At 35.3% G+C, this 288,358-nt stretch overlaps 8 protein-coding genes across 10 annotated transcripts; 5 read left to right on the top strand and 3 right to left on the bottom strand.

Annotated features, from left to right (window-relative positions):
* The first annotated feature begins 11,096 nt into the window (after nucleotides 1-11,096).
* On the top strand, nucleotides 11,097-21,878 carry LOC128989732 (uncharacterized). The gene is made up of 10 exons (XM_054411752.1): nucleotides 11,097-11,316; nucleotides 12,255-12,347; nucleotides 14,417-14,545; nucleotides 15,891-16,068; nucleotides 16,525-16,700; nucleotides 17,492-17,817; nucleotides 18,348-18,604; nucleotides 20,737-20,888; nucleotides 21,390-21,601; nucleotides 21,818-21,878. Exons 1-10 carry the CDS (start codon nucleotides 11,249-11,251, stop codon nucleotides 21,862-21,864), a joined length of 1,638 nt encoding a protein of 545 aa, XP_054267727.1. The 5' UTR covers nucleotides 11,097-11,248; the 3' UTR covers nucleotides 21,865-21,878.
* A 1,533-nt stretch (nucleotides 21,879-23,411) lies between these two features.
* Nucleotides 23,412-30,927, bottom strand: LOC128989576 (polycomb protein eed-B-like). The gene is made up of 8 exons (XM_054411487.1): nucleotides 30,665-30,927; nucleotides 29,032-29,174; nucleotides 27,904-28,075; nucleotides 26,814-26,949; nucleotides 25,803-25,966; nucleotides 24,571-24,810; nucleotides 24,254-24,406; nucleotides 23,412-23,695 (listed from the first exon to the last, which is right to left on the bottom strand). The coding sequence occupies exons 1-8, from the start codon at nucleotides 30,725-30,727 to the stop codon at nucleotides 23,492-23,494; spliced, it is 1,275 nt and encodes a 424-aa protein (XP_054267462.1). The 5' UTR covers nucleotides 30,728-30,927; the 3' UTR covers nucleotides 23,412-23,491.
* Nucleotides 30,928-36,424: 5,497 nt separating this feature from the next.
* On the top strand, nucleotides 36,425-67,902 carry LOC128990943 (uncharacterized). Its single transcript, XM_054413614.1, has 13 exons — nucleotides 36,425-36,481; nucleotides 40,004-40,273; nucleotides 44,986-45,161; nucleotides 49,914-51,278; nucleotides 52,039-52,530; nucleotides 53,336-53,431; nucleotides 53,907-54,018; nucleotides 54,334-54,510; nucleotides 56,862-56,995; nucleotides 58,462-58,595; nucleotides 64,403-64,555; nucleotides 66,560-66,741; nucleotides 67,489-67,902. The coding sequence occupies exons 2-13, from the start codon at nucleotides 40,038-40,040 to the stop codon at nucleotides 67,685-67,687; spliced, it is 3,456 nt and encodes a 1,151-aa protein (XP_054269589.1). The 5' UTR covers nucleotides 36,425-36,481; nucleotides 40,004-40,037; the 3' UTR covers nucleotides 67,688-67,902.
* Nucleotides 67,903-69,709: 1,807 nt separating this feature from the next.
* On the top strand, nucleotides 69,710-76,428 carry LOC128989383 (zinc finger MYM-type protein 1-like). Its single transcript, XM_054411272.1, has 2 exons — nucleotides 69,710-69,794; nucleotides 74,588-76,428. The coding sequence occupies exons 1-2, from the start codon at nucleotides 69,710-69,712 to the stop codon at nucleotides 76,426-76,428; spliced, it is 1,926 nt and encodes a 641-aa protein (XP_054267247.1).
* A 24,885-nt stretch (nucleotides 76,429-101,313) lies between these two features.
* On the top strand, nucleotides 101,314-122,657 carry LOC128989382 (uncharacterized). Its single transcript, XM_054411271.1, has 5 exons — nucleotides 101,314-101,461; nucleotides 120,075-120,152; nucleotides 120,625-120,955; nucleotides 121,263-121,439; nucleotides 122,576-122,657. Exons 2-5 carry the CDS (start codon nucleotides 120,140-120,142, stop codon nucleotides 122,655-122,657), a joined length of 603 nt encoding a protein of 200 aa, XP_054267246.1. The 5' UTR covers nucleotides 101,314-101,461; nucleotides 120,075-120,139.
* Nucleotides 122,658-136,167: 13,510 nt separating this feature from the next.
* LOC128990583 (AP-1 complex subunit sigma-2-like) lies at nucleotides 136,168-152,032 on the bottom strand. Of its 3 annotated transcripts, none has more exons than XM_054413023.1 (5): nucleotides 151,692-151,947; nucleotides 149,493-149,671; nucleotides 148,991-149,099; nucleotides 148,106-148,243; nucleotides 136,168-137,912 (listed from the first exon to the last, which is right to left on the bottom strand). In XM_054413023.1, the coding sequence occupies exons 1-5, from the start codon at nucleotides 151,692-151,694 to the stop codon at nucleotides 137,868-137,870; spliced, it is 474 nt and encodes a 157-aa protein (XP_054268998.1). In that variant the 5' UTR covers nucleotides 151,695-151,947; the 3' UTR covers nucleotides 136,168-137,867. The 3 variants fall into 3 exon arrangements, with proteins under 3 accessions (XP_054268998.1, XP_054268999.1, XP_054268996.1); XM_054413024.1 differs by lacking the exons at nucleotides 136,168-137,912; nucleotides 151,692-151,947 and adding exons at nucleotides 140,392-143,576; nucleotides 151,964-152,032; XM_054413021.1 differs by lacking the exon at nucleotides 136,168-137,912 and adding an exon at nucleotides 140,392-143,576 and having other exon boundaries at nucleotides 151,692-151,946.
* Nucleotides 152,033-153,770: 1,738 nt separating this feature from the next.
* Nucleotides 153,771-180,770, top strand: LOC128990582 (protein kintoun-like). The gene is made up of 5 exons (XM_054413020.1): nucleotides 153,771-155,771; nucleotides 161,135-161,227; nucleotides 162,358-162,546; nucleotides 175,957-176,102; nucleotides 178,967-180,770. Exons 1-5 carry the CDS (start codon nucleotides 154,140-154,142, stop codon nucleotides 179,298-179,300), a joined length of 2,394 nt encoding a protein of 797 aa, XP_054268995.1. The 5' UTR covers nucleotides 153,771-154,139; the 3' UTR covers nucleotides 179,301-180,770.
* A 15,432-nt stretch (nucleotides 180,771-196,202) lies between these two features.
* On the bottom strand, nucleotides 196,203-265,296 carry LOC128988430 (serine/threonine-protein kinase mTOR-like). The gene is made up of 42 exons (XM_054409701.1): nucleotides 265,165-265,296; nucleotides 261,474-261,594; nucleotides 260,301-260,430; nucleotides 258,871-259,106; nucleotides 258,493-258,689; nucleotides 257,729-257,927; nucleotides 256,977-257,269; nucleotides 256,055-256,223; nucleotides 253,610-253,820; nucleotides 248,238-248,387; nucleotides 247,279-247,485; nucleotides 246,138-246,343; nucleotides 245,036-245,242; nucleotides 243,524-243,744; nucleotides 242,587-242,732; nucleotides 242,050-242,186; nucleotides 241,465-241,662; nucleotides 240,235-240,402; nucleotides 239,332-239,523; nucleotides 237,875-238,051; nucleotides 236,638-236,748; nucleotides 236,027-236,157; nucleotides 234,963-235,167; nucleotides 234,631-234,802; nucleotides 233,686-233,866; nucleotides 232,572-232,788; nucleotides 231,269-231,454; nucleotides 230,320-230,445; nucleotides 229,506-229,651; nucleotides 226,433-226,540; nucleotides 225,846-226,062; nucleotides 225,074-225,271; nucleotides 224,016-224,237; nucleotides 221,134-221,316; nucleotides 219,796-220,105; nucleotides 218,429-218,571; nucleotides 218,029-218,169; nucleotides 207,874-208,079; nucleotides 205,707-205,854; nucleotides 205,077-205,380; nucleotides 204,031-204,211; nucleotides 196,203-197,827 (listed from the first exon to the last, which is right to left on the bottom strand). The coding sequence occupies exons 2-42, from the start codon at nucleotides 261,564-261,566 to the stop codon at nucleotides 197,812-197,814; spliced, it is 7,389 nt and encodes a 2,462-aa protein (XP_054265676.1). The 5' UTR covers nucleotides 261,567-261,594; nucleotides 265,165-265,296; the 3' UTR covers nucleotides 196,203-197,811.
* Between the last annotated feature and the right edge of the window lie 23,062 nt (nucleotides 265,297-288,358).

Raw genomic sequence — 288,358 nt, 5'->3', positions numbered from 1 at the left:
AGTAATAAACTGTCTCAAATGAAAGAAATTATAGTTAATTTTTCTACGTTTTTTACATAGTTGATTAACATGTGTATGCCATTTTAAATCTGAATCTATATGAAGGCCAAGATACTTGACCGAATCAACAAAATTAATTTTTGTACAGCAACAATCACGAAAACAAGTAACTAAATGACAACGTTGATCGATCTCTTCTTTCAACGACTCTGTCAAATGAGGTTTGTAAGTAAATATCATTTCATTAGATTTAGAAGTATTGACGATTAATTTGTTTCTTATCGCCCAATTTGATATTACGTCCAAATCATTATTCATTTTGATCCTCAGTAAATCATAATTGTTAGCACTGCATACTAAAGATGTATCATCAGCAAAAGCATATATCATCGATTTTAAATCCATTGATAACATGTCATTAATATAAATTGTGAATAAAATTGGACCAAGCACTCCCCCTTGAGGGACGCCAAGCCTTTGAGAACATACATCTGAGTAAACGTTTTTTATTTTAACCATCTGTTTTCTTTCATTTAAAAAAGTCTCAAACCACTTAAAACTATTGCCCTGAATTCCATATAACTTTAGTTTATGTAATAATATGTCTTGATTAACTAAGTTAAATGCCTTAGTAAAGTCAAGATAAACTCCTATTGTTGGTTTACGCTCATCAATATGATTAACTATCTCGCTTATATGTCTTTCAACTGCTAGGTCAGTATTTTTACCTTTCATGAACCCAAATTGATTATTTGAAAATAAATTGTTATCTGAAAAATATTTAACTAATTGGCTTTTCACACAAGTTTCTAACAGCTTAGCAAAGGTATTTAAAAGTGAAATCGGTCGGTAATTATTCATTTGCAATGGATCAGCTGCCTTATATACTGGAACAATGAGTGCTGTTTTTAGACTAGAAGGAAAGTAACCCAGCTTTATAGATAAATTAAAAATGTGACGTAATATTGGGACAAAAATCTTAACATTTTCTTTTATAGTATTTATGGAAGTACCATCAAAGCCAACAGACTGTTTATTTGGTTTGCTTAAGATTAAACTTTCTAATTCTACCTCAGTAATTTCAGATAAACGTAACCTTGAGCTGCACGCTAGACCGATATCCGGCATGGCGGGGAATCCCGGCCCATACAATTCTCTAATCAGCTTATCCGGTATACCAGTAAAATAGTTATTGAATGAGTCAGCAACTATTTTTTTCATTAACCTCAACCTGTACAATTTTATCATCTATATTAATCGATGTTAGTTCATTTTTTGACTTTCTCATAATCGATTTGCATATATTCCAATAAGACTTTGAGTCACCCTTTACTGCTTCAATTTTAGATGAGTAATAATTAATTTTTTCCCGTCTTTTCAAATTAGAACATTCTCTAGAGAGTTCTTTATATCTATTAAACAAATGTATGTCATAGTGCTTTTTCAATCGAGAGTGAAGTCTGTTTTAGCGAATTTCCCATATAGGGAATAAGCTATTACCGTAGTACTCATGGTAAGACCTGGACCCAGGACCGATTTTTTTTTCGTTTTGAGGTCCCTAGAGGCCAAAAACACCATCCGTTCAATTTCATATATATATATATATATATATATATATATATATATATATATATATTTATATATATATATATATATGTGTCCGTTAGCGTGATAACTCGAGCAAAAATGATCAGATTTTGATGAAATTTGGTACAAACGTGTAAACCTACGTTTATTCGAACGAGTTCGCGAACCAGCATGATCGGGCCATGGGAACGGGGGTTTATGGGGGCTTTTATGGGGAAAAAATGGGTTTTTCCAATTTTTGACCCGAAAAACATAAAATTTTGCAATTTCTTTCCAAACTATTTTGTAGAGCTTAAAAAAACAAATAATTTAGTATATTGAAGCGTTATAATGCGCCTAATGGTTACGGAGAAAATTCCAAAAAATTGTTAATTTAAAATTGCCATGTTATTCTTATGGAGAATAAGTAAACTGTTGTAGTTTGCTTGTTTATTAACATATTTTGCCCAAATTTGGAAAATGTTTTTATTTCTTACTAACTATTAACATTTTACATAAAAAACACTTTTACCCTCCCTGTTGCAGCAAACCTAAGTATGTGTTAAACTGATTCTTTTTAAATAGGCAATAAATGTGATATATGTTTAAGGAGACGTTTTAGTGTAAATCCAATCAGGCAATAATGGAAATTCGCTTAGTCTGCAGGTTTGCTGCGGCGGGGGTATTTTTCATTTATCTTTTTCATTAGTGTGTCCGATATCCATGGAGTTCGATGCCTATTTTTGCTGTTAATAGGCCTTAAAAAACTTGATTGCTCAATACATTTATTATAAATATCGTAAAAAACTGTTAGAGATTTATCAACATCCTCACAATCAAACACTGGCATCCAGCTCACTTCAGCCAACCTTCTTTTTAAAATTGAATGATCTACAGCCTTGACAAACTCCTCTTTCAAAGCACTATCACAACTTGTTACGCAATTTACATTAACTCCAGCATGATCAGTAAAGTCATAGTTTTCTAAATTACTATGAAAAATTAAATTAGTCTTACTTCTGATGAATACATGGTCTAAACACTTTACCCAATTTTCTCTCCCCCAAGTTGGCTCATTTATAAACGACTCAAAACCAAATAAGTTCATTATACTTAAATAATCAATGACACTGTTATTTTGTTCTAAAATGCATAAATTTATATCTCCTAACATAATAGGGTTGAGTAGTATTTGCGCCGAGTAGTATTTGCGCCGCGTAGCACCAGCGCCGCGCCAGCTAATTAAATGAGGGTTAGCAGTTTTGACAGGTTAACAAAGGCGGAACCAATCAACTGCACTAATATGATTATTGATGACGTAGTTCCTACCACATTTTACTTTCAGCGTAAAGTGGTTGCATGCAGTCACCTCGTGACCCGTGCTAATGGTTACACATACATAATTTTAAATCTAATAACTGCAAAATTTATGCCACCACAAATATCTGCAAATATTGTTCACTGGTTGACAACAATACACAGTATACTCCGCCGTTTCAGTATAAAGGCTACCTAAAACCAATTAATTACCAATAACTCAAAAGAGAGGAAATTACGAAAAAAATTAGTTTGTTTCTGTACCAGGTTTGGCAGTTCTGTATACATCGCGGTTCGTGAAGCCTGAGAGTTGAGACAGGCCTTATATCAATTTAAGTTTATCTTAAGTCTAGAAATACTGTACAAAATAACTCTCTAAAACGTGTAGTGGCAATTACCACAAATATACCTCACTTTAGGCGTATTTCCCCATAAGAATAAAATGGAGATAATTTTTTTGCCACTAATTCCAAAAATCCTGATATTTTCCTACATATCCCTACATATAATCCTCATATACTATATTCGGAATCAAGCTAAAAAGCTAATTCTTTCATTTACTGACCCATTAAATATAAAGTACAGTAGGTATAATATGACCTCACTTTAGGCACTTTTTCTCCATAAGAATAACATGGGTGAGTTTTTTTAGCCATTTTCTAATGACCCTGCTTTCGGCCTATACAAGCCCATGCAAATGTTCAATACTATTATACAACTCAATAAACATTACAAATCCCCATCCATTTCCCACGAATATTTTAAAAATCGTCAACTTGACGGTGGGAGGTTTGCACGTGAACTCGGGCGTGCTCCCGGCCTATGCTTATCGCTTCTCGTACGATTTTGATTAAATTTGGCATGAATGTGTAAGGTTGAATCACCTAGATTAAGTTTACGAACCACCGATATTGGAATGAAACCTGTTGCTATTTGCCTACACATATAGGTATAATATAAATAAATTAACGATACTAACGTCTTCTGTACCATAATGTTAAATTCGCAAAAAAATGATGTTATTACCGTAGGTGGCACCGTAAGACCTAGGCCCGTGACCAATTTACTTTTTCATTTTGTATAGATTTATATACGTCCGTGAACGCGATAACTTGAGTAATTTTAGTTTGCTTGTTTATGGATATATTTTGATCAAACTTTGGAAATTTATTTATTTTATACTAAGCTATTCATATTTTACTAAAACTCCACTTTAATAGTTTCCTTGTAGCAGCTAACCTAGGTACTCGTTAAACCTAATTTTATTTACATACATTCAATTGAAAATCAATTCAGACAAATGGAAATTCACTTAGTCGGCAGGTTTGCTGTGGCTGGGGTATTGTCTGTTTAGTTAAGTGTTATCACACAATGAAACTGTGAACCTGATACCATAAGGTTTTTTTTGTGAAATAACTTTTAACCCGTTTTGATTAACCAATGTTTTCGATGTAGGTGTCCTTGTACATCTTATGATATAGCAGAGGGACGAATGGTAGCTAAAAGTGTCAATTTGGGCTTGCCCCCCCCTCAAAGTTATTGATTTATTTACATGGTTAACTTTTTTAGAATCTGTAATTATGACAAACCTTTTTATAATGGGGTTTTATGTATGAACCCGTGATCCTTCACTTCGATGTATAACCTTTAGATAGCTAACAAAAGACGAAACCATATGGGTCTAAACTATATAACGTTTTTAATCACCAGTTGTAAAAAGCCTTTTTAGTCCCTAGGGAGTACAAGTCAACTGTTGTGAACAGTTGTAAATGTCGATTGTAAGTAATTGCATGGTTCGACATTATTTATCGATTCATTTATTCGGTTAGAGGTTTCAGAAAGGTTTTATTTTAGCTTATTGTTGCATTCTTATCAATTGTGCGACATATCGATGATATAATGTAGGCTACAGAATTGTAGTAGATGAAATGATTGAAAACTGAGCCCTTCTTTGTGGATTCTACGATGTTCTTTTTGCTAAATTCTACTCAAAACTGACAATGACAACACCATTGAGTGACCAAAGGTAACATTAGGGAGTGGGTTACTACGAAAGGTATGGGGATATATACCCCTAGCAAATCCCCCTAATACCAATATGACGAGCTGTTTGCATTCCACATAGCACCGCAGACTATCCTGGTGCAACTATTTTCTAAAAATTTCATAGGAAAACAAAAGTCCCCCTTTCTCCTAAATTAGTAATGTGATAAGTAGAAAATATCTACTGGTCATAATAATTATAGCTCAGGAAAAATATCTATACTAACTCAATACTGCATGTGGTGGTGTACAAGTGTTTCATCATTTTTTTTGTGCAACAGTGCACTACTAGTACAAGTTAATTAGGAGTATGGAAAACGACACTATTTACAAGCAACTCAGTCAAGTAATGTGTAAGTAATTATGACCCTCGTCACTTCTGCATCATTGAACTAATCAAACTCCGCGGCGCTGGAAGCACGGTTTAATCCGCGGCGCAAATGCTACTCGGCGCAACTGCTACTACACGACATAATAGCTGTGTTTTTACAATTACTCAAAATACGTTGCAAATCATTGCGGAAAAAATAAAAATCATATTTATAGTTTCTATACAAAGCTATTAAGTCAATTTCAAAAGGTTTATCATTTATGGTAAAAACTAATGTCAGTTTAATTATATTCAACTTCACATGACTGAAAGCGTTCATAATTAAAAGTTAAATGATTAGAAATATAAATTACCACTCCACCAGTCTATGTGTATAAGTTGAGACACGTTTGTAGAAAACACTAAAAAGGCAATCTTCTAAACAATTTTAAAATATTTACAACTTTAATTATATAGAAATGTTCATAACACAGTAAGTAATTCCATTAGTTGCATAATCTTTTACGTGAGTCTTTTTAATTAGTTGAAAATTAAGTCTGTAATAACTCTTAAAATAGCTCCTGTAATACCGGTACTTGATAATTGCTTGATTTCTAGCAACGAGTACACAAGTTAAAAATTCAACATTGCATTAACATAACAAGCTCTCTTTCACGCTGCAAGACTAGTAAACGGCAGAAGTAAGGCAGAACGGCAGAACTGCGGTATTGGTTTACCATACACGCCTGCAACGATGCGCTGCAAACCACGCGACGAGTAGCTAAATGAACCGTAGAGTAAGTGAGCCTTCTAATATTTGTAGAGGGTTCACTTACTCTACAGATCATTGTGCCAATGAACTGTAGAGTAAGTGAGCCGTCTTCTATTTGTGTAATAGTTATCATGAAATAGGCTCGTATAGTATACGAGCCTACTCCTGTAATTTATTTAAATTCAGTATTTTGGCTCGTATACTATACGAGCTTATTCCTGAATTATTCAAGAATTCATACGCTTGGCTCATAGGCACTATGATCTGTAGAGTAAGTGAACCCTCTTCATTTATTTGATATTTTTGATCGGCTCGTATAGTATACGAGCCTGTAGTGCAAGTGAACCTTCAATATTATTTACGAAGCTCGTATAGACTATGATTTGTAGAGTAAGTGAGCCATGTGTTTTAAGAATTACATATTTGGAGGCTCATTGTGTCAATGATTCGTAGAGTAAGTGAACCCTAACCGTTTTATCTATGGCATTATTTATATTCAACTGAAGAAACTACGTTATGGCCCTAGTATTACGGTATTACGCGTATTACGTTATTACCATGACGTATTGGATTTAGAAAACATACTGTAATTCAGAAGTCAATTAATATAAGCATTAAGCTTTTATTGCGAAACCCATAAAATTATGTTTAATAATAAATAAATAAAAAGGTCTTTATTTATGACAAACTGCTAATCAATTTGTATAATTATTGTAAAATAATAAATAGCTATTTAAAAAAAATAGATAATAGTGGGGTTTTACTCCTTTAAAAGCAAACAATGAATAAGGAAATACATCCCGCATTTTTGAAACGAGAAGAGGAATAAAAGTTCCATGTTCCATGACATTTAGGCTCTTATTAGACGAGGCAGCCATGCCGGGCAGCCAGTCGCCCGTCTGGCTGCCTAGCGTAGCAATCAGTAGAGCAGCCACAGGGCAGCCACAAAATTACCAACTAGGCCAGTCTCTTGTTGACAGTGGAACAGTGTTGGTGGAACAGTTCTGTTGGGGAGAGACGCTGTCAGAATGCGAGATGAATATTTGCTTCTTCTGCTACTCATGAAAAAGAGAAGATGAAGGAAGAGAAGAATGCATATACATCCTATTCTTTCATCAAGAACAGAAAAAGGATTATATTACACCAATTACACAATTATATTACAAGAATACTGAGGAAAACAACACACACTGATGTGACCGGCAGAGATGAACGCACTTCCACGAGTGATTATCTACTACTGATGTGTGTGGCAGAGGGCGACTGGCTGCCCAGTGTAATAAGATCCGTAAGCTACAAAGGAGCGCGACCAGACCGAGCAGCCAGTGGTTGCCTGTGCGGTCGCCGGGCTCGGCAACCAGCCGGCAGCCAAACAGTGGCTGCGCAACTGGCCGCCCTCGTGTAATAAGCTCCATAAGAACCAATGCCCAGTGACTAGCTGGCCGACTGGCTGCGCAACTTGGCTGCCTTTACCTTTACCTTTACCTAGGTCCTCTTCACCGTAGTCGTTGAGACCAGGGAATCGTCATTCTTCTTTTGTTATGTGTATATATGTGTATTTGTGTAGGTTGTGAGCAGTTTAATGGTTTATTCTATTGTAGATGCTGTGATCTACGTAAAATTCATTTAGGTTGTAATATGGTTTGTTTAGCAAATATTGTTTTAGTTTTTTCAAGAAAGTTTTGTCATTGTGGATCAGTTTTAAATTCTCTGGCAACATATTAAATAGCTTTGACCCTATTATTTGAGGATTTTTACTAGTTTTGGTAAGTCTGTGTTGTTGAACATTATAGTAAAGTTTCGAGTTTCTTAAATTAAGTTTGTGGCAATCATTTCTGACTTTTGGGGGGTTGAGTTTCAAAAATTTGATGGTTTCCAGAATGATGGATGGTATGGTAAGGATTTCATTGGATATGAAGAATGGTTTGCAATGTTCGTCATATTGAAGCTGTTCTATTGTTCTTATGGCCCTCTTTTGTATTGTAAGCAGTTTTTGTATGAGATGGTCTGCAGCAGAACCCCAAGCTATGATGCCGAATCTTAAATGGCTTTCAAATAATGCAAAATATGCGATTTTTGCAGTTTTTTTGTCTGTTATAGAGCATATTCTTCTTATTGCGAATGTTGCTGACAACAGCTTATTTTCTAGATGTTCAATATGCTTTTGCCAGGATAAGTTTTCATCCAAAAAGACTCCTAAGAATTTTGTTTCTGATACAGTTGTGATTGATGTTGAGCTTGTAGTCTGAGGGTTAGTCTGTTTTTTTGTTGAGAAGTTTATATTGACTGTTTAAGTTTTATTTATCTTGAGGTTCAGTGAGGAACATACTTCTGAAGCTAGTTGTAAGGTTTCTTCTGTTTCACTATTAGGTATTGTAGATACTGGGTAGAGAATGGTCGTATCATCCGCAAACATTATGCAAGTTTTATCTGTTGACATATAGTCTGGGAAGTTGTTGATGTAGATGATGAAATACAAAGGTCCCAGGACAGAGCCCTGTGGGATTCCTCGTTCGGTGAGTTTTGTAGATGATTTAATTTTTGTTTCGATGTTGTTTTTATAGTGAGTTACTTCAACTTGTTGTTTTCGGTCCGCAAAATAGTTTTTGATCCAATTTAGGGCTTTTCCTGTAATGTTTAATTGCTCCAACTTATTTATTAGAATATTGTGGTCCAAACTGTCAAAAGCTTTTTGCAAATCTAAAAAGATTGCAGAGGCATGTTGTTTGTTTTCCCAGAAGGAGGTGATTGTTTCGCAAAGTTTGTTGAGGGCGGTGTTGATAGACTTATTCTTCCTGAAGCCGTGTTGTTGTTGTGAGAGTATTTCTAGTTTATTTAAATGTTCCATAATTCGAAAGTAGATAATCTTCTCAAGGTATTTGGATAATGTTGGTAATACTGATATGGGTCTGTAGTTTTCCATGCAAGTGTTGTCGCCTTTCTTGTGCTTAGGGTAGACTGTAGCCAATTTCATTCTGTTCGGTACTATAGCTTGGTCTATTGAAGAGTTGATGATGTGGAGTAGAGGAGAAGCAATTTCTTGTTGACAATGTTTGATGATTTTGTTTGATATTTCATCAAATCCAGAGGATGTTTTTGGTGGTAGTTGAGAAAATATTTGTTTTAGTTCATCCATTGTTACTGGTTTGAAGGTTGATAAGTCATAGTTTCCTGTGTTTTTGCTTGTTGCCGGTTGATTGATAGTAGGTTCGTTTTGGTTTTCTGAAGTATTTTTTCCCTGAGAGATAAAGTAGTTATTGAGGGTGTTGCTAATCAAAACTGGATCGTCTGAGAGAGTATTGTCTATTTGTAGAGAGAGTGTTCTATGATTTTCATCAGGTTTGCTTGTCGTTTCTCTATTTATTACATTCCATATTTCCTTCATTTGGTTGCCAGAGTTTTTTATTCGATTTGTAGTGTGATTTGATTTTTTCTTTTTTATTTCACTATCGTAAATTTTCTTTAAGTTGGTGTATGTGTTTTTATCTTCGTCTAGTCCGGTTAAGTTATATTTTTTTTGAGCTATGTTTAGGCTATCTTTAAGTTTTTTTAGGTTTTCATCCCAGAATTGGTTTGCGCATTTTGTTTTAATACTCCTCAAAGTTTTTGGCATTATTTCATCCATGTTCATTCTGATCGTCTGGATAAAAGCGTTATATTTGTTTTCAACAGAGTGGGTGTTAAATACGTCTTCCCAGGTTTCCTCTCCTAGCTTTTGTTTGAGTAAGTCAAGATTTTGTGTAGTTATAGGCCTGAACATTCTTTTCAGAGCCCCAGTTTTGAGGGGTGAGAAGTTTTTGATTAAGCATGATATTATTTCATGATCAGAGATTGTGTTTTGATGAGTTTTAGCTAGTATAAAGTTTGACTCTATGTTGGTTGCACAGATATCTATGCGGTTTTGTGAAGTTGGGGTTATTCTTGTATAGGCGGTTTTTATCAGATTTATTTTGTGTGATTTTAGAAGATTCTTAAGTTGTACTACTTCACTGTCATTTTCGTTTTGGAGTTTGAAATTTACATCTCCTAGGATGATTATGTTTTTCCTTTTACTTGAAAAACTTTGTAAAAAGCTGTCTGTAATTTCAAAGAATTCATACGGGTTGTGGTTTGGTGATCTATAGAGACCTATTATTACAAGGCTTTGTTTTTTCTTTTTAAGTTCTATGGCTGCTATTTCTGCTGTTAATTCTTGACTAAGTTCAGATGCATGGTGGAAGGAAAAAACATAGGTGTGCTATTCCCACATATTCTGACGTCACTCGGATTGCAAACAAAAGATCATCTGATTGTAACTGTCAAATTAGTATGTATTTGTTTTTATTTGGTTGTTATTGTTTTTATAATAATAAAAACAATAACAACCAAATCAAAACAAATACATAATATACTAATTTGACAGTTACAATCAGGTGATCTTTTGTTTGCAATCCGAGTGACGTCAGAATATGTGGGAATAGCACACCTATGTTTTTTCCTTCCACCATGGTTCAGATGTGGGTATGGGAGTAATTGCTTTTGAGGCTATGTTGTTTTTTACATATATGGCTATACCACCCCATAAATGTATTTTTCGGGAGAATTCTGCAAAAAGCTTGTATCCCTCTAGGTGTACTTTTTCTAGTTGTTCCTGCCTATGTCCATGTTCTGTGACTATGACAATGTCGGGGTTAATTTTATTCATTTCAAAAATTAGCTTATCTATCTTCTTTTGTAGGCCTCTTCCGATGTTTATGTAGAAAATTTCCAGTCCGCTTTTTATAGATGTTTTGAGGGTATTAAACTGCTCCGGGATATGTTTGTCTTGTTTAGTAGGCTCGTCTTCAGCTATATGTCTTCGGGACTTACGGGTCCCGACAACAAACAAAACTGCCTCGTCTAATAAGGGCCTTAGTCAAACCATTGACTAACCAACACATTTTACCTATGAGTTGGTTGAGCCTACTGTAAAGAAAAAAATAACCATCACAAAAATAAATTCGTGGTTCAACAAACTGCGTAGCTGCATAGCCTGGGCAGAGGTGGCCTAACCTAATTAGGAGAATATTGAAAAAAAGGGGTTTTCAAGATTGAGGTTATGTTGATTTGTTGTTGACGGACCGACCCGAAGGACCGGAGCAAGACAAAAGACAAGATAGCCTAAGTTTAGAGAGGTTATGTGTTGTGTAGATAGTGTTACTCCTCCCATTTTTTTAAATAAGTAAAGTGGTTAAGGTATTCTGCTAAAGAAAGCTAGAGAGATGATACGTCCAAATTCACCCAGTAGTATGAGCCTTACAAAGTTACAAATTGTGCCTTGGTTCAGCAAGTATGTCTTTTTCAAATTTTAGCCTCTTTCTCCAAAATTAAGTTTAACTTATGTTGATGTAGGTAATAGGCACAAGAGCTAATGTCATTCTCAGTTACAAACATTTTGGTTTGGTATAGGGGTTTTTATTACAACTTCCTTCAAATTTAGGCCTAGGCCTACCCAGGATCTAGACTCATCAGTTTCTGTATCCCAAATAGGTCCAACCAAAGATGGACCTAACTTAGCAAATCATTATTCAACCTGCGGGCTTCCTTTTGTTAAACTAAAATCCCAATTTTAAACCTCATCTACCTACGTGATTAAATGGGTTAAGTTAGTGTAGGTATTTTTTAGCCTACTCCAAACATTTGCCTATAAGTACCGGTAGGTGACCTAAATAAAGTTTTCTATGTTTAAGCCCTTAGAGCTTGCGCCTATCGCTATAACTTAACAGGAGAGCTCAAGCAGGCTAATTATTTTCCCAACAAGCAATTCAGCTGGAACACTTTAAATACAATCATTTACTAGGTAGATAATAATCTACTTACATAGGCCATATTAAAGGTGTCAAGGCTGATTAATTTGTAAACATACAGGAAGTACTAGAGACGTAAGTTATCGTTGGTTCACAGCAACGCAACGGCAAAGTTTTTCGCCCGCCAATAACAGGTTGCCGCATCTTGTTATTTCAGCAACCTTGCCGAGAATTTGTTTCTCAGAGTCCATTGTTGACGGCCGTTGCGTCCCAGCAATAGTTTTTTTTTTTTTTTTTTTTTTTTTTTTTTTTTTTTTTTTTTTTTTTTTTTGACGTTGTTAAGCATTGTCTTGTTTGTTATTTCAAATTGTTAAGATTGCATGGAATCGATCAAATTAATTTTTAAATGTGTAGTTAACAAGTATTTTACGAAGTAATTGTATAGTGTTTTATATTTTTACTTACGGTATTTAATTTCCAGGGAAGAGTGGCTGGATACGTATAGTAATGCTTATTCTTCCAGTTTTCACTTACGAGAGAAAGCATACACTCAGATGTGCATTTGGAAAGCTAGGTAAGCATTAAATTATTTCTGGAATTACGACCCCTGGCTTTCTTGTATGTTCTGTGATCTGTTAGAACACAAGACATGCAATGTAGGCATGAACATAACTTATATGATTAGGTTCGGCTTAGTTCATCATGAACCATGATGAGTCTAATGGGATTCACTCTTGTCACTTCCATCCCAGGTAGATAGAGGCGTAACGTAATACATTATCATGACAGTGACCAATATATCTTAAATGAACACCACACTATCTTTTAACATTCAGTTGATATACAATGCTTTGTTACCATTGATTATCTCTTAGGAATCTCTTTTGATTTAAGTGATCAATTATTTGAGATGGGGACGCCACGACGTCACCTAGGTGTGTATTTTAATCCAGATATGAGTGAAGGATGAGTATAGAATTTTGTGAGATGGTTAGCTTTGTTACTGAACTAAGATCAGCTGGTTCATTAGGATCATTTATTTAAAGCCCAATGATCAGGAACAGCTGGGTCCGGTTTCAAATGATCAAAAAGCTACCGGTACTGTCTTTTCTCAGGATCGAACAGGCGACCTTACTTTGATTGACCATCAGGTCTGCTATCAATCGTTATTATCAAAAATTTAGATTTTCCCTGGAATAAAATATTAAAATATTCATCTACACACTACTAAACTTTGTTCTCAGAGGTAAAAAAACAAGAATGTTTTTAGTATTGATGACTTTTTGTATTAAATGGTTCTTTTGTTAAAAGTTTTTTAACCTATTACAGTCTAACCTTGATATAACGAACCTCAATATAACGAATTCCTTGATATAACGAATTTTTTTTAATCCCCTAGAACTCTCCATAAGACACAATGTATATTTTACCTCTACATAACGAACAAACCATAACAACGACCTCGATTTAACGAATTTTTCGTGATTTCGGCTAAAATAAGACACCTCAATATAACGAATTTATCATTGTCAGAACCTCTACATTGCGAATTTAACCTCTGCATAACGAATTGTCTACGTCTTTCCCTTGATATAACAAATCCCCCACCCCAGTATTGTTTTTGGAAAATCTGTTTCTTTATCAAATGAAATGGAAATGTGACGTCATCGCTTGCGCTAACATTCGTCTGCTCCGTTTTACACATATCTCTGTCTGCTGTCGCTGCGCACGCTATGTTGCAACTGAGAACTGATTTCATTCACTGAGGACTGATGACGACGTAATCTGTAGTAAGCTGTGATTGGGTGATAAGTAAATATGGTGAATTGTACAAATTTTGGATAAAGAGAAATCTAAGAAAGAATATAAAAACAAAAGCAAAGAGAAAGAATAGCAACATCGTTATTTTACCATTCCTTATTTATTGTTTTCAATACGATTTGTTTCAAACTAGCAACACCAATGCTATAATTAATGATTATTATTGACATTCCTCTGTTGTCTCTGTTGTGATAAATCAGTACTGTACTGTAAGTAGCCTACCGGCCTATCACGGAGCAGTCAGTAGCTTACAAAACTTTCTACTGTTTTGTTTTGTTTTTTACATGGTTTATGACTACGCAATGTAGTGTTTGGCTAGGTTTTAGGAGGGTTAGAACAAGCTGTGATTTTAAACTTACAGTTTTTAACCTGTACCAAGGTTAATGCCATTGTCATGATTGTGCAATATTCAAAATCCCTCACCTTTATTATGCCGGATAATTTAGTTTCTACCATTGACTATTGGATACAGAAGGTTCTCCTGTACAATGAACACTGTACTGTAAAGTATTGTAGCCTATGCTACTTTAATTGTGTTATAATGAGGTGAAATCCCGGCCTATATTGACCGACGCTGGTTCTGAACCTCGACTTAGCGAAATTCCTGCAAACCTAACCTCTATATAACAAACCTCATTTTAACGAAATCCTTGATATAACGAATATTCAGTTCGGTCCCTTCAGATTCGTTATACTGAGGTTGGCCTGTATTAAATGTTTTTTAATGCTGCAGGTAACATGTTAAACGTTCTTTTTAGCTTCATTTCTGATGTTACAATAAAAAATTGTAAATTTATTTCAATCCTCAACAAACGTTTACAGGTTTCCCAACTTGCCAATGGGAGTGGAATGTACCATGAGCACTTTGCATGTTAAGCTGTGTGACAAACCTGAAGACAACACTTACCAAGACAGGGACCTCCAACTACTATACTCAACAGCAGTAATGAGGTAATTTGAAATTATAACAATCTATTAGCTTTAACTGTGATTCGTAATGGGGTGTGAACCATAAAGGTTTTATGAAGTCGTTTAAGTCTGCTTCAGATGAATTGACGCTAGTATGGATTACCATTCAATTCAATTCAATTCAAACTTCTTTATTCATTATTTTGTACAATATATACATTGAATAGTGTCAGGTTGTACAACAACTCAAACTAGCCTAAGTGACAATCTCATCCACTCTATGCAGGAGACTGTAAAGTTACACAGAGTCTACAGTTAAACTTGAAAACATCAAGGGACCAGTTTATAAATTTGAACCATCCAAATATTTGAATTACTATAGATAAGTTTACTACAGTAGACTCCCTCTTATCCGGACACCTTTTAAACGGACTACACTCGGCAGAAATTACATCTCTTTAACCAGAAGATTTTTATCATCGCATCGGTTTAACTGGACTAGATTGGCAGGAAGTGGGCGGTATTGAAACAACTGTTCTAAATCACATGTCTAAATACAATGCTCTCCTAAATTTAAAACAAATACTTTATATTGTGTGCATTTAAACGGTCCGTTTCAACGAGTTTTTGGGGACGTCGGTTTAACCGGAAAACCCGTTAACCGGACTGGCCTCGGTCCCGAAGAGTCCGGATAAGAGGGACGCTACTGTACCTAATAAAGGGTTTGAAAATTGCAAATATATTCTTTCATTTGCACAACTATTGTGCTGGGAATACTGTGATTCACCAAACTTAAGGGTTTATTATATGCATTAGTATAATCTATACTTTTTTACTACAGCGCAGATGAATGTTTACAGATTTTGCGTAAACATCAGCTGATAGACAGCGTTGTACAAAATCGGGGTTGGCAGGTAGAGAGGAGTTCTATAACAAAACTGTGAAAGTTACCAATGTTAAGGGTGGTAGGGTAGAAAACAATACCTGGGCTAAGTTTTGTAGTGTGCATTATTTAGCAGTATTGCAAGACCATACAAAATGGTTCAATTCCCGTTTTTTTGGACATTGATTATTCAATGGTCAACAATTGAATAGTTTAACGTTATATTCAAATTACCCATTATATTTTTACATCATAGTACCCTTAGGTCAAGGAAATTAGAGAATCCATTTAATTTTATAAGTTTTTGAACTAGGGAAATTTTTTATGAACTAGGCCCACATCCCTCTTTATTTTAATCGATAATGATATTTCATTTATGCTGATCACTTGTACCTTGGATTTATTCAAATGTATACTTAGTTTTACATAACCTATATTATTTGTTTCAATGAGAGTTGTAGTAGTAAAATAACGTAAGGTTTTATTGTGCTGTGGTATGTTTAGGTTCCTTAATCAGCTGACAGTGTTGTCTGATCGCAAAGACTCTATGTACAAGATGGCAGAGCTGTATCAGCTGCCTGATTGGATCATCAACTTAAGACACGAGGCTGCACACGGCAACTCAGTGCCTGCCTTGTACTTACTGCGACAAGCTGCAGATATCATTCTGCAGTGGCTGGAAGTCAGTAAAACAATCACTAAGTCTGCTAGAATCAATAATAAGAAACACAAGGTTCATAGTTCCCAAACCCATGAGATGTTTTGTCATTTTTTATTAATTTACTATATAATACGATGTATCAAAAGTTAAAGCATTGGAAAACCCCCAGAAGAGGGACTCTCATTAAAAGTCTTAGTACTGGACTTATGGGGATTTAGATCGGAAAATTACAGGAGCAGAAATAGATTTGATCATATCATTATAACAACATTCAAAAAAATTAATTACATCTGGGGGTTTTAATTGGCTAATTATAAAATGTGTCTGTTTATGATATTGTTTTAATGATTAAACCCAATCAACCTCAACTGAGCAAGGCTCGGTCCCCCGGTACTTATTCTTAAAGGCATTACCTCTTTGGTATATTTAATCCGTTTATGAAGAGCAAATGTATTGTAAGTTGCAATACATTTTCAGGAAAATTATTGGAAAGTGGAAGAAGAAGTCATGAAAGATGTTATCAAGAACCCAGAACAGGATAAAATAAGGATTTGTTCAAATATAAAAAATGTATTAGACTTATGGGTGACTTTGAAAACACAATACTGGTCAGAATTGAGAACTATTGATCAAATTGGGGATGCAAATATAAGGTAAGTTAAATGTGTTTTATATTTTTTTTATGGAATCCATAATCATTAGACGTATTGGGTTTACATTAGTGTCTAACATTGATCGATTAATTGATTGGCTATGTCTAATTTTAAACTAAGACTGGCAGGAATGATTGGTTGCAAATCGACCAATTCAAGTCATTTTTGTGTACAAACTTTGAGTAGCATATTTTAGTGTCAAATCATACATATGGTGTTGATTTCCTTCTTGTTTGTTTAACCGATAAACATTTGTATTAAATTATTGAAGACCTTGAGTAAAAAGGTTGTGACAGAGATGATTTACAATCAAATAAAATAACTAACAAATAACAATTAAGATTTTGGATGGATAGGATTCCACTTTAAGTTCAAGGCGGGATATTTTATTTGCTTTTTATTTTTGGGAAGGGAGTTTTCTTCCCATGCAACAATAGTTTAAAAAATCTTACTACCTATAAATTTCTCAAATGGCAGTAATTTCAAAAAAAGTCTCTCGTGATACAGGGACATCATTATCGAACTGCCTTGACTTCAATGTAACCCTGCTTGATGTTTGAGAATATTTACTTCAAAAAATTTCCCAACATTTTGAGACCCATTTATCCTTAAAAAAACAAAACATATAAACAACATTTAGCGATTTACAAAGTAGCAAATTCTAGTTTCAAAACCTCAGAATTCCTGATAATTAAGTTTACCAACTGTAGTAAACACTACACTACACTAGCTTTTGATAAAAATGTTGTGATTTTACATATTTATTTTCATTTTCTGACTTTTTACCTTAGGAAGCAGGCCATGGATCTAGTAATGCAAGGGAGGACTGGAATAAAACTATCTAAAGAAACAAAAAACCAAGAAGGAACTTATAGTTTTAAAACAAGAGAAAATTGCCAAGATATTTCAATGGAGGACAACAATGTAATCGAAAATATTCCTGAAACAAGTGAAGAATACACTCACAAAATAAAAACAACTTTTGATCCTTTACTGAAGAAGATTTTAGAACCATTAAAAGCCAAATCCTTCCGAAAAATACTGTATCAAAATTGTCTCATTGATTCTCTTATCCGTCACAAAAGCTTCTGCCCGCCAATAGATGTTGAACAATTGTGTAAGTACATCATTATGAACGTTTGTCATCTTTAGTGATGTGTCAACACCAAATCTCAAAACCATCAAAACTTTAGAAAAGTTTTGGTTTCGAGATTCGATCACCGAGTTTCGAGAGTCAAAAGTTTTGAAATTGAAGATTTTGGCAGTTTTATTTTTGAAACTGCTGACATGTTTTGTGTCATTATTGTTAATAACTAACACTGTTTCCACACAAGTTTGTAGTAATAGAGCAAACATATCAACCTCTAATGTTTGTAAACTACAGTAGGAATTATTAAAACATGACAGAAATTTGTTATTTATCTACCAACCACCTTAACTAAGGAACCTTTAGATTTGTATTTTAATGGCTAAACTTTAGAAACATTCAAGATATAACTACAAACCTTCAACCATGTTTATTTTGTAAAATATGTTTGCCTGGAAGCAAGGATCAAATCCACCAGAGAAATGTGAGTTTCTGAACACCCTGATGTGAATATTTGTAAAAAAAAGAGTTTTGGTTTAATTTTTTTTATTGCATTCTAGCTGAGTCACAAGCACTGGAGTTGATGTCTCTACTGGAAGATTTGTGGAAAGAGATCATTGAAGGTTTGCAAGCCAATGACATTCTGCACTGTCTGTTGAAACAGCTGATATTACATGAGGACCAGCTGATGTCCAGTCAGCTGTGGTTGAGGCTTGTCAGTCAGCTGATCGCTGGTCACCCCCCACCCCACCCTCCTGGAACCCTTGAAGTATCTCAAATGGTCATTGAGGCCCTACCTACTGCAGTAAAACCTGAGGTATGATATAATTTTATACCCCTTCCCTTAAGTACAGTCCCAATAATTTGTTTTCCACCAACCCTTGTGTTTATGGGGATCTTATGCCCAGTTTATGGAGATTCAATCTTCTATACATTGTGCATTGGGCAGAGTATGGTCATGTAATGCCATATTGACTTATGAGGTGAATATTACAGTGTTGGGAAGTAGCGCGCTACAAGTAGCGACGCTACAGTAGCGCGCTACTTTTTTTGTAGCGTTAGCTGTAGCTACGCTACTTTTAAGATTTTGTAGCTTTAGCTGTAGCTAGCTACATTTTTAAAGTAGTTGTAGCGGAATTTTAGCTACTTTTCTCGCTACATTAACATTTGTTTGAGATAGTGATTTAATCATAACAACCTTACGTGAAACAACCTCTTTCAAACTGAGATTTTCAAAAAAATTAGGCCTACTTTCTTGGCTTCAAACAGCTGGTTGCAGCCGTTTCATTCCCTATTACAACGTTGTGTGGACATAGAGGCCATTAAATGAGTGTTATCCACATTGTTGGCTCTCATTTCCTTAATTTACTACTCTATGATTACTGTCAGATAAAATAAAATCGCTAGATGCAGACGACGTTTAAACAGTACCGGTGACAAGAGAAGCTATTGAATTGAATGCTTGCAAGTGATTGACAGGACAGGGGAATTAGTAATCAATTTAGTTTCTTTATTATATCGATAATGCTTCAACTTGGGGTTTAATGGAAACCAACACACCTTGAAGTAATGAGAAAGCTGGTCTATCGACCTTTGCTTCAGCTGTTGATTGTGGTTTATCATCACAAGCCCTTCCTTGGTTAGATTACGAAGATTTTTCAAAGGTTTACTAAATTAGCAAAGAGGAAATTACCTGATGAGATTTAAGATATGCCTAGACTACATGATAATTGTAATGAAAAAATCTCCATATAACATGAAACTTACATTGAAAAAATAGCATAGTTTGCTCCTGCTAACAGCTCTTGTATAGGACTGAGGCTATGGTTTAAGACGAATACCAAGTTCAATTATTATGAATATATCTGTTTAGTCCTTGCAAGAACAAGCCTACTATAGCCAACTTGTTACATAGCCAAGTAGGCCTACATGTTATTTTTACTTTACAAATTTCATCATGTTTAAATTAAAAGCCGATTTCAGGATAAGTTGCTGAATACTGTTTTCTCTACCAACTAGGTTGAAGCACAATTTGCCCTATGCATAATGACAATAAAGGACGATTTCTTGACATTGAAAAGTGTTATTCGTAGAATAAGTAATTTATCACTTTAAAAGTTATAGCAATGTTGTTTTTAACATTAAAAGTAAAGAAAGGCAATAAACTCCAATTTCAGTAGGCTAGGCTCTGTAACACAAAAAGTATTTTTAAATAATCTTTTTGCAGTTTTATTGGTCTTAATTGTTGATATAAAACATCTATAAATGAATCTATATTAAATTAATAAAATTAGCTTTTAAAATATAGTTTGGTTGTATGTCCTTTGAACTTAATGAAAATTACATTTTAAGATGCTTAAAAATAATGCAATATTTAAAAATAATTACTAAATATGATGGGACACCCATCTATTTGGTTCTGTTGTTGTAATGTTAGGTTTATAATGCCAACAAATTAAATACAATCTAGGAATAATTTGTTTTCCAAGTAATGTTAGATACAATACTGACATTTTTTTAAATGTTTGTTCAATAAAAATGTAGTTGCAATTAATTTTACATTTACCTAATGTGCGTGGAATAAAAATTAACGTCTTTGGAAAAGTAGATAAAATTGTAGCTGTAGCTACATTTCATTGTAGTTGTAGTTGTAGCTAGCTACTTTTTCGGAACTGTAGCTGTAGCTGTAGCTAAGCTACTTTTTTGGAAATGTAGCAGTAGTTGTAGCTAGCTACATTTTAAAAGTAGCTTCCCCAACACTGATTTCAATACATTTTGACAGTATTAGGAGGCATGGGTAAAAGATGAATACCAAATTAAATCATATTGGTCCTTCATTTTATTCAGGTATTGATTACGGACATTTTCTTTGAATGAAACACAACAGTGTAATTATTGTGGTTATTGGGTTTTTTGTCAAATTAGGTTTAATTTTTTCATGCATTTTAGGTGTTAAAAATAAGGGTAAATCTGCTACATATGCGGTATAATAAACCTATGGAACTGAAGTCAGCATCAGCAGATGAACTACATGTGCTGCAAGAGTTGGGTAGGAGAGTTTTAGATCACCCCACAAGATTCACCACCCAGTATTTGCACAGGTAACTGAAGACTAGATGTGTAATTGCCTCTCCAAATTGTCTTTCACAGCTTTTGTTCAAATTCTAGGCTAGGATTTTGAATTGTAGTATAAAAGTATAAAAGCTTGTAGTAAACAGCTAGCTTATCTTAGGAGGCAGGCAGAATAGTTTTATTTTAAATTCTTTTATATGATAATTAGTTTGATGTTTTAAGATTTTAATGTTTTTTCACTTTTCACTCTCTACAAGCAATTCACAGATTTTAATTTTTTTCTCTTATTTAATATAATATTGGCTACATCTGGGACCATGCTATTGGTATATATACGGTATGTTTACTTGAGTATTCAAAAGTCAGCGATACTGTTTAATCAAAATAATTCCTATAAACAATCTCTCAATAATTTTATCAGGTTTTGAGCATGATTTCTTTTCAAAAAACTCATCACCAGAACATTCTCAAGAGGTAAACAGTTCATTCTGTTATAGTAGTGGTCCTCATTATAATTATTGTATCTCTAGTTTGCTGAGCCTGTGGGAACCCCGGATGAGTTGGGAGACGAGAGAGAAACTGTGTGCTCTGGCGAGGATATACAACGGACAACAGCCTCTGAGGAACCCTCCGACTCAGGTGTACACCTCCGCGTCTTTCCTGGGGGAGCAGGAAGAGAAGGAGGAGGTGATGTCCACTGAGAGTGCGGACAGTCAGTCATCTCCCTGGACACTGTATACTGGTAAGTCCTAACGGAAAGTCTAAGATATGGTCTTGATTGTGCTGAAACTTAAGCTGACCACATATAGGTGAACAGAAAGGTTGGTTAACTTAAAACCAAGTTTAGTATATTGTAAAAATGCAGGAATGTAATCGCTCTAAAAAAAAATAAAGATTTTAAAAGTTCATTAAAAATAATTTTAGAGATGTGTGATTAAGATGTGTATTTTTTTGGCAGGAGATGCAGATTGGAGTCAAAGTGCCTTAGGAGCTTTACCACAGTGAAAACTACAATAAAGGAGTTTTTTAAAAAAAGGTTATATTCTTTATACCCCAAATCACTATCCTTATACAGGGTGTCCCGGAACTCTCTACCAATATTTTAGGGCATTGATCCTGGGTAAGAAACGTACCTAAATATCATATTTAAATTGTCCGGAAGTCCTTAGTTACTCACACAGCCGCCATTTTGTTTTTTTCAGTTATTAATTTTTTCCTAAAGAATGGTTAAACATACGGAATGGAAACTTTGCACAAACATTTATGACAACTAGACAAAGCTACAAAAAAAGTTATGAAGATTTTTAAAATTCATAAAACAAAATGGCGGCCATTTAAATTTTATTTCTTAAATAACTCAAAAACCATTGATTTTACAAAAATGTTAAATGGCCGCCATTTTGCTTTATGAATTTTAAAAATCTTCATAATTTTTTTGTAGCTTTGTCTCGTTGTCATAAATGTTTGTGCAAAGTTTCCATTTCGTATGTTTAACCATTCTTTAGAAAAAAAATAATAACTGAAAAAACAAAATGACGGCTGTGTGAGTAACTAAGGACTTCCGGACAGTTTAAATATGATATTTAGTTATGTTTCTTACCCAGGAGCAATGCCCTAAAATATTGGTAGAGAGTTCCGGGACACCCTGTATATAACACGTGAAGACAATTTCTACAAAACACTACTCTTCCTTTGATAATGGACGGATTTTTATAAACGATGTGTCAAAATTAAGTATTTTTTGTGTAGACCAATTCACCAATTCCTCTAATAAAAGTCCTCGGGCTTTGCCCCAGACCATCAAAATCCTAATGTATTTCTTATGAAGAAAAGATTTTGTTTACTTAACACGGCGCATAATTTGTAATATTTACAAATGTTCATAGTAAACACATGATACACACGAGAGCGTTCATTTTCAGTTTCAATAACTGGAGTGGAGGGATTCTGTTAATCGGAGTAACTTTATTTAAAAGTTTGAGATTTTGATCTCGGCGTGACTTGGTCTATTTTCTATCAAAGACTCAGAATTTCGGTAAAAATCCAATTTTCCGAATTGTTGATTATCCGAATGGGGTCCGGTCTGGTCCCAATTGATTCGGTTAGTTGGAGTTACTCTATTCAAAAGTTTGAGATGTTGATTGGTTATCTAAGACAACTTTCTGCAACCTATGTAATTTCTGAAAAAATCAATTCACCCTCAAGGAAATTATTAAGCTGGTTTCAAATCAACATTATTGACTCAAATTACTTAACAATTTTATCTGATTTTTAGGGGAGCACAATACACAAATAGTTATTGGAATTCTGTTAATTTTAAAATTAAGTTGTGAAAACTCAGTGTTGTCTGCTGGTATTGCAATGACATCACAGGTTTACAGTATGATTATGGATCAAAAATGGTTTCCCTTGCAATTTCGTACTGCTTTATTTGTACTGTCTCAAAAATAGACTGGTACATCCAAAGTTCAAAACCAGGCAGTCATCCCAGATGCATTTTACATAACAAATTCATTTAATGAATCGAGGCACAGGGAAAAAATCCACACCCATTTAAAAATGTAAAAATTTAATGTTAAATCTTGACATGCTAACAGAAAAAAGTTATGACTTGTACAAAAACGTGAGCACCTCAAGAGGTGAGTTTATCCCACCGCCAGATGGTTCCATCATCACACACTGCGAGCAGCACCGAGCCGTCGCGGGAGAGGCTGGTCTGTCGCACGGCTGAGTTACATCGTGGGTGAGCTAACGTAGCAATCCTCGCTTGACCAGGGTCGCCAACACTCAGGTCCCACACAAACAAACGTCCGTTCTGGTTACCCAGGGCCAGGTACTGCAAGCATAACAGTTGTCAATGCACAACGTTGTGGGGATTGTCCCTAACAGCTACAGTATACACTTTGTACTGTATAATAATATACAATAAAGCCTAGTATTATTGTGTTCTAATTATAGTTTTGGTTATTCGATGGTCATACAGCCCATAAAATTTATTCTGCCCCATTGTTCATAAAATGAAACTAAAACAATAGTGCTTGCAACACAATTTGATATTTCATCCTAATATAAAGCTTCTGATAGTATACCGGTATTGGTGTATCCATCATGTATTCATTCTTTCAAACTTGATCTCTAAGCCAAGTAATCTCTCCAAAATAAGAACGGAAACATAAAAAATTACATTTTGATTCTGCAATAGTTTCAATATTAAATGCATTTGTATATGAATAATGTCTTACAAACCAATACACGTCAAATAAATTACTTGTATTTCAAATTTGCTTATATCTTCTAAAACCTGGTGAAAAGATGTGTCAACTGCTTAAATCACATCAACTTTTGTTTGCAAAACTGGGCTGTATTGAGAAATTTCTTAGATAAAACCACTTACTTTCTGCCAGAAATCCATTCCAAAGCGTATGAACCAAATTTCACACTCTTTGAATTCAAACTTGTGTACGATCTGAATGTTTGTTTCATTAAAGCGAAGTTGGTCGTCTTCTAGTCGACCTGGTTTCCAACACACGATGCAGTTTTCACATGACTGAAATACAACGAATACAGCCATCAAATAAGAATACTAGGTAGCCTTTTATAAAAGTACGACAAAGAAGGGTAAATGTTATTTCTGAAAAAAGGGACTACTACTTTAAATTTCTTACCAATAGGCTATGAATGTTTTTCTTGTTTGCTCAAGCAACAACTCACCTTAGACAAAATGAAGTTGCCAAACCATCTGACACAATCCACATAGTTTCTGTGAATATCTCTTGTGGAGAAGTCGGGGAAGTGTTCTTTGAGGGAGTCAAATGGACGAGTGCTGCGACTGGCATTGAAGTCATACGAGGCTACCACAGCCTCCTCTATGTGATCTTTGTCCAGCCTCCACAGCTTGAGTGAGTGATCCATGCCACAAGACATGATGCGCTTGCCGAGCAGGTCAAAGTCCTGAGACAACAGATTTCAAAATATACATTTTGTTTTGTCTTACTGAAGGGATTGAAAATACTGGTTAACTTCTTTGTGAGCAGAAGAAAAAATGTTACCAACCATGAAACTAAGATAGGTCTATACTCTCATTCGTGTTGTATAGAGGTAATTCTAATCACTAGAGTGCTGTAAAGAGTACCAGACAGCAAAACACATTTAAATATTACTTTAGGAATTGTTTTAACAAAGGGTAGAGTTTAGCTTACCAGAAAAAAACTATACACCTAGAGGCTTATAAATACACAAATAAAAGATCACAAAATCAATTGGCTTTTCTTAATATTATATCATTGAGTATACACGTACTAAAGTAGTCACTCAATGGAGGTTATCGTTACCGGAACAGCGCTATTGCAGAGTAGCGTGCAAACTACTCCACCTCAGGCTTGTCGGTAAAGCAGTTTGGTTGTTTTTTTTTAATATTGCTTTCATTGTAGGTTGTAAAATTTGTTTATTTGTTCATAGTTTCGTTGTTTTATAATAAATTTTTGATACTAAATTATTAAAAGGGCCTCAGAGGCGCACCGCACTACCGACAGACTACCCTGACCCAAGCGTCAGCGGCCCGAACTACGTTGCCAAAATCGCCTTCAGATTAAGCGAATTTCCATTTACCTGGCTTAATTTCTACAAAGATATTCCCTGTAAATATTGTAATTTTTTCCCTATTTAAATAACATTAAGTTAATTTTAATATGAGTACCTAGGTTTGCTGCTACAGGGAAGGCAGGTGTGTTTTTGTTGAAATGTTGATAGCTTAGTATGATTGTTATTGGTTTGCAAATCCTGGAATACTTTACAATTGCTCGAATTCGAGCAAAATGAACACTAGTTATATTTAAATTGAGACAGAAAATTTACTCAAAAAACAACAGTTTATGCTTCTCCTTACAGTAGCACATTTTTAATTTTTTAATCCCATGGAGCAAATTCCAACCTGTTTTTCTTACCGCACTCAAAACTTCGTCCCTGTGTCCCTCAACGCCTCCGAAAATTGCAATACAAACGTCAGTCTTGATGTTCCACAGTCGCAGAGTGTGATCCTTGGACACAGACAATAACAAGTTGGGGTCCCGAGGGTGAAACTTTAACTCGTTTATTGCATGACCGTGACCTGGGAACAGGCACTCAGATAAAGAAAGGTATTGTACACAAATTCTATTCTAACACATATGGATTTCAATTAAAGTACTGTAATGTAGCTTTTGTATCGATTCGAAAAATCATACTTACACTATGTAGGTGATTTTTAAGAAACAACCCGTCCTGCATACCCGCGTTCAAAGTTAAGTACCATTCCCCTCTCCGACAGTCGTACCACAGTATAATCGGGGTCGGATCGGAAGGGTGTATGACAAGTCCCCGCCTTAACGGATATACCTCCCTTTGAAGTTAGAATGTGTCTTCCCAAATAATATTTTCTTTTGAAATAAAATCATATTACACTGATGAAATCACGGAAGTGTTAAACTTCAAAAGATCCATTAATACGATTTTAATACTATTTAAAGGTTCTTCCAAAGGAAGGGATACCATATCTAACATACTAATAATAACTCCGATGACATAAAGTATGGGGGAATATTTTATTCATTGAATGATCAACCAAATTTTGCAACTAACGCAATTAATATCATTATTGTTTTTACACTTATTACTCTTTAAAGAATGCTAAATGCTCAAAATATGTATATTTCACCTAATTTATCGCAGTTAGATGAATTAACGTAAGCCTTGAAAGTAACCGTCGATTTCGACGGGTTTCACCTAGTTATCTTTAATAGTTTATAGTTTGTTAAGCCCCATGTAAAACTTGCTAAAAATCTGATTTGAAATCAAGAATTATCAAGTAGAGACTTTTTACCATAATGAAAAAAAAGACAATTTGTTTGGTCCAGAGGAAAATTTTTCCCCAGAGATTCGCTGTTTGAATTGCACATTTAAAACTTGTATGGACTTACCAATGTAATGGCGGATGCAAGACATGGATGCAGGGCTGAGTATCCTGATGATACCATGGGATCCGGCAACTGCTAGGAGAGGTTTACCACTCTCCTCCTCATATGACCAGGCACAGGTGTAGAAGTTTTCATCTGCCTTTATTGTTATTAAAGAATAATAATTTATTCATGTCTACAACTTGGAAACAAAATTACAAGCATTCTATTCTTAAAATGCATTTTAACGTTAAGCCTACATTTATATTATAAAAGGTATAATGTTACCTGGATCTGCCAGAGTAATCCAAATGCTGTCTAACGACTACGCGTTTCGAAGCAGTTAAGCTTCATCTTCAGGTCCTCAAGAACATGTTTCACTCATCAGAGGTCGTCAAATAAATATAATTTTTACACATACATGGACGGAGAATAGTTACTGTAGGCCTACGAACCGCATATGTCAACGTTAGGGTACTGGTCAGTGCAACCCCTTAGCGAACTGAGTTAATGTGCCACCATCGCTCGACCATCATTATCGAACGAGTATCATTATTGAATTGAATTATAAGCACACATCACTACTAGCGCCAGTGGGTTAGCAGTACGGCTTCCTAGCCGTATAATGCTGTGACGTACTACACACTTGACTTATCTTAAATGCGTCAATGGCAAGTATATGTGTCATTTATCCTAATGATGGTATGAAGAGTAAAAAAATAGTTTTTCTAGTTTAACAAAGTTTTTTAAACATAATATTGAACTGGCATTAAACAACTATCAGAAAAGGTTGATAGGTTGTAATAGGTGGATAGCAAGAATTACCATTATTGTTAGTTAAGCGTATCTATGAAAGGTTTCTCAAAATATATTCTGTATAATTTAGGATATAGAAAACAAACAAAAAACTTGTTGTAGGCCTAACTCATTAAATGCAATTAAACCTTAAAAGGCCCTGGTTATTAGCTTTCAAGGCAAGTGTTTGTACATGTAAGTTAATGAGGTTTTGTTTTACATTATTTTTTAAAGATTTTCAAATGAAACAATGAAATCCAGATTGTATTTGTTGTAAGGGAAGTCTATACCGTCTAGGTTGCTTGTTTCTAAAGGATACATCAGGATCAGCGTAACATTGCAGCAAAGTCATCCCGCTGTCCTGGGGACATTCGTAGATGGACACTCGGTTGCTGCCGACACAGGCGAATATCAACGGCTGTCCCTCCTTGAGCAGGTGATTGAACTGGACCCCAAAAAGGGGCATGCCGTGGTCTTCTTTGATAAAACATCTGCAATAAAAATACGAGATTAGGCTTTCATTTATTTTCAGACACAGATTTTCAGGAAATTTTTTAGTAGGTAGTTTAAAATTTTTAAGATATTTTGAAAAAAAAAATAGAAGGGTTGAATTTAAACACATTATCATAATAAATGTATAATACGGATAGTTAGTAAGGGGACAGATACTGCCGTTAGTAAAGAGCAAAAGGATAGATTTATTTAAACACATTCTCCAATAACTACAGAATAGATTTCAATAACCCACTAACCTAAATACACGTGATCATAAATGCTTGGATCTAAAGTACAAAAAATACCAATGAAAATGTCAGTCATAAATCTGCCACAACTGGCATTTTAAGTTTAAGTTACATGTACATTTTTAAGAACAAAATAGTTAGTTTATGATATAAAATATGAACAAATGGTTTTGAGTACAATATTGAAGTTTAATTTTGGCCTACTAACATGATTCGAAAAGATGTTTCTTATATTTGTAATATTCTAGGTGAAATATATAAACCCCCGGCGATTAATTTTATTTGGGTTTACAGTACAGGTAACATTGATAGGACTGTGCACAACAGATAACTTTCTCCAGACTAACTTACATTTTTAGAGTTTCTATAACAAGTCATTAAAAGTAAAAGAAGTATCACATACCGTACCTACAAACTCCTCAAATTTGTGAGATTTCTCAACACTTCCAACCCTTAGATGGATATGGAGGTAGTGTTGAAGATAGTCAAGTAACTGTTAAGAGCTTAAGATAAATGGAGTAGCCTAATAGTATTAACATTACCTATACAAAAATTAAACATTAAGAACAAGCCTATGTGATGTTCTATTTTTTTGGTTTAAACATGAGATAAGTTACTTATGTTAAAATAATCGTTAACTTAAACAATAGCTTTGTAAACAAACAAAAAATTCACACTTTCAATATGATAAGCAACAAACATACGTAAATTTATATCCGAATTTAGAAGATTTATTGTTCACAACTTTCTGTCTCCCTCTTCGGCCCTTCCTCCCTCTGTTGGTTGGGGTCTCACTTCGGGAAGAAGTATTATCTGTCGTCCCACTTCCAACACTGGATGTTTCATCCTTTAAAGTCAAAACATTAAAAAGATTAATCAATTTGTTTAAAGATCAGTACAAAGTGTATTGAAAACTAACTTACAGACTTTAAATTTAAGTTTTTATCAAGACTACAACCAGACATAATGTACTGGTGTCAAAAACAGCACTGAATTCTGTTAAATACAAAAGCTCTTTAACAAGCTTAACCGGATGAATAAATTATTCTTTTATGTCACATCAAATATTACAGCCACCAAATTTAAATGGAAAAATATTGAATTTTAAAGGCAGCACACTTTTAGGATAGCACATCTAACTTAGGGTAGGTAACAATTTTTTAATCAAGATTGGATAACTTACAGCTGGTCCATAGGCCTACAGCTGGGATAACGCTCGCTCCTTTCACACTATAAGGTTTTCGCCATTCAATTGAAAACAGTACAATTTCACGCTATTTTTAGGCGATGTTTCTTCCCTATTAGCCTGATGGTTTCAAACTGTATGACAAGATAAATGTGTTTACCATATTACAATAAACGTTAAGTTTAACAGTGTCTAATTGACAGGTCCGATTGAAAACGATAAACATTGCAACAGTCAATCTATTTTTGCACTGGCTGGTGGGCTTCCGTTTAATTAAAAACCGTGCAGTGTAAAAGCTTGCATTCCTACATGCACCACTGACACACAGCCATGCTGCAACAACTCAGGTTCAGTGGCAGTAGACGGCTGTAAGACAACACAGGTTTCTGTCCTCGCCATCACCATGTAGTGTGAAAGCTCTCATTTTCCTCTTTATACTAGTACCAACTAAAAACAATTACCCGTAAATTTTTTTATCTTACCGCAAAAAGTGTACAGTGTGAAAGAAGTGTAAGTTAAGGTATCCAAACCGAAGTGAATATTAGAAACATTTTATCATTGCTGACTGATAGAGAAGACTCTCTCATTTAACTTGTGTAATTTTTACAACATGAATATAAACATATATTGTAATTATAAAATCTAACTTGGACATTTGTTAAAATTGAGGATGCACTTTACTTTAGGTCCTACACTCATTCAAATGAAAATATCGATATATCGATCGATATTTTAATTTGAATGAGTGTAGGACCTAAAGTAAAGTGCAGCCAAAATTGATTGCTAAGAAAGTAGAATTACTAGAGGAGACATAACTAAAAAAAATTAAATGTCCACAAAAACTTAATGGGGTTAGGATGTGGTGGGGTTCCCTGTACTTCATGCGTGTACTTCATTCCTTGACTTAAATGGCGTAAGTTACCTGAACAATAAAAATAACTTAATGCAATTGAAGGAAGGTTTATGCAGTAAATAAATGGTTAGAAAAGTGTAGATTAGACATTCAGTCTATAGGCACTATAAGTTAGCATTTTCTGTGAATTGGGCTCAAATAACCTAGGCTTATTTTGATTCTTGTGCTCAATGACAATCATCTACCCAAACTTTGAACATAATTTATTGATGTTAAATAATAAGTTAGGCCTACTTACCACATCATCGCCTGAATCTTCAGTATTGGTCGACCCTTCAGAATTAGCTTGGTTAGGTTTCATCAGGTACCGGTGAAAATGTTATCTTTATCACTATGAAATTTAGTTATGAGGTAAATTTAGAATGACGCCAACATAACGTCAATTTCAAATTTTAAAAATTGATAGGCCTAAGTGACTAAGTTATATTTTGTTTAGCCTTGTACAGTAGTTAGTAACAGTATTCTAAACTCTTTCCCAATCAATCAAATCAAATCAACTGTTTCAGTTTCAGAGGCAAAGAGGCGTCGGATTAGAGAGTCTAAACCTTCGCTAAATCATCACGATGTTGTCCCCTGGCACTGCGGAGTGGGGGAAGCAAAGCATTCTATTGGCTGAGGGAACACCATTACCGCAACGATACGGTTTCTAGCCACCGGCCTCGGTGGTCTAATGGATAACGTGCCGGTCTGAGGATCTGAAGGTACCAGGTTCGAATCTTCTCGGTAGCACTAACTTTTTGTCTAAGATTTTTGCATTATCAGCAAGTTTGGTTAGGTTATGACAGTTTAATTTGTTAATTAAAACAATAAAAAATTCAATTTGAGCTATTATAATTTCAGAACTATTTTTTTCTATTAGTAAACCTTGTTCGATTTTTCATTATCAGCAAGTTTGGTTGGTTTGGTTAGGTTATGACAGTTTAATTTTATAATTAATAAATTCTAAAATTGAATTCAAGGCATTTATAATTTTATTTTATGAACAGAACTATTTTTTCGATTAGTAAACCTTCATTCGATTATTATTTTATATATTTTTTTATATAATCAGCATGTTTGGTTGGTTAGGTTAGTTTATGACAGTTTAATTTTATAAATATTCATTTTTTAACTTATTGAAAAACTGCAGCATAGGTTTATGCATGTAAAACAACGCGGGCTTGTTTGGACGCCGTCTAGTGGGGAGGTGGAGGGAGAATCATTTCCCCCACTCCGCAGCGCCAGGGGACAACATCGTGATGATTTAGCGAAGGTTTAGACTCCATTGGCAACGGATTGGGCGGAAAGAAAACAATAACAAAACACTACGAAATAGACAGTTGTAGACAGTATACGAAATATGAATACACTCAACTGTGGTTTGGGGTTTGGTTTGGTTACTTGGTTTTGGCATAGACTAAAGGAGAATAAAAGGCATTTTTATTCTCCTTAGTCTATGGTTTTGGTTAGGTTAGTGGGATGGGAAGGGGAGTTGGTTGGTGTTGGTAGCCTGCATGGTTTTTCGAGAGGTAGTGAGTTGGAGTGGAGTGTATTATCGTTGAATATATTCATTCAATGGTGGTATGGAGCGAGCTTTGTAGTTCACAATGGTTTTAAGTTTTAAACGGTATGATTATTGTCCCCACCTTATTAATACTTATGAAGAGGTTGGCAGATTTTCTCTGCCTGAGAAGAATACAAGTGAAATCGCTGCCTTAAGCCTTGTTTTCCTAGACGCGGAAGGGGAGCGCGGAGAGCGGAAAAGTGATTAACATGGCGTTCCGCTCCGCTTCTAGGAAAACAGTAACATTAAAATTACCTAAGACCAGAGGAGTCCGCTCTCCGCGTTCCTCCCTCCGCGCTCCGCTTCCGTCCGCGCCTAGGAAAACCCAGCTTTTAGTTTGTGTAAATCGCATTGGTAGGCTCTGTTCCAGAAATGTATTTAAATCGGAATCTTACCCCCTGTTTAGATATAGAATTTGGCGAGGGTAATTAATTTCGTACATCGTAGATCTGTTTATAGTATAATCAGTTAACTATTATTTAAATTTGGCTTGATGTGTAGGGCTGGATAAACTTGAATGAGTTCACGAACCAGCATGATCGAGATCGAAAACTATGGAAATACAGGTTGGTATGGTGGTTTTGTGGAGTAAAAATTGGGTTTTCTCATTTTAGACGCTCAAAACATAAAAGTTCCCAATTTCTTTTTAGACCCTTTTAAAGAGCCTTACAAAATAATTTAGTATATTGAAGTGTTTTTTTCGGTAATTGTTTGTAGAGAAAATTCAATAAACTGTACATTTAAATTTACAATGTTAAATATTCTTATGGAGGAATAAGTAAGCTGTTGTAGTTTGCTTGTTTATTTACCGGATTGGATTTTCAATTAAATTTATTTAAATAACATTAGATTTAAAAAGTACCTAGATTTCCTGCTACAGGGAGATGATGAAGATGAAAAGCCTATGTCCTTCGTGAAATGTTAATAGCTTAGCATAAAATACACCTGCTGCAGCAAACCTGCCATCTAGGCGAATTTCCATTTGCCTGAAATTATTTTCAATTAATCTATTTAACATTAGGTTTATGAGCATCTAGGTTTGCTGCTACAAGGAAAGTAATCAAGTTTGTTATTAAGTAAAATAATTATAGCTTGGTATAAAATCAATAAATTTGCCAAGTAGTTTGATCAAAATATATCCATAAACAAGCTCTACAACATTTTACAATACTCTCCATAAGTAACATAAGTATTTTATAATTTCAACAAATTTCATCAAAATTGGACAAAAAATTACTCAAGTTATCGTAAAGGTGGCCGTGACATATACAAATTTGAACGAATGGTGTTTTTGGCCTCTGGGGACATGAAAATGAAAAAAGTGAATCGGTATCGGGCCTAGGTCTTACCGTGCCACCTACGGTAATAGCTACTTCCCTTGGGAAATTCGATAATAAATTAATTGGCCAAGTTTGATCAAAATACATCCATAGAAATTCGCTTAGTTGCGGGGGTATTTTTTTTTTTTTTTTTTTTATAGTTGCTTTGAGTCATCTTATTATTATTGAGCGGAGCGAAGCGAAGCTCTTTGGGATCAACTTCAATGCAATCTTTATAACACTTAATCTCAATAACGGCTGAACATATTTTAGCCAAACTTACCAAGGTTGTTTTGTTAAATGTTTGGATGGTTTAGACGTAACCAATTTCAATTTTTGATAGTGCATAATATAATTTTAAAGTAACTCAATGTTTTTAAATTTTAATATTACTGTAGTCTTATGGGTTGCCATTATTGTTACAAAATAACCACGTAAATGTAAACAAAACAAAGAAACATAGCATATGTTAAAATCAAGCCACGACCTAAACACGGTACAAAGGAAAAAAATTCGAATGATTACAAACTGATCAAATTCCACAGTGAAAGTCTTAAGTTTACATCTACTCTGAAAGCAGCTTCTACCAGTTCTAATCTACAAATCAATAATTTGGCCTTTAATTACGTATGCATCTCCTATCCGGGGATAATCTATATCAAAAAACAAACTCTTCAAAATTCAAGTTATCCAAAACAAAATTCCAAACATAGCGGTGAATGCTCCCAGGTTTGTAAGTTACCACAAGAGCTAGGAGTGGAGTCTATCTTGGCCTTTATCGAAAAAACCACCTCCTGATGTCTTTCTTTAGACAATGTTCCTGGTGCACTAGCCCGGGTTCGAATCCCGCTGGTGGCACTAACTTTTCGACTAAGATTTTTTCATTATCAGCAAGTTTGGTTCGGTTATGACAGTTTAATTTTATTATCAAGTCATTATACAATTTTAATCGAGCAATTTTAGCGAATTTCCCATATAGGGAATAAGCTATTACCGTAGGTCTCATGGTAAGACCTAGACCCGGGACCGATTTACTTTTTCGTTTTGAGGTCCTCAGAGACCAAAAACATCATCCGTTCAAATTCATATATATATATATATATTTATATATATATATATATATATTTATATATGTGTCCGTTAGCGCGATAACTTGAGCAAAAATGATCCGATTTTGATGAAATTTGGTACAAACGTGTAAACCTACGTTTATTCGAACGGTTCGCGAACCAGTATAATCGGACCATGGGAACAGGGGTTTATGGGGTAAAAATGGGGTTTTCCCATTTTTTACCCTAAAAACAAAACATTTTACAATTTCTTTCTCAACCATTTTGTAGAGCTTAAAAAAAGAAATAATTTAGTATATTGAAGTGCTGTTGTATGTCTAACGGTTACGGAGAAAATAAAAAAAGTGTAATTTAAAATTCCCATGTTATTCTTATGGAGAAAATGAAAACTGTTGTAGTTTACTTGTTTATGGATATATGTTGATAAAATTTGGCAAATTTATTTATTTCATACTATACTATTGACATATGGTCAAAAACACTTTTTACCTTCCACGTAGCAGCAAACCTAAGCACTTGTTAAATCTAATGTTATTTAAATTGGGAATAAATATGTCTTATGTATGGAAATATTTTAGTAAAAATGTAATCAGACAAGTTGAAATTCGCTTAGTCTGCAGGTTTGCTGCGGCGGGGGTATTTAGTTTTAATTAATGAACAGAATTATGTTTTCTATTAATAAACTTTTTTTATATTATTTCATTACTAGCAAGTTTGGTTAGTTCGGTTAGGTTATGATAGTAATTTTATAATAAAAAAATTCTAAAATTGAATTTGAGGCATTTATAATTTTATTTTATGAACAGAACTATTTTTGCGATTAGTAAACCTTCATTGCCAAAATGCTCTCTACTACAGCACTGTTCACGGAGGAATTTTGAACTAATGCCTCAATCGTACCTCCCCTAAGTCAGACCCTTAGATGATTTTACACTGTACCACAGAAAACGTACTACTATGTACCTGCAATCGCAATCCTAAAATGCGATGGGAAGGGATGAAGGGAAGGGACTCGAGGGAAACAGGTCCAAAAAACGTAGGAAGTGGTGAAGGAAGTGAAGTGTATTTATATTAGGCGAAAGGTACGGTACTGAGATAATAATTCACTTTACTGACAATACTGATACTTTAATAGTCATATAATAAAAGAAACATCGACATCATTGTACATGAGACGAGACTGACGACAAATCACAATATCACATTGTGCTGAGGCGACTCTCACCACATATTCTAGGTTTAGGTTAGACCGGAAGAGCATAATAAGAACACACTTAAACTAATATCGTTAACACAATATAGCAGATAGAAAAACATATTATATATATCAGGAAGTAGTAAAGGTGAACAGTCTGGAGTATGGAAACCGTCTGTGGCAGTTATATTAATGTATCTGCAATCCTAAAATGCGATGAGAAGGGAGGGAAACAAGTCCACATTGTTGGAAGTGGTGAATGAAGTAGTAAAGGCTGGCAGTGCGGAGTGTGTGAACCGTTTGTGGCAGTTACATTGATGTATCTGCAACACTAAAATGGTCCAGGAAGGGAGGGGAACAGGTCCACTGTCCACTTGGTGAAGGGTGTAGTAAAGGCTAGCAGTGCAGGAGTGTGGCAACATTTTTGTATTTTGTACTGTATCTATAAACATTCTTTTTTCATTTATTGCTTTATTAAAACCCATGAAACATGATTGCTCTGCTCAACTGGCTTTCATTGCTATGAAAGCTATCCTAGTGCTATATGGTGTTATATGATAAATGCGTTTTAAAACAAAAGGATGGGGCTGTATAGCTACATACCACACGAGTCTATGCTAAGAAAAGTGTCTTTCATGAACATGGACCTAAAAAAAGTAACAAAAACAGTTTGATGTCTTTGCTTTGTGGGAGTGGGAGGGAAATGGAAATGAGAAACTTCAATTCAATTGAAATGAAATCAAATGAATTGGATTACAACAAACGAACAAACAACTAACTTTAACTTATAAGTTACAAGCTCAAGTTCAAGTTACTTTTTACAACAAGCATAAACAAAAGTCTACTGATAGTGCTAGAACTAGAAGTGCTTCTGATTTAAAAAAAACTTGTCCATAAGGCTTAAGTTATTTTGTAATACTTTCATTCAGTAAGTTAATCGGTTCGTTTTAAGTGTACGTTAAGTTGGGATGTTATAGACATAGGCCTACTAAGTTAATGTTATAGGACCATTTTAGTGTAAGTTTAGTTTAGAACGGTACCTATAAGTTGATAAGTGAAAAAGTAAAATCCTTATTAGCGACTTGACCTAGGCCTACCTATGCCTAGGCAAAAATAACTAGACTGTTACTCTAGGTTGTTTAAAAACTGGGCAATTACCTCGACAGTTATAAATATTAGGTCTAACAACGGACCTAGGCAATGTTAGGCCTATGTTGGGCATGTTTAGTTAGCAATAATAGTTCATGTTTATAGGCCTAAGTAAGGCCTAGTCAATACGAATAAGAGAAAATTTTCATCAAAAGATAGAGAATTGGCAAGCTTAAAAAGTTAATTGGTTCCTTCCTATTTTTTATAAGCCATAATAAATGGTCTGTTCTGACAGTGTTTTAGTTGTCTACGTAGCCCACACGCTGAATCCAAGAGTGCAATTAGTCTTTGTGTGATCGATGTGAAACTGGCAATAGATCAGCAATTACTCCGGCCCCTTCTCGTACAGCCCTCTGACGATCACACGTCACAGTAAAAATCGTCATGCCTTAGTCTGAATACGTCATAACAAGGGTGACATAACCTCCACATCGATCCTTGTGTGTGGGTTATGAATGAGCCTATGCTATAACAGTGCGGACTAGGGCCTACATAAGTTAACTTGAAGGGAAGGAAGTTAGCTTTAAAGAGAACAAACACCTGATTACTGTAATAACAAAATTTACCTTTCTAGTACGACCCAACTTTATTTAACTTAACTTAACTCAAATTAAATTTATTTAAAATATTTAATTACAACTCACTCTAATAATGAATTAGTATAGATAAGATTTTATTTATTTAAGCTGTTCAGTATAATCAGTATAGCCTAGATTAAGTTCTATCTAAGTTAAGTTACAATAAGATAACATGTCATGAACACACAATAATGGCAACGATAACAAGGCAGCTAATTAAATACTTAATGCGTCGATAAGTTACCAGCAACAGGACAGTTGAGATGCAGGTTTTCAATTGCTAACAATATGGTAAAAGATAACACAGACGGTAACCACACGTGGATTAGGCGTCGGGCAGTGACGCCACTGGATTGTGGGGGCCCAGAACGCCATTACCACAACGATACAATGTATAGCCATCGGTGTTAGTGGTGCAGTGGATAGAGTGCTCGGCTGATACGCAAGAGGTCCCTGGTTCGAAGCCTGTCGGTAATTTTAACTTTTTGTCAAAGATTTTGCTTTGAATGCCATTTCTTCGTAACTTGAATTTTTGGCATATAATTTTATTTTATGAACGAATTTAACCTTAATTCGATTTTTTCATTACCAGCAAGTTTGATTAGTTAGGTTAGGTTATGACAACAGTAACTGCTGGACGCCTAATCCACAAAGTATTGTAGGACAGTTGCTTTGTAACTTAACTTAAAACACAACGATCACATAAATATATAAGCCTTTAAACAAGTAGAACATTTTTTAAGGCCAGTGCCTTAAAAACTTCTACGAATTGTCCTTATGGCTAACCACGCAAGTTGCTTACACTAACCTTTACTTTCCCTACCTGTGATCGTTTTTTAATTTTGTTTGTAAAACATCATACACTTCTACTCTTTCTGTTATTCTTTCAGGGGATAACTTAGACAATGCTAGCAGCATTCTTACTCTAAGTAGCCACTGTTTCAGTTACAAGTAGACAAATATTAAGTCACATAAGTTAATTATTATTTAATGATATCTTACTGAATGTATTAGACGGTTTGCCTAAAACATTGAAATCAAAATAATAAAATTAAAGTACCTCTTAAATTATAGTTACAGTATTATAAGTGAGGAATAATCAATAAAAAGTGAGACACACATAGTATTTTCTCGTAACTTTTTTTGATTACGTGATAAAATATTGGCAGAGGATACGCGTCCGGTAACCATACGTGGATTAGGCATCCAGCAGTTACTGTCATAACCTAACCTAACTAACCAAACTTGCTGGTAATGAAAAAATCGAATTAAGGTTAAATTCGTTTACAAAATAAAATTATAAATGCATCAAATTCTAACAAAAAGAAGAAATGGCATTTTAAGCAAAATCTTTGACAAAATGTTAACTTAAGTTAGTGTCACCAATGGGATTTGATCTAGATACCTCTTGTACATCAGCCGAATACTCTATCCACTACACCAAGACACCGATGGCTGTGTACAACGTATCCTATTGTTGTGGTAATGGTGTTCCGGGCCCCCATAACCTGGTGACGTCACTGCCGGACGCCTAATCCATATTCGGTTACTGGACGCATCCTCTTCGTAAAATATTATTACAAAGGGCCTACAAACTGTTTGTAAGTAGCCCTTAGGTTAACTTCTATTTCGTCTATTTTACTAGAACTATGTGACCTTTTTAAAAAAAAACCTTCCTGCAACTGTTAGCTTTTAAATCGTTTAGTTCAATTTTTAGGTTATAGAAACAATGTGTGTTTCCAATTATTTTAGAATCGATAGCTAATTCATTATTAATCGAATTTCACAGCTAAAAGATCACAAAACAAAACAAACATACATGTACTGTATAAATTAATATCACAGAAGCAGTCTTTTTAAGTTTATGAGTAGGTAGGTTTCTACAGTTTAAAGATATCAAGGTGTGGTGACATCAAGTTGCCCAGGTAGTGTAGACGTAGGTCTAGTGATAGACTGAGGCATAGCCAGTGGACCAAAAACGCCAGAAGAACGGGTTCCTCCTGGTACTTTGATGTCAATGTTGTTCACAACAGTCCAGTCACCGAGAAGAATCCTTTGGTGTAGTGGACATGGTGTTGTGTTGTTGGCTTTGTTTAATTCGTGCTTTGAGTCCAAGATACTCCAGTTTCCTTTAGCTTGCCTAAAAACTCAACGCTGTCTCTGGACCTTCTGTTGATCATCCATCAAAGATCCTAGTTTTTGTGAATCCTACGTAGGCTTATATCAAAACAAAAGCTATTTGCGCTCCTCATATTTGTTCACTCGAACATATCTCTCAGACTTGTCCAAACCGCCATCTAAACAATTAACAAAATATTGGATCTTGAAACTTTTTAGATATTTCTGTGATAAATGCCTTTGCTGTGACTGCAAGGAGCACAGCTTTTCCCCTAAATATCTGTAGATGTTTTTTAAATGTAAACTAAATATAAAATTATAATAGCCTACTGGCTAATCTAGCAATACAGTAATAGTTTTTTTTTTAGTAAAGCTTTTCAATTGTTCCCCCAAGATAACTGATGTCGTTTTTTGAGGATTTAAAGGTTAAACATCATGTGAAGGTTGGCTATGGTATACTCCTTCTTTCTTGTAGTTTGTATCCAACAGTTTTTACTGTGAGTCACTTGTGTGGCTTTAAGTGCCTATTTAATTTTAAGACTGTTTTAGATGGTTTTCTTGATTGTTATGAAACTGACATTACAAATATTTTTTTTGTATTTCAGGACATTGATTTGACTAGAAAAAAATTTAATTGAAATGAGAGTGACGAACACTTACTCTAGAAAGAACTCTAGAAAGAAGCGCAGAAATCGAGGGGGAAATTCTCCAAATAATGTCAACATAAATTTGATTTTCCTGTCAGTCAACATTACAAACAACTCTTCCCAAGAAAACAATGCCAAACCAGAAACAAGTCAATCACAATCAGGAGACTTGTTCGACAAGTTGGTTAAAGGCCCCATCTATAATGTGAACAACAAGTCTAACAGTCGGTAAGAAAATGACTATACTTACTTTTGTAAATTGGTGTAGTAAGTTTTGAATATTTGTTTATACTTCTCTGTTGCAATCTGCAATAATAACTTGCCTTCTGATTAAGGCCCGGTTTTCACAAGCGACTTCTAGATGACTAGGTAAGCCCGACTGGGTTGCGGACCACAGGATACACCGGTTCACACAAGCGACATGTCCACAGACTAGGTCGCAGGTGTGACGTAAATGAATGTGCATCAATAAACCATGTTTTCTATATATCTATGTTTTTGAAACACCAATGTTTTCGATACATAGATTTTTTGATACGTTGGCGTAATTCTGGAAATATTTGATGTTTTTGCGTCAATGGTAAGTGAATCTTTTTGTACATTGATGTTTTGGGCAGTAATGATGTTTTAAACAATTATCAAAGTTTTTCAAAACTAAATTTGCATTACAATACGGTAATGAATTTCACCTAACAAACTAATTCACCTAATTTAAACTATTATAAAGTTTGGTTGAACAAACATAATTGTTTAGAGTATTTTAGGGCTTTAGAGTTTTTAGGGCTAATCATATATATTAAAACGTGACAAGGGTTTTTTTATTTCACGATTCTGAATCAACCACTTGACGGATTTTCATGATTTTTGTGTTGAAAGAAAGATAATTTTGAGAACTAGGGAATGTCAAAGCCATAATTTTAGTTTAAGGTTTCAGTTTTTTAGAAATTAAGTTTTAATTTTTTTAAAAGTCTAGCAGCCGACGCTAGCAATTTAAAGTATTTTCAATGCTAATTTAACTAACAGCTGGTTTATAACTGTCATTGAAATGTTTATGTTACAAGTTGTTTGTTTACAAAAATGTTGTTCGTTGGTGTTTGCATAAATACTATTTCACTTTAAAATGTAGGTAGTTTTCCCCTACCGTAAGGATCTGCGTTATCAGGAAATGTGTTATTTTGAACTAAACATCTCAAACACTTGCGTTTAATCAAGTTTTGTGGTAAATGCAATCTCTGTAAGTATTTAGTTTATGCATTGCAAATTTCAACTCATATTTGGGAAATATTTTTTCAGCAGTTTATCGCTTAATTGTTTAAGATACAAGTGGTTTACGTGTTGATACTTCTTTTTCGGTATGTTTGAATGTGAGTATGTCAGCATACTAAAATTTTGGTTAGTAATGAAAGCGTAAATCGGTGTAGTACGTCTCTATAAAACTGTCTTATAAACTGCAGGGTGCAGCAGAAACCAAAGTTGACTCATACCATACCAACTATCCCCGTAGTACTGATGATTCAGAAACTTGGGCACTGGCCAAAGAACCGAAAAACCTTAAAGCTGGGTTAGATAATGTGCAGAGAAAATATACAGACCAGTTCAAGACCGGAGGTCGAAATAAAAACAAAGAGCTAAGAGAAATGTGTTAACACCCAAACATAGTGATGCTTTCCAGAAGTAGGTAAAGCTTGGATGGACAGGCTGTGCATAAACTTTTAAAAAGTATATTCCAAGGAGTACTACACGATAGATGGGAAATACCAAGTTATGAAATGCATCCTCAGACTAGGATCTAAATTTTGAAGAGGCAGGGGATAGAAGAGAATGGGAGGCAAGAATCTCATAAGGTTTCAGTGGTCACGAAGGTAAGATAAGGTACGGTAAGTACATAAGTAGTATATGCAATTGGAGGTGGCATGTAGCTACTCTACTCAAAACCAGTGTGAATCGGTCACCAAGATTTCACTTCAAGATTTTTCAAATCGACACAAATGCTGTTTTATGGTAAAATTATCGGATTTAAAATGCATATCGCTATATTATAGGTCTATAGTCGGATGGAAGAAATAGGTGGTCACGTGACATTTGTTTATAAGGTGATCACTGATCTTCCCCATTAAAACTGCCAGAATTTGTGTCTATGCGTGTAAACTAGATGTTCTGAATTATTCCGTTTTAGTTGACAACTCGATTCCCGTACGGGCCACCAGCTCGTATATATTAAAACGTGACAAGGTTTTTTTATTTCACGATTCTGAATCAACCACTTGACAGATTTTCATGATTTTTGTATTGAAAGAAAGATAATTTTGAGTACTAGGGAATGCCGAAGCCGTAATTTTAGTTTAGGGTTTCAGTTTTTTAGAAATTAAGTTTAAAATTTTAAAAAGTCTAGCAGCCAACGCTAACAATCTACTCTAGCTTTTGGTATAAAACCATTTGCTTGATTTAACAGCTGTTAACATTCAGCATTTGGATGAAAATTAAATGACATACGTAGAGTTTACTTATTTATACTATGTGTAATGCTTTAATCATTGATACATTCATTTATTCGGTAAGAGGATGAGAGTTTATTTAAATATACATAGTAAAATACTAGATGTTCTAATTTTTTTTTTTGAGCAGTCTTTAAAATACCTATTTAGTTTGTTTTAGTGCAATATAATTCGTTATAACTAAGAGCTGGATGAATAAAAAATATTCTATAGAACTATGAGGTTAGTCATTGATTATAGGAAATAAGTAAGATTCTATAACCATTAATTGCTGTATACGAATCGAAGCTCACGAATCTTCAAAAGAAAGCTTGTGAAAATTATTTTACTATTTGACTTTTTGAGGAAAGTTTGGGAAAATAACAATGATCACATGTTTTAATTCATCTTGGCAGCTTTTTCTTTACCGTAAATTTTGAACTGCTTAAACTATGCTTGAATTAGTAATAAACACAACATATACAGTTTTAATGGACTAATCATTATTTATACGATCTGTTGGGAAGATAGGACGGGATAACAGCTTGAATAAAATTATTTTATAAACCTCTTAGTCGGTTACAAATTTAAATTTTGTTTATTCGTATTTTTGGACTTGTAATACAATTACCAAAAAGTTGTTTGTCATTTAGAACATTGCTAATTTGAGATCAAGGACGCACAATTAGAAAAAAAGGGAAGAATGCTATCTGCAGCGCCATGACCGAACGCTCCCATAAGGCTACGTGTACTGCTATGCCGCTAGAGCGGGTGACTGGGAAGTGGGGCCCGACTATGGTTTGGGACACCAAGCTCGAACGCGGCTCGCTAGTCGTCGCCATACGCTCGTGTGAACGGCTCCATTTGATCCTGTGGTCCGCTGCTACCCAGTCGGGCTTACCCAGTCACAGCCTGGTCACCTAGATAAGTCGCTCGTGTGAACCGGGCCTACAAAAGTGTAATTTCAGTTTTTGTGTATAAACTAAATCTATCAAAGTGCTTTTATACAGGGTAATTAACTAATGGAATCCCCCATTGGAACGTTAAAAGAAAAATTTGAAGTTTAGAGAAAAACTAGGCAGACGATTGCTCAGATTTTCTAACACAGTCTGTCTACTGTGAAATTTGTATAAACATGATGACACTTAAAAGTAAACCAATTTTTATGAGAATTAATTTTTTTTTAACCAACCATTTAAAGATATACAGTAGGACCTCTATATCTCAAATCTGAATGGGGTATGATACAAATTCTAGTTATCAAGTTTTTCGAGTAAGCGAGGTTCGAGCTATGAATGTCATGTTCTGAAAATTCAAGATACCAAAGGTGTTGGATTCTGACAATAATGTTACGTCAAGACCTGTAACTCAAAATTTTACTCGCTAAACCTTTGTAAATTGAGCTCTAGCTATTTATACGTAGGTACTGAAGGGCAACTGTAGAAGCAAAATTAAACAATTTATTATGCATACAAAGTACTGTATTTTTTAGTCGCCAATGGTAATTTAGTGTAACGATAACTCGAAAGCAAAAATCATCTGATTTGAGGTGTAAACCTAACATTTATTTAAACGAGTTTGCGAACCAGCATGATTGGACCATGGGAATGGGGTTTTGCGTTGTGGCGGTTTATTGGGTAAAAAGAGGTTTTTCTCATTTTTGACCCTCAAAACATAGAATTGCCCAATTTTTTAAAAAACATTTTGTAGAGCTTAAAAAAACAAATAGGCTAATTTAGTATCTTGAACTGAGGTTGTACGGTTATTGGCTATAGAGAAAATTAAAAAAATTGTAAATTTAAAATTCCCATGTTATTCTTAATACTGTAAGTAAATTATATTTTAAGTTTACTTGTTTATGGGATATATTTTGATCAAACCTGGCAGATTATTTTTTTTTATACTATGCTTTTTATTATTTACTAAAACACTCTTTATTACTCTCCCTGTAGTAGCAAACCTAGGTTCTTTTTAAATTAAATGTTATTTAAATAGATTTGTGAAAGTCAAATCAGGCAAATTCGCTTAGTCTGCAGGTTTGCTGCGGCGGGTATATTTTTAATTTGCAAAATCTTTAATAAGAACTCAGTTCTTATTCTTAATTTATCTAATTGGTTTAAACGGTAGCCACCCGGGTTAAAACTCAATAATTCTAAAACACAGGCATTATTTCAAAAACAAACAATCCATAATAGGCAAAATTCCAACGTTGAATTACCTCATGATAATATTTCATCCTTTTCTGAAAATGCAAAACTTTTAGGCTAAGATATTGATAATTTATTTCCCTGAGTTTTGAGTCTCACTTTATTCTGCCTCAGAATCAAAATAATGGATTTTTCCCAGTTTCTAGTAATATTTTTTAAAACTACCTCTTAAATTCCAAACACTATTAAGCAAAAACAGTTTGGGTTGTTGAGGTTACTGTTTAGTGGATCTGTTTAGTTTAGTAAATATTTTATTCAGTTTCAGTGTGTCGGATTACAACAAACCGTTCTTTAACCGTCGGCAAGAAACAATAACCCATTACAAGAGTGACGATGCCTTATCCATATCTACAGATGTCTCAAATCATCTATTCAAGGACTCCAAAGACTCTCAAAACATCTCACCAATGTGGATGACAAGCCCACCTCCATATTGTAAGTTTTAGATTTTTTTAATTCAATTTTGAAATTGAATGTACTTGCTTAATAACTAATAAAAGAATGCGGGATTTTAAACGGTCATTGCTCGGGGACTATTCAATATAATTAAACTATTTAAACGTCAAATTGAAGAGAAAAGAACAAAGCTTTTTCTCATGCTTTGATTCAATTCGGAATAATCCAATAAAATTCAGATTTTCCTCAATGTTATGAGCTTAAAACTGGCAAAGTCTATACACTTAGGGTGATCGACAGGTTTATCTGGTGCCTTATCTGAATCTTTTTAGGCACAAACACTCAATTGTGAGTCAGTGGCTCAGTCGGTAGCGTCGCGGACTTCGGGCCCAAGGCAGTAGTGTCGTGGGTTCGGATCCTGGTCACTGCCACTAACTTTTATCAGTACAGTTCACCTTTGTACTGTATCGGCTCACCCCTTGTTTGCTGGATACGTTCCACGCACAGATCTGTAGTCTATGTGGACGGGCAAATGCAAGGTTAAAAGAGGCTGCCAACCTCTTTAAAAAAAAAAAAAAAATCTTTTAAAGATAACGTCATAAGTGTCGATTTATACTCTGATTATCAAAAGAATGTGCCTTGCGGAGCGGCCGTGCGGTGAGCGAGTTTGAGTATAAACATTATATTTCACAAACTTGTGGAAACGTTAGACAGAAGGTTAGAAACTTCTAATAAACGGTGTTTAAATAATCAGTTAAGCACGTTTTTAACGCATGTTTCAAATATTTGTTATCTTATTCTGATGAATTAATATTTGTAGTTATATTTGTAAAAACGCGAATTGGAATTAAAATTTAGCAAATTCGTCTTTTTACAAATATAGGCTAACTACAAATATTAATTCATCGGAATAATATACAAAATATTTAAAACATGGGCTGAAAACTTGCTTAACTGAATATTTAAACACCGTTTTCTAACCTTATGTGTTATGTTTAAACAAGTTTGTGAAATAGAATGTTTGTAGCTAAACTCGGTTACCACACGGCCACTCCGCAAGGCACATTCTTTCGATAATCAGAGTATAGGTATGTTCAACTGAAGACTTCGTCGGTAAATCAATTCTTTCGGGCTTCTGAAGCAGTATTGTCGGATTTCCTCAACTATGTCATCGCTTGTTTAGTCAGCCAGGTGAATGTCTTTTTCAAAACACTACGGTGCCACAAAACTCATTAAACCAGCATCAAATTTCTTTATCATCAAGTAGATTTAAATTTAGTTCAATTTAGCAATCAATATAAACTCTGTGAGCCACAGATTACACTCTGTGCCTTCTGTTGCGCCGTAAACAAACTGGCGACTGGCGTCAGGCACCAGGCGTGTGAGTCGCAATAGCGGCCCCCACACCTGTTTTGTGCATGCCAAGATCAATGTTTCCTCCTTTGCTATACGGGAAAAAAACTATTTTGGCTTCAATTTGACGTATAAAACTTTTAGTTACCTTGAATATTACCCAAGTCATTACCATTTAAAATCCCAACATTCTTTTATAAACACCCTGTATTTGTTATTTCAATTTATTTTTCGCCGGTTTAAGAATACAGTTTTAGCTAACAAGAGTTTGAGAGTTCAGTTGGCTGTAAACATTGTTGACATTACAACACTTTGTTGGAAGTGGTTTAAGATTATAACACCAGTTATAATTTACCAATTTATCCAATAATTTATCAATAATTAATTTATAATAATAATACCAATAATTTATCAATTTAGGTAAGGTTTAGGATATTTAGGAGGTTGGGGGATAAGTTGAGGAAACCTTAACACAGGGTGTCTAGTAGTCGGGAAAATCGGGAAAGTCGGGAATTAGTATTGAATTTCAAAATGGTCTTGAAAAGTCGGGATTTAGTCTTAAATTTGATTTCAAAGTCGGGAATTTTCATGATTTTGCCGCGATCGTCGTCTTGCGTTTACGTAACCGCGAAATCCAATGATGACGATGTCTACACGGCCTCGGGAAATGTACACGATTTTGCCGCGATAGTGGACGACGACGATGACGTTTCCGAAACCGCGGGAGACGACGATGACGTTTCCGTGACCGCGGGAGATGACGATGATGTTTACGTGACCGCGGGAGACGACAATGATGTCTACACGGCCGCGGGAAATGTTCATGATTTTGCCGTGATCGCTGACGGCGATGATAACGTTTCCGTGACCGCGGGAGATGACGGTGATGTCTAAACAGCCGCGGGAAATGTTCATGATTTTGCCGCGATCGCGGACGACGACGATGACGTTTCCGTGACCGCGGGAGACGACGACGACGTTTCCGTGACCGCGGGAGACGACGATGATATTTGCTCGGCCGCGGGAAATGTTCATGATTTTGTAGCGATCGCGGACGACGACGATGACGTTTCCGTGACCGCGGGAGATGACGATGACGTTTCCGTGACCGCGGGAGACGATGATGACGTTTCCGCGAACGTGGACGACGACGATGGCGTTTCCGTGACCGCGGGAGACGACGATGACGTTTCCGTGACCGCGGGAGACGACGATGATATCTGCTCGGCCGCGGGAAAAGTTCATGATTTTGTAGCGATCGCGGACGACGACGATGACGTTTCCGTGACCGCGGGAGATGACGATGACGTTTCCGCGAACGCGGACGACGACGATGACGTTTCCGTGACCGCGGGAGACGACGATGATATCTGCTCGGCCGCGGGAAATGTTCATGATTTTGTCGCGATCACGGACAACGACGATGACGTTTCCGTGACTGCAGGTGACGACGATGATGTCTACAAGGCCGCGGGAAATGTTCATGATTTTTCCGCGATCGCGGACGACGACGATGACGTTTCCGTGACCGCGGGAGACGACGACGACGTTTCCGTGACCGCGGGAGACGACGATGATATTTGCTCGACCGCGGGAAATGTTCATGATTTTGTAGCGATCGCGGACGACGACGACGTTTCCGTGACCGCGGGAGATGACGATGACGTTTCCGTGACCGCGGGAGATGACGATGACGTTTCCGCGAACGCGGATGATGACGATGACGTTTCCGTGACCGCGGGAGATGACGATGACGTTTCCGCGAACGCGGATGATGACGATGACGTTTCCGTGACCGCGGGAGATGACGATGACGTTTCCGTGACCGCGGGAGACGATGATGACGTTTCCGCGAACGTGGACGACGACGATGGCGTTTCCGTGACCGCGGGAGACGACGATGACATTTCCGTGACCGCGGGAGACGACGATGATATCTGCTCGGCCGCGGGAAAAGTTCATGATTTTGTAGCGATCGCGGACGACGACGATGACGTTTCCGTGACCGCGGGAGATGACGATGACGTTTCCGCGAACGCGGACGATGACGATGACGTTTCCGTGACCGCGGGAGACGACGATGATATCTGCTCGGCCGCGGGAAATGTTCATGATTTTGTCGCGATCACGGACAACGACGATGACGTTTCCGTGACTGCAGGTGACGACGATGATGTCTACAAGGCCGCGGGAAATGTTCATGATTTTGCCGTGATCGCGGACGACGACGATCACGTTTCTGTAACCGCTGCAGTCAATGATGATGTCTAAACGTACGGTACGCGGAAGATTTCATGATAAAAATACCCCCGCCGCAGCAAAACTGCAGACTAAGCGAATTTCCATTTGACTGATTGGATTTACACTGAAATGTCTACTTAAAAATATAACATTTATTCCCGATTTAAATAGAATTAGTTTAACAAGTACTTAGGTTTGCTGCATCAGGGAGGGTAAAACTGTTTTGTTTTTTGTAAAATGTTAATAGTTAGTAAGAAATAAAAACATTTTCCAAATTTGATCAAAATATGTTCATAAACAAGCAAACTACAACAGTTTACTCATTCTCCATAAGAATAACATGGGAATTTTAAATTTACAATTTTTTTGAATTTTCTCCGTAACCATTAGGCGCATAATAACGCTTCAATATACTAAATTATTTGTTTTTTGAAGCTCTACAAAATGGTTTGGAAATATATTGCTAAATTTTATGTTTTTGGGTCAAAAATGGGAAAAACCTATTTTTACCCCATAAAACCCCCCGTAAACACCCGTTCCCATGGTCCGATCATGCTGGATCGCGAACTCGTTCGAATAAACGTAGGTTTACACGTTTGTACCAAATTTCATCAAAATCGGATCATTTTTGCTCGAGTTATCGTGCTGACGGACACATATATATATGAACGGATGGTGTTTTTGGCCTCTAGGGACCTCAAAACGAAAAAAAAATCGGTCCCGCGTCCAGGTCTTACCATGAGTACTACGGTAATAGCTTATTCCCTATATGGGAAATTCGCTAAAAACCAAATTGGCTAGTTAGAATTTTGTATTGCTGCATTATTTCTTTACTTGAAAACACCACATTATCATAATACTACTTTATGACAAAGACAGGGGTTGGTGTAGTATTATTTAGAACATTTGGTTAAGCTATCAAGAATGGAGAATCGATACATTTTGGTATCAACACCCACTAATTGTTGAAAAAACTAGTCTTGAAAAATCTGGAATTAGTCTTGAAAAGTCTGGAATTAGTCTTGAATTGTATAATAAAAATAAACTAGACACCCTGTTAACAATTAGCCACCAAAATACAGTTTCAAGCATGTGACTAAGAATCTAAATTGAGTTATTTCCAAAAATAAATAAACAACTTTTTGGGGTTTACCATTTTTGTAGATTTTTTGCCTAACTTTTATGTTTGTGTTTTAGGTAAGATAAAGAATAAACTAGTAAAAATAGAGAAGGATCACAAATTGACTGTGAATAAGAAAAGTTACAATCGTGTCATGAAAAAACGTCCTCTATTGAGAAAAAATAAACCTTTTACCAAATTGAATTCAGATGACTCAATAAAGTCAAGTTGTACTTCTAGCACCCCGACGAGGACAGATGTGGCGTTTGACAGAGATATTTGGGTAGCCTCACATGTTTCTCCCATTTTACCTACTCAAGGACTGCAACCTAGTATCTTCACAAGTAGAGCTATATGTTACAAAAACATGGTATCGATTGAAGAGATAAAAAAAGAAGAAAAGCCAAATCCTATGCTTGGTTTCTCTGCATTGTTAGAGGGGTTTGGAAACTTGGGAATCCAAAGTCCTCATCACAAAAAACTTGCAGTTTTACAAGCTGATAAAAAGTCCAACCAAGAACTGTTTGATTATGAAAGCCCATTACGTCTTCCTGCAAATCGCCAAAGTAGAGAAACAAATCCAGAAAGTATAACATCAAATGTAGAATTGTTACCAGTAGATGTTGGGAGGAACTCAAATGTTTGTAAATCATTGCAGTCAAGTGAAGATAATTCAAATGATTCAAGTATTTCCACAACTTGCCAGAAGAAGTGTAATGAGGAAAATTCAAAAGAGTTTGCATCTGATCTGTCATCGAGTCCATTTTTAGGTTTCGACAACAACAGTAATGAGTCTCAAACCTCGGCTGTTTCATCTCCTCAAAGTGAAGCTGTAACAAACCCAGACCATTCATCATCTAATGAACAAAGGTTATCTTCAAACAAAATATTGCCTTCAATCTTCATAGAGGAATTAAAAAGTGATCATGAGGAACAGACAGACTCAAAAAATACAATTTCAAGCAGCAGTAAGGTATCTTCCGCCAGTCGTAGTGAAGAGTCTAATTCTATTAGTTTGGCAGAAAGCTTGGAAAAATCTGGTTATAGTGATGTAGTAAACAGTTCATCGTCAATTCCTGAACATATATCTGAACAGCAACAATATCTAGAGAGCAAAGATGATCTTACCGAGATTGAAGAGAACGAAGTTGAAAATGAAAGTGTTTCGAATGAATCCTTTGAAGAAAAACAGGCTTTTGAATCAATACCTCTAAGTGATATCACAAATTCTTTATCTCTCAAAGCTGACTGTGCAAACGGAAGAGAAACTTTGAAAAAAAAATCGGTTCCATTTAGCACAGAAAGCAAGAGAACGTCACATTATAGTTTAAGAGGCAGACTGAGCAGTTATCCTCCCAACACTGAATTGAATGAAACTTTTGCTAAATTAAGTTTAGAAGCTGGAAAAAGATGGCGGAGATCTTTACTTCGTCAGAGACAAGGTAAGGAAACTTGGTGAAACAAATTTATAGTAAGCTCCTGTACATTCTTGACTATCTGAGCCCCGGTTATCTTCACACACCCCCCCCCCCCCCCCCCACTTCACTAGTCCTTGGGTTTTTCAAGGTTGTTTCCCAGGCCTAAATATATAAGGCTATTTTTATTTTTTGTCAGAAAATAATAATTTTGTTAGCAAGAATGTTTCCCTTGAAAGTAAAGTAAAAATAGTAAGTAGTTTGTGATTAGTTAAAATTAATGCTTTATATAATCATTACAAGTATTTTTTTTATCATACAAATTATCAATAACCTAGAAAATCAAACCGTAGTTGGTTGGCCACCAACCATTGGCAAGCTGGACAGTGGACAAGTCGTCTGCAAAACCTTTGGTCAAATCATACTTAATCGAGAGTGTATTGTAGTCACATTTCCAATAGAAATTGTTATGAAAAAATTCTATAGTCTTTATTTTTTCAGTGTTTTTTTAACAATCCAGCTTTTAAACTGTGTCACTATTTCTATTTTTTTATTTTTCTGATTATGTTACTTTTAGAACTGAAACTTTGAGTTAAAAGCAATCAATTCAATTTATTTATTCAATGTTCTAAACTAATCAATCATACTTACATTTTTTCTGTATTGTGCCTTTTTTCTATTTCGCCAAAATTAGCCGGCTTTGCTTAGAATAAACAAGGCAGCGGGGTGTATCAATATGTATGGTACATTAATTTATTAAATAAAATCTGTATGACTATATTTTCAGAGCCAAGGTTAAATAAAAGAGAGTCTCTCACATCAGACACCATATTCAGGCTTATCAGGGAATCTAGTTTTGCAAGTGGTTTGAACAAAACAAAGATGTCATACAACAACACCACCAGAATCCTCGATAGTTTTCTGGAGGAACAAGAAACAAAAGACTGTGGACCAGTCTCAAAAGGAAGCCCTGGATTGAACCTTACGCACAGTAGACTTAGTAATGTGTATATGAACAGAAGAAGAAATTATATCTTTGATATGAATGATATACCAGAAGAAATTGCTGAACATTCCAACGATAGTGTTGAACATCTTCAGAATTTAAATGTAACACAAAACCACCAAGACACTGTGGCAGAAGAGGATGAAAATTGTGAAACAAGCGTAAACCAAACTAATGTATTTGAAACTCCTCCAATCCTTCGGTTGAATCCTGAGGCTCTTTCTGCAATAACGAATAGAAAACGAAGTCGAAGAAATCTACAAAAATCATTAGGTAAGTTGAAATTATTGAAATCTCAATAGGAGGAATATCAATTACTTGGACAATTTCCTTTGTCTGAGAATTTTCACGTTTTAGTTTTCAAAAGTTGGGCTCATAGTTTGTAGTTTTTTTTTAGTCTTTGGCAAGTGGAAGGATTTCAGGTGGCTTCAGCGAAGCTAAGAAATTATTCTTGAATTTATCACAGTAACTGAGAGAAGAAATTCATGATATAGGATAGGAATATACTTCACGCTTGAGGAAAAAATTCCTATGCTTTTGCTTTAATCTATCGAGATCCCAGTTTCGACCTAATGTGATCTAACTGTCATATAAGCAGTCAAAATAAGCAAGGTCTGAGGGTGGAAAGAGACAATGAGGGTCCAAGGTTTAAGATGTTCAAACTGAATCTCCAAAGAACTTGCTTGTCCTGTGAAATATTGTTTACTCCATTACAACCTATCTAGGCCTACTAATTTAAGTGTGTAGGCTACAATTAATGGAAAATCTCTAACCACTAAAATTTGAGGTATTTTGTCTACGTATATGTTATGGATTTAAATTTATAACGGATTGCTATAATATTCACAGTTCACAGGATCACAGTTCAGTTTTATATAAAAAAAGTTCAAAATATATCAATTTTGTCGATAATTATTTGCATGAATAGTAATGACAAGTTATTTAGTGCTTTTAGCAAGGTCGCTAGTCAAATTTCACAAGAAGTTTTATTACCAATAAAAATCAGATATTGTTTTTAGAGTATTTTTTTAACTTTGTTGAAACTCCCGTTCTTACGCTGTCTTATCTTCATTTTCAGAAAGGAGTATTCTTTGGGATGAAGAGGAAGAAAAAGAGCCGGTAGATGAGGAAGATAACTTTTACATGTCTTGCTTAAGCGTATTGGATTTAGAAGGTAAAATGCTGCTAGTTTTGTAGAAATATTGTGAAATGTTAGCATTAAATAACCAACCAACAAATACAGAACATAAAAATTATGTTATCAAAACAATTAATTTTTAGTGTTTAAACTAAAAAAATGAAAATTTGAGGAAAACATTATATTAATATTCAGATTTATTCTAATATTTTAAGTTAACTCTGATTTTGCATTTAGAATTCAGGTATTTATTATTGCACAAAATATTTCAAATATTATCAAATTTACTTGTGATTCCATTTGTTAAATTTCTTTCACGCCCCATTAACAGATCTGACTCCTATAATGTCCTGTACTAGTATCAAAATATGGAAACAAATAATGTCAATAAAAGCTGCAATCTCGCATGTTAAGATCTAGTTAACATTTAGGTTCTAGGAAGACAGTTTATTTTAATCTATATTTTAAAGATAGGATATTAATCTGTTATATATTTTTTCTCACGCTCAAGATGAAATTGAAAACTTGAAGAACCAAGATGCAGCAGCTATAGGGAAAGTCGGGTTTCTGCTCCAGTGTGGACAGCAAGCTCCGATTACGTTTTCTGAAGCTTTCCCGGATGAGTAAGTTTTGATATATTGGTTAAAAACTTTGAATGGGACCAGTAGAGTTAGTTATACACTAGTCACTAACCTGAGCAACTAACCACCTACAATAGACCTGAGCAACTAAGCATAGTAATGTGGATTTGTTAAGTTTTAGAATCCACACAAAATTCTGAAAATTCTTCACAAAAAAATGAAAGAGTAATCTAACCAATTTTGGTATGTACAGTATCTGAAAACGTCCCAGTAAAATAACAGTTAATTTGTTGTGCCAATGAGTAACCAATGGACAGTCTCCAATAATTGTATGAATCAGTATTATGTCGTCTACAGGGTCTTAAGTTCTGGACGGAAGATTGGAGAAGGAGTGTTTGGAGAGGTTTTCATGCTGGAAAGACCAGGTGAAGGGAGATCTGTTATCAAAATAATACCAATTGAAGGTGCCCAAATGGTCAACGGCTCGGTGCAGAAACGCTATGATGAGGTTCTCTCTGAACTTATTATAACTGAGTGAGTAACATCTTAATAAATGCTTTTCAGTTTTCAGTTAGGAAAAGAATTGTTTTTATCTTTGACTAAGGATAGGACTAGGCATTCTATTCCCAGGTTAAAATTTTTTTTAGTTAGTTGAATTTAGCCAGTAACAGAATGTGCTGGTGTAAATTATTGGGTTAAGTTGAATACACCATCTTTTTAACCAAGTCAAACTGAAGGAAATTGTCTTTAATTAATTATAGCATCTTTTTTTGTCACACCAACTATCACAGTAAAAAAACAATTTTAGACAGTACCAACATTGACTATTGGATACTGAAGTTGTATTTAGTAGTCAAAGGTAGCACACTCTGTCATAGTCCATAAAAATTGGATGTCAATTTTAATACCGAGGACCGTTTCCATTAATTCACATCAACTATATAATTTATATTTTAAAATACACAATAGAAGTTTAACAATATCTTGGTTCTACCCTAACCTAACTCAGTATATGTCTACGTGTATATGAATATATGTGTACAATATGTATGGTACATTAATTTATTAAATAAAATCTGTATGACTATATTTTCAGAGCCAAACTAACATAACCTAACCCTAAACAGAATTTGTAGGCCTATATCATTATAATATTTTAATCTGAAAAAAAAAACAATTGTGATTTAACAGGAAAGGTTCAATATCCATAATCCAATGGTTTTACTTCTACTGTCAGTTTAAGAACATGTTTTGATTTGTCCGTTTTTGTTCATCATTCAGTAATGATATAATTAGGTATACAAAGTAATATAAAGCCACTTGTGTTGAAAAATAAAGTTTTATAGGTTTTTTTACAATATTGATTGGTTTTTAAATAGCATATAGAATTAAAAAAACTTATAAACCTTGCTAGAACAAGGGAGTGTAGCAGATGCCACGTATGTTATGTAGTCACTAGCACAGAAAACGTACTACTATAACCCAGAATGCCAACCGCATGGTAAAAAGCATTAAGCGGTTTGAGAGAGCTTTGCCTGTCAATCCGTAGGCAGCGCCACCAGCGTTGCTATGCTATTGCATGGCAACGCTGGTGGCGCTGCCTACGGATTGACAGGCAAAGCTCTCTCAAACCGCTTAATGCTTTTTACCATGCGGTTGGCATTCTGGGTTATAGTAGTAAGTTTTCTGTGTCACTAGTCAGTAAATGGGAGAGTTTCGGAACCCTTTAGAATAAATGTGGGTGTAAGACAGGGTGATGGACTCTCCCCAATCAGCTTCAACTTTAGCGATAGAAGAAGCTCTCTGTGTGATAATTAATAAGTGGACTGTTTTTTAGATGAGTATAAAAGAAATAATAGATTGGAAAATAGCTGAACTGTTTTTGAAAGAAACATTTTAACACTGAGATATAAACAGTATCAATTAATAATCAAACACCAGCTGGTAAAATGGATGTGAACATAGTAAATCAAAAGAGTTTTAAAATAAATAATATAAAATTTCAATTGACTCCAGAATCAACGTTCTGGCGTTTGCAGACGATGTAGTAATTTTTACTGAAAATATAGAAGACGCCAGCTAGCAAAATTGTTTGTGGATGAAACCGGACAATTATTAAGACTTATAATAATTTTTTATGAAATGAAAAGAAAAGAAAATTATTAACTTATGGAAATGACATTCTAAGAAAGGTTTTAGGCCCAATTTTTGAAGAAGGAGAGTAAAGGAAAAGACACAATAGGGAATTTAGAAAAACTCTACAAGGATCTAGATGTGGTTTTTTTTATGTAGAAGAATTAGATGGGCTGGGAACATTTTGAAAAGAGAGGAGGATAGTAATCTAAAACAAGTTTTGATGAGAAATCCTGAAGGAAGAAGACCGAGAGGAAGGACAAAGCAATAGCGTTGGAGCCAAGTGAAGGAGAGACCTGGAGCAATTAGGAGCAACCGAGGAAGATGTAGAAAATAGGAAAAGATAGAGTTTTTCTAATTCGAACTCTCCCTCATTCTAAACCAGTTAATGGAAGTCAGAAAAAATGAATAACAAAATAAATCCGAAAACACAATATCAGTGGTCTTAGTCCACCGATATATAGGTAATATGGTTGATAGTCATAAGTCAACTATTGTTGTGGATCCATTGTGTTTTCTGGTGTCAACTGTGAACATCAGACATTTCACACTTAAACATAATGTATTCTCATGAGACCGGCCGCAAAAGTCTACGTAAGAACACAGTTACGATTTTTGTTTTGTCCTGGGTTCTACGATGAAGCAGGGGTGAACAAAGTTCATGGTACTTTCAACCATTCCACTTATTCAAAAGTGGTTTTTTCTGTTGATATTTGTTAATGCAGCAAAATCTAAATATTTTTTTATTCCAGAGAACTGAGCATGCTACGCAATAACAGTGATAATTGCACGGGAGGATTTTGTGAGTTGAAAGGCAAATTTTACCTCCAAGGACAGTATTCCCCCTTACTACTGAAGCTGTGGCATGAATTTGATAAGGAGAAGCGTGAGTTCAAATATTTCTGAAGTTATAATCGTTATATAGGAGTGGTTGCACTTAGTATGAATATTTAACTATACACCAACTGAGTTCTGTTTGAATTTTATCCTTGTATTTTTGAAATACCATAGTTGACTGTGGTTTAATTGGAAATCTGTAAATGACTTAGTTGAAACAATTAGTTTGTTTTGTGCTGGTGTTCCTGTACAGCAGTTCTCATAAAACTGTTTAATGTAAAATATAAGAGACCAGATTAAGTTGGATGTGACATCTTCAGTATAAGCTTGTGATGTGTTGGTACTTAAAGGCAATTCTCAGTACCACCGGTAGTTGGTATTGTACCGATAGGGAAAACCAACATTAAAATGACGGTACCAGTACTAGTGGTTGATCTGACCCTGAGTGCCAAGATACGTTTAATAAATTACATTAATAATATGTATGTGTACAACATCATCACCCCCATGGTCGTGCTTTTTTTACTTGATCCAACGACGTCATAAAACAAAACGCAGTTTGAATGGTTTGTTTGACTGAATGGCTATTGGCAGTAATGATCTAAACACGCTAATTTCCCCAGTCCTATTATTATCCTGCTCAATGAAATTCATGTAAAGTTCTCGGCTTAATACCCTCGATATGTTATATTTATAGATATGTAGATATGTTAAATTCTCGTATAATTACTAACTACAATTCAGTAGAACCTCTCATAACCGACTTCGGCATAACCGACTCCTGTGATACCCGATCGTCTATTTGATCACGGATGTTGCAGATATTGTGGCAGACATTGTCGCTATTGTCCCCAAGACCGTAAGATGTGCTCACGGGTATAGCCGCAGTTGCGAGAGATGATTACTGGAGTCGCTTAGACAGCAAGACATGTTCACAGGTGTTGCCAAGGTCGTGGGAGGCGATTACTGATGTTACAGGGACCGGAAGTTATGTTCCTTCCGATATCTGGCCATGGCTTGGTCCCATCATGGTCGGATGTGAGGGGTTCTACTAAGTTTTAACACAGATTTCTTCATTTGAATTGGTTTAGATTTTTTGTAAAACTGTGAATAGTGAATACCAACATTTTCTGACTGTTAGAATAGTTCCAACAAAGAAAATTTTTTTTAATACCTTGTCCCAATTCTGTAATTAAAATTGCAAATATGCCCTTAAATCGCAAAATTAATTATGTAACTAAAGTACTTTACAACATGCATCTGTATTCTGTAGTCAACATAAACAATTTCAATGTTTGGAGCTTACTTTTTAAACGAAGAGTACTATTTTGTTAGGTTCTTATATGTCCGGTACCGAGAATTTCTATAGGGCAGGAACTGACAAATTGGCACCGAGACATCACTACTAAAGGTTTCAGAATTCAAATATAAACTTCATTAAACCAAAAATATCAATTTAACTAGTCAAGATAGTTATTAAATTTTAAACCCTCATCACTGTCTGTGTCTGTGCAGGATCGGAGAATGAATGTCCCGATATGTTTGGGCCAGAACAGCTGTACCTGGCACTAGAGTTGGCTCATGCTGGGGAGCCTGTCGAGTCTTTCAGCTTTAAGAACCTTCAGCAAGCTTTGATAGTGTTCCTTCAGGTATATAATCACTTATTGATAACAATTCAATTATCTCTTCACATCAATTTGCTTGAGGCGGTTATTATCTATGATTATTTATGTTTAGTATACTATACACATCTTCCAGATATTCAACGAGTATTATGCTCTCTTTTCACAATTTTTTTTAGGGACTTTAGGTGTTAAACAATCTGCCTTTTTTTTAAGAGTACATTTTTCTACTTGGCTTGATATGGATAGCGCTGGGTTCACAACCATATGGTAGGCATACGGTTAAGTATCGATCGTCGTAGTATGAAAAGAACTACTTACTATCGAATATCGTAAATCAATTGGCTTCCATAGCGCCAACCAACCAAAATGAAAACAAACAAGTTTAGCTGCTAACTCATGTTTTTTTCAATTTTTATTTCATTTATATAAACGTCATCATATTTACTTATTGTTTAATGTAAAACAGATTGTAAATAAAACTTTGTTAAAAAAAAAAACCAACCAACACCGACAGACAGAAGAGAAGACAGAGACAACAAAAACTACTAGCACTAGCCTAAAAGAAGAGGAAAATATTCTTATGCCACACTACACTATTTTGACGAACTTCCCACGCAAGGATTTAGTCCAGAAAACAGCTGTTTGCCGCCAGCTTAATCAAATGGGGTTTCATTGCGTACTACTGTACTGTAATGAGTTTTACTGGACACCAATCATCAGATTATACTGTACTTGGGTGGCAATATGCAATGAATACCGGTAGTTATAAACAAAGACATAACCTCTCTTAGAGGTTATGACTAGTGATTTTTAGTCCTTTACTTGGTGGTAATATATAAGGATTTGTACAGATTTAGTAGTATGGCGTAAACTATCGTACGTCACTCGTCCAAAATGTTTTACCGGACTCGTATGGTAATCCCGTACTTGACTTCGTCTCGCACAGGAACGACCACACTCGTCCGGCAAACACTTATTTTCAGGACTAGTAACGTAATATACTATTACCTACGACCGTTTATTAAAGTAGCCGTTTCAGTACAGTTATTAGAATTGAAAAGTATCTCATAACAGCATTGTTTACTTTCATAACAGCATAGTTTTACTCATAACAACATGGGTAATGGACCAATGAGGTTCAAGGATTGAGAGAGGAGAAGTAAAATTGTAATGATTCGAAATTCAAGTAATCAGCTGTTCAGGCCAATTTAATTGTTGATTGGTGCAATTGATCAGCTGATCAGTTGACAATTTTATTGTTGATCCGACTTGTTCCTGTTGATACTCGCGTATTCTTAACCTAAGTTGGTGGAAGTTAAAGGAAGATAGATTAAACTGATTAAGTTGACGAGATGGAAATGAGAGCACAAACTGCTTGTGCAAATCATTTGCCACCAAAATCGAAACAAAGGTATGAAATTACATACCAGCAATTCATTAAATGGACGAAACAAAATAAGGTTAAATTGATAAATGAAAATGTGCTTCTGGTTTATTTTGAAAACCTCTTAACCACTTTTTCACCCAACTCGTTGTGGACCACATATTCGATGCTGAAATCTAACTGTAAATTGACTGTTTCACTATATTATTTAGTTGCACTAATAAGGTTTATATTACCTGGCTACTGTCTCCGATCCTCTGTATAGTTTTAAGAAACTACAGCTGTTTCATGCCTTACATTTGCACATCATCAGGTTTGGTGAACGCTTACCAATATCCCTTCTTTTCTATAAAATATCCCTCGGAGATGAGATCGTTATGGTTTTACGAAAAACATGTAGACATTTACACTCACGAAAACACGCACGAAACATTTAAACACTAATAATTGAGAAACTACTGCGAAACGTGATGCGGCGCCGGTGATGGATAAGTCGCGACTGTCACGTGTCGGCAGCGTTGACCCCTACCCCTGTTCTATCCTTATCTTTTCTTTCTTTGGTTTGACAATCAGATATCAGAATGGCCGTGTTGTAAATTATGTTAGACTCAAAGGACTACTTTTCGTTCAAAATATGATGTGGTTGTTCTTATGATGCCTTATATATTTCGTATTCTTCTATTGTGTCCATATGGCGTCCTTTATTGCAAAAATGTAAAATATCTAGATTATTATGAATGTCTGTATAGTTATAGTTCGTGGCTGTTAGGTGGTTGGAAAAAGCTGATTTAGAGTTCTTTTTTGGTAGGTGTTCTTTAAATCGTGTTGTGAAGGATCTGGCAGTTTGTCCTATGTAAAAGCTGGGACAGTTGTCACATTTTAATCTATGGATTCCGGTTTTGTTGTTGTTATCTGTGTGAAACTTGCTCTTGGCTCTGACCAATGACGACAGCTTGTTTGTAGTCTTGAACGATATTGCTGTATCATTTTTTTCCAGTTCTTTTCGTAAAGCATCATTTAGAACTATACCGAATTCAGCGCTAACGTATTTTTTATTATTTTAATTGGAGGTTACTTCAGTTCGGTTACGGTGTTTTCTGATCAATTTGTCTATGAGGTTGCTACTGTATCCGTTTGACACTGCAATATGCTTTAGTATCTTAACTTCGTTATTGTAGTTGGTTGGGCTGAGTGGTATGGTAAGTAGACGATGGACAAAACTATTATAGGCGGATAATTTGTGGCTATAGGGGTGGTGTGATGATGAATGGATAGTTTGGTCAGTTGTAGTCGGCTTCCTGTAGATATTGAATTCTAAGCTACTGTCTTTTCTTGTTATAGTGAGATCCAGGAAATTAATAGATTTAGATACTTCCGTTTCAAGAGTAAATTTCATGTTTTTATGTACACTGTTGAGATATGTTTTGAGTACGTTGATTTGTCTATTGTTACCGTTGAACAATACAAGCGTGTCGTCCACGTATCGTCTGTAAAAAACTATTTTGCTGCGTTGGCGGTTCGAGTCAGACCAAAAGTGTTGATTTTCTAATTTGTTCAGAAATAATTCTGAGAGAATACTTGATAACGGCGACCCCATTGTTAACCCTTCATTTTGTTTATAATATTCGTCCTCAAATGTGAAGTAGCTCTGTTTTAGGACACAGCGCACTAAATTTATCAGTTCATTCTTTGCTTCTGTAGATAAGGTAGAGTGCTTGTCTAAGTTTTTTCTGAGTAAAGTTATTGTTTCATTTATAGGAACGTTCGTGAACAAACTAACAATATCAAAAGATGCAAGTATATATGAGTCTTTTATTTCTATGTTAGGTATCTGGTTTACTAAGTGTACTGTGTTTTTTATGCTATGGCTATTTTCTAAAATAATCTCTCTTCTGATAATACTGTCTAACTTTTTGGCGATTTTATAGGTAGGTGAGGGGGTGAAATTTACCAATGGTCTTATAGGTATGTTGTCCTTGTGTATTTTGGGTAAACCTCTAAGGACTGGGGCACTAGGGTTAGTGACTTTCAGGTGCCTGATTTCTTCAACAGTTAAAAGGTACTTACATGATGATATTAATTTATTTATCTCTTTCGAGAAAACAGGTGTGGGGTCCTTGGTTAAAGTAACAATAGAGTTAGTTTCAATAAAGTCTCTTACTTTGTTTACATATTCTGACTTGTTGAGGATGACGGTACAGTTCCCCTTATCTGCTTTCGTGATAACGGCTTCGTTTTGTTGTAACTTGCATCGGATGCTAGTGGCTATTGACTTCAACGACTTATATTTCGAAATGTATTTAATTCTAGGGGTGGGATTTCTTAATGTTTTCTGTATTTTGTTCGATACCATTGCTCTGGTGGTATCTCTTGCAAGGCTGGGTTTCAGGCATTTAACGGCTGTCTCAGCATTCAGTAATTCGGACACAAGACTATTTTTTCTATCATTAGGGAAATTGAAATTTAGTCCTTTATTTAGTAACAAAATCTCCTGCTCTGTAAATTCTATGTTAGTTGTATTTATCAGCCGGGGATGAAATTTGTGGTTGTGAACTATTTCTTCTATTTTATTTTGGGATTTCAGTAAGGCATCAAACTTTTTGGTTTGGGTTTGTTTTTTATTTTGAACTTTCTTTTGAACCATTGTGTTTAATTGAGAAAAAACATTGTTCTGTTGTGAAGGGTGAAGGCAACTCATAAGTTCGAGATGTTTTCTTAACAGTAGCTTATTTAACATGTTCTTTTTTGCATATAATGTTTTTATTTCATTTTTAATCCAAGATTTCTCAGCAGTTTGTTTGGCCTTTCTGGCTGCTATTGGACGGTTAGAAATTTTTATGGATACATATTTAGGTACAATACCGAATTCTAGACATTTTTATTGAAATTTATGTTCTCTATGGTGTTGAACAGTTTAAGCTTGGCGTTCTTGTATGCGTAGGCCAGTTTAACTTGACAAGTTTCCAATTTCATGATGGTTGGCCACTGGATCGTTAAAATTAGCACTAATAAGGTTTATATTACCTGGCTACATGTTTTTCGTAAAACCATAACGTTCTCATCTCCGAGGGATATTTTATAGAAAAGCTGGCGTTCACCAAACCTGATGATGTGCCAATGTAAGGCATGAAACAGCTGTAGTTTCTTAAAACTATACCGAGGATCGGAGACAGTAGCCAGGTAATATAAACCTTATTAGTGCTAATTTTAACGATCCAGTGGCCAACCATCATGAAATTGGAAACTTATTTAGTTGCCCAAATAAATATGCAATATTTCCCTAATTGTACCTGATATTTATGGTAAGAATGTTGCTAGCAGAACCTATTCCCTGAAAAAAGTAACATATTACTTAACGAAGTTTTACAAACACATAATTACATGAAATCAGCTGATTATACAATAAGTCGTTGCCTCACTTTCAGTGGCAATGACAATAAACGAAAACATAACCTCTCTAAACAGTTATGAGAAGTGATTGTTAGTAATAAAAAACCAGATTGTTAGTAATTAAAAAACGGTCGTAGGTAAAGTAGTGTACTCAACTCGCGTTAATAGTCTTTACGACACTCGTAGAAGTTTTTAAGGCACGAGCCTTCGTAAAGACTAACTTAACACAATCGTTGCGTAAACTAATATATTTAATTAGGTTATTTAATTTATTCCAACTTTGTTCCTTTTGATCAGTTTCATGGTGCATGGTGCATTATTATGGAGGAAATATGCAAAGGACATCTAAACTCTTTTAAAAGCAAGGGGGGCGGTAATTTATCTGGCGTTAATTGCGTAAGTTACTGGAATATGAATTTTAAAATTCCTCCGTAATTTAAGTTTTTATATGCATCATGCTGGTTATCAGCCTTACTGTAATTGGTATAATAATCATTTTCATTGGAAAATTTTATGCCAGGTTCAGATATTATATTGTACTTATTTATTTGCATTCACTCTCACTGTAATATTGTGAATTAAATTATGGCCTTCCGTCGACAAGGCCACATTATGACGACAGACATAGGAGTTAGGAGCAGCTGCAGCAGAAGGCACCAAGGCAATAGTTTACTTCTACCATGAGACAGCTGGTGAGCCAGAGCCGATACTAAAAAGTCGATGTCTGTCATCCGGTAGAAGACAAGCTCGATATTTAACCGAATGCCTACCATATCGTTGTGAATCCAGCGCTATCCGCTTGATATGAGCCCCATACAGTTCATGGAAATCCATAATTGATTAAAAGTAGGCAAAATATGTACTGTCATTCACATTTCAGATCATGGTAGAAATGTTGTGGGTTGAGATCCCAGTGCTATCACACTATCAATGCTCTTAATAAATCTACCTCTTTCTTAGCTTGATACATGTTAAACTTGGAAGTTTGAAGCCAATGTGGAGCAAATGTGAGGGTTGTAAAGTGAAAAAAATTAGCCTTTGTTTTTTTTCTTTCCAGACTACCTTCTCACTAGCTGTTGCCGAGACTGCAGCTGATTTTGAGCATCGGGACTTGCACATTGGCAATGTGTTGGTGCAGCCAACATCGGAAAAATATGTCTCTTATGTGCTGAATGGGCAAAGATTCGAGTGTCCCACTTTTGAAACTATGGTACATTACTGAAGAGTCTGTTTAGATGATACTAGCTGTGTGCCCGTTTTACGCACGGGGATCTTATAGTAGTCAGTTGAATCTGACAAAAGTCACACAATGATAGTTTTTGGGCATTTTTAATTTTATTTCTTAAGTAGGCCATGTATTCTATGGAAAAGTACCGGTATCAAGGATCGTCGTCGAAAAGGTTGTTATGAATAAATAGGTAGGCGTACGTACCCAAGAGATGGGCTATGGGCCTATTGGCTGTATGGTCCAGCGATTGCATCACACGGTGAGTAGAAACAGAAAGTGACACATTGGAAAAGCGAGTTTAGCATCATCCGTAGACCTCTGTTACAATCACCCACTGCAGTTGTGATTTTTTTTACTTAACACTACACAATCGCTATTGAAGTGCAGTCAATGAGTGGAAACCTTGTTTGTAAGCTATTGGCGACGATCACTATACAACACTGATTCAAGGTCTTTTTTCTGATTATAAAAACTCAAGAACAATTTTATACACAAAGAATTTCTGTTTCCTGACCTGGATGATGCCTAGTTATTTAATTTCATTTACGGTTACACTACAATATTGCACTTGCGATTAATTAAATCCGTTATGTAAGAAAAACTTTTTAATTTCACTTGGTTAAGATTTGCTTTCCAACGTGATCGGAAATGGTTACGGTATTTGTAAACAAAATTTGTAAACATATCAGGGACAGCTAGAAAAAAATATTCTTGATCCGAACAGCTGTTTGTTATTTCATAGATGATTATGTGATAAAAATTTAACGAAAATTTATTTAGAAAAAATCACACAAAACTGCATTTTTGAACGTCCGTAATTTTGTTTACAAAGTAGTGAGGCCATATTTTAATGGCTAAAGACACTTTCGCCAATCCAGTGTATACATTAAAATGACTTGGATCTTGATAGATACTCTCGTTTTCATGGAGAAGATTGCGTAAAATGCCATCTTGAGTGTTACAGACAGACAGACAGACAGAAATAGAGATAAGACTTGTTTCTGCTTCTTTAATGTATAAAACGTAAAAATAGCCTAAAAATATATAATTCTGAGCAATGTACAGACAAAACTCTAATTTTATTTATATAGATTAAACTAACACATACACTAAGTACTGACTTAAGTCTGACAGAGTAAAAAATTTAGAAAACTGTTTGATGTTAAAGTCTTTGCAAAAATAGCCCTGATCTTCTCATGATTTATTTCATTACATTTTACAGGAATCCCAAGTACGGTATCAAAATTATTTATACAGTAGATAATTTTACACGACTAGCTATACACTGAATACTTGGTAAACACTTGAATAGCAATCATAAGGTGACGCTAATGGCTCAGTTACACCATAGACAAATAGAATGAATATAGACTGTCAAAGAAAGGTTCCGACGCCCACCGCTAGGAGTTCTGTGTAGTTACGGCGCACACCGTGCAGGCGAGGAGCCGTATGCGACCAGCAGACGCTGCAGCAGTGTGCGCCGTAACTGCACGGCAAACCTAGCAGTGGACGCCAGAACTTATGCTAACCGCAGCACAGCTGACGGTCTATATTTGTCTATTGGTCTACGGTTACACAGAACAATTCATAAGCTAACAGCTTTGTTGTACACAGATCCCAAAAAGTCCAGTGTACTCGCAGCTCTTGGATAGTTGCTATTAAAGCTCTGGATAAAGTTGACTCTGCCGGAAACTTAACACATCACTCACTAGCTTTTGAGCGCTCTAGATTTTAACCATCCCAAGTGTACCCAGAGTTATTTCTGACAAGCAACAAGTAGGATTTGATTAGTCTTGATGATGACTAATCCCCACCCGCTGAATATGAGGAATTGGTTATAAGTCGGAGCTGCGTGTCTAATACAGCAACAATCCTGTTTTTTATGTTTTTTTCACTCTGGCTAATAGCTTGTAGTATTTTATTTCACTCACCACCTTTGTTTGAAAATCAGTTCTACCAACTCCAATCATAGTATGACTGTTACAGGTGACAATCATCGACTACACACTATCCAGGATCTCATTTAGAGAAGACGTTCTGTACTTGGACCTGGAGCAAGACCCGGAACTGTTCACTGCTACAGGCGATTATCAGTTTGAAATCTACCGAGAGATGAGGGCTGATCTCAAACAGAACTGGAGGTCTCATAAGCCGAAAACAAACATCAGGTAAAAGCTTGACTTTAGGTACATACCATCTATATGGATCAGCTGATGCCAGTTTTGTATTCAGCCTATTTTAAGCTGTTCATTCAGCTTGGCTTGGTTAAAAAGTTGGTGCTTCTTAAAGAAATTGATAATTTACAAACTACATCAGTGTATTCTATTAATTCAAATATGTTCATTTTATTCTAAATCTGGCTACAACTTAATCATTGGACTAGAAAACCTAGTTTCCTTCTAGAAGTTGTCATTAGCCATAGAATGAATCTCGGCTGCTGTTCAAAAATTGACACCACCAGAACATGGGTCATCTACCCTGACAAATTGGTGAGTCGGTAAAGCCACGGACTTCAAGCCCAAGGCAGCGATGTTGTGGGTTCGGATCCTGGTCACTGCCACAACTTTTATCAATACAGTTCATCCTTGTACAATACCGGTCCACTCCTTGCTTTGCTGGATACATTCCACGCACAGGCTTCTGTGGATATGCAATAAAAGGACGCCACAAACCTCTTTTGAAAAAACCCGTACTTTTAAAGGGACCAGTGACACATTCGATTACACTGAGGCCAAGCTTTTCTAGATAAGATAATCAAATGAAGGTAGGAACATTTACTTAACCTTATGTACCCCTCGTTGGCGATTCTATTTCTAGACAATGATATTAAATTTGTCTTCAAACTGTGTTTGCTGAAGTTCTGATTCCTACAATAAAAGCAAAAGCTAATTCAATGAATGTTTGACATGTTTTAGGTGGTTACATTATCTCATAGACAAATTTACAAGCAGAATCAAATACAAACAGAAGAAAAACACTAAAGTCTTCAGAGATTGTATGGACAAGATGTTGAGACTGAGAGAAATGGTACTCGACTTTGAGAGCGCAACTGACTTGGCCTTTCATCTAATCTACTTCCATTGCCAAACATCGTCGCTGATCAGGACTGAATAGTCTGCCAACTGTTCGGTAACTGGCATTTTCACTCGATCTCGTTTATTTGCGTTTTAGCAACTAAAAAAAATCATTTTCACAAAAGACTTTAAAAAAATCCTTAAATAATGATTACTGTTACAAATTCTGTTTCAAATCAAGATGTCTTTATTGTTGTAATTTTTTAATCCTTTTTATATTTCATGAATCTTTATTTTTGTATTAATATTGTTGAAACTTCTATTAGAGTATAATTATTTGTACATACTTATTTATTCAGTTTGTTATTTGTATTAAACTATGCTTGTTTTATAATTGATTTTTGAGTTTTTCATTGTTCACTACATAAACTGAACCCTGAAATACTAGTCATGTGTAAAGTTTTTTGTATTATATTCTTCAATAAAATACCAATTGCTTGCTGTCAAATTCAGTAAAGATTGCTGCTATGAAACTCAGAACGGTGTGAGGTACCAAATTTTAAGGGGGGTAAAAAACGTATTGGTAGTCAACAAACACCATAACTTACCCGATTTTTACCCACAACATCCTACTCCTAGGCCTATGTGTTGGCCATAGCTTGGGCTATGGGCCACAGAACGTAGGCCTACTTTTAATAACAGTGAAGTACACAAACACACCCACAACGATATATTTATTCATAATAGCACTTCGTTTCACATAATAAAGTTAAAACGACCGATTTTACGAATATTTAACACGCCGATGACAACATCACTTAACCTCGAAATGGTGTTTGTTGACCACCGACAGACGACAACTAGACCGGCTCAACAGGCGAATCCCCGATCAGCTGTTGGCTAGTTTCCGAAATCGCCACCGCAGCGCTTGAGCCGCGGCCGAGGAAATCGGGATTTGAGCCGGACAAGAATTAATCGCTGTTTGACCGCCGACCAGCTCGCACAAATTACGAATACGACCCTACGATCCTATTACGAAGGTTAGCTAACACACTAGTTAGGCCCTTTTTTTACGTTTTACGTTATTTCTGTTTTATCTTACGCTTACTTAACTTATTATACCTTTTTCGTTTTCTTAATATTCCGTTTCGAATTATCTAAATTTAATATCTTAACTTGAGTCTTGACCCGCCAGTTCCTGCCTGCCAGTGACTAGCGGTGGCGATCGTTTATTTTATTTTAATTAATTAGTTTCGAAATTACAATTTATCCGTTCGCTTAACAAATAATTATCACGTCCAAATTATATCTCGTTTTCACCGTTTTAATACCCCGAGACTTGTCGTCTAAGTTCTAAACCCCGTCTTTGGCGGGTGAAAGAATCAAGTCTTGGGAGCAGGCTGATTTGAACAATCAGCTACGTAGATTAATATTAAATCTATTTTAAACAACATCACGATAAATTCTCCGTCCAATTATATTAATCAGGCCCCAACGACTCTGTAGGAATTATTTTTACCTTTTATTCGACATTAGATCGATTACCAACGTCTTTGACTAATTAGTTGCATTTTAATACTAGTATTTACATCAAATTGGCTTATGATTGGATACTCGTCGGTCCTACAGAGCCAGTATAAAAGTTAGGCAAAATTATCCAAAACACCTTAACGAAGGCTGGGATGATATAGCTCCAACTGGGCGTCTGCAGGATTTCCTGAGCGCTTCTAGAGCTCTGAGCCTTCGATTAAATTTAAATAAATTGATCAGTCAAAGCCGTGACAACTTCGTATCGACCCCTGGATTTTTCTCGGCTCCTTCTGAGCACTCCGGGGAAGAAATTTGAGTGTGGCCGGTTTTAGGGTAGGCCTAGCCTGACTTTGGTGAATACTAGTTTATTCCCCCCCTAGAATTTTGCGTCACAACTGGAGATTTTGTTTTCTAAAATACAAAGCCATTTAGTTTAAACACCGAGAAGTAAAGTACAGAAGAAAACACTTGGACGACTGAGCGCTTTCAGCTCTAGTATGTTGTGTCGGAAATGTACTTGTGACGAGCAAGGAAGAGCCGGAATGGCGAGCACTTTGTGGAAATTCCTATCGCACAAGGGTCTTCCTACACTATGAGCGTTGCAGTACTTGAGGGGGTCGATGTTGAACTTTCCTTAGCCATCAGTACTGATGCTAATGGCAAGGCCATGACTCAGTGTTTGTCTCTTGATGCAAATAACTTATACGGCAAGGCCATGACTCAGGTTTTGTCTTTTGATGCAAATAACTTATATGGCAAGGCCATGACTCAGTGTTTGTCTCATGATGCAAATAACTTATATGGCAAGGCCATGACTCAGTGTTTGTCTCTTGATGCAAATAACTTATATGGCAAGGCCATGACTCAGGTTTTGTCTTTTGATGCAAATAACTTATATGGCAAGGCCATGACTCAGTGTTTGTCTCATGATGCAAATAACTTTTATGGCAAGGCCATGTCTCAGTGATTGTTTTAGGATGCAAATAACTTATATGGCAAGGCCATGTCTCAGGGTTCGTCTCTTGATGCAAATAACTTATGTGGCAAGGCCATGAGTCAGTGTTTGTCTCTTGGTGCAAATAACTTATATGGTAAGGCCATGACTAAGGTTTTGTCTTTTGATGCAAATAACTTATATGGCAAGGCCATGACTCAGTGTTTGTCTCTTGATGCAAATAACTTATATGGCAAGGCCATGTCTCAGGGTTCGTCTCTTGATGCAAATAACTTATGTGGCAAGGCCATGACTCAGTGTTTGTCTCTTGATGCAAATAACTTATATGGCAAGGCCATGACTAAGGTTTTGTCTTTTGATGCAAATAACTTATATGGCAAGGCCATGACTCAGTGTTTGTCTCTTGATGCAAATAACATATATGGCAAGGTGATGTCTCAGTGTTTGTCTCTTGATGTAAATAACATATATGGCAATGTCATGTATCTTTCCGAACCGAATCCGACCCGATTTTCCTGATATCTGCACACCTCTAGTTTTTAGTTTTGTACCTGGATGGTAAGCTAACGGCCTATAATCTAGTCTCGAAAATATCCCGTTAGTATTTAAATCCCGTCCGATGCTTCGTGATAAAAAAATCTCAAAGTTTTGGGTCTTGTCCATCACTATAAAATACCCTGTGTCTGTGTACAAGAAGATTATCTCTGTATATACAGGGCGAATAAAAGTAAAGACTCCCCCATCTAATATTTTTCTAAGTTAGAACACAGTTTAGACTTCTTGTACACAGTCACAGGGTATTTTACTTGTAGAACTTCACATTCCCGGCTATCAGTACTGTGGACCTGGAACGAATTTAAGGAAGAGATTAACAAGAGGTGATCCAGGCATACATAAATTGGATGCTGCATGCAAAAACCACGATATACAGTAGCATACTCAAGATTGAACTATATAGTAAAATATACACAGGTACCCTTTTGGTGGTGGTGCAAACTTAGTGCATTTTATGATTTTGAAAATTGTTAGTGTCCCCAAAAAATGAGGGATTATGGGCTCAACTGGAGATTACTCAAGATATATTAACCTTTAAACATTACCAATTTAATTTTAAACATTATGATTTAAATTGGCGTTCTGTTAATTAGGTTTTTTTACCCGCCCTTATGACAGTGTGTATCTGGATCCGGATCCGGTATCGACATTTTCTTGGATCCGCCCATCACTAGTTTAAATGAATCCTTTTGGATGCTCTTATCATAGTGAGTTTGTCCTGGTATTTATGGTAAGAATGTTGCTAGCAGAACCTATTCCCTGAAAAAAGTAACATATTACTTAACGAAGTTTTACAAACACATAATTACATGAAATCAGCTGATTATACAATAAGTCATTGCCTCACTTTCAGTGGCAATGACAATAAACGAAAACATAACCTCTCTAAAAAGTTATGAGAAGTGATTGTTAGTAATAAAAAACCAGATTGTTAGTAATTAAAAAAACGGTCGTAGGTAAAGTAGTGTACGCAACTCGCGTTAATAGTCTTTACGACACTCCTAGAAGTTTTTAAGGCACGAGCCTTCGTAAAGACTAACTTAACACAATCGTTGCGTAAACTAATATATTTAATTAGGTTATTTAATTTATTCCAACTTTGTTCCTTTTGATCAGTTTCATGGTGCATGGTGCATTATTATGGAGGAAATATGCAAAGGACATCTAAACTCTTTTAAAAGCAAGGGGGGCGGTAATTTATCTGGCGTTAATTGCGTAAGTTACTGGAATATGAATTTTAAAATTCCTCCGTAATTTAAGTTTTTATATATGCTGCAGCAGAAGGCACCAAGGCAATATAGTTTACTTCCACCATGAGACAGCTAGTGAGCCAGTGCCGATACTAAAAAGTCAATGTCTGTCATCCGGTAGAAGACAAGCTCGATATTTAACCGAATGCCTACCATATTGTTGTGAATCCAGCGCTATCCGCGTGATATGAGCCCCATACAGTTCATGGAAATCCATAATTGATTAAAAGTAGGCAAAATATGTACTGTCATTCACATTTCAGATCATGGCAGAAATGTTGTGGGTTGAGATCCCAGTGCTATCACACTATCAATGCTCTTAATAAATCTACCTTTTTCTTAGCTTGATACATGTTAAACTTGGAAGTTTGAAGCCAATGTGGAGCAAATGTGAGGGTTGTAAAGTGAAAAAAATTAGCCTTTGTTTTTTTTTCTTTCCAGACTACCTTCTCACTAGCTGTTGCCGAGACTGCAGCTGATTTTGAGCATCGGGACTTGCACATTGGCAATGTGTTGGTGCAGCCAACATCGGAAAAATATGTCTCTTATGTGCTGAATGGGCAAAGATTCGAGTGTGAATCCTTTTGGATGCTCTTATCATAGTGAGTTTGTCCTGGTCAAAGAAACAACAAAATTCACAAATAAGCAGCTTTATTTTGGGTGGTTGCAATAACATTTGTATGTATACAAACATGTGGATCGACTTCCAAGGATTAACATTGATTCTGGTTACGTACAATGCACCCAAAGGCAATGGTACCGGATACTATAAATGTGCACAACAAAAGTGAGGTCACAATAGCTAAAAACCTAATTGGTAACAACGTTGTTTCCAACCATGCATTCATTACCGTAACTTAGTTACACTAAATTATTGCAATTAATTAGGCTACAAATGTTTCAAACACTTTTACAGCCTAATTATTCAAGCATAGGTGGCAGTATTTTTTTCTACTTGCTTCTGTATTGATTGAGGATTGGAATTTGTGTTATATACATTATTAAATGTAAAACAACTATTTTGCTTAAAGTTAAAACTATGATCACTTATTTATTTGTATATTTTTTATAAAATTAAAGAAATCTATTTTCAGTTTTAAAATTTGTTTGGTTAAGTTTTTTTTCATGGAAACTAAATAAAAAAAAATTGTATAATATATATGTATTAGTTTAAAAATATCTACTCCTATTTTTATTTTCATGCATAACAAAATTTTTTGTTATTTTTTGTTTTTATAACAAATGGATTTACATAAACATTGTTTAAATAGTAAATGTAGCTTTATTAAATCTGGTCGGATTCAAAATGTCTAAATTCAGTTTGAATACCATACAAACAAATAAAAAAAGTTAAAAAGTAGTAATTTCAATCATAAAAACACCAATAAAATTAAAACTTTATCAATTTTGAAATTCACTTTTGATGTCTAAGATTAATAAAATAAAATAAAAGGAAATATTATAATGGAAATGAAGTCCTTTAAGTAGTCACTACACTACATAACATATTAATAAAAGCAACTATTATTACCGCATTTATAATTTAATTTTAAAAGTGTATATAGATGGATATGTAATAAAAAATGAGTTTATTTAGACTGATTTATGGCCTATTCATCCATACTACTTACAGTAATTAAATGTAAATTAAAATTAGTAGTAGCAAAATTATTTCACGGGAACCAGCACACCACAGGGTTAGGAACATTGGTTAACCAATCAGTTATAAGCTAAATCTGCGCAAACAATTATGATAAAGAACAATCTCACTTAAAACTATTGCACTTTGTGTTGACAAAAACAACATCTATAAGAGTAGTGGTTGTCGTATTTAGTTTATTTTACAAGTAAAACCAATTTGAAAATATTTTCACTGGAGTTGAATATTTTTCTTTCTATAATACGGTACTGTATTAACAAAACAATAGACATCAACTAGTAAGGCATACGGGTCACACAGCCAAATTGTAGAAAGCATTGCACTTCAACAAGTTAGTAACACGGGCGTCGCCGCCATAGGGGACATGGGGGACGCGTCCCCCCCAATATTTGAAAAGTCAGTTTTGTCCCCCCTGTCGCAAATTTTAAAACGAATTATAAAAATCATACAGAATGCGTGTTCACCTGATCGATCCCTGCCAGCAAGCAAGGTGCTCGCTCCGCTGTATGAATCGGAAGCGTACGACGTTGTGCGGCGGTGGGGGGCTGTACCGATCCACGATCCTCGAGTTGCACTGGATCCCTAGACGCTTGTCTAGACGTTGCTTCTTCTTCTCGCGTTTCAGTCGGCAGTTGTTGATACTACAGTATTTATATGTACGTTAAGTTAACCTTTTTCTCCTCGTGTGTTTTATGTGTAGTATCGGTTATATAGTTCTTTTAATTTAAACTTTTTGGAAGTAGGTACGTTGAACTGGTTCTTGACAAATGAAAAATGAAACGAGCAGAAGGACAACGAAATTTGTTATCATTTTTTAAAAAACAAAAAAAGGACAATGGTAAGTAAATACAGTATTATATATTTTTGTAAAAAATAACAAGAATTTTTCTGTAGATAGTTATTGATTTCATGTTACGGAATTAAAAAAAATTATAGGCCTACCGAAAGTAGGCCTAAATCAGAAGACAATATTTTAAAAGTGATCTTGGTGTCATTGGTTATTCTAACAGGTAGTTCGGAAGTCTTATTAAAAATGTAACTTTGTTATAGATCAAGAAACTGACGAAGATCATATTACACCTGAACAGAAGAAAATATTGTCGCCAACAAATTGTCGAAACAACCAAGACGTAGTGGCATCAGTTGACTGCTCTATTCGTCACACTTCTCCTCATCAGCCTCAAATTCTACCAGGGGATTTTCCGGTGCAAAAACTTTCAGGTAGAGTGCTGAAATTCCAGACCAGTTGGTATGAGAGATTTCCTTGGCTACATGTGGCTGGAGCTGAAGGGGTAAGCTGTTTTTACTGTACAAGATATGCTCAGTTGTGCCCAGCAAAAGCGCTGGCTACTAAAGCAGATAAGGCTTTTAGTGAAAAAGGGTTCAGTAACTGGAAAAAAGCTATTGAAAAGTTTGGAAACCACCAAACGAGTGATGCTCATTGCCAAGCTGTTTTAAGCTACTCTCAGTTACAAGCACCTATTGAGTCACAACTCTCACATGTTAAACTCGAACAACAAAAACTTGCTTTAGAATCTCTTATGACTATAATAAGTAGTGTAAAGTATCTCGTTAGACAGGGTATGGCAGTAAGAGGACACAAAAATGATGAAGGTAATCTAATGGAACTATTGAAGGTTCGCTGTGAGGACAAGCCGTCTTTGAAACAGTGGCTAGAAAAAGATATTACCTATACTCACCCTACTATACAAAACGAAATCATACAGATATTGGGAAATGAAATCATATATAGTATAGTTCAGAGCATTAAATTAAGCAACCCTTTGATGTACTCTGTCATTTGTGATGGGACGCGAGATATTGCTGGCAATGAACAGGTCAGTGTTTGTGTCAGGTGGGCTGATGCTGATCTCGAACCTCATGAAAGTTTTTTAGGCTTTTATGAATCGGCAAATACCTGTGGAAAAGATATAGCAGCTCTTATTTTTGACGTGTTGCTTAGATTGGAGCTCCCTTTGTCCAATCTTCGTGGGCAAACTTACGATGGAGCTGGTAACATGAGTGGTATCCATAAAGGAACTCAGTCGGTAGTAATAGAGAAACAACCACTTGCTGACTACATTCACTGTGGTGCTCACTGTGTCAATCTAGAAATGAAAGCAAGCTGTGAGACTTCAAGAACCGTCAAAAACGCAATGGATTGGGCTCATCAGTTAGGAGTATTGTTTTCGAACACAAAAGCTAAAGATGAATACAAACATATAGTTGAAGATGCAGCTCAAGGTCTAGTCAGTAATATTGCAAAAATAAAACCTCTGTGTCCCACAAGATGGATATACCGGAAAGGGCAAATCAATGAAATTTTGCAAAAGTATCCATTAATTTTGAAAACTTTGAATGAACTCACAGAACGTAAGTACGAAGGAGCCAGTGGTTTGTTGAGTGTGTTTGAAGATGGGACCACGTACTTAGGCCTGATTATGGGTAGAAAAGTTGTTGAACTTTTGGAACTACTGAACAAAAGTTTTCAAGGCGAGAAGAAAACAGTAGTTGGATTATATGAATCTGTTAAACTAATTGTTGATGGTCTGCAAAACCTCAGAACCAACCAGCAGTTTTCTTCTGTCTACGAAGAGTGTGCCAAGTCCATAGCTGAGCTAGGCCTAGAAGAATTAAGGCTCCCAAGACGAAAGAAAGTGCCTAAAAAGATATCTGAGGGAAATGCTAATGACTACGGCTACGAGTTTACTTCAACAGAAGAACATTTCAGACGGGAGTACTTTGAAGTCATTGAAACGGCTGTACATGGTCTCAAAACTCGCATACTTGAACAGGCTGGTATGAAAAAACAGATTCAGCTCGAGAAAGTCCTGCTAAGAAGAGACGGTTATGATGTCAGTGTGCTAGCGCCATATCCGTGTGACGGGTAGTCACCAAAAATTATTTTCAAAATTTTGGGATTATATTTCAAAAGTAAAAGACCTGGTAAATGGATTTCACAATGCATATACCAGTGTCAGAACATTGGCGTTTAGTAGACAGAATTCTTGATGACACGTAGCTTGCTCAATCGACCGACCCACAAAAACCGTAGACTTAGCAATTGTACTTTGGAGAGACTGAGGTCGGAGTTGACCGAAAGGAAGACACTTTGGCCCCTGACTGTCAAAGGGGACACTTCGCCGGTCTCCGGGTTTTTGGTAAGGCGATTACTTTATTAATATTTCAACTTTATAATTTTTGTGATTGTCCAGGCTAACTTACCTTTTTAAAGTCAGTGATTGATTGATGTTAATCGTAATCATTTTTATAATAATTGATTTCATTTATAATTTGTGTGAATAAATATAGTGACTATTAAATTCCTGTTTGAATATAATAACGTGTCAAAAAGAATTATAATTATTAGAGTTTTATATAAATTTCATTTGCTTAGGCCTACTTAAATAAAAGGAGCCTGTAATTATTTTATCATCCATTTTTATTATTGTCTTTATTGAATGAACGAAGTGAATTCTCATTATTATCTTTATCATATTGTCCACCCATTTTATTTGAATAGTGATTAAACATTCTTTTACCTCTCACTAAAGTATTCTTATTATTTTAAATCGATCCCGGTTACGCCCCCGGTCACAATTTCAATCGTGGCAAATGGTGGAGACAGCCGTGTCTTAAGTTTTTACTTAAGAATAGTTCTTTTGTGTTTACATCAATAATTTCTTTTGTTTGAGTTACATCTCATTTGTCTATAATTGTTAGGCCTTTGTTATTATTACCTGGACAATCGTTGTATGTTTTTGTGCATGCTAGAAAATAAGTAATATATATTTAGTGTTGTGTGTTATAAAAGTATTATCTATGTTTGATTTTGGGCGCGTGATAAGCGATTTAAGCCGTTTGATATACCCTCGTTGAGAATAAATAGCTTGACGACAGTGAGCTGCAGCTCATGCTTAATTCTCGTTGTTAGGCCTCTGTATTAATCTAGTTTTAAAGTTTTTAGCCACTCTTTCGTTTTATACGTCTTTTACCAGGTATTAGGGCTCGGTTATAATTAGCTTATTTACACAAATATTTTTGTTTTGTATTATTGAAGATTGCTTATGCGTATTATTTAAATGACGATTGATAACATTAACGCTGTTTAAAGTTAAATTTTATATCTGTTTATGTCTTTTATTTTGTACCTATTGATAGGATGCGATATGCTTCTATAGCGAGTTAAAAATTAGTAATGTGTTTCTTTAACGTAGGAATGTGTGGATTGATTTTGTTACATTAGCTCTGTGAATTATTTTATTTAGATAATTTTTTCATGTCATATAACAAAACTATGTGTAATGGCGAGTAATGGACGCACTAAGTTTGTCATACATTAAAAGCTGTAATAGAAAGGAGGTATTAAACTGGTATAAAAATTTAGGGCTAACTTATCCGGTAGACGCTGATCTAGACTATTTAAGAGGAAATCTTAGATTGTTAAAACTGAAGCACGATCAAGATTCCAAACTTACTTTGTATAGTTCACCAAGTGAGTTTCAAACTTATGATTCAGTTAATGAGTATCATAATGAGATAACTTTAGATAATAGACAACTTCCATCTACCGCCAACCCCGCCCCCGTATATCAAAATACCGACATCCAGACCTTAGGTGCAGGCTCGGGATCGCATACCGTCGACCAGACCAACAGTTCATTTCATACGCTTGAACCTTCAGAATCCGTCACTATGAATAGGGAAAAATCTCCTTTTTATCAACCTGGAAATTTCACGGGAAAAGCTGGTCAGGATATTCACATATTTTTTAACAAATTTGAGCGTGCATCCAAGATAAACGCATGGGATGATAATAAAAAGGTCTTATATCTTCCCATGTATCTGGAAAACGCTGCACTAAGTTTTTTTGAAAATCTTGAAGTTAAAAACCCTCAGGCTACCTATGAAGCTTACAAAACTGCTTTCTTATCGAATTTTGCACCGGTTGAAAGCAAAGAACTGCTTATGCTAGAGCTAAACTCACGAGTCCAACAACCTAATGAAACGGTAGCAGAATATACTGCTGACGTTGAAAAACTCTGCCGGCTGGTCGACTCGACAATGGACGAGTCCAAAATCTGCGGTCATATTCTAAAGGGGTTAAATCCTGCAATGTTGCAGCAAATTTCAATTTTGGATAATGCCACTCTAGGATTGTTAAAGGCGAACATTGCTAAATTTGAGCATGGTAATTACTTGTTAAGGCGTAGATTTGAGGTATTGGAGCCTAAGCAGTCCAGTCATGCTGATATTGAAGCCAAATTAAATTCTCTTACTGAAAAGGTGCACGAGATACATGTTTCTGCTAAAACCGACAGAGTTGAACGCTATGGTAAAGATAGAGTCGACGACAGATCCTTAGACGACAGCAGGCGATCTCGTAGGGATATCTCGCCCTATACTCCACATAGCTCTCGTAGTTTACCACGTCATGAAGAAAATAGGTCGTCTAGTTCCCAAAAGTATCACCGATCACCTGCCAGATCACCATACCGCGAGGAGAATAGGAGACCAAGTTATCGCCATTCCCCCGCCCGTACCAGCTATAATAATCGAGATGAAAGGGGACGTAGTCCTTACCGATCTGAAAGCCCTTACCACAAATCAAGGTCTTATACTCAGCTTAATTCGTACAGTGATCGTGACCGATACCCCCGCAGGGAAAATGTACATTATGGGGGCCGACCTGGTAAACAGGTGCATTTCTCTAACTTCCCCAGTCAGCCTTGTAGGAATTGTCATAACATGGGACATTTCACTGTTGACTGTCGTGCCCCTCGTTATCAAAAAAACTAATTAGGCCGGGGGATGATGAACCTCCCCCCGCTGGCCAAATACCTCGGAAGTTTAACGACAGTGTACATAGCATAGATAATGATGAGTGTAACATTTACAATCCATGCGTGCAAAAGCAATATCAGCAAAAGCATGTAAGGTTCCTTTCTGACTTTACAAAACAAATGAAAGCGGAAAGTGTTTGCAGCTCAGTTGTTACTCGGGGAATCAAGAAAAGATATCCTTTGCACGTGAACGGACTAATGGAGGGCAGTGAAGTAGCTATACTCTTAGATTCTGGAGCTAATATTTCATGTGTAAATAGCAAGGAGCTCAGGGAATCAAAATATATTATCAAGCCAACTAACGCACTCCTCACTACAGCGGGTAAAACCCATTTAAATGTGTTAGGTGAAGCAGAAGTGGAATTTCGCATAGACTCTAAGTGTTTTGTACATAATGTATTTGTAGTAGAGGAACTTAATTGTTCTTTACTGCTAGGAAATTATTTCTTGTCTCAGTATTGTACAGTACTCGATTATGATAAGCGAACAGTTACGTTCTCGTGCCAGGGTCAACGTACAGAGTTGCCGATGCTAGGTACCTGGACACGCACTTCAGCGCGCAATGATGAGTCAGCCGCTACACGTAGTGCCCCAGTACAAATAGTCTCAGTCGATTTATTAGATGCTTCCCAAAACTTTACACTAGATGCATCCAACGTGACTCATAATTTGGAAACACTTTTCCACGAGCCCGAGCCCCAAAACGTGACTTTAAGCCCAATTTCTAATGGTGTCTCTGATGTTGTAGAATCTGATATTCTAACGATAGTACCTAAATCGGACCCTCTACCTCCTAACTTCTCAGGAAGTATAACTGATAGTGGCGGGAACAAAATAGATATAAACCCACAGTTAACGCCTTCTCAATTCAAATTAGCACAGGAGCTAATAAATTCTTACAGGGACGTGTTTGCTAAGGATGATACAGACTTAGAGGAAGCAAATATTCCCCCGTACGAGATAAGAGTTAAGTCAGAGGAACCCGTAGCCCTACCTCCCTATCGGTTAGGCCCCAAAGAAAGGGAGGAATTAGATAGACAGGTGGACGGTTTATTAGAAGCTGGTGTTATTGAACACTGTCAGAGCCAGTATGCGGCACCTACTTTCATGGTGAAGAAACCTGGGGGGAAGTTTCGTTTAGTACATAATTATAAGAAAATTAACGAACTAATAGTGGATGACAAATATCCTCTCCCCCGGATAGATACTATCCTTGAGACCTTGGAAGGTGCGTCATTCTATTCTCAAATGGACGTAAATCAGGCATTTTTTCAACAGCCAATAGCCCCCGAGCATAGGGATTATACAACTTTCATAACCCACAAGGGGTTGTATCGCTATACCCGTCTCCCTCAGGGAATGAAAACTAGTCCAAATGCTTTCCAGCGATCAATGAACAGGGTTTTTGCGGGATTGCTGTATCACGGAATAGTTTTATACATTGACGACTTGGTCGTGTATGGTAACACTTTTGACTCGCAGCTTAAGAGTTTAGAAGAGACATTCAAAAGACTTAGGACCGCTCGTTTGAAGCTTAAGACATCTAAATGTCATTTTTTCTACACTAAAATTGAAATATTGGGGCATGAAGTACAGCCAAATGGTATAAGGCCCCTCCAGGAAAATATTCGGGCCATACAGGATTTCCCCCGTCCCCGTAAAGTCAAAGACGTGCGGAGTTTTCTGGGTACTGCGTCATACTATAGGAAATTCATCCCCAAGTACAGTGAAATCGCTCATCCGTTAACGCAGTTAACCAAGAAGGAGCACTGCGATTCGCGTAGCTTACCATGGTCAGAAGAGCATGAAACGGCCTTTAAGGCGTTAAAAGATGCGTTGACTACTCCACCCTTACTAGCTCATTTTAGTGACAACCTTGACACAGTGGTTATGTGTGACGCAAGTCGAGTAGGAGTCGGTGGAGTGCTGTGTCAGTACCAAGTGGACGGAACATTGCGACCCGTTGCTTACGTCAGCAGAACGTTGAAGAATACGGAGAATCGTTGGACTGTGTCTGAATTAGAACTTTTAAGTGTAGTGTTTGTAGTAAATTATTTCCGTTCGTTGTTACTAGGTAGACATTTTACTATTTACAATGACCACGCTAGTCTTCAGTATTACAAGAACATTAAGAATTTGAGTTCTAGGCTAAATCGGTTGGCTATGAAACTGATTGACTTTGATTTCACGATAACACATAGGCCTGGTGCGGTAATGAGGGTCCCGGATGGACTGAGCAGGAACCCGATCAACGTGGAAATAGACAATGAAGCAGTTGCTGAGGAGATGCTGATAAACCTGGTCACTCAAGTTAACATTCACAAACTCCAGTTAGAAGACGAGTATCTCTTAAGCATTCGTAATGCACTTCACGATCCTGTAGGAGCACGTGGGAAGATTAGGAGAGCCTCTAGAATGTATGTCTTAAAAGACGATATTATTTACTACAAATCCAACTTTAGAAATGGGAACAAACTTTTGCTAGCCGTCCCAACTGCTCTAGTAAAAGATATACTAAATGCATTCCATGATAGCTTATCTTCTGGTGCACATTCGGGAATAACAAAGACAGCGTACAAAATAGGAATGCGATACCATTGGCCGACAATGAATAAAGACATCGCTACCTACGTCCGATCCTGTTTAGATTGTCAACTTAGGAAAGCCGACAAGCGAAAGCCTGCAGGTTTAATGCAGCCTATAAACCCTCCTTCTACGATCCCGTTTATGAAGATACAGATAGATTATCTCGGTCCCCTTCCTAGATCCAACAAGAAACAATATATAGTTGTGGCAACGGATGTTACCGCAAGATACGCAGTCACCAAAGCCGTGGAGAAAGCAGACGCAAAAACTACAGTAAGATTCATATTGGAAACAATACTACCAAGATTCGGGTGTGTTCAAGAGGTCCAGACTGATCGAGGGACACACTTCACTGCGGACATCTTGAAACAGCTTCTCGACGCCCTAGGAATCCAGCATAAGAAGAGTTCGGCATATCGACCACAGTCACAGGGTCTCACGGAGCGCTTCAACGGGACGCTGTTGGACATGCTTCATTTCTACTCCAACACCCAGCATACCAACTGGAGCAAGTTTGTGGACAATGTGACTTTCGCCTACAACACGTCAATACAGGAATCCACCGGACACTCACCATTCTATCTGCTGCACGCTTATGAGCCTCTTCATCCTATCGATTTGGCCATCCTCCCAACAATCCCGGACAACGACATCTTAGAAGCAGTCAAAAGAATCCACGATGTGCGAGAGAAAATCCCAGACATCCTCCACAAAGCCCAGCAGCGCCAGAAGACCCGTCATGATGCAGGACACACACCACGCCATTACGATCCGGGTGACAAGATACTTCTAGCAACTCCCCATTCTGGCGAAGGATCGAAGAAGTTGGCCCCCTCCTATCGTGGCCCATTTGAAGTGAGGAAGAAGCTCTCGGACCTGAACTACGAGATTCATCTTCAAAAGGCGGGAAAATGGACGACAGACGTAGTTCATGTAAATAGGATGAAACCATTCTATGATAGAAGAGAGTAGTTGTAGAGTAGCATATTTTTAAGTAGGGACTATTATTTGACGTAAATAAATTGTACTTGGATTTTTTACTTAGGTAGTGTAGTAAATGTAATACGTAGAATGAAAGTTTTTATGTTATACTATTGCAAATCAACAATTGGTTAAAGCAAATCACCTAAAAAAAAAAATAAATAAAAAAAAATAAAATAATTTACTAGGTAGTTGTAAAAAGGATTATTTTTAATAGTAGGTAGATTTAGGTGTAATACATTGTAATAATATAGGTCAACAATCCACACATATATTCATTAATTAGAACATTAATTTAGTGTTTGCCCTACTATCACACAATCACTGATCTTCATGAATAGGAAAATTATAACAGCAACAGTATAATTGGCATATTTTTTATCTCTTTTTACTTTCGAAACTGTTGCTAATAATTAATTATTTTTTTGTTCGCCTTGCCATAAACCCATAAAAAAATAAAACTTTCTTTATATTACATAACATATATACAACCACTAACACATGTTGTTTCTTTCTGTTTACATATATCCATGGGAGCTGGGATGCCAAAGACAGTCAACAACACATCGCTGAGTTGCACATAGTCCGCAAGGTCGCCGCCACACCCGCCACTAGTCTACCATCTTCGCTGACGCCACCATTCTTGGCCACAACCTAATCCACAGCCGCTCTACATCTCTACCGTCTTCTCATCAACACCAATTAAGAATCTAAATTTGACATTGTTAATTTTCAATTGCACAGGTTCCTTTTAATAGACATGGGGACCATGTCTAACTGGGCGGGGGTAATGTGACGGGTAGTCACCAAAAATTATTTTCAAAATTTTGGGATTATATTTCAAAAGTAAAAGACCTGGTAAATGGATTTCACAATGCATATACCAGTGTCAGAACATTGGCGTTTAGTAGACAGAATTCTTGATGACACGTAGCTTGCTCAATCGACCGACCCACAAAAACCGTAGACTTAGCAATTGTACTTTGGAGAGACTGAGGTCGGAGTTGACCGAAAGGAAGACACTTTGGCCCCTGACTGTCAAAGGGGACACTTCGCCGGTCTCCGGGTTTTTGGTAAGGCGATTACTTTATTAATATTTCGACTTTATAATTTTTGTGATTGTCCAGGCTAACTTACCTTTTTAAAGTCAGTGATTGATTGATGTTAATCGTAATCATTTTTATAATAATTGATTTCATTTATAATTTGTGTGAATAAATATAGTGACTATTAAATTCCTGTTTGAATATAATAACGTGTCAAAAAGAATTATAATTATTAGAGTTTTATATAAATTTCATTTGCTTAGGCCTACTTAAATAAAAGGAGCCTGTAATTATTTTATCATCCATTTTTATTATTGTCTTTATTATTATCTTTATCATATTGTCCACCCATTTTATTTGAATAGTGATTAAACATTCTTTTACCTCTCACTAAAGTATTCTTATTATTTTAAATCGATCCCGGTTACGCCCCCGGTCACAATTCTAATCGTGGCATCCGGAAATCAACGTTCAAACGTTGAAGTCAGAACTTGAGCTTTTCCACCTAAGAAACAAGGTGCTGAATTTAAAAGACGCCAAGGACGTTCTGACCTCTATGACGAAAGAGGTGAGGGAGCTATTCTCCAATGTTGAAGTTCTGGTGAGGTTAATGCTTGTGTGTCCAGCTTCAAGTTGTGAAGCAGAGCGAAGCTTTAGTGCTCTGCGGAAACTGAAGACGTACCTCAGATCCACCATGACTCAAAAACAAGATAAATCACGATAAGATTGAATCACGTTGCTCTTGGTTACGTCCACAAAGACGTATTAGACAAGGTGGACGAAAAACGGGTTGCAAAACTGTTCATTTCAAAATGCGATACTAGGAGAAACGTTTTTGGTTCCATCAAGGATAGTAAATAAAGAAATAAAGAAAAGTTAATGTTTATAATGTAATATGAGTGTGTGTGTGTTAAATAAAGCATATTAAACCTGATAATACGTTTTTACCTAATACCTGTGTAAACATTTTATTTAGTATCAGTTTTAATTATATGTTTAAATATGTTTTGAGGCCAAAAACAATTGTTTTCAATAAAAATCCTGCTTATAAAAATGAAAGATTGTGGGTTTAAATATTTGTGTTCAAACATCATTTTAAGATCACAATTTTTCAAAAGATTTCCTTTACTTAATGTACGTCAAACTGACAAAGATTTCACATATCATTAAGGTCCTCTTAATCCGTTATAACTATTAGAATAAATAAGTGTGCCTACGGTATTATAATCATAAAAATAACAATCCAACGTTATATAGTAATTGAATGGCATAAAGGCGAGCAATTTCGTCCTCTTTGTGTTTCCTCTATGTTTTCTTCCTCTCTGGTCTCTGCACTCGTTTGCAGCTGTGCTGTATGTTGCTTTGTTTCGATTTGACCAAAGTTTTACAAGGTTTTACCTAACCTCTCTCAGTGTTTTGTTTTTGTCACGTAACAACTTTACACATGTTTTTATATGACAAAATAGTTACAAATATTAATTATATAGACATTTTTTGAGAGGAAATACCATGTATTTTCTTTAAATCCATGCTTAAAACAGTGTTTTCAGAGGCAGTATTTTCAAAAATTGCCCTGCCCGGACCCCCCGTTTGCTTGGGGGGTATTCCATACCCCCCAAACCCCCCGGAAGGACACGCACTTCTCCCCCTCAAAGTACTGATGCTGGCGACGCCAATGGTTAGTAACATATAATATAAATTCTAAAATATTTTAAGATTCAGTACTTAATTTCACAACAGGTTTTTTTTAACTAACTAGCACATGGTATTTTTGGGAATGCACTATCTTGGAATAAAATTACAGTAGAACTCAATGATCCAAATCAATTGGGACCGTGCATTGAGATAGTAATAGTTAGGATGGTTGGATTTTTACAGATATTGGGAGGTAGTTTTCCATGTCTGAGGAGATTTCATGATCGGGGAGGACATTTTTTTTTTCTGCAAGAAACGTTGATGATGATGTCTACTAGATCGCAGGAGATATTAAAGATTTGGGGAGACCATGATCACGGGAGACGATGATTATGTCCACAAATTCGCCAAAGATGTTCAGGATTTTGCGGCCACCATGGCTTCTGCCTTCTTTATTAACGATACTTATTACGGCAGTCACAGGTTTTTAACATTCTTTCTGTAAGGGATTGTTGTTCGGATTGCTGGAGTTCTACTGTATGAACACATTGATGCTGAGTGGCTGAGCATTTGGACAATTTCACACAGAATATTCCTAGATACAAATCCACTCAGTGTCTAAGCTCACATAAACATTTACAGAGATAATAGATATATTTTTATTTATCTACTAAAACTTTACTGCCATTGTGGAACGCTCACACAATAACGTTTACCACACAACGCGTGCTAAAAACACGCAATACAAACTATAAAATACAACCTTTATTATTAGTGTATACTAGTACAATAATAATCAGATGAAGACAGAATCATATTTTTGTTTAGTTGTTAGAATAATTTAAATCAATCATATATTTGAGCACAATTTTGTAAAAGAATAAAATATGTGATTTTCACTTATAAAATGCCAATTAACTTGTAATAACATATTTCCTAAAACCATATATTTATAAAAAAATTAAGATAGTTTTATAATTTTTTAAAAGTTAGCATCTTACAAAACAAATCAAACCTTAATAATTACAACCCTTGCAACTGAGAATATTTTAATTTGAACATGTGTATTATAGCTCCACTACATGTTCAATACCTTTATACCTTTCAATATTCTTCATTTTTACATAGTAGAACTTCAAATTTAATTTTCTGTAGCCATTCGTGTATAACAATCACCAAATTAATCCATTCACTTATTATGATAGAGTAAAAAATATCTTTTTAAGCAATTTAACGCCTTAAATTTAAAATTTGGTTTTTATTTATTATGAATCAATAACTACAGAATTCGACCTGTTAGAAAGTCTACTGCTGAGAAAAAGATTGAAACAAAATACTAAAAAACTGGCTAAGCATTAATACAAGTAAACTTAAGCAATGAAAAGAATATAAAATATTATCTACCTAATGTAAACATTGTCATTGTACAAATTTTCTGATCTATTTAATTAAGTACTTGCCAAGTAATATTAGGAGATCATGTAATACTAGAACGATATAAGCATCAAATTTCAACCATTAGCAGCATTCTTGGTACAGTCCAGGAATATGTTGACGCATCAATCCATCACATTAGCCAAGACCGTGATCATCAAAGAATCCTTGAGGCGTTTCCTCCTGCAACAAAATACTATTGTTTATTTGTTGACACTAACAATTTTTCCAGACTACCTAACATGCTGTATGTGAATCAAATTTTATCAAACTTAAAATCATGAACATGTAAGTACAGTAAACAAACCTAAAATAATTTACGAGTTTTAAAACAATTACATGAATGTAATTGGAATATTTTTCACAGATAAATTTGATTTAGCTTCATGGTATTTCTTTTTTAAGGCAATAACTGTATCTATCAACTACTTTACTACCATTTGCGTTTGACAAGAAATATCATTAAAAACATTGCAATTAACAAGAAATATTTTAGCTACAAATCTATAAACTTCTGATCCCGATTTTTTTTCCTAAGCTAAAAAAACATTAAATATCCTGACTATCTACACATTTCCCTTAAAATGTAAAAGAAAGATTTCTACGTTTTAATTTGGTTTATCATTTATTTTTGCAAGGCTTAATTTGTAAGTATTATTTTTGAGTCAACACCCTCTTATTATTTCAAATATTGCTTCCCACCCATATGTGTAAAAGTAAGTAAATTTGTAAACCATAAGCTAATACACGCTGTCTTCTGAATACAGTAGAACTGTGTTTAGCTGTGTTTCAATGTTGACGTTTTTGAAAAGATTCTGTTCTCTTTCTTCTATAACCAAATAGAATAGTAAAGGCACTACACAAACTACTCTTGAGGAAGCGCTAATAATGGAGAACTACGATTCTAAAACATCGACATTCAAAAACAGCTCAATGACAAGAACCAACCTAGAAGACAACGAATATATCAAACATGACTGTGAAAGTCTACTATTTCCACTATCAAATTAGCTCGAACTCATCAACATTACTACCAATTGGGGGAATGGTTTTGCTAAGCTAAGGAACCGCAACACATTGGGACCATGGGAGGGAGCCAATATGCTGCGGCCTATGTCAAGGTACCTACCTGAGGCCGATGTATTGACTCCCTCCCAGCAGCTCGGCACTTGTCCGTAACTACGAGCAATGCAACTCAGTAAACATAGCTTAGTAGTCAAACTTATCGTACAGTACATCAAACAGCATGGTTACTCCCCTGAGGTATGGGTAATGTAAGATATTACTCACTAAACAGTCAATCAGCCCTGAATGATTAGAGAAGTTCATACATTGTCAGCGTTGTCAATTCAGAGTTCACTAGAGGGCTTTGTAATAATCACACTAAACACGTTACACACGTACAAATAAATGATCATACAAAGCATGTAACATTAGACATATTCTAAACAAATGAAAAATTGTATAGCTCTGCTGATCAACGTTGCTGACAATTTTACAAATTGACAATTTTGTGAAATTTAGATTTTTGAGGATAAATTATGTAAATCACATCCTCTACTGAGTGGATATTTAGTTTTTAAAAATACATAGGTTGGCAGCACTTACAAGCGATTGAATGCACAGCACAAGAATGTTTTCTGCACAATTGTCACTTGCAACATTATTTGGCCGAACTATTCAATTATTTCTTTGCTTGTTTGTAAGGTTATGTGTTTTGTGTCGTTTTTTATGAAGCCCTCAACTGTACTTTAAATTGTGTCAAAACTAAACATGTCTTAACCTTCACATGATAATCAGAGCTGATCGAAAATATGGTGAGTAATATATCTCACATGAAACATTGTAGTTTCAACCCATTTAAGGAAACTTTTATTTTCTTCCGCTAAACAAAGTCATTGTAGTTGGTTATAAGTTTGATTAAAATACTTGTTCCCCATGAACTTAAAAACTGTTCTTTCAGCAAATATGGACGTGTACAGAGCTAGATATTACATCAGTATTTTGATGTTATGAAGTTTTGTGTGTATGTATACTTCACAATATCTCCAGGTTATTTCATTTAGTTAAAATATCTTGGCCAAAATGTTAAGCTCTAGCAGTATAACCATAGACTAACCAACACAAGTAGACTTCTCATCCCATTGTAAATTTTGAAGCACGTTTTTCGTGTCTAGTTCATGTGTACCGTTTTACTTAAAATGTCTTTTAAACCAGTACAAATTTTGTTGTGTTCTTGGATTGTTGTATTCACACAGAAATTTAACTATGCAGGTTTTGGTTCTTGTAAATAATCAATAGTCTTTTAGATTTAATTCCCATTTATTGTATTTTTCCTCACTGGTAGTTGAACCCTAAAAACAAAAGATATTTTTAATTGCCTGAAGGGCCAAAGTAAATTCTTTCATGAAGCTGAAAATTATTAAATAAAAAGACCACTGCCTGCCTGCACCCTCCGTACTCACAACAATGAATAAAATAATATTGTAAAAATTAAAGCTAAAACTTACCCACAAAGGGGAATATGTGCACTAAGCAATTTCACATGATACAACATTACTACACTGACCAAATGAGACCGGGCCACGTGGTCCGACCCCTTTTATAAGCTCGGTTGTGACGTAGGCACTCTGACTATCTTTTCATAGGATTGAACCATGAACAGCCAATCAGAGAGCACACGGTGGTTGCAGGCTTACATCACGTTTTGACAAAACTAATAAGTTTACTGCTTTACTAAATGACAAAATTTTAAAATACAAATTTCATAAAATTGTTACAAATTTCCCCCCAAAAAACAAAATTTTGGCATTTCTTTACAAGTTTAACATTTCAAATTCAAACTCACATACCAAGAAATTAAATTACATATCAAAATAAATCAAAAACTTTTTCATCACAAATAATAAAATGTTAACAATAACAATGTGAACAATTGCTCATTCTTCGCCAGACTTGGTTTAGGACACGGGATCATCCTTCAGTGTGCAGTCTTTACTCTTGGCGATAACAGAGATAAGCGGAGATTAGGGAGAACTGGAACGGTCCTTGCAAACCCTGACCCAGGTCAACTTATTGGAAGTACATGCAACAAAATTCCAAACATTTTTTAATAACGAGGTCTAGTAATATAAATATAGATAACAGCTGCAAGACAAATCAGGATACCCAAATTTCTTGTTTTTTGTCAAAAGTTTGTAGTAAAAGTCGTGCGCGCATGGAGTTACGTTCTAGTGAAAAAGTCTCGTAAAAAGTGAAGTAATTGCAAGTGAAGTGTGAAGTGTTAGTGAAGTGCAAAGTGTCAAAGTGCAGTGTAAAGTGTTGTGTAGTATTTGGATATCCATAACAAGGTATTACTCAATTTAAGCAGGTGATTGTTATCTTAAACCATTCATTGACCAAATAAAATCTCATTATCTCTCTTCAACGATCTTACTTTTTCTTGTTTTATTGCAAACAAACATTCTCACATCGTTATTTAAAAAATGTTACAGTAATATATTAAAACTTTGCACTGTAACGTAAAATAAAACACATTATTCAAAGCTCTAAATATAAATAATGAATTGCAGCTTTCTTGACAGCAAAATTACCCCATTAAACAAAATACAAACCATTTTTTTTACTTTAACGAAACAAAATAACCATTTCAAAAGATATAATCAGACACAAAGTCAATCATCAATTTCTATTAAAATTGATTACCATAATCTTTTTTTTATTACCACCATACTTACGACTTACACCTCTTGTCGTTTAGTATTCATATTAAAAATCATTATTCCCATCGGACATCATACATAAATCCTTTTAACTTCAGGTTTATTACGGTTAAGCAATTATTTAACAACCTGTACCTAGAAAGGATTAGTTGCAACATTCTGAAAATACACATAAATGCTAGCATATAAAATCATGAGTTTCATTTCTTAAATCTAACAAGTTTTAATAAAAATCTTATACTAACATATTTACATATTTACAAACTCAGCTATACCATAACAGACATAGCTTTTGATCATTGATTTACTCATCCCTGCAAACTTCATTTCTTTAACTTCAACTGTGAAATATGACACCTCTTAACAATACTTAAATCATTGAGCTTTTGAACCAAACAAGTAACTTCGGTTATGAAGTATATTATTCTATACGGTCCATCAAACCTTAAAGCCATTTTCTGCATGAAGTTTTTACTTTTGTCACTTAAATTATAGGTTTTGACAAATACAATACTGCCCTTTTTAAAAGGATGTTGTGAACTCTTATACATTTCACGAGCAAGATTTTTATTTACAGACTTTTTAAGATTATCTACTACTTTTGTAAGCTTGGTAGCAATGTCATTAGATTTGATTTGTTTGTCATCAATCAAATCGTTTAACTTCCACATGTTAGTTAGTGTTAAATTAGGAGGCCTGTTGAACATAATCTCAAAAGGTGTACAGTTTGTAGACTCATTAACAGCTGAATTAACTGCTAATTGTATTTCAGAAAGATTTCTATCCCAACTACTCTGTCTGTCATGAAAATATATTTGAAAAATTGATTTTAAATTTCTCAAATACCTTTCTGATTTGTTGCTCCTAGGTACATAAGGCGTAATTTTTTTTTTTTGCAATATACCCTTATTAAATAAATAGTTTTTGATTTGATTACTAGTAAAATACTTTGCATTGTCCGTCACTATTTCCTTGCACAAAGAAACGTTTTTGAAAACAACATTTTCTAATGCGTTTATAATAGTTGAGGATGTTGCATCTCTAATGGGTACAATCCACACATACTTACTGAAGTCATCAACAATTATGAGCACATTTTTATTCATTGCCTTACCTCTAACAAGTGGTCCGAATACATCAATGTACAACCTGTCCATTACACTTTTAGAGAAACTCGAGATCAATGGTCCATTGTAAACCTTCTGAGCTGGTTACCTTGGTAACACATGTCACAATCTGCAACTCGTTGTCGTATTTCTTTAACCAAATTCGGTCTGTAAAAATACTGAGTAACTCGTTGAATAGTTTTTAAGCTACCCATGTGACTTCCTGCTAAAGAGTTATGGAAATATTTAAACACCATGTCTATTAGAGTTTTAGGCAAATAAACTTTTGGTGAACTACAGTCCCTCTTTTTATACATTAAAACTCCTTTGTTTAAATAAAAACACAGTTTGTTTTCACCCTTTTCAATGCTCTCAATTATTTGTTTAAGTTCACAGTCTGCTTCTTGGTGCACTTTAAAGTCGGTATACGCTACTGGGAAGTCACTAATAGCATTTATTGACTTTATGATGCCTAAGTCTCGGATTGAACTCTCATTACTCTCATTACGCTTATTTACAGGTTTCTTTAGCCTAGAATCATTATTTACAACACTACTAAACTCAACTTTCTCAGACTCATTGACAGTACCGGGTACTAAAGATTCTCGATAAATAATCTGCTATGGCGTTATCTTTACCCTTGATATGTTCTATAGTAAAAGGAAGACTAAGCATTACTTCACACCAACGCCCGATTTTTCCTAGTTTCCTAAAGTTTGACAATACCCATGCTAAAGCGCTATTATCTGTTTTGAGAGTAAAAGGCTGAATTTCTAGATAAGATCTAAACTTATTTATCGCACACACAACCGATAAAGCTTCTTTCTCGTATACAGATAAACATCTCTCTGCATCATTAAACTTTTTTGAATAGTAAGCTATAGGTTTCATTTTATCACCAAAGTTTTGAAGCAAACAGGCTCCACAGGCTTTATCGCTTGCGTCACAATGTAGCGTGAAAGGCTTACTATAATCAGGTATACCTAATACAGGTGGATTTGCAACACTATCTTTAAGCTTATGAAAACTAGCATCACACTCGTCAGACCATATAAACTGTTTGTTTTTCTTTCTTAATTCAATAAGTGGACTTGCAATCTCAGAAAAGTTAGGTATAAAAGATGAAAAGTAAGATACCATTCCAATAAACCTAGAAACTTCTTTAGCATCTTTAGGAGCAGGACAATCTCTAATTGCTTGCGTTCTATCTGGATCAATCGACATAGTATCCTTAGAGATTAAAAATCCTAAATACTTAATCTCCTTAAATACAAACTTTACTTTCTGTGGGTTGACAGTTAGATTGTGTTTACTAAGCCTAGACAAAACTTCGTCTAAGTGTTTGATATGTTCCTCATATGTTTTAGAAAACACAATGACATCATCTACAAAATTAATTACATAAGAGTACTGAATTCCATCAAAAACTTTGTTCAAATATGAACTCAATAAACCAGACCCTAAATGTAATCCATAAGGGATTCTGTTCCATTCATAACTTGAGAAAGGTGTTGTGAATGCAGTTATATGCTTACTCTCTTCACACAACTTGATCTGATGAAAGCTATTACATAAATCAAGTACTGTAAAATACGTACAACCCTGTAAATACTGACATATCTGATTACAATCTCCAATAGGATAGTTGACTCTTTCTATTTTGTTATTTAACTGACTGTAGTTAATTACAAGTCTAAATTTCTCAGAATTAGGCTTTTTTACTAAGAAGGTAGGACTTGCATAGGGAGATAGTGAAGGTCTTATTATGTTTTGGGAAAGTAGGTCATCTAGGATTTCTTTCATGGCAATCATACGAGGAGGGGATAATGGATAAGTTTTCAGGGATACTGGTATATCATCTTTAAGTTTAAGCTTGAATTCAAAGTCTAAACCTTCTCCAATCTTATTTGTAAATACATTAGGATATTTAGCAATTAGCTTAGCTACATCCTCCTTAGCTTTATACAACCCTACTTGTACATTTTCATTGATATTACACACAACCTTGTTTGAATTACAAACAAACTCGACTTTACACTCTTTGTCAAACTTAAAATGACAGCAATCATTGTTTAGATCTATAATCATACCAGACTTCTTGATAAACTCACTCCCTAGTATTACATTCCAAGTTAGATTTTGACCTACAAAGAATTTTACACTCCAAGAATATCTGTGTATTCTTATCTTTACTTCACAATAACCCAGAATATTTACATTTGTGTTATTAGCTGACCTACACTCGACTTCAGAATTGTAAACTCTTTTAACTAACCCTTTTGATTGTAAGTTACTAAGCATTCTGTCACTTATTAAGTTAATACTACTACCCGTATCAATCAATGCATTTTATATACAGTTATAAGAAAATTCAGCCTTTAGTGTAGGTAACCCATTACTACAGTTAGTGTCAATCTTTAAGTTTAACCAATCATTATTGTTTAGCTCAAATTGATTTGCTTTAAATTTAGATTGTTTCTTAAACTTGCGTCTTTCAAGTAAGTTCAAACTTCTACCAATCTTTTTATTACTGTTCCCGGTGTGAATGTTTCCATGGGATGGAGCCCTGATAGGAGCCTTAACGGGTCCATCCCTCATCACGCGTTTTTTGGCGGACCATTTTTAGAATATTGAATTTGACTTGAATGAGTGTTTTGACCTTGAATGCGTGATGGGTTATTAATGCGTTTCCTACACTCCCTCGCCATGTGACCATAAATACCACAATAGTAACACTTTCTAGTAGCATTAGTATTATGTGTCCAAATCGGTTTACCATGATTACCTGGACTAGACCTTAAACTGCCTCTTCGCGTATCCTCATAGGCAACATTCTGCTCATGTACACACAATAACTCTAGTTCCTTAAAACTAGTGGGAGTTTCTGTTATTGCAAGACGGCTTCTAGTTGATTGATTCAAACCAATTATAATTAGTTTGACAATGTCAAGTTCAGAATACAAACAATTCAACAGTTTAGAATTTTCTCTGATTTCTAAAATGTAACAACTTAGAGGCTCGTTATGTTTTTGCGGTCTATTTACTAGTTCTCGTTTCAGGTTTTCTCTTAACCCTAGAGGTACAAAATAGCTTAACAATAGATTATGTACTTCTTCAATTGAGTGGCCTAACTGCTTAAGTTCTACAATTTTACTGTACAGCGGTCCTGTTGTGTAGCCTAGTATTACATCTAATATTTGGAAGTCTGAGAGCTCGGATTCTTTTTTAAGTTTCAGCATGACTTTAACAAAGTTTAGAAGTTCCCTAGCTTCGAGACCATCACAAGATTTTACATTTTTCAAATGTCTCTCAACAGGACATTTTACTTAAAATGTCTTTTAAACCAGTACAAATTTTGTTGTGTTCTTGGATTGTTGTATTCACACAGAAATTTAACTATGCAGGTTTTGGTTCTTGTAAATAATCAATAGTCTTTTAGATTTAATTCCCATTTATTGTATTTTTCCTCACTGGTAGTTGAACCCTAAAAACAAAAGATATTTTTAATTGCCTGAAGGGCCAAAGTAAATTCTTTCATGAAGCTGAAAATTATTAAATAAAAAGACCACTGCCTGCCTGCACCCTCCGTACTCACAACAATGAATAAAATAATATTGTAAAAATTAAAGCTAAAACTTACCCACAAAGGGGAATATGTGCACTAAGCAATTTCACATGATACAACATTACTACACTGACCAAATGAGACCGGGCCACGTGGTCCGACCCCTTTTATAAGCTCGGTTGTGACGTAGGCACTCTGACTATCTTTTCATAGGATTGAACCATGAACAGCCAATCAGAGAGCACACGGTGGTTGCAGGCTTACATCACGTTTTGACAAAACTAATAAGTTTACTGCTTTACTAAATGACAAAATTTTAAAATACAAATTTCATAAAATTGTTACACATGTACGTGACACATGGGCGCTAGTGTAAACGAAACTTTGTTTCTATTATTTTAGGGTTAATTTCTTGATTTGTGCTTTACTGTTTGGTTATATAACTAGGGGACAGGTTATTGTTTATGATTAGATTGTATTATTTGGTTAAACGAGGTTTTAAATGGCTGTAATTGTACCAATTTTTAAATTGTAATGAAGCTATAATCAAGAATTTTAGGAAGAAATTAAATTAAAACCTAAGTTTCGTTACATAATAACGGCAGGCCCGTTTTTGACAATGTCAGCGCCCTAGGCACAACTAATAGTAGCGCCCCTTTGAAATATACAGAGTGTCCCGTAAGTAAACAGTCAAACTCCAGGAAATGGTTCTATGGGTTAAAAAAAACAAAAATCAAGAATAACATTTTTCCCCCAAAATGGCTTTGTGAACCAGATATTCGCCATTTTTTTTTTCACATGAAATTTTTATCTTTAAAGTTTTTCAAGCGATCATTATGAAACTTGGTATGTTAGAAAAAATCATTTTGATTCATCATAAATCTTCAAAATGGAGGCCATTTTAATTTTTTTAAGCTTAAATTACAAAAAAATGGCAGATTTTATGAAAAAACGACAAGAACATTTTTATTTGGAATTTTAAATTCCCTATCAAACGATACCAAGCTCAAAAAGATTGAATAAGAGATAGCTGAAGTATCACGATTTTTAGTTGTAAAATGGGACAAACCTGACTAGCTTAGCCTTTTTCTACCCAATTTTACAACTAAAAATCGTAATATTTCAGCTATTTCTGATTCGATCTTTTTGAACTTGGTATCGTTTGATAGGTAATTAAAAATGCCAAATAAAAGTGTTTTAGTCATTTTTTCATAAAATCTGCCATTTTTTAGGAATTCGATTTAAAAAAAACTAAAATAAATGGCCACCATTTTGAAATTGTATGATAAGTCAAGGTTAATTTTTTTTACATGGGTCTCTCTCTATATCATCTATGCCAAGTTTCATAAAGATCGGTTGAAAAACTTTAAAGATAAAAATGGTAATGTGAAAAAAATGAAATGGCGAATATCTGGTTAATGAAGCGATTTTAGAAAAAATAATGCTATTCTCGATTTTATTTTTATATTGACCTATAGAACCATTTTGGAAGACCCATAGAGTTTGGCTGTTTACTTACGGGACACCCATATAAAAGGGTGACCACCACCGGGTAATCCGGGAATTATGCATGATTGTTGTATTTCTACCTGGAATTGTCAATTTACCACGATCGCGCATGACAACAGTGACCTTTACATGATCGCGGGAGACGATAATATGTCAACACACGGCCAAGAGGGATGATCAGAATATTACCGCGATCGCAGAAGACGATGATAATTTTTAATTTCTAGTTGACCGCGGGAAACAGTCAGAATTTTACCGCGATCGCGCAAGACAATAATAATGTCCACACGACCGAGGGAAAAGATAAGAATTTTGCCTCATTAGCGGTAGACGACGATAATCTCTTCACGACCGCGTTATATGTTCATATATTGCCGCGATCATGGAAGACAATAATTATGTCTACACGACCGTGGGAAATATTTAGAATTTGCCGCGATCGCGAAAGACGATAATGATGTCAACACGGCCACGTTGGATTATCAGAGGTTTACCGCAATCGCATGTAAATACAATTACAAAATATTTTTTTTATTTTCCAATTTTTGGCGCCCCTCAAAAAAACCAATTGCCTAGCGCCCTAGGCACGTGCCTACCGTGCCTATTCGGTAAATCGGCCCTGAATAACGGGAAACAAATTGTAAACAAAACACGACCTCTACATAAACCGTACAGAACTAACAATAAAATTGTCTTCAGCTGTTTCATAAGGATGAGAAATCTACTAAGGGAGTATGTTTTATCTATGGTATAACTAAACTTAGACGCAATGTAACATTAACTCGGTTGTACAATAATATAAATGAATTGTCTGATAGTTATCTTAGCTAGAAGTTGTTCAGTTGTTTGGATTTTCCCTGAATTTTACTTTAATAATCTCTCATGAAGCTCATTGTTCAATTAAGTCTTTTTTTCATTGTTTAGTAATCAGTTATTGACATTTTTTAGACGATTTTAAAAGGCATAAACATTAGTTGCATTGGGACTAAAGACCTAAAACCTCATACACGTTGGGTTGATATAAATCATGGTATATTTTTATAAAACAAAATGAACAATGGATTTAAGTGAATTCACTAGTGACTCTTTAAACCTGTTTGTTCTTACCCTAACAGTCTACTCTGTAGCTTTTACCTGACAAATTACTGTGAAAAAAATATTCTACCGGTCTAAAACGTTATCGAGAAAATAGCATAATTATTTTAATAATGTATTTTTAAGCTGGGTCAATGAACCTGAGATATTGAGGGATTGGAAAAATGATTTAAATAAAGATCTTCCCCAAAAATTGTTCTTTTATTGTATGCAAATACAATATCACACAAATAACAATAATAAAAATTTAAGTATAAAACAAATAAAATAATTAAAACAATCTACTTCTAAGGAATGATGAGTATATTCTATATTGTAGATTTACATTAGTAAATACCTAGTTTATATTAATCTTAAACAAACCAAAAATATAAGTACTGTATGTAACAGATATTGTTTTACCTTGTTTAAAATTACAAGATGACATTGAAAGGAAGTATACCATCTTTAAATGTTGGCAGTTTAAATTTCCTTAGCAAACCACAACAATTAAATTATTGTCGGACCTCCCAACTGATGATTTATAAAGATTTTTTCAATTTGCCAATTCAGTTTGAACATATTTTTAAACTTGAAAAAATATGTTTAGCTATGTAAAGCATCAAAGCATATTTGTGTTTAGAAAGCATCAAAATCCAAATTGGGAACTACTTCTACAAAGAAAATTTACCCTAACTCACAAACTAATTAATTTTTTGTCATACTGCAGCAAAAACAGCCGTTTTTAATGCATGTGTTGCGGGTCTAAAGTAGCACTTTTAGTCTCTAGGGAGTAGGGAGCTGTTGAAAACAGTTGTAAATTTCGATTTTGGTAATCGTATCGATTGAAATTATTTATCCATTAATTTATTACGTAAGGAGGTTAGCCTATTGTTGTCGATTGTTCGACATATTATGGTATAATGTACTGTAACACAATCGTAATAGACGAAATGATTGTATCACTTACTAAACAGCTTCTTATTTGCATTAGCAGAATTGAAAACAAGCTGGAAGTCGTTTTGAGAGGTTATCTTTACATAAAATTATTTTGTTTTCTAGCTTTGTTTGTTAATTAATGATGCAATATGACAAAAATATAGTTCACCACACGGGCAAAAAGTGACTTTTTAACCCTTGCTCATTTTCCGACCTCCGATCCTAAAACTTGACCTCGGATCAACAAGAGTCACTTTAAGCCCTAGTTATGAAATATACTATTCTATGATGAAAATCACTTTAAATTCTCTTCAGTAAATAAAATTAGATTTAAAAACTGGCAAACCAAATAAATTAACTAAGAGTAAAATATAAGCACCATAACAAATTTAATCAAACCATCCAATCACACTAATTCATTATATTTCAAAATGTTATCAAAATACTAATTCAACATAAGTATGTTTAAACACAGCAACTTTTTTTAAATACAGTTTTAAAACATTGACGTTAAGTTCTTCTGACTTTTTAATAATAATTGACAGCTTGGTATCTTTCATAGATACTGTTTACAGTTGTTTACTTTACACAATGTTCAATATATTTTTGTAATTACAGCTAATAGGCAAAAGAAATGCTACAACAGTTACGTTATGGAAATGAAAATATGAATTACAGAGCACACAATCCAAGAAATGTTTTAAAATTAATAACAATTTTTGCATATTTAAATTTAATGCACATTGTGAAATACATATTTGTTTTACATTTTATGTACTGTACCTAGTATGCTTCTGGCAAACTAAGCAATTCAAAATACACTGAGAAATTTTCATGGTGAAATTTAACAAGTAGAATGTTTTTATGAAAAGGATAATAGATATGCTAAAGGTTCAAAATCTGCTATGGAGACACCAACTATTTATAAAATGGAAAACATCTAGGAAAAGGAAGATCCCTAAGTCACAAGATATATGCGTTAAATTTCCAAAAATTGTAATTAAGTTTACTGTAATGATCTGTGACCAGCACTTCTAATCCCAACATAACAATTTTGATATTCCTTAACCCATATTGTTACAAAAACTTTAAATTGTATTGATTTATTTTTCCGATTCAACACCGCATTAATTTACTACAATACAAGTATGTGTTAGAAAATACAATTGGTACATTTCACAATATACCATGAAAAGTTTGGTAATTGGGAACTTTTTTGTAAAAAAAAATTTACCATACAAATTCAGACTAGCTACGACATTGACTATAAGTATTTGAATGTGTAAACAGATTGTTCGTTAGGCTCTGTTGTTCGTCTTGAATCAAGAGTACGAAAATGGATTTAAATGTCTTTGTCTCACTCCAGATTTGCAACGTGAAGGCACGAAATAGTGAGCGCGTAACATGCAGGCAACGTCGTATGCGCTCGAAATACGTTGGCAGCACCGGCTGTAAATCAGCTGGTCAACTGTTGTACTGTTGTATTTGTCACTTCACGTTAAATGTTATATTAAAAGTTCACTTCTGTGTAAAAATAGGTTATGTTTCTTCATCAATTTATTTGTTTTATGGTAACTGTAGGAAAAGTATAATGTGCAACTCGAGTTCAAAGTACAATTGCCTCACTCGAGAAACCAACCACGGCTCGTGAGTAAGGATTTCTCTTGAGTGAGTCAATTGCTCACTTTTCTCACTAGTTCCACAAATAACTATTTTCAGTGTTTTTTTAACAATCCAGCTTTTAAACTGTGTCACTATTTCCATTTTTTTATTTTTCTAATGTTATTTTTAGAACTGAAACTTTGAGTTAAAAGCAATCAATTCAATTTATTTATTCAATGTTCTAAACTAATCGATCATACTTACATTTTTTCTGTATAGTGCCTTTTTTCTATTTTGCCAAAATTAGCCGGCTTTGCTTAGAATAAACAAGGCAGCGGAGTGTATCATATGTATGGTACATTAATTTATTAAATAAAATCTGTATGACTATATTTTCAGAGCCAAGGTTAAATAAAAGAGAGTCTCTCACATCAGACACCATATTCAGGCTTATCAGGGAATCTAGTTTTGCAAGTGGTTTGAACAAAACAAAGATGTCATACAACAACACCACCAGAATCCTCGATAGTTTTCTGGAGGAACAAGAAACAAAAGACTGTGGACCAGTCTCAAAAGGAAGCCCTGGATTGAACCTTACGCACAGTAGACTTAGTAATGTGTATATGAACAGAAGAAGAAATTATGTCTTTGATATACCAGAAGAAATTGCTGAACATTCTAACGATAGTGTTGAACATCTTCAGCATTTAAATGTAACACAAAACCACCAAGACACTGTGGCAGAAGAGGATGAAAATTGTGAAACAAGCGTAAACCAAACTAATGTATTTGAAACTCCTCCAATCCTTCGGTTGAATCCTGAGGCTCTTTCTGCAATAACGAATAGAAAACAAAGTCGAAAAAATCTACAAAAATCATAAGGTAAGTTGAAATTATTGAAATATCAATAGGAGGAATATCAATCACTTGGACAATTTCCTTTGTCTGAGAATTTTCACGTTATAGTTTTCAAAAGTTGGGCTCATAGTTTGTATTTTTTTTTTGTCTTTGGCAAGGGGAAGGATTTCAGGTGGCTTCAGCGAAGCTAAGAAATTATTCTTGAATTTATCACGGTAACTGAGAGAAGAAATTCATGATATAGGATAGGAATATACAGTGTACCTCACGCTTGAGGGAAAAATTCCTATGCTTTTGCTTTAATCTATCGAGATCCCAGTTTCGACCTAATGTGATCTAACTGCCGTATAAGCAGTCAAAATAAGCAATGTCTGAGGGTGGAAAGAGACAATGAGGGTCCAAGGTTTAAGATGTTCAAACTGAATCTCCAAAGAACTTGCTTGTCCTGTGAAATATTTTTTACTCCATTACAACCTATCTAGGCCTACTAATTTAAGTGTGTACAATTAATGGAAAATCTCTAACCACTAAAATTTGAGGTATTCAAGTCAAGTCAAGTCAAATAAATCTTTATTCAGACATACAACAATGTGTACATGAATGCGTCTTAATCTTAAACTATAACTAATACTAAAACCATTTCTCGATCCATTTTATTTTATTTTATTTTATTTTTTTTACATATTTACATGTTTATTTACATATTTGAACATAGTGCAGTAAATTCTTCAAAATTATAAAACTCTCCATTAATTAGAAAATTCTTAAGCTTTTTTTTGAACTTATTTCTGTTTTTCTCATTTCTGATGCTACAAGGGAGAGAATGAAAAAATTAACCCCAATATAATCAGGACTTTCTTTAAATTTTTCTTTTTTATGCTTTTTAATTATAAAATTTTGTTTGTGCCTAGTATTGTAAGTATGTACATCCTGCTGTCTTTGCAGTTGTGACTCCCGGCTTTTAATATATAATATAGTCTTATATATGTAGAGGCTGTAAACTGTAAAGAATTCTAATTCTTTGAAACGATTTTTACATGATTCATTTTCATTTAAATTAAGGATGCACCTTATGGCCTCTTTTTGTAAATGTAAAATTTCATTTAAGTTAGATTTATTTGTTCCACCATAAATTTCAATGCCGTAAGCAATATGGGAGTGTATATTTGAATAATAAACCACACGCAAAATTTCTTTACTGCAAAGGGGAAATAATCGTCTTAAAGTAAAAATACCGGAGCTAATTTTATTACATATTTTATCGACATGTGAGGTCCACTTTAGTGTACTGTCCAAGGTTAGACCTAAAAATTTGGTTTCACATGCAAAATTTTCAAATATCTTTTCGCCAGACTTTTTACACTCAAATTTGATGAAGGTTGTTTTGTTTTTATTAAGTAAAAGGTTTTTTTCATTTAAATAATCTCCAATTATTTTGAGCGAATCTTTCATTTTTATTTCAAGAAGTTCAATATTCTTATCATGCATAGACATACTTATGTCATCTGCATACAAGCAGAGGGCATTGTTTTCTACCCGTTCAGATAAATGTTCTGGCATTCCTCCCAAGTAGCACAGGAACAGGAACGGACCCAACACAGATCCCTGAGGAACAGAATACTTAACCTCCCTAACATTAGATCTAACATTGTACATCTTATTTCCATCTAAATACCCAATGTTAACAAACTGTTGGCGGCCCTCTAAATAAGATTTTATCCAGTCCAGTTCTTTACCACTAATTCCATATGCTCTGAGTTTTTGCAGTAACTTTAAATGATTCACGCTATCAAAAGCCTTAGACATATCTAAAAAGGCGCCAACAACATAATTGTCCTCATCCAACTTATGTAATACATTTTCAATATAAGAAATTAGAGCTGTAGTAGTAGATTTATTTTTTCTATATCCATGCTGTTCTTGATATAATAAGTGGTTGTTTTCAAAATAATCTACGAGTTGAAAAAGTAAACTTTTTTCAAATAGCTTTGATAGAGCAGGTTGAATTGCCAATGGTCTATAGTTTTGCGGATCTTTTTTATCACATTTTTTATATACTGGAATTATTTTTGATATTTTTAGTTGAGCGGGGAAAACACCTGTTATTAGTGATGTATTAATCACATGTAAAAGTGGCTTTAACAAAACAGATTTTGATTCTTTAATAATTTTGATTGGAATTTCATCATAGGATTGGATGACCATTTAGGTTTTATTGAATCAATTATGGATGTCAAAATTGATTCATCGATGGTTTGACACCTAAATTTTATGTTTAAAATACTTTTATCAGAATTTTGTTGGGTTTTCTTTAATTTTGGTAAAACATTTTTGTCAACCATCTCAGCAAAATAATCATTTAAGATGTTTGCAACAGCATATGGTTCTTCTATTTTTTTGTTGTTATGTTTGAGTGAAATATTACTATGACATCTTTCTTTTTTACTTTTTGTTTTAGAGTTCACAATTTTCCAAACAGTTTTGTTAACATTGGTAGAATTTCTAATTTTATTGTCAAAATGGTTTTTTTTCTTAAGTTCTATCATTTTTTTGTATCTCTTCTTGTGTTCCTTAATATGATTCTTCAATGCTATGTTACTTCTATCATCTCTATACAAGTCATGTTCTGCAATTATTTCATGATGCTCATTGATAATTTCATCATCAATCCATCCATTATTTACATTACTGGAAACTATTTTTATTTTAGGGAAATGTAAATCGAAGTAATATTTTAAAATGTTATAGAAATAAGTAAATTTGTCTTCCACATTACAGTTGTAAAGTTTTGTCCAATCCTCTTTGGAAAGGTCATAAATGAAAAGGTTAATGCTCTCTTGTTTATACCTCCTTTCATACTTATGTATTTTAAGATTTAAATTGTTTTTTGTACTTTTTGAACTGAGGATTTTAAAAAGTTGTCCATCATGATCTGACAATGCTGTAATTAAACATTCTACTTCAAACAATTTGTTATCTAAATTAGTAATACAATTATCAATGGCAGATACACTCTTTTCAGCAACTCTAGTAGGAATTTTAATTGTATATTTAAAACCATGCATCTGCAAAACATTAACAAACTTCTTTTTCTTATTGTCTTCCCTCAAAACATCAATATTAAAATCACCCCCCAATAAAATTTTTTTGTCAGTTTTACTTAAAATTTTCAAAAGTTCACTTAGTTTTTCCAAATATATATCAACGTCTTGTGATGGTGTTCTATATACCCCAGCCACTAAAAATTTTTCTTTGCCTGCTTTAATTTCTGTTACACAAGATTCAAAGATTTTATCTTGATTAAGCGCCTGTAATGAACTTAGCATTATATTTTTGAATTAAATTTTTTCTGACACCAAAATTAATACTCCCCCTCCCCCGAAATCCGTTCTAGTGTACCAGGTCGAAACTTGATACCCTGGTATTTTGAGTTTTGTTATTTCATGTTGGTTTAATTTATGTTCAGTCAAAATTATAATATGTCGCTTTAATTCTTCAATTGTGATAATTAATGAGTCAATTCTAGTTGCTAGACATTGTATGTTTTGATGGAAGACAGATATACTACATGATTTCTTATCATTATTGATTGTAGAAGTTAATTCTAAAGATTTAGGTAGTACACTCACTTTGCTACCAGACATGGCCATGCCTGGGAGTTTAAAAAGTGACTTGTGGAGGTCTGATTACCAATATCTTTCAGTTGCATGGTTTCACATTCCAAGTTGATTTTTTTGTTTACATTTTCTGAGCTTAAATCTGTTAAAGAGTCATCTTCAGGTATAGGATTTAAAGAAACATTCACTAATTCACCAATCACATGATTGCCCATATCACTTTGAACACCACTTTTTTCTTCTCGAGATGATAGAATGGACTCAGATTCAGGATTGCTGTTGCTCGTCTCAGATTCAGGATTGCTGTTGCTCGTCTCAGATTCAGGATTGCTGTTGCTCGTCTCAGTCAGGGAAGGTGAAGGTACATCAGTCGGCTCGGTAGTAGGGTGGTTGGTGCTAACTGACAGTGTCAGCAATGCAGGTTGTATACTTGATCTTAGATGTTCTTGATCTCCTCTGTCAGCAATACAAATAGTTGTTTCAGTATTTACTCTCTCAGTAGTCTCAGTATTTTTACCACTGGAGTTGTCAACAAAGGCCTTTTGTCCAGCACAGCTCTTGAAGTATTCATCAACTATTATTTGCTTCAGGTACTTTACAAAAGTTGATTGCTTTAATCTATTTTTTAGATATTTGTGTGGGTCTTTTTTGCCTGTTATAATAAAAATAGTAGCTCCCGTTACATTTTGAAATTTCAATAAATTGGTCACAAAATGCTTGGGTGGGACTCGATCACGATTACAACCCATAGTTGAACATATCAGAATTTTCAGATTTTTAGCCTTGAAATCTTCCGCTAGTTGAGAAAAGGCTAGATTGTAGTTATTTTTATATTCAGTCAAGTTGTTGAAATTTTGAAAATATTTAGGTTTTGTAATAAGACTGTAAACAGCTGCTCCCATTTTAGTTTTTTGATATGTCAAATGAGTGAAACAATGGTCCTCCTTAGTTGGTCTTCCAAATTTGTCTCTGAACACAGTCGCAACCCCTTGACTCATATTTTTCTCTGTATTGTCGAGATCTGCTGAAATACAGTGTGCATATGAAACTTCTGATCTACTGCAATATTTGTCAATATAAGTGTCCATAGAATCCTCAACTACTTTTAAAAATATTTTCGATTCTATTTCTTTCAATCTTTTTGTAAGGGTCAGGTTTGAGGCAATGTCAGCAATTCTTCTGCTCAGCAACTGTTTTCCGTGTTTGTTCAAGTGTTGCCCATGAATGGTGAAAAATCTACGTTTAAAATCACAAATTAAGATGTCTCATTTTTTCAATTCACTGTTGACTGCATATGTTTCTTTATTAATAGGGTGGTCCCAAGATAAGTCAAAACGGTAGGGCAGCGTAACGTAAATGATGTTTGTTTGGCTGTTAGTTGTGGCAAATTTGTTTAAGACCGCTGGAATGTTATCTTCACTATTCTTCATTTTTACTTTCTCCCCCTATACCATAGTATATGGAGAAAGTATTGTTTTCGTCAACATTTTCGAGTTTGAGTTTTGAGTGGATATATTCGTTTTGGGTCCCCCTGGACCCAAAAAAGTGGTTTTCGAAGTGATGTCTGTGTGTGTGTGTGTGTCTGTGTGTCTGGATGTGTACAGAGCTAGAGACCACACCTGTGGTCCGATTTTGATGAAATTTGGTATGTAGGTTCTAATCCATGGTATCTCCAGGCGTTTTTTTCATGTTTTTGAAATTTTTATTTTTAATGGGGATTTTCCCATAAAAACCCTTAAAAAACCGGAAAAATCGGAATTTCTCGAAAATGGCCCGAACGATTTTGATACAAATTTAGTATGTTGTAGCCCTTTAAATTCGAAATAAAATGGTACAAATCCCATATCTGTAAAAATTACGGTTCAAAAGTTATGGTCAAATATGTTATTTTCCCATAAAAACCCCATAAAATAACAAAAAATAGGATTTTAGAAAAAATCCGGTTTTGATTTAACATTGTATGTCATAGTCCTTACAGTTTTTATAGTTTTTTATTTTTTTGAAATTTTTATTTTTAATTGGAATTTTCCCATAAAAAACCATAAAATAACGGAAAAATATAATTTTCCCAAAAATGGCCCGACCGATTTTGATAAACATTTAGTATGTTATAGTCCTTTATATTCTGAACAAAATGGTACAAATCCCATTTCTGTAAAAATTACGGTTGTTGTAAATTATGTCATTTTCCCATAAAACCCCCATAAAATAACAGAAAAATCGGATTTTCCCAAAAATGGCCAGAACGATTTTGAAAAAAATTTAGCATGTTATAGTCCTTTAAATTCTTAACAAAATTGTACAAAACCCATTTGCGTATATTTACTCTCACCACTTACATATGATAAAGGTTTTTGACAAACTTGTGGGAGAAAGTATGTGTCAGAATGCTGATACCGTTTATTATAGTTGTGTCTCCGATGCCATTAGCACCTGCAATTACTACTGCTACATCATCCTCCTTAAAATCTTTAATCTTGTTAGTAGTTTTTTCTAATATGTTGTAATAAAATATTTCCAGCTGGAAAAAAAAAACTTTTATTCCAAAGAAGACTGATCACCTTCTTTAATAAAATCTAGTTGTTCAGCATGCAAACAACGTTGGATAATTTAAAATCCTAGCTGGTGACAATTACATCCTCCCTACCCTGTAGATAAGAGTCATAGAGACAAAGTCCCATAGGGTCAGCAGTTGGTGACCAGCTGATATCTAACCAGGTTCAATCCTGAGCATAGACAATCCTGTAGTTGACCAGTTCTACATGTTCCTTGGACCAGCAAAGAACCTTGAGAAGACCTTCTACACTACAGTGGAACTTCAAAAATTCTAAGAAGATTTTTAGAGGTGAGCAGGTGTCCAACAAATATTATTTTGCTTTGGCTGACAAAACGTTCATTTACATCCAATTAGGCCTCAATTTACAGTTTTCTGATAAATTAAAAGTTAAACTGTCGATTTGCTCTGCTATACAAAAAAAAATAAGTTTGCCCTAATAATTAATTTAAGTTCTCAAAAAGGTCTATTAGTCTCTAAAATATATGTTCATCTTTTTATGTTACTTTAAATTTAACTGTACAAAAATACTGTATTTGTGAAATAATTCTTTAAAAGTTGAGGTTGTTCCCATGTGATTAGTTTTCATGTTTAAACCTTCAATATCATGCAATGTTGAAATCCTAAAGTAAAGTTTTTATAAAATCATAGAATATTTAATTGTTGTAATAACCATCCTTGTTGAGAAATATTAAATTTGTTCACAACAATTTTTGTCTAAAAAAAAATGACTTTCTGTAAATTAATATTTTTATTGAGCTGTTGTACATTAAATTGAATTTTGATTTAATGATAGGTGTTAGTTGTTTTGAATGTCCAATAAATAAAAAAAATGTAAATTGTTAAATATGAAATATTACTTTGAAAATGTCTATTTGTCATCTAGCTATTTCTTGTGAATACAATTTAATGAAAATGTTAGTCCCTCTCTAGCCTATCACAAAGTAGATTATGGTTACAATTTATCAAATAATATGTTATATGTTTAAAGTGTTTATTTTGTCAGTCAATGTAATATTGTGTATTTAAAGAATATTTTCTCTGTGGTAGATAAACAAGTGCATTTATTAATTAATGAAGTGGCAGTTAAACCAAACTAGTATATCAATGAGTTGATTAGCAAACAAAATCTTAATACTAGTATTTTTGAGTCAAAAAGAAAGTTTATTTTGTTTCTAGTGATTCACAGTAATTATGTTTAAATCTTGAATTAAATGCTTGAAATTTCACACTAGTAAAAGTAAAAGTAGTTTATGTTTTATGTTCAAATGTTCTATTTTTAAATGGTCTATGTTAAAATGGTTTTATAATTCAACTGGTATGTCAAACTTTGTTACAATTTAGTCATGTTAGAGTGAGAAGTATGTTGTGGTAATATATGTTATACATTTTCATACAAAAAAAACTTCATTACTATGGCAGAGTTGTATTAAAGTACAGTACATTTTATTAGGTATCTGTACACAAAAAAATTAACAGATTTAATTTCATAAAGTGAAATAATTTTACCAATGTTCTGATATGAGTTAGATAACGCCTTGAACCTGTTTTTATCTTTGAAAAGAATTTATCTTTGTGTCATAAGGAAATGTTCTTGCTGTATAATAACTGAAACTGATTTTGTGACTTTAATATATTTTTTTTATTCTTATATTTTTGGAATTAAGTGTAACAATAGGGCCCAAACTATAAAAGTGGTATCATGCGCAGGGTCTTTTGTTCCGGATCTTGAGTTCTGGCTGATGTGCTGTGGACTACACCATTGTTGGACCTGGAGGCTACTATTGAGTCACCCACTTACGCCTCACTACTGTCTGCACCTGACCTACCTTTTTGTACCTCTACTGGACTCTTGGTTTTTGGGTGGAGTCAAGCGCAACCGTTTGTCTGTGCGGCTACCGTAAAATTTGGTTTGTTTCTGAGCTCAGAGATATTTCTACAAATCGGTGAGTGACTTTTCAACTATTATTTCTACGTGTGACTTTTGATCCAGGACCTGTGCGTATCGTCATATTCTAGGTGTGAACTTTTGATCCAGGACCTGTTTATTGTATCGTCTCAGCGGATGGACTGTTGTATTAATGTAAAATAAGTATTTATTGATATTAGGCCTATGTTTTGCTAATTGTTACAGGTATTTCTCTATAGATATTGATATATATATTCCTGATGCTTTCTTAGGAAAAATAAATAAATAAATAGCTGCATACTTTAACAGTATAGTTTGTTTTCCTGGCAGATCGACACTTTAACATTTACGTTAAGAATTTTGGTTACCTGCTTACTAATCTAACTGACCCACCACCCTGAACTATCTGAGCTAGCCAAAGTTAGGTTGTGACAGCCCAGGAGAAATTGTTACAAATGGCGCCCTGAACGTGGGACCCTTACAAACCCTGCATCTGTGCCCTTAAAAAAAAAAAAAAAAAAAATTCTGTTGATATTTAGGATATAGTATTCTTGGTTGACCATTGAGGATTGAGACACATAAACTTATCTTCTACTGGCAAGTTAACCTGAACTCAGCTATTGAACTATTTATTAGATATTGATAAATATTTTGGAGAATTGAACTTGTATATATTTTGTGTTGTATGGTCTTGTATATATTATGTACTGCCTTAAGGGAAATTCTATGTTGAACTGTTGATGAGTTTGTCTGTTCAAATATTTAATTTGATATATTCCATAAAGATGAGTGCTTACCACTTGCGCAAAACTGAGGTTGAATATGAACTTAAAATTAGGGGACTTTCTTCAGAAGGTACAGCAGCTGACTTAAGGAAACGATTGTCTCAGGCATTGTCAAGTAATACTCTTTTTGACGATGATGCTGTTAAAAGTTTGGATGCTGAGCTAGAATTAGAGGAATGTGAAGCCAAGTTTCTTGATTTATCATCATTATTGGCAGATTATGAAGGTAATTTCAGGGATAATGAATTCCAGCGGCTTACTGCAAGACTGTGGCATCTTTACTACCGTATCGAAAGAATTCAACCTGCTACTTCTACTGATGTGGACCTTGAACAACGGAAGCTGGAACTTTTGAGAAAAACTAAAGAACAGTTGGATTCATTCACTGCAACAAGTTCTAAAGACACACCTCCTGTTCTGCCTAGCCAACCTTGTACTGGAGAGTCATCACCATCCCAGCAGAACACCCTAGTTCCCCCTAAAACTATGGATGAAACTGAGAGAGCTGCAAATGATTTTGATCTGATGTCATTCACTGATAACAAGCAAGAGTTAGACCAACCTACCAAGCCTTCTACAATCACTAAGCCTACAGAGAGTCTGCAATCTAATCTACCATCAGGATTAGCGCCTACCAGGGTTGTTTCTCAAGAATGTTCAACTTTGAAGGGAATATCTCGTTCAAAGTCAGTCCCAGTCTACAAGTGGGGAGTAAAGTTTGACAATACTCGAGGACAAAGTGTTGGAGCATTTTTAGAAAGAGTTGAAGAACTAAGACGAGCTAGAGGGGTCACTGAAGGAGAGTTGTTTGACTCAGCAGTAGATTTATTTTCAGGTTCTGCTTTGATTTGGTACCGATCCACCCTTTCGAGGATTTCATCATGGAATGAGTTGTGCAAAGAGATGCGTATTGTATTTCAAGCTCCAGATTACGACTTTCGTTTGCAGCAGGAGATTTTTACCAGAGTACAGGGTGACAATGAGCCAATTGACCTTTTCATTGCAGCTTTGGAAGGACTCTATTCTAGGCTTGATTCTAGCGTATCAGAACCAACTAGGCTCAAACAAATCATGCATAATCTTCATCCTCAACTTCAAGATAGATTGGCTTTATTTGAAATTCAGAGTATAGAGCAGCTAAGACAGTTAGGAAGAAAGGCGGAAGCAGGACGTTTGCGGTCCCTTACAAGGCCATCCTCATTCGAGATTCAGACTTTAGAACCTGACTTAGCCTATTCTGATACTCAGAGGAAGAAACCTCAAACTGTAGGAAAGGTTGCCAGTGCTGACCGAGTCAATCATTCTGATTCAAGGTCTACTGTGAAATGTTGGAACTGTGGTGAATCTGGTCATCGGTTTTCTTATTGTCGCAAAGAGCAAAAGCGCTTTTGTTTTGGCTGTGGCACTCCTGGTATTATTAAGACTAAGTGTTCTAAATGCGGGCCAAAAAACTTGCAGACTCAGGAGCCAGCCGCCAAACAGTAGATGGCTCCTGTGAGATTAATTCAAGTTACTCTGATGATGTTGAGAAACCAAAATATTCATGTGTCCCAGTGTCTTATGTATTAGATAGATGTGATAATGATCCAAGGCCATATCTTACGGTCCGAGTCTTTGGAAAAGAAGTTAAGGCTCTTTTAGATTCTGGAGCATCTCAGACAATATTAGGAAAAGAGGGTTTATGGATTTTACACAATTTCCCTGCTCGGATGCGTGACAGCGTTGGAACTTATGTGGAGACTGCAGATGCTAAGCGGCATAAGGTTGATGGGGTTCTCAACCTCCCTATTACACTAAAAGGAAGAACAGAACATCTCAATGTGCTAGTTGTCTCTTCACTTCAACAAGCTTTAATCCTTGGGATAGATTTTTGGGATTGTATGCACATAGTGGCAGATGTGCATCACCGTCAATGGGATTTTGCCTCAAAACCATCTCAAGTATGTTGCTCTTCCATCGAAGGGATAAAATCAGAACAGCATTTGAAGCCAGAAGAGAAACAGCTACTTCAAGATCTGATTGAACAACATTTCAAAAGTGAACCTGAGACTCTAGGCCGCACTGATAGAGTAACACATGTAATAGACACCGGAGATGCTCGTGCAATAAAACAACGGTATTATCCAATTTCACCTGCCCGACAAAAATTAGTAGATGAAGAGTTAGACAAGATGCTGAAACTTGGGGTAATTGAGCCTTCTCACAGTGAATGGTCTTCGCCTATTATCTTGCTGGATAAGCCCGATGGGTCAAAGCGCTTTTGTGTTGACTTTCGAAAAGTAAATCTGGTTACAAAAAAGGATGCTTACCCACTGCCGCATGTTACTAGCATATTAGATCGGCTTCGAGATGCCCGATATCTGTCCAGCCTAGATATCAAAAGTGCATATTGGCAAATTCCATTAGAACATTCTAGCAAAGAGAAAACCGCCTTTACCATTCCTGGTAGGGGTCTCTTTCAATTTGTAACCATGCCTTTTGGGTTAAGTAACGCCCCAGCTACATGGCAGAGGTTTGTTGACAATGTCTTAGGGCCAGAGTTAGAGCCACATGTTTTTGTCTACTTAGACGATGTGATTGTTGTTACATCCGACTTCAACAAACATTTGGAAGTTCTTACAGAAATTTTCCAGAGAATCAGAGCAGCCAAATTGACTCTTAACCAAGAAAAGTGTAAATTTTGTATTCCTGAGTTGAGATATTTGGGGTACATGGTCAGTGAGAAAGGCTTACGTGTTGACCCAGATAAGGTCAAGGCTATTGTTGACATTCCTGTCCCACGTAATCAAAAGGACGTAAGGCGCTTTTGTGGAACTGCATCGTGGTACAGACGTTTCATCCAGGATTTTGCAACCAGACTGTACCCTTTGACTTCTCTAATCAAGAAAAGAAAGACTTTTCAATGGACTAAAGAAGCCCAAGAGGCTTTTCAAGACATAAAATCTTGTCTCGTTACAGCGCCAATCTTGTCTTGTCCAGATTTCACCAAGCCATTCACCATTTCTTGTGATGCCTCTGGTGTTGGTTTGGGAGCAGTTTTAAGCCAGGCTGATGAAAGGGGTGAAGTTGTTATTGCCTACGGTAGTCGTACTCTCACTAAACAAGAGCAGAAGTACTCAGCAACCGAACGGGAGTGTTTGGCAGTCATTTGGGCCGTAGAGCGGTTCCGACCCTACATTGAGGGTACAAAATTTACCGTTGTCACTGACCATCATAGTCTCTTGTGGCTAAACAATCTGAAGGATCCACAAGGACGGTTAGCTAGGTGGGCATTGCGGTTACAGCCTTATGACTTCCAATTGGTACATCGAAAAGGCCAAGAAAATGTTGTACCCGACCTATTGTCCCGTTCCACAGTACCTGATGTTGAAGAAAAGGCACAATGTGCACTTACCCTCTCATCAGACATCAAGGACAACTGGTACCTGAAAATGGTTCAGAGGGTTAAGGATGACAGTGAAGCGTACTCCCGATGGCGTTTTGAAGATAACCAACTCTGGAAGAAGATAGAAGATAAAACAACATCTTTAACTGAACAACTATCCTGGAAGATTGTGTTGCCTAAGGATCTTCGAGCTCAGGCCATGGCAGAATGTCATGATGCACCTACTGCGGGACACCAAGGAGTTGCTAAGACATATAAGAGAATGCAACAAAAATATTACTGGCCTAAAATGAGAAAGGATGTGGCTACCTATGTGTCAAAATGTAAGATATGTCAGAGTACAAAATATGACAACAAGAAACCTGCTGGAATGATGGGCGAATATCGAGGTGTGGCTGAACCATGGAAAATGATCTCAGCTGATTTAATGGGCCCATTCCCCCGCTCACTGAAAGGAAATAAATATCTTCTAGTCGTTACTGATTCATTCTCAAAATTTACCTTGCTAAAACCGTTAAGATCCGCCACTGCCAACTCTGTAGCCCGATATTTAGAAGAAGATGTGTTTATGGTATTTGGAGTACCACGATATCTCATATGTGATAATGGCTCTGAATTCATAGGAAGCCCTGTCAAAAATCTTGCTGAACAGTACCAAGTCAAAATATTGCTCAATGCTAGTCGCCACCCTCAGGCCAACCCAACAGAGAGGACAAACAGAACAGTAATCACCATGCTTCGTGCTTATGTTGGTGACCACCACCGCAGATGGGACCAAAATATACCAAAATTAGGATTTGCCATCAGATCATCTGTTCATGAGAGTACCGGATACACCCCTAATCTCTTGAACTTTGGTCATGAACTTGAAGTGACTGGAACAGGATTTGAAACACTTCAATCTGCAGACCAAATACCATCAAATGAAGACCCTCATCATTACCGAGAAAGGATCAAGGAACTTGAGGATATCTACCAAGAAGTTGCTGAAAAATTGAAAGAAGCTCACCACCAAAATGCTCGCCACTACAACCTAAGAAGACGACCACAACAATTCAGAGTCAACAGCCTAGTGTGGAAAAAGAATTTTGTCCAGTCGGACGCTGCAAACTTTGTCTCCGCCAAGCTGACACCTAGATTTATCGGCCCCTTTGTTGTTAAGCAGCAAATTTCACCACTGATATACCAACTGCAGAACCTAGAAGGAAAGGTTATTGGTAACTGGCATGTCGAAGACCTGAAGCCGTACACCTGCTGATTGATAGAAAATTTGGGAAATTTTCTTTAAGCAGGGGGGTGTTTGTAATAAAATATTTCCAGCTGGAAAAAAAAAACTTTTATTCCAAAGAAGACTGATCACCTTCTTTAATAAAATCTAGTTGTTCAGCATGCAAACAACGTTGGATAATTTAAAATCCTAGCTGGTGACAATTACATCCTCCCTACCCTGTAGATAAGAGTCATAGAGACAAAGTCCCATAGGGTCAGCAGTTGGTGACCAGCTGATATCTAACCAGGTTCAATCCTGAGCATAGACAATCCTGTAGTTGACCAGTTCTACATGTTCCTTGGACCAGCAAAGAACCTTGAGAAGACCTTCTACACTACAGTGGAACTTCAAAAATTCTAAGAAGATTTTTAGAGGTGAGCAGGTGTCCAACAAATATTATTTTGCTTTGGCTGACAAAACGTTCATTTACATCCAATTAGGCCTCAATTTACAGTTTTCTGATAAATTAAAAGTTAAACTGTCAATTTGCTCTGCTATACAAAAAAAAATAAGTTTGCCCTAATAATTAATTTAAGTTCTCAAAAAGGTCTATTAGTCTCTAAAATATATGTTCATCTTTTTATGTTACTTTAAATTTAACTGTACAAAAATACTGTATTTGTGAAATAATTCTTTAAAAGTTGAGGTTGTTCCCATGTGATTAGTTTTCATGTTTAAACCTTCAATATCATGCAATGTTGAAATCCTAAAGTAAAGTTTTTATAAAATCATAGAATATTTAATTGTTGTAATAACCATCCTTGTTGAGAAATATTAAATTTGTTCACAACAATTTTTGTCTAAAAAAAAATGACTTTCTGTAAATTAATATTTTTATTGAGCTGTTGTACATTAAATTGAATTTTGATTTAATGATAGGTGTTAGTTGTTTTGAATGTCCAATAAATAAAAAAAATGTAAATTGTTAAATATGAAATATTACTTTGAAAATGTCTATTTGTCATCTAGCTATTTCTTGTGAATACAATTTAATGAAAATGTTAGTCCCTCTCTAGCCTATCACAAAGTAGATTATGGTTACAATTTATCAAATAATATGTTATATGTTTAAAGTGTTTATTTTGTCAGTCAATGTAATATTGTGTATTTAAAGAATATTTTCTCTGTGGTAGATAAACAAGTGCATTTATTAATTAATGAAGTGGCAGTTAAACCAAACTAGTATATCAATGAGTTGATTAGCAAACAAAATCTTAATACTAGTATTTTTGAGTCAAAAAGAAAGTTTATTTTGTTTCTAGTGATTCACAGTAATTATGTTTAAATCTTGAATTAAATGCTTGAAATTTCACACTAGTAAAAGTAAAAGTAGTTTATGTTTTATGTTCAAATGTTCTATTTTTAAATGGTCTATGTTAAAATGGTTTTATAATTCAACTGGTATGTCAAACTTTGTTACAATTTAGTCATGTTAGAGTGAGAAGTATGTTGTGGTAATATATGTTATACATTTTCATACAAAAAAAACTTCATTACTATGGCAGAGTTGTATTAAAGTACAGTACATTTTATTAGGTATCTGTACACAAAAAAATTAACAGATTTAATTTCATAAAGTGAAATAATTTTACCAATGTTCTGATATGAGTTAGATAACGCCTTGAACCTGTTTTTATCTTTGAAAAGAATTTATCTTTGTGTCATAAGGAAATGTTCTTGCTGTATAATAACTGAAACTGATTTTGTGACTTTAATATATTTTTTTTATTCTTATATTTTTGGAATTAAGTGTAACAATAGGGCCCAAACTATAAAAGTGGTATCATGCGCAGGGTCTTTTGTTCCGGATCTTGAGTTCTGGCTGATGTGCTGTGGACTACACCATTGTTGGACCTGGAGGCTACTATTGAGTCACCCACTTACGCCTCACTACTGTCTGCACCTGACCTACCTTTTTGTACCTCTACTGGACTCTTGGTTTTTGGGTGGAGTCAAGCGCAACCGTTTGTCTGTGCGGCTACCGTAAAATTTGGTTTGTTTCTGAGCTCAGAGATATTTCTACAAATCGGTGAGTGACTTTTCAACTATTATTTCTACGTGTGACTTTTGATCCAGGACCTGTGCGTATCGTCATATTCTAGGTGTGAACTTTTGATCCAGGACCTGTTTATTGTATCGTCTCAGCGGATGGACTGTTGTATTAATGTAAAATAAGTATTTATTGATATTAGGCCTATGTTTTGCTAATTGTTACAGGTATTTCTCTATAGATATTGATATATATATTCCTGATGCTTTCTTAGGAAAAATAAATAAATAAATAGCTGCATACTTTAACAGTATAGTTTGTTTTCCTGGCAGATCGACACTTTAACATTTACGTTAAGAATTTTGGTTACCTGCTTACTAATCTAACTGACCCACCACCCTGAACTATCTGAGCTAGCCAAAGTTAGGTTGTGACAGCCCAGGAGAAATTGTTACAATGTAATCCAGTTTACCTCCTGAGCTTGCTAAAACAAAGGTATCAGTGGATCGAGGCATCAATGATTTGATTAAGTTTCCCAAATCTTTGCCGTGGCTATCTGCAAACACATGTAATTTGGAACACCAAGATTGACTCCCATTTCTGTTTGATAAATTCACCATATTTGTATCTGATGATCGTTGTTTGTTGTCTCGATGTAGTTTTGCTGCATATTTGGTTTTCTTAGAAGTGCTGTCCCTGCAAATAACTCTGTCCTTATATGAAGGCATTGCATGAATTGGTAACCTTTCTTCTTCTGGTTGATGATTATCCAGTGAAGAAAACCTATTCTATATTGTTGGATAATAAGTTACAGCATGTTTAGGTCTATATGCATTCTTCTGATGCCTAAAGCCACCATTGTTACATTCTTGCACTATATTATTTCTCTCAACCATTTGATGAACATTAGATTGAGTAGACCTACTAATGTTGAGCTGTGTAGCTGATCTTTCACATCCTCTGTCTATAATTGCTGCAGGAGTCACTCTAAAGTTGTTCTTCGGTTTCACCATTAAAGTGCTTATTACATCTGCTGTCAATTTAAGCTGAGTGCCATTGCATAATATAGCTAGCTGTCCCCTCTTTGTCAGTAGGTCCGATTCAGTGATGTCTGGGAGCAGTGATTTCCAAGCATCGAATGGCCTTTCCTGTAGAATTAGTTGTACGATAATGTCTACATACATAAGTACATATACCCCACAGTCATATGCATTAAGTTGTTTGGAGACAGAAACAGTTGATAGATCCAAAGGCCCTTTATTTCGTAGGTAATTATGCAGTGACTTGGCAATTTGTAGAGCATGTTCATAGTTAGCGGCTCCAGCCGAATCAAAATGTAGAAACTTGCTTTGGGCTGACACAAATACCAGCAAACTCCAGTGAGAGCCTGAGCCCCCCGGTTTGTCGACTGCTGGTGAATCATTAACCGGTATGAGAATGTGTTTACTCTCCAACATATTTAGATTTTCCAGGATAAAATCAATGTCTTTTAAACATTTAATTGCCTGAGCAATTACCGGATTTATAAATAAAATTTGGTTATTTTTTACTATATTCAATGTCAATAATTCAAAATATTTCATGAAAACTTCATCAGTCAGCCACTCATTATTTATCAGAGACAGGCAAAGATCATTTTGTTTGTTGATGGTATTTATACCAGTGGATACAACCTCAGTATTTAAGGGTAAATTGTTTGTCAGATCAATCAAGGGGACTTCACACCCTTTAACTTCACAAGTATTGACAGGTTTGCTTACATTATTTTCATCAACATTGCTACTTATTGTCATGTCAGTATTGTTAGGAAAAGACCTAGGTGGATGCAAAGGGCTACTAAATGCAGAGGGCTCATCAACTATGATGGTAGATTCATTTTGATTTGTACTATTTGCACTCCTATTTTGAGACTTATTCAATTTTTGAATATCTCTAAATGAGATCTCTATTTCCTTAATAGCCTTTAGAAAATTTTTACTTTTCAGTTTCCCATACCGTGCTTTATTTTCTAAATAAGGACAAATATTTATTTCCTTAATAATAGCTGATTCTGATGTTCCATAAAAGATGACTTTATACTTCAAGTTTGCTTCATGAGAATCAATAAAAGCAGGCCAGTGAGAATGACCCCTTATTTTAGCAAACACTTTTTCACCTAGTTTATATTTGTGTTTGCTATTATCAACAGCAGACATCCTGCTATTTTGCTCAAAAGTGACCATCAAAGATAACAGGTGATACACAGGGCAATGATAAGAAATATTGGACTCTCTTATCAGCAGTTCTTGACAAACATTGGAATGTAACCTCTTATAGTAGTGATGCACTAAACCGATGCATTGGTAACTCTGACAATCAGCTGTCCTAGCATGTCAGCTGTGACGTAGCTCTGTCAAACATGTCAAATCATAATCAACTTCAGGGATAGTGTTCTGCCGGTGGTTGTGTGTAGGATGAAAGTAGTTCCTTATCTCTTAGTTAATAATAATAAAAGTGAGTATTGTAAAGTTTTTAAATACAGTGATTCACTATCCTAACATCTATAACTATATATGGTATTCAGTTTGGCAGGACCAATTCATATTTATGTGAACCAGGAAAACATGTGTTTAAACCAGTAGTCTGTGAGTCTGATTTAATTTACTCTTTAACTGTTTACAAATAATTCACTGACATACTTTTATGCATACATACTGTTCAAGACATACTTCCCGGCACACTACACACAAAAAAACATAGTTTTAGTTTAAAATACACTATTTATTCTTCTTTAAACTGAGACTAAAATTTAGCTTTATAACTTTATGTAGGTGTAGGAATACATCTAAAACATAAATATTTTGTCTACGTATGTGTTATGGATTTAAATTTAAAACGGATTGCTATAATATTCACAGTTCACAGGATCACAGTTCAGTTTTATATAAAAAAAAGTTCAAAATATATCAATTTTGTCGATAATTATTTGCATGAATAGTAATGACAAGTTATTTAGTGCTTTTAGCAAGGTCGCTAGTCAAATTTCACAAGGAGTTTTATTACCAATAAAAATCAGATATTGTGTTTAGAGTATTTTTTTAACTTTGTTGAAACTCCCGTTCTTACGCTGTCTTATCTTCATTTTCAGAAAGGAGTATTCTTTGGGATGAAGAGGAAGAAAAAGAGCCGGTAGATGAGGAATATAACTTTTACATGTCTTGCTTAGGTAAAATGCTGCTAGTTTTGTAGAAATATTGTGAAATGTTAGCATTAAATAACCAACCAACAAATACAGAACATAAAAATTATGTTATCATAACAATTAATTTTTAGTGTTTAAACTAAAAAAATGAAAATTTGAGGAAAACATTATATTAATATTCAGATTTATTCTAATATTTTAAATTAACTCTGATTTTGCATTTAGAATTCAGGTATTTATTATTGCACAAAATATTTAAAATATTATCAAATTTACTTGTGATTCCATTTGTTAAATTTCTTTCACGTCCCATAAACAGATCTGACTCCTATAATGTCCTGTACTAGTATCAAAATATGGAAACAAAAAAGTCAATAAAAGCTGCAATCTCGCATGTTAAGATCTAGTTAAGATTTAGGTTCTAGGAAGACAGTTTATTTTAATCTATATTTTAAAGATAGGATATTAATCTGTTATATTTTTTCTCACGCTAAAGATGAAATTGAAAACTTGAAGAACCAAGATGCAGCAGTTAAAGATGAAATTGAAAACTTGAAGAACCAAGATGCAGCAGTTAAAGATGAAATTGAAAACTTGAAGAACCAAGTTGCAGCAGCTAAAGATGAAATTGAAAACTTGAAGAACCAAGATGCAGCAGTTAAAGATGAAATTGAAAACTTGAAGAACCAAGATGCAGCAGTTAAAGATGAAATTGAAAACTTGAAGAACCAAGTTGCAGCAGTTGCAGCAGCTATAGGGAAATTCGGGTTTCTGCTCCAGTGTGGACAGCAAGCTCCGATTACGTTTTCTGAAGCTTTCCCGAATGAGTAAGTTTGGATATATTGTTTAAAAACTTTGAATGGGACCAGTAGAGTTAGTTATACACTAGTACCTAACCTGAGCATCTAACCACCTGCAATAGACCTGAGCAACTAAGCATAGTAATGGGGATTTGTAAAGGTTTAGAATCCACACAAAATTCTAAAAGGAAAAAATGAAAGAGTAATCTAACTAATTTTGGTATGTACAGTATCTGAAAACGTCCCAGTTAAATAACAGTTAATTTGTTGTGCCAATGAGTAACCAATGGACAGTCTCCAATAATTGTATGAATCAGTATTATGTCGTCTACAGGGTCTTAAGTTCTGGACGGAAGATTGGAGAAGGAGTGTTTGGAGAGGTTTTCATGCTGGAAAGACCAGGTGAAGGGAGATCTGTTATCAAAATAATACCAATTGAAGGTGCCCAAATGGTCAACGGCTCGGTGCAGAAACGCTATGATGAGGTTCTCTCTGAACTTATTATAACTGAGTGAGTAACATCTTAATAAATGTTTTTCAGTTTTCAGTTAGGAAAAGAATTGTTTATATCTTTGACTAAGGATAGGACTAGGCATTCTATTCCCAGGTTAATTTTTTTTTAGTTAGTTGAATTTAGCCAGTAACAGAATGTGCTGGTGTAAATTATTGGGTTAAGTTGAATACACCATCTTTTTAACCAAGTCAAACTGAAGGAAATTGTCTTTAATTAATTATAGCATCTTTTTTTGTCACACCAACTATCACAGTAAAAAAACAATTTTAGACAGTAACAACATTGACTATTGGATACTGAAGTTGTATTTAGTAGTCAAAGGAAGCACACTCTGTCATAGTCCATAAAAATTGGATGTCAATTTTAATACCGAGGACCGTTTCCATTAATTCACATCAACTATATAATTTATATTTTAAAATACACAATAGAAGTTTAACAATATCTTGGTTCTACCCTAACCTAACTCAATCCAAACTAACATAACCTAACCCTAAACAGAATTTGTAGGCCTATATCATTATAATATTTTAATCTGAAAAAAAAAAACAATTGTGATTTAACAGGAAAGGTTCAATATCCATAATCCAATGGTTTTACTTCTACTGTCAGTTTAAGAACATGTTTTGATTTGTCCGTTTTTGTTCATCATTCAGTAATGATATAATTAGGTATACAAAGTAATATAAAGCCACTTGTGTTGAAAAATAAAGTTTTATAGGTTTTTTTACAATATTGATTGGTTTTTAAATAGCATATAGAATTAAAAAAACATATAAACCTTGCTAGAACAAGGGAGTGTAGCAGATGCCACATGTTCTGTAGTCAGTAAATGGGAGAGTTTCGGAACCCTTTAGAATAAATGTGGGTGTAAGACTGGCTGATGGACTCTCCCCAATCAGCTTCAACTTTAGCGATAGAAGAAGCTCTCTGTGTGATAATTAATAAATGGATACAGATTTCAATTAAACCACAGTCAACTATGGTATTTCAAAAATACAAGGATAAAATTCAAACAGAACTCAGTTGGTGTATAGTTTAATATTCATACTAAGTGCAACCACTCCTATATAACGATTATAACTTCAGAAATATTTGAACTCACGCTTCTCCTTATCAAATTCATGCCACAGCTTCAGTAGTAAGGGAGAATACTGTCCTTGGAGGTTCGTCATCACGGGAGATCTTCACAATGATGTCACAATTGAGGATTAAAGTCATGCAAAAATAATGACATTGTGATAGGCACATGTTAAAATATTTAGGATTGGGCCTGCCTGATTAAACTCTACTGCTGTTTTACAAGTAACCATATATCAGGCCTTAAGACTTTACTCAAGTTTTTTTATGTAGTTGTATTCGTGTCGTATTCACGTTAAATGTCTATATAAGGTTAGCATTTGGTGTTTTATAATTATATTTATGTTTCATAGTTAATTGAACCAAAAATTAAATTTGTTTAGTCAACAACAGATCTTGTTACTGTACTTGTTTAATTTTAATACAGAATTGTTTTTAGTACGATGCTTGTTTTCAATATTATTGCTATCTGCAATAATATTTAACCTAGTTGTTTTACCCCAAACAATCGGGAAGGAAATAAAAATCACGTCCCGAAATAAAATTAAAAAAAAAAACTTAATACTGAAATGAAATGTAAACAGTTAGTTGTGGATACAATTAAGCATTTTAAAGAACATACGACGGAACAGCTGTTTCAAGATAGCTGACTATTGATTACTGATTTGGAGAATTGGTAGATCGACTTGAAAAAAATAAATAAGTACCAGGGTACTAAGCTTTGCTCGGGGAAATCATTACTATACCCTCAGAAAAGGCTTTGGTTTATGCAATTTATCCTTATCATAAATTAAAGAATATTTTATTTTCAGCGGTAAACACAGCTGGAGAACGCAACAGACTACAACAATGCTATGCTGACGGCGAAGCTACCTCCCCCCTCCTCAGTGCCTATAAATACGACATGGATATACAGTAGTCTGGATCGCGTTCTGGCACTAGAAATTCGAGAATAACGCGCTGAAAACAACTAAATGCGGAGCGGAAGTCAGAACAATAGCGGAACTCACATTGACTGTGTGGAACCATGTTGGTGTGCATCGAAGAGTGTAAACGCGATCGTAGCGCGACGTGGTGTCGATTTTATGAAGCTATACACTCGCACACTTTGGTAAAAAGCAGTAAAATGAGCTCCGACCTAGTTCGAGCTATTTCGGGTATTTCCGTGATGCCGAAGTCACTAGGACATCGAATCAGAGGCTTTCTCAATCCGAGCTCCGGGGGGTCGGAGCTCACATTGAAAACGGAGCTCACGTTGTTGGTGTGTAACCATACGTCGGATCTCACAATGTATCATTCCCCAACACACACACACACACACACACACACACACACACACACACACACAGACATCACTTCGAAAACCACTTTTTTGGGTCCAGGGGGACCCAAAACGAATATATCCACTCAAAACTCAAACTCAAAAATTTTGACGAAAACAATACTTTCTCCATATACTATGGTATAGGGGGAGAAAGTAAAAGGTCACTGAGCTTTTGGTATATTTGGTCTTTCTAGAAAAAAATAAAAAAACTCAAAAAATTGAAAAAAAACCAATAAAATCATTTTAAGTTTGTATAACTCCGAAAAAACTTACCTGAGACCCGAAAAATCGTTATGTTTGTATAGAGGTGTGCTTCTTTTGTGTATAAAACATTGAAATATGATGATATTTTAATTTTTGAAATTTTTATGATAGAAATCATAAACGTGATGGTCAGGGACAAGCGGTACGGTCGTGAATTGTCTGGAATAATCTAAATCTTTCTAAACAATCCTTCAATTATCCTGTTAGTTATAATAAAAATATGTGTTTCAATTTAACTAAACTGTTCAATTTACAATTATATTAAAGTTATTGTCACGACCAAACACACTATAATCCATAAGGCTGGATTGGTCGTGAAAAAACCCGCGATGGTCGTGAAACTTTGGTCGTGAAATTACGTGTTATTTGGCTCTGTTCTGGCAGTAGCCCTGCACCTCATGTTCGAGGATACAAAGTTGACTTCTAGGTTAATCTAGCAATTGAAATATCTTATAAACAAAAATTAACACCATGTCTACTTCATCGAATGACTACGTACGGTCATGGACACACCAAAATTACAAAAAACACAATCTTTCCTTTATTAATCTTGTATTTCCTCCTTTCAACTCGAAACGACCGGCACTACAATCCTGACGTACACCCCGAACTAGTCTCTAAAACCAACTGACTCCATCGACGCCAGGCTTGCCACTGTCGTGCTCCAAAGTTGAAAATTTTTCCCAAATGGTCGTGACGCCAAATCGAGGGACAGACTTATTTTGTCATGGTAGTCAGTTTGTAATGACAATAAAATTATAATATGCTCCTTTTTTGTAAGTTTAATAACCATTGATGACATAAAAATATGTCTTTATATATTTCGGCATGAATAATTAGTCTAAAAACAGCGTGAAAGTTGGAAAATGTACCCTAGGGACACGTCATGGTCGTGAATTTCGAGACTTTAAAAATATGAAAAAAATACCTAGAACCTATTTAAAACCAAATAAATGTGTGTAACATGTTGCCCCTGTCCCAAAAAATATTAAAACACATAATAATAAACTACAAATCCAGTATCTACGAAGTAAAAGGCCAGGGACATGAAAACGTACGTTTTTAAATTTTCACTCGAGGACAGTTAATGCAACCCGCATGACTGATGACAATTCTTTTACTTAGGTTGGTAGATAACTTATATCGATCGGTCAAGTAATAGTGTTAGTTTAGCTGTTGTAAACTACTTGAACTAGAGGTTTGAACAAATTTTCATCATAAAAAATGTAATTAATTCTCATATAAAAATTGTTATGATAGGGGACCCGTGTGGCTGAGCCTGTCACACTATAGCGGGCCTGTGTGCCGGTAACAATTACCGAAAATCCCGGTCAAGGCTCACGGGCCCCCCTAGCTCGCGGGCCCGCTATCGCCGCCACTGATTTTTTTACCAACAAAACAAGTCTGTATCACTGTACAACCCCGATTTTTTTACTAACACAAAGCTGTCTGTATCCATGTACAAGACCGTTTTTCCTCCGAGTGTTTGTCTCTTGATGCAAATTACTTATATGGCAAGGCCATGTCTCGGTGTTTATATCTAGATGCAAATAACTTATATGTCAAGGCCATGTCTCAGTATTTGTCTCTTGATGCAAATACCATATATGGCAAGGTCATGTCTCAGGCTGGGGCCACACTTGGCGACTTTGTCGCGGCGTCAATGAATGGAAGTGCGTAGCATTAAATTAAATGGAGGCGGCCACACTAAGCGACTCGCGACCAGTGACCACTGGCGACAGAAAAATAAACGCGACCAGAAGCGTTTTTCGGTCGCGGCGACAAATACGCTCCCCATGTTATCTTATGGCACCGGCCATACTAGGCGACAAGTCGCTCGCTCACACCCCCTTTGCTGCTCTATTTTCATATCTATATTGTTTAGTTTTGGACTGGCAATTGTTAGATATGGAAAATATACTTTTAAAATACAAATATTTGTATCGACAAAATAAGTGTTGACATGTTAACATGTGTCCTGTAGCATATATGATATTTAACTTTTCTTGTATAACAGGAAACCAAAACCTCGTGTATTTTTCAAATGTCGTGCATAGTTTTCAATGTCATCAGCTCGCCAAAGCTATGCTCATAAAAAAATACTACATAAAAGTTACAATATTAAAATACGGCATCTATAAACAATGTTGTTTCAGTTAATTCAGTCCATATTCTCTTTATTTTAGCCAATTTTTAATATAAGGGAATTAGCTATTACCTTAGGTTAAATGGTAGGACCAAAACCCGAGACCGACTTAATTTTTCGGTTTGAGGTCCCCAGATGCAAAACCACCCTCCGTTCAAATTCATATATAAAGGTACATATGTATCTATATACATATGCAGTGTATATATTTTATACTAGCTGTATCCCGCGGGCTTTGCCCCGTTTAACTTCTTAATGTTCAAGATTATCTCGTTCGCATGGCTCAATCACGTCCTGGTTGAAGTTTGTTCGCTACACTCACTCACCTTTAGGTTGGAGCTCGTTCGCTACGCTCACTCACCTTTAGGTTGGAGATCGTTCGCTGCGCTCACTTGCCTTCAGGTTAGCTCGTTCGCTACGCTAACTCGCCCCAGGTTGAAAGTTCGTTCGCTACGCTCACTCACCTTTTGGTTGCAAATTAGCTGTTGTCATAAATGTAAAAGAAATAATAGTGCTGCACCCTGTTGGTAATCCTTGTAACTTTAATGCTATTGAACATCATAGAACAGAACCACCTTGTTTAGTTGAAACAGCTGTTAAGATTCAATAATTCCATTTCTCATAAGGTTAACATGGGAAACTCCAGAGCCACTGGGGCGGAGCCCGAAAGGATTTTTGAAATAAGAATATGCCTATATGTTAATCGGGAATGTGAGCTATCATCATGCCAAATTTCAGCCCAATCCGACCAGTATTTTTCGCGTTCACTTGTCACTAACATACATCCATACATCCATCCATACATCCATACATCCAAACTTTCTCATTTATAATATTAGTAGGATTTAAATAGGTATGTGCCCATTAGCGTGATAACTTGAGAACAAATTATGAGATTTTAATGACATTTGGTACAAATGTTTAAACCAACGTTAATTTAAACGAGCTCGCAAATCAGAATGATCAGCCTATGGGAAAGGGGGTTTAAGGGGCTTTAATGGGGTATAAAATTGGGTTTTTTCTTATTTTTGACCCTAAAACATAAATTTCACAATTCCCTCCCACACTGTTTTGTTAAAGCTGGGTTTTCCTAGGCGTGGGAGCAGAGAGCGGAGAGAGGAATGCGGAAAGCGGAAAAGAGATTAACATGGTGTTCCGCTCCGCTTCTAGGAAAACAGTAACATTAAATTACCTAAGACAAGTGGAGCCCGCTCTCCGCGTTCCTCTCTCCCCTCTCCACTTCAGCGCCTAGGAAAACCCGGTTTTAGCTATAAAATCAACAATTCTGTACATTTAAGCGTTGTTGTAAGACTAACGGTTAGGGAGATTATTTAAACTATTGAAAATTTATGGAGAATAAACTGTTGTAGTTTGCTTGTTTATGGATATATTTTAATAAAATTTGGCAATATGTATGAATATAGTTAATTTCATACTAAGCTATCAAAATTTAAATTAACAAGCACACCTCATTAGGTTACCTTATCTGTACCAGCAAACCTAAGCATTCATTTAAATTCATCTTATTTAAATTGGAAATAAATCCGACAAGTTTAAGTGAATATTTTAGTGGTAATCTAGCCAAACAAACGTAAATTCGCTTAGTCTTCAGGTTTTTTGCGGCGGGGGTATTTAGATATACAATAAATAGCAACAGCAAGCATTAAACTTTGATTTGACGATTTAGACGTTCACATTGGTTTTAGGAACATAATTTAACACTTTTATTTAGTAAAAGTTTTATTTCTGTTGTTGCAGGTAAATGGTTAGAAAACTATTCCGTGACCTAGTACAAAATATAAAGAGGCACTGGTGCACATATGAAAATACTGTAACTATATTTAAGATTCACTTAAATTGTCTGATACTGCAAATAATAGTAAAAAACGTCGATGTATTCTAAGATCGTCCAAAAACATACAAAAACTGTCATAGATCCTTATTTATTTCCATAATCAATGACACGACTTTGAAAATACAATAATAACATCTTGAAACCCTATTTACTGGTATGGTAAAAAAGTAAACTGAAAGGTTGAAATTGTCGCCTATTGTGGCCACCCCCAGCGACTTTGTCGTCGCGACAAAGTCCGCAAAAAAAAAGTCGCCAAGTGTGGCCCTAGCCTCAGTGTTTGTCTTGTGATGCAAATAACTTATATGGCAAGGCCGCATGTCTCAGTGGTTGTCTTAGGATGCAAATAACTTATATGGCAAGGCCATGACTCAGTGTTTGTCTTTTGATGCAAATAACTTATATGGCAAGGCCATGTCTCAAGGTTTGTCTCTTGATGCAAATAACTTATATGGCAAGGTCATGACTCACTGTTTGTCTTTTGATGCAAATAACTTATATGGCAAGGCTATGACTCAGTGTTTATCTTTTGATGCAAATAACTTATATGGCAAGGCCATGTCTCAATGTTTGCCTCTTAATGCAAACTAGTGTCCCTGTTGCTCGAATTCGAGCAATTGCTAAGTATTACAGGCGTTATTTTAAAACGAATAACATCCATAATTTCTGATGACTTTAAAAGATTCGACTCAAAGATTATGGAAATACTCAAGATGTTCATAACAGATCGATATAATCAACATTTCTTGTAAATATCTTATCACTTTTCCAAAGCTGATCTTGTTTTTTAGTGTTTTCTACAAATAGCCCATTCATAGCCACATTAGTTTGTCCATAATATAACGATTATAAATTCTAAAAAAAATTTCTATTTATTTTCCTTGGTGGTGTTCTATGACTTTTCTATGTTTCCATAATTTGCAAATCGGCTCTTTCAATGATTACTACGAAATGCAGCACAGTGTTAATTCAGTTTTCTTTTTAGTATATCAATTTATCCAGGCTCTCTCGCTGTTTTCCATTGTAATATTTACGCCAACCCAAATGAAAAAGTAAACTATTCCATTTAAACCAAGTCAGGAGATGTTTGTAGCAAACTGTTAAATTAGCAATCTTGTTGACTGTTTACAATTAACATATGTTCTTCTTCTCACTTTTAATTTCTGACAACAGCTGGAGTTTCATAACCATTTTTGTTTCCCATGTTAATCTTATGGAGAAATACAAAAATTAAAAGGGCCCTAGGGCCTCACTCTCTAATTATTTGCCAAAAAAGAAAGTTTCCTGCACAACTTCACGCTACGCTCTTCCCAATGACACCAAAAACATGTCAATCGGTTTAGTAGTTTCGGAGGAGTAATTGTCACAAAAATCCTGCTTGCGTATTAAATAAGTAAATATAGATAACTTATGTGGCAAGGCCATGTCTCATTTATCCCAGTCACTTTAGGTAAGAACCTAGACATGAAAGATGTAAAGCTGATTTTTTGCATGATGATAGTATATAATAGGAAGGATGTTTTCTGAAAGTTCCCCGAATTTCCCCCCCTTGCTTCCCCTTAAAACCCCCCCTCCCCCAAAACACCAGGTTGAAAGTGTAGTGTTTTACTAAATCACCTATATCTTTTGATGTAAACGAGCTATCAGCATAATTGTTTTTTCTTTGAACTCCCCGTTAAATTTACTTTATTAATAAAATAACCTTACATGTAGCATTATCTCTATTGGGTGGGTTTATATCTGTGATATAACTAAAAATATTATTTTTTTAACATAAAATTGTAGATTAGGTCAAACCCTGGTTTTTGCAGTAGGTCGTACGTCAATGTGTTTGAAACAAAACTTTTTACCTATTTTATGAGCTTTCCAAAAATGTATAACATAACAATATATATTTTAATTTAAGTTGTTACCGAGTGAAGCTATTTAAATCCATGCTTCACTTAGCGCATCATTCCAAAATGTTCAGTAAATATTACTAAATGATTAATTTTTATTTATTTATTGCTTACACACCCTGTGTGAACGTTTAACAAGCAAAATAAGAACACTGAATTACAAAAATATTAAGAAAATAAGTACTCACAAGGATTAAAAATGAAGTAATCGGTAGTTATAAGAAAAGGCAAATATATGCTCAACAGGTTTAATTAATTAGCCTACTTTAAAAAAAACACTTAAGTAAGGCATAAACAATACAGTACATATCAACTTTCTTTTCCCTCCTCATCGTCAGTTCCTTCGTCAATAAAGGGTTAGAGTGAATTTATACAATCAATGCTTTATACAATCATTTATACAATCAATTTACTTGTACAAAGTTAAAAAAAAAAAAACAATTTAGTATTTTCTCACCACTTAAAATTTGTAGATCACTTAGCTGATTACCAATAACTTTTAAATGGAGGGAAAATCTACCTGAGTGAATGTGATATTCTGAAAGAGAATACAATCTACTACAAATAACTACTATGCATTATTTTTTTTTGAAAATACTTAATAAAGGCAGCCAAAAGCTGGCTACTAATAGAAACTTGAAAACAGAAACTTGAAAAAAGAAACTTTCACCACAAATATTTGATAAAATCACACTTTCATAATTATTTGCAAATCTACATGAATTAGGCTTTCCAATGACCCATTAATTAACAAAATCGGTCTAGTAGAAGTCCACATTTAGTTGTACAAAAATTAACGAAAATATCCCTTTCTCAGTATTTTATCATTACTATAAATTCAGAGGTTGCTTAGCCTTTTAGCAAATAACTTTTAAATGGTGAGGAAATCCACCAGAGTGGAAGGTGATATTCTGAAAGAGAATAAAATTTCCTACAAATTGGTACCATGCACTTTTTGGAAATACTCAAAATAAGTAGCCAAAAGTCGCACACAAATAAAACGTGTTAAAACACAGTTTTCAATGTATTTCTTATGGAAAACATTTTTTTATATTTTTCACCATAAATCATAACAAAAACAAACTTTCATAATTATTTGCAAATTTACATGAATTAAGCTTTCCAACGACACAATAATTAATAAAATCGGTCCAGTAGAACTCTAGATTTAGTTGTATAAATATTTTTAAAACTGAATTATACAGGGTTAGTAAAAAGTGTGGAGACCCCCTGTTATTTTTTTAACGGCCCATACTAAAAACACTAACCTGGGCACACCTTTATGGCATGTTATGAAGTACTTTTTGGGCATAACCACCACTTGATGTACATTCCCAAAATGGGGGATTTTGGGGGAAACTCAAACAACCCTTTAAAAACAACATTTTAAATGCTAAGCCCCATTGAGTAACCCCTCATTATGAAGTTCCTGATCAAAGAACACTAACAACGCAAACTAGAGGTTTCTATCTCAATCCAGTAAAAAATGGAAGCTGATTGAAATCTTTAGAAATCAGAAATAAGTTGCAATTTAATATTAAATTGGCTGCCATATTTTACTGTGTTAAGATAGAGACCTCTAGTTTGCGTTGTTAGTTTTTTTTATTATGATCTTCAAAATGAGGGGTCACTCGATGGGGCTTATCATTTAAAGTTTTTGAGTTTCCTCCAAAATCCCCTATTTTGGGTTTGGTAACCAAGTGGCTATTAGGCTTAAAAGGTACTTCATAACATGCCAAAAAGGTGTGTAGAGTTTAGTTTTCCTAGTGTGAGCCGTTACAAAATTTACAGGGGGTCTCCAGACTTGAAAAGCTCTAAGTTAAATTTAACTTCTGAGAATTTCATATGGCTGCCATTTTTTACTGTATAGAGGTAGATACCTCTAATTTGCATTGTTGGCTTTCTTTTACCAGGACCTTCGAAATGAGGGGTCACTCAATGGGGCTTGAAATTTGAAATTTTGGATTTTCCCCTAAAATCCTCCATTTTGGGGATGATCACCAAGTGGCGGTTATTCCCAAAAAGTACTTCATAACATGCCATAAAGGTGTGCCGAGTTTAGTTTTTTTTAGTATGGACCGTAAAAAAAATTAACAGGGGGTCTTCACACTTTTTTCTAACCCTGTATATAGAATAGATATTTACTGGACACGTTGGAATGGTGCGCTAAGTGCGCTTTGTGGCTGTTTGAAGCATGGATTTAAATGGCTTCATTCGGTAACAATTTAAATTAAAATATATATTGTTATACATTTTTGGAAAGCTCATCAAATAGGTAAAACGTGTTGTTACATTGACGTACTACCTACTCCAAAACCGACGTTTGGCCTAATCTACAACTTCACGTTTTAAATAAAATAACATTTATTTTGTATCACATATAGAGATACCCAATAGAGATAATGCTACGTATTTTATTAAAGTAAATTTAACGGGGAGTTCAAAGAAAAAACAATTATGCTGATAGCTCGTTTACATCAAAAGATATAGGTGATTTAGTTTTAACACTACACTTTCAACCTGGTGTTTTGGGGGAGGGGGGGTTTTAAGGGGAAGCAAGGGGGGGAAATTCGGGGAACTTTCAGAAAACACCCTTCCGATCATACACTATCACCATGCAAAAAATCAGCTTTACATCTTTCATGTCTTTGTTAACCTTGATTTTTAACTTAAGTTACTGGGCTAATTGTTTGCCTCTTGATGCAAATAACTTATATTGCAAGGCCATGTCTCAGGGTTCGTCTCTTGATGCAAATAACATATATGGCAAGGTCATGTCTCAGTGTTTGTCTCATGATGCAAATAACTTTTATGGCAAGGCCATGTCTCAGTGATTGTCTTAGGATGCAAATAACTTATATGGCAAGGCCATGTCTCAGGGTTCGTCTCTTGATGCAAATAACTTATGTGGCAAGGCCATGACTCAGTGTTTGTCTCATGATGCAAATAACTTATATTGCAAGGCCATGTCTCAGGGTTCGTCTCTTGATGCAAATAACATATATGGCAAGGTAATGTCTCAGTGTTTGTCTCATGATGCAAATAACTTATATGGCAAGGCCATGTCTCAATGTTTGTCTCTTGATGCAAATAACTTATATTGCAAGGCCATGTCTCAGGGTTCGTCTCTTGATGCAAATAACATATATGGCAAGGTCATTTCTCAGTGTTTGTCTCATGATGCAAATAACTTTTATGTCTCAGTGATTGTCTTAGGATGCAAATAACTTATATGGCAAGGCCACGACTCAGGTTTTGTCTTTTGATGCAAATAACTTATATAGCAAGGCCATGACTCAGTGTTTGTCTCATGATGCAAATAACTTTTGTGGCAAGGCCATGTCTCAGTGATTGTCTTAGGATGCAAATAACTTATATGATAAGGCCATGACTCAGTGTTTGTCTTTTGATGCAAATAATTTGTATGGCAAGGCCATGACTCAGTGTTTGTCTTTTGATGCAAATAACTTATATGGCAAGGCCATGTCTCAGGGTTCGTCTCTTGATGCAAATAACTTATGTGGCAAGGCCATGACTCAGTGTTTGTCTCTTGATGCAAATAACTTATATGGCAAGGCCATGACTAAGGTTTTGTCTTTTGATGCAAATAACTTATATGGCAAGGCCATGACACAGTGTTTGTCTCTTGATGTAAATAACATATGGCAATGGCATGTATCTTTCCGAACCGAATCCGACCCGATTTTTCTGATATCTGCACACCTCTAGTTTTTAGTTTTGTACCTGGATGATAAGCTAACGACCTATAATCTAGTCTCGAAAATATCCCGTTAGTATTTAAATCCCGCCCGATGCTTCGTGATAAAAAAATCTCAAAGTTTTGGGTCTTGTCCATCACTATAAAATACCCTGTGTCTGTGTACAAGAAGATTATCTCTGTATATACAGAGTGAATAAAAAGTCAAGACTCCCCCATCTAATATTTTTCTAAGTTAGAACACAGTTTATACTTCTTGTACACAGTCACAGGGTATTTTACTTGTAGAACTTCACATACCCGGCTATCAGTACTGTGGACCTGGAACGAATTTAAGGAAGAGATTAACAAGAGGTGATCCAGGCATAAATAAATTGGATGCTGCATGCAAAAACCACGATATACAGTAGCATACTCAACATTGAACTATATAGTAAAATATACACAGATACCCTTTTGGCGGTGGTGCAAACTTAGTGCATTTTATGATTTTGAAAATTGTTAGTGTCGCCAAAAAATGAGGGATTATGGGCTCAACTGGAGATTACTCAAGATATATTAACCTTTAAACATTACCAATTTAATTTTAAACAGTATGATTTAAATTGGCGTTCTGTTAATTAGGTTTTTTACCCGCCCTTATGACAGTGTGTATCTGGATCCGGATCCGGTATCGACATTTTCTTGGATCCGCCCAGCACTAGTTTAACTGAATCCTTTTGGATGCTCTTATCATAGTGAGTTTGTCCTGGTCAAAGAAACAACAAAATTCACAAATAAGCAGCTTTATTTTGGGTGGTTGCAATAACATTTGTATGTATACAAACATGTGGATCGACTTCCAAGGATTAACATTGATTCTGGTTACGTACAATGCACCCAAAGGCAATGGTACCGGATACTATAAATGTGCACAACAAAAGTGAGGTCACAATAGCTAAAAACCTAATTGGTAACAACGTTGTTTCCAACCATGCATTCATTACCGTAACTTGGTTACACTAAATTATTGCAATTTATTACAAATGTTTCAAACACTTTTACAGCCTAATTATTCAAGCATAGGCGGCAGTAATTTTTTCTACTTGCTTCTGTATTGATTGAGGATTGAAATTTGTGTTATATGAATTATGAAATGTAAATAGTTATTTGTGCAACTAGTGAGAAAAGTGAGCAATTGACTCACTCAAGAGAAATCCTTACTCACGAGCGGTAGGCGAGTGAGGCAATTGTACTTTGAACTCGAGTTGCACATTAAACTTTTCCTACAGTTACCATAAAACAAATAAATTGGTGAAGAAACATAACCTATTTTTACACAGAAGTGAACTTTTATTAAAATTGGTGAAGAAACAACCTATTTTTACACAGAAGTGAACTTTTAATATAACATTTAATGTGAAGTGACAAATACAACAGTACAACAGCTGACCAGCTGATTTACAGCCAGTGCTGCCAACGTATTTCGCGCGCATACGACGTTGCCTGCATGTTACGCGCTCACTATTTCGTGCCTTCACGTTGCAAATCTGGAGTGAGACAAAGTAATTAGAGTGAGACAATGTTAACATTGTCTCACTGATGAGCGAATTGGCCACTTTGCTTTCTCAAATCAGTGAGAGAACATGTACATTGTTAGGTAACTGTAGGAAAACAACTATTTTGCTTAAAGTTAAAACTATGATCACTTATTTATTATTTGTATATTTTTTATAAATTAAAGAAATCTATTTTCAGTTTTAAAATTTGTTTGGTTAATTTTTTTTGCATGGAAACTAAAAAAAAAATTGTATAATATATATATGTATTAGTTTAAAAATATCTACTCCTATTTTTATTTTCATGCATGTATAACAAATGGATTTACTTAAACATTGTTTAAATAGTAAATGTAGCTTTATTAAATCTGGTCGGATTCAAAATGTCTAAATTCAGTTTGAATACGATACAAACAAATAAAAAAAAGTTAAAAGTAGTTATTTCAATCATAAAAACACCAATAAAATTAAAACTTAATCAATTTTGAAATTCACTTTTGATGTCTAAGATTAATGAAATAAAATAAAAGGAAATATTATAATGGAAATGAAGTCCTTTAAGCAGTCACTACACTACATAACATATTAACAAAAGCAACTATTATTACCGCATTTATAATTTAATTTTAAAATTGTATATAGCTGGATATGTAATAAAAAATGAGTTTATTTAGACTGATTTATGGCCTATTCATCCATACTACTTACAGTAATTAAATGTAAATTAAAATTAGTAGTAGCAAAATTATAATTCTTATTTCATGGGAACCAGCACACCACAGGGTTAGGAACATTGGTTAACCAATCAGTTATAAGCTAAATCTGCGCAAACAATTATGATAAAGAACAATCTCACTTAAAACTATTGCACTTTGTGTTGACAAAAACAACATCTATAAGAGTAGTGGTTGTCGTATTTAGTTTATTTTACAAGTAAAACCAATTTGAAAATATTTTCACTGGAGTTGAATATTTTTCTTTCTATAATACGGTACTGTATTAACAAAACAATAGACATCAACTAGTAAGGCATACGGGTCACACAGCCAAATTGTAGAATGCATTGCACTTCAACAAGTTAGTAACATATAATATAAATTCTAAAATATTTTAAGATTCAGTACTTAATTTCACAACAGGTTTTTTTTAACTAACTAGCACATGGTATTTTTGGGAATGCACTATCTTGGAATAAAATTACAGTAGAACTCAATGATCCAAATCAATTGGGACCGTGCATTGAGATAGTAATAGTTAGGATGGTTGGATTTTTACAGATATTGGGAGGTAGTTTTCCATGTCTGATGAGATTTCATGATCGGGGAGGACATTTTTTTTCTGCAAGAAACGTTGATGATGATGTCTACTAGATCGCAGGAGATATTAAAGATTTGGGGAGACCATGATCACGGGAGACGATGATTATGTCCACAAATTCGCCAAAGATGTTCAGGATTTTGCGGCCACCATGGCTTCTGCCTTCTTTATTAACGATACTTATTACGGCAGTCACAGGTTTTTAACATTCTTTCTGTAAGGGATTGTTGTTCGGATTGCTGGAGTTCTACTGTATGAACACATTGATGCTGAGTGGCTGAGCATTTGGACAATTTCACACAGAATATTCCTAGATACAAATCCACTCAGTGTCTAAGCTCACATAAACATTTACAGAGATAATAGATATATTTTTATTTATCTACTAAAACTTTATTGCCATTGTGGAACGCTCACACAATAACGTTTACCACACAAAGCGTGCTAAAAACACGCAATACAAACTATAAAATACAACCTTTAATATTAGTGTATACTAGTACAATAATAATCAGATGAAGACAGAATCATATTTTTGTTTAGTTGTTAGAATCATTTAAATCAATCATATATTTAAGCACAATTTTGTAAAAGAATAAAATATGTGATTTTCACTTATAAAATGCCAATTAACTTGTAATAACATATTTCCTAAAACCATATATTTATAAAAAAATTGAGATAGTTTTATAATTTTTCTAAAAGTTAGCATCTTACAAAACAAATCAAACCTTAATAATTACAACCCTTGCAACTGAGAATATTTTAATTTGAACATGTGTATTATAGCTCCACTATAAGTTCAATACCTTTATACCTTTCAATATTCTTCATTTTTACATAGTAGAACTTCAAATTTAATTTTCTGTAGCCATTCGTGTATAACAATCACCAAATTAATCCATTCACTTATTATGATAGAGTAAAAAATATCTTTTTAAGCAATTTAACGCCTTAAATTTAAAATTTGGTTTTTATTTATTATGAATCAATAACTACAGAATTCGACCTGTTAGAAAGTCTACTGCTGAGAAAAAGATTGAAACAAAATACTAAAAAACTGGCTAAGCATTAATACAAGTAAACTTAAGCAATGAAAAGAATATAAAATATTATCTACCTAATGTAAACATTGTCATTGTACAAATTTTCTGATCTATTTAATTAAGTACTTGCCAAATAATATTAGGAGATCATGTAATACTAGAACGATATAAGCATCAAATTTCAACCATTAGCAGCATTCTTGGTACAGTCCAGGAATATGTTGACGCATCAATCCATCACATTAGCCAAGACCGTGATCATCAAAGAATCCTTGAGGTGTTTCCTCCTGCAACAAAATACTATTGTTTATTTGTTGACACGTAACAATTTTTCCAGACTACCTAACATGCTGTATGTGAATCAAATTTCAGCAAACTTATAAATCATGAACATGTAAGTACAGTAAACAAACCTAGAATTATTTACAAGTTTTAAACAATTACATGAATGTAATTGGAATATTTTTCACAGATAAATTTGATTTAGCTTCATGGTATTTCTTATTTAAGGCAATAACTGTATCTATCAAATACTTTACTACCTTTTGCGTTTGATAAGAAATATCATTAAAAACATTGCAATTAACAAGAAATATTTTAGCTACAAATCTATAAACTTCTGATCCCAATTTTTTTTTCCTAAGCTAAAAAAACATTTAATACCCTGACTATCTACACATTTCCCTTAAAATGTAAAAGAAAGATTTCTACGTTTTAATTTGGTTTATCATTTATTTTTGCAAGGCTTAATTTGTAAGTATTATTTTTGAGTCAACACCCTCTTATTAATTCAAATATTACTTCCCACCCATATGTGTAAAATTAAGTAAATTTGTAAACCATAAGCTAATACACGCTGTCTTCTGAGTACAGTAGAACTGTGTTTAGCTGTGTTTCAATGTTGACGTTTTTGAAAAGATTCTGTTCTCTTTCATCTATAACCAAATTGAATAGTAAAGGCACTACACAAACTACTCTTGAGGAAGCGCTAATAATGGAGAACTACGATTCTAAAACATCGACATTCAAAAACAGCTCAATGACAAGAACCAACCTAGAAGACAACGAATATATCAAACATGACTGTGAAAGTCTACTATTTCCACTATCAAATTAGCTCGAACTCATCAACATTACTACCAATTGGGGGAATGGTTTTGCTAAGCTAAGGAACCGCAACACATTGGGACCATGGGAGGGAGCCAATATGCTGCGGCCTATGTCAAGGTACCTACCTGAGGCCGATGTATTGACTCCCTCCCAGCAGCTCGGCACTTGTCCGTAACTACGAGCAATGCAACTCACTAAACATAGCTTAGTAGTCAAACTTATCGTACAGTACATCAAACAGCATGGATACTCCCCTAAGGTATTGGTAATGTAAAATGTTACTAACTAAACAGTCAATCAGCTCTGAATGATTAGAGAAGTTCATACATTGTCAGCGTTGTCAATTCAGAGTTCACTAGAGGGCTTTGTAATAATCACACTAAACACGTTACACACGTACAAATAAATTATCATACAAAGCATGTAACATTAGACATTTTCTATACAAATAAAAAAATTGAATATCTCTGCTGATCAACGTTGCAATTGACAATTTTGTGAAATTTAGATTTTTGAGGATAAATTATGTAAATGAGATCCTCTACTGAGTGGATATTTAGTTTTTTAAAAATACATAGGTTGGCAGCACTTACAAGCGATTGAATGCACAGGAAACTGGCAACATGTTGGCATTGGCAACACCAGAATGTTTTCTGCACAATTGTCACTTGCAACATTATTTGGCCGAACTATTCAATTATTTCTTTGCTTGTTTGTAAGGTTATGTGTTTTGTGTCGTTTTTTATGAAGCCCTCAACTGTACTTTAAATTGTGTCAAAACTAAACATGTCCTAAACCTTCACATAATAATCATATAGAGCTGATCGACAATATGGTGAGTAATATGAAACATTGTAGTTTCAACCCATTGAGGGAAACTTTTATTTTCTTCCGCAAAACAAAGTTATTATTAGTTGGTTATAAGTTTGATTGAAATACTTGTTCCCCATGAACTTAAAAACGGTTCTTTCAGCAAATATGGACATGTACAGAGCTAGATATTACATCAATATTTTGATGTTATGAAGTTTTATGTGTATGTAGGCCTACTTCACAATATCTCCAGGTTATTTCATTTAGTTCAAATACCTTGACCAAAATATTAAGCTCTAGCAGTATAACTAAACTTTAGAGGCAATGTAACATTAACACGGTGGTCCAATAATATAAATGAGTTGTTTGATAGCTATCTTAGCTAGAAGTTGTTCAGTTGTTTGGATTTTTCCTGAATTTTATTTTAATAATCTCTCATGAAGCTCATTGTTCAATCTAGTCTTTTGTTCATTGTTTATTAATCAGTTATTGACATTTTTTAGGCTATTTTAAAAGGCATAAACATTAGTTGCATTGGGACTACAGACCTAAAACCTCATACAGTACATGTTGGGTTGATATAAATCATGGTATATTTTTATAAAACAAAATGAACAATGGATTTAAGTGAATTCACTAGTGACTCTTTAAACCGGTTTGTTCTTACCCTAACAGTCTACTCTGTAGCTTTTACCTGACAAATTACTGTGAAAAAAATATCCTACCGGTCTAAAACCTTATCCAGAAAATAGCATAATTATTTTAATAACATATTTTTAAGCTGGGTCAATGAACCTGAGATATTGAGGGATTGGAAAAATGATTTAAATAAAGATCTTCCCCAAAAATTGTTCTTTTATTGTATACAAATACAATATCACAAAAATAACAATAATAAAAATTTAAGTATAAAACAAATAAAATAAAACAATCTACTTCTAAGGAATGATGAGTATATTCTATATTGTAGATTTACATTAGTAAATACCTAGTTTATATTAATCTTAAACAAACCAAAAATATAAGTACTGTATGTAACAGATATTGTTTTACCTTGTTTAAAATTACAAGATGACATTGAAAGGAAGTATACCATCTTTAAATGTTGGCAGTTTAAATTTCCTTAGCAAACCACAACATTTAAATTATTGTCGGACCTCCCAACTGATGATTTATAAAGATTTTTTCAATTAGCCAATTCAGTTTGAACATATTTTTTAACTTGAAAAAATATGTTTAGCTATGTTAAGCATCAAAATCCAAATTGGGAACTACTTCTACACAGAAAATTTACCCTAACTCACAAACTAATTAATTTTTTGTCATACTGCAGCAAAAACAGCCGTTTTTAATGCATGTGTTGCGGGTCTAAAGTAGCACTTTTACTCACTAGGGAGTAGGGAGCTGTTGAAAACCGTTGTAAATTTCGATTTTGGTAATCGTATCGATTGAAATTATTTATCGATTAATTTATTACGTAAGGAGGTTAGCCTATTGTTGTCGATTGCTCGACATATTATGGTATAATGTACTGTAACACAATCGTAATAGACGAAATGATTGTATCACTTATTAAACAGCTTCTTATTTGCATTAGCAGAATTGAAAACAAGCTGGAAGTCGTTTTGAGAGGTTATCTTTACATAAAAATTATTTTGTTTTCTAGCTTTGTTTGTTAATTAATGATGCAATATGACAAAAAATATAGTTCACCACACGGGCAAAAAGTGACTTTTTAACCCTTGCTCATTTTCCGACCTCGGCTTCGCCTAGATCGTAAAACTCAACCTCGGGTCAAAAAGAGTCACTTTAAGCCCTAGTTATGAAATATACTATTCTATGATGAAAATCACTTTAAATTCTCTTCAGTAAATAAAATTAGATTTAAAAACTGGCAAACCAAATAAATTAACTAAGAGTAAAATATAAGCACCATAACAAATTTTAATTAAACCATCCAATCACACTAATTCATTATATTTCAAAATGTTATCAAAATACTAATTCAACATAAGTATGTTTAAACACAGCAACTTTTTTTAAAATACAGTTTTAAAACATTGACGTTAAGTTCTTCTGACTTTTTAATAATAATTGACAGCTTGGTATCTTTCACAGATACTGTTTACAGTTGTTTACTTTACACAATGTTCAATATATTTTTGTAATTACAGCTAATAGTCAAAAGAAATGCTACAACAGTTACGTTATGGAAATGAAAATATAAATTACAGAGCACACAATCCAAGAAATGTTTTTAAATTATAACAATTTTTGCATATTTAAATTTAATGCACATTGTGAAATACATATTTGTTTTACATTTTATGTACTGCACCTAGTATGCTTCTGGCAAACTAAGCAATTCAAAATACACTGAGAAATTTTCATGGTGAAATTTAACAAGTAGAATGTTTTTATGAAAAGGATAATAGATATGCTAAAGGTTCAAAATCTGCTATGGAGACACCAACTATTTATAAAATGGAAAACATCTAAAGGAAGATCCCTAAGTCACAAGATATATGCGTTAAATTTCCAAAAATTGTAATTAAGTTTACTGTAAAGATCTGTGACCAGCACTTCTAATCCCAACATAACAATTTTGATATTCCTTAACCCATATTGTTACAAAAACTTTAAATTGTATTGATTTATTTTTCCGATTCAACACCGCATTAATTTACTACAATACAAGTATGTGTTAGAAAATACAATTGGTACATTTCACAACATACCATGAAAAGTTGAATTGGGAATTTTTTTGTTAAAAAAAATTTACCATACAAATTCAGACTAGCTACGACATTGACTATAAGTATTTGAATGTGTAAACAGATTGTTCGTTAGGCTCTGTTGTTCGTCTTGAATCAAGAGTACGAAAATGGATTTAAATGCAAGGTACACTGTCACAACATTAAAATGTTTTTATTTCCTTGTAACTCGTATTAAACTTTGCAGCTAATTTTTCATCTTACACATTTCATTTTAAGAGTTTTTAAAAGTAAAAGGTGATACAAACATAAAGTAGGTAGTTTTAAAAAGTGAGTCCCTGTCAGCAACTTACACTTATCTGAACTAATAGCCTATCCTTCTCGATTGTTTGACAATAAAATTTTAATCATACCCTGGAAGATTAAGTCTTTTTGCTCAAAATAAAAGTGAAATTGGAAAAGTTACACGATTTTAATAACCTATATGAAACAACTAAAGTTGACATCAGCACCTTCTTAGCAATCAGCGATGGGAAATGTAAAGAATCAATTGTGAACGACCCATTCAGATGATGATTTTTAGGTTATATAACACTATTATTACTAAAGTGCAATTTCAAACACAGGATTGTGAATTCAACGGTTACAAGAAATCATGTTAGAGATTAAGTCCCCTCTTAGAATCTCTAATATATCGACAATTTAGCTCCCAATTAACATAACCACCTCAACAAACAAGACCAAATTGTGTCAAGGTTGAAAAACCTTTGAATTTAAATACTGACGTAGATATTAAATTTATATGGACTAGCAATAGCCAACATTTTACTCAAAAAGAACAAAGTTTATGCAAAAAAAAAAATGGTTATTCTCGACAAATCGCAAGTTAGCTCAGCCCCTCATAGTGTCATAGCACTGCTGTTAAAATTTCTCTTTTAAGTTTTTGTACTATATTTGATGTGACATAGAGGATGCCATAGTTTATAATAAGTTATTGTTTCAACTCCGCTAGGTAAAAAAGTTTGCGTACTTGACGGAGATCAGTACTGTGTCAGCGGCTCAATAAAACTACTTTTACATTCTAAAGCTGGATTCAGCTACACAAGAATGGGATGAATAAAACAATAGTCGTAGAACTCAACTACTAGAAAGTATACAAAAGTCAATGCCGCAGCCCTAGCTCATACTACATGGTTAGTTCTACAAGTACAATACACAGGTTGTGCGGTTGTGGATGTGTCGGGTGAGAAGCACTAGTCTACGTGTCGTCTACAGCAACCCGATCTCTCTCAGCGCTCCTTCCACAGCTTCGTCCTGCAAACAGTGATACACTCACACCCCCATGCACCAAGCTTGCTACCTGCTATGGTGGCTCATCGCAAAGCAGGATAAACACGATATTGTGCTTTGAAAAACTTCAACGCAAAGCTCGGTTTACGCTACAACTGTGCGATTTTGTTAAAACAACTTTTAGAAGTTGTGTGACAGGACATTTAGTAAATGAAAAAGTCTGATTAGGCCACGAAGATATTACAACCTTGTTTCTGATACTAAGTTGAAGGAATTTGTAATAAAGATACACTACTTTTCAGTAGGCCTATTTAAAATGTTTTGAGAATTTGCAATCCAGTAGCATCTTTTTAGTGGCAGATAGAAAAAGGGTGACTGGTGAGATGTCAGCTGGCGGGTAACGATGATAATATCTCCGCAATTGGGGGGAGGTGTCCACGATTTCACTGCTATTGTAATGAGATTTAGAAGTCTAGAGACGTAGGGAGACAATGCAAATGAAAATCCCGTCTTGTTCATGTCCCAAAAAACAGGAGGGGAATAAAAATTCCACCCCATCCTGAAGTCAAAGTACAATGCTGTCCATATCTACCTAGGCTATTCTACTTGACCAGATTATTTGCTTTGACTGGACTGAAATATTTGTTGTTTTGAAATTTGAATTTCAGAACCAACTGTGGAGTAAAATTTGTTAAAATCAGATAGGTAATATAACACAGATTAAACAAAGTTGTAACATAAAGTAGGGACTTCTTGTATTCCAAAAACAAAATTCAACTAAAATACACAGTCATGGTGTTTTATTACAGAAACAAACGTTTTTAGTGCCTTTTGTTTCACAGAAAACCTCTACATGCAGTTTGCAACACAAAACCTTTTATCAGTATCAGGCCTCTACAGTAAACGTAGCATTAAAAAGAGTGAGTACTACATCACAGAGCGAGACTAACTTGAAGATTGTGTTTAATCAATAAAATAACTTTACACACATCATTTAATCAATTAAATAAGTGATCAAATATGCTTGTATTATTTTAACTGAATCAATAGATTAACTATAGGTAGGCCTAAACAACAAAACAAACAAAACGGAATTCCTTGAACAATATCCGGCCGCTCCAGAAAGATATCTTGATTTGAGTCCATTAACAAGTTTAAGAAGATTTAGGCCTACTGTGGCTACCGATATCTATTTCAAAGATATTTTATTTTAGTACATAAGTTAATTTGTTATAGAAATAAAATTAATTACTTTTGTGTCAACCTGTAAAATAAAATTAACTGTAACGTGACAACTTCAGTGGTTAGTGTCACTTTACAACAAGAGTTATATTTCACAGTAAATTTGTAATTCTATCTGACGACGTGGTTGACGTTGATAAAATCTATGGATTCTGACAGCGTTTGAATGTATTCAACACAGAGTTAACATCAGAAACTTATGGACCACTAATTGATTTTAACATATTATTTACCCAAAAACTGCTAATATATTTTTTTTATACAGACTTGAGTGATGGTACGTGCAGTTGAATATGCACAGATCTGCCGTACTAGAGGAATGATTTTTATCTAAAAAGCATGCTAGAACATATCTATACCTACATCACTATTGAAGTTAGTTAATTCCTTCCATATAAAAAGAACAGTTTAAGTTCAATGCCTTATGTTATTATAAAATAAGATTTCTTAGCCAAGACCACGAATAAAACCTCTAATGATCAAGGAGAGATTAAAAATACTGAGATTTTCTAGGTAAGTATTATAAAAACAAAACAGTCATCGACCCAAAAAGGTATTACAGAAAAAAACATTTATAGTTTTTAACATTTATGGTATGGAAACAAAAAAATCAGGTAATGTGATTCAAACTACGTTATTGAAACATTATTTAGTTTTCATTGCATTTTGTACTAAACAGTAAAAATACATTTCGTAGGGTAATCAATATAGTTACTGTATGTTTAACTGTATGAATTTCTACCACAAGATGCAGTCTGATATTTTACCATCAAAACATGTAGCATGCATCATTCCAGTCATGCATTGCAACAATATTGTTTCAAAGAATATTTTATTTTTATATTTAAAGGAGATGTAAACAACTGTAATTAGTTTCAGGCCTATTTTATGTTTTCAACAAAATAAAAACAAAGCAAAATCTTGTCAAGTTTCCTTGCTTCAAAGAGTTTCTAGGTAATAATAAAATTAATCAAAACTTCCTTGCATCCGTCATATTGGAGTTTTTTTTAATAAAAGGTTCTATCCAGTTCACAATTTAGTTCTACTACGGAATCTCATCTTGTCTTGTTTCTGAGCCATTTCCGTGTTCTCAAAATTGCAAATTCTTTAATTTTCTTAAGACCAATACTAACAAAGTATTGTAGTAGGCTTATTCAAAAAATTATTTATAAACTATTTAATGTACACCTTAGGTTTTGTACATCATTTTAAATGAATTATGACTTTAAGGATGCTGACAGAACCCCCTAATGTCTTATTTTATTTTACTATACCTTAGCATTTTTAAAAGAATCACCTTCCTACCATATTAAAAACATAACTAAAGTGTAACTTTAGTGTGCAGTTACTAACCACTACCAAAAACTACGAATTTAAACTGAAGGTAATAAATAAATATACTCTGAAATTTTGTAACTCTTTAATAATAAATATCCTTCACAATACTTGAATTACATTATAATACTACAGTATACGGAATGGCAATACTAGTGTTTGTTAAAATACAATACCAATAATGACGAGTCCTACAACCCCTGGATACTAATTGAATGATTACAATATCCTTCAATTCATGTTTCATACTCCATTTAACAAGTCTTGAGAAGTAAGCAAACTATAAGGATAAATATTTTCCTGACTGATGATGGATTGAGTTTTACTTTTTACAGAGAAATCCTTCAACAATTTGGTACAAACTTCTACCCGTCCCCCAACCCTACCAATGTTTAAATTGTTATCACAATCTTCAAAAACAAAATAATCTTAAAACAAAAATTGTATTTACAAACATGATTAACTTGTTTATTTATTTCACATTCAAAAAGTATTCCCTTAAAATAGATAGGCAAGACATTTGTATCACTTTATGTTATTGTTAGATCAAGGAACATGTTTGCTTCGGTTATATTTTTATAACTAAGTCAGTTTGCTTTAAAAAGCCTTGATGTAACACTGAATACATTTTTGGGCAAAGATATAATATAATGTTAAGTTCAAACTAACATTCTCATCATTAATGTAAGTAGGCCTATATCGAGAAGAATTTAGGTGGATTCTAAAGGAGAAAATTAAAGATTCTGTGCTTTGCAATTTAAGCTTGTTTTTTGTAGTTTGCATCCTTATGAAACTCTTGAGATATTTTAGGCCTACACTTTATTGTTCTTAGAATAATATAGATAAAAACATTGGACTGTTGTAATATTTCAACTTAATCTTCAATTCTCGTTTTAAGTTCCTGACATTAACAAATAAAGCAATAGTCAGCGGAAGGAACTGAAACCCTAATGTAAAAGTGAAGTTTGAGAACAGTTTAATTACTGTAGTTATAAAAATCGGAAAATAGTGGTGAAAAACAGTATATTATCATAAGTTTTATATGAGATCTGCTATGATGTTGACTATTTAATTCTTCTCAACAATCATTTAAGACTAGAAAAGTAAATGCATGAAAATACCGAATCATTAAATAGGGATTTATTATAGTAGCTTTTTACATGGTAATGCTACTGTACTTTTTGTGAAATGCTTAACTGATAAAATATAACATGTTTTACAATTTGGATAAAGAAACTTATGTTACACATTAACCAAGGACAATTTTGTCACGAGACAAAAGTGAACTACTATTTTTTATAGCAGGCCTAATATAAACGTTAGTAATAGTAAATAGTAATAGTATTAGTATTCAGCTATACTTTCCACATTAAACTGCAAATTGCTTTTAAAACTATGTTGTTAGTTTTGACCAAACGATTTACATTAATTTAAAATCACAACCATAACTTTATAACTAAAACCTTTGGTAAAATTATCAATGTAATACTAGTAAACAAAATTGTTTGATAAGGTAACTCAAGACCAAATGTATTTATGGTTGTAAATGATAAAAGTACAGTGATGCTTTGAAAATTCATAATAAAATGTGTTAAAAAAACCACCAAACGATGTACAGAATCAGTTAGGACATAACATTTCTCTTATATGGATGACACTAAAATAAACTTGATCTTTTATTTTACAATCCAATATGACGTTTGCAAGTAAACCAAGTAACTGACAGTGATGTATACAACTACAACCTGTAATCGACTCTTTAATAGTCCAATCCTAAACTGTATACACTAACAAAATACCTCCTAATGGCAAATCAAAACAAACCTACTCTATCACAACGCAATAGGAATAAAGAATAGATGTAGGCCTAGGCCTAAACTAAGACAAAGTAAAATATTCGGACTAGCAAGGCACAACAGTCTACGTCAAATAGCAACGTTTGTCTACAGTTCGTACGGACTATCGCCATCATTTACCTCTTGTTGAAGGTCCTGTGCTGCGATGGCTTTCAGCACATTCTTCTTTGATGTCTCCTGTATTTCCCCTCCCAGCAACAGTTCATCAAGGATGAAGTAAGCTTTCTCAAAGTTGAAGATGATGTCCAGTTCGCATACCTATGACAAAAGTTCATAAAACGGTTGTATAGACTTACTTTTTAGCAAGAGTTAGTCATTTGATTTGTTTGTAAAAGTAGGCAGAAGCCTACATAAAAGATAACTCTACTGATTCAGAATGCCTTCTTTCCTAAACCTCTTTGCTAACTATAGAGTCGGCAGCATAAAACTTATTTTTTCAGATGGGCAGAGTTCATTGACCTGCTATTCTGTAGCCATTAGATCAACAAACTAAATGTTATCCATCAAACTAATCCAATTCTTAACTTATATTTACTGATTACCTAGAAACTTTAAACTTAACTACTAAACTTTACTCAACTAAATTTATACACACGCTTCCACACTAAAACTTCTTACTACACAAGAAATCTCAATCCTCAATCCAAATTTTGCGTCAGGGATTGCCTATTAAAATATAGGATTTTTAGAAAAGCAGAGGTGGATCGCCATTCCTACATCGGCACACTACACCACTACAAGGTACTAAGATTTTCAAAGTTTGGGTTAGAAAGCCTAATAGGGGACAAGTTAAAAAAAAAATTAGACTCATTTCAAGCGGACGGTAAATGTTTTATGAGAGAAAAATGTGCTTGAATTGATTATTGGGAGTAGGCTATTTTATGTTAACATTATTTGAAGACCCACTTTTAATAGTAGCCTACAACTTTTTTATAATCGGCAAAGGCTGAAACCATAAAAATATACTTTAGAGTTTAAAATTAAAGGCTACTATAATTAACTTACACTTCCAAAGTATTTGTCCAGAAGTTCCACGTAACGGTGAATGATTTCCAACGTTAAGAGTTCATTGTCGTTTTGCTCGATGGCACAGCAGAAATACAAACTAGCATATCTGAAAAGAACAAGAACTAATTTTAGAGTAGGTATCTAATACACATCTGCTAAGATCAAAATAAAGTATTGTTATCTAGGCTGTTCTGTATAAGTTTTCTTTATCTTCAATTACAATGGGAACTTTCTAAACCATCTCAGTGATTCTTGTAAAATTTATTTATTTCTTTTCTAATAAAAAACTTCATTTTATCATCTATTTGGTGTAAAACTAGTATTTCTTTTTGTCCTAGGATCGTTTTATCACATTACTTCAGGCTGGACCTAGGGGTTGCGGCATTATTACTTGGATAAAATCCATTAGTGATTTGGCGGGATTTGAAGCTCAGTAAGCCCTATAACATTCAGCTCCCTAGCAACCCTTCTATGAGGTTCCCAGGATCCTCTTACATACCTCTTATAAACTACTTTCACGTCCTTCCATTCTAGAAAGCTGCACATTTTAGGCTTTCGAGCAAGAATTGTAGTTATGAGTTCTCTTGTTATTTTCTTTTTCAGTTTGTCTGGATGAGCGACATACCATTTCTGCAGACGGAGCTTTCCTTGTCTACTGAAGAGAAGCATAAACTGCATCTGCAATGGCAATAAAGTTTCTTAAAGATAAAGGGCAGTTGTTTTATAACACTAGGCTACAATAATAGGCTAACTACTTTCAATTTAAATACTCTCATATTTTGGTTCAATAACCAGATGTTTTAGCCTACTAATGGTTGGTTTAAGAACTACGGCACCAAGAAAAATAACTTGAGTGTAAGAAATCTGTTGCTGAGGCTGTGAGGAAGTTTTGAATTACAAGTTTTGAATCAACACTTTATCATCAGCAACGAGGGTAGCTTACAGATGAAAAATTGACTTAACTCTAGCAGTGGCCAATGTTAGAAGTGTGGAATCACCAAACCTTTGGCGATTTTGCAGACCTTTTATTGAAAATTTGTAAAAATTATATATAGGGAATATAGGGAATAGGCCTACCGGTACACGCTATTAGCATAGGTCGTATGGTAAGACCTGAACCCGAGACCGATCTACTTTTTTCAATTTGATGTCCCCAGATGCCAAAAACACCGTCCCGTCCGTAGATTTAAATATCATATATAAATATCATATATGTCCGTAAACGCAATAGCTTGAGTAATTTTTGTCCAATTTTGATGAAATTTGGCTTAAAGGTGAAGGGCGGGATAAACTTGAATGAGTTCGCGAACCACCATCATGAACGGACCTTGGGAACAAGGTTTTATGGGGTAAAAAAGGGGTTTTGTCATATTTCTTTCTAGACCATTTTAATTAGCTTAAAAACAAATAATTAAGTAGGCCTATAAGGTATTAAAGTGGTTTTTATTAACTTAGTTACGGAGAAAATTCAAAGAAGTGTAAATTAAAATTCCCATATTATTCTTATAGAAAATATTGTTAACTTAGGCTAACTTAACTGTTGGAATTTGCTTGTGTATGGATATATTTTGATCAAACTTGGCCAATTTGTTTTATACTAAGCTATTAATATTTTAGGCTACTAAAAACACACTTTATTAGCCTCCTTAAAGTAACAAATCTGGGTACTCGTTAAATCTAATGTTATTTAACTTAAATAGATATAAGTTAAACAAAAAGTGGCAAAACATTGAAATAAAATGGCAGTCCAAGAGGCTAACTTAGCATCCCAACACAAATCACGTCATTTTCGGCTCGAAGTGGGACGCTAGCCTCTTGGACGCCAGCGTCCTAGTATAATCCCAGCCTTGGACACGAGATCACTGGTCTCAAATCTTTCCCACGAGAACAGTCGTTTCAATACCACCCACTTCCTGCCGACCTAGTTCGGTTAAACCGATGTGATGATAAAAATTGTCCGGTTAAAGAGATGTCATTTCCGGCGAGTGTAGTCCAGTTAAAAGGTGCCCGGATAAGAGGGAGCCTACTGTACTGGATAATAATTATTGTACTAGGCCTAGGGTCTTCTTATCAAGGTTCTACTGTAGCCTATAATGTTTAGGCCTAATAGTAAATGTAGGACATAAACTTAAGTGCAACCTTTTTCTTGATTTTCAGGGTAAAATAGGCAAAAGTGCCAAAGGTAAAAAGTGCTTAAAATAGCCTAGTCTAGTTTTGGTAGATAAGGTAAACAAATTCAATATAACATAAGTAGGCCTAGTATAATTCATGAATTCATTAAGAGGTTCATTGACCATAATGAGAAATCATCTAACTTATACGGCAAACATCAAAATTAATCAGTCTTATCTAGCTGTATAATCCTTCAATATTTTAAGTGTACATTTTTTTCTGTGTCATTGGCAACCTTATTTTTAAAGGCAGATGTATTTATTTTTATAAATAAATTCTTTTCTCTCAACCCCGTTAAAACAGGTACTTGTTTATTTATTTATTTATACCAACGGTCAAACCAATACATAAATATGACAAAACTTATATAAGACTAAAAAAAAAAATAGACATTTTTGATGAAATTTTGAAACTTGAATACTTGTTGTCTTAATCTTTGACCGAAGTATATCGGATAGATTGCGTCGTTATACTAATATTTACAAAATTAGGTAGGCCTATTATAGTTCTTTTTAACTTAACTTACCATTTTGATGAGGTGGTCTAATAAATATGAGCTAAATTAGGCCTAGAGTGATTAAGCTGGCCAACAACAATAACAACAAACTAACTGGTGGACTTAGGCTACACGAAATATTTGTAAGACTATAATTTAGTGTCATCAACTAAACTAAATTCCATAATCTGAGACTTGGTTCAACAAAGTCTATGAAAACTGTTTGTCTTTTTACTAGATTAGATACTTTGGAACAGCCATTTTTATCTAGAGTTTTTTATTTTGACAGGACACTAACTTACTTTGAAGAATGAAGATTGTGATTGTGTGTGGTGTGGAGTGGAGTGGAGTGGAAAGTGGAGAGTGGCGTGGCAGTGCCGCACTGGCAGTACGAGTACAGTGGCAGTGGAGTGGATTGGCGATGAGAAAAAAATTTTAAAAACAAAGAACTTGATGTTCTTTTAAGCCCAAAAGTTTCAAACCATGCAGCCTTAAAGCTCAGTAAGTACAGAGTGCCTAGTTTCAATCAGTCGCTGAAGAGCGTGCGCGCGAGTTAGCGGAGTGGGAGAGGTTTCATTCGGTGGGGCACACGGAAGATTTCTCAGGTGCTGTTTGACGTCACTAACTGCTGCGTCTGAAGAAACATACAATTTTATAATTTTTCTATTATTAGGGTAAATTAAACTGTCATAACCTAACCAAACTAACCAAACGTGCTGATAATGAAAAAATCGAATGAAGGTTTACTAATCTAAAAAATAGTTTTGTTGATAAAATAAAATTATAAATGCCTAAATTTAGTTTTACAATTTTTTAATTATAAAATTAAACTGTCATAACCTAACCAAACCAACCAAACTTGCTGATATGAAAAAAAAAATTGATAAAAAGTTAGTGCTACCAGCGGGATTCGAACCCGGTACAATCGGATTATCAGCCCGACACGCTATCCACTACACCACCGAGGCCGATGGCTCAAATCCGTATCGTTGCGGTAATTGTGTTCCCTCAAAGTGAAGTCAGCAGTTAGTGACGTCAAACGGCACCTGAGAAATCTTCCGTGTGCCGTTTTGGGTTTCATGTGGTGGGGGGAAAGACGCTATTGTTAGTACTTAGTAGTCACCATGCCGTAAACTGGCGAGCATCGTGGTTTTGTAGTCGAAACGTTCTTTAAAAATAAGGATAGTGTGGTGGCGACCCAGCCTGAATTTCGTAGACGGTTTGATTTGAATTGTCATGATAGTGTTCCCGATGCTAAAACCTTAAGGAAATGGATTACATTACAAGTGTACGGGCGACCGAATCTGCAACTGAGGTTTACAAAGTTCGACCAAGGACCTTGGAAGCCCTTAAGGAAGCAATAAATACTCTCGCCGCAGCAAACATGCAGACTAAGCATATTTCCATTTACCTGGCTGGATTTCTACCAAAATATTCCCTGACAATTTTTAAATTTATTTATAACGGTATTAAACTACACAATAACCTATCCCGGTCCCTGAAGTTGGAATTAAACCATTCAAAGTTTAGAAAACGTTTGAAAGATTATCTCATTAGATTCTCATGTTACAGCGTCATGGAGTTTTTTTTCAACCTGTAATAGAGGATGATATAAGCTCCATTAAATGGAGCAAATTTTGCTTTTGTAAAATAAATAAAATAGATAAAATAAATAAAATAGATAAATAAAATATATAAATAGATAAATAGATAGATAAATGTAATAAATAAAATAGATGGTAAGCTTATTTGTAAATATTATTTTTTAAGTGTAGCCTATGATGAGTTGTGATTTTTTTCTGACTTAGCTAATGCAATTGTTTTGTTAATTTTTAGCTGAATAAACGAATTTGAAACTTAAACGAATTTGAATTAGTATAGACTATGATCTGTAGAGTAAGTGAGCTGTCCGTGGCTGTCCCCGGTAAATTCATATCAACGTATATTTATGTAGTGGTACATCCTCTTTGGCACACATTTTTTCTCAAAGGTAAAATCAACCAATGGGATGTTGCCACTCGGTAAACAAAATAGACGTCAAAAAAGTCATATGTTTATGTTTTTGTTTTGATGTTTTCCGTTTTCGTGCTGATCTTGCTGCGACAGCTGCGAACGCGAGCGACAGCGAAGTGAGCTGGCCTAGTTTTTTGTGCTGTGGGTGGTAATCGGTGCGGTATCGGCAAAACTTTCTAGTTTCTACCTCTTTTTCGGTCTCACATTTGTTATTTATAATTTAAACGAACTATTCTAGAAAAGTGCGTCTATATCTAGTAACACAGTTACTCTGTTAAACAGAAATAAAATATTTGTAAAATTGTTAACATCCGTACAGTCGGCTCGACGACCACGGACATTTCTAGAATCTGATAGAGGTTATTCTCGGAAGGGTTGTTAAAACGCAGTTCTTGTTTTCGGTGTTGAATGTTTTAGTAGCCTAATTCACTTATTGAAATATATAATTGCACGGTAAATATCTTTATGGAAGATTTACACAAGAAAAAATGGGAAGATCTGAATTTGTCACGGGATGAATTAAAAAACATTGGTGAGGCTCTTCAGAAAGAAGAATTCAGGAACCTTTTGATTGAATACGCAAAAGAGATAAATGATCCAGACAATAGAAAACAATATGAACAAGAAATCACTCAACTTGAGAATGAACGAGGTGTTGATGTCAAGTTCATCCATCCCTCATCTGGGTACGTGGTAAAAACTAGTGTAAATGGAGAAACTAAAGCCTTTATTAACATTTGCTCAAATGACAATGTGGGAGAGCCTTCTTCGACCCCAGGGTTTGATGAAGGACATCGAGGGCTTAAGTGGTCCATTCCTTACTGCATGGCTCCACCTAGAGAAGATTTGGATAAGAAAAACAATTCTTGCTTGGTCTATGATGTAGTTTTTCATTCTAATACATTGCATCTTGCTAAGAACAATGAGGCATTTAAGAATCTAGTCAATAATACTGCTCTTGATGCAGTGGAAGATAGTTTTCATGTTTCTCTTGACAAGGTCAATTTGAAATTTCCAAAGATGGCTTTTAAAGGAACTAAGCATGCTACTGTAATTCGAAAGAAAATTGCAAACTTTCAACCGAGTGATTGTTCAGAAATACTAAACTATCCATACCCCCCTCCTAAAGAAGGTGAATTCTCAAAAATGATGCCTTCAAAAAACACAAAGATTGAAGAAAAGAAAACTAAAGATGTTAGCAGAACTATCCTGCCCGATTATACAATTCCGAAATATAGTATCAAACACCGCAACAGAATAGATATGCAACATTACACAAATGATCCACTTACAAAAATGTCTATGACCATTCCAGACGAGCTCATTGTAGAAATAGATTTACCACTTTTAAAGAACTGTAGTGATTCCTCAATTGATGTTACTGAGAAAACTCTGATTCTTCAGAGTGAAAGTCCTGCTAAATATAAACTTCAGTTGAATCTACCCTATGAAGTTGACAGCAATAAAGGTAATGCCAAATTTGACACCGTTAAAAGAGTGTTGATTGTGACTTTGCCTGTGATAAAAACTAAAGCTAAACTCAACTCTTTGTTGGAACGTGAAGACAGTGGTGTTGAAAGTGACATCAACAATGGAAGGAATAGCGGTGTATCCAGCAGTGATGATGATGCTTTGGACAATGATCATTCTACTATTAGTGGCAAACAACTGACTGAATCTCCAAATGAAACCATAACTCATGAGAATAACAAATCCCCACAAAGATTTCTCAAACCAAATATTCACTATATCATTCCAAACTTTGAATGTCACCTTGTAAAAGACACTCTTTCATTCAACATTCAGATACCAAATGTAAACCCTGAATCTATTGCATATTGTTTCTTAAGTAAATACCCTGGATTTCATTTAACATTCATATCGATTGGCAATAGTTTTTTCCCTGTTAACTATGCAATGTATGTTCGATTGCCTACCCCAATAGAAAGTGAATCGTTTCACGTTGAAGTTTGGGATAACAATGTAATTGCTCAAGTCAAAATCACTGCCTCTTTTGATGTACAAACTTTTAAATATTATGTAGGCACTGATGAAAAGGATGCCAAGACACACTCATTGCACGATGATCTAAAGCAGGTAAGACCTTTTTTAGCGAATTTCCCACATAGGGAATATTAGCGAATTTCCCATATAGGGAATAAGCTATTACCGTAGGTCTCATGGTAAGACCTGGACCTGGGACCGATTTACTTTTTCCTTTTGAGGTCTCTAGAGGCCAAAAACACCATCCGTTCAAATTCATATATATATATATATATATATATAGGCCTATATATATATATATCTATATATATATATATGTGTCCGTTAGCACGATAACTCGAACAAAAATGAACAAAAATGATCCGATTTTGATGAAATTTGGTATAAACGTGTAAACCTACATTTATTTGAACGAGTTTGCGAACCAGCATGATCGGACCATGGGAACGGGGGTTTATGAGGGGTTTTACGGGATAAAAATGGGGTTTTCCCATTTTGACCCTAAAAACTTAAAATTTTGGAATATCTTTCCCAACCATTTTGTAGAGCTTAAAAAAAGAAATAATTTAGTATATTGAACCATTGTTGTATGCCTAACGGTCAAAGAGAAAATTCTAAAAAGTGTAATTTAAAATCTCCATGTTATTTATATGGAGAAAATGAAAACTGTTGTAGCGGCGGGGGTATTAATTTTATTGACATGTAATTCACTTAAGTTACTTGTGTAGGCTAGGCCCTAGCTTAAATTTTTTTAATGCCAAGTCAGTAAAAATTTTTATTGTGACGAGCCAAAGTTAAAGAGGGTTACATCCAGACCTCTTATCAGTCAATTTGTAAAACATGTTGGGTACAGTTTCTTAACTGGGCTACGCTAATATTAATTGAAACTATCGATTCAATTAGTAAACCTTCATGTGATTTTTTCACCATCAGCAAGTTTGGTTGGTTAGGTTAGGTTATGATAGTTAAATTGTATAATATCGATTATTACTCAATATTTTCAATTCGATAGTTTCAATAAATATTAGTGTAGCCCAGTTAAGAAACTGTACCCAAAATGGGGGCCGTATTATCCTAGTACTGTCAACCATGGGCCAAGTTTTTTTGTCTATATTTTTGCCATTCCCGTGTTTGTGAGTTACTGTACATGTGTTTGTGTGTATTCATGAAGTCTTCTTTAATAAAGTAGGTAGGTAGTAGGTCAGCAGTCAAACTAGTACAGCACACTGAAATCTCAAATTGATTTGTTTGGGCATTGAAAAGCTATACACTAGCCTATAACCCTAACCTTATCTACTCTAACCTTATCACATGGCCGTGATTGATATTATTTGTGGCATTTAACAAGTAAATCACATTATGGAAAGTCTTTGTATATTTCTTGTCCATTTGGTAATTTTGTCTCAACAATAATGTTAATTACTGTAGGCCCCTGCTGTTGAGGTAATAGATAGAAATAGGTACTTAAGCTTGTACATTAGAAGTAAGAGGTTGTATAGAGTAAAGGTGGACGAGGCAAAGAAACTTGCAAACATGACTGAGATTGAAGCTGCAAAAAATCCGTGCAAGGCGGCATGGAATTTGGTAAATCGTGTTTCTAAGCCAACCCCAACTCTTAAATGCCCCGCAAATCCTGATGAATTCAATGAACATATTCTGGGGGAAATTGACAAAATTGTTGACTCAGTAAACCCTGAAGCCCCGTTTCCATCAAACATTTTGTACCAACAATGTTGGGAGCTAAGTTCAAGTTGATTTGAGCACAGCTCCCAACAATGTTGGTGCGCTGTTTCCATTCCAGCAGTACGCGCCAACATTTCGCACCAACATTTCCCGCCAACCCCTCCTTCTACTGTGAGCACATTTCACTACCATCCACGGGTCGCCGGAATTTTATCCCCCTGGAATTTTACCCCCTGGGCAAACCTGACGTCACTATGACGTTGTAACCTGAGTGGCCAAAAGTTTGTTCGCGGCCGGAATTTTACCCCCGCGGATTTGGAAGTCTAATGAAAATAGTCAGAGCGTGATTAATTAGATTAGCGATGAAAACCGGAATTGTACTGTCCATATAACTAGCGTTTAGACAACTGAAGATGTACGGGCCGGATTTTTACCACCGGAATTTTAACCCCGGAATTTTACCCCCGGAGTTTTACCCCCTGGAATTTTACCCCCTGGCCGATTTTAGAAATTGAACGACTGATTTTCTTATTTCTGTTTTTAATTAACTGTAAACATTTCATTATTTAGTAGGGTATCTTTATTTATTTATTTTGTAATCTCAACTAAGTGTAAATTCACCTTAAAATATTCATTTTAAGGCTAGGCCTATTCTAATGTTTAAAGTTAATGAGTTAACAAAGATATGGATTACAAAATGTGTTTTATTTAAACAAATGAACAATTAACATGCAATGAGAAAAGGCTTGACGTTACAATGAAAGGATTGACAATGGTGTATGGGGTTGAAATTAAATTGAAATAAAAATAAATTTGAATAATAAAATAAAGGTTCAAATAATTTAGATGTGACATCTCTCAGGGTAGGGTGTCGTGCTGGCTTGAATGCTGATAATTAATAAATTTAATGGCGTCCAAATAGGCCTAATTAAAATGTTAAATTTACACAATCTCAACAATGGAAAATCTAATTTTGGTGTTGTCCAAAAGGTAAGTCCAATTAGTACAAAATTTAAAAGAGTTTAAAGAAAAGGTTATATTTAATTTTGAAGATAATGATTGAGTTGAGTCCTCTTGAGGTTTAGGCTAAAAAAAACTGTGATATAACTTGAAACTGGTCTTCTTGATGAATGAATTTGATTTAGGTAAAATTTTGAGTCCTTCTTCTAACAATTTCAACTTCTCAATGGCTTCCTTCTCTCTCAATTTCAATCTTCACATCACTCATTGTTGAACACATGGGATCACTTTCACTGCTTCTTAAATTTTGATTCCTTAAGGACTAATTTTGAAATGATATTATAAGAAATTTTGATGTATTGCAATTCTCTTACATATTTAATAAATAATTAGGTTGTGGGTGTTGTAAAAAAAATATATAGGCTATGAATGAATATTATTAATGATTAATTGAACATATTAATGAAATTATATAAATTAGGAAAATGAATATTAGGGCAGCCTTTCTGAGGAGTGATTATTAGGTGTATGAATAAAAGTTAACATTAAAAAAAAAAACTTAATACTAAATAATGAATGAAATGAAATATTACATAAGTAAACAGAATTCGTTGTTTTATTTTGATCATATTAACAACAGTTGGCTTCAAAGATCGAATCCTGATACATGAATCTCAAAATTAAAATTAAAAACCTGTTCGATTAGTTAATGTTACAAATACAAAGATATCAACTTTAACACTTCGTCTTTTCCCCAATATTGACTTGACCGCCATGGCCTCACTATACCGTCCAAAAGCCCAACACAACAAGTTACACCGACACTACACAAGAATGTTTACACCACAAACAAAAACACGTGGTGTTGTTGGTGTTTAACCCGTCTGCTAGGCGCTAGGCTAGAGGTGCGATGGTGCTGCGGTGGATGTGCGGCGCGGCGTCTGCTGGAACTACTCACAGAGCAAGTGCGCATGCGCGAGTTCTGCTCACAGCAATGTTGGCAGCTGGACATCGTTTCCATTACCTTTTGAGCACAGCTCACAACAATGTTGCCAGCTGCAACGGCTGCCAACACTTTTTGTTGGCCAACACTGCTCAAAACATTATGCTAGTGTTTCCATTCAACATTTTACTCCAACTTTGTTGTGAGTTTAGCTGACAACAATGTTTTGAGCAGAAAATGTTTGATGGAAACGGGGCTTGACAGTGATGTAAATACTGCAACTAAAATACCGGACAAGCCTATTATAAACTCTCTAGATAACTGGGCTTATGTAACGCCTCAAAATGTCATTAAAATAATCAAACAATTCAAGAACACAACTAGTCAGGATATTTATGGCTTAAACATCATTGTACTGAAACATGTTGCGGACATTATTGCTGATCCCCTAGCAAAAGTACTTAATCTTTGTATGTCCCATGGGGTTTTCCCTGATGTCTTAAAAGTTTCGAGGTAGTCGATGCTTTCGAAGAGGGGAATTCAGTTGCACTCACCCTAGCTGACTTAAGCAAAGCTTTTGATTGCGTCTCCCACATTCAACTGCTAGAAAAGTTACATCTATATGGCGTTGGGGGGCCAGCACTACTTGCCTTTAAATCCTACCTCCTAAATCGGAAACAGATCATGGCAGTAAAAGGGGCAAATTCACAACCATTGCCGGTTAAACATGGCGTGCCCCAGGGATCTGTGTTGGGCCCTGTGCTATTCTTGGTGATGGTAAACGACCTCGGACAGTTAGGCAACGTCTTGCTTTTTGCGGACGACACGACTATCTTTGCGGATGCAAGCACTCCTGAGGAAGCCAGGGCCAAGGCTGTACAGTCTTTCGAGAAAACCAAGACGTGGTTCAAAGCAAATAAGCTTTGCCTAAATGAAACCAAAACGCAACACATGACCTGCAGTCTAGCTCGGAATCCCATCCCTGATAACCTGCCTGAAGTAAAATTATTAGGCTTCATAATCACCCCAAACTCACCTGGGAAAAACATACCATGAAAGTGTGCACCAAGCTATCGAGGACATTGCATCTCTTTAGGAAGCTCAAACCTATGCTGACAAAGCAATACCTACTGACTGTCTACTTTGCTTTGTTCCACAGCCATATCAGCTATGGGTTGGAGGTTTGGGGCCATGCAGCTGGATGTAAGGATATACTTTTGTTACAAAAGAAGGTAGTCAGACTTATTTCGTCCGCTGACTACCACGAACATTGCAGACCTCTTTTTAGTAAACTCAATATCCTTACAGTATACAGCCAGTACATTCTAATCACCCTAAACAACGTAAGGACCAACATCTCTAGTCTTGCATTGAGAGAAGACCAACATGATCACAATACAAGGTCAAAATCCAACCTTGATATCCCTTTCTGCAGACTAAACAAAAAAAAGGACAGCTTTCCTATGCTGGCAATTAGGATGTACAACCGACTGCCACTGTACTTTAAAAACCTTGAGGCCTCAGTTTTCAAAAACGAACTGAGGGAGTGGCTACTGGCAAGACCCTTGTACTCCCTAGATGAGTTTTATAAAATTTGCGTCTAACCTGCCGCCAAACTTGTAAATATGTATATAAATATTATTATTATTATTATTTTTATTTTGACTCAGTCTATCCAGCAAGAGCTGGTCAACGACGTCGAGGGAGTAAGTAAGTAAGTAAGTAAGTTATAAAAACCATAGGTAACTTATTTGTTGCATTCCATAACAATCATCAGCATGGAATTGTTTTTACAATTTCAAAATCGAGACCTTTTCCTACAGTAACTTACTTAGTTAATTAAAACTTATGGTACCTAACATTTTTTTAGCACTTGGCTGCGGTCAGCGAAGAGAAAATATCAACTCCTGATATTCCAGTTGTTCAAGAAACTGAGAAGAGGAATCTCCCAGACATTCAGGAGGTTAGCCGACATAAGCATTTAGCAGTTCAAATTGACTTAGAAAAAACCTTTAATCAGCGATGGCTTGTAGCCTTAGTTTCAGATTTTTAATATAGGTAGGCCTACATGAAAACAGTTATACTTGCCGATTTTACTTCGTTTGAGCCATTGAAACCAGTAGGGTAAAGTTTTCCGACACCAACTCTGTTCCTGGAGGGGGTTGACTCATGTCCCTGGTTTTTTAAGGCAGCTGGAAACTTTTATATGCTGACAAGACTCTCAACGAACAGTCTGGACAGCATCTGTTAGAGGCGTTGTCCATGACTTTTATGCAGCCTGCCAGTCAGAATCACTTGCTCCCTCTCCCTAATTTGCTCCCAGATTTTTTCCCTAAGTTCTTTTGGAGGCTCATTGGTTCTTGAAATCCCTTTTGTTTACACATGACCAATGTGGAATATCATGCCTTTGAGAAAGGTTGATTACAACAACATAACCAGTAGGCCTACTGTTTCTTTCTGTCCTACCTTCTAGGCCTACCGTTGTTTCCAAAAAACCAGTCAAAGTCTAGAAAATATGTCATTGTTATTATTTTTTTTTTTGCTTAGTTACCGTAAGTTTACTTTTATCCAAATACTACTTAGGCTACTACTAAAGAAGTCGTTTTTACTTACACATCCTTTAATTGGATTATTTCACCAAGAACATTGTTTGCCGTGTGCATTGAGTATAATACTCAATTCTGTGTGTAAACCAAATCCACAACTTCATGTGACCTCTTTACATGTTCAGCCAGATCACGCCCATGCTAGTCAGCACAAAATATATTAACATCATTAGTAGATTTAGTGTTTTTAACTTCTTCTTCCTCAAACCAGTAGAGGCGCTTCATCAGAAATTGCAATAAGTAGGCCTATAAACAGTATTAATAGCAATTGCTCAAATTAAGACTAATTACGACAAAGTTTCATTTATTTGTAAATTTGGAGAAGTTGCATAGTTTATTCAGACATACTTTGAAATGCAAAGTTACATTTAGCTATTAATCACTCAATAGGTAGGTTTTTATTACCGGTAATAAAAAAAAAATTTTATTTGGCCAATTTAAATTTAAGTTGCTAAGATTTAAAATAACATCTTTAATGTTTGTTTAGGAACAGAATGGATATAGGATAGAAAGTTTGCAGAGCAAAAGTGGGAATAAAGAAAAGAAGTTGATAAAAGAGATAAGAGATTTATCAATATCTGAGAGTGGAGCATCCAGTTTTGATGAAAGCAGTTCCTCACCAACCCACCAGAAACCCACCAAATCTCGTACAGTTTCAGAATCTCACAATGGGGAAGTAAGTAGGCCATTTTTTTTTTACTTTAGGCCTAGATTGTACGGTAGTTATTCAAAATTAAATACAGATTCAACGTCAACTGATTGTACTTCTGTCGCCACGATTATTCTTCCACTGTATATCGTAAAAACTTACAATTTGAATACTAATGTAATTTAGAGGTTTAGTCTCATGCTTGTAAAATACACATTTGTCTTAAAAATTCAAATAAATACAAGGCATGTTATTTAAGTAAGTGCCGTTTTTTAATTTCTCCGTTCCAGCACTGCGATTGGCATTTTCGACATTTGCGCTGTGTATGGGCATCTATTAATAAGACCTAGCCAGAAATTCGAGAACAATCGGCCGTGTTTACATCCGGTTTCGAGCATTCAAAATGGTGCCGCCAATTGAGACTGCCGCCGACTGTGAAGTGCGCGCTGTAATTGGATTTTTAAGTGCTAAAGGTGTGAAAGCTATTGAATATTATCGACAGATTAGTGAAATGTATGGCGAGAAGATTGAGTGACGGAATCAAACACGTCAAGTAGATTAGATAGAACAAGGCATTTTAAGACGGCCCCACCAACGTTCATGATGTGCAACACACTGGATACGGGGACAGTAATGACGCCGCCAAGTGCGTTACTCATCATGAACGCTGGTGGGGCTGTATTGAAATGACTTTATCCACTTGCGTACCATTATGGCACTCATAATGTTCTCGCCATACACTTCACTAATCTGTCGATGATATTCAATGGCTTTCACACCTTTAGCATTTAAAAATCTAATTACAGCGCGCACTTCACAGTCGGCGGCAGTCTCAATTGGTGGCACCATTTTGAATGGTCGAAACCGGATGTAAACACGGCCGATTGTTCTCGAATTTCCGGCTAGGTCTTACCAATAGATGCCCATACACAGCACAAATGTCGAAAATGCCAATCGCAGTGCTGGAACGGAGAAATTTAAAAACGGTACTTACTTAAAAGACATGCCTCGTATATCTTACAAAAAGAGTTTTGGTAGCCAAGTGGTTGTTTTGCTCGCCTTCAAATCTAAAGATTGCTGGTTTTATTCTAAGTGAGTTTGTTCCTGGTCCTAGATGCCATTTAACTTGTCAGTTATAATGATTCTATATCTATCAACATTTTGATGTTCTAGATAGTAACAAGACCACAGGGTTTTTACCACCCCCTTAGAAAAAAGCTTAAAATTGCCAATTTCATGGATTAACTTAAAATAAATAGGCCTATTAACCCTTCCCGGACGGGTGACGGATATATCCGCCTCAGTCTTTTTCGATAAAGGACGGGTGGCGGATATATCCACTTATGGTTTTGTTGTTCTGGGCGGGAAGCGGATATATCCGCCTTCTCTTCAGACAGACTGGTAGGTGTGCTTGAGCAGTAACCAGATGTTTGACGGTACCAAGGTGCCACTTTCTGTGCTGTTTGGTATTTTTATAATTGTTATCATATGTTGCATATTTGATGTTTGTTTTGAATGTATTGTTGTTTTGAGCTTGTTGATATACTTTTGGGATCTTGCCTAATAAGGCCCAGCGCACACGGTGTGACTGTTTTACAACTTTCGTTGCAAACCAGTTGCGCGTGCAACTGTTTTGAGACCTCGGCAATGTATTGCAGTGGGGAGGCGCACACGACGCAACTGGTTGTATGCGATTTCAAAAAACATTTGAAACCAGTTGCGTGCAACCGTGGGCCCGACGTTGCATTTGCGGTGCAGACTTCAGTTGCACGAGACCACGGGGTGTTTTGTGGTGTTTGGTGGTATTTTGGTGGTATTTTGACGGCCGTATAGTTTTATTAGTGTTTATAATTTCCTATCCGACTAGCTCTAGCTGCTACAAACAGCCTAGTACTAACATTCTTGCTCAAATAAGGGTGAACCCTCAAATAAGGGTGAACCCTCAAATAAGGGTGAACCCAATGCTCTCTCAGTACCCTTCGCTCTCTTCGGTATTGATAATAGCTAATAACGTCTTCTTCGTCTGAGACTGACATAGTAAGCGCATTTAAAGCCTTAAAACAACGTAACAACACTAAATTGACACTCCACTGATTGCACAATAGAAGCAACTGTAGTTGTAAAACAGTCACACCGTGTGCGGACAGAAGTTTTGTTTCAGTTGCAAACTGGTTCCAGGTGCAACTTGTTTGCAACAGTTGTTGTAAAACAGTCACACCGTGTGCGCTGGACCTAAAGTATCGTTTAACTGTGGTGTGAGTTTTACCTTTCACTTCACTTTCCTGCTCTCTTCATGGCTGCGCTCACTACCTAAATTATATAGGATTCAATTAGTTTCCAGATAATTGAAAACCCTACACAAACCATTATTGCCATTATTGCTAAACATATTATGTGTGGTGCACTCCCCCCTCTCTCCCGCGCCTACCCCTCTCCAGCGCCACCCCCTCTCCCGTGCACCACCAATTTTTCCTACCCCCCCCCCTCGACGTTTCCTGCTCAACACTACGTTGTCTTTATTTATTGTTTAAATATTGTTCTTTATTTATTGCCAAACGTTGACAAAAAACCTTTTTCAATAAACATTGTTTTCTATTGTATCTTTTTTTTTAGATATACATAAGTCAGTAGTAAGGACCGTGGTAATAGGTTTATAGAAATACAATATAGGGTGTAGAGTGAAAATTTAAAAACGTACGTTTTCAGGAAAAGCATTTTGCAAATTTTTTTCCCCTTTTTTCAAAACTTTTATTATTTTTTTATTTCATTAACATTTGAAGTTTCATAAAATGTCCATGGTAACGCAATATCTTTGGTATTTTTTTTAAAAAAAAGAGCATCTTTAGTGGAAAAACACAAAATCCTGTAACGACCATAACAGACGTTTAAATGAATATTAAAAATAGTTAATATTATTTTTATAACTATGTTTTGCTATAAACTAATTTACTTTTATGACCATTATACAATAAATAAACGGTATCAGCATTCTGACACATACTTTCTCCCATAAGTTTGTCAACAACCTTTATTATATTGTGTAAGCGGTGAGAGTAAATATACGGAATTGGGATTAGTATAATCTTGTTAAGAATTTAAAGGACTACATACAAAATTATTATCAAAATCGTTTTGGGCCAGTTTTGTGAAAATCCGATTTTTCCGTTATTTTATGGCGTTTTTTATGGGAAAATAACATAATTTACAATAACTTTTGAACCGTAATTTTTACAGAAATGGGATTTGTACCATTTTCTTTAGAATATAAAGGACTATAACATACCAAATTTTTATCAAAATTGTTTTGGGCCGTTTTTGGGAAAATCCTATTTTTCCGTTATTTTATGGGGTTTTATGGGAAAATTTCCATAAAAAATTAATTTTTTTTTAAATGAAAAAACTATCAAAACTTTAAGGACTATAACATACTATGTTAAATTAAAACAGAATTTTTTTCTAAAATCCTATTTTCGTTATTTTACGGGGTTTTTATGGGAAAATAACATAAGTTACCATAACTTTTGAACCGTAATTTTTAGAGAAATGGAATTTGTACCATTTTGTTCAGAATTTAAAGGGCTACAACATGCTAAATTTTTATCAAAATCGTTCGGGCCATTTTTGAAAAAATTAGATTTTTCCGGTTTTTTATGGGTTTTTATGGGAAAATCCCCATTAAAAATCAAAATTTCAAAAAATGAAAAAAAACGCCTGGAGATACCATTGATTAGAACCTACATACCAAATTTCATCGAAATCGGACCACAGGTGTAGTCCCTAGCTCTGTACACATCCAGACACACAGACACACACACACATACGCGTTTGGCAACCAATGTGAGCTCCATGGTATTACACAGTAATGTGAGCTCCGGTAGAAGGAGAGGTTATTTAAAGAAAATATATGTCACTTTTTTAAAAGATGTCTTGTACTTAACTGTGGACACTTAAAACTCAAGGTTTGATTAAAATTCACAACTTGGATTTTGTAATGCAATGTGAGCTCCGGTATGTAAGTCGACCTGAGCTCCGGAAGTGTGTATGGTCAATGTGAGCTCCGGCAGTGTGTATGCTCAATGTGAGCTCCGGCAGTGTGTATGCACAATGTGAGCTCCGGAAGTGTGTATGCTCATTGTGAGCTCCGGTATGGTGTATGCTCAATGTGAGCTCCGGGAATGGTAAGTTCGAAGGTAACACCAATACTCGTCTTCGTTCTACGGAAAGTTACTAGTCTTGCCTAGGAACCCAGTTTTGGATCTGTTCAATGTGAGAGGCATTACTAGCTTCATTCCCACTGTTCTTGTGAACTTAACTCTAGATCAGACTGTTGCTTCATCCGCTTCTTCATCAGTTAATTTTTCATCTTAAAATCTAAAAAATATCTTTTTGGTACCTATGTTATCACCCACGGGATCTTTGAATAATTTTAGGCTTAACTGAATCTGAAGTGTATGTGGTTTGGTGGTTGGTCATTGTAATGAATTATATAAGATAAACCTGCATTACACTATCGACAAATTAACTATCAAATATTTATTAAAACACTGAGGCATACTGCAAACGCTGAGTCATACTGCAGCAAAAACAGCCGTATTTAAAGAGCTTAAAGTAGGTCTTTTCACTCTTTTCTCCCTAGGAAGTGAAAATCAGCTGATTTAAACTCAGTAATGAGCTTCGATTGTATGCAATCGCATGTATCGAAAGTATGTATAATTTTTTTTCACCACACTATAATGTTTTAGTGGTTCTACATACGTTAATTGGTGGCTGAAAGTTACGTTTTGCTGGCCATGCCAGCTGTCATCGTTATTTGGGGACCGAGCAGGTCCCTAGGGCCGCAAAATTAGCTGCCCGCTTACTTACTTAAAACATGAATGCATATTAAATGCACAATCAGTATCCATAGCATTGCAATAGAATTATTTTATTGTCACCGTTGCCTAGCAACTATTTATTTTTATTTTTGCTGATTCCTCGAATTATTTCTTCACATAACCTTAAAGTTGTAGTTGTGTTGACCATCAGTGTGCATTTATTATAGAGGTGAATAGTGGCAATAGGGTATACTGTGGTGCAAAATAGCGTTCGTACCACGGACCTAAATGGTTTTGCAGCTCTCGATCGAGACGAAGTCGAGAACTTAAAAACTATCTCGAGCCGGCAAAACCTTATTTTTGGCCCTAGGGACGAAATATACTATTAAATGGGTTGTAGCTTAATCGGGTTTCAACTTTATTTAATTTACAGTCTGTTTCAAAAGTAGACAAATAAGCAAATACATTAACAATAATACAACATTAAAAGTATAGTGATTTACCACTCTCAACACTAGCTAACAAAGATAATTTTGATAACACAGCCGAATCTGAATGGGAGGTTTAATATCGTAAGTCGCTTCAGTCTGTAAATGGTGTTGTGATTGTCCAATAAATTTAGTGCAAGATGAGAGCTCGCCCTGTGGTCGGAAACTTGACCAAAAGTATGTATTTTTCCAACTTATCTATATTTACCCTATGCTATAAATAAGACATGTAAATGGAATTTCTTCTATTTGGTTTTATTTTCTGTTTACATTTAGTTGTTATTTCGTTACCTACATGGCAACCCATACGGCCCAAGTTATTTTTTTAATTTTAAATTCGTTTCTTGTGTTTATTTTTGAGCCTATTTTAATTTATAAAGGGATTCATCACATCTACAGGAAAATATCTTTCATTTGGTAGGCCTACCAACCGCGTGAAATTCGTTCCAGTAGTATGGTCAGGCTAGCTGTCAAGTTTTGCAAAAGTTGTTTTGTATAAGACGATTTTGAATGATTTTCCAATTTGATAATCTTTTTTCACTAGATTTTGTAATTTCTTCTTTGACTTTTCAAATTCTAAGATTATTATGAAGTGTTCTGTTGGTAACAAACCAAGGTGTGTTGCGTTGACAATTTTACGTAGCAATTTTGATTGGTATCGTTGAAAAATTTCAATGTTTTGATGTACTTGATGATCCCCAAAGTTGGATCCCATAAGTCCAAATTGGTTTCATAACTTTTCTGCAAAGTAACATTATTTTGTGTACTAAGTTTTGATTTAGATCCAAGAAGACAATTAAGCTTCGTTATTTTTAAATTTAGATATTGTCTTTTAGTCCAGATATGTGCCTTCAAATTAAGCTTTGCATCTAAGTGCATGCCCAAGTATTTTATTTCTGTTACTTTAGAGTGGTGAATATTGTTCATGGAACAATGTCCGGAGGACATGTAGCCAGATTTAGGGTAAAAGTAATGTTTTCTGATTTATTTTCATTAATTTTGAACCTCTGTGTTTTAAACCAATGTGAAATTTCATCCAAGTTTAACTGTAAATTTGCTGTAGTTTGAACCAGTTTGTCGTGGACAGATAAAATGTTCATATCATCCGCAAATGTGGCAACCATAGTGTTTACAATTTCTGGTAGGTCCGATGTATAGGGAATATACAAGTATGGTTCAAGCACGCTTCCTTTGGGGATTCCTGATTCTATAGGGTAAAGGTCAGTTAAATAATTTTGATGTTTAATTTGGAAAGTTCTGTTTGTAAGATATGATTTTTAAATATGAAAAACTGAATGGGGTAGCTAAATGTGGCATTCTTGTCAATAGTTCGATATATCGATAGTAATGTACACCAACACAATCGTAATAAACGAAATAATTTAATTATATTTACGAAACAGATGCTTGTTTGCATTAGCAAAATAAATAACAATTTAGAAGTCATTTTGAGAAGTTATCTAAGTATTTCTGTTAAAGAAATGACATTTCTTCATAATCTTAACATCTCAAATTATTTTAATACTTTCTTCTGAAATGGCTACCATACTAAATTCAAACTCACATAACAAGAAATTAAATAACATATAAACATAAATTAAAAAGTTTTACACCACAATTAAAAAACAAATGTACGATTGCTCTTGCACATTCTTCATCAGATTAGGCATAGGCACGAGACCCTCCTTCATTGCGCAGTCTGTAGTCTTGGAGATAAGAGAGATATGCGGTAAAGATAAGGGAGAACTGGAACGTACCGTTGTGGGTTTGCAATATTTATCTCAAAATCCAGCGCAAGGTTAACTAAATTTTGGAATTAGGGTCTGAATACGTGATTGGTGAAATCGAGGAGGCAATACTGAACTTGCACTACTTATGTTATATAGCATTTTTTACCTTATCTACCAAAATTTTGCTATTTTAAGCACTTTTTCCTTTGGAGCTTTAGGGGGAAACGACTATTTCACCCTGAAAATCACGTTTGAAAGTCGAGAAAAGCTTTAGAAATCGGCGATTATAAGCGCTCGAAAAATCTTTTTTCCTTTTAATGGTAGCCTATTTTTCTTATTATTCGAATCATTTCAAACTTCTTTTCCTTTTGCACTTTTTGCAGCAAACACATATTTCACCACGAAAAACACGTTTGAAAATCGTGAAAAGCGTTATAAATCATTAATATCGCCACATTTGACTGGTAAGTGTCAATAAAAGAGTGCAAAAGAGTCCTTGGAGCCTAGACGTTCTAACTCATAAAACAATGAAAGAACTACAAAGACACAATATACTTTTATAATCTCACAATAAACTAGATATTTAAATTACAATCACTCTGGCGTTTGAAGAAATATTTTTGGACTGTAAATAACTCTCCAGCTGCTGTTTGAAATTAACGTAATTAACATTGCTCTTATGGGGGACAAATCCAAGATGGCTGTTAGCTTTCATTGACTCCCTTGGAGAACAATAAAAAACTACAAAGAACATTTCTAATCTCACAGTATACTCGATGTTAAATTATTATCACTTTGGTGTTTGAAAAAAATATTTTTGGACGATAAATCTCTCTTCAGCAGCTGTTTGAAATTATCCAAGATGGCCACTAGCCTCCAAGGACTCCCTAATATAACCTTTAGCTGAGCTCCTCAGCTTAACCTAACCTAAGCTGCGTTTACCCAAAATCGGTAATTTTCGGCACTTTGCTGATCTAAGCATGGGTTAGGTTAGGTTAGGTTAGAGTAAGCTAGGTTGGATTACTTTGGTTTACCCACAAATTGGTAATTTTCGGCACTTTGCTATTTTTTACGAATTTTAAAACCTGGGTTTCTGGGTAAAAATGGCGTTTGCTGGAAAACTGTTAGCAGCAATTTTTTTTTTTAGATGGGTTTAATAATAATAAAAACACATTAAAAGTAGGGTAAAAAATCAAGCTCCAAAAATCTTCGGTTTCCATCGCTTTTTGCTATGTTCAATCGAGATTTTCGAGCGTAGGAAAGATGCGGACAAGAAAAGAAAGTTAGGGACAAATAGGAGAGTTGTCCTTTTTGCGATTTATTACCACGTAAAACCTAAACAATATTTATAGGTTGGAAATTGGAGGTCAATCACACTCTCGCAATATCACAAAAGTGAACTGACCCGAGTGACCCGACACTCCAATAACTGGGATGACCTGTTGCAAAAGGAAAATCTAAGAAATTGCTTATGAAGTCCATTTGGAGTAACGTGTGAATAACGTGTTAACGGGACATTCCTGTATTCTGCTCACTCATATTTCCTTTACCTTTCCAAGTACTGAATGTTTATGAGTTTGCTTAGATTAAACAATATGTGGAACACTTTGTACCAGGTGCCTACGATTATATCTTACTAGAGGTAGCTAGTCGTGGTTTGTTCCCGAATTAAGAATAAAACATATTGTGTTATTGCGTTATAATACAAACGAGAGAAATTCGCCCATATTCAAGGTTGTATAAAATAAATCGGAGGCTATAAAGTCCACACGAAGTTGAAGCTATTGTTTTTAAAATAGTCAAGTATATTTTGATAAAATAAGGATTCGCTGCGTCGCGAGTGACGATGATGACACTTCCGTGATTGCGAGAGAATTTCACGATATGGTTCGGCGGACCTAGGAGACGATGATGTATCCGTAATCGCGGGAGATATTTATCCTGGCAAAGTAACCTCGAGCACAGAAAACGTTCTTAATATGTTTTCTGTGGCACGAGGTATGTTGAAGTTAGCACCGTGACCACGAGACATGTCAACGATGGCACCGTGAGTGCAAGATACGTTGACGGTTAACGCCATGACCGCAAAAACGTTGACGATAACACTGGAACCATGAGACATGTTGACGTTGGTACCATGACCTCAAAACATGTTGACGATAATGCCGTGACCGGAGACATAATCGAGACGTGTTGACAATGGCATCGTAACCGCAAAACATGTCAATGATTACGCCACGACCGTGAGAAATTTTGACGATGGTACCACAACCATGAGACATGTTGACGATCGCGCCATGAGCGTGGGCAGCGAGGGAAGTGTTTGCGATGGTGCCGTGAACGCGGGTAATGTTGATGATGGCACCGTGCTCACAAGCGATGGTGCTCTGACCGCGGGACATTCGGGGACACGTTGACGATCCGGCCGCGAGCGTGGGGCGTGTTGTGGACATATATATAATACAGATTTGTTGTATTATATAGAGATCTATGGTTGTGGATCAGGCGCCGAGATTACGAGATGTGTTGACTGCTGAGACGCCTGGACAACTGAATATAGCGCCGCGAACATGGTCACGGTGGCTCCGTCATCACGGGAGATCTTCACAATGATGTCACAATTGAGGATTAAAGTCATGCAAAAATAATGACATTGTGATAGGCACATGTTAAAATATTTAGGATTGGGCCTGCCTGATTAAACTCTACTGCTGTTTTACAAGTAACCATATATCAGGCCTTAAGACTTTACTCAAGTTTTTTTATGTAGTTGTATTCGTGTCGTATTCACGTTAAATGTCTATATAAGGTTAGCATTTGGTGTTTTATAATTATATTTATGTTTCATAGTTAATTGAACCAAAAATTAAATTTGTTTAGTCAACAACAGATCTTGTTACTGTACTTGTTTAATTTTTATACAGAATTGTTTTTAGTACGATGCTTGTTTTCAATATTATTGCTATCTGCAATAATATTTAACCTAGTTGTTTTACCCCAAACAATCGGGAAGGAAATAAAAATCACGTCCCGAAATAAAATTAAAAAAAAAAACTTAATACTGAAATGAAATGTAAACAGTTAGTTGTGGATACAATTAAGCATTTTAAAGAACATACGACGGAACAGCTGTTTCAAGATAGCTGACTATTGATTACTGATTTGGAGAATTGGTAGATCGACTTGAAAAAAATAAATAAGTACCAGGGTACTAAGCTTTGCTCGGGGAAATCATTACTATACCCTCAGAAAAGGCTTTGGTTTATGCAATTTATCCTTATCATAAATTAAAGAATATTTTATTTTCAGCGGTAAACACAGCTGGAGAACGCAACAGACTACAACAATGCTATGCTGACGGCGAAGCTACCTCCCCCCTCCTCAGTGCCTATAAATACGACATGGATATACAGTAGTCTGGATCGCGTTCTGGCACTAGAAATTCGAGAATAACGCGCTGAAAACAACTAAATGCGGAGCGGAAGTCAGAACAATAGCGGAACTCACATTGACTGTGTGGAACCATGTTGGTGTGCATCGAAGAGTGTAAACGCGATCGTAGCGCGACGTGGTGTCGATTTTATGAAGCTATACACTCGCACACTTTGGTAAAAAGCAGTAAAATGAGCTCCGACCTAGTTCGAGCTATTTCGGGTATTTCCGTGATGCCGAAGTCACTAGGACATCGAATCAGAGGCTTTCTCAATCCGAGCTCCGGGGGGTCGGAGCTCACATTGAAAACGGAGCTCACGTTGTTGGTGTGTAACCATACGTCGGATCTCACAATGTATCATTCCCCAACACACACACACACACACACACACACACACACACACACACACACACAGACATCACTTCGAAAACCACTTTTTTGGGTCCAGGGGGACCCAAAACGAATATATCCACTCAAAACTCAAACTCAAAAATTTTGACGAAAACAATACTTTCTCCATATACTATGGTATAGGGGGAGAAAGTAAAAGGTCACTGAGCTTTTGGTATATTTGGTCTTTCTAGAAAAAAATAAAAAAACTCAAAAAATTGAAAAAAAACCAATAAAATCATTTTAAGTTTGTATAACTCCGAAAAAACTTACCTGAGACCCGAAAAATCGTTATGTTTGTATAGAGGTGTGCTTCTTTTGTGTATAAAACATTGAAATATGATGATATTTTAATTTTTGAAATTTTTATGATAGAAATTATAAAAATGATGGTCAGGGACAAGCAGTACGGTCGTGAATTTTCTGAAATAATCTAAATCTTTCTAAACAATCCTTTAATTATACTGTTAGTTATAATAAAAATAAGTGTTTCAATTGAACTAAATTGTTCAAATTACAATTATATTAAAGTTATTGTCACGACCAAACACACTATAATCCATAAGGCTGGATTGGTCGTGAAAAAACCCGCGATGGTCGTGAAACTTTGGTCGTGAAATTATGTGTTATTTGGCTCTGTTCTGGCGGTAGCCCTGCACCTCATGTTCGAGGATACAAAGTGAACTTCTAGGTTAATCTAGCAATTGAAATATCTTATAAACAAAAATTAACACCATGTCTACTTCATCGAATGACTGCGTACGGTCATGGACACACCAAAATTACAAAAAACACAATCTTTCCTTTATTAATCTTGTAATTCCTCCTTTCAACTCGAAACGACCGGCACTACAATCCTGACGTACACCCCGAACTAGTTTCTAAAACCAACTGACTCCATCGACGCCAGGCTTGCCACTGTCGTGCTCCAAAGTTGAAAATTTTTCCCAAATGGTCTTGACGCCAAATCGAGGGACAGACTTATTTTGTCATGGTAGTCAGTTTGCAATTACAATAAAACTATAACATGCTCCTTTTTTGTAAGTTTAATAAACATGTTTTTTTCAAAATGTCACAATGTGAACTTCTATTCTAATTACTTAAACTGAATTATAAGTTTTTACTTTTTTTACTGTTAGTGACTCACAAATATTTAAATATATCTTAATAATCAAATAACTCAAGTGGTTTTTTACGTTAACCATTGATGACATAAAAATATGGCTTTATATATTTCGGCAATAATATATTTGAAATATATTGAAATATATTTGAATAATTAGTTTGAAAACAGCGTGAAAGTTGGAAAATGTACCCTAGGGACACGTCATGGTCGTGAATTTCGAGACTTTAAAAATACAAAAAAAATACCTAGGACCTATTTAAAACAAAATTAATGTGTGTAACATGTTGTACCCGTCCCAAAAAATATTAAAACACATAATAATAAACTACAAATCCAGTATCTACGAAGTTAAAGGCCAGGGACATGAAAACGTACGTTTTTAAATTTTCACTCTGTAATGGAAATGTGAATAAAGCTAGAAAAACAATTGATTGTTTGCCATCAGGATAAAAAAATTGAGAAAAGTTTGAATTACAAATTGAGATGTTTTAACCCCATAACTGAAACAAACCAGTTCAGGAGAATCTAGGGTTAACGAACAACACAGCCTCTTTCCCCTCTTCTTATACAAGGATGTGGCAAAGGAAATGTGGCAACGCCCCAATCCCGACCACTTGACCAGCTGTAGCACTATCTCATATGGAGCTTCTGTGTAATTCTAATGCTTACACGTTTTTTATCATTGTTGTTATTGAGAGTGCCTCACAAATTAAAGCAAATCAGAATTTGCATGGACCTTATCAGAATTAACATACATAGAAATTTTATAGAATGAACAAACTTTACATTTGTTTGTACAGTAGACTCCCTCTTATCCGGACACCTTTTACCCGAACATCGGTTTAACCGGACTACACTCGGCGAAAATGGCATCTCTTTAACCGGACAATTTTTATCAGCACATTGGTTTAACCGGACTTGATCGGCAGGAAGTGGGCAGTACTGAAACAACTGTTCTCGTGGGAAAGATTTGAAACCAGTGATCACGTGTCTACAATGCTCTCCTAAATTTAAGTCGAATATCACAGTAAACAGTCCGTTTTAACAAGTTTTTGGGGACGTCGGTTTAACCGGAAAACCCGTTATACGGACTGGCCTCGGTCCCGAGGAGTCCGGATAAGAGGGTGTCTACTGTACATGCATGGGTGTAACGTAGCCATAGCGTAACAATAATGATAAGAACGTGTGGCTGATTATGTGTGTTAGCTGTCGTGGGGTGACTGTGGTTCGAGTTAATTGGAGAGTGGAGTTAATTGCAAGATTGTTGGACACGGCCATGTATTAAAGTACATTGCCAGTGGTGTGCTAGTATTGTATTTCAACAAAATAGGCCTGACAAAAGTAGTAATTTAGTAACCTGTCTAATTTGAAATAGTTGTTCTCGATTGTGCAATATATCTGATCAACCATGGCTAAAGATGGAAATCATCACAAATATTTTTTTTCTTTATTGCAGCGGCGTAAATGTCGAGGAATCTTGAAGATAGGCCGAAGTTTGTCAGAGTCAAGTGCAGATGACTATGCTTTTTGGAATGATGAAAATGGAGAAAAACCCAAGAAAACTGTTCGCTTTAGTGATGCGATACAGACTCAAACATTCAGGTAATTATTAGTCATAGTCATAATATAGTTAAAGTTATAAGTCATAGTTATAATTTAATTTGAATTCTGTTATGGTCAAATATGTATGTTTATGGGATTTAGTAAGGAAACCATATATTCTTTTTATTCCGTAAATTTAACTGTATTGTTGTTGTTCAAGTAGCTTATTATTATTTTCTCAGTGTCTATCGTATTATTTTGATTATTTGTTAGGTATATATATGTTGTGGTTATTTTAAGTGTTATTGTAACTTTGCTGTGTTGCCAACCTGGCCGACGGCCCTTCCGGCCAATGCCTAAAGTGTTTATTTTGGCAGATGCCCTGCGTGGTATCTGGAAATGTAAATAAAAGCAGCAATAAAGCACTTTTTCATTTCATTTAGTAAGGAAACCATATACTTTTAGGGAAATTTTTCATATAGGGAATACCATTACCATACAACTGGGGATCGTTGACCAGATGTCTGAATTGATCTTGTCAGATAAAATTTACTTTTAAAAATGAAATAAACTCATGTTTACAATATTTACACTCCATGGTGGCCGAATTCATACTCAAAAGTTCATTGCAGTGGTAAAGTATTCATGTATTCATGCATTCACAAATTTCAAAACACACTGTAGACTACGGCCATTTCCTCCTAAAACCCGTTGGGTGACTTTCTACAGCCAGTTATAACGTCTAGAACTGTGTACAAAACCTCCCATTTCCCCATTTATTTGTCATGAATAAGTAGACATTTTTAAAACTAACCATATCCTCCTAAAAGCTGTTGACTGACTTTCTACAGCCATTATTAATGGCTATATCTGTCCAACTGTCCAAAAACCTTCCATTTCACCTGTTATTTGTAAGTAGACATTTTAAAAATCAAACTATGACGAACTTGTGTTCATGAATTTCAAAACATAGGCCTACTGTAGACTACGAAGCCATATCTCCTAAAAGCCGTTTGGTGACTTTATAAAGCCATTTCTAACGGCTAGAACTCTGCCCAATTGTACTAAAAATTTCCATTTCACCTGTTATATGTCATGCAAGCAAGTAGACTTGTTTTTAACCTTAATTTCATAGATCTGTCACAAAATGTCTAGTACCGAATTCAGTAATAACATTGACTATATAAACTTTAACACTAGTGTTTATATAGTCAATCTGGTGCTACCCCTGATTGCTGATTGATGCCTGTGTAAAGTTAGTGGCCAGCAGACAATTTGATGACAACTAACGAGTGACCACCTAACTATGGAACACCAGGAATCAGGTGTTTCCCCGTCCTCGCTCGCGCTTAGCGCTCGCCTTTGCCCTAGCATGTCAACAGCTGACTGCTGTAAAAATTGAATGATGCGTAAAACTTTCCATAGTGTAATATTGTTTTATTCGTTGTGCTATATTGTCCACAAAGTTTATCTATGCGGAACTTAATACTACTCCTGCCATCGCTTATTAAGTTTAATAAAAACTACATAGATGTCTGTTTTATGACATTGCGTTTTTTAAGGACGAAATGTACGTTTAAATTTATTTTTCCAGGGTCCAAGGGGGGGGCTTTAGCCCCTGTAGCGCTCCCCCCCTTGGAACCGCCACTGATTGCACATTTGTGTTTAGTGATCAATAAAGGATCTGAATCTGAACTTTTGTAGTTTGTTTCCTTATGGATATGTTTTGATTAAATTTGACAATATTATTCATTTTATACTAAGTTTTAACCTTGATTATTTTACTAATATTTATTCGAAAGGAAATAAATTTAACTTCTAGTTTTAAGGAAATATTTGAGTGTAAAGCCAATCTGAATAGTGGAAATTCACTTAATCTGCAGGTTTGCTGCTGTGGGGGTATTTTATACTACACTCTTGAGATCAATTTTGTATTTGTATTAGAGCCTTAAAGCTATTGTAATGATTTTCAACTTTCATAATAATCTTGTAATTAGTAGCCGCATGGTTGAAAATTTTGGACTTTCTTTAGATTCGATCTAGTACTACTCAAATTTATGAGTAATGGTAGATGTCAAAGTTTATTCCAAACTTTGAGATTCATCATGCAAGCCACTTTTTTTTGAAAGGCAAGCTAGTATCACATAAGGTGTAAAAGCTACAGGGTACAAAATGGAACTTTGAGCAGTTTGTAATCTCTAAAATTAAATATTTGACTGATAAAGAGTTGTTAAAAATATTAATAAATCTTAGTCTACCGAAGAGGTTTATTTTATAAACTGGGAGGGAAGTCATTTTATGTCAACAAATGTTGTTATCCTGAATATAAAAACATTAAAGAATTGTGCTGGTAAAATGACACTTAATGAGACAAAATTAGTTAGCAGTGGTTAGAAAAAGCCAAAAGAAGGTAGGACAGTCAGTTGCAGTAGATAATTCATTTATGTCCTATACCCTTCCATGGCATGACACAACATAGTACATTGAACTACAAAATAATTGTGTAATATATAGTAACTAGCATTATATTTTAACATGTACCCAACACAAATATTTATAGTGTAACTCACTTTACCTATTATCAAGTTTTTGATTACAAATTTATTGGTATCTGTATATCTGCCATTTTGAAAAAGTCAAGTAATCCAATCAAGGTTGGTAGGATTGTGCGCGCCTGGTTGGAACTAGTTTGACTCAGCTGTAAAATTATAGGCCTATAGCAATGTTAATTGGACGTTTGATCTTAGCTTGAAATTTAGATTTGAAGATAATGGCACTGGCTTTTTCCCTTTGTTATACTATATTTTAAGGTTTTATTTAAGGCTTTTTTATATTTATAACACATATACACAAGTGACAATCCTGTTAGTAATCGTCCTTATTGAAATGTTCTACTTTTATTTATCAATCTATATTTATTGCAGAATGAACTCCAGTATCCTTGGACAGAGAAAAAAGAATCAGCGAAAAACAAGAAATAAAAAGCGAGCGATGGAAAGAAGACTTAGCGAAAGCGGAGGAGAATCGGAGGGAGAAAGTGATATGTCTGTGATAAATAACATCTGGTTGAAAGAGCCAGAGTCCAGCGATGTGTCGGAAGTGTCGGATATCTCAGAGTCGGCAGAATCAGACGACGGACAAAAAGAGGATCCGAAGCAGTTTTTGCCGTGCAGCAGCAAACGTAATCACAAGAGAAGGGGCAAAAAGTCTGCTCGAAAGAGCGCAGCCACTGCCAAATTTCATTATTCAGAAAATTAGTTACGGATAATCAGTAGGGAGATCAATGTGGTTTTTGTAGTTTATTTTGGTGTTCCAATCATTGTTCTAACTTTGGGTTTTGTAATTTGTGTCCTAATTTCTATTTTGGTTTAGATAGTGAACTGCATCACTGCACCTTGCTTTCAACACAACCAGTACCTGTTTCAATGTTTTTGATAGTGAATAGATATTTATTGCAATTTTACAAGTACAAATTTATATGGATTGATTGTTTATACCTATAAATAAAAGGTTCTATTGAATTGTTTTTGCATTTCTAGTTAATTGTTTGAAAATAAATTATCATGTAATCAATGTCACTGCCGTTTTAAACTTATAACACTCCATTATGTAAGATTTATAAATTTCAGATATTTTGTTTTCAATTAACTTTTCTCAGGAGTGTGCAATTGGTTTGAGCCAAGCCAACTTTTTCCAGAATTCTCGAGTCCAGATTTAATAAGTCAAACTTTAAAGGAGTTGATGAGTTTCAAGTAGGTCTATTTGATTGTTTTCCTGCTGAATACTTCTTGGTATTTTTTATTACACTAAGTGTTGGTAAAATATTGTATAAATTATTGAGGACAAGGCTCGTTTACATAAAAGAACTACAGTGCCTCTAATACTAACTTGGCTTTCATAGTTTTTATTTGGGAGAAAAAAAAAACTAGAATTGATAATGGATCGCCTAAAATTTAGTTTTTCAACTAGCCTGATAAGCCAAAAACTGTGTGTGCCCCAAAAATTACATACTTTATATCTGATAACATTGTTAAATTGTAAAAGTAAAAAATCTCACATTGAAGAAATTTTCATAAAATTCCTGGCATTTAAACTGTTTTTTTGTTTTGATTAAGTTGGTTTACTTTAGATCAATGATAAAAGGAATGTTAATCTCAGGATTGTTATTGTGAGTAATGCTGTTAAAAAATCTCCTTCGCAATGGATTGTAAAAGATAGTAAGGACGTAGTAGAGAGGGTAATTGTTGAAATCATAACTAACATGTTTTTGTGAAAAGTCACACTGTAGATAAAATATAATTTTATAGTGACATTAAATAATGTAGGAATGCTTGTATTGTTATGATGTATATTTTAAATAGCACTTTAAATGGAAAATTAGTAACACTGATTCACTAAGTCTATTTTTACACTCTTTATATATTTTTAGATATGACTTTATTGTTAATCCAGATTTATTGAATTATATACCCTAATTTATACTTGCTAAACAATATGCTTTTAAACACTGCTTTATTTCTTTTGTAATATTATGCATGACATAGATGAAATCAATACGTTTGTAGTGTTGGTGTGAATACGCCTAGAAATGCATTACGGAGGTTAGTTGGAGTTGGAATTTTGACTGTATTTATTGTGATAATTGAAATGTTGTTAGTTAGTAACAGTAAGTTTTAAAAATCGGGGGTTTTGTATTTTTGTTCAAAAATTGTTATATGAATAAAAACATTCCCCATACATAATCTGTTATTGCGTTCCACCCCTCTGAATAGTTGTATGATACACAAATGGGAATTACTGCAATACAATACAATACAGAATGAGGTAAACTATAAAAACTAGTAATAAAAGTACAAACATTTTTGTAATCTCCATCAAAAATATACTGCAAACAAAATTATGTCAGATTGTGCCAAGTTATACACAAGGGTGGAGTAAGTACCAAACCAAAAACCATTCTAGCATTACACTAACGATAATAATATGTTAGTGTTAGTTAATATTTTGATAGGCCTAATAAAATACCCTTTAACTATAAACTAAGAATAATCTTGGTAACTATTACCATGTTTTATCTATGCTATTACATTATAGTAAAATTTTGCCCAGGTACAGAAAGGTTTTGTACAAATATTCTGTAAAGTGTATAGTGATTCAAAAAAGTCAAGTACACTAAATTTGGCAATGGTACCTCCCCTTCCAACAGCTTGGCCTTATTTTGCCTGGCATGTACAATTTAAAATGATAATTTTTAAATCATTACATTATCATTTACCTTCGTCTTTGACTCTTTTTTGGAGGGAATAAATGTATTGTGCTATATTGAAAAAAATTAAAACCAGCACAAAATACTGTACAGGTATACCACGGCCACCTCTTACGTGTTATATAATGGAATGTCTTGTTATCAGAAAGAATATCTTGTTAGTTGTTATATGAGCAGATGTCTTGCTATCTGGGAGATGCATGGTGTATGGGCAGCAGACGGCCCAAAAAACTTATCAATTAAATTTCCCCGCTCCAGGTTCTCGTACATGTAATTATAGCGAAGCATCATGGTGGAAAGCGAAGCATAAAAAAACCTAAGACTTTAACATGGTAATCAATTAATTAATAGTGACAACAACAAAATTTGATGAGTAAACAGATGTATGTTGACATGAAAAAATCTTAGAATTTTATTTAGGTACAGTATGTAATTCCCGGTAACGTGAATATGAACAAAAATATAAAACTAGAATATAAAGCTTTATTTTTTTATCAAGGGTTGGTGTAGAAGTCCAATGTTGAATAAATCTATTATATGGGTAATGGACAAATAAGGGAATGGAATTAATACTGCCAATGAAGATAATCAAATTTTCCCGATCACGTCTTGCCAGGTCACGAAGGTACAGGGTGGGGCAGAGTGGACTCCCTGATTTGATCGGTTAACTGTATAAAAACCATACAAGATTATTACAAAAGCTTTTTATTTCTGAAATCTAAATACAATGCCATTTATTTTTCATTAAGTTTTAAAAATGATATCGTCCAGGTGAAGACCTTCACGAGCGATGCACATATTCAGCCGTTCAATGAAGTTTTCAAAAACTCTACGCAGCATATCTGGCATTATTCCAGTGATAACATCAACAATTTTATTTTACATCATAGTCTCATAGTATTTTTATCTTAACTAACAAAACGAACGAGCAAGTAACGAACGAAACAGCTAGCGCTTCTGTAGCCCTGAGAGGTAACTGCCCAAGTAGTTTGTGTATTCGCCGCTGACAAATATAGCGCTAGCAGTTAAGCTAGTTATCGACTGTAGTTCGTATATTTATTATTAATTTTAGGTGTATTAAAGTTAGAGACAAAATTGGCTTTGGTTGAGAATATTAAGATAAGCTATACATTTAATGACACTCACTTTTTTTAAAATATGCCACAATATTTGACAAAAAAATCTTTCTATCAGTTGACTCTCGCAGTGAATTTTGGTGACTAAAAACAACACCTCACTTGATGCGCATTTGCTGCGTATTCTCTTTGCCTTTTGAGATTGGATGAAAAGCCGAGGGTCGTGTTTCTGACCTGAGACCGATGATTGGCTTATAGTCAGAGAAATATACGAGCTGTAACCCGCGGGCTTTGCCCCGTTTAACTTCTTAATTTTCAAGATGATCTCGTTCGCATGGCTCAATCACGTCCTGGTTGAAGTTCGTTCGCTACGCTCACTCACCTTTGGGTTGGAGCTCGTTCGCTACGCTCACTCACCTTTAGGTTTGGAGCTCGTTCGCTGCGCTCACTTGCCTTCAGGTTAGCTCGTTCGCTACGCTCACTTGCCTTCAGGTTAGCTCGTTCACTACGCTAACTCGCCTCCAGGTTGAAGTTCGTTCGCTATGCTCACTCACCTTTTGGTTGCAAATTAGCTGTTGTCATAAATGTAAAAGAAAAGAAATAATAGTGCTGCACCCAGTTGGTAATCCTTGTAACTTTAATGCTATTGAACATCAGAACAGAACCAACTTGTTTAATTGAAACAGCTGTTAAGATTCATTAATTCCATTTCTCATAAGGTTAACATGGGAAACTCCAGAGCCACTGGGGCGGAGCCATTGGACGGATCACGAAATTGATGGTGTATAAACCTATTCCATGAAATTCTACACGTATGTGGCAATCGGTTCAGCAGTGTCTGAGTTTATCACTGCCAAATATATACATATATATACAAACATCCTCTTTTATACTTATAGATGAGGATGTAATTATTTAGGATTTTTAGGCTATAATAATTGCGGATTTTAATAATAAAATATAGGCGTTATAGCCGTTTTTACTAATGTTGAGTTATTGTGAAATCTACAATTGCAAAACTTTTTCAGCCAACGTCTGAGATCTTAATGATAAGATAAGTTAAGTCTGTTCAAATTATATAGCCTAATAATAATAGCCTTTACCTCTAGTCGCAATACAATGCGCCTTAATGTCAGTGTGCGGTCCAGTACACCAAGATATTTAGATACATTGGACAAATAAAAAAAAAATTCACATGCATTTGTTATGCACATTTTTCGAGATATTGACTTGGGACCACCACCTGTATTAATTAGGTGGTTAGTTCTTCATTTTGATAGGGAACACGTTTTTGGCCGCCATCTTGGATCCGCCATATTGGACATAGATACTTTTTTCAATGTAATGATAGTGTTGTGGTGACACATCATTACAAACTACATTTTTACACTGATTTCAATGCCGAAATCCGTTTTTCAATATCCTTTTTCATTTAGAAGATATACTCAAACGAAAACTCTCCCCCATACATTTCTTATTGACGTTTCGTAGTTTGATCATTTTTTAAAAATTATTTTTCTTATATCTCCAGTTCTTATTAACGCTTGCAGTTCGTTCTAGGCTTAAAATATTCCGTAATGTAAGGACTTTCATTTGAACCCTTGAGCATTAAAATTAGTTAAAGACCAGCTACGAACCTCAGAACAATATTAATTTAACTTTTTATAAATATATTTTTATTAAAAGATTTATAACTCGGGTTGTTAATACGTCACCAAGTTCTTTCTGGTCTCAAATTACTCAGTGGGTGTTTGGCTTTGATTTTATTAAACCAAAATATGACAATTTAAAATGAGTCATGGACCTTAATTTAACATTAAAATGTATTTATTTCGAAATTTGTCTTTAGTTAAAGACGTATATAACTAATTCTAAATAACTCCCAAAACTCTTATAGTCTTAAAGATTTTCCAAAATTATTGACTTTTATTTTAGCTAAAGATTACTTGGTAGTTATATATAATTGGGGATATATGTCTTAAAACAAAGACAAATTTATAATAAAAATAATTTAATGTTAAATGAAGGTCCACAACTCACTTCAGATTTGTTAGATTTTATTTAGTGATTAATAAAATATAAGCCAAACATTTGCTGAGTCATTAAAGACCATAAATAACTTGGTGACACCTTAACAACCCGAGATATAAATCTTTTAATAAAAACTAATTTCTTAAAAGTTAAATTTAATATTGCGTTAGGATTTGTAGCTGGTCTTTAACTCGTCTGATTTTAATGCTCAAGAGCTCAAATGAAAGCCCTTACATTACTGAATATTTTAAGCCTAAAACAAACTGCAAGCGTTTATAAGAACTGGAGATATAAGAAAAATATTTTTCAAAAATTATCAAAGTACAAAACGTCCTTAAGGAATGTATAGGGGAAAGTTTTTGTTTGAGTATATCTTCTAAATGAAAAAAGATATTGAAACACGGATTTTGGCATTGAAATCAGTGCAAAAATGTAGTTTGTGATAATGTGTCACAACACTATCATTACATTGAAACAAATTATCTATGTCCAATATGGTGAATCCAAGATAGCGGAACGTTATATTGCAAAACATGACATGATAAAGAAGAAAATCAATTTTAAAATCAGAAAATAACATTGCAAATACTTATTTGGTAGAATTCAGTAACTCCCAATAAATGTGTGTTGTTTAAAATACAACTAGTGTACATGTTGCTCGAAATCGAGCAATTGCAAAGAAGTACAGGAGTTATCGATAAACAATAACTTGTTTAAAAACGAATAACAGTCATAATTTCCGATGATTTTAACATTATTAACTAATGGAAATACTCACAATTTTCATAACAGTCCTATTCCAGTTTAAAGGGTTAATTTTTAACAACCAAACTGTCCATGGACGGGAAAAGGTAAGCTTACAATTTAATTCAACGTAAAAAGGCTGTCAGCTTTTATAAAGTACCGTACCTAAGCTATTTAGCCAATTTGTAGACAATAAGGTGTAGGCTACTTTAAATTCTACAGGACAGAGTTAGGCAAAAACTGGCAGAACTCTGAAATGGTGGTTATTTATCATAGGCTTACTCATATACCAAATCCTTAAAATAAGAATTTAATAACTAATAACTTGTATCATTAAACACAAAACAACATCCAAAACTATACACATTTTTAATACAACATGGATAATTTACACATTGACTGTTTACAGTTAACATATGTTCTTCTCACTATTAATTTTTCCTTCGCAACGGGAAAAATCTGTTTCATAATCATTGAAATAGATTTATAATAAATAAGCCATCATAAAGTTTAAAATTAAATAAACCTACTATAAAACATAGTTGTTTTAATTTTTTTGGATCAGCTGTCTAAAATTTTGAAATAGGCATTTGACAGTTCTGGTTGTTTACATTTAAATGTGAAAGCATTCTCCCATGGAGACCAATATTTCTGACAACAGCTGCAGTTTCAAAACAATGTTTGTTTACCATGTTAATCTTATGGAGAAATACGTAACTTTAAAGGGCCCCAGGGCTTCACTCTCTAATTATTTACCTAAAAAGAAAGTTTCCTGCACAACTTCACGTTACGCTCTTTCCAATGACACCAAAAACATGTCAATCGGTTCAGTAGTTTCGGAGGAGTAATTGTCACAAAAATCGTGCTTGCGTATTAAATAAGTAATAGATTTAAAAATGGACAGCTGTTTCATTTAAAAAGTATTATTCACATGGCCAAAATGTAAACAACTCTGTGGAGGGATCTTTAAAGGCTTCTGGGGCAGAGTCCTAAGGGATTTTGCTTAGTTTTTCTTTTGTTAACTCATCTACAGACCAAGACCTTTCTTTGGACACCTCTACCAAGTTTCTACGCCCAGCCGTTCTCTCAAATTAGTGGGAACAAAGTTTCCAATTAAATATTTAGATTCCCCCATGTTAATCTTATGGGAGAAACTCCAACTTTCATGGCCTTTGGGGCAAAGCCCGAGGATTTTTATTACATGAATTGGTGAAAGGGGGCGTCTACACAAAAAATACTTTATTGTGACACGTCGTTTGTAAAAATCCGTCCATTATTAACGGAGGAGTAGTGTTTTGTAGAAATCGCCTTCACATATTATATATAAGGATTGTAATTTGTTCTTTACGATTAATAAAATTAGTATTAGTATAAGATAAGTATTATTGGAGTTCATTCTTTTAATGACAGTAATGTGGTAAGTTAATGACAAATTGGGAGGCATTTCAATGCCCGATAGCACGCACGATTTTTATTCACTTAATTTATGTTAGATTGTGTGGGTATAGAACAAAAGATAAACATATTAAGGCATTGCCATCTCTTTTATTGTTTATAATACTTTGATAAAGGTTTTTTGTTTTTATGTTTGCATATTTAACACTGGAAAATTTAAACGTTGTTGAGTGCACAGGTGTGCTGCGATTGGGGTTTTATATATTTGGACTTATTCAAAAGTAAAATAGTTTGCTGCACTTTGTGGAAACATTGTGGCTCTATTTCAAATCATGACTAATGCTAATACAGAATGTTGTGATTATTCAAACCATTGACTATACACCTCTACAGAGAGGTACAATATACCTCTACAGTAGAGGTGTATAGTCAATGTTCAAACCTACAAAACAGTTGGTGAAAGCATAGACTAACCAACACAAGGAGTTTGTTTTATCTATGGTGAAAGTAAACATCTGCTTTTAAATTATTACAGTATTTGTAAACATTGTAGATCAAAAAGTCTGACATTGGCCCACTTAAAACCCTCTGGGGCGGAGCCCTTTTGACGAATCCTCACCAAACTTCACACAAACCATCCTTGAAAGATGCTCAATAATGCCTGAAAGTTTCATTACAATCTGTCATGTGGTTTCGGAGTCCATAACGTATATATATATATATATATATATACATAGTTCTTCTTTTATAGATACAAGAGGTCGTCCAGTGGTCGAAACTCGACCAAAAATACGTAATGTATTCACTTATTTATTTTCACCCCACACTGTAAATAAAACATGTGATTTAAGTTTCTTCCATTTGTTTTGGTTTTCTGTTTATATTTCGTTGTTATTTCGTTACCAGCATGGCAACGCATAAGATCCATGTTAATATTTTCAATTTTTAACTCATTTTTTGTGCTTATCTTTGAGCCTATTTAAATTTATAAAAGGATTCTGCACACCTACAGGAAAATAGTTTTCTAACGGTATGCGTAGATTTTCCCTACGATGAACACGAGCTGAGAAAAAAGGTTTTAAAGAAACATGCTTGCCTATTAATATATAGATAGATAGATAGATTTATGTAATTTTATTTACAAATTTATGTACCTATCATTATCACGTTTAAAAGTTGTATTTTTGGTATTAATTACTGATTCATATGGTTTTTGTTTTATGGATATCAATTTGTTGTCTGTCTTCTCTCTATACATTGTAATATTCAGTTTAATAAGCCTAACTCTAACTGTAGATTAATTAATTAAGTAGTACTTTTTCTCTTTGCTCTAACACTGCCACTAGTGCCAAGTTTTATTTCATGTTCCTATTTATATTAGCTACCAGTACATAAAATGAGTAGCCTATATCTTACTTTTTGAAGACTTTGTAATGACCAGTACTGCTTTAAAGTAACTGGTACATTTTACCATGATATGTCTAACTAATGCCAATAATGTAACAATAAGCTACAACAAATCAAATCAATCATACATTATTTTAATAATTTTGATACATAATCGAAACTTACAACAGTTGACTTTTATTTCTAGGGAGTACAATTAGATACTTTGGACCTGTGTAAGTACAAAACACGGATATTTTTTGTGGCAGGATAGAAAAATAAATATGATGGATGTTTCAATTAGCAGGAACCTTTTGATCACCCACTTTAAAAATAGTCCAGTCAATCTGGGGTTTTTAGACAAAAAAAATACTAACAGGCTGGATTTTTTCCCATCGACTACTACCATGTAGACAAGTCTCCAGCCAAAAGTCCCCACCCCTAGCCCTCTTGCTTTTTTCCCTAGAGCCCTCCAAACTTTTTAAGGGTGGATACATGCAGTACTTTATAAAATCGCTTATATTTCAGTAACTATTTCAGATAGACCTTACATCTTGTTGTTTTTAGATCCCTAAAATTACGGTCTAAGAACACGTTATGTAGGTTTTGTGATTAATTTACTAGTTTAATAGTTATTTCCATCTTTAATACTAGAAAAAACAAAATGTTTTCATTTTATTCCGAATATTTAAGAGATATAGCTCCAATAATAATCATTAGTAAAGAGTTTTTATTTCAACATATTCTTCATTTAATAAGCTTTAAAATGATATATAACTTGGCATTACTAGCACTTACTATGCCCTTTAATTACCCATTTGAAGTATAGTAAGCACCGCCGACTGCCATGAACGCGCGCCCCATCCCGCCCGCTTGCGCCGCCGCCGCGCCGCGACGCGATACCGACAAGGGCTCGGGACTACTCCGTTCACATAATAGATGATTTATTTTTTCAAACGATCTTTATATCACTTAAAACAAACATATTATTATTTCTCATATTAATTAATTAGGAAAATTAAAAAGAAACTAATATAACTGAATTAATTAGGAAAATTAAAAAGAAACTAATATAACTAAATTAATTAGTAATTGCATATAAAGCATCGAGCCGAGTAAATACTGCTTAGTATATGTGTGGTAAATAATAACTTATTATATTATAAGACAAAAATAATATAAATTTAAAATGTGAACACAAATTTAACTTATGTAAATAAACATAAACAGTGTACACAACTGTGATAATAATATTAACAAGCCTTATGTTTTATTAATCCTTATGTTTTCCCCTTTTGTGTGCCCTATTAGTAAAATAAATAATACAGTTACTGTTTTAGTAAACGATAGAACAATGGCAAATCATGTTTTCTACGATCACTTATTTATTTTTCCATTTCACTTAGAACTTTTTATTTCGATTTTCACAGTTGGTGTTCCTGTAACCAATTTGGGTTGGCACCCTTGCAACCGTTTCCGTATAGTATATTTTAAAGGTTGGCATCCCTGTAACCGTTTCCCGATGGTGATCAACTTGCGTGAGTGTGATATAAAGATGGTGTTTTTTTCGAAGTGAATATAAGTTTAAATAAACAGATACGTGCTTGTTATTTCCTAATAATGTTATTTAGTTATGACTTGAGTTTTGACGTGAATATTTAGTGTATAATTATGGAAGCGGAATGTGACGAAACGGAGGAAGACTCGGCTCGATGCGTGATCTGCAAAGGACAGTTGGCAGCAGGTGAAACTGTGAATGTAAGATCCAAAGGATTGTTAAGCCTAATTAAGTCCAGCCTAACAAGGAAAGATGACTTACACAAACAATTTGAGAATTGTCAACAAATTAATTTACACAAAGAATGTAGGAAGACCTATCCTCGCAGTTCCTCAATCAGATCATTTATTTCTATGTCTGCATGTAAAGAAACTACCTCTTATTAGCACAGTGCAGCCTTCATCATCGTTTAATTCAAATTTACTTAATTTTGACTATAAAAATAAATGCTTGTTTTGTAGCAAAGAAATTGTTATTGACAAAAAACTCCAGAGCTATATAGAAAATATATTCGTTTGGTGCAAAACAAAAGTGTACAAAGTACGATACTGAAATATGCTGAAAATAGAACCGATGATTGGGGCGAGACTGTAAAATCGAGAGTAATAGGGGTTGCCGACTTAGTAGAATGCGAGAGTCGGTACCAATCAGATTGCTTTGCCAGATTTACCAAACCATCGTTGACCACAAAAAAGGCAGACCAGAAAACGAAGATTTAAAAGAAGCTTTCTTAAAAGTTTGCGAATATATCGAGGACAGTGATGACTGTCAACATCTAGTTTCAGACTTGGAAGAAATGATGAAAGAGTTCTCAGGGCAGAGCTACGGAACTCAACATTTCAAAATTATGTTAGAAAAACATTTTGGAAACCGAGTTATCGTAACAAATGTAAAGAAACAATCTTCAATTATTTGTTTAAGAGACAGGGCCGATAAGATTTTAACTGAATCTTGGTACTCACAAAGAAAGAAAAACACCACAGAAGAATTGAAAAGAATAGTAACAACGGCGGCGACCATAATAAGGCAAGAGATTCAGAATAAGGTGTATGATGTATCATCATATCATAGTGCTAAAGACATAAGTACAGGAGGCGAGGACTTGATACCAGAATTATTAAAGTTATTTACTAATGAACTAACAAAAAGAAAAAAAATGAAATCGGACGATAACGTGGAACTCCAAAGAAAGAGACTTATGATAAACAATATGATAGTAAAACTTTGCAGACCTCGGTCTTTCGAATCGCCAATACTTTCTGCTCTTGGATTGTACCTGTCCCGGCAATATGACTCTAAAAACCTAATAGACATTTGTCATTCACTCGGAGTTTCTAACTCTTACCATGAAACCGAGATGTATTTACAATCATTATTAAAGGCAGGCCAACCTTTGACAAAAGATGATCCTTTTTTCCAGTTCGTTTTTGACAACATAGAAATTAATGTAAGAACCCTAGACGGAAAGGACATTTTCATGCCCTCGGAGGGATTAAGTGTATAACACCAAAAACTGCAGTTTTTAGTGATGTAATAGTGCCACGCAACACATCGTTCAATTTAGAAGGCTCGTTTAATGTGCCGGTTCTGTTGTATTGTCACAGGAAAAAAAGTGGCTTAAAAATATTATAATATCAAATTTGTCTGAGGATATGCCCAAACAAGAGATTGTATCTTCACAAAATTTCATGTGGTTGGGTTCTTACGCCCTTGATCACATCCCATTTCCAGGGTGGTCTGGCTTCATGCATAGCTGTTACAACGGCAGAGTGGACTTCGAAACTTCCTACATACTATCCTTACCGTTCATTGATGTTGATCCAGGAAACCCCACGGCGATTTATTCGGCATTACATTTTGCTGCTGAACAGAGTAGTTCATCAAAACAGCCCTGCATCGTAACTTTCGACCAGCCATTATTCCAACCAACAGATTAACTTCACTGAAGAAATGACATGTTGTGTAAACCAAAATTAGTTTTTGGCTAACCCTAAAAACAAGAAAAACTTGATAAGACTCCTTGTTCTTGTCTAATATATATAAATAATATTTCTAAATTACCAATTTTTGGAAAAATGTTTCTTTTTGCAGATGACACATTGATTTATGTTAAGGATAAGACATGGGAAGGTGTGAAAAGTAAAGCTCAAACAGATCTCAAATTAGTAAAAAAATGGCTCGACCAAAATGTACTATCTCTTAATGTTTCCAAAACAAAATTCATGCCTATTTCTCTCACGTCAACAGCTGACTATAACCTAACCAATTTGATCTTGCACAGTTGTCTCAACCAATTCAATAACAGTTGTTCGTGCGATACCTTAGAGAGAGTTAACTCATATAAATATTTAGGAATAATTTTTGACTCACATATGAAATGGATAGAGCATATTAATTTCTTGCAAAATAAAACTAGAAAACTTATATTTGCATTTAGACAGTTAAGTGATGTTCTCAGTTTTAAAGAAATTAAATCAACATATTTTGCATATGTACAGTCGGTTTTGTCTTATGGAATATTAGCTTGGGGAGGGGCGTACAGTTCACATCTCACAGGTCTGATTCTGGTTCAAAAGTCTATCCTAAAAGCTGGTTTCAAAAAGTGTAAAAGATACCCCTCAGATTTACCCCATTGCAAAATTGTTTATCAAAGATCTTCTAATTTTTATATTTAAAAACTTCAATTCAATTTTTACTTCCATAACCCACACTCATAATACAAGATATGCAAATAGAATTGGAATTTCTACTATTCAGCAGCATAAATCCTTTTCAAAAACAAATTGTTTCTACATAGCACATATTTTGTTCCGGAATTAATCCACTATGTATAAAGCAACTCAGTTATTTCATTCACCTACATTAGGTGTATTCAAAAATCTAGTTAATAGATGGTTATTGGATATCAGCGATGAAGAGGCCGAGGCTCTTATCACTACTGATAACAGGAGACCTGCCACTGTCTGACAGCACTGAACGGACAGGGCCTCTGCAAACTCTTGCAACCAACCAAATTTTTTTCCATTTTATTTATTGGCTTCTCCTTAAACAATTCTGTTAATAAAAATTTAAATTAATATTTACTCCAATTTTTTATATAATCTTTAAACTTATCTTTATCTTTACACGTTCCCATAGCACATAGTAAATTTTTATTTAATCTTAAACTTTTTCTTCTATTTCAAATTAGCTCAAAAATATATATAATTTTGAACAACTCGAGTCTACGCACAGACCACTGAGGTCCATGTAGACTCATTTCCTTTATCTATTACATTAGTTATTATTCAAGCCGGAGCAAACATTCAACTAGTATTTAAGTTTTTACTATTATAAATTTAATTTTACTAGAATTAATTTACGTAATCAATTTTACTCTATAATGCTTCAAGACTATTTGTATTTTATTTTTTTTGAAAAAGTGTAAATTTTTTATATATTGTGGAAATAAAATTGATTTGATTTGATTTGATTTGATTTGATTTGATTTGTTCAAAAGCTTAATGAAAAAAACATACCAACATTTGTCGCTGAGGAAGATGCGGATCTTGCAATCGTGGAAACAGCAGTTGCTATTTCTAAGTCACACTGTCACAATTCAGTAGTTGTTGTGAGCCAGGATGCTGATGTTTTTGTTTTGCTTGTTGGACGGCCGACATCAGAAAACCTCCAGCTTTACTTTCACAAAAGAAATGGTGATTCCGCGAAGAATTATAATATTAATCAAATTAGAAATGAAATAGGACCGATAAAAGAAGTGTTGCTTCTAATACACGCTATATCTGGCTGCGACACTACATCGTCACTCTTTGGGAAAGACAAAATGAAGGTTTATAATTTTATGGAAAAATCTGAAGATTTACGGAAGAATGTATTGCTATTTTATGACAGTAAAATAGATAAAACAAGTCTCAAAGATGCGGGAGAATTCATTATTCTTAAAATCTATGGTTTCTTTAAGCATTCAAGTCTCAATGAAAGTAGATTCATAGGATATTTAAAGGCAGTGGCAAAAAGGTCTCTCAAGTCTAAATTTAACAAGGCATATCTTCCTCCAACATCAGAAGCAGCAGAACAACATATTTACAGGTTCGTAAAACTTTTTAGTATTTTTTTAATATTTTGGTTTTGATATTTTCCATAAAAATTTATGTTAACCTTAAACGTTAACTCGTGAACATTCTTAAAAGGGGACTCCAGTCCCACGTGAATTCTTGCTTCTCCCAAAGCACCAATTCGGTACACCCTCAACTGCTGATCTAAAACTGTTGATCGATGGCTCTTTTGAAACAGCAAAACTATATCCAGAGATTTTACAACATTATTGCCACGCATTGATGGAAATATTTTTACAACGTTATAACGATTTTAGGGTTTCAGTGAGCGAAATTGTAATGTTACTTTTAGTGTTGTTGCAAATAAATCAGCAAAAATCGAGATTTTAGGAATTTTATATGTATTTTTTAGATATAAAATATCTGCTCACTGAAATCGCTACATAGCTTGTTCCGAATTGCGGTATAAACGTGAACTCCCCCCATTTTAGAACATGTCTCTAAACAACAATCAATCCTTTAATATAACCCCCTACTGTTGTAATACCCTCTAAATTTAATGTAAACAATTTATAAAATGAAATGTTCAAAATATGTCTTTACTCAACATGCAAAAGCCGAATTAATTATTGACTATCAATCATCAACAGTTTCAAAATTTGAGTTCATAAATTCCCTGACCCCATTTTTGTCCATTAATTTACTTCAAATCGATCAAATGTTTTTACAAATTGAATTAATTTAGTTCCGGATCTGGTATGAATAGTCTTTAGTATTAAATATATATTTTTTATTATTATGATCAAACTCATTGAAAGATATGCACAACCTTAACTGAGAGTGTTCTATGTGAAGTATTTTTTAGAGCTTTAACCACCTTATTAATTAAAAATAGAAAATTTTACAGGTCGTACTATCAGGTTCAAAAATGACTGGGGAATAAGGAAATATTGGGAACTGAATGGGGTTGGAGGTTTCAAAATGGGACGCTCTTTCCAATCCACTCCAACCAACCTCCAGCACCTGAGGACGTTTTTACCCTCATTTCTTGCAATTGCAAGAAATCTTGTAGAAACAACTGCAGCTGCTTCAAGGCTTCTTTAAATTGTACAGAACTGTGTGGAGTATGTGCGGGACAATGTTCGAACAGTGCAATAATAGAAGTGGACCTGGAAGATACAGCATAAGCAAGCCAGTAGGAATTGGCAACTATAAGTGCACAGTGCTTTCATTTTCCAAAACTCTCATCTTCAAAAACTTCTGTCACAAGATCGAGAGAGCTCTTCACTAGAGCTGACCTTGGTGCATACCTTAGATCTATATTCATTAAAAATGAATATTACATGCTTTCTATACAAGTTGTTTTGCTCTCCAATATCAAATGTTAAAACTAGGTAAATAATCATTTATTTTTGTTCCTTATTGTTTACTTATTTCTTGGAATGTTTCTTGTATCCTTGGTCTTGTTCCAGGATTGTTAAATTGTAAATAATACAAATAATATGATGAAAGAGGTAGTATTTAAAAATAAGTTGGCCTAGAGCAATAAATATTTATATGTAAAGTGAACGCAGGCGTGCCTAGTCCCGAGCAGTATCGTCGTCGTCGCGTCGGTGCGAGCCTCGGCGCGCGGTCGCGGCAGCCAGTGCACACTATACTTCAAATGTTAAGTCACAGGGCACAATACGAGCGAAATATGACAAGTCATATATCATTTTAAATCTTATAAACAGGAGAAAATATTTACTTGAAACCTCTTTATTAATGATAATTACTGGAGCCTTGTTTTAAAATAATATGCGCAAATATTCTAAACGAAATAGAAAAATTATGCATTTTTATTATTAAAGATAGAAATAACTATTAAACTAGTCGACTAATCACAAAACCTACATATCATGTTCTTAGACCGTAATTTTAGGGATCTAAAAACAACAAGATGTAAGGTCTATCTGAAATAGTTACTGAAATATAAGCGATTTTATAAAGTACTGCATTTATCCACCCTTAAAAACTTTGGCGGGCTCTAGTGAAAAAAGCAAGAGGGCTAGGGGTGGGGACTTTTGGCTGGAGACTTGTCTACATGGTAGTAGTCGATGGGAAAAAATCCAGCCTGTTAGTATTTTTTTTTGTCTATCGGCCTATTTTAGGAACAGATTGACTGGACTAAAACACTTCGCTGTCACAGGTTTGCATTAGCTTCTAAAAAAAGTTCTGTCATATATTACTGAAAAATGGCATGTTTTTTTGTGAAAATTGAAACATTTTGCAGAAGGTAAGGATAAAGTGACTCAAGTTTGGTAGGAATTATTTGGAAATGTAGATTAAGAAGCTTCCTTTGAAATGTTTTTGGTGAAGTGTTTCATGATAAATTCTAAAATATTATATTTGTAGAAAGAGGGCTTACTTTATGACTCAATTAACCCTGGGTGGTAATTTTAAGCAGCACGGTGTCTTTTTCAACTCTGGTAAATAAAAAGCCCTTTGACTACTTTTCCTAGAAGTTTTTTTCACCATAATACAACTGTTAATGGCTTATTTAATGGTTTCTTAATTACATTAATCTAACTTCTTGGGGACTGATTAATAATAAAAAAATCTGTCTTAAGTGTACACTGGAAGGGGTTAAAAATAATTATTAGGGCATAATGAGAAATAACAATATAATTTATATTTTACATACATTAATAATATATTTACAAATAATCTTAAACATAAACATATTCATTTTGTTGATGGAACAATGATGGTCAAAACGATTACTTTGTAATAAAACTAGATTAAGACATTATACAGGGTGGGGCAATGAGAACTATACAATTTATAAACAACACAAAACCTATAATTTTTATATTACAGATATACAAAAAAACATCAAAAAAGGTAGTCTTATACCATTTTGTTCTGGACAAACCATTATTTCATATATTCAAAACAACTTCCTTCAAATGCCATCCTTGAAAATGTTGACATTCTTTGAGTAAAAACCTGTCGAATACGCTTTCAAGCATTTTTTTGAGAAATCGCTTGAACCCCTTTGGTGATTATCTGCCTGAGTTCGAGCAGGCATCTTGCATCTTGTAGAGGTGGAAATGGATATATTGATGCAAGATCCTTCCAAGTGATCTCCTAGAAATTTGAAGTATCAAGGATTACTTACTGATGGACCACTTTGGACTTTGAGTGACTGCGGCTCGTACTCTCTCCACATTGGCTGATGTGCTAACAGTGTTATAGCTTACACCAATATTTTTTTGGGATTATGCCATTCTTCTAAATAGTGATACCCAGGTCTCTATCGTTAACCGACTCGGAGCAGCCCTGTTTCGATCAATATTGAAATAGTTCCTAAACATTCTGTGTTTTTATAAAAAAATAATTATTCTTAAAAAAAGTTTCCACATCAAAAACACGGTGTTCAGGATTCCAAAACGCCATGTTTACTAAAATGGTATCGTTCAATTTTGTTTATGAGCACAGCTGTTCACTCATTGTTGCAATATTTATCAGCTGGTAGCTAAAATAAATTGTATGGTTCTCATTGCCCCACCCTCTATAAACACATTAACATTAAATAAAGTTTCCTCACTCACTGTCTAAATTAGAACAAATTTAATATTTTTTTATGTTACTAATGCAAATTATTTTCAAAGCAAACTTAGCTAAACTAATTAAAATGCAAATAACAACACTTGGAAACTAATATGGCATTACTTTTAGGAATAAACAGTTTTTGCATGTAAAAAAATACATAGCTGACATAATATGTTTCTTTTAAATTAAATCCTTCACATTTGTGGCTTAAGATAAATTAAGACTCTAGCAAATTATGGAATAATGTAAATCCACAATAAAAGTAACAACTAACAACAAAACTAACAAATGTATCTAAAAAAACTATACTATAATTATTATAACAATAAAAGCGGAAAAAAAATAATCAAAAGATAACCCTCAGACAATATGAGTCAGCTGTACAACTAACTTAACAAACAGTCTCACTTACTGATGATCAAAAATATTCTCTCTACAAATCCTTTAAGAGGACCCGAAGTCAACTTAAACTCACCAAGGTGTACTTTAATAACTGAAACTAAACAAATTAAAAACTAGTGTAATAATCTTTCAACATGATCTAAATTTGATTTTTCCTTATAGAATTCTAGCTATGATAGTGACTAAAACTAAAATTACTTTTTACACTAATATGTATCAATAACCACTATCCTAAAGAGAGTTTCACATTTTCCGCATCAATTTACCAAAATGGACACCTGAAACAGAAAAAGTTTTTGTTGTGTAACAATATTTAAAAACATGGTTTATTATGTCATGCTGTAAATGGAGTAGTATTCAAGTTTCCATATAATTTACAATTACAAATAAAACTGTATCACAATAGGAAAGAAACTTCTATTCACGAATGTTTCAGCCTTAATTTAGAATGCCATCTATTACAAGATGACTCGACTTCCGCACAGTTGATCTTTTCAATGAACTGTGTCATTGATACGTCAAATGTGCGAAAGTCAAGTCAACATTAAGATGGCGCTACTATCAAATGAACATTGGTAGGAGTGTTTGATGAATTTTGACTCTGTTAGCTCAAAGACCTTGAATATATCAAATAGAAGTACCAGGGGGACCGAACATTACATGAGGTGTTTGATTTGTTCAAGAGGTTAAAAAACAAAACCTATAAGCCTACAAATTTTCAGTTTTGCTACGATTAATTAAGTTGTAAAGTCAATTCGTTTTCGGTAGACATTCATTCATTCTTAATTTTCCTAATGACTTTTTCATGTGGAGGAGCAATCGATATTGATAATTTCTACAATAAACTTCAATATAAAAACTCATAGTACATAAATATGTTGACCGTTATTGCGTTAGTCACTGGGATTGCGGAACATCACAACTAATTACAGGATTGTGGAACAACGCAACTAATTACGAGATCGTGAAACAATGCATCAATTACGGCAACGCATCGTCGAAAAGTACAAAATGTCCTTGGCCTTTCCTCTAGACTTTTAGTTCAATATTAGTGTATATTGTTATCCGGTAATTGACTACGTTATTGAACAGTCGTAATTATCCCTTTGGTTAGTACATCATACACTCCAAAAGGATTATATAATCAATGCTCAATAGCATTCATAGGAATGTCCTTTTCCTTTGTACAGTATTTTGTAATTTGCTACTGTACTGTAAATGATTTGTTTACAAGCATATGTTACAATTCATTTTAGTAAAACTGCCAGAGCTACTTGCAGTCCATAAGACTAATGTTAAAAATATTAAAATTTCATTTTAGGTTTTTAACGAAAAACAAATTTTCTCGTTTGTAAAAAATACAACCGACTTCAAACGCTCTAAAAAGAATGAAATAATTTCAATAAAGTAAACTTTTGTATTAGGCAAGCTCACGTATTTTAAGTCGGCGCGGCTCTATGATGATTTTTGATACAAAATTGAAAGAGGGTGTCCATATTGCAGGTGACTATCTATATCAAAAGGTGTTAATCTGCATGTCTTTTTCATAGTTATGCCTTAAGTGTTATTTTATTACCGTAATCAGAGATCGGCATTATAGTGGTATTAACGAGTATCTTTAAAAAGATTATAACGCATTTAAATGTTTCTAACTTGGAAAAGTAACGTTTTAATACTAAACTAGCTTTTTTTCCCTCTCATAATATCAAACTAAATTATTTTCCTATTCATATAGAACCTAGGAGGATTAAACATTAAGGAGAGGGCACGCGAATAGGAATACACATGTTGCGGTGAAGCCAGCTTTAGCAGAACACTAGAGGGGCACGCGGAGCCGTAGAGTGGCAAAAAGCCTCGGCTATAACATGGGAGAGATAGGGAAAAACGCGACGTGCGCTGTTTCGAATTAAAATTGCCTCTAAACTAAAACACCTGTGTTATTTACCGATGGCATTCTTAAAGTAAATTAAATTTCCTATCGAACGGTGTCAATAATTCCTATAAAAACTATTATTTATTATTTATTATTGAAGATCAAAGTTGAAAGAATTGGCTTGGACTGAACATATGATTACTTTAATTACGTTTTTGAAAAAAATATGATGTATCTACACAAACTAACAATTTATTCGTGTTCCTTAATAGTTTCTCGAAATAAAAAATATATATTTACCTATATTTAAAAGTGGTATTTAGAAAAATAATTACTATAAAGTTTTTTTTTATTTTTTCAGTTTATAAAACAATCATACTAATCATTGGTTAAAATGAAAAATTTAATTCGGGCGGTGAAATACATTTTAAATTTTCATTTTTCATAGTTTTCTCGATTTGTTAATATTATTTTTTACTAGTTTTAAGGCATTTATGTGCTAGGCAGGTGATTTTAAATAGCCAAAGTTAAGAAAAAATGCAAAGCCGCTCTAACTTTTTTTACACCAACAGCTGTTACAATTAAATTACAAACATAAAAATTAAAACAATTTCTTGGCAATCAAGTTCTTGATTTTTTAATATCATATTGAACTATATTTTATCTGTTTGCCCAAAGAAACTTCAAGTAAAAAGTGTAAATGTTCAGCAATCATCGCGTCTTCTGACCGCCAAAGTGCGTTTATCATTCTTTTAAAGGATTAAAACTTATTTTATTTCTCTTTGAGAAAATGTTCAAATACACATACAGTACTACTCATGATTTGAGTTTTAATTTATGAACAGTAAAAGCCATTGGTGGTATGGCGGGATTTGAACCCGGGACCCCAGGGACCGGAGTCCCGCGCTCTGGTTAGAGTATTATAAATAATACACAATATAAGTATGACAAAAAATAAAAACAAGGACAACGAATTCTAAAAAACAAGTCATCCTTGTGTAAATAACTCACCTTTGAACATACTATTGGTTCATAAATACGACTTTCCTCTTAATAGGTTCCTAATATTACGGTTAGAATTTAAATTTTTAATTTTCGTAGCATGATTAAGTCTAATTTTTAAATAGATAATTGATATTTCTGTTGCCAAATCTTCCAGTAACGCATACAACGCAGTATGAGAGGGGGGGCGGGAGAGTAGCGCTGCCTCCCCCCCACCCAACCAGTACGCTGGCTTCAACGAAACTACAGCGTGTCCTCTCCTTAATGTTTTATCCTCCTAGTATAGAACATTTGTGTGTGTTATTTTCATAATGCATTTATTCTGAAGTAAACATAAAATACAAGAAAATATTTCCTTTAATATATAAACAAAACAGTTCAGTATGTTTTTTTATATATTTATGTTATCCAGCTACAAATTTATTGATTTTCAAAATACACACACAATATTTAATTTCAATCATATTTGCAGTTTGAGCCGCGCCGACTTGAAATACGTGAGCTTGCCTAATACAAAAGTTTACTTTAATAAAATTATTTCATTCTTTTTAGAGCGTTTTGAAGTCGGTTGTATTTTTTACAAAAATAAATTATTTTATGATTTTTAGTGACTGTATAATTTTTTATATATTAATTACTTGAGGTTTTTTGATAAGCAAAACTGTTTGAAACAATCAAAAGTTCCACAGAACAATCATTATTTTAAAACTGCTTGAGTCACCTGTTCAGGTTACATAATCAATGGGTATGAAAATAAACATTTTTAGATATTCCTTAAGAAAGAAAGAGTTGTCCATTACATTAGGCCTAATGAAAAACTAATTGTCTTTTCTAGATACATTGAAATGTCAGACATCATCGTTTCCTGCAATCGGTGTACTTCTACATTATAAAAAGAAATACAGTAACGTCTCAAGCCTTTTGGAACAATATATGAAAGTTATTCCTCAGCCACCAGCACTAAAAAATCTCTCAAAAGTGGAAAATTGGTCGTTAACACGTATAGTACCTTTGGAAAATATTATATGAAAGTTTGGTTCAGCTAAAAGTGGTGTAAGTCATGTAGGGGGTTTTGTTTGCTCAAGATATAGCCTAGTCGAAATTGCAAATCATCTTCCTCTAGGACTTTCCGAAGCAGGCATAATAGTATGGATATGTTATAGTAACTGGGTAGAGAATATTAATAAACATTCCACATCTGCAAATGAAATATGTATATGAAAGATTGGTTCAGCTAAAAGTGGTGCAAGCCATGTAGGTGGTTTTGTTTGATCAAGATATAGCCTAGTCGAAATTGCAAATCATCTTCCTCTAGGACTTTCCGAAGCAGGCATAATAGTATTGCTATGATATAGCAAGGCCACAACTGGGTAGAGAATATCAATAAACATTCCACATCTGCAAATGCATGTTTAGTAATTAAAATATTTAACAATTTTACAATTGACGATTATGCACTGTCACACTTCTTAGGTCGTGGAAGGAATAATTGCATTTAATTTATATTTAGACCTGCTTTACGAATGCTTTGGTTTTCACAATACACCTTTATTTTTCAAAATCATACAGCTATTCACTGAAACATATATGTTTTTGTAAGTCAGAATATTCAATAATAAAAACAGAATTACTGTAACCACAAATCAAACGTTAAAATACATTTTTTATAGTAACCAAAACAAAATGCATTTTTCTCAATGTAATTCATTTAGGCTCCATGGCAAGAAATAGTTTATTGATCAATATGAAGCAACTGTTTCATGAAGAATTGTCTGTAGCTTCATTTAAATGGTTTCAACTAACAGCTGTAGGAATGTTATTATTATTTATTGCCTTCTCTGCACAAATGTAAACAATCTGCACAAATGTAAACAAAATAAATGTTGAATATTTAAGGTTTTCAGAATTTTTCACTGAAACAAATATTATACTTAAACATAATATATAAGGTACCAAATAGAAACTCTCCTGGTTATTTTGGTGGTGGAACCACACTAACTGGTAAAAGAATCACAGAGAAATTGGTGAACATACATAAAAAAAAAAAACATCGCCACAAACAAATTGAGAACCTCCTCCTTTTGTTGGTAGTGGGGAAGTCGGTTAAAAAGGATTATATAATCAATGCTCAATAGCATTCATAGGAATGTCCTTTTCCTTTGTACAGTATTTTGTAATTTGCTACTGTACTGTAAATGATTTGTTTACAAGCATATTAGGGATGGACGAGATTGGATTTTTAGTTCGAGACGAGACGAGACGAGATTTTTTATTTCTCATAAAATTTCGAGACGAGATTTCTCTTCTCATACACAACGGGAAATGCACGTTCGAAATTTTTACCTGATTTTGTAACATTGTTAGATGACTGTTTAAATACTAAAATAATGATAATAGGCAAGATTATTTACAATCTTTCATTAAATAACATCAGCATAACATTTTTTTTATTAATCACGCCTAACTTATTAAAAATGCCTACGATTAGGAAACATGGTGATATCAGTTAGGATAGAGTTCAACTTATCCTAAAATAAAATAAATCATAAAATAAAAGCAATATTAATTTTTATAAAATAGTTACTTGTTTTGACTTTTTTTATAGTAATAAAACATTCCTCACACTGCTTACACTTAACAAAACTTCTCAAATGTTATTAAAGTAATATTATTAAAATAATGAAAGTAATATTTACATTAAAAGAATTAAAGTAATATTTACATTAAAAGAATTAATTAAATAAGAACGCCTTCGAAAAGGAAACGCAACTACAACACGCTCCTGTATTGCGGGTATTGCATTGACTTTCTGCAGGCGTTTTTAATTTTTTTTTTTTTTTTGTTTATTCTCGTCTCGATAAAAATCTCGGCCAAAAAGTAATCTCGTCTCGTGTAACGAGATTGAAAATTTCCCGAAATTTCGAGACTTGACCATCCCTAAAGCATATGTTACAATTCATTTGAGTAAAACTGCCATAGCTACTTGTAGTCCATAAGACTAATGTTAAAAATATTAAAATTTAATTTTAGGTTTTTAACGAAAAACAAATTTTCTCAGAACAGAACCTAGCATGGACATAATTTTTAGCCTGAAACTAAGATATTTCTAACAATTTGGAGAAAATCATAGGAGCCGTTTTCGAAATCATTGTGCGCAAACGTTACTCATATTATAGTATAGAAATATAAATAGTTTTTTAATTGTAGAATAAAGGGGGATATCAGCTAGCTTACCTTAGAAGAAATAAATTTACTTGTAGGCCATAGAAATCAAAGAAGACTCATAAACATTTAATATTTTGTCATTAAGAGGCCTTTGTCAAGTGTAGAGAAAGAAAGTTTTAAAAATCTAAGATATTTTGTGTTATGTGAAGATTTTGTGAACTCTTTTTCCTTACACTTGACAAAGCCCCACCTGAGGATGAAATATTGTTTGTTTTATGTGTCTTGTTAGTGTTCTAAGGCTTACCTGTATTTCTTCTAAGGTAGGCTAGCTGATATCTCCCTATTTTCTACAATTTAAAATCCTGGCCTAGAGCCTTTCCTTGATCAAAACTAAAATAGATCGTTGCTAAACTTATATAATATAACACTAACTACACTTACCATCCGATATAACACTGGCACAGATTCTCGTTTGCTGTTGCCTGGAGAATAAGCAGCTGCACTTGTCTCTCCACAGTCAGTTCTTCTTCTTGTGAAAAATCTCGACCAGTCAGTTTATCCTTCACTCTACAGATGATATTTACCGCTTTTGCGTTCATCGCTTCAGGTTGGCTGTTGTCACCTAGAGAAGATGGTCAAAGTTACGACTGCAGGTGGCTACATCAATTATATTGCAAAGGTTGTCTAGATTTTGCACAAGTGACCCAATTGTTTATAAAAAAAGAAGAACAATTTCAATTATATATGCCAGTTGGTGTAAGTTTCTATCAAGTCATAAGGGAATATGAGAAAATTAATAATAAGCAGAACACGCTGCTGTCAAAACTTACGCCTCGGTAATCCGGGCCGTTGGCAGTACCATATTATCGAAAATGCTGGATAACTGAAATTTCCTGGTGATTGAAAATCTTCTAAAAACAGCTGTTATTACAAGAGTAGCAAAAATCCCTTTAATTTTAAGGAGTAAAAATAAAATCAGTGGTCAGCAGGCCAAGTTTTATTGAACTCTCTCTTATTGAACAGAAGTGATATACAATAATAAGAATTAAAAAAAATAATAATTTAACAATAAAGTGCGTCTGAATTTTATTGAGCGCAATCAACGTCTACCGGTTTCTTATGACATCTACCAGTCATTCCAAATGTCTACCGATAGCTCCCGTTTCTGCATAAAGTGCTAATATGGCTTAGAATTAAAAAAAGTATTTTTAAACCTTAAGACTAAAGCCATTAATGAAAGTTCTAGACCACTAGATGACAGATTATAGTTCGGCCGCTTAGAAAACGACCTGCGCGCTAATGCTAAACCAATGCTGGAGGAGGTCGCTTTCTAAGCGGCCGAACTATAGCGGACTTTTACTGTATCTCATTTATTGTAGCAACAAACTGGCAATCATAATGAGACTTCTATTTCACAGTTTCATACTGTAGTTTATGACAACAGGTGCAGGTAGGAAAAGTTTGTTGAGAATAGACGTAAGACACACCTGTGTTCTCCGTGCTGCTGGGACCAGCTGGCTTCTTCCCAACGTTGGCACTGAGACTGTTGGCAACACTGTCCAGGATATCACCGTGGTCTGCCTGCGACGAGGATGACGGGATGCTGGACTCCGGCTGGGACTTTGTTCGCTTGGCCTTCACTGCAGCTCCGCCCTGGTCCATGAGTCTCCAGTTGAGCAACGGGTCGTAAACAAACGCCTCCAACACTGCCATCAAACTGTCCTTGTTCCTATGCAGCACTGACATGACGCTCTCGCAGGTGCGGCGGTACGTACCCTCGATGCCAGTCACCTGCAACACATAAAATGGTATACTTAAATAAACCCAAGACCACAACCTAACTATCCTGGGTTTTCTTTTTGTGTTTCCTACATAGTTTTTAGCTTCAACACCAGTGAAATTTTTCAAATGAGGACAATAATCAAAAACTTGAAGGGAGAGTTGTTAAAATCATGAAAATGTTTGTGGATACGCCATGGATTGAACCCGTCTCTTTTGCACCAAAGTCCGAGACGCAAACCACTAGGCTAGCTGCATTACCATCTGGATTCATGGATATAAATTTGCTAAAACTAACCTATGTCAATGGTATTATGAAAATAGATAGAGCTTCTGACCTCCATTGCATTGATCAGCATCCTAGTGAGGCGGAAAGGTATCTTCTCAGGGAACTTTTCTCTAGTCATGGCAACTTCGAAACAGTCACCAAAATCAATATGGAGGATCTTTCCACTCAGTCTGTCTAGCATGAGGTTGGAAGGATGCCTGAAAAAATCATTTTGAAACCAGTCACAACATATTTTTAATAGGCATAAGTCATGGTCATATCATAAACAATTCAAATTATCAATATCAATCCTTCTACGAGATACAGGTAAACCTGTTGGTACTGCTTAAGAACAACCCAACAACCTTGATAAACGTTTTCCAAATTTAAATGCAGCCTAACACAAGGCCAGGACATTCACTCGTATTCAACTAGAGGCAGAGAACAATATAGGTTGGCCCAAAACAGGTCCCGTGCAGCCTCAAGCTTGCCCTCTCAGACGGGGGTGAGATTTTTGAATAGTCTTCCTGAACAAATAAGGAAAGAAAGGAACAAAAAACGGTTCAAACGGATTTTAAAAAGATATCTGATTAATAAAGAATATTACACTGTGGGTGAGTTTTTTGACACAAATGAGTAGATGGTGTTCGGCTGCTCTGAGGTTCTAAATCAATCAAATGACAAGTTCTGTGTAATTTTTTAAAAATTCGTATTATTAATTGTTTTATGCTGTTGTATTTATTTGTTTTGCTGTCGCTTGTTATGCCTGTATTAAATGTTAACGGATGCCATGCAATTTTATATTTGTTTCACGGCAATAAAGATATTATTATTATTATTATTATTACCTGACTATTGATTAACACGTTTACTGCGGCATGTTCCCGATCGGAGACATTTGCCATGGACATTGTAATGCGATTATATTTCGTCTGTATATTGAGAAGGAAACGCATATTGTGTCTTAGCGTGCATGTTAGGTTATTGGGTTTTTAATTTTGTGTTGGTCAAGGTTACCGCCAATATTAATATACAGGGCTTCATTTTCGCGTTTGTTGACGTTGTTCATCTTTGTGTCTGTTGTAGCATGTTACACATTTGATGATATGGATCAGAATAACGATACTGAATGTACTGTATCATTGTGGAAGGAACCTAAATTCAAAATTTAGCTTGATCCTTTTTTGCATTATGTTTTGATGGTGTTTCCGGGTACATCCGGGTAACCTTAAGTGCTGCTATCTATTGGGTTTTTGTAAAACTACGTCCACAACGACTGGGACGCAGTATATGCCTCTCCTATTGGATGAAACTAAATTCAAACATTTTCACGCACTCATTCACACAGTGCATTAGTCCGGCCATCACGTAGCCGCAGCGAATCTGTTAACAACGCCTAATCATCCCATTAACAAGTTACCAGTTGTACTATGCATGGTTGCTTCTCAATGTTATTAATATAGAATAATGTTTAAACACCTCTTTGTAGATTGAACTATTTCTGTTCGCCTTCAACATTATTTTCAGCTCAAGTATTTGACTTGATCCAACATTTACTTTCAAATATGTGATGTGCATAGATTACACATAAACAGCTGAAATGATGAAACTTTAAAACATAGCTATAAAAATTAACGTTAACTTCTCATTACTTCACTTGAGGAAGTTAAGTTTTATTGACAAGATTGAATACACCAAAAAACCATTTAAAACGAGTTACACAAAAATAAGAGTAATATGGAAATTTCCTCGTCTTCTAGGACACTAACCAGGAACAGTTTAGAGTTTTACTTTTTAGACATTCCAACTTTAAGTTAAAGTTGTCACCAGTTTTGAATCAAAATTGTCGTAGTTGATGCGAGACACCAACAGATTGTGCTGAAGTAAATTAGTAATTTCTGTCGAACACACAGGCTTTTTTACCAAAAAAAATAAGGTAGAAACATAATTTTAGACACTGGTACATTTTGTGGTTCTTTTTTAATAACAAATTGGTACAACCTGGTCCATATAGATGGGATGCCTACTTCAGGAACCAATAGTGAATGGTTTAATACACTCTTCAGGCTTGGTCAAGTTGGTCCCTCTCAGGCTTGCTTTTTAAGTTATTTGTACCTCATTATCACCTTAACCTCATGAATTCCAAGAAATAGTACAAGCCGTGTCCAAAACTATCATTGTGGTGGTGAATTATTTTAAAACTCTACTTTCTGTCTTCGTCCGAGTGATGACATTACCTGTCGCCGAGTCCCAGTATGTAGCCCACCATGGACATGACGGCCAGGGAGCGAGTGTAGTTGGTCCTGCGGTCGAACCACACCTCGGAGCTGGGCGACTTGAGCCACAACAGTCGAGCAAGGTCGTCACCCTGCGTGTGCTCCAGGGCGTGCTCAAACACCTCCACCTTCTGCATCAGTGTCAGGTGGTCGTAATCCGGGGCCATCTGTTGGACAACAAGCAATCATCATTATAACTTGTCAACAAGCAAAGTTAAAATTATTTAACGCATTCGTTTGTAACGAGTTATTTTTCCCAGGGGGGTATATTTTCGTTATTTGGGCCGCGCGTCTGTTGAGGTAAGCAAGCGGCGGCGGCGAACCTGGCTAGCGCTCTTTGACCCGGCTTATCAGTTCGGATAAGCTTGGGTATCCCGGGACTACTGGACAGCCGAGAACGGACATTCTAGTGGTGGATCTCGGACAGTCAAGTAGTGAGTGTTGGTGTCCTGTGCCTGTGGAGACGGCTGGCGTACGTTGGTGGTACATCGGAGTGTGGTGATACCGGTGAACAGTGTTGGTGTTAAGTTGGGTACTGACCCACTTGTGGTGAGTGGACGACTTGATATTATTAGTTTGATAATATTAATATCTGGTTTTATTGCGAGAGTTAGAGTTGTAACCGTGCTGGTCAAAGCCTGACGGTAGTTAGGATTTATATTAGTCAGGAATAATATTAAAGTGTATTCCTGACGGTTCTGGGCAGGTGCTAGAGCGCAAATAATATAATTTAATTGACTGTAGTAGATATTATTTTGCGTTGTACCTAGAGTTAGTTATATTACTAATAACTCTGAGGCCCGACAAACCTAGGCTGCACGATTTAGCGTGCGTAGTTGGAAGCACGAGGCCAGTAGGCTAGTAGCTAGTTTTATTAGCCTATTAACAGAAGCCCGGCTAAGCAATATAACGTTGATATAGTAGCAGTAGTGGTAGTAGCAGTAGGGTTGGTATTGATTAATCATTTAATTATTTTAATTTAACCTGAACAGCTTGCTTAGTAATCCAACACGTTAGCTTGGTAGCTTGGATAGCGGAGTACCGGCTATCAGATAATATATTTATCTAGTGTTTGGAACGTATTTAATATTTATTTATCTGCTACTAATTAGCTCAATATTTTAATAGTGCAATTGCCATTTAGTTTTGCTTGTTTGGCTTGGTATTTATTGAGACCAGCTACTAGTGGTGTAGTCACTCTACCTATAGTGTACTTGTATATTATTATGTGGTACGATTATTGAGTGAACTGTTTGATTCTTAGCTTGGGCATTAGAGTTGTGTATTGGATTATAGTGGCCTAGTAGATCCCGCCTGGTGATAACACGCGTTGTGGTTTTTATTGGCAAGTCGTCGTGTAACTCACCGTGTTTCAGGCACTCTGGGCTTAACTATTGGATAGTTAGGACGAAGCCCGAGTTGCGTAGTCAGCAACGACCCCCTAGGAGTGTGGAGAATCGGCGTAGGCCTGGTAGTGATTATTGCACGTTTGTTTTCGTGACTTGTTCACAGTGCCCGTGTATGAGCCAGTCCTATACCGGTTAGACCTGGCTTTTGGCCTAGTGGTTTCCCTGACCTTATCGCAGACCCTGGAACTTTACCCAGCCATTGTAGGCTGAGCTACCCCGGCAAACGGTTGCGACTGCTGCACTTTTATTATTTTTTTCCAGTGCAGAAAATCTCGTCGCAAGATGGCGCCCGAACAGGGACCACCATAAATCACGCACGTGGAAAGTGCCATCTTGCGACGAGATTTTCTGCACTGGAAAAATAATATTAAAAGTGCAGCCAGTCGCAACCGTTTGCCGGGGATAGCTCAGCCTACAATGGCTGGGTAAAGTTCCAGGGTCTGCGATAAGGTCAGGGAAACCACTAGGCCAAAAGCCGGGTCTAACCGGTATAGGACTGGCTCATACACGGGCACTGTGAACAAGTAAAAAACAAGTCACCAAAACAAACGTGCAATAATCACTACCAGGCCTACGCCGATTCTCCACACTCCTAGGGGGTCGTTGCTGACTACGCAACTCGGGCTTCGTCCTAACTATCCAATAGTTAAGCCCAGAGTGCCTAAAACACGGTGAGTTACACGACGACTTGCCAATAAAAACCACAACGCGTGTTATCACCAGGCGGGGTCTACTAGGCCACTATAATCCAATACACAACTCTAATGCCCAAGCTAAGAATCAAACAGTTCACTCAATAATCGTACCACATAATAATATACAAGTACACTATAGGTAGAGTGACTACACCACTAGTAGCTGGTCTCAATAAATACCAAGCCAAACAAGCAAAACTAAATGGCAATTGCACTATTAAAATATTGAGCTACTTAGTAGCAGATAAATAAATATTAAATACGTTCCAAACACTAGATAAACATATTATCTGATAGCCGGTACTCCGCTATCCAAGCTACCAAGATAACGTGTTGGACTACCAAACAAGCTGTTCAGGTTAAATTAAAATAATCAAATGAATAAACAATAACAACCCTACTACTGCTACTGCTACTACCAACTTTATGTTACTTAGCTGGGCTTCTGTTAATAGGCTAATAATATTAGCTACTAGCCTACTGGCCACGTGTTTCCAACTACGCACGCTAAATCGTGCAGCCTAGGTTTGTCGGGCCTCAGATTTATAAGTAATATAACTAACTCTTGGTACAACGCAAAATAATAACTACTACAGTCAATAAATTATATTATTTGCGCTCTAGCACCTGCCCAGAACCGTCAGGAATACACTTTAATATTATTCCTGACTAATATAAATCCTAACTACCGTCAGGCTTTGACCAGCACGGTTACAACTCTAACCCTCGCAAATAAATCAGATATTAATATTATCAAACTAATAATATCAAGTCGTCCACTCACCTCAAGTGGGTCACTGACTTACTACCCAACTTGACACCAACACGCCTTGAGCACCAATATCACACCGATGTCACCAAAGCACTACACGTCTCACTCGACAATCACGAACCAGCTGTTCAATCACCGTAGGCCACGACTCGAATCCACGACTAGAATGTCCGTTCTAGCTATCCTGAAAATCTAGGATATCCCAGGCTTAACGGCACTGATAAGCCGGGTCAAAGGGCGCTCACTTGCCTCGCTGCCGCCGCTCGCTCACCTCAACAATCGGTGCGCGGCCAAAAGGCAAATATTTACCCCCCAAGGAAAATAACTCGTTACATCCCCCACTTACATCGGGATGAAAAAAAAAGAAAACGGCAAAAAGAAAAAAAAATCTTCGAACTCCGGCCGAAACAAAATACCCAAGCCCCTAACCCAATGGTGAACCCTACACCACAGGTCTCAAACTTAAAACAAAGAAAAACTCTTCTACTCGCCACAACCGGCCAACAAGGTGCTGAATGGTTTAGCATCAGGAACCAGACGGGTATTTCCATTGCAAGGGCCTTCGGGGTCTTCGTCACCAATTTTGACACTGTCTATGCGGCCACCTTGGCCAGAACAGTCATCACCCACGCCCATTCTTACTACCTCTGTCCCACATGTCACCAATCCGAGGTCTCGGATGACATCCATACCCAGAATCATATCTGTGGTGAGAGTGGGGACGTACAAGGCGTCTCCAACCCACTACGGACCCAGTGTCCAATAACGCCTTATAAACGCTGCCCATCAGCACAACTTCAACAAAGGGCCTTGTCTCCGAAATCAGCCGGTTCTCGTCTACTCCACCAACCAGGCTGTTTAGTTTTCCGAGCCACTCGGACCACTCTTCTGAGGTCGTTCGTTTTGGGTGGCCTTGCCCAGTTGACCTCCTGATGTCTGAGCTGGCCTGCCGTTTCCCGCCCGACATCCACACTGACTCACCGTCAAACCAGGTTTGCCACACCCAAAACAGGAGACGGTCCTTGGTTTACCACATTCTCGGGCAAAGTGACCAATCTCCTGGCACCTAAAACATTTCACCGTCCCCTTTGGACCCTCAGGCACTCTAGCTGCTGTCACGGGCCGTTGACCGTGGACCCGATCCGACTTCGAAGCCACCCGCCCAAGCGACTCAGCTTCCGGAGATGGTCTCTCGAAACTCCGCTTCTCGACTGCGGCTGTTTTGGCGCGCTTCTCCACCTTCTTTTTGGGCGTGTAGGCGGTTTCCAAAACCAACGCTACGTTCGGAGAAGGAGGAGGTCGGAAGGCTGCCTTCTCGCGCATATAAGCCTCATAATCTTCGGCCAACTCAACCATCTCGGCCAGGTTCCTGAAGTCACGCCGGCGTACCATGAGTTTGTACTCAGGTCGCATGTTGTTGTAGATCAAGTCCAATCTACCATGCTCTGACAACGTACCGCTACGCCTAAGCAAGGTACTTATGGCAACAACGTAGTCCCGGAAGTGCTCGCCTTCACCCTGTGTCCTTTTCCGGATCTCCTCATCCAAGTTCCTCCAATATCCTGGTGGGAAGAACTGGATTTCAAACTGACGCCGGAAAGCTTCAAAGGAATACAGGAGCTCCTTGCAATTCCTGTACCATAGAAGCGCTGAGCCTTGCAACAGCTCCGGCAGCGCTCTGAGCAGGTCCTCTGATGTTATAGAGTACGAGACCATCAGCTCTTCAAGGCGCTCCAGGAACGACACAGCGTCTCGTCGGCCATCAAACCTTAAACCCCACTTTCGGACCATGTCGCATATCTTGGAGCAATCCTTCAGCTCCACCCTGCTGGCCTCATTCAAAAGCATATCTGAGCCTCGTGGCACCTCCAAGCTAGAAGGACGGACTGGTCTCTCCGAATGATCACTAGGTCGCTGCCATCCCTCGGGTCTACTTGGTAACCCAAAGGTAGGCATGGGAGCAGCCACAACAGGGGACGTAAGGTTGGCGGGTCTTTTGAACCCATAGCCGACCTCATTACTCGGCAAGCCTCTCGCCTGCCGCACCACCAATGCAAGCTGTTCTCCAAGAGTCCGGGTATCAGTCTCCAAAGACAACCCAAGAACCTCTTTGACCGCCTCTAACTCCCTGCTAAGTTCCCCTATCTCTATTTGGCCCAAATCAGTACTACCCAGTACCTGAGGTACAGTTCTCGGGGGGTCAGGAAGCTCCATAGTTGTAGTAGCCGGCGCTATCGGTGCAGCCGCCCCAGCCGTACACAGCCTATCATCGCTGTACCGACGGGCATTCCGCTGCTTCCAAAACGACGAGAATCTCTGCCGTAATTCCGCAGAAGTTCCAGTGGTCACCAAACCATACTGGTCCATCGTCCTCATGAGCTCCCCTTTCGAGAGGTCATATATCCAACCCACGCGACCGTCCCGGGGCTGCGACCCCAAGGACATAGTCGCTGGCGCGGAATAAGTCAGAGACGTTGTCACCGTCGTACCCACGACCGATGAAATAGTCGGCCAAACAGGCGAAGACGCAGGCCACAATGACGACGTCGTTATCACCGACAGTTCGGAGCTAACCCCAGAGCTAGTCGTAACGATAGCAGACGTAATAGGCGTACCGCCCAGCACAGACGTCGTACTCGTAGTCACAACCATATTTAAAATTCAAAACACCAAGACAAATCCGCAAAAATAAGGGCGTAACCAATTAAAATCTATTTAACACCGTACTATTAAATCAAACCAATTATAGGTGTGAAAGTCGAACCACAAATACACAATAAGGGTTCTCACTCAAATAATATTCAATGATAAAGCTCAATTAATTAGCAAAATAATAAATCAAACCAATCATGGGTGTGAAAGTCAAACCACAAATACACAATAAGGGTTCTCACTCAAATAATATTCAATGATAAGGCTCAATTAATTAGCAAAATTAAAATTACTAACTAATATCTATGTATACAACCACTAAATAAATTAGGGTTCACAACACACCACGCTGTAACAGAAAACAGGTTAGGCCTACCCAACCGACTATAAAATCGCAGCAGGTCTGCCTAAAACTCTGCTCAACAGCTCAGGTCCGCAGCCAATCTGCACAAGTCCGCAGCAAATCTGCACAAATAAAATTATTTTGTTCGGGCGCCGTTAATACGTCAGCAACTCAGCACCACTGCCAACCTCAGTCCCTGTTCGCAGGCGCCATCTTGCGACGCTACTTTCTGCACTGGGAAAATATAGTATTAAAAGTGCAGTCAGTCGCAACCGTTTGCCGGGGATAGCTCAGCCTACAATGGCTGGGTAAAGTCCCAGGGTCTGCGATAAGGTCAGGGAAACCATTAGGCCAAAAGCCGGGTCTAACCGGTATAGGACTGGCTCATACACGGGCACTGTGAACAAGTAAAAAAACAAGTCACCAAAACAAACGTGCAGGCCTACGCCGATTCTCCACACTCCTAGGGGGTCGTTGCTGACTACGCAACTCGGGCTTCGTCCTAACTATCCAATAGTTAAGCCCAGAGTGCCTAAAACACGGTGAGTTACACGACGACTTGCCAATAAAAACCACAACGCGTGTTATCACCAGGCGGGGTCTACTAGGCCACTATAATCCAATACACAACTCTAATGCCCAAGCTAAGAATCAAACAGTTCACTCAATAATCGTACCACATAATAATATACAAGTACACTATAGGTAGAGTGACTACACCACTAGTAGCTGGTCTCAATAAATACCAAGCCAAACAAGCAAAACTAAATGGCAATTGCACTATTAAAATATTGAGCTACTTAGTAGCAGATAAATAAATATTAAATACGTTCCAAACACTAGATAAACATATTATCTGATAGCCGGTACTCCGCTATCCAAGCTACCAAGATAACGTGTTGGACTACCAAACAAGCTGTTCAGGTTAAATTAAAATAATCAAATGAATAAACAATAACAACCCTACTACTGCTACTGCTACTACCAACTTTATGTTACTTAGCTGGGCTTCTGTTAATAGGCTAATAATATTAGCTACTAGCCTACTGGCCACGTGTTTCCAACTACGCACGCTAAATCGTGCAGCCTAGGTTTGTCGGGCCTCAGATTTATAAGTAATATAACTAACTCTTGGTACAACGCAAAATAATAACTACTACAGTCAATAAATTATATTATTTGCGCTCTAGCACCTGCCCAGAACCGTCAGGAATACACTTTAATATTATTCCTGACTAATATAAATCCTAACTACCGTCAGGCTTTGACCAGCACGGTTACAACTCTAACCCTCGCAAATAAATCAGATATTAATATTATCAAACTAATAATATCAAGTCGTCCACTCACCTCAAGTGGGTCACTGACTTACTACCCAACTTGACACCAACACGCCTTGAGCACCAATATCACACCGATGTCACCAAAGCACTACACGTCTCACTCGACAATCACGAACCAGCTGTTCAATCACCGTAGGCCACGACTCGAATCCACGACTAGAATGTCCGTTCTAGCTATCCTGAAAATCTAGGATATCCCAGGCTTATCGGCACTGATAAGCCGGGTCAAAGGGCGCTCACTTGCCTCGCTGCCGCCGCTCGCTCACCTCAACAATCGGTGCGCGGCCAAAAGGCAAATATTTACCCCCCAAGGAAAATAACTCGTTACATCCCCCACTTACATCGGGATGAAAAAAAAAGAAAACGGCAAAAAGAAAAAAAAATCTTCGAACTCCGGCCGAAACAAAATACCCAAGCCCCTAACCCAATGGTGAACCCTACACCACAGGTCTCAAACTTAAAACAAAGAAAAACTCTTCTACTCGCCACAACCGGCCAACAAGGTGCTGAATGGTTTAGCATCAGGAACCAGACGGGTATTTCCATTGCAAGGGCCTTCGGGGTCTTCGTCACCAATTTTGACACTGTCTATGCGGCCACCTTGGCCAGAACAGTCATCACCCACGCCCATTCTTACTACCTCTGTCCCACATGTCACCAATCCGAGGTCTCGGATGACATCCATACCCAGAATCATATCTGTGGTGAGAGTGGGGACGTACAAGGCGTCTCCAACCCACCGTCTTCCCGCAGCTTCTCCTGCCAATCGGAATGAATACTCGGCCCTCGACCGTGACCCATCTGCCATCCGTAGAGGAGCGGGTTTCTTAACAGGCTCTACCCCCTGGCGTTGAAGATGTTCGGCGACTCCTCGCCCAACCAGGTTAACTACGGACCCAGTGTCCAATAACGCCTTATAAACGCTGCCCATCAGCACAACTTCAACAAAGGGCCTTGTCTCCGAAATCAGCCGGTTCTCGTCTACTCCACCAACCAGGCTGTTTAGTTTTCCGAGCCACTCGGACCACTCTTCTGAGGTCGTTCGTTTTGGGTGGCCTTGCCCAGTTGACCTCCTGATGTCTGAGCTGGCCTGCCGTTTCCCGCCCGACATCCACACTGACTCACCGTCAAACCAGGTTTGCCACACCCAAAACAGGAGACGGTCCTTGGTTTACCACATTCTCGGGCAAAGTGACCAATCTCCTGGCACCTAAAACATTTCACCGTCCCCTTTGGACCCTCAGGCACTCTAGCTGCTGTCACGGGCCGTTGACCGTGGACCCGATCCGACTTCAAAGCCACCCGCCCAAGCGACTCAGCTTCCGGAGATGGTCTCTCGAAACTCCGCTTCTCGACTGCGGCAGTTTCGGCGCGCTTCTCCACCTTCTTTTTGGGCGTGTAGGCGGTTTCCAAAACCAACGCTACGTTCCAATACACAACTCTAATGCCCAAGCTAAGAATCAAACAGTTCACTCAATAATCGTACCACATAATAATATACAAGTACACTATAGGTAGAGTGACTACACCACTAGTAGCTGGTCTCAACAAATACCAAGCCAAACAAGCAAAACTAAATGGCAATTGCACTATTAAAATATTGAGCTAATTAGTAGCAGATAAATAAATATTAAATACGTTCCAAACACTAGATAAATATATTATCTGATAGCCGGTACTCCGCTATCCAAGCTACCAAGCTAACGTGTTGGATTACTAAGCAAGCTGTTCAGGTTAAATTAAAATAATTAAATGATTAATCAATACCAACCCTACTGCTACTACCACTACTGCTACTATATCAACGTTATATTGCTTAGCCGGGCTTCTGTTAATAGGCTAATAAAACTAGCTACTAGCCTACTGGCCTCGTGCTTCCAACTACGCACGCTAAATCGTGCAGCCTAGGTTTGTCGGGCCTCAGAGTTATTAGTAATATAACTAACTCTAGGTACAACGCAAAATAATATCTACTACAGTCAATTAAATTATATTATTTGCGCTCTAGCACCTGCCCAGAACCGTCAGGAATACACTTTAATATTATTCCTGACTAATATAAATCCTAACTACCGTCAGGCTTTGACCAGCACGGTTACAACTCTAACTCTCGCAATAAAACCAGATATTAATATTATCAAACTAATAATATCAAGTCGTCCACTCACCACAAGTGGGTCAGTACCCAACTTAACACCAACACTGTTCACCGGTATCACCACACTCCGATGTACCACCAACGTACGCCAGCCGTCTCCACAGGCACAGGACACCAACACTCACTACTTGACTGTCCGAGATCCACCACTAGAATGTCCGTTCTCGGCTGTCCAGTAGTCCCGGGATACCCAAGCTTATCCGAACTGATAAGCCGGGTCAAAGAGCGCTAGCCAGGTTCGCCGCCGCCGCTTGCTTACCTCAACAGACGCGCGGCCCAAATAACGAAAATATACCCCCCTGGGAAAAATAACTCGTTACACGTTGCTGACGACTCCCATTGGAGTCATGCCATACAGGGTGCGAAGCCAATGGAAGTCACAGTACAGATTTATAAAGATTGTTTACTGTGAGCTCTGCGTTTATCGGAGATCAACTGAACTATGTCAGCTTTTTGTGCCGGTCCCATGTACTTAATTTCAGTTGCATCTGATTTCGGCTCCTGTCACTAGTGCCCCTGGCGGACGGTTCTGGCTGGAGTCGCCCTTATGCGTTCTTTAGTGTGAGCCTAGCTCTTGCTGCATTTTATGGTCCCATTGTTAAGTCATTGGTGATTGACGGGATTTGAACCCAGGATCTTGGTGACCAAAGCCCCTTTGCTAGACCAGCCTGCTCTATATACTAGAGGGTAAATGTAGAGGCTTGATACCTCTTAATGCACCTCATGTTACCAGGATCAACTTACTCTGAGCATGATACGATGTTCAATGTTGAGAAGTATTTTCTTCTTCTCTCTGTAGTCTCGGATAAGAGTGTGTAGTGTGTCACAGTGCGGTACCCAGCCGATCAGACCTGAGTTTGTAGACAACGGGATGACCGCATACCTCTGCATCAAACAACAAGTATCTAATTTATAAACACAAACAATTTGTACCACACATGAATAAGTGATAACAAAGAAAATTTGAGACAAATAAAATGTACTATTGCTGTTTTAAAAAATCTAAAAATATTTCCCTCAAGGAGTTTTGTATTGACCTGTTAGTAAAATAAGGATATTGCGGGATGTAGGGTATCAATATGTAAGAAACCTATTACTCATAGAGTTAGGTTTCTTTTGGAAGTTTTAGGATATAGGAAAGTACCTGTATGGTGAGATTCCTTCTGAAGGTGTCGGGATCGTTTAGCAGCAAAGTGTTGACTAGTCCAAACAGTTGCATTACTCTCTCGTCCTGGCGAAGGTCTTCATGTCCTTTCAGCAGGAACATGTAGTCGTTGCCATTGCTCCCTGCAATATTTAGACGTTTTAATCAAGAGTAAAAAAAACAAAGATACATTGGCAGGAACAGTTTATACAAGACACTGAAAATCAAGAAAAGTAACACTTGTTTTCAAAATATTGGGCAATTTAATTTTTTTTATTAGGAAAAAAGGAAATAATTGGATAAAATATGGGTAATTAGAGGTTATTTAAAGTGATATTGTTTTGTTGGCTTATCTTTGACAACTATGACCAACCATTCTACACTACTGTTTTGTCCTAGTGGTCTTCTTCAGAATTTACAGGCCAGGAAGTAGGTAAAAACATGGGTAGGGTGAAGGTTTTGAAGTACAGTAGAACTCAAATCATCCTATTGGGATCGTACCCCATTCGGATAAACAAAAATTCGGAGAATTGGATTTTACCAAAAATTCAGTGTTTTTTAAGGAAAAGAGGCAGAGTCATGTCAAGCTTTTACAATTGCAGAACACATTTGCGACAATTTTGTGACAGGAAAATGTATGCTTTTGCCGTGATTGGGGAGTACAATTATGATTTTCCGTGACCGCGGGAGATGATGATGGAGTCAACATTTGGATAATCTGCGATTTGGATAGTTGGAGTTTGGATAATTGGAGGTCAATTTGATCCTCACCGGATAGTTGGAGTTTGGATAATTGGAGTTAAACTTGATCTTCACCCTTTATAACTGCTACAAGTGTCATTTACGTTTACGTTTTGGACAACATTGTCGGAAAGAACCAGACAACTTGATAGAATAGTGAACAAACTGTTATTGACGAACACCCTCAAGAAAATGAGTAGAAGTGGCATGGCAGGCAATAGCAGGACAGTGTTTGCTCACTCGACTTGTGTTTGGCAAATGATTTTGGTTACTTTCGTCTTTTCAGTTAACCAAATTGGGATGGCCGTACTCCGTTAAGGATCAAGATCAAGTTTCAAGCCATAAAAAACCCATAAATCAAACACAAAATGAGTGTGTGTGCTTGACAGTGAAGATGAGAGTTTAATTTTTTTACATAAAAATGGTGAAAACCAGAAAAATCCAAGTAAAAATAAATTTAAAATTGTCAATCACAGTTGAGTTATGTATCTAATTTTTCAAGTTTGTCTGATTATAAAAAAAAAAATCAATTAACCGATTACCTCCAATTCCTGATTGTTTTGCATGGTTGACTCTCTACTGTACCTCTTAAGTTTTTGTTAGCTACTGATGCTACTAATGCCCACCTCTAATACACAGTTTCCTAGGCCTCTGCTTGCTGGTGATGACCTGCAGTGAGCTCTGTATGTGAGCTATCCTGACGATGGGCTGGTTGGGTATGTAGCTGCCCGGCACTGCCAGCTCCAGGTCCCGGCACAACAACAGCTTGGGGCTGACGTACTGTAGCTCCAGACTGGTCAGTTGTGGCAGTTGTCGGGAGATGCGGCGAAACACGTGGTAGTACAAGTCCCACGCCTGGTTCAGATCTCTCACATTGCCAGACACCTTGTAACGCTTGCACCAGTCCATTGCCTCCATCAGGTCTCGGCCGTACGCCTGTACAGTGTTACAATACCTAAATATTGGTATGTGAAAAAAAGGTACCTGAAGTGTAAGTTATGAAGAATTGTTTAACAAAATCAGTATCTATTCTCAATTAATTTACTGATACATTCACTGCTTTGTGTTAGTGATGTGTCTAAACCAAATTTCAAAACCACCAAAACTTTGGAAAAGATTAAATTAAGTTTTGGGATTTCAACTTAATTGTAACCCCTTCTTACACCCCACGATTACATGTTATGTAACATTATGTGATCACTACTTTAGAATCATAACTACTATAATCACAGAAACAAGAATTAAATCAATCTTCGCAATCAAAAGAATCTATATATATAAGGCAAAGCCCTCACTGACTGACTGACTCACTCACTCACTCACTCACTCACTCATCACTAATTCTCCCACTTCCCATTTACCTAGGAGGCTGAAATTTGGTACACTGATTCTTTAGGCATTAAATAGGAAAACTAAGTAGTTTTTATTCTGATCGGACTCTCGGGCTCCGCCCCAGTGGCTCTGGAGTTTCCAATGTTAACCTTATGATTTTTCATATTTAAAAGGAATTAATGAATCTTAACAGCTGTTTCAATTAAACAAGTTGGTTCTATTCTATGATGTTCAATAGCATTAAAGTTACAAGGATTACCAACAGGTTGCAGCACTGTTATTTTTTAAATTTATGACAACAGCTAATTTGCAACCAAAAGGTGAGTGAGCGTAGCGAACGAACTTCAACCTGGAGGCGAGTTAGCGTAGCACTCAGCATGGCAACGCTGGTGGCGCTGCCTACGAATTGACAGGCAAAGCTTTCTCAAAACACTTAATGCTTTTTACCATGCAGTTGGCATTCTGGGTTATAGTAATATGTTTTCTGAGCCTGAAGGCAAGCGAGCGTAGCGAACAAACTTCAACCAGGACGTGATTGAGCCATGCAAATACTTATTAAGTTAAACGGGGCAAAGCCCGCAGGTACAGCTAGTAACTTTATAAAATACAGTACACCAACACAAATTACAAACCTGATTGAAAGACGTTTCTTTCAGAGTCTGTGGTCCACGATCCAGCATGACATGAAGTGGCTCCAGAGTGTCAAACATTCCCTTGACATTCCTCTCACCAAAGTACAGTCTGCTGGCCTCCTCTAGACCTTCATGCCACAGCTCGTGCCACAAGATGGCCACTCTGATCAGCTCGTCACTAACCTACAACACAATGTACAGTTTGTCAAACATTCCCTTGACATTCCTCTCACCAAAGTACAGTCTGCTGGCCTCCTCTAGACCTTCATGCCACAGCTCGTGCCACAAGATGGCCACTCTGATCAGCTCGTCACTAACCTACAACACAATGTACAGTTTGTCAAACATTCCCTTGACATTCCTCTCACCAAAGTACAGTCTGCTGGCCTCCTCTAGACCTTCATGCCACAGCTCGTGCCACAAGATGGCCACTCTGATCAGCTCGTCACTAACCTACAACACAATGTACAGTTTGTCAAACATTCCCTTGACATTCCTCTCACCAAAGTACAGTCTGCTGGCCTCCTCTAGACCTTCATGCCACAGCTCATGCCACAAGATGGCCACTCTGATCAGCTCGTCACTAACCTACAACACAATGTACAGTTTGTCAAACATTCCCTTGACATTCCTCTAACCAAAGTACAGTCTGCTGGCCTCCTCTAGACCTTCATGCCACAGCTCATGCCACAAGATGGCCACTCTGATCAGCTCGTCACTAACCTACAACACAATGTACAGTTTGTCAAACATTCCCTTGACATTCCTCTAACCAAAGTACAGTCTGCTGGCCTCCTCTAGACCTAAACGCCACAGCTCGTGCCACAAGATGGCCACTCTGATTAGCTTGTCACTAACCTACAACACAATGTACAGTTTGTCAAACATTCCCTTGACATTCCTCTCACCAAAGTACAGTCTGCTGGCCTCCTCTAGACCTAAACGCCACAGCTCGTGCCACAAGATGGCCACTCTGATCAGCTTGTCACTAACCCACAACACAATGTACAGTTTGTCAAACATTCCCTTAACGTTCCTCTCACCAAAGTACAGTCTGCTGGCTTCCTCTAGACCTTTAAAACAGAAATCAAAATCATTTATATGGCAGTTAAACACAACCAGACATTAGTCCAAGACAATAGTACAAGTTAATGAAAGCTTTTACAATGTTTTAAAACTTCTGCACAGAATAGCAGGGTTGTTCAACAAGCAATACTTGATTCCCTGCTGGAAAGGTTTTTCTGAAAGCGTTCTCAGGCTGCTGGTAGGCTGTTAAACATATTTAAACCAGTTACTGGGCAGCAGTTTAGAGACTTTGATACCCTTCTTCTAGGGACATCTAGATTTGAAATATTTCTAGTATCATGAAAATGGATTGATTCCTTGGGCATACAGTTTGTTCACCACTTATATTTGCCTTAATACTACAGAGGCATTTCAGAATATACAAATTGTAACTGTGAGGATCTGGAATTCATTGAACAAAAACTTACAGTGCTCCAAGGGACCTACGCCAGCTAGAATCCTGAGAGCTTTTAATATTGAATTAGGACTCTCTTAACATAATGTGAATGGCCCCACAGTATATCCCATTAGCAATGTGGCTGTTGAAAAATGACAAAATAAAACGCCTTTAACATACAGTCAGAATTTAGTTTTAATTTTCTAAGTAGACGGAAGGTCCTGGCTAATTTCTTAAAAACCTTATTGACAAGATCATCCCAAGGCAACATAGGGTCAAGGGTTAAGCCCAGCAAATCTACCTTAGTGCTACTGTCATTACTTAAATCTATATTTAATCAAGAAAAAAAAACATTTCTTGGATGTTATTAACATTCAGTGATAACCCACTTGCGTGGAAGACCACTTGGCTGCCTCATAAAATCCCAACTCTATCCTTTTTTTAGCATTGTTGAGATTCCCACCACTAACAACCAGATAGTGTCATCAGCGAAAATAATGGATAGACATGAAGTGGAAGAAGGTAAAGTAGTTTATGAGGATGAGGAAAAGGAGAGGACCCAGAACAGAACCTTGATGGATTCCACGGTAGACAGGAAAGGGATCAGGAATACTTCCTCTGCCACTACATGCCATGGCTTGGGCCACGTGATAGCCACTTCGGTCAGCTCCTCACTAACCTACAACACAATGTACAATTTGTCAAACATTCCCTTGACATCCCTCTAGACCTTCATGCCATAGCTACCATAAGATGGCTACTCTGATCAGCTTATCACAACGATAGCACTGAGCTCGTTCAATTGTTACATGGTATAACCAATAAATTAGTAACAATTGTACATATGTTAATAAAAAACACAACACAAGTTAATGCAGGTCTTCAATATTATAATGACTTTCAATTTCAGCAGTATGGAACTCACACTTTTTTTGTAAGAAGTTATATCAATGTAGCTACAACTTTAAAGAAAAAAATCTTGGCCACCAACTAAAGGAAATGTTATTATCAAGATAAATCACACATCAAATTACCATACCTTACCATCAGTGCTGATATTTTTATTAAGTCAATGCAGGGAAGATAATTAAGTGATAAAGTGTCATTAAGTCTAGAAATTCGGGATAAGACAAGCCTTAGCCACAGCTAAACCACAAATAGCTACCTTTACTGGTCTATTTGCTTTCTTAGCTAACCTAAAAATCCATGTGTTAACAAACATAGCCAACATTGATGCAAACAATTTTATCTAGTCATTGCAGGGAAGGAAATTAAGTGTTTAAAGTTCTAGGAACTTGAGGTAGGAAGAGCTTTAGCAACATCCAAAGCTTAACTGGTCTAATTGTCTTCTACGCCCTCGTCTGAGTCACCGTACAATTTTTAAAAACTATTCTGAGCGTTCACTTTTTACTGTACTCACCATAACAGCCTGTTGTACCAGGGCTTGGCTATGTTCGCACATACTCTTGAGTATCTTGTTGGCAGCGTTGCGCCTGGCCAGGCTAGCTGACTTGCTCGCCACAGTCAGGGGATAGACCAGCGCCTGAGGGTGGTGCTTACCAATGTCCATCAGCAGGTGGTGGATCAGCCGACTCACTAATGTACGCGGAGTATCTATCCTGGCTATCAGCTGGGGAATAACCTGTACAGTCACACAAGTTGCATATTAACTTTATATCAGAAAACCTCCAATCATGGTTGCCCAGTCAGTAGCGAGACAGACTAGGAATCTTGGGCAGTGATGTCCTAAGTTTGTGTCCTGGTGCTGTCCATACATTTTGTAAAGGGTAAATTTTACTTCAATGGGGTTTTGGTGGTCCTTTATTTTCATTGTGGAAATGTGTGAGTTATTTGGTTAGAGAGTTATGTTTGATTAAAGAAAGGTTGTACAAGTTTGGTAGAATTTTTCTCATAGTTCTCTTTGTAATTGATATAATAAGCTAAAGCCGAGCAGTAAAAGAGTCTAAAGGAATGAATGTTACTGCACTTTCTTACAAATAAATTCACTTTTTTAGGATATAAAATAAGTGTTTTGCTTCAAAAGTAAATAATTGACATGTAACTATTTCATACAGCAGATCTAAAGAACAGTACTATTATCTTTCACGTAATCCCACTGTGGCGAAGCACGGGTATAACAGCTTGTTTATATATATACCGTCTTGTGAGTTAACAGTATAGGAGTAAATATATTTTTTAAGTGTTACTAAACAGTAAACATATGTTTTATTTACCTACATATGTTTTATTGTTTTATTTGTCTGTACTTTATTGAGACAAAAACATGTTTTACCACCCTGTTTTAGTGTACCTGTTACTGTCTTGAAAGCATTGTGATTAAACCATTTTAATGTGCTGCTTGAGACATGTTTATTTACCTTGAAGTATTTGTTGTATAATGATTTTTGCCGTAAATAAATAAATTGAATTGACTCATACGCAAAGGCTTCTAAATTCCAACAGACTGTTTATTCATACCTGAAGCCAAGTGTCTATCTCAATAGTGCGAAGGCCCTCAACTATGGCTTCGTACACCTCCAGCCACTGTCCGTAGTCAAACCAGAGGGTTAACAGTCGCAAGGTGTCTTGTAGAGAACTGCCGTGAGACAGAGAGATAGAGCGGAAAAAACCTTCCACAGCCGGAACTGTGAACTGGGTGATGTACTGGGTGTTGACCTGTAGGGAAAACAATTTCACCTGTTTAATTTTGAATTGTATATGATAGGCTTTAAATTGGTCTTTTGATTAGGCATATTATTTTACAAAGACTGTTGTTTAGAGGCTAAACAAGCTGTTTAGCACAGGAAAACTGAGATTTTACAGTAGCCTTTCGCTAATCCATTCTGGACAGCCAGTAAAGCGAGACTAGCGTAAATACCTCTAATTTTAGAGTCGGAGGTTCATTAACTCTGTTTTATTGTAATGTCTCTTAATTTAGCAGTACGACCGTACTATAAAATGTGAAAAATAAAATATATTAAAATAAAACGCTCTACAATTTTACAGTATTGAGTGCTACATTATTTTAACGACAACTCCGCTCCTGAATTCACCGAACACGCCAATATAGCATAAAACAGTATTCAAAAAGTTCTTCTAGACCCATAGCTCAATACTGGATTATTAAAATTGCCAAACCATCAGACGCCAGATTAGCGGGCTTTTACTGTGCTATTTTTGACATTATATTTCATACAGATATAAGAAAAGTTATTTTATTGACCATTAGGCACCATAATGGCAATCTTACCGCGTTTGTCCTGGCGTCCCCACCTTGGGCTTGATTAGTGGGTGGACACTTGTAGAAGAGAACCGTCTCAAAGTTCATGTACGCCCACGAGTGCCAAGCCTTGTACCAGTCGGGGTCGTGCTCCGTGGCCGCCTCGTAATACTGCAGCACGGCGCGGATAGACTTCTCATTGAGACCCTGCAGACTCTCCTGCCATTGGCCTAGCTTGAGGTAGCATCTACGGCAAGTAAACATACTCATAGGCACACAGAGGAAGTGTGAGGAACGATAACACAATATCCAGGCAAGCTACAACCAATCAAGTTGACAATTTTTTTTAGATATGCTTTAAATACCACATCAAACTTCATCCCCTATTCTTGGATTAAACAAGAGTATTAATTAATATAAATGGAATGGAAGTAGAATTAGCAGAATTTTTTATCCCAGCAACCAACATGACTCCTGAGGGTACAAACTCAAGGGGAAATCTAAAAAGTATTTGAATTGGAACTACAATTTTTACCTTCATAACTTTTTTAAATGATTCCATCCTGAGACAAAACAAGAGATCATACACTATACAGTGAAAAGTTTGAATACCATACCTGGCAAGTAATCTCCGTCGCATTTCCAGTTGCTTTCCGTCATCGGCTGATCCTGACGTCGTCTTGACTGGAAGTTCCAAGTACTTTTGGACAAACTCATGCAACTGGCTGCAATAACCACAAAATATCTTAGATCAACTGAAACACCGTTTCATATTTTGTCAACCATGCTGTAGTGAACTGGTAGGCTTATATAACTTTACTAGCTGTGTGCCCGTTCTACGCACGGGGATCTTATTGTAGTCAGTTGAAACCTTCTTATTAAGAACAGAAGTTGGTTTGCATATTTTCAGATATGCTGGTAAAACTATTATATATAAACCTTCGCAAATACAGTATCTGACAGTTTCAAGCCATAACAAATGCTTCGAAATTAAATGTAACCTGGGTCGTGTTGGTCCATATGTTAAATCCAATGATTAAACTAAAAAATGCTTTATAGATCTATGAGACATAGCCCTAATGTAGGCCTATAATTGAAAGTTACCTTCCACAATGGTTAAAAGTATTTAAGGTACTACCTCAACCTCACAATTTAACACTTTATTCGGGTTGACATTTTCATTATAAAGGTGCTTTTGTCCTTTCCGTGAAACACTGAGAAATAAGGACATTAATGCGTTACCGACATACACACAAAAATACAGAACTTAATTAGGGAATTTGCTACGCTTTAAGCATAACAAAGTACTTATAAAATTAGTATCTGAAATCTTTGTTAATGTCATCAAATTTCATCTTAACAATTTATATTTGCTTGGACCGATGATGACCCGAAATGACGGCTTACTATATGAAATGAATACTATAGACGATTTAGATTGGTAATTTATAAAAAAAAAAATACCAAAATAGGCCACGAACTATTGATACATAAACAACGTAAAGCGTTTAAACAATTAATGATGGTTTGCTGAATAAATGTTTTACTAAAATGCGTTATCGTTTTCTTAGCATAAACAAACATTTTGGAATCAAGAAAGAAAAAGCAAAAACTGTACAGTTAAGACATCAATTAAATTGAATACGCCTGTAATAATAAATAAGGTGCAACACCAACGATAACTAATTTGTAAAGTACAGTGATGTGTTGGTACTTAAAAATGATTCTTGCTGCTACCAACAGTACCAACGGTTCTAAGGAATAGAACCGGTACCAAAAACCAACGTTCATAGTTGAGAACTATAGCACAGCTGACCAATTATATGAGTTAATCAAGTCCCGAGTTTATTGATCTCTTGGTTTTGGATTTTCTCGTAAAACGTTTTAAAACAGCAATCAAAGTTATTTCCCATTAATTGCTTTATTTGTAAACAACTCTTAATGTAAACTTATCGGTGTCAGTTTGAAAAAAAAAAATTGTTATTTAATAGATTACGTATTCTCTAAACAATTATTGGTATAGGCTATCTATTAACATTAGAAGGAAATGTGACAAAAATCACACAACGTTGGGTTTTTGGACGTTTGTAATTTTATTTCTTAAGTAGGTAGGCCGTGTATTCTAGGGAAAAGTACCGGTATCAAGGATCGTCGTCGAAAAGGTTGTTATGAATAATTAAGTAGGCGTACGTACCCAAGAGATGGGCTATGGGCCTATTGGCTGTATGGTCCAGCGATTGCATCACACGGTGAGTAGGTACTATTCACTATATATATATATAGTCAATGGTAGGAACAGAAAATAACACATTAGAAAAGCGAGTTTAGCATCATCCGTAAACCTCTGTTACAATCACCCACTGCAGTTGTGAATTTTTACTTTACACTTTACACAACCGCCATTGAAGTGCCGTCAATGAGTGGAAATCATGTTTCTAAGCTATTGGCGACAATCATTATTACATTTAAGTTTCCCAGCCGTATACAACACTGATTCAATGTCGTCTTTCTGGTTATCAAAACTCAAGAACAATAATTTATACACAAAGAATCTCTGGTTCCTGAACTGGATGATGCCTAGTTATTTAATTTCATTTACGGTTACACTATTAAACTATATTATTGCACTTTCGATTAATTAAATCCGTTATGTAAGAAAAACGTTTTTAATCCCACTTGGTTGGGATTTGCATTCAAAACGTGATTGAAAAAGGTTGCGGTATTTGTAAACAACATTTGTAAACATATCAGTGACAGCTAGGAAAAATAATCTTAATCCGAACAGCTGTTCGTTATTTCATAGATGATTATGCAATAAAAATTGGACAAAAACTTGACATAAATCGCACAAAACTACATTTTTGAACGTTCGTAATATTATTTACAAAGTAGTGAGGCCATATTTTAATGGCTAAAGACAATCTCGCCAATCCAGTGAATACATTAAAATTACTTGGATCTTGATAGGTACTCTCGTTTTCCAGGAGAAGATAGCGTAAAATGCCATCTTGAGTGTTACAGACAAAGGGAAAGACAGACAGACAGAAATTGAGATAAGACTCGTTTCCGCTTATTTAATGTATAAGACGTAAAAATAACCTAAAAATACATAATTCTGAGCAATGTTCAGACAAAACTCTAATTTTATTTATATAGATTGAAACCAATGCTGTCATCCAACTACTCTTCTATAATATCCTTTTGCCACACTACACTGTTTTAATTAACTTTCCACGCATGTATTTACTTCCAAAAAGCAGCAGTTTGTCGTCTGCTTAATCTATAATCAGCTGGTGTCTGGTAATAGTATATTACCTTCCTAGTCCAGAAAATAGGTGTTCATCGGACAAGTGTGGTCGTTAAATGAAGTTGAGTGTGGGATTACCATAGGGGTCTGATTATATTGGCATTGAGTAGTAATAAACAAAAACATAACATCTTAGAGAAGTTGTGCATAGTGGTAGTTAAATCCTTAAGTCGGTGTGTAATTATTTAGGAGGTTTTTTATTGTTGGAATTAGGGGTAGAATAGCAAATAAATGTAATTTTTGTCCAAATATGTTAAAGGTATCGTCTGGCAATCCTACTTTCCAGACTAGTAACATAATATATTATTGTTAGCAATTTCACTATTTTTGGCTGTCTCTTATTCAGCCAGCGAACTGTCAAATGATTTCAAAGATCAACATACTTGTAGGCCTTCTCCTTCTGGCCGGCCATCCACATGTGCTTGGTGTAGGCGAAGGTGACCTGAGGATGATGTACTGGCAGAGGCTCGTCTGGGTTCAGAGAGGGATCCACACCCAGCAGCATCACAAGCGTTTTGTGCGACAGCATCTAGAATATATTACGTTTCTTACCTTTTATGAATTATTTAATACATTTTCATACACTAGGGCAATAGTATTTATACTGCCTACGGTGTGAACTTTGGCTTGAAAATGTAACAGCACTAAATCTTTTTAAAAGAATCTTTAAGTGTCTGAAGTTCATACTGGTAAAATTTGATGTTGACTAAATAAATAAATTTGTAAATTTGTAGTTGGCGGATTTTTACGAACCCAACAACAGTTACACAATACGTTTGTTTCCACCACCACCTTTTCCTGTCTAAAGTAAAATAGCCTTTTAAAATTTTAGCACTAAAACAAAAAGCAACAGTTTTCTTTTAAATTAGCGAATGTTGCATGAGTGCTAGGAACTGCATAAGATGCAGAAGTAATAGGTTTTCCAAACATGACCTCCTAATGTATTTATTATAGGTCCTATGCCTTATGTTTTTTTTTTCTAGAAATTTTACTTGGTTACCAGATTCATTTTCATGCAACATAATTGTTTCTTGATGTAAAAAAAATTAAATACCGAATTATGTATTAAATTTGACAACTTTACATTATCTCGATTGACAGTCAGTAACAATTTACAGAGCTAAGATCTTATCACTCCAATAAATGTGTGTAAACTCGTAGAGCAATCTATTAGTTTCTTCCTTATCTATCACATACCAGCCGAGACGCCTTGCGACACAAGGACGCATACTTGAGCCACGTGAACATGTCTTCTTCAGGACTGACTACAAGAGTGTGAACTTGGATGATTCTCTGCCAATCTTCCACCACTCTTTGGCATCCCTGCAGCAAACAAACAATGAGGAATTCACTCAAACTAAACAAAAAGGTAATAACACTGAAAAATTATACACTGGATCAAATTCTTCACAGCCATAGTTTGTCTAAGGCTGATTACTTTTCATCCTGTAATAAAATGTACAACAATTTTGATAATTTTACATAGACATAAATAAAATCATTGGGGACATGTATTAAAAGCAAACAGACAAACTAAATGAATCAAAGTACCTAATCTTGTCTGAACTGTCTTCAATGAAAATCTGTTTTCACAGTGAGTGTTAAAAATCCAAGCAATAAAACAAAAGGGCTTAAAACTTGTATGACTATATAATACGTCATCTTAGCTATTGTTTGAACAGGATAAGGACATAAGTACAATGGTATAAATATTTTAGGGATATTTAAAGGTAACAGGCTTGCCTGGAAGGAAAAGAGTCCACTCTTGCACAAGAGCACAAAAAAACGTAGTATCGTTCACAAATTTGGACTATTTCACTGCCACTGACATAATTTTCAACCCAAGAAGGTTTGAATTGAAATGAAGTCTTCAGAGTGGCTCTGACAGTCTTCAGATTACTATCCCCAACTCAAACCTTCCTTGTTGAAATTGATGTCCATGACAGTGAAATATTCTAATTTTGTGTACGGTGAAAAATCTTCTTGAGAGTGTTTCTTGAGCCGGAGTGGACTTGTTACCGTTCAGGTAAGCCCACGAACCAGAAAGATTCATTTCAGAAAGTTGTTTTTTTCATATGTCATGATTACTAAAAAGATTTAGATAAAAAAATACTGCTACACAAACATTTTTCTAAGTTTGACATACCTGAAGCCTGTCCCACCACATCTTGCGGATGGTTGGTTGTCTCTCTGGAACCAGCTTGTACTGCACCACCTCCTCCAGTTCTGCCAACATCTGCACTGACACCATGGCACCGTACGCTCTCTGGTAGCTCTCCCCGGCCATGGCTGTCAGCTCTGTGTCCAACAAGTCCCTGGCTGAGTCTATCAGCTGCAACAATATTATTACCTCTTTTACTGACTTTAATGCATTTGCTTAGGCAAAACTAAAAGTTAGCACATCTTTCATAAATTTTATAATTGATTGGTTTAACCAAATTTTTCAATGAATTTTGACACTTTCCTTTGGATTCACAATAATAAAATAGATTTGTGCCAGTGCAGTTTTTTTTTTTTTTTTTTTTTTTATGAACCACATATAAAAAAGAACTAACTTTTTCAAGTAAATTTTATAGTGAGATTGTGATAAATTTTACACTGTCATATTGGTCTCTTACCTTGTAACTCATGCGAGGATGCGTCTAAGATAGGACTGTTAGTCTACGACAGTACTTACCTGTATTGGGATAAAGTACATTTCTAACCTTAGTATAGATTCTCGTTTTGCCTTGAACATAGTTTATCCCTTAAGGTTGGTTCAAACATATCAGTCATGTGTCACGTCACACTCAACCAAAACATTCTTTAATGGATTTTCTATTGCGTTATCTACACTCATCCGTCGCAGGTTGGTCAGTCGCTCTGTCGGCATCTGTCAGTCAATTTCAGATTTCTTTCCACAGATATTTTTGGATTGTTCGGACGCCTGAGGGACGTGTTTGAGGTTAGAAAATAGTGTTTTTGTTATTTAAATGATTGTGTTTATATTTTGAGTACTGTTTGTAACAATCAACAAGATGGACGATGAAAATATGATAGAATTTAGGATTTTAATTTAAAAATTTTTACTGTAACATCACTTTAAATATTAGAGACGGAAGACTGACGGAAAGTTGACTGAAGAATTGTGGATGCAACTGAGACGAAACTGTGACTGGACTGTAACTGAACTGTGACTGAACTGATATGTGTTAATCGACCTTTAAACTCATGTACATTTTGGGATATAGTAAACCTAAAAACACAAACTACTTAACTAGGTATCGACACAATTTCCAACATACTTGCATTGTTCGGAAATCGTTTGGATTGACTATTTTTGCCGGTTTACCCTGCTGTGCTGTATCGATTTAAATGTTTATGGGAAGTAACAATATTGCCTGTTGACACACAAAAGGAAACCTAATGAATAATCAACCATCAAAACTTTGACAAATGTATTGTTGCACCTGCTGAGCTGTAGCGTACTGCTCCCGATGTACAGCCAGCACTGCACGGTAGAAGGCTCCGTCTGTGGTGTCCCGTGGGATACACGATACGTACTGGTCCATGGAGTCCCACTGGGACAGACCCCAGCTGGCTGCAGCGGCCATGCGAGACATGCGCTCTCTACCTGTGTCAGTCAGCTCTGTCCAGTGACCACTGGCCACACTGTGTAGTTGACCCCTACAACAAAGGTCATTGGTATTCGCCTTGCATGAGATGCCTCTTTCTAAACCGACCGTTCAATCTCTTTACAAAAGGATTCTTTTGCAGTTTCTCGGTTTTAAGAGATAATCTTAGAATGCTTCCATAATAAGACAAAAATGCTATTAATTTATTTTGTCTATGTATTCAACACAAATCAAACATTTAGAGTGGGTAGTAGATGCTTTATAAATTAAGGTTTTTTTTAATGTAAGAACTAAAAAATTAAAAAATTAAAAATTTTTTTATTTAAATAAAATTTAACAGTTATCATAAAACTATTATTTTAATGATAGCATAGAATTGGGGAAAGTCATAACATCATCGCACTAGTAATAAATTGTCAATCGAAAAAAAAAATCTAAGATAAGCCTTTTACGTAGAACCACATACTACCTTGACTACGATGGTAAATTGAAAGTAATTTATTATTATAATAGGCTGTACCGAACCGATGACGGAAATTAAGCCAGAACCGTACCGTACCGACTTTTTCAGTGCACCGCATACTCCTATCATCAGCTGATAAAAGGTGTGATTTCTTAGACTTTGCACAAAAACTCCTAGCGCCCAATAATTTACTCGGTGAAAACTCAATTATTTACCAGAGATTACAAAAATATCGAGGACATCTGTGAATTACTGAAATATTGGGGACTTTTTGACTCTGACATAAAATACTGCTAATGATAAACTAGTTGATATTTTTTTAATATTCAAAATACATACCTTCACATCAACAAGTAAACATGGTAGTTAGACTCGCAACATGTTTCGCCTATCCAGGCACACGATATACTGTCCAAGAGTGCTCCATACGATTAAAGATTCGTCATTGTCATTCAAACAAACACACACATAATGTCGTTTCCTCACCAATCTCCCAGAGCCTCCATACACCGCATCTGGCCCAGCACCAGCTCTATGTCATTGGGGTTGTCAGTGAGTCGCTCCTCATACGCATGCAGAGCCTTCTCCCAGTTGTGCAGCTTCTCATACCACCTCTCCTGGACCTTCAGGTGCTCGTCTTGGTGGGACATCACATACTCGACCAGACCTGGCAGGAAAATAAAATTTGCCATCTTGACTAAGGAGGACTTTTTCTGGGAAAGATTTTAATAGTAATTTAGGATGCGTACTTTTGTTTCTGTCTGGAACTAAGCATGAAGGAAGGACAGTGTGTTTTCTCTGCCTTTTAAGAAAATGCAATGCTTAAAATACATATTTCAAGTCTGTGATTTGATATAAGATTAAGCCATATTATCAACTTGATTAATACAGTAGAACCTCACTCACTTGACAATTTGTGGTCCCAGAAGTTGTCGAGTTATCCAGAGGAAATTTTTAATGGGCTTTAATAAATATAACAAATTAATTTTTACAAATAAATTTTTTACTTACATGAGTACTTTTTGGTATCGAGTAAAATCTTCAAAGAAATGAAGAATATTCAACAATTAAAACTTGAAAAGTGAAACGCAAAAGCCAGCTAGACATGCGCCCTATCAGCTTTTGACTGTCGAGTTAGTGAGATTTTACTGTATCTCAATTCTTTCAATCACGGCCACATTAAAGATTATTTTCTGCAATCTTTAAAAGGACTTGGACATTTCTACCAACTGCCTTAAACAAACTATGGAGATAATTTTAGAAAGGACAACAGTGAAATACAAGTATACGATTCAAGATTCAATTGGAATCTAGAATATTGAATTTTATATTTAAATATTTACTTGAGATTTGATGGATTAGAGATAAGAGATTTGTAGTGAGGAGAGGCTTCATCCAGAACAAATTGGGTTTAAACTTAGCATTAGCTACCTTCAGCAGCCTCCTTCTGTTGCAGCTTGTTGTTGATGGATATAAGAGCCTCCAGGACCTGAGAGGTGCGAGCCTTGTGGAACTCCTCCTCTTTGTAGTGCAGAGCCTTGGCGTAGGCTCTACAATGCATGGCTCTCTCTCCCAGCAGCTGGGGGTCCAGTGGTAGCGGACCCTGCGGCAAAGCAAACCTTAGCAACAACCTGACAAACATGTCGTTATATCCTACGATGGTTCTACCCCACAACAGTTTTACTCATTACTTCAGGCAAGGCCTGAGCCAGATTCTCTCTTTCTTCTAGGAAGCAAAAGAGGAACATATATCCTCTCATCACCTTGTCGCAATGATCCATGAACTCCGCCAAGTTGAGGATTGTCTGAGTGATCTCAGGAAGGTCGGGCACCATGAGGGCTTGCTCCAGTGTTCTGATCAGTTCTTGCTGCAGAGCTTCCGTCAGCTCCGTCCAGCACGACACAAACGCTGCGTTGAACAAGTCTCTCGGCAGCTGTGAGTAGGTCTGCGCGAGAGCCCAGCAAGACCTGAGTGGAACATTGTTACATAAAGAATGAGGTGTCAGTGATTATCCATAATAAAATTAAGTACAGTCGAACCTCGTTAGTACGAACCTCAGTAAAACGAAATCCCCTTCAAACTTTCATAAAGGTCAATGCTAAAAGCACCTCTATACAACCTAGTCATTAGGTTAAAAACCTCCATGAGACGAATATGTCTGTGATATATTAATATAATATGCTAGGACTGATTAACCTCTATACAATGAATATTCTTAGCACAAAACCTCTACAAGACGAATGCAACTTCTTTAAGACGAATTTCTCATGATTTTAACCTCCATAGTACACAGTTTTCAAAATAAACAGAAGATTGTCTCAACATGAAACCCCCACCCATCCCTCTTCCTTCCTCAGTCATTATTTGGCACGTGCCTGTGCAGTGTCCAGTAGGTAACGTCTATAAGACGAATAATGGCAGTATTAAACCTCGATAAAACAAACATCTTTATTAAGAATACCTCGATAACACAAATTCATCCCCTACCCCTTGACATTATAGAGTCTTATAGAGGTGTGACTGAAAGGGTGATTTCTAGGTAGATTCTAAAACACCTAATCTAGGTTAGTTTGGATTGGGTTGGGTTTGAGTTAGGTTTGGTCAAACCTAGATTGTATCTGTCTGTGAAGGCAAAAACTTCTAATTCTTCTGGGATGGAATTGAAATTTAAAGCAAAGGTAGATCACGGTCTTGGCCAAAATATAGGCCAATTATAGGTCCTTTACCCAAATCAGGACCATCTCCTTGACATCATAGTCTTCAAGACATATATTTTCTCTAGCGCCTACAGAGAAATCACACTAATCTCCCCAGCGATTCACTTGCCTGAGGGCTGGAGACGGAGATTCCTTCAGGAAGTCGATGCTTAATCTCCGCAGCCACTCCAGCCAGTCGTCCTTAGACACCCTTCTGGTGGCTGTCCAAGCTTTCTGCAGGTTCTGAGCTGACGTGTGCATCTGAAGCCAAACATATTATGGCAATTATACTCGGTATTAAATTCTGGTTTTGACCATTACTAGATCCACGGTTGTTTTGGCAAGGTCTCATTCACATAAGTATTGTATGAGGTCAGTTTTGTGGGTTTGGTTTGTTGCTTCAGTTAGGAATGTTGCATGTTACATTAAATTGGTGTTGGATTGGTGTATTGGTTTAGGAAGTTCTTAACTAACTTAAATATTATTCATGTCACAGACAATTTCTTCTGTTGAACATTTTTATTTATTTATTTTTTTTTTACAGTACAGTAGGCCTATATTGTTTACTCAAGTTGTATTCATAAACCTAGACTAAGTGAAAGAAATTTATTTTGAAGTCACGGGTAATACCTTGTTATAGAAACAACAGCATGTTAATTACCTAACTAACCATCATGTTTTAGGCCTACCATAAGCATCTAAATTGTGTTGTAATTGTTCAATTCAGTTTAAACAACTCACTCGCTTTATAGTCGTTGTGTCTGATGTGTTCATAGCAGCATCTCTTATCTTGTTTCTTGCAATTCTATGTCTTGTCAGTAGAAAATCTTCTTCTGCTACTATTGTTGAATCCTGTAGGAAATGTAAAAAATGTGTTGATAATTTAAATTAACTTCACTCAAAATCTAGTAAGCAGTAATTTTCAGAAGGTTAATTTGCACAAAAAGTCAGCTCCACAATCACATCTTCCGTAGAGATATACATTCCTACTATACTAGAAACAGAAATACAATTGACAAAAAAAAGCGACTAACATGGGGACAAAATTTTTAAATAAATTGCCACTGAATTTAAAAACTCATATGGATAAATAATGTTTCAGGGATAAAGTTAAAGCTTATCTTTTAACAAAGAATTGCTACTCTATAGAAGAGTTTTTTATTTGATTTTCATTCACCTTTTAAATCTGACAAGAATATTAGTTATAAATCTATCAGTTTGTAATGTATATCTCTTCATATTTGAATTTTTGCATATACTTGATGTTCTTAATGTATAGATTTGTTTCTATTGAGAATGAAGGTTTTTATTTTTTTTTTGTATAAAACCGATATTAATTGTTGATTATATATGTTAAGATTTCTGTAAAACTATTTGTAGCCTATGTATTCAATGTATTGACTCTATTCATGTATGTATATACAGACCGAATAAAGATTATTGATTCTGATTCTGATTCTGAAGGTTTTTACTATATCTATGTGGCTATCCGAACATGAACAAAATCTTGCTAATAAATCGGTTTTGCAGACAATTTAAACAAATTTAAAATTACCAACAGCAAGATGCTCATTTAAATAACAAAACTTCATTTACTTCTAGGGTACTTTTCTTTTTTTTAATTTGTTTTATTTTAAAGTCACTTTAAAAACTAATTAAAAAAAACTAGTAGTCAAGTTGTAAATTGGCTTTCATAGCCTGCCAAGGGGGTTGTTGCCTTCCTTGCATGGTTTAGCTATTGCTAATCTTGTGCATACTTTACAGAGAGTGTCAGTGTCAATATTTTTGTTAGGATTTACGTCAGTCAAATTTGAGGAAACACACTTAAAATCCAAGTTTTAACAACTATAACCAGTTATAAAAATATTTTAACTTAAACTCATGTAAAGATAGAAACTCCCAGAGCATCAAACAACTAAGTATACAATTATTTTTTCTTCAAACGTTGAGAAAATTAACAACAACAATAGTCACTCACAGTTAAAATTTTAGTGGTGAGCTGTTCGTATCTGGCACAGACGATGCGGTGTTTAGTTATGACTTTGCTGACTAGAGGTACGAATATCTTATACTTGCGGCCCAGCTGAAGAACCAACGCACACAGTGTCTCCATAGCTGTGCTTCTCAACTCCGGACATTGGTCTAGGCTACGAACCTGCAATGTGTGACATACCAAACATAGCTTTTACTACAGGTCTTTTACATTCTTGAGCTTTCTATACACTTTTGATATTACAGTGTTACCATTACGTTAACAAGGTCAGTTATGGAGGAAAATGCACTTGGCTTAGATAAATATTTTTGAAGAGGTAATGGGTATACAGCTAACATACCCCAGAAAGTAATTCCAGGAAGTTGACAGTACATAAAAAAGTTCACGGCACAAATAATTTTATATTTCACCCCTACAAGGGGGTTTCTTCATACTCTTGTGTAAGTTAGTTCTGTATCCATTACTTCTTTCATAATGCATTAGGTTAACAAATAATGGCTAGAACATACCTCGGCAAATAATTTTTGCAGTGGCGGCTGGTCCATAAGGACTCTGGTATGGAGTCCTCCCATTTTCAAAGCAATAGTAAAAATAATAATAATTAACAATAATATTATTTTTATTCCTGCATTTGAATGTACATTTGAATATTAAAAGGGTCAATGTTTTTAGGACGAGTAATAAAGGAAGCAACATGTTTTTGCAACAGGTAGTACACGGGGACTCAGTAGATACTAGTCCAATCTCCCATTTAAACTGCATGGAAAAATTTTACCATATTACAGCGCTGCGTCAGGCTCTAATCCAATAGATATAGGGCATTTTGAACTCCGTCCAGTAGTTTTAACTATTGCCATAACGAGTGCTACAATCTGTTGACTGTCAACACAATATTATCTGTCAAATAAGTGAATGCAGTATTTAATGATTCGTAGAGGTTATGTTCATCGTGCTGCAAGTATTTGAGGTGTTAATCAAATTAATATACTATTGTAATGTAATTCTAAATTTTCAAGTACAAAAGGCCAATTTATAACGTAACAATTTTTAATTTCATTATTTAATTTTTACTTGAAAATTTAGAATTGAATTACATTTATTTGTCAATATTTCCTATAAAAATAATGATATACTATTGTTTCTCTAGAGGTGTTGTTCAATTGGTAAGGATAATTAATTACGAACAAAGAGAAAATAAAGAAAATTAATTGCAGTATGAATAAAACAGTTTATATCAACAAAATTGGCCTAAACAAAAGTTTAAATAGTTCAACTTTTTATCTTTTTTATTTTTCCCCGGTATCAGTAAAGTCCCAAAAAATTTGTATGCGTCCTCCCACTACTTTAACTTTAACTTACCAGCCGCCACTGAATTGTTGACATATAAGCTTGTAGTAAACTTGCTATGTATGTTTAGGCGGTTATTTAAAACTATCACATACCAGAGGATGGATGATGCGAGAAGCAAAGTCTGTAAAGTCAAGTGTATCGGAGAGTTGGTCTATAGTCTCCATAGCAACTCGACACACAGCTAGCGGACAGTCCGTGGCGTCAAACAGTTTGACCACTGGAGGCAGCACTAGGTGGAGGTACTCGTCTAGGTTGCTGCCAAACTTCTGTAGCGCCATCAGCAGCTGAAACAATGAAGTTGGTTAGCTAAAAAAAATTAAGATTGGGTTGTAAAACTGGAACGAATTTAAGTTGATTCCCGTTATTTTAGAGCGTTGACTAAACCTCTCTATCTACTATACCTCCACAGTCCCACTTCATTTATTATCTGTCATCTCACTTCTCTCATCTACATATCTTCACCTCTATAACATACCTTCTTCTAGCTCTCTCTCCATTTCCATCGCTAGACCAACATAAACTCCATTTTCATCGCTAGACCAACATCAACTCCATTTTCCTAGAAATTCTCTTCTCCCATTCTACTCAGTTCTAAAATCTCCAAACCAAATATGTCTTGCTCTTTCTTCTCTGTGTCTTAAAATATTTTCACTTAATAAATCCCAATTATTATTATTTTTTTTATTTCCCTGATTTATTATGGATTTAAAAATGCATAACAAATTGTGAGATACTGGCGAACGATAATTTGTTTTGAGTGTAAAACTTTATGAATGAGACTGACCACTGAAACACTACAGAACCATGGTTTACTCTAAGAAAGAGAGGAAGATCAAAGGTAAATTGGAGAATGTTCAAAAAAGAGAAATTAAGGAAGAAGGCAAGAGCAAGGGCAAAGTAAAAGGGATGGCCCAAAATTGGGTACAGTGGAAGGAGTTTGTAGCCCCCACTCAGGAATAAAGGAACTAAGTCAAGTGTTGAAAGGTTGGCTTTACCTTCACAGTAACCGTGCGTTCTTTGCTAGTGTCATGGATGAGCACCCGCAGAATCTGGGGCATCAACTGAGGCAGATATATCTTGAACTCAGCGCCAAGCGCCACCGCGATGTGCTCTACCAACAGAATCAGAGTGCTCTGGATAGTGCTGTTGGTGGTCCAGAACTCCTACAAGAACATTCAAAAGTTACATTATGTTCCTAACCACTAGATCTGTTGCATTAATCTGCATATGTTGAGACTGAGTTGGAATCACAACCTCGCCAAATGCACACAAGTTTATAATACAGTTCAGGACTAATGTACAAATTATTAATCCCTGAAAGATTCAAAACGTTTGTGTTAAAAATTAAGTGTTTCCAATGCCTAGCTTACATACTATATAGAAGAGCTAGCAGCATTGTAAGTCAAATTTCCAAGAAAACAAAACTTTTATTTTAAACAAAATATTTGACGGTGGCTCAAAAAAGGCAGCACATCCTCATGTTGCCACTAAAAATTGTCCTTTACAGATCATTCTGGTACTGTATTGGCTCACCCCTTGCATTACTCGATACATTCCAAGCATGGGCCTCTTAGAACCATGATGGTAGGCGAATTCATGGTTAAATGAGATATCTCTTAAATAGAATACAATATTAATGTAGCCATAGTGGTCATCTTTCAATCTCAGGTTCTCCAGGACATCAATTAGAAAAGTCTGAATATATTTGAGGTTTAATTTAATTTCAATCATTCGCTTTTCATATCAGTGGAATATCAAGCAATCATGATTTCTAAACATAAATCAATTAAGAGTCCTTGGAGGCTGACGGCCATCTTGGATAATTTCAAACAGCTGCTGAAGAGTTATTTGCCATCCCAAAATATTTGTTCATATACCAAAGTGATTGTAATTTAAATATCTAGAGCACTGTGGGGTTAGAAATTTCCTTTGTAGTTTTTTAATTGTTCTCCAAGGTCCATGAAGGCTAGCGGCCACCTTGGATTTGCCTGCCATAAGAGCAATGTTAATGTCAAACCATCTCAAAAGATTTTTTAAAATACCAAAGTGATAGTAATTTAAATAAATCTAGGCCACTATGAGATTAGAAGTTATCTTTGTAGTTTTGAAATTGTTTTATGAGTTGGAACGTCTAGGCTCCAAGGACTCTTTTAAGGATTTGACTGCTCTTTTAAAACGTTAAATAAAGCCATTAGCCTCAACAAACATTACAAACATTTATCTACCTTAATAAGTACAAATATGTCATCCAGATAGTTCCTGATGTGCTGCTTGACGATGGCAATGAGGAACGCCAGCTGTTGGAACAGAAATTCCCTGAAGTTGACATCAGCTGTCCGGATAACATTGAGGAAACTCGGCATCACTTGGGAGATGTACGGAACACACTTGATACCGAGCGATTTGAATATGAAAGTTATAGCCTGGAATAAAACAAAGCATAAAAGTTTTGAGTATTGGAATTTGCAGAGTTTATGGTTACATTTGCTACAGTTGACTGCCTGTTGTTTAAAAAAAAAATTGTAACTCATAAAAAATTATCATTATTTTACATAGAAAATTACATGAAATCGTTATTTGCATTTACTGTAAAATGCAGTAGGTCTAATATCAGCTTAAGAGGATGCTAAAGAAACAATCTCTTTTTATAACACATTTCATTTTCTTGAAACACATGTAACTTGTTTACAACTAGACCAGCAAGTTTGACAAGTCTACTTCCTTCAATCTACTTTACCTTCAACTCATCTTATCTAAAGTTTGCACAACTCGGTGTTAGACTAGCTAATCAAATCTAAAGTAGGACCTACCTGGACCACCATGGTGTGATGCTGAGATAGAGTTGGGTCTCGTATGATCCGCATCAGCATGGCGATGGCTATAGCTGGGTAATACTCCTCCAGCGTAGACGAACTCATGTTGACCAACATTTCACTCGTCGTCAATTCTGAGATAAGTGACAAACACAAGGAATTAAGATAGAAATTTTTTGCATATGTTGCATGACAACTGACTACCATTGTATGTAGGGTGTTGGAAACTATCTGTTGACAACCTTTGAGCTCAAAGTTCTTAAGGAATTTAATAATCTTTTTCTTAAATAGCTTTACTTCCAAAAAAATATCAGTGATGTTACGATACCACTTTTCTAGGTTGGTGCTGGCACCAGTTCTTGGCCAAAATCAATTTTCAATTCTCAGTAACGGTACCAGCACCATCGGTACCTAAGTGTATAACCGAATGGTACTCGTTAAAACACTCTTAGTTTAACTGTCCAACTATAGCACTGAAAAGGAAATTGCTAGGAAGCCAACTAAACGGACAAAGGAAATGCAAGTTTTACAAACCGTGACTAGCCTCTGCCTCAGACTTGAGGTCCGTCATGGACAGCAGAGCCGTAGAGTCCACCTGGGTGTCTATCTGTCCAAGGTTCATCTTATGTTTGTACGGGTCCAGCGCCCCCAGTAAGCCCAGCACTCTTATGGTCTCACGTCTAGACAAACAAAGGAGATTACCAAGCTGTAGGGTACAAATCAAACAATCATATTGGAGTGCCCCACGTAACAATGGTTATCTTTGATTAAAGAACTCTTGAGTACTACATCGATAAAACTACTGAGTTTTACAAGAAATTAAAATTAAAATTTTCCTTACAACAGTTAATTTTATTTAATTTTAAACCCTATTCATTCTATTCATAGTTTTACTTAATCAATATCTTACCTTCTTGACTGAGAAGTTAGGAAAGGCTTTAATACTTTTAAAGACTAAAGTCATGGTGATGACTTTAGACCTGAATTGTAGGCTATTGTTAAAGTTAGAAAGTTTTAACTTCTAGCGTTAGATAATTATTGATTGATGGTCAATTAGTCATGCAGAAACAGTGTGTAAGAAAATGAACAAAGACATTTGATTGTCAAATAATTACACAAAAAGAACCTAGCAAAGAGTAAAACTAATCTTAGGGATAGTTAATGACAGTCAAAAAGTAACTATGAAGTCAAAGTTACCGCAATACTGACCTTGGTGATTCATGAGTATTCATCGCAGTCACTCGCTATCCCATATGACTAGTACCACAATGTTACTGTTACTTCATTGTTTTTAGATGTTCAGAACAGTCCAGCATAGCGACAGGCAGTGACGTTTCATTTTACAAAGAAATCTATTTTGACTTTATCCAATTTTTCTAAAGTTTTCAAAAGTTTCTAAAGGGAGCGTTATGCAAGGAGCTGTTGTTCTACCTATTTTGACCCAACACAAATCAAAGTCAAAGTAATCCACCTGATGATTGGCTGCTGCTCAGTCTTGAGGAAGTTAATAAGAGTGTCCAGCAGCGCAGGGTACTGGTTGTAGGGTCTCACCACGAACCCTGTAGCCCCCACCAGCTGTCCAAGAGCCCACAACGCTACACCACGCTTCTCAGGGGAACTGGCGTCTCCCAGCATCTCCAGCAGGATGGCTAGCAGCTCTCCCATCCACGGCTGGATCTTCACACCGTTCACCTACAACATAAATACTTCCTATATTTTACTGGTTAAAAGACTAAACAGTGCAAATAAACTTCTCATCCTTTTGTAAAATTGGAAGCCTATTGAGTGTATCAGGTTGGCATCTTAAGTGTGTTGATGTCGACTAAATATTTCACTGTAATTTTAGGATTTGTGCTTTGCGTTTTAAGTGTATCTACATTTTACAGTATCCTACATATTAATAGGCATGATTCTTGAAAAATTTTTTTCTTAGCTTGTGTGCATCACAGGGAAAATCTACACATAACGTTAAAAATTTATTTTTGTGTAGATGTGCAGAATCTCTTTGTAATTTAATGGGTTAAAAAATAAGCACATAAAATGAATTTAAAGTTTAAAAAAATAATATGGGCCTTATGGGTTCCCATGCTTGTGATAAAATAACAAACCAATTAACAGAAATTCAAAACAAATTAAAGAAATTCCAATCATATTACAGTGTGAGGTTAAAACAGAGAAGTTTGCACATTACATATTTTTGGTCTGAGTTTTTGACCACTGGCCGTCCTCTAGTTTTTCTATGTTTTTAATATTTAATCTAGATTGATTTTAGTCGTTGCTCTTAATAGATAGATACCAAAGTAAATATGTGAATGGATATTTAATTCAAAGTAAATGTTTTTCAAAGTTTTGACATCACAGTACAGAGACATTATTGAATGGGTAAAAATTCCAGAGTTGATTTTTGAAACTATTTTATTTACATGCTCACTCCAGTTCAAATTATGATCTATTGTTAGGCCCAAAAAGTTTGTGCTAAATAAGTTGAGAGTCATACATTATTATTGGGTGATTAGAATTTTTATTTTGTGGTGTTGTAAATGTGATAACATTTGTTTTTTTGTAATTTAATATTAGATTCTGGCTCACCAGATAACTGCCCAAATTTCCAATTTATAGGAAAGCAAATATTTCTGCTTGTTCCAGTGTAGGAGAGGAAATGATTAAACTAGCATCGTCAGCATATAGGCACAATTCACTTCTAGGTTTACATACTAGAGCACTGCTTGTGTTCTTTAAATATCACAAAAATAGCAATGGCCCTATAATAGACCCTTGAGGTACTCCACATTTTTTTTTTTTAATTTCTGAGGCAGTTTGAATAACTTTTTTTTTAAATTTCTTAAGCGAATAGACTGAACCGAAATCTAGAGAAATAGCATTCTTGTCTCTCCATTCACATGATAACTCAAATGTGAAAAAAAAACATTCACAATGCCTACTACCCATGCTACATTATATAGTGAGCTTATTTTACAGTCACCTCGGCCAAATCTCCGATGGCAGTGAGCACACTAATGACCACACCAGGGTTGGGCTCAGCCTCCTTCAGTTTGGGCACCAACACCTTCAGTATGGGCTCCATGTAGTTCCTGATGAGCCGTGGAGCGTTGACTACCAGGTGGTCAAGCATACGAGCGCTCTGCTCCTTGTTGCGGCCCATCCCACTGTGTTCCAACTCTGTCAGGAACTGTGGACAACGTCGTTTACAATATTTTGTCTGTGAATCAAAGTACTTAGTGGTTCCGTTTAAGGTTAAGTTAGCAGATTTTTTACAAAGAGAAAGAAATTTGTAATGTGTAAGCTTTATGAGTTCATATTGGCTTAAAGGAGAGCGTTATCGTTCAAGGGATGAGTATTATTAAATTATGTGAGAAGAAATCAGATATAAATTTGAAGGACATTTCATCTGGACCAAAATCACTTAAAATAAAAATAAAAACAAAAAGTATACATTTTAAGTAGATAAACTCGTCTACTAGTCAACATTGGAAACATCAAATCTGTTTTTGAAACTTGGTCACCATTTTTCAAGCATAGCCTACTTGTCAACTTCAAAATTTTAAAACCCAAACCATGAAGTTTTAAATGTGTGCGCGATATTTTCAAAAGTAAAATAGATGGTGCATACTTATTATTTAGAATCATTTGCTCCCTAGACATTTTTATTTAACCCAACCGTTTTCTAAACAAAACAATTCAAAGCAATTCATATGTTTCTAATGGACAGAATGTTTCACTTTTTCAGATAATATTACCAAAACAGGAAGGAGGTTCAGGAAACATGTTATAACTCAGAATAGTGTACACAATTAATATATTTCAAACAAAGTTAAGGTTTTCAGTATCAACTTTCAAGTTTAGAGCCATAACAGAAAATGGTAGCCCATTTTGCAATAAGAGAATTAATTAAAGGCTACTACAAAGGATATGAAGTTCCCAACAAATTATATATCTTTTCAATAAAATAACAACATCTGAGATAAAGTGAACATCATACATACATATTAACCATCTACATTAAGAAAATACAATTTTAAAAACCATCAAACTCTGAACACGTATGTTTAGAACCCAAAACAAACCTGTATCAGTGTTTTTCGCAGGGAAGGCATGACGTAGGCAGGATTCAAAGAGCTCAGTCTGCCGATCGTGCACAGCGCAAGCTCTCTGATCTCAAACACCTCGTCGTTCATGGCTACAAACAGTGCACTGAGATTCTCTGCCTGAGCCAGGTGGTTGTCAAAACTGTCATCTAGAGAAGCCATCACCCAGTAGCGAACCTCTAGATCTGCAACATAAGAAGAGGTTTGGAAAACGAGGTAACAAAGAGCAGAAGGGCTGAAAGATTATTTAAAAAGATTAACAACTTCCTGGCCACCATTGAACCTGAAGACATCTCTATTTCAAACTCAAATCTTCCTTACTTGGTAAAAATTCTGTTAGTGACAGAGAAAGCTTATAACATTTTTGTGTATGGAGGAGATACTCACTAATCTAGAAGGATTTTTTCAATTTCAAATTACTGATGATCAAAAGGTTTCCGGTTTGATTCTGAGGAAAGTCGGTACCATAGCTTTTTGATTGTTTGAAACTGGGCACAGATGTCCTTGAGCTAAACAGGTCATCTAACTCCATTCTAAATTCACATTGCATTCATTTTTAGCTTAAAATACACACCTGGGTGTGCCCCACCGCTAACTTTAAGTAATGATTAATGAAACATGGATTACTGAACGTCTTCTAAAATCAGATGTTTTTGGGAGACTAAGGAAATTATTGCTCAACGCTCAACTAGTCTATGTTTTATTTTATTGTATTACAAAAATAAAATATTTAAAATGTTGAAAAAAAATAATAAATCGCCCCTGAATTTAATTGAATGCCACTAATGTCTTGCCGATCATTTCTAACGGCTACCAATTGCTCCTGATGTCTGCTAGTCAGTTGCGATGTCTGCAAATCACTACCATCGTCTGCGATCGCTCCCGATGTGATAACTCCCCAATGCCGGATTATCATAAGTGCTGGACCATCAAATACAGGATTAGCGGGCTTTTACTGTAGTGTAAAGGTTATTGGGTTTCTTGTACCAGAGGGTACTCTATCCCATTTTGGTAAGCCTACTATCATAATATAAATTCTAAAAAGTTTTTTTTTTTTTAAACAGAAGACACAAACAAATTTTGACCATAAAAATGAAAATAAATAAATGTAGACATTTACCAGTATCAGTGATTCCCACGACCAACAGTTTAGCCAGCACGTCACTGACAGTAGATGTGACAGTCTGACTGTGTCTACTGCTAGAACTCTCCACAGCCAGTCTCAGCAGACGACTACACGTCCTCACTGCCTCTAGTCTCACCTCCTGCTGTTCACAGTTGAGGAAGTGTTCAGCGCAGCGTCTGACAAACTGTAGCAGCGAGTGACCTAAGACAACAAGATAAACTAGGAAATTGAAATTACATTTACATTTTATCCTGCGAAAGTACATTTCTCATCCCATCGTAACACCTCGATGATGTCTAATCGATGTTACATGTATATTTTGACCCAATGATCACACAGTTAAGCCTCTAAAAAATTTAAAAATAGCTATCCTTACACAGGGCACCCCTAGTTAAGGAATAAAAATTTGGGGAGCAAATGAAAAAATTATCTTACATTTTTTATTTATTCTTTAATATGAGTAGATTTTACTTTAGGGCTGTAAAGCAATCTGTTGTCACAATGATTCCCTCACCCTCCCAAAAAAAAGAGAGGTTTAAGAGTTCCCTTAAAAAAATTTGATATTTTTAAATTAAATGAAATTTTTGTATTTGAACAGGAAAAGTTAGGGCTACATGGCCCTTTCTTACACTTATCCTGCAATTTTTATTTTTAAAGCAGTTAGGTGACTTTTTAAAGTGATTTAGTATGTTTAGAACTGTGCTCATAACCTCTGTTACGTTTTTAAGACAATGTGTGTTTGAATTTATTTTCCCAGGGTCCAATGGGATGCTTTAGCCCTCCCTCTTGGCACCGCCACTGCTAAAACACATGGATCGACATAAATTTACTTTAACAAAATATTAAATTATTGCAACAACATATTATCCAAAGTGTACTGTAATGCTAACCTACCCTCTTAATTAAAACTCTAGACAATTGGTTGCAAAATTAGACACAACTTTAGAGGTTACCATCAAAGTTGAAGCTGCCCAGAGTGCGCAGGGCCAGCACAATAGACGCAATCTCCTGCGGCTCTGCGCTCAGACTGCTGGACACAGTGACGGTGTGGGACGATCTTGTGTGCTTGTTCATCAGCACCTGCGACAGCATCCTCAGCAAGCCTAACAGGTAGAATAATTTTTAATATACAATCTTCCCTGAATTTTCTCACAACCATACCTTCGACTATTGCGAGAACTACACATTCCATTTCCATGTTAAGCTGGGTTTTCTTGGCGCGGAAGAAAAGTTTAATTTAATTTAATGGTACTGTTTTGGGTACGTTGGTATTATACCTACCACACCTAATAATTATAACCTAACCTCAAGGTGTACTATGTTTTAGGTTAGGGTTAAAATCTTATTTGGAAGTTGATTTATTGGTGTGGTCGGTATGATACCAAAGTACCCTGTTTTGCTACAAGCAGACTGCCACTGAAATCACTTCTCCAGCCTCCGCTTCTGCACCTCGGAAATCCCAGCTTTAAAGGTGTTTCAGAATATAGTTGAACTGAGCCATCGACAGATTGCGCTGATTTAAATTACTGATTGTTGAATACAACTTTTAAACCAAGCCATACTTAAAGGACAACATTTTGTAAACTACATCATATTTGACATTACATCAATTACAATAGTATCAAAAACTAAGGGAGAAATTTGAATTTTGATGGTAACAGCATCTGAGAGTAGTCTATTCAACTACATTCTACTTGAGTGAAAGATTGGCTACAACTGGTGTGAACATATGTGACGTCTACTTCAGCAGCATCCAAAAGTCAATGACTATACTTAACACAAATCCTTTGTTTGAAGTCCATTTTTTTTATAACGAGTTTCCTTTATCTAAAAGACTATAGTGAATACTTTCCTTTGTGATGGAAATGTCCGCAACAGACAACAAAAATATATGTAATGTACAAATTGCATAATTTAAGTGTATTGAAAAAGCAGATAGGCATATGACAAACTTTTATCAATCAATCAATTTATGTTAATTGGACAACAACAAGGTACATGCACATGCTTCATGCTTCATAAGGTGATATACAAGGTTTATCTGCACATAAAGAGTAATGAAGAACATTATAAATTAAATCATATAGTAAAGATCAATCAATAATTTAATCCAGGTTTTTTAAGAGTCCTCGAATGTTCTACTGAAAATTATCACCATGCATATTTTAATTACTCACAGATATCTTTTACAGGATTTTAAACATTAGAAACGGTAGAATCTCGTCAATATCAAACTGAAGTAAGATAGAAAATAGAAATATGTATCTATGTAAGATAGGACATGCAATATAATAAACTGTGGATTTATTAAATTGTGAAGTAAAGCATAACCTTTAGTTTAAAGCAAGGCACAGACCAAACAATAAGCGAAGTAAACATGCATAAAACAGTGTTAACCCTTCAAGACGGTTTGACGAGCCTTACTCGTCACACGTAAAAAGACACTGCTACGGTTTGACGAGTGCCGCTCGTCATGACATGACCCGATAAGTGGTGGTCTCTGACGACGATTTAGTGAACTATTTGGAACCCGGACTCTATGGAGCATGTTGTTCATTAGTTGTTCGACATTTTTCAGCTGTTATCGATCGCAGTAAGTGCGACAGAGACAGATGTATTGTTTGCAAACTTGAGTGTGGTTATGTTTGTTCGTCTCGGCGTCAACTGTTGATACGTACTGACGTTCTCAATCGTTTTTTACGGTATAATCGTAATTATATAGCATAAAGTGGTGTTAAATTATATTTCAAGTTATAAAAAGTTAACTAGGTGATTGTTGATTCTTAGTTTTTGTTTGAAAATGTAATTTATGACGTGTGTTTGGGAAAGTTGCGTGCGTGTTGTTGTGCAAGGTTAGGTTTGTGCTAGGTTATTCTGACAAAAATATATAAGTTTTAATTTTAATGTTATTTTTACAAAAGTGAAATGGCAAGATCTAGTGAAATAGACCGTTGGATAGATGAAGATGAACACCTATTGTCGTCAGATGAAAGTGAGGAGGAGGAAATAGACTTCGCTCAACAGGAGGTAGGCCTAGAGAGTAACGTTGTTTTTGATGATGGCGATGAGATTGAAATTGACATTGGAAACAATTTTGTTGTTGATGATGAAATGGAAATTGATGATCCGGTTGTACAGGGAAATAGGAACATTGAAAATATAATTGAAAGTGTTGTACTAGGGGCTGGTGACTGCCCATTACCAAGACCTCAAGCCAAGCCCCAAATGGTTTGGGAAACTATGGAAGGCTACGAACCTAGCAGAGAACCCTTTAGGCCTAACAGGGAATCTGGGCCTAAAATACCCGCTAATAGTCCCCTAAGTATTTTTCAATTTTATTTTGATGATGATATTATGAATCTCATTGTAACAAGTACAAATCTTTATGCGGAACAGCAAAGGGCTAAGAAAGGAATGGTTTTTGCACGACAATCCAGAGACTGGGCTTGGCAGCCTGTTACAAAAAATGAGCTTTATATCTATTTTAGTATTGTCATGCTTATGGGTATTGATCAAAAACCAAGCCTTCGAACATATTACTGTAAAAATCCTCTGCTCGAAACCCCAATCTTTTCTAGTACCATGCCTTTCGAGCGTTTCCAGATGATTAGCAAATATTTACATTTCAGCGCTTCAATGCGACTATCGCAATTCCAAGGTCCAAAAAAACTTTTCAAAATATATCCCATTATTGAACATTTGGACAAGAAGTTTATGGAGTCTTATGAGTTGTCCCAAAACATTTCAATTGACGAATCACTAACTCTGTGGAAAGGTCGGCTTTCGTTTCGACAGTACTTGCCTCTGAAATCAGCACAATGAAGTGTGTGAATCCTCCTCAGGGTTTACTTGGACCTTACTTGTGTATACTGGGAAGAACTCACCAATTGAATGTCCCATAGTCCCGCCTGAGAGCAACAAGTCCACAACAATCGTCATAAAGCTGTTAGAACCGTTATTGAATAAAGGACACACCGTATGGATGGACAACTGGTATAACTCCCCAGACCTATCAAGCTTTTTGAAATCCAAAAAGACTGATACTTGTGGAACACTGAAACTCTCCAGAAAAAATGTTCCTGATGAAATAAAGAATGCCAAGCTAGGAAAGGGGGAAATATGTGCTCTTCATAGCGAAAACGTTATGGTAATGAAGTGGAAAGACAAACGCCTTGTCACACTTATTTCTACATTTCATAATCATGAAATAGAGCAAAGAAGGAACAAGTCAGGTAAAGAACACATGAAGCCTGTTCTTGTTTATGATTATAATCAACAGATGGGGGGAGTAGACCTTAGGGATCAAATGCTCCATAATTTCCTCCTAGAAAGAAAGCGTGGAGTAAAATGGTATATAAAACTATTCAAGCGGCTGATGAATATTTCAGTTCTGAACTCATATATTATTTGGAAGTTTACAAACCCAAAATGTGACCATTTACAATTCAGACTACAGTTGATAAAGGAGCTAATCCATACTTATCAGGCAGAGGTAGCCAGACCAGTGCATGGCAGGCCAAGCATTGAACCGAAGCCCGCTAGACTCGTTGAAAGACATTTCATCGATCACATTCCACCAACAGAGAAGGAGGAAAAACCTACAAGGAGGTGTGTGGTCTGCTACAAAGCTGGGTTAAGAAAAGAAACAGCCTTCTGGTGCCCAGATTGTAAGGCAGCGCTGTGTCTTGTCAATTGCTTCAAGGACTACCACACAAAACTCAACTTCTGAAGGTATGTTAAATAAAATTTTAATGTTAATGTTATATTTTTTGGTATTATTTTGTAGATTACTTATTCACATACAATTTTATAAATAAAATAGATTGATATGATGTATCCTACCAGAGAAAACTAAGTTTCGGTGAAGTATTGTAAATAATGGGCTTGATCACGGCAAAAACTACCGTAGCAGGGTTCCGTGGGCTTTAAAAAACGCCCGCCTTGAAGGGTTAAATAAAACATGCAGCAAAATAAAAATCAAGCAAAGCAAGGAAAATAAGAAAACCTCTAAGGAATAGGAAATACCCTAAGACTTTGTTTAATACATTTTGTTTTACAGTATCAAAGACCAAAAGCAAATTCAATTCATTTTTACAAAGGTGCAATTAATGAGAAGTTCAAAAATAAAAAAGGAAAGCTCAAAGTTCACAATATAAACAAAGCTAACTCAATGTGAAAGGAATGTCTTCTTTTTATTTTAGTTCTTACACAGTAGTCTATTATGGTTTCAAACAACCCAATTCCAAAATAAATAAAAAGGATAAAATACCTGATTGTTGCCTTGTGGTCCAAAGTTTGTCCTACTGTCTTATGCGCATTTCGGCGCGAACGCCATCATCATATACGCCTCCATATCCTGCCCGAGCACGCGTCACAAAAACAAAAAACCATGATAAATTACGATCGACCATTGTTTTTGTGTTGTGAACTTTCAACGCACCTCTTCATGGAAGATTAGTTATAGCACGATGGTGTTTGCACCATCCAGTAGGACAAACCTTGAACCACAAGGTGACAATCAGGTATTTTGTTTGAGTATTTTGACCCTTTTATTTATTGTCAATCAATTGGTCCAGAAACACCACAACAAAAAATGTAATTCCAAAATGTTTAAAATTAAGGGAAAATAAGCAGGGTAGCAGGATAAGATGGCATGCAATTCAATATATTTACCAACCTCAAGCTCACATTCACAATGGAAAATCGGTTGCAAATTAGAAATAAGTTCCACCTTCTAACCTAAAAACACAGTAAAACAAGCAAAAATACAAACGAAAACATCAACAGTGTGCAAAGTGACAACCAAAATAAAACCAGTTTTGCAGTTGGATTAGGCTTAAAAACTTGTTACAGGTAAATTACATATAACATAATCTACATTAGGATTCATGATATGCAGCAATAAATAACATCACAAAACTTAACCAACATTAGAATCCTTAAAACCGGTACATCAAGACAAGTACTTTAATAGATACACCAAAAGCTTAATAATAACAAGATTATTAAGTAAATGATTAATTGTTTTGCTAACTTTGGCACAATCTCTAAAGAATACACAACTCTAGGTACTTAATGGTCCTTAATGGATTGATAAAAATAACGCAGCAAAACTACAGACTAAGCGAATTAAAATAGTCAAATTTATTCTCTATTAATTTATTAACTCTGTGAATTTATGAGAATAATAGTGGATGAAGTAAGGAATACGACAGTGCTGATGTGAACTAATCTGTGACAAGAGCTTGAATGAGACCTTAATCTACCCCCCTTGTAAATAGATAAAACGTCAACAAAGATTCTATCAGTCATGCTGACAACTCACCCTCGCTGATGTCTGGTTTGAGCTGTGGTATGCTGGTGGCCAGTTCTCGTAGAGACGTGGTCAGTGCGGGAGACAGTCCCGTCGCCAACATCGGCTCCAACAAGTCTCTCACATCGGACTTGATCAGGGTCTTGACGGCGTGGCCCAGCAGAGTGATACACACAAACACTGACGGCTCCAGGCCTGACATGCGCTTCTTGCTGGGCGTGTCCTGTGTGAACCATTGATTAGCTTTTTAGATAAAAATTGGTGAAACTGTCCGACATTGAATTTCAGGTGATGGGAACATTACGCTTAACTCTACAGGATGTTACTAAGAATAAGTTTTTTATATTTATCCTACAAAATATTGCATACTACCAGTTTGTCATCATCATTCGTAACATGAGTACATCTGATTTGTCATCTGTACGGCAGTGTTGTGCTGTATTACGATAGATTTGAAAAGCTTCAATACCTATTACTAAAGGTATTAAATAAGAATTTTGATTGACTCTTGCCTATGACTATGAATTTTTTATGACTGAGAGTATTTGACTTTACCGTGTTTTGGGTTTATTTGTGACTTTTCTACTGTCAACACTTATAAAAAAAAGGATATAAGTGTAGTTTATATAGGCTAAATAATGCTGTCACGACGTCATAATAATGATGATAATATATTATGATTCCAAATAAATAGAACTTCCCGTTATATTTTTTTATTTTTAGGGATTGCTGTTTTAACTGAACTTTTGAGTTGTCCAACCTAGGTCAGGTCCTGTTAGGGTCAGTTAAGAGCAAGTATCCTGTATAATAAATACAGGTGTTGCGTGCACTTAGAATGAGCAACTTGCAACTCCTCAGAATTGATAAGATGGGAACTTTCCCACTAGTGGATAACCAAATCCAGAGAACCCGCCAACCTAAACCTCAAATAAAATCCTATCCCAAAACAGCAGGCTTTTGTAAATATTGATTAATTTTTATTAGTAAAGTTCAGTAGTGATTTAATGATGGAAAGAGAGCATATTTTCTTCATCCTGACCTCAACCTACAAGAATAAAGAAACCCCCTACAATTGTTGAAGGAGCTAGTAAAATTCAATGTGTATGTGTTTATTTGTGCATCTATATAAATAAAATTAGAGTTTTGTCTGTACATTGCTCAGAACCATAAACTTTTAGGTTATTTTTACGTTTTATACATTAGAGAAACCGAAACAAGTCTCATCTAAATTTCTGTCTGTCTTCATGTCTGTTACGACCCAAGAGCCATTTTACGCGGCCTACTCCTGAAAAACGAGAGTACCTATCAAGTTCCAAATCATTTTAATGTATTCACTGGATTGGCGAAATTGTCTTTAGCCATTAAAATATGGCGTCACCACTTTGTAAATTAAATAACGGACGTTTAAAAACCCAATTTTGTGCAATTTTTTGTAAAGTTTTCTCCCAATGTTTAGCACATATTCTTCTATGAAATAACGAACAGCTGTTCAAATCAAGATTATTTCTTCTAGCTGTCACTGATATGTTTACATTGCATGTTGTTTACAAATACCGCAACCATTTCCGATCACGTTTTGAAAGCAAATCCAAACCAATTAGGATTAAAAACGTTTTTCCTTACATAACGGATTTAATTAATCGCAAGTGCAATAATATGTAGGGTAACAGTAAATGAAAATAGAGATTCTTTGTGTATAAAATTGTTCTTGAGTTTTGATAACCGGGAAATAGACCTTGAATCAGTGTTGTATATTGCTGGGAAACTTACATTTTTTAAATGAGCGTTTTCAGTCGAGACTCGGCACACGACCGACGTGCGTCTACTTGTCTATAGTAAAAATAAAAGTAGGCCTACTGTGTATTTATGTTTTATTCGTCATGTGTATAAGTGTACAGTTCGTGTATGTGTTTCAAAAACTCCAAGACGCACCTAATGGGGAAGCTCAAGACCTTTAGGACTGATGATGGCGATTTAATTTCGCCGAAATGCATCTCCTGTAATAGGATACATTAGGATCGACCAGTGGACACAGATAATTTAGCCTTTTATTGATTCTCATACCGATCCGGAACAACAACAAACGATATAAAATGAAGTTATGTATAATAAATAGTTTGGCCAGCATATCTGAAAATATGCAAACCAACTGCTGTTCTTTATATAAGAAGGTTTCAACTGATTACTATAAGATCCCCGTGCGTAGAACGGGTACACAGCTAGTTTTCATATATTTTTGTCAGTAAGGTAAGCCTGCTGTTAAGCCTATCCACTACAAAATCCTTAAAAACCCTGTCCTAAAGCCATCTTTGCCAAAAATCATCATATCCTTTGAAAATTTGGATAGTCGCAACTACCCTCTCATCAGTAACACTGTTTTCTCAGCTTTAATTAATGACACTCCTACAATCATCAAATCCAGCTGTAACCCAGACTGTAAATTAGTATTCCATTAACCTTGGTAGGAAGAGAAGCCCTGATAATCTCCATTATCTTGGGCAGGTAAGGTTTGATGTTCTTCTCAACCGCAACAGCGATCAATCCGATGGCCGTAAAAGCCGTCGCTCTGTCACGATCCCGTCCTCGCAGTGTCGCCAACAGGTACACCATGGTCGGGTTTAGATGTCTGTCAAGAAATATTTGATTATAGCGGTACAAAGATTTATAGTAAAACATAACATATCGTATCCTGAATAAATTGTACAGATACAAAATGTATTAATAACTATGAAAATAAATTAATTCACTCTGTTTTAAGTAATGGTTTACATAACTTCATAAGTTAATTCCTTCTTCATTTTGTCCATCTACAATTAGTCATCAAAATTACAACAAAAAACAATTAAAAATTACAAACTACACAGCGTGCTATGTCGGCGTTGTAATATATGGATGTAGAGGTGTCATGCAGCAAAAAATTATTAATTTGAAAAATTCATAAATAATTAATGTTTTACAATAACAAAAATAAAACACAAGTTGTTAGTAGAGCCCAATTTATCTTTGTAAATCTGTTTTCTAATGGAATCCAACAATCCAACAGATAAAGACATAATCTTAGATCACAATAAAGTCGGAGGTTTGGAGAATTGTTACCCCATTTTCACTTCTAATCTGATAGCCAAAAAAACACAATACATTTTAACAAATATTTCAAATAAACAAAACAGTGCTTAGAGGAACATAAAACAATAAATTACAATTAGTCAACAAGATTCACCTAGCCACCCAAACAAAATACTCTCAGACAAGTCATTTTGTTGATGAATAGTGAAACAACTACGAATGGGACATGCAACTTTATCTAGATATAATAATCATTATATCAATCCTGCAACAATTAACTCAATAAAACAAGTTCAAATACAAACAAACTCACGTTTTAACAAACTTCTCCTTGTTGAAGGCAGCGAGGCGAGGCAGTATGGCCAGCAGGGTCTGTAGGATATGGGACGTACGAGATATTCGCTGCGCCAGTGTCTCCTTGCAGATATCGTCAAAGTGTTCAATCATCAGACTGCGGCAGACTGAACTCTCAAACAACATGTGCTCCGGGTTGCTCTTGTTGTTGGCCAACATGATGGAGCTGATGTTGGTGTGTGACGCGCTGTTCTGCCGCGTCTTCCCTGAGATGAGCGGAGCCTTCAGTCTCGGCAGTAGACTCACAGAGTCCTGCAAGGTAACAGATGTTTGATTAACTCTTACAAAATAAGGATTCCCTAGAACACTAAAAGGTGCTAAATAAAGATGTATGCAGTAAATAAGAAAAAAAATATAAGGAAATATTACATTGCGCTACAAGACGGGGAAGTTGTTCACGTTACGATTGGGCATTAGTGTCACGTTACGAGCATGATAGTTCCTGTGATAACAACATTTTAGTCTGTACTCACATCCCCAAAAAGAAGAGCGTATGCTAAATGGGGATAAATGACACCATAGTATGCAGTTAGTAATACTTCCTCCAGATTTTCATTGTTCCTGAAATCACGCAAAACAAAAATACTAGAACTAGGTTATTTTAATGTATATGGCTTTAAAAACTAAGTTTCTCGTCTTATGTCAATCCAAGAAACATGGCGATTTTTTATGTAGGGTCAACTTCAGTTCCAGAAAGAGACCATCACTTACAGAAGGTGGTGGGGTGATTGGATACTGCAACCGCTGCATCAGATCCTCGTACGAGCGTTCCCATTGGGCATTACTGCATCTCATCAGCTCATTGAGGACGAGCAGCGAGCCGTGCACTCGGTCATCTCTGTTCACACCCTTCTCTCTGATCAGAGTGTCGTCAAAACCGTTCTTGGCCTCGTCATAGCACTGTTTGTACCTGTTGAAAGTTTGTTTGTACAGAAAAAGTATCTCAATAAACTAAACACATTGCATCCAAAGTAAAGTTCTTGGTTACATATTACATTTTCTTTGGCACTAAACTACTTTCATCCAGCCAACAATTTTCTGGTAATGGATGTAATATAGGGCACGAAGGCCTTTGGTTTTAAGGATTTTGTTGTGTATAGCAGGCTTACTGGAATGGGAAAGAGTTCACTCTGGCACATGAAATACAAATGTTTACACTATACTCATCATTTGTATATAGGCCCCTAGTACTTTACTATCACTGATAATATTTTCAAACAAGAATTGTTTGGGTTTGAGAGAGAGGTGGCTTTGGGTTGAATAGTGGTCAGGAAGTTTAATGCTTTCGGTAAAAAAAAAATATTACCATTTTTGTGTGCAGTGTTAAGTTTTTTGTTTCTTGGTCCAAAACAACTCTACCATTCTGGTAAGCAAGAACAAAAAAAATATTGACATCAATGGTAATGTGACATGATGGTGATGAAAAACATTAAAAGTACAAACTTATTAGTAAATAAAATCACAAAAAGGCCTACCACTGAGGTTTCTGAGTCTGACGAGCTGTTTCTCTCTGAGCTGTCACTACTAACGCGGCTCTCAAAGCTTCGACTGCAGCCTCCCTGATAATAGCTTTTGGATCTCGGATGGCATTGAAGATGAGGTCGAAAAACACCTGAACTTGCTGGAAAAAGTAGGTTGGTACACCTACCGCTAGCTCCCTCAGTACTAGCACCTGTTGGTGATCAAATATTAGTTTAGAATTTATTTCAGATTTAACATATGGTCTACATAACAAATTAAACAAAATTAATAGTAAGATATCTGGTTTAAAATTCCGAATCACATTGACTTAAACTGAAGAGGTATCTGGGTGTAAGGGAATGTTTAACTCATCTAGTGCAAATCAAAATTACCGCGGCGTGACGTTTGCCTTCATGCCTGTCTCCTCCGAGCCACTCAAAGGCTCGTTTCACCTCAAACTCTACGTACTGCGCTGAATATGTGCCTGACACCAAAGCCAACTTTCCCACAGTTTTAGCAGCCAACTCCATCACTCCGATGTCATTGGATGGAAGAAGGTTACGTAAGTAGTTGGCAAATCTTGATATTCTATTGTTTATATTTCCCACATCTGCATCGATCAGACACACTAAAAACAAAAAATATGTTTACAGTTTGTATGTGTAAAGGGTGTATAGCTTATGCTGATAACATGTTGCTAAAACCCACTATTGTTAAAAAACTATTGTTGTATAGGGTATATTGTTAAAAGTCTATTACCTGATATGGTTGTAATAGCCTACAATGAAAATACCCCCGCCGCAGCAAACCTGCAGACTAAGCGAATTTCCATTAACCTGATTGGATTTACACTAAAATGCCTCCATAAAAATAGCACATTTATTTCCTATTTAAATAGGATTAGTTTAACGAGTACTTAGGTTTGCTGCAACAGGGAGGGTAAAAAAGATTTTTTTTATAAAATGATAATAGCTTAGTAAGAAATAAAAGTATTTTCCAAAATTAATCAAAATATGTTCATAAACAAGCAAACTACAACAGTTGACTTATTCTCCATAAGAATAACATGGAAATTTTAAAATTACAATTTTTTTGAATTTTTTCCGTAACAATTAGGCGCATAATAACGCTTTAATATACTAAATTATTTGTTTTTTTAAGCTCTACAAAATGGTTTAAAAAGAAATTGTGAAATTTTGTGTTTTTAGGGTCAAAAATGGGAAAAACCTATTTTTACCCCATAAAACCCCCCATAAACCCCCGTTCCCATAGTCCGATCATGCTGGTTCGCGAACTCATTCAAGTTTATCCCGCCTTATACCTTCAAACCAAATTTTATCAAAATCGGACAAAAATTACTCAAGTTATCGTGCGGATGGACACATATATATATATATATATATATATATATATATATATATATATCTATATATAGATATATAAAAATTTGAACGAATGGTGTTTTTGGCCTCTGGGGACATCAAAATGAAAAAGTAAATCGGTCCCGGGCTTAGGTCTTACCATGAGACCTACGGTAATAGCTACTTCCCTATAGGGAAATTCGCTAAAAGTAGGCTAGAGTTTAGTTTTAAGCAAATATTGTTTGTAGTAAAGACTTATGCCCATTCATTTTTTATGTTAATTGTTGCAGTTCAAAACAATTTTTATTATAACCTACGACTAAAAAAAAAACAAACAAATAATTGCCACATTTGATTATTGTTCAAAGTAACCCACCAAGATTGAGCCGTATCAGGATTATTTTTCCAAGTAACAAACAACTAAATTTAAATGTTTATTCATACATTTTGTATCTGCTTACCAATGGCAAGGATACCGCCTTTTTTCTCATTGACATCTGATCCAGACACCATTTCAAAAATGTGATGATTGAAATCATCCATAAAAGATGTCAAATCCTCAGCAGAAACTTCCCGAAGTTCGGTTTTAACCTGGAAAAAAATCCAATCAAGTTACCTGATTCGCATTAAATTATGAGAGTTCATTTGTCTCAAATAAAGAGTTACTCTGCTATGTCACATTTCTCAAAATATGTTATTTAAGTAAGAGTTAAAAATGGTTTCATATCGAGAAATAATTTTTTGTTAATAAATTAAATCAACAATCTAGGCATATAACTGGCTTAACTCTGATCTTTGAACTTCACTCACTTCATACCCTGCATTTGTCTCAGCTGTTCACAAAGAAAAATTTCCCACATTGCACTCATGAGACTAAACTAACAGTTACTCAAACAAAAAGTGTCTGAAATGTAAAACTTAATGTTTTGCGGAACAAAACAATCAGAACTGCTTTATCAAGATAAACATCAATTGTTTACACATATGCAGATAAAATACTGAAACTACAAATCATTCTCTCCACGACTAGGATCAATTTAATGTTTATAGAGTGGACACTATTTTTTGTTTTGTTTTGCAAACTGTCAGGTAACATGTTTTAAAATGATTCTGAAGATTTCCTTCATATGTTTGTTGTGACTTTTGTCATGAGGCTGCATCTGTGACTAGTAGGCCCCTACCCTCTTCTGCGTTCATGAACAACAGCTCTAGGTAGCCTATGAGAGTGAAAGGAAACCCCAAAAGAAACATTGTCTATCAGATCTAAAAATAAAATATAAGCCTATGTCTACATAAGATAAAAATTTACCAGCAGGCCTTTTGTTTAGGAAGAGGCGTGAATATGTTCACCCAGGTGGAAAGCCTGTAGTGTGGGACTCCCCCGAGTTTAGTACCCAAAGTCTACCCACTAAGTTAAAAACCTTGTCTACTCTTTGGACACCAGCCTGATAACATTTGTCGCACTTGATCAGAGCTTGACCAAGTGTGTCTGCAACCTGATTTAGGTCATTCTTTTTCACTTGGAAAATGTTATGTACAAAGTGCAACCAGCAAGCAAGCCTAACAGTAAAAAAAATAAAAGGATAATTTGAAAACTTACAAGAATAGCTTGATTGTAAAGAAATTTTACTTACATATCGATATAGGTCTTGGGCTGCTTTGCTACGAACTTCAGGATTGCGGGACTTCAAGTCCCGAACAAAAGCTTGAGTTAGTGTGTTAGACATTTTTGCAAATGTTCTTCTACAAGTTCGTCTGTAAAAATAGCAAAAAGATGTAGGGATAAAACGTTTCATAGAGAAATAGTTAATGCAATAAATCATAAGATTGTAAGTCCCCCCCATAAAAAAAAACAAAAAACACTAAGGGTGACGAGCACCAAATCAGTAAAATATACTACATTAGTAAGTGAAACTTCTGTAGTTAAAACACAAGAAATATTCAACTACAGAAGTATTTTACTACTGGAGATTTGTTTGGAGAGCTCAAGTACAGGATGCTTCTTTAGTTAAAACTTCTGTAGTTTCTGTGAATACTCTGTTAGTTGTGCAGTCCCACGCAGTACATTACCTCAAAATATAGAAATACTTCAATATTTATTTGTGTTTAGTGCAAATTAGTATTAAGCTTCAAGAGTTTTGTGTTGAAAATTGGTTTTTATTGTTAAAACCTCCGTGTTCAAATAGTTAATTTGTTTAATTATTTCATTTTCATTTAATTTTATCTTTTAGCGAATTTCCCTATAGGGAAGTAGCTATTACCGTAGGTCTCATGGTAAGACTTAGGCCCGGGACCGATTTACTTTTTCATTTTGATGTCCCCAGAGGCCAAAAACACAATTCGTTCAAATTTTTATATATGTATATATATATATATATATAGGTATATATATATATAGATTTATATATATATGTGTCCGTGAACACGATAACTTGAGTAATTTTTATCCGATTTTGATGAAATTTGGTTTGAAGGTGTAAGGCGGGATAAACTTGAATGAGTTCGCGATCCAGCATGATCGGACCATGGGAACAGGGTTTTATGGGGGGTTTTATGGGGTAAAAATTGGTTTTTCTCACTTTTGACCCTCAAAACACAAACTTTCCCAATTTTTATCTAAACCCTCTTAAAGAGCTTAAAAAAACAAACAATTCAGTATATCAAAGTGTTTTTGTACGGTTATTGGTTACGGAGAAAACTAAAAAAATTGTAAATTTAAAATTCCCATGTTATTCTTATGGAGAATATTGTAAAATGTTGTAGTTTGCTTGTTTATGGATATCTTTTGATCAAACTTGGCAAATATATTAATTTTCTACTAAGCAATAATTATTTTACTTAAAACACACACTTTATTAGTTTCCTTGTAGCAGCAAACCTAGGTACTCGTTAAACTTAATGTTATTTAAATAGATTGATTGAAAATCAGTTCAGCCAAATGGAAATTCGCTTAGACGGCAGGTTTGCTGCGGCGGGGGTATTTTATATTTATTTTTATAAATTTGATTATAAAATTAATATTTAAATATTAATTTATAAATATGCGGAGAGAATAAATCCTTGTAAGGTCTAAAACGATAAACGTAGGGCACATGCAATATCTAATTTACGATTATCTTCACAAATTGAATTATTATTAGCTATTTTTAACCTCAATTAGGAAATATAGATGTAAATCATACATACACGATGTACTGTGTTAATTTATTTGTTTCAAATCGACAGCTACCCCTCTTTATTATTATCTATTACATGCGCCCCACGTTTTTTGTTTTAAATCTTACAAGTATTATTTATTCTCTCCATATATTTAAAATCATTTTCTACTTTTTAGGGCGTTTAAAAACGTGGTATTTTAAAAAAGTATTTCATGTATAAATTAGTTTCTACTTTTTTGTTTATTTTTGTTTTACTAATTAAAAATTACAGTAATAGGTAATTAATATTTCAATAGGGTCTCTCTTATCACGAACCGTACTACATTTGGTGCATTCAATAAATAGTCTATGTAGGCCTATTCAGCATAATCCATGGTTAACATAAAAACATAATCTACTGAAAACAATATACATGGTTAACCCTATTTAAAACGAAATACTCCATAACTTACACCTACTAGGGGGTAGGAGTATATTTTAGCACAAATTTATCATTAACTTACTAGTTTAGTACACAACTATACACTGGTGCACACCAACCTTAAATTTCCTCTGAAGAGTAATCCACAATACTCCTGGCGTAAAACACTCCTGAAGTTAGAATACTAAAATAGTGTATGTAGCAAATGAAGTCACTATTTTCCTACTACTTTAGTTATATACTATATTAGTTTGACTTTCTCCTGTTTGGTGCTCGTCACCCTAAGTGCCTACCTAAGGATTTAAAGTCCAGAAACATTTGAGTTTTTGACTTGAAAATTTCTGGTAGCGATAACTTAAAAGTTTTATTAACTAGGATGTCAAACTATCTACTATAAAGATAAAGAATATAATTCATTGGTTGGTAAGTCTTGTCCAAATCGATATATTGATTGCTGTAATTAACTTATGCACATGGATATTACATTGGTAGCCTAAACTTTTTACCTACCTTTTAGACAGTTATGCCTAAGGATTTTCCTGCAGTAGGGATGGTTTTTATTTTTGATTCCTTAATAGGGATGAGCATCGATAGTCAATGTTTTCGTAACATCAATTTTTTTCTATCGGTGTTCAATGTATTACATCGATGGTAGGTTTACTGATGTTTTTGTTAAATCGATGTTTTCGTCGAACATCAATGTTTTTGGCCAAGTATATATTTGGTCATTGAAATATTGATGTTTCCCGTAACAGAATTGTATTAGGTAGTTTTGATGAAAATGTAAATGTTGGTCTTAACAAGAAATTTAATTTTAGTAGGCATATGTGTAGCCTAAGTTATTTGTTCAATAGAAAGGTCAAATCAAAAAGGTGAAGTCAAATAATTCAACCATTAAACACAATAACTTACTTAAGGCAGTAGGCCAAGTCAAGACAATAGCTAAGTTAGTACAAATTATTGAAATTCTTTAAAATTAAAATAAAAACATATGCACAGAATGGCAGGGGTTGTTGAACAAGCACAGAATATGAATCACAAATATCGCAAACTAGACTAGAAGTATACAAGTGTAGAGCGAGTGAGATAACTATCTAAGTTACTTTTGTGAGGTGCTTGTTAGCAGCACTCCTGCTCTCTAGCATAATAAATTAATAACAATATTTATTTCATCTTGCTAATGTTAAAGAGAAACTGCCAATCTAGAACGTATAAGTTAGCTAGCTTAGTATAGACTAACCAACGCAAGGGAGTGTTTAATCAATGCTATTTGAGTACCTATGGTAATAGGTTTGTTAGCTGAGGCAGTACAGAAAGCAGAAAATAATGGGGAAAAAACATTGATGTTTTTGCGGCGATGTTTTCATTGATGGTTAGCATCGATGGTGAACTTCAATGGTTGACCTAGCCTAACTTATCGATGCTCACCCCTGTTCTGTGAGGAAGGCTCATTGGACCTACATAACTTGTACTATACAATAAATGAGGAACAAGCTGTTCTACTGCACTCAGTTCCAATATAGGCCTAGTCAATGCTACAACCAAGAAATATGAATTAGGTACCTATGTACCGGGTAAAGTGAAAGAGTTCAAATAAAATAACTTAAGATGATATGATTGCTAGTCATACAATGTTTTTATCAATGTCATTGCAAATTCTGTAAGTTCAATTTTAGAATATAAAAATTAGTAGGCCATAGCTTTGATGGTTAAAACTAGATGCCAATATAGGTTATAAACACTCACCAATTTTTTAAAAGCTGGTTGTTTTGGGGGTACCTGTAGTACCACTAAAGTTAATGTGGTACCCCTAAAATATTTGTGTTGAATTAGATATTACATTGCAATTTTTTATCAGAAGAAACAGAATTTCCCGAATTTATATTTTTAATGCGAACAAAAACAATGAGAATGAACAGTGATCTCTTTCATATGATTTTGATAACAAATAAAAAAATCATCATAACAAATAGAAATGATCAGGGTGACCAACCTTCACTCATATTCGCGAAAAATAAATACCATTAGTTTATAGTAATACAATTTTTACGTGCAGTATTTGCTTTTCTCTAGGCTCAGCTATTAGCTTAATTAATTACAAAATAGTAACATGTATAACTTACTAAACTGCTAATTTATTGCAACTATTGTAATCAAAATCCACTGGTAGAGAAAGGACACCGATGTTAGTCGTAAATACAACGGAACTAAATAATTTATAAATCATTATAAATGGGGTGCTATATTTTTAACGCTTTTATATCAAATGATTTCTAAACAAAATTTTAAATACATCGGGAGTATTTCAAAAGTTCCAAAATCGGAAGATCCAAAGAATATATTGCCGATCGGAAGTTCCAAAATCGAAAGATCCAACGTTTATATTGCCGATCGGATCTTCCAAAATTGGAATTTCCAAAGGTTATTTAGCGGGTCGGAAGATCCAAAATCAAAAGATCCAAAGAAAATATTGCCGATCGGAAGTTCCAAAATCGTAAGATCCAAAAGTACAGTCATAACTAGAAGTACAAATTTATTTCTTAAAGTAAACTTATGAAATAGACTGTCCGTTTCACTTTGGAACTTGTGATCATATGCCGGGTCGGAATTTCCAAAACTCTAGTAATCAGATCGGAAGTTCCAAAACGCTAGAACTGTTGCGTCTCTCAGATTGAAGGCGTTTAAACACACGTCGTCACCAGCAACGTTAATGGTTATTTGTTTTGTTAATTGATATTTTAATTAATATTTTTGTATTCGTATTTTCAAGTACACACACTTAAATACACACGCATTCATACATACATGTATATATGGGATTTTGAAGGCATGCAGGGCTAGTGTTGGTATTGTTTACTATTTATTTTCAAAAGTAAAATAACGTGTTTATTTTTATTCTTAAAAGATGGTTTAAGTATTAACCTTGACAATAACAATACTAAATTATCTGGCAAACGTCTTAAACAAATAATAACTTATTTTTATAGCTTATGACAATTTTTGTTTACTCCGTAAGAGAATCTGGAATAAATCATTTGAAAAATGAAAAGATAATGAATTTGTCGTGGTTTATTTGAGCTGAACTATTAAGTTGTAATAGTGTACTAGTAACCAACGCTAAATATTTGAAGTTGTTTCCGGTTGTTGTAACAAACAGGTAGTTTCAAATTTAATTAAATTGAAATTGTAACGTTAAATTATATTTAGTTTTCCCCACAACTAGCGAATGTCTGCTGTAACCTAATTCAAGTGAAATGTAATTTTTTCCTTACAAAGAATGTGTTTTATCAGGATGAAATGTAAAATGTTCAACTGTATATCAAACATTTGCGTCTAATCAAGTTTTGTTGGAGATTCAATTTGTGTACCTAAGTAAAAGGTTTTGTTGTAACAATTTTAAGTCATGTTTGAAAATACTTATTGTTCTGCAAACTATCACTTAATCGTTGAAGATATGAGAATTGCCTTATACGACATAGTTTTTTGGTCTTTATATGTGTAAATAGCTGTTCTGAATTAAACTGTTTAAAAAATTGACTACTCGATTCCCGTGCGTTCGACTGACCAACATTTGTACATTAACTCCCTTTACTATTCAAATACTGTTTGCGTAACTGTGATGTATATGGGTTGCGTTCTGAATCACAAGGCACTGTAATTATAGATAGGGCTCAGATTATTAATTGACGAATATTGTGTAAATAAAGCAATTGTTTTAAATCCGCTTATTAAAAGTATGCTATCGTAAACGAATCAATTTAGCATTTAATTTGTTTAAATAATAGTGATATATTGTTATCAAATGCACAACAATTATTTTCAATAAATGTGTTTCCAGTTGGTGTCGTTTGAGTGCACAGGCGTCAACTCAATGTTTCACCCGTATTTAATGGTAGATTGTACAAATTGTAAACACTATTTTTTATAGTTGAAACAAAATATGGACAGGTCTAATTAGTTACATAATTATTGAAATTAATTATTTCATTATAATAATCTTTCCAGTAAAAGATTTATGCTCCAATAGGACTTATCAGTTTTCGGCTTCAACTAATCAACGAAAAGTCTAGTGTGGTACCGAGAGATTATGCCCCTTACCTATAAAAATAATCGTATTTTGCATGATAAATGTTTAAAAAAACTGGAGTAGGATCTAAAATATTCCTTTTTTAATTGCATACCTTATTCAAGTTGTTATTAGTTCTGCGATGAAATTTCTATGGTATTTAATAGAATTATATTTGTATTGTAATAAAACATGTCTGTGTAGTATATTTCCTTAACAATTAAATGTCATTAACCAAACTCAGCAAGGATCAGTCACCCGTTACTATCTTTTAGTTTAATATTCATTTATCTTTGTTTAAGGTATATTATTTTCTACAATTTAAAAACATTTATTAGAAGTCTAATTGTCTAAATGCAAATTTACTTGCTCTTATTGTCCTGCCATGTAGGTATAAAATAAAAAAAAATGAAAGTATTGTAGAAGAGGGTTCGTGTAAAGGTAAATTTAATGAAGAATACGCAGCTTAGTAATTTGTGGATATTGTAAAGAGTGTGATATTTCGTTATAAGTCTCTTTGAACTGTGAAGGATCCAAACAGTAAACAGAAAAATAAGTGTTACACAGGAATTAGTACTGGAAGGTGCTGAAGACTGTACAGTATGTAGAATCATTTGTGTTCGATAACTAAAGTGAACCTCCACAAAACTACAGTAACGGTAGGCCTACAGTGGTAGACTGTGGAAGTATAGTAAAGCTTGAAATAACATTAATTTGAAAAGGGAACTTATAACCTGTGGATGGAATTAAACAAAATTAAACACGCTAGTAAGCTAATGACGTAACTTGTCTATGATGTAGTCGATGTTAAGTATAAGCGGGACCTCCTTATATTTACAGATCTTAAAAGTACCTGATGGGACTAAAGTTGCTATGTTAGCTTCTCAAAATCGAATAACTGTTAAGTGTGTAATATTAACACGTTTTGATTTAAATTATGTTTCATACATCAAATTATTCTCAGACTAATGTACACTACAGATCGTCGAGTTGTTGAAACTCGACTAAAAGAACTTATTGATGATGAGAAGAATTTATTGACTTATCTATTTTCACCCTACGCTTTTAATAAAATATGCGATGGGAGTTTCTCTCATTTGTTTTGATTTTCTGTTTATATTGTGTTGTTATTTCGTCACCTTCATCGCAACCCATAAGGTCCATGTTAGATTCGCATACAACATACTTATCGTAACAGTATTTTTGTCATAAATAAATAAATGTAAAAATTAATAAAATAACACATCAACACATGATTATTCTGATTGCTTATTACATACCTTATAGGCCTACATTGCTTGTATTACAGAGTCGTTATTTTTTTATCAATCAAATGTCTTGGATTGTAATGAAATCATTTCTCGAAAATCATATTTAAAATATTTTTTTATCAAATGGTTTTAACGATTATACGTACTTTAAACCACAACCTAGCAAGGCTCAGTCCCCCGGTACTAAAAACTTAAAATGCGTGATATCATTGACTATATATACCTACAGGTAGGTATATATAGTCAATGGTGATATTTATAAGACCAATGTCTGTTCAACAAAGAGTAATTATTGAGCACCTGACATCCATCAGCAATATGGTATGTTCTTTTCCGACGAATCAATAGGCCAAAACATTGGCTGATGTGTTAACATTTAATAAAATGCATTTATAGATCAAAAGGTATTTATTTCCCGTGCTATTGCCGTTAAAAAGCACGGGTACAACAGCTAGTTATCAAAACATAGTATCATCAAACATATTTATCAAACATTTATCAAACATAATATATTTAACAAATATATTATGTTGTTATGATAATATATTTATCAAACATATTATCAAACATAGTTATCAAAACATAGACAAAAATACATTAAGAAAGTGTTACCATACTAACAACATAATACATTGTGAAAGTTTGTGTGTTTGTTTTTCTTATTGGGGTTCAATCACTCACTGGTCGGATTAGGTTGAAATTTGGCATGCTGATAGCTCACTTTCCCGATTAAAATATAGGCATATCTTTATCTCAAAACTCATTTCGTGCTCCGCCCGACTCGATTGTCCGTTAGAGTTTGGATTTGCAACATATCAACCTATGATTACATTTGAGCACTTCTTCTTTATATCATAAGTTTCTTCTACATCTGTATTATAATTCAACACAGGGTTTACTAATTTGAAATATACGATACAGCCTATGAAATAACTACACCTTAGAGAAACAGATTGGGCAAATTGGTTTACTTCATACCAAGCTATCAATAACATACACACCAAATTATCTCCCCCCTGTAACAGCAAACCTAGGTACTCATTGAATTTAATAATATTCATATAGGAAATATTTCTTACAATTACTAGGGAAGAATTTAGTAGAATTACAGCAAGGTAAATGGAAAATTGGTTTCTCTGCAGGTTCACTGACGCGTGAGTATTTTAATTTTACGAGAGGCAGTACACAATAATGATATCTTACTCATCATCATTGGCACAACCATTACGGATAATTATTATTATCACCGTAACATAATTAAAGAAGTAACTAAATCCAAAAAGATTACACAAACAAATTTACTTAATTACGTTAAAAAAAAGTATATATCATAAAGCATTTCTTATGCTATATGATATTTATGGTTATACCACCTCAGGTGAAGCCGAAGGTACTTGCTAAGTAATTAATAACCCTTACATTGACATTGATCAAACAAAAGCCATGAAATGATTAGGGATATGCCTCAGACCCCAAATGAACGAAGGGTAAAAATTTGTTGAGTATATAAAAATTTCATATAAATATAAAATGCAAATCAAATAATTTGCATACTACTTTTTAATGTATTTAGTATCAGACACAAACAAGAGTTAGTGAATTATTGAGTTAATTCAAGACTTGTATTATTGAATTGGTATTTTTCAATCATAAAGTCTTTAAAGTCTAGCATTAAGTCTTTCGATCTAAGATTTTAAATTCAGGGATTATGATTTAGTTACATACATCAACATGGCATCAACCGATATACGCCGTCTGCAATTATGGTGCCTTGTTAGAAGGCAATCTATATATACCACAGTGAGGCAAGCAGTATTTGACAAATACGGGAGTTAGAAACTGTATGAGGAAAATTAAGATTTCCTAAACAAATTGGGCTGTTATCTAGATACATATTTTACTTTATAAAAAGATAAGTTACTTCAGATAAATACAGTATAAACCACAAAGTAAACTACCTATTTGTTCCATAATACTTAATTCTATGTTCTAATAGCAAAAAAAAATTTTAGCCTACTGAGAGTATTCTCAGAAGATTAACTCTTCTATTAGGAGTATTTCATTCCATCTATGTTTGATAATATTGTTGTCATGATGGTTAAATTTAAAAAAGGAGATGTAAAAAAAAATTATCATAGCATATATTTAAGGCCAATACATACGCTAAGAGAATTGTAAAACTATACAAAGAGTGCTTCAAAGGGCATTTTGATACTCCATTGATAAAATACAAACAGTATTTTAGTAATTGCCTTTACGTGATATAAATTAGAACAAAACTAAAATTAATTAAAAACTCCGTTATACTTAATGGCTAATTTATGTGACAATATTTATCTAACATACAGCGAATTAAAATGTTGTTTTTAAACATTGTCTGAATATACGTCTTAAATATGATGTTGAAATGGTTTTTGGACAAAAAATACACACACCAAATAAGTAGTTTGGTTACTTTTCTATACAGATCTAAACTCGAGTGTCTAAACTTTTCCCCTGACCATTGACTATAAATCCTTAAGGATTCATAGTCAATGCCCTGACATTAGCAACGCGGCTGGTTACGGCGTTCATCGCCTTCAATCTTAGAGACGCAACAGTTCTAGCATTTTGGATGTTCCGATCTGACTAGTAGCGTTTTGGAAATTCCGACCCGACATACGATCGCAAGATCCAAAGTGAAAAGGACAGCCTATTTCATAAGTTTACTTTAAGAAATAAATTTGTACTTCTAGTTATGACTGTACTTTTGGATCTTACGATTTTGGAACTTCCGATCGGCAATATTTTCTTTGGATCTTTTGATTTTGGATCTTCCGACCCGCTAAATAACCTTTGGAAATTCCGATTTTGGAAGATCCGATCGGCAATATAAACGTTGGATCTTTCGATTTTGGAACTTCCGATCGGCAATATATTCTTTGGATCTTCCGATTTTGGAACTTTTGAAGACCATCCAATACATCATATCAATTCCCTTGAACTTGCCAATGATCATTTTTCTATTCACTTTTTACTGTACCTGCGTATTTATTTCCAGAAACAAACAGCTGACTTTGTTTACTATAAACAAAATAGACGTCTGCCGTGTCAAAAAGCAAAGCAAGCAAGAAAATCAATGATGACAATGTCGTGAATTTGTTGATCTGCAACTGATGTGTTAACTTTACTGTGCAATTGATTGAAAATGCAATATTTATCGTTTGGAAATACTGTTTAGACTCGTCAATACCGTACCGTAACCCACAAAAAGTCCTTTGGTAAGTAGGCCTAAGCATTGATATGAGTTTCCTTGTAAGTTCAATTTGCTCCACAGATTGTGGATGTACTTATAAGTTAATTTAGCCCAATCAAAAGCAGTAATTTTTCAAATTCCGTATTTGGTAGTATTTCCAGTAATATTAAAACCCCTTGCCTTGATTTTTGTCAATTACTATCATACCTTAAACATCCCATTTCAGTTTCTAAGTGTCATAGCTTAAGTTATGAAATTGATTCCTAGCTCATTTTATGCAGCATTTGTATGCAAGCTGGGTACTTTGGTATTATACGGAGGCCGCTTGTTTTAAAGGGATTTTTTACTGGAGACCAAAAATAACTAAATAATTGGAAAGAACATACTTTAATTGACTTACTGTTCAAATTTGGCATGATTACGTTTAGCGGCATTTGAGTTCTGCCACCCAGAAGGCAGCGATGTCATCGAGGATTTAGTTGAATGCGTCGCCGCCGCTATACTCCGCCAAGTAGGTATACAGCGCGCTGCGGCAGTTATGTTAGGTTGGGTTATCATAGACCTAAATACGTTTAGGATTTTCCTCGTTTTGTTATGAATCGAACGATACTAGATGAGTCATACTTTCGACCACCAGATACCCCAGATATTGGCGGTGACAGGTGATGCGCGCGCTCCGGTCAACGAACTGACCTTGACCTACTTGGAGGGGATTTGGTGTGTGAAAGTATGAATCATCTGTTATCGTTCCATTCATAACAAAACGAGGAAAGTCCTACAGGCATAACCCAACCTAACATAACCGCCGCAGCGCGCTGTATAAGGATGGCCTCTGGATAATACCAAAGTACCGCAAGTTGTTTATTCATGTTTCTAGTGAAATACTCGTTGAAAGTGCCTTATACCTAGTTAAAAGAATTAGAAGACTAAACATACCGTTATAGATCATAATCCTTGTCAGGTCGCTCCAACATAAAAGCCTCACTTTCATTTGGCCAATGTTAGGCCTGGTTTTGGCTACCCTTTAAAAAGAATGCTTCCATGATTTACTTTACCCTTTGACCTTTATAATTCCATATATCACATGCATGTCTAACATATTAAATTTCCACTTACAACCACCTACTTAGCATATTTGAGTACAACCAGGACCGTATTTTGAAAATACAGAGCCATAGGCTCCATCTGTCCACGCGGGTCCCGACCTAGTAGTTTGAGGTCTACCCTTTCAATGAGAGAAGGTGAAAAATAGTGATTTTTGATCCTTATAGCTGACACCATAGGGTTTTCTTCCCCGTCCACAGGCGCATTTGTTTCTATGGAAAAACATGTGTTATTGCCAGCCGGCAGTTTTAACAGTAACAATCTTCTTTCTAGGAACCGATCAAATATTATTTTGTTGCTATATCTCCCCCGCACAACCCCTATTTATCAGTTGAACCCTGAAGAGTCGCGTGGCACGGAGCCCATCACTCTAGCTAACGCGGTGGATTCCCAGAGTGTAGGCCTAGAGTCGGGACCACATAAGTTTGCAGTTGAGGGAGGAGCTTATTTACCATATGGTTTTGAATGAACCAATGAGAACGGAGCGGTGTTGCCAAATCTAATAATACCAGCTGATTTGAAAATATTGCTTTGTATATATTAATTAGTGTTGTCAATGGGCGATGTGGCAACGTCGCCCTATCCTCGTCTTGTGATTGGCTGCTACCAACTGCAAACTTACGTGGTCCCGACAATAGTTCCGTGTGTCACCAATGTTGTTGATTTTGTTTGCTATAGGCCGTTATCTATCTCTATATATAAATTCGAAATTCCGATCAACACGCAGGCCAAACCATAGCACCTAGAAGCATGATATTTTGTATACATATTCGGATATTCCTTTCATAGCATAGACAGACAATAAGAAGTGATTTTACATTGGCCATTAAAAGCATTTTTTGACGACTTTTAGGAACAGCCCTCAATATATGGGACTTAGATTGTACAATGAATTACCCCTGTATCTTAAAAATTTAAATGCTACTCAATTCAAAGATAAAATAAAAGATAAAATAATTGAGAAAGCCTACTATTCACTTGACCAATTTTTGGAGAACCCTATAATGTAGATAAAAATTCTCTGATATCCTACATGAGTTTATTTTAATTATTTTAACTATTAATTTTATTATAAAATACATCACTATGACGAAACACCTGTTCTTATGTATGAAATGTACTTTATAAAGAACGTTTTGTGTGTAAAATATGTCTTATGTCTTACAAAATTCCCAATGGGCCCCGCCCCACAGAAGATCAAAGTTTACATGGTGTTTGTATAGGAAGAATAATTTGTTGGGTTTTTGTTTAAAATTTTCCGCAATTTATTTGATCATCAGCTGTCAGAATAAAAATTAAGTTTACTAAAGTTGTTTTGAACCATATAAACATCAAATTCATGTGTCAGTGAAATTAACCTAATTTATTTTGTGGCATTTTAGTTTTATCAACTTCTTATATTTTAGATTAGTGTTGAAGAAAGTAGAATTGAACTTAGTTTTTTATTGCATTTTAATTTTTAAGAACTTATGATATAGGTAGTTCTGTTAATATTTTTGTAGTTGTTTAAACCGTTTCATAGTATGGACACTAGGGTTTTAAATGTTAATGGCCAGTTCGTTCCACACAATATCATTCACATCAGAGTGGATGTGTGTGTTTTTTTACTTAACTCTCATTCATAATTAACCTTACACACATACACACACTAACAGTGCGCGAAGCAATAGTTGAACATGTTGTGAGGAACTAGGATTACTTCTCAATCTTATCCCACGACAGTGACGGGAATAATTACCTTACTTCCAGGGAATACGTCTATGAAATGCCTAAACCGTTTACCTTTGGTGGGTTGTTGAGCTGGTCGCGGCTTCACAATTATTCACATTTGTTTTCGAGTTTATCGGAATGGTGAATTATATGTCAAGTTTGGTGATGAACGTAATCACGTGAAAAGACTCAGATTTGCACAATCCCTTTCTTGAAGGCACTTCCCATACCCCTTCCCCTGATTCCTACGCACTATCCCCGTTTGGTTTTAAAAGGTTGCAATTCCCTTTGAAAGTGTGCTTCACCCTCACAATAAAAAAAGCACAGGGACAGTCACATAAGATCGCAGGACTAAACTTAGGCCTAAGAGAAGATTGTTTTTTCATGGACAATTTTATGTTGTACTAGCTCCCCCGACAGACGTCGTCCTGTCCTAATGTGGTTTTATGTCAAATGCTCGTTCATTTTTAAGATGAACTCGTTCGCAGGCTCAATCACGTCATGATTGAAGTTCGTTCGCTACGCTAACTTAACTCGCCTCCAGGTTGAAGTTTGTTCGCTACGCTCACTCACCTTTAGGTTGCAAATTAGCTGTTATCATAAATTTAAAAAAAACAATAGTGCTGCACCCTGTTGGTAAACCTATTGACTTTTTAATGCTATTGAACGTCACAGAATCTAATTGTTTAGTTGAACCAGCTGTTTCAATTCCATTTTCCATTCTTCAATTCCATTTAAATATGAGTTCTCATAAGGTTAACATGGGAAACTCCAGAGCCACTGGGGCAAAGCCCTTTTGACGGATCTGCACCAAACTTCACACAAACCATCCTTGAATAATGCTTAATAATGCCTGAAAGTTTCAAACAATCTGTTAAGTGGTTTCGGAGTCCATAAAGGACAAACATACATTGGATTTTATATTAAGGAACGCGGCAGCGTTCCGCCCCGCCAAGTCCCCCAGCGGTACAAAGCTGCTGCAGTGTATATATACATGACGTGACAAAGTGGCTTTTTTACTCGTCTATAGCTCTGAAGAAACAAAAGCTATTAAAATAGTTATTCATCTACTGGATAGGGGCACTCATTCTCAACAAAATGTAAAAAAGGAATTTAAAAAACAGTTGTGTTTGAGCCAGAAAAACTAGTTTGAAAATTCACAAATTTTCCGTGTTCTCCTTCTTCTCCTTGAATGTTGACGGACCTACAGCCCAAACCACTGGCTCAATTTTTATGTTTTTTATGTTGTTTGAAAGCCCTTAACGTGTAGATGTGCCTTTTGAGGGTCTCAAGTCGGTGCGTTGACCCATAAACCCTTGGCAAGCCCACAAAGTACGATTTTGGCCAATTTAAATAACATGGGATTAAAATAAAAACAAAAGAAGGACCAGCTGCGATTAAATCTCATTTAATTTAAATGTTAGAGAAATTCATAGGAACAGCTGAAAATTATTTTAAAACTTTTATAAAGTATTTTTTTCAGGTATACCGAATGATTTGAAATACTTACTATATAAAATTACTTAGAGCAGTGATATTCCCCGATACTTTCCATTGAAAAATGCAGTGTACCGATGGTACACTGGTACAGCAGCTCATAATTTTTAACAGTTTAATACTACTTATTTAAACATATGAAACCTAGGAACTTGAAACTTAGTACTAGTACTAAGGTTTGTTTTATGTTTTGATACACCAAAACAAATAAAACAATCGGGAAAATCACTCTACGTATGTTAAACAAGCAATTAAAAAGTGATATGTAAATTTAGGATAGATGAGTTTTTCAATATTTGTTTTATTTATGCTATTTCTAACAAACTTAATCTGTTTGATTACATTTTTACTTCTCTAATAAGGGCTCAATTTACACTAGTCTTTAGATGTACGGGTTTAATTATCAGAACACTTATGTAACACCAACGCATTTCATGTTGTTCAAGATGACCATTGATGAAATTTGAAACTGAGTTTAAGCCCAGGGGGCTTGTTAAATAGTAATTTTGGTACGTGTGTCAAAAAGTTTTTAATCGGTTTAAAGCAGATAAGACCAAAAATGTAGAATTTGGTTCTACACAAACAATATTATTGAAATTAAATGAGATGTTAGATGAGTTGTGCCGTGGTCTATATATCAGAGAAAGGAGGATTTTTATTTTAACTGTTAATTTTCTACAAAAATAAATAATACCCCCGCCGCAGCAAACCTGCCGTCTAAGCGAATTTCCATTTGGCTGAATTGATTTTCAATCGATCTATTTAAATAACATTATGTTTAGCGAGTATCTAGGTTTGCTGCTACAAGGAAACTAATAAAGTGTGTGTTTAAAGTAAAATAATTATTGCTTAGTAGAAAATGAATATATTTGCCAATTTTGATCAAAAGATATCCATAAACAAGCAAACTACAACATTTTACAATATTCTCCATAAGAATAACATGGGAATTTTAAATTTACAATTTTTTTAGTTTTCTCCGTAACCAATAACCGTACAAAAACACTTTGATTTACTGAATTGTTTTATTTTTTAAGCTCTTTAAGAAGGTTTAGAGAAAAATTGGGAAATTTTGTGTTTTGAGGGTCAAAAGTGAGAAAAACCAATTTTTACCCCATAAAACCCCCCATAAAACCCTGTTCCCATGGTCCGATCATGCTGGATCGCGAACTCATTCAAGTTTATCCCGCCTTACACCTTCAAACCAAATTTCATCAAAATCGGATAAAAATTACTCAAGTTATCGTGTTCACGGACACATATATATATAAATCTATATAAATAATTGAAAACATTATAAAAACATTAGTACCCTTTTTAAATTCATTTTTAATTAATAAACGACATGTTTCGACACTTAGGTCATAGTCATGTTTACATTTACAAATACAATAACAAAAATAATGAAAGGAATAAATAGTCATATGTTAAGTTAACTTAGAATTTAGAGGATCTTGATTTAATCTTTGTTTAATTTTGTGTATATTATATAATGTTTCAGTTTTATTGCAATTGTAGGATTTTTTCAAATATCGGATTTGTTTTATTTATGTTCATGACTATGACCTAAGTGTCGAAACATGTCGTTTATTAATTAAAAATGAATTTAAAAAGGGTACTAATGTTTTTATAATGTTTTCAATTATTTATATAGTAGTAGCCCTAATCACAATCATACTTATTATAATTCTATATATATATATATCTATATATATATATACATATATAAAAATTTGAACGAATGGTGTTTTTGGCCTCTGGGGATATCAAAATGAAAAAGTAAATCGGTCCCGGGCCTAAGTCTTACCATGAGACCTACGGTAATAGCTACTTCCCTATAGGGAAATTCGCTAAAATCTAACAAAAAACCACTAAGTGGTAACACTTTCCCCGCCAAGTCAGCAATCCAAAAAAGATAATAAATCATTACTTTTTCCGCCAAGAAAAACAATGTAATGTATGTAAAAGTTTGGCAACTTGGAGGCAGACTTTTGCTCGATCACTTTAAAAAATACCATAAAACTAGTTTCATTGAGCAAGTATCTCTCCCATTAGTACATTGCTAGGTGAGAGCTTATTTTACAAAATTTGACCTTATTTGTGCCACATTTCATAAACTCGTAATAGTGATGGTTTTATATTTACTGATTACCTCGAAATTATTATACTTAGTTGGACTAATTAATTAGAGAAGTTGATTTGTGAAATTATCCACGAACGTAACTTCAATGAAAAAAACCAAGCAAAAGTCTGCCGCCAAGCTGCCAAACTTACATACATTACATTGTTTTTCTTGGCGGAAAAAGTAATGATTTATTATCTTTTTTGGATTGCTGACTTGGCGGGGAAAGTGTTACCACTTAGTGGTTTTTTGTTAGATATATAGATGTTCACGGGTCAGCTCAGCCACAAGTCTGGTGATGCTGGTAATAGCTAGCACTTAATGGGAAAACAAAAAATGTTGTATACAAAGAAATTCTGTAAATAATCAAAAATAAACAAACTTTTAACTGTGATTTGAACCTTTATTGTAAATAAAAAATTAAAACTTAAATAATTTATTATTTGTTTAATGTGATTTTGGTATTTTTATGACAATCACCAAATTAGGCACTTAAACACTAATTTATTAAACATTTCCACCAATTCGAAAGTTTCCGTAGCGAAGCACGGGTATTCCGCTAGTATAATACGCTAAGCCGATTTTTGTGAATAGAACTCCTCCCTCATTTTTGGACCGATTTTGATGATTAAAGTGCAAAAAAAATGGGCCTGATCATCAAAATAGGGTTTTGCAATTAAAGAGTTTTTCATTTTTTTTTATCTTTATTAGTTTGGGCAGGATCTTCCATCAAAGTTGGGTTTTCTCCCATAAGATTAACATGGAGAATCTGGAAACTTTACATGTTTTCATACGTGTTTTCAATTATTGAAAAAGATTTTGATTGTGTAATACAATACAAAATAATACAAGTGCAGAAGGGCACGTTGCCCATATGAGCAGTGTCCATATTTTCTTAAATTAATAGTGGTTTACAGCAACTAGATTATTTTTTAAATAATTTTTATGAAGAAATATGTGCATGATTTAGAAAGTCATTAATCTGCAAAATTGCAATTTATTGCAGACTTTTTAGAGATGTTACTTCGACCCCGATTCCCGAACCACCATGTGTGGCCAGTCAAGTAACTTGGAGCCATTGGCTCCCATCATGGGGTTTCAGGAAAAGGGACATTCAATTTCTAAAAAGTAGAAGGGCACCTAGACCTGATAGCACACCCTGGAAGGTGTTAAAGGTACCCACAGGGCAGGGACTAATACAAAGCTTTCATTAGAGATGTTGGATGCATGTCAAGCAGTAGGCATGTTTTTCTCTGCTTGGAATGGATGGTGGCTTGTCTCATCTTGATCGTGAAGGCAAAATGCACACTGGGTGCTCCTTATTTCATCATACGTAATTCATGCTCAATACAGTGGGCAACATTCTGGAGAAACTCCTACGCACAAGACTGATCGAGGCAATTGTCTCTGCATGTGACCTATCCCCGCTGCACTACAAGCAATCAGGTCATTATACTAAATGGAAGCCATTTAGGAGAGGTCGAGGTAGTGGGAAGGCAAAAGATTACAACCACTGGCCTAGCAACGGGGTCCTGTTTGTTTTACTTGACTTCAACTCCACCAAGTGGAGCAATTGCTGTGGGCGCATAGAGATATGCCCCACATGCCTGTCTACCCCCTGACAATGATCGAAGCATATCTAACAAACTACTTTATATTGCACTATAACAATGAACGTCAGCAGCAAGTTCCCATCACTTCTAGGGCTGCACAGTGTGTGATTCTCGAATATCTTGAATGTGTCCCATGACAGCCGACATACTGGAGAGCCTCCTCTTAAGCTATGCCGACGACATAACTGCCATGTTTTGGTCCGCGTCCTGGAGAAGCAATATCAAGACCGTCTCTCCCGAGCCCTGCGTAGAGGTGCCTTGCAAGTCGCAACTGCCTACTGCACGTTATCCAGTTTAGTAGTGATAGTAACCGCAGGGGTAGCTCAGCTTTATTCAGGCAATCTATCAACAGAGAAGAGAACCAAGGTTGGCTTGGCAAATATAGATATGCCGATTTGGGAGGAGACTAGGCTTACTTTATTTTCTATTATTATACTTTCTCTGTAACCCATCGCAGCATACCGCCTGCTAATCTATATATGACAGTGGGCAGGGGCACTACATATAATGTAAATATTAAATTATTACTTATTTTTAACTCTAAAGGTCAGTTGCTGGGTATTTATATCATGTTAACTTTGCAAGATGGCTGTAGTTTGAATGTTGATTATTAGGAATCAAAAAGCCATGCATACAAACTTTTTTGTAATATGGAAACTATTAACTCATTTCTTGCTCATTTCTGTCGTTTTCCCATTTACCATTGAGGGTTCCTTGGTTGGGTTCCATTGGTTATTGTATTACTTTCCATCCATCTAACGTAGACGTAATCTTTAACGACGCAAAGATCATATCATTATATTGCACTTTTGCAATCTACTACAAGTGGCTAATCGTCTGTCAACCAGACGTTGAATATAGAAACTGTAGTGAAAGGAGATGTTTGCTTATTGGCCATCTGTTGCCATTCCTGGTGTCAGGTAGTAAGTGACAAGAGAAAGAGAGTGACTACGGGGGTTTAAAAGGGGAAAGAGTGAGAGAGATGCAGTATCGATCTTTACAAACACAAACGTCGGTCGACAGAGAGGCACCACCCGATGACTCATACTACACCGTCCGTCCAGTCTGAAACGTGGAATTGCAAACAAACAAATTCCACTGGAAAGCCAGTTGCTATTTATTCGAAATCGAGAATTTTTCGGATTATCTCAGATTATACAGTTTTCGGAGACCGTTGATTATGGATATTGTAGAAGTGGAGATATTCTTCACAGTTGTGTATCGATAGTCAATTGTTATTCTCCACCGAGGATTGAAGTCTATGCCTTTCTTTAGCTACATAAGGATGCGAATCATCCATTGAACATTATCAGTAATTGATCACTAATCATGTTATCAAGACAGTGACACAACTTTTAAGAGTTTTGAATAAGGCATTCCAGTCGTAAGATCAGTTGTTTCATTGGCCATGGTCAATGATTAAACGCCTTTAAGTGTAGCTGGCCGGTTTACTATAACAAAATTACGATTATAAATTCAGATGGGGACGCCACTAGGTGCGTATTTAACCCAGTGTGAAGGATGAGTGTAGAATAAATTAACATGCAATTGTCATGCACTGAATAGCTTTTTTACTGACTAAGGCGTATTAAAGGACTAATATTTCTCAGGACCCAAATGATCGGGCTTCTCTCAAAATATTAAATGACTTCTGTAACCATTAGAGTCTAGACACCGTCCATATGACATTGTCTAGAAAAACTAAAAAAACTACGGCGCCTTCAACAATTGACCGTGAACCATCGTGCGTGTTGCGAGAGAAACACACGCACAAGCGTAAAAGTGTGCTCTTTCGTCCCATTTATTAGAATTGATTAATGAACAGAATAATTGTTTCCCGAGTCACTCATTGAATTGCCATTCAGGTGACGAAATATGTAACACCATTGTAACAAACATTATAAGTGTTGTACTAGTCAATGTTGTTTTTCATCGGATAGCGTCACTTTAGTTGATATTAACAACTTCTCGTTATCATTGCGTTCTTTTATTATTTTTAGGTTTTGTGGTAGATTTTACTATTGTGTACCTAATCACTCATTGATTTTTATCATCGAAATTAGAATGAGCAAGCTGGGCATTCCGTAAAAACAAAATCGGTCAGATACTGATACATGAACGGCGTATTTTATTTTTCTATCGAACCTTACTTGACTTCCTTGAAAAAGATAAAAACATTAATAATTCAGACATTTGTTTGATACGTCAAAATAACATACATAACTTGGTTGCTCGCAGAGATGAAACTTATAAAGAAATTCTCGTCTGTCCAAATTGATCAAGGGACTCAGAAACGTTCCGAGTCGTCCATTTGCCCCCCCCCCCCACCATACCCTCGCCCACATCTGCTGAAATAAGTAAATAACTTGTCTAGGTAATGAAAAACTGTTGTGACATTTTATTTATTTTTCGACTACACGTTTATTGCACGAACTGTTCAATTATCTGCAGCCAATGAAATTTATGAACTTCTTGTAACTCCCATTAATTGATTTTTTAACTATGCCGTCGAAACCGACGCTTTAAATAAAATTTAAAGTTTGCTGTAAATTGGTTGTTTTTAATTTTTACTTTCTCCCCTATACCATAGTATATGGAGAAAGTATTGTCTTCGTCAAAATTTTCGAGTTTGAGTTTTGAGTGGATATATTCGTTTTAGGTCCCCCTGGACCCAAAAAAGTGGTTTTCGATTCGAAGTGATGTCTGTCTGTGTGTGTGTGTGTCTGTGTGTCTGGATTTGTACAAAGCTAGGGACTACACCTGTGGTCCGATTTCAATGAAATTTGGTATGTAGGTCCTAATCCATGGTATCTCCAGGCGTTTTTTATTTTTTTGAAATTTTGATTTTAATGGTGATTTTCCCATAAAAACCCATAAAAACCGGAAAAATCGAATTTTCTCAAAAATGGCCCGAACGATTTAGATGAAAATGTAGTATGTTGTAGCCCTTTAAATTGTGAACAAAATGGTACAAATCCCATTTCTGTAAAAATTACGGTTCAAAAGTTATTTTAAATTATGTTATTTTCCCATGAAAAACCCATAAAATAACGAAAAATTGTATTATCGAAACAAAAATCCGGTTTTGATTTAACGTAGTACGTTATAGTCCTTACCATTTTGATAGTTTTTTTTTATTTTTTAGAAATTTTGATTTTTAATGGGGATTTTCCCATAAAATAACGGAAAAATCTGATTTTCCCAAAAATGGCCCTAACGATTTTGATAAAAATTTAGTATGTTATAGTCCTTTATATTCTGAACAAAATGGTACAAATCCCATTTCTGTAAATATAACGGTAAAAAGTTATTGAAAATTATGTTATTTGCCCATAAAAACCCCATAAAATAACGGGAAAATGGATTTTCTAAAAAATGGCCCGAACAATTTTGATAAAATTTTGTAATTTATAGTCCTTTAAATTGTGAACAAAATTGTACAAATCCCATTTCCGTATATTTACTCTCACCGCTTACACATGATAAAGGTTGTTGACAAACTTAAGGGAGAAAGTATGTGTCAGAATGCTGATACCGTTTATATATAAACCTTTGACACTGCAACTGCAAGTAGCTCCATATTTTTGTTGAGTTTGAAGCCCGTTTAATGGGTTTCTTTCCCGGTTACGTTTATGTGCACTGTATGGACAGCGTGTCTAATTCCCTTTAGAGTAAATGTTTCAAGTATGATATACACTTTTTTATATCAATTATTAATTTAAATTATGAAATTAAATGATGATGATGATTTATTTATTTGCCGTTGATCATGTACATGAAATGGGCATTGTCATATGATTAATACAATTACTTAAAACGTATTGTCATTTAGGAAGGGACGCCACCAAGGTGCGTATTCAAACCCAAGTATGAGTAAAGGATGGGTGTAGAATGCTGAGAGATAGTTATCCCGACTAATGAAATAGCTGATCTTAGTCAGTAACAATGCTACACAGACCATGGCCATCTCACAACATTCTACACTCATCCCTCACTCATATTTGGGTTTAAATACCTAGGTGGCGTCCCATCTCAAATCGATATTAATAACATGTACATAGCTTTGTTACTGACCAAGATCAGAGCAGTATCATTAGTCAGCACCATTTTTAAAGCTCGACGGTAAGGAACAGCTGGGCCAAGTTTTGAACCATCAAAAAAGCTTCTGACTTTTCTCATGTTCGATATGGTCTATTCTATGACGTCCTCTCGATAAAATCGTCTACTTCTGTTTGCTTCGGGAGGACTAAAATTAAAAACTGGTTTAGTATCTTCTACTTGTCTTACATCAAAACACACTTTAGCTACGCCTGATACAAACATATATCAATATTGTCTTCAGCTGAGGAAGTATGTTTAATCCATGGTCAAAGTAAGACCACGAGCTTTTCAATTTGTTTTTTCAAATGAATCAGACATAGTTAATCAGCGAAAGCCGCTGGCGTAAGTACGTTGAGCGACGCACCCCCGCAGTCTATGCAGATGGCACTCCCTCCCATTCGTTTATCTCATTGTAATAGGCTGGAAAAACTGCACAATTCAGAAAAAGCATGATGTTATGATATGAGCTATGGCAATTAAAATAATGCTTTTCTTTTCTTCTCTTATAACAATGTGAATTGCTAGCTTGTTTAAGTCATGAGCACGAGCCCGCTCTCTTTCAATGCTCAATAGTGCTCAGTCTTGAGTTTGGCATTGCATTTCTAAAATATGTTTAAATGAGTTTGAGTTTGAGTTTGGGAGAAGGAAGGATCTCTAACATAAAAGAATCAGTCAGGCTCTCTAAAATGTATTTTTGATAAGGCTGAAGAGGACATGGTCCTAGAACAGCCTCAGTCCGGTGGGGTTTCGGCTCCCTGGACTGAAACATCACCAAAATAACCAAGCAGAACACGTTAATGAGTTAAAGTTCAGTAGAATTGAACAAAACACAAAACCATAGTAAAATAAGGCAAAAGTAGTGATGTCGGAAAGATCCAAAACCAATCTCGCTGACGTTTTTCACCGTCTCCTGCAGTAATCGTGGCCACATCTTGAATTTATCTCGCGGTCGCGTGGACGTGATTACGTCTCCCGCGGTCTTGGAAACTCGTCACAGTTTTCTGTGATTGTGGCCCAATCTCGAACTTATACCGCGGTCTTAAGAAATCATCATTGTCTTCTGTGGTGACGGAAACAAAGAAACCTTTTTCCGCGATTGCGGTGAACTGTGAAACTCGGACATGGGTGCACTAATTATATCGGTTAATCCCTAATCAATGGTTTTATGCGCTTAACAAGTATAGTCTTTGGAAACTCGCTGTGGGGGTTGCGAGGGTGTTATTTACGCCACTGGCGAAAGCTTTGGATCGTACTATAGACTGGCAAATTATTTGCTAACTAGCACTTGGGGATCTTAAAGTATTTAGTAAATGTATATTTCTCCCCCGATTTTCCAAAGGCGATTTTCATAGTACCTTCACCATGATTCTTTTATTCTAATTCGACCTACTTTCTCGGTATGCAAACATATCACGCTATGACTTAATGTTCTAATCAAATCCTCAGTTTTTTTCGTGCTCTGTGGTTCTTACGCGTAATGCCGGTTTGCTCAATGACATTCCAGTTTTGTTTGTATCTGCTCGAAGATTATAGTGATCGCCTTCTAATCAGAAGTTCAACAATGCGAAAAGTACACATGGCCAATGTTTTGGAACTGGGTGCTGCAGTGATCTTTCGGGCTTTTAATATAATCGCAAGACACACCGATTCTCGATGGTTATAGACATCGCACTTATCTGACATTAATTTTTTAAATTATATATGGTAAAATTACCCTTCTTGCCCCCTAAAAATATAAATTATAAATATTATATTTCCATACATAAAAATATATCTAAATCACCTTATCGACACCATTGACATGTCAGATAATAATTACTGTCTATTTACGTGAAACTGGGAAAAGATAAACAAGTGTCGTCGTTCTCGTTGTCGGGGAGAAGGGGGATAAGCCAATAAACCACCTCACAGGGGTTCCCAGCTTTTACTGCGTCTGGGACACAGAAGGATTTAATGGAATAGCAGCATAAGCAGTTGCCTGTTTATGCTGCTATTCCAGACAGTAGAAAAGAGTGACATCATAATTGGTGCACTCTTTTTGTCAGTTCCCGTCCTTCTCACGATTAGATCATTCAAAGCCGTCTTATGGTTATTCCCTACACTTGTGTTTATTGCTGCTTTTTCCTGTCTCATGTTTAACTACTGATGGATTCTAACGTTTAAATTAGAAGGCTGGTCCAATATATACCGTTAAGTATATGGTATATAGTCAAAGTCAATGGTTGATCCCTTCCGCGGCGAATTGTAAATGCGTTGTTGGAGTTAAAGGCGGCCGTGGTTGTTGACGTCATTGGAGCGTCTGTGTCAAGTAAAACAATGTTTTGTTGGTTCTTGTATACGTCAAGGCACTATGGTGATGGTTTTCAGATACAGGATAGTAAACATTAGTTCTTGTTTATTTCGCCTACCGTATTTACCGCTCTTTCAGTCAAATTTGCCATCCCTGCGTACAGGCGAAATAATAAAACATATTGCACTGTTAGTTAGTACAGGGTGTTTGTGAACTCTCTCGAAAAGATTCACAGGATTATTCCTTGGGTTAATACATGAATATTTTACATTATAAACATGGGTCGCCGGAGCCTCGTTTTCTGTCTGTCTGTCTGTATGTGTTTTTTATAAATAACTTTATAACTCGAGTTTTAATAGAGGTACAAACTTTAAATTTGACACACTTGTGTATTTTAACGTGTTACACAAACATGCAAAATTTCATTTCGTTGACTATAGCCGTTTCAAATTGGCGGCCATCTAAAAATTACATGAAAACCACTAGAGTTACAAAAGAAACACAAGGATAACAAAATGTGGGAAATTTTATGCCAAATCAAATAACACCTAGATCTTAAAGACCGGACAGGAAACAGCTGAGTTATTAGTTTTTTAAATAATTAACAATTTCTTTACTGGCTTTTAATTAATTGTTATTGTTTATTCTTAAAAATCATCTGATCCTTTCTGAATTGTCACAACAATGTAAGACAGCTAGTTGGACAGATGATTTTGAGATGATGATCACATTTTTATTTTGAGTTATTGATTTGTTTAATAATTAATAATTTCTTTACTGGATTTTAATTGTTATTGTCTATTCTTCAAAATCATCTGATCCTTTCTAAATTGTTACAACAATGTAAGACAGCTGGTTTGCCCTAACAACCACATTTAGTTTTTTTACTAGATGGTAAATGTATTAAGTGTCCTATTTTTACCTTAACTATTGAGATCTGTTTCTATTTAGCCTACTTATAACACTCAAAGAAATATTGGGGTTTCAAATTATTTAGTTTTAACGAGTAAAATGCCTAATACTAAAGTATTCAATTGTGGTATGTAGTTGTACTGACTTTTTAATATATGATTCACGTTTGATATGTGATTGTTGTTTTATATATTCCATGATCGTTGTTTTGAAATGTTTCCAGATTTAAATATAACAACAACGTAACACTACAAGGTTGAGTCACTTTGGAAGCAAACGCGAAGAATCCTTTAGTTGTCTTTGAAAGCGTTTTAGGGATGTCACTTACTTCAACGTGATAAGTGATTTTAAAGAAGTTTGTTCTATCTCTTACTTTGGTATAGAGACCTTGCTTATATTTACTGTCTTTAGTTCTTATACGTATGCAGAGATTAAAATATCCACTTACCAAACTTTTATTTCAATTACTAATTATATCGGTTAATCCCTAATCAATGCTTTTATGCGCTTAACAAGGATATTCTTTGGAAAATTCCAAATTGTTACTCTGGCTGCAATACGTTCGAACTCGAATCGTGTTATTTATCTAATTGTTCTTCGTCATTTATATCGCCCTAATAATCAACCCGTTCCTGACCCGTTCCTGACCCGTTCCTTTGCCCATTAGGATTCCCTTTGAACTTTTAAGCATATTATGTATTCAAAGGGACAACGCTGTATGTGATGTTTATTTATCAAGCGTTTCAGCGTTTAATTCGTGAGGCACATTTATCAGTATTATCAGTTCAGTATTATTATTTATTTATCCTACTTCATCCTTCCGCCCATGTCCTTTTACAAAATATCCAATACATATTGTTCAATAATTAACTAACTATTGTGCTTGTGCATACTTGTGCATTTAACTTTGGTCTATTACAGCGCCATCAACAAATTGCCAATTCCACGTTCTAGGTTCTATATCGATATCATACACCTTCATTGCACAATTCTGCGTATTTTACCCAGTCAATATGGTA

The sequence above is a fragment of the Macrosteles quadrilineatus genome, unplaced genomic scaffold (assembly GCF_028750875.1).
Source record: "Macrosteles quadrilineatus isolate MER2022 unplaced genomic scaffold, UCM_ALF_1.0 Scaffold_3__2_contigs__length_128488019, whole genome shotgun sequence".
In the NCBI taxonomy this organism is placed as follows: Eukaryota; Metazoa; Arthropoda; class Insecta; order Hemiptera; family Cicadellidae; genus Macrosteles; species Macrosteles quadrilineatus.
Note: the sequence above shows the minus strand (reverse complement) of the source record. Positions and strands in the feature narration are given on the sequence as shown.

Coding starts and splice junctions, on each gene's coding strand:
- LOC128989732 (XM_054411752.1), top strand. CDS start 11,249: ATGATACGTCCAAATTCACCCAGTAGTATGAGCCTTACAAAGTTACAA. Junction 16,069..16,524: donor TCATTCTGCAGTGGCTGGAA/GTCAGTAAAACA, acceptor ATACATTTTCAG/GAAAATTATTGGAAAGTGGA. Junction 21,602..21,817: donor TCCCTGGACACTGTATACTG/GTAAGTCCTAAC, acceptor TTTTTTTGGCAG/GAGATGCAGATTGGAGTCAA.
- LOC128989576 (XM_054411487.1), bottom strand. CDS start 30,727: ATGAAACCTAACCAAGCTAATTCTGAAGGGTCGACCAATACTGAAGAT. Junction 28,076..29,031: donor AAATTCGGATATAAATTTAC/GTATGTTTGTTG, acceptor TTTTTATTGCAG/ATGTTTTATCAAAGAAGACC. Junction 23,696..24,253: donor GAATGGATTTCTGGCAGAAA/GTAAGTGGTTTT, acceptor TTATGCTTGCAG/TACCTGGCCCTGGGTAACCA.
- LOC128990943 (XM_054413614.1), top strand. CDS start 40,038: ATGAGAGTGACGAACACTTACTCTAGAAAGAACTCTAGAAAGAAGCGC. Junction 51,279..52,038: donor TTTACTTCGTCAGAGACAAG/GTAAGGAAACTT, acceptor CTATATTTTCAG/AGCCAAGGTTAAATAAAAGA. Junction 56,996..58,461: donor TGAATTTGATAAGGAGAAGC/GTGAGTTCAAAT, acceptor GTGTCTGTGCAG/GATCGGAGAATGAATGTCCC.
- LOC128989383 (XM_054411272.1), top strand. CDS start 69,710: ATGAGCGTTGCAGTACTTGAGGGGGTCGATGTTGAACTTTCCTTAGCC. Junction 69,795..74,587: donor TGGCAAGGCCATGACTCAGT/GTTTGTCTCTTG, acceptor ACTTTGTTATAG/ATCAAGAAACTGACGAAGAT.
- LOC128989382 (XM_054411271.1), top strand. Junction 120,956..121,262: donor TCTGAAGCTTTCCCGAATGA/GTAAGTTTGGAT, acceptor TGTCGTCTACAG/GGTCTTAAGTTCTGGACGGA. Junction 121,440..122,575: donor TCTGAACTTATTATAACTGA/GTGAGTAACATC, acceptor TTCATGCCACAG/CTTCAGTAGTAAGGGAGAAT.
- LOC128990583 (XM_054413023.1), bottom strand. Junction 149,100..149,492: donor GTGAAAGTAGTTTATAAGAG/GTATGTAAGAGG, acceptor TGTTCTTTTCAG/ATATGCTAGTTTGTATTTCT. Junction 137,913..148,105: donor CACAGGACCTTCAACAAGAG/GTAAATGATGGC, acceptor ATTTTGTTGCAG/GAGGAAACACCTCAAGGATT.
- LOC128990582 (XM_054413020.1), top strand. CDS start 154,140: ATGGAAGATTTACACAAGAAAAAATGGGAAGATCTGAATTTGTCACGG. Junction 155,772..161,134: donor TGCACGATGATCTAAAGCAG/GTAAGACCTTTT, acceptor ACATTTTTTTAG/CACTTGGCTGCGGTCAGCGA. Junction 176,103..178,966: donor ATACAGACTCAAACATTCAG/GTAATTATTAGT, acceptor TATTTATTGCAG/AATGAACTCCAGTATCCTTG.
- LOC128988430 (XM_054409701.1), bottom strand. CDS start 261,566: ATGTCTAACACACTAACTCAAGCTTTTGTTCGGGACTTGAAGTCCCGC. Junction 231,455..232,571: donor AGTACGCTACAGCTCAGCAG/GTGCAACAATAC, acceptor ATATTGTTGCAG/CTGATAGACTCAGCCAGGGA. Junction 204,212..205,076: donor CAGCAGCACGGAGAACACAG/GTGTGTCTTACG, acceptor CATCTTCTCTAG/GTGACAACAGCCAACCTGAA.